Here is a 288,358-nt window from a genome sequence, read left to right as displayed (position 1 = left end):
ATTCACCGAGAGTGTATTCAATGCTAGAGTGGAGAACTGCTTTCACCGTGAGTTTCACCGTTTTGCATTCAACATCTTTTTTAGGTGAACTGTAATGTGTACTTTTAAAATAAATGTTTTCTTTCATTTTTTGGGGGTCACAAAATAATTTTTTTTATTTTATGAAGGGTCATACTATTTTTAGTTAAAAACATGCAGCACATAAACTAACATTTTTTTTTTTTACATGAGGTAAGCAGGGGGGCGGGGAACCGCTCATTAATATTCACTGTGCTTGGTCCTGCTCATTACATATGCATGGAGCAAGACAAGCCTTCCCCCCTGCTGCTGTGTGCGGTGCTGGCAGGGAGGCTGCCAGCCCCCTGCCTTCCGACATCCTTCATTTGCCGGGGAGGTTGATTTCCGCGGGCAGGGGCAGCGAGCCCCTGACCAGTTGAATAGTGTGGTGGCGAAACGGGGACCCCGGCGAATCCTGGCGAGCGCACGGCGAATCCAAAATGCCGTGTGCTCGCCGTAGCATTAAATACGGGTAAGAATGTGAGAGATTTGGTAAGAAATCTCCAGCTTTTTTAAAGCGGCAATCATTTACACTGCAAAACCAGTTTGATTTTGCTTTGTAAATGATTGGCGCTTTAAAAAAACCTGGAGATTTCTTACCAAATCTATCACTTTCTGAATCTATCTTATTAAATTTCACCCTCTGTGTTCAAATTAATGCACATACCATTGTGTGAAATAATCCCCTTCAACGCACCACAGATCCAGTGGTGTATGAGAGAGCATTTTTTGAATAATTACCTCTCCAGTGTCCTGTGACAGAAGAAGCGCTGCAGAAATCATCAAGAAAATGGCCACGGCACCATTTTCCTGGAGATCTGTGCATGCATATGGAGATCTATGCTCTGACTTGGCAGTGTTGCAGTGCTGCCCACAGAGAGAATGGGGCCTGGACAGAGGAGGCTGATCACAGGCCTCCTACTCTTTTTAAAAAGCTGACCACTATGTAGTTGCACCAAAATACTGTTCCTAAGTACTTGGAATACTATGGCCCTGATTCTGGTGTGATCGCTCCCCTTGGTATACTATGGCCCTGATTCTGGTGTGATTGCAAATGCATATGCAGCGGGTGTGGCAAATGATTATTCATTGACCCGTTTGTACTTAGCAGTGCGGGCGTGGGGGGGGGGGGGGGGGGGGGCGTGGGGTGGTGGCCACGGGTAGCACCAATGGGAGAACGTCCAGCATGTTAATTTGCTGGTGATATGGGTGTCGGGAGCGAGCAGCTGACGTCAACGGATGTTAGCTGCCCGCCCTCTTCCCGTACAGGGAGCCCGCAGATTTAAGACATCAGAGAGTGTCTTAGATCGGTGAGCACTAAGGAAATCATTCGATTTGCAAGCTGCAAATGGATTTATGCAGATGAAATCTGTGGGCGGACCTTCATGCGGACGACGGGTGGAGTTTAGATGACCAGCAAAGCTGCAAATTTTGCAGCTTTGCTGGTCAATTAGAATGAGGGCATATATGTGAACAAAGAAGTACAAAGAAGAAAAAAATTAGCACAATGGAGGAAAAAGTAGCAAGGTTAACTTTTGGAATCACCACCTCTGAAACACATGTCCAGGTTCTATCAGCTTGTGGCCAGTATAAAATAACAGGTACTTGTGTATTATCACGGCGCCCCCATTTCCATCGCAGGGCGTTGTACAACCACAAAATCGCATTGCATGCCATGCCATATGATCGGATGCGATGCGATGAGACGCGATTATACCCGATTTTAAATTGTGCAGGCACCCAGACCCGATTTTACATTGTACACCCACCCTGATGGGTACTGACAATGTTAAATGCCCCCCCCCCCCCCATTGTTAATGCCATCCCACTATCAACGCCAACCCAAACCGTGGCGAGCGCAGCGAGCCCGGGAGGGGCGGTGGTACGCGTCCTCCGACCTTTTCATACCCCCACTATCCAAGTCGGCATGGAGTTGATTTTATATAGTGTGGCAAGCGAAGCGAGCCACCGAGCCCGAAGCTTGACGAGCGCAGCAAGCCCCGCGACGGGACGCATAATACTTGTGAAGTAATGCGCGTCCCCTCGCGGGGCTCGCTGCGCTCGCCACGCTTCGGGCTCGGTGGTTCGCTGCGCTCGCCACACTATACAAAATCAACTCCACGCCGACTTGGATAGTGGGGGTATAAAAAGGTCGGAGGACGCGTACCGCCGCCCCTCGCGGGCTCGCTGCGCTCGCCACGGTTTGGGTTGGCGTTGATAGTGGGGTGGCGTTAACAATGGTGGGGGGGGGGGCATTTAACATTGTCATTACCCGTCAGGGTGGGGATACAATTAAAAATCGGGTCTGAGTGGGCATTTAACATTGAAACCGTGTTGCATCGCATGCCATTATAATGGCATGCGATGCAACGCGATATTAAAACTGTACACTGTTCCCGGGAAAAGACTGAAATCGGGTCCATCGCATGCCATCGCATATCTTAATTAGTGGTATGCGATGCGACGCGACGGGCGCTGTGATAATACACAAGTACCAAATAACATAATACCAATAATAATCATCAGCATCATAGTTGTGCGGCTCATTAAAAACAAGATTCTGGTAAAGAGTATTACATGTTATTGGAAACCACTTTCCTGTTAGGCATGAGCACTAACACAACATTGCAGTTTTCATAAATCTTTTCATAAGCTTGCAAACAGGGCCCTCTTAGGGAGCAGACATACGGGGCGGTTTAAGCCCATTTTGTAAGCGATCTTTCTAGATTGCTTAGAAATTAAGCACAGATCGCTCCATTTGTATGCCCCCGAGCAACGGCGATGAACTATCAGATGCGGAGCCATCGCCCAACTAGATAATGTAGTCAACATCTAGTCAGATCGTCATTGTTCTTACCATAAAATAGATTGCTCAGCACAGATTGCTCAGCACACATTGCTGGTGCATAGCATGTGTATCAGCGATGTGTGCTGAGCAATCTGTGCTACACTACATCACTCAGCATGAGGCTTAACTCACCCCGTGTGTACGGGGCTTTACCTCTTTGTCTGTCTGTTATTCATTTTCCAGTCTTGTTATATTACTGTTTGTTCTCAATTATAAAGAGCAACAGAATATTCTGCTCTATATAAAAAAACTGTTAATGATAAATAAGTCTGGTGATAGACAACTTTATGGCCAAATCCATTTCATGGGAAAGAATGATTAAATACACATTTCTGTCACACACATAAATGGCTTGGTGTGCAGATGTTTGCCTTGTGTACCCTTTTGAAATGTCATTAAATGCATCAGTCATACACTAAAAACAAAATAATAACAACAGGAAACTTTAGAATTAAAGGGAAACTCCATTCTTGAAACAAAAATACATATAATTAAGTTGTAGTTTAAGAACATTCATGTGACTTTGCTTTACCCACTTTAAGTAGGTTAGACTTTTTAGACTTTACAACTAATTGCTCTTACCATTCAGAGGTCTTCAAAGATTGGTGAGGGTCACGGCAATGTTGGTTGGGCCAGATTATTGGGCAAGTGAGTATGGGGCTAAAAATGATTAAGGGCCTACTGTGAGAAGAGGAGGAGCTATGATCAATGCTAGTGCAATAGGGGTGGGGCTAGTGCTGTGTGGGTGTATGTATAGGGAGAGCATTTTTTTGAATAATTACCTCTCCAGTGTCCTGTGACAGAAGAAGCACTGCAGAAATCATCAAGAAAATGGCCACGGCACCATTTTCCTGGAGATCTGTGCATGGAGATCTGTACACCCCATGCACTCCATAAACAAGTAGAAATACAAGTAGGAAATAGAAATACAATTTTTATAAATGATAATACATTTCTATGGCTCACCACATGGCCAGCTGGGATGCTTATCCTCATCATGCTGTCGTTATGATAGGCCCATTTTTATGTGGAGGGCCGGAGTTGTACTCTGACCCTGCATGTTGGGTGTATAGTCCATTAGTTGTATACAAAAAAAGTTTGTGCAGAAGTGGAATATCTCTGACTCTGAACCCACAGAAATAGGGAGCTAAACTCCCTATTGCAGGGTGGCTGGTCCATGTCACTGACAGTGGGAAGGTTGTGAGATACATTTTAAATATACAAATTATTTTTTCAAATAACACAATGCAGCGACTGTTTACAAGTAAAGTTCCATGCAATCAACTACTAAATCACTGAACAGCCAGTTACTGATTGGGATGGCTGGGCTGTATCTTCATCTAAGACACCAGGATCAGGTTTCTTTTTACATTTGAATTCATTACTGGCTGGTCGGTAATTCTCTGCCCTTGGGTAAAGTCCAGCTAAACAGACCAGTTTATGTGCTGCCAGAAAGGGGAAAGCTGTAGCTAGTAGTATAGAGTGAATATCTCTGGCAATAGCAATCTAATGCAGGATTTTGAGCTGGTAGTTTATTTTAACCTCATGCCCCCAGAATGGCTATGGCTATCATGCATTGGGGGTAGTCAGTGTCATAGCCAGCTTTTGACATAAGGTAGAGCGAGAATTGGCTGTGAGTCACGGGGGCATGTCTAGAGCTCATCTGTTCTTCCTATAGCAGAGCAGCAGGCAAGGTGGTACCCTTCATTCCTTTGGCCTGATGCTGGAGCCTCCAGATCGGATGGCAGGACAGTGCCCGTAAAGCAGATATCTAGAGCTCATCTGTTCTCCCTATAGCAGAGCAGCAGGCGAGGTGGTACCCTTCAGTCCTTTGGCCTGATGCTGGAGCCTCCGTATCGGATGGCAGGACAGTGCCCGTAAAGCAGATATCTAGAGCTCATCTGTTCTCCCTATAGCAGAGCAGCAGGCGAGGTGGTACCCTTCAGTCCTTTGGCCTGATGCTGGAGCCTCCGGATCAGATGGCAGGACAGTGCCCATAAAGCAGATATCTAGAGCTCATCTGTTCTCCCTATAGCAGAGCAGCAGGCGAGGTGGTACCCTTCAGTCCTTTGGCCTGATGCTGGAGCCTCCGGATCAGATGGCAGGACAGTGCCCGTAAAGCAGATATCTAGAGCTCATCTGTTCTCCCTATAGCAGAGCAGCAGGCGAGGTGGTACCCTTCAGTCCTTTGGCCTGATGCTGGAGCCTCCGGATCAGATGGCAGGACAGTGCCTTTAAAGCAGATATCTAGAGCTCATCTGTTCTCCCTATAGCAGAGCAGTTGGTGAGATCATACCCTTCCTGTCTTTTCCTCCTGACAGTGGAGCCTGTGGATGGGGTGATAGTTCACTTCTCAAAACGAGGACTGTCACACAAAAAGTGGGATCATTTGAAATATTCCAATCAAGAATTTTTTTCTTCAGCCATTAAAAAATCAATTCATTGTACAGCCTCATGGTTCCACTATTTAACCACCATCACATCACTATTCATTGCAGGGTGCAACTATATCAAACAGTGATTTGAAAGCCTGTGTCATGATGACTATACTAGCTTTCCCATTAAAATATGAATGTTGAAACAATTTTACTTTTACCCTCCACTCTAACATACTGCAGCCTCCTCCCCTCCTGTTCTAGTGTCTCACTCTGCTGTGCTATTTTAGGTTGGGGCTGCCAATTATGATGATGAGATGGATTAGCCAATCAAGTGTCCCTACTGTTTTCATTACATCACATATTTAAAGTAACAGTCATTTTGCACCATTAGTTCTGCAGGTATGGATTTTTTGACCATATACCCACACTACATCACTGAGCATAGGTCTCATTTTAGATGGTGCCGGCCTCTGTCCAAATCATTACCATGACCAGTTTAAAAAAAAGCATAAGGCCTGTGGTCATAAAACGTCTACTGTATGCTCATGGCCCAGTCCTGCATATGGGCAACAATCAATGGCGGCATAGTACTAAATTCAAATAGAGGAGAAGCAACAGAACCATTGCCAAATATTGCAAGTCTCAAATCACTGGCAGTTGGTGTGGCTCCCCTATTTGAGGTGGAAATGCTTTGCAGCCCCACTTCTGGTTCCACCACTGGCAACAATCGGGCAAATAGATGTATTAATGCAGGGTACACACCAGGACGACGAGGGTCCAATCCCATCAATCTAGATACAATTCCGAAAGATTGTATGTAGATTGTATGTTGATTGAGCCCTTTTCTGTCCTGTTCCGATCCGATCTCATGCGCGGCCCCACGGGTCAGTCGGTCGTTATTCAGATCTTACCTACAGCAGGTAGGATCTGAAAACAACCATACACCCGGGTGCGGGTCGTGATCAGATCGCTTAGTGTATGCGGGCCTTAAGACCTATCTGTACATTACTATCTGCTGCAAAAGGGTGAAACACCTCCAGTAATCTCCAGTTATCTCAGAATAACCTCCAGGCTGGAAGAGAAAATGTTCCAGAGAAGCTGTTCATTTGGGCTAATATTATCCCCAAAAGATATGGGCAGTTAATAGAATCCATGCCTAGAAGAATTCAAGCCTTATTAAGGCAACCACATGGCCTAATAGTGTTGACAGCAATTACCTAGACACCATAATTGCAACATATACACCCTGTCAAAAGTCAACATGTAACATGTTCAGAATGTTAACAACTGCAATATTGACGCTGATTAAATGTCAACATGTTCAAAATAATGACAGCCAATATGTTGACAATTAATAACACCCAAACCTTAAAAACTAATGGTGTGTACTCACGGCAGATATGCCGTGCTATGCAAGTCCCGATACGATCAGATGGTATCAGGACTCGCATCGCACGGCATGCTGCAGAGGGACAATTTAGACTATATAGTGCAGATCTGTACTATATAGTCTTGCCTGCCCTCACTATATCGCTGCCGATTTGCGCTCACTCGGGAGCGCGCATCGGCAGCATCGGGCTCGTTAGCCCTAAAAAGCCGACAATTAATATGCGATATGGCTTCCGATGTTCACTATATCGGGAAAATTGGAAGTCATATCGCCTCCATGTGTACACACCATAACATTTGTATCTATCTATCTATCTATCTATCTATCTATCTATCTATCTATCTATCATCAACATTTTGACTATGTTGACATTAAATCATCCATTATTATGTTAACATTGTGATTGTGTACATTGCTGAAACGTGAACACACACACACACACACTTAAAGTTCCTGAGACATTAGTAGAATTTCAATAAAAAATGTGTAAACATTGATGAAGTCACTTGTTTTCAGTAATCTGTTCCGTGAAGATGACTGCACTATTAGTTCTGCTCCTGAATGCTGTAAAATAATATACATACTCATAACCACAAGTAGTATTTAGTAGCATTACACAAATGAAGATGCTGTTTTGGTGTCTCCCTCCACCCCCCTCACCATTACTAGATGCACAAATTATACTGTCATTCCTATTATGTTATATAGCGTGTGCTATATAGATACACCAATAACTCAATTAGCCAATATATTTACTTACTCTATTTTCCTCAAAAAACGAAAAAATGAAAATAATATGCACCAACACTGCTTACTGCAAACTGTGTGCCGCTATCATTTCTCCCCCATACACTGATTGTGCTAGTAATGACTGACCTAATTCTTTCTGGAGTTTTTACACTGACCTCATTTATAACTTATATGATCATCTAATTGGAAGGATGAGAATGACCTTGTTGTTTCTGTGCTAAGGAAGAGGTATGTTTTATTCCACATATTAAGATAGGATTTATCATCGGGCACATTTTAACCTTGAAATTCCGCACTTAGCAGAGGCCTTTGTAGAAATAACATAGCACGTATTGTAATGCTGTATCCTACTGAATAAAAAGGTATTAGTTATAAGCTATGTATCGTTAAAGTGTGTCATACACTAAACTGATATGTCAGGCATTTTTTGCTGTGCCTGTTTAGTGGCGTGGTTAAGTCTCCTTGGCATCCTGCTCTCTGCATTTCTGCTGCTGTTGATGTTTCCTCCCTGCTGTTTTCTTCTCTTCTCTCCCCACTGGGTGACCAGATGGGCATTGCTCCAATATGGGCAAGTATTTTTATAAGGAGAGGGGGACTGGGAAATCATATAGTATCTATATGTAAACCCCAATCGAGACAATTGTCAGAATTGATTCATAATTCTCTTTGGGGGTGCAGCCAGGGACAATAAAAGGTACTTGTGTAGTTTCACGGTGCCACTGCCCCCGGATTGCATGTGATTTGCATGCAATGAGATTTAGCATATCCCCACTATCCACATCATCCCGAAGCATGGCGAGCGTAGTGGTACGCATCCTCCTGACCTGTTCATACCCCCACTATCCACGTCGGTGTCAGTGGCGTAACTATAAATTTTGCTCCCCCCAGCCAAAAAGTTTCTGGCGCGCCCCCCCCCCCCCCCCCCCCCCATGCCCCTTAAACATTACGTCATACATCATAATGCCCCTTGCACTATATGCCACATGCCGTCATTAACCTTACACTCCACACACCTAAATGCACCTTACACTATGACCGGAATTTAATGCCGCCCGAGTTCAGTGCAGTGCGAGATGTCCGCTGAATTCTGACATTTTTTTAAAGGGGAATTAAATTACAAGGCATGGTTTTGCCCTGTAAGTTAATTCCCCTTTAAAAAACGTCAGAATTCAGCGGACATCTCGCACTGCACTGAACTCGGGCGGCATTAAATTCCACCCTATACTGTCACACACCCTTATGCTCCTTACTCTATAGGCCACACATCATACTGCCCATTACAGTACACAAATCAAGACTTCTGTGCGAAAAAGGGTGTGACCTTACTGAGAGGGGGCAAGGCTTATTGGGAATAAGCCATGCCTCCTCCCGTTTTCATCACTATGGAGGCATGCTAAGCGCTCTGTGAGCTTCTGGCATGCCCCCAGCCCCTCTGTCTCCCAAGCAGAGTACCGATTGACAGGGCCTCTCCCAACTGCCCCTCTCCTCATCGCTGGACATTGCTGCCCTTGGGTGGAACAGAGGGACAGTCACAAAAAAAATCCCTGTCCCACGAAAATCTGTACAGGTGGGGAGTACCTGACAGATACTAACGCATGAACACACAGATGCCGACAAACAGACAGATGACAAATGGACAGATCCTAAAACATGGGCGCTGACAAGTTTATACATGGACGCTGACACAGACACATATGTTGACACATGGACACTGACAAACGGCTATACACAGGGATATGCTGACACACGGACTGCACATAGAGACACTGATGCTGACAGATGCTGACATCTAGAGACATAACACAGACACCCAGACACTGACACAAACATGACATGTGATGACTGACTGTTTTGCATCCCACTGTAGAAAACCAGGGTTTGAAAGGGTTAACCTTATTGTTGTGTTCAGCTCCTGTGCTGAAGCCTGTAGAAGGGGAGGGCTCTGTAACCGGAGTGCAGAGTGCAGGGAAAGAGAAGGCAGCCGCTGGAGCAGGACAGTGAAGATAGAACAGAAAGCAGGGAGAGGGACGATGCTGCAGCTGCCCAGCCTGCGCGGATGGAGGTTGTGCTGTGTACTGTGTACACAGACGAACTTCCTGCCTGTGTGCTGCTGCTGGTAGGAAGGGAGGTAGAGACAGGACGGACCTCATCTCAGCTGTGCAGGTTAGAGTGAGAGGCTTCCGGTGCCCACGCAGCCCCCGCTCCTCCAAGCAGTGGCGGGGGCTGCCTTACACAAGTTACGCCACTGGTCGGTGTGTAGTTGAGTTTATAAAGTGTGGCGAGCGCAGCGAGCCCCGCGGAATACATGTCAAATAATCCGTGTCCCCTCACGGGGCTCGTTGTGCTTGTCACGCTTTGGGCCTCGTTTTCCCACGTCCCCTCATGGGGCACGCTATGCTCGCCGCGCTTCAGGCTCGGTGACTTGCTGCGCTTGCCACACTCTATAAAATCAACTCCATTCCGACATGGATAGAGGGGGTATGAACAGGTCGGGAGGCTGCGTATCGTGTGCAATTTGCATACGATGCGATCCGGGGGCAGTGGCGCCATGAAACTACACAAGTACCCAATAAAAGTTACAATTGAAAGAGGTAAGTATGAATGGTTAATACTAATACAGTATGTCATGTTTATTACATGTCTTTAAAACCATCACAATGTGACATTTTTTTGTATTTTATATGAAATAAAATATGCTTATGAGTTCCACATGGCAGGAAGTGTGTGCTCCACCACACAGGTGACTGCTATTTAGCCAATTTTGGGCTAATTTGAACAGGTACAGTATATCTGGAGGATCAGGGCAGTTAGTCAGTACATTGCTGACCTTCAAGCTGTATGGATGTCTCTTTGGCCCTTATTCTGATCGGTGCGTACTTTTCCGAATTCTTTCGGATGGCGTTTTTTAGCCGTCTGCGCATGCGTGGAGAACGCGACGCGCATGTGCCACGCATGGTCTCCGTACTTGTTCTCACTAATACCGTACAGAAATGTGCACCGCAATCATTCGGCCAATATGGGTGTGTTCTGGGCGTCATGCGGAATGACACAGGGGCGTAGTTTCAAAGTGGGCTAAACTGGGCGGAAACATGGGCGGACACGGGGAGTACACATATTTTGGTAGGCGTGCATTCGGACAGCACGCCGAATGCACGCGAACAAAAAGGGAAGAAATGTGCGGTGTCCAAAAGGCTACTCTTGCTTTGCGGACACCACTCGGTCATGCGCTAGGCAATCGGAACGCCTAATCAGGACGGACGCACCTCAACCAATGTCACCTGAACCCAATACAATCACATACTTTACCCATTACTTGTTAATTACACGCTTCTCACTGCTACAATTGGAAGCATGCAGCTTAAAGGGAACATTACATGCTGCACTTGTCACACACTTTTACACTGCAAATAATGAGCACAGCTTAATATTATTAATACTAATACACATGGCACTTCTGCATGTATCAATTAATACAGACATTTGTGGGGCCAAAATAATATTTATTAAAGACACTTTGGTAAAAATGTAAAAAACAACACAAAACAAATGGGACCATAACAGGCCAAAAAAGAAATAATATAGAAGAAATAGCCACAGCAGAATCATTAGGAACACATCAGGTGGCTTCACAACAAAAGTACAGCACCAACACTTCAAGTACAGCACACAGTAATGGTAGCCGAAACAGGGCAACAGGGGAACCAAACATGAAATTTGAACCGCGGGGAAATGTGGTGACCCTGGGCACGGATGTTGACACAGGATGCTGACACACACAGCTCAATGGATGATTTGGGAAGACATAACGGTGGAGATTAATGGGGACACAAGTTCATTTGCGAGCACGTTTGCCCCTGGCAGGCTCCTTGCCACGTGCAGCAGGTCTTCGGCCTCGTCCACGGCCAGAGTCAGATGGTGCCTCATGTGGAGCACATGCTGGTGAGGGGGTGGATGTTCTTCCCCCTCTGGCAGCAGGGAGTGATGGTGTTGGTAATGCACCCGAAGCGGGTGACATTAGGGCCCTATTGCTGGTAACTAGCTCCACCATAAGTTCATTATGGCGGAGGAGGAGGTCATTTTGCCGCAGGGCTTGATCAGCCAGCACCTGCAGGCTAGCAGCAATAGCTTGATGGCTGGTACTCATCGCTTGCTGGCTGGCACTCATAGCCTGCAGGCTCTCAGCAATACTCTGCTGGCTGGTGGTCAAACCCTGCAGCACCTCCTCGGCCCTACGCACCCGCTCGAATGCAGACTCTCCCTGCTGCACAATACTATCCAGCACACGGCCCCACATGGACAATTCAGCCGCGGACAATCCCGGCGGCTGCTGCACGGGCCTGCTACTGGGGCCAGGTGGCACAGACTCCACGGCCTCCTCAAGAGAATCTGGACCAAGCGGTGGGGATGCTGTTGAACGAGAAATTACCAATTACCACACATTCCGTGCCAAATGTTAAACATCTACTTATGGGCTGGCAAATAATTACCTTCAAGCGTAGAAGCCATCACTTCCGCTGGGGACTCGCTGTCTATAGTACTCACCCCCCGGACCTCCTCCACTGCAATGCAGCACTGGGCCATCTCTTCCAGGGGGGTGAGCTCCAGCTTTGATGGCATGGGGCCAGCCCCAGAGGTGTGGCTGTGTTCCCACCGCTGGGTCAATTTCTTCTTGAGGTTGCCTTTGAAGTCGTGCCACCTGCAATCAAAGTGTACATATTAATACATGTAACTACTCATGTTTGCTGTAGCACCCATTGCAATCTGAAACATAATACAACATGTGACTACTGACACCAAACTTACATTATATTCATTTTTCAAACCAACCCTTAGAAGATACAAAAACAGTCACCCTCCAATAACTATCAATTCTATGTCATGGCCAACATGTCTGTGCCTCCAAGCAACGTGAACACCCATTGACCAACTCCATCTAATATTGAATGTTAACATTACTGGACTTGTCCTACTCAAATGTAACACACATGTACTTGCCTCTTCTTATTGTGCTCCGTCTGACGAACTTGTGGAGCCACTGCATTAATCTCCGCCGTTATCTCCTCCCAGATCTTCCATCTCCTTGTGTGTGTCAACTTCACCGCTGGGCACTCAATTAAATCACGTGCCCGGGTCACCAGGATGTCAAGCTCCCGCGGTTCATATGCCATGTTTCTTGTGGTTGGTTCCTCTGTTGCCCCACTGTGGCCACGGGCACAGCCACGGGCACGGGCACTGCCACTGCCACGGCCACTGGTTGCTGTACCTGAAGTGCTGGCCTGGCTACTCTGTTGGGAAGCCACCTGCTGTGTTCCCAATGATTCTGCTGATGCTGAGGATGGCCCTGCTGCTGATTGGCCTGATGTGGATGGGCCATCTGGGTGCTCTGGGTTGAGGGGCACATAGGTGGTGTTGGCCTCCATGCGTGCCAAGAGATTCTGCACCACCTGGTCTTCCTCTGACTCTGAGCCTGGCATGTTTGCAACAACTGTTTGCCTTTCTAGGATAACTTTAAATACTATTTCTGTAATTGGCGTTAATCAGCTGCAACCTGCGTTCCGTACGGCCGCGTCCCGTACGCCAGCGTCAACCGTGCGGCGCATACGTCCCGCCCCTTGGTGTTGAACAATTTTTCCCAAAAACCTGGCAAACTCAGTAAGTCTGATTTATTTGCTAAATGCAGATTCCAACACCAATGACCAAATACAACTGAGGTCAGACATGCAATGTATATTTGAATGTACTTCTGTACTATGCACTTGTTTGCTATGTAGTACAACTGACACTACCCATTCCATATGTCAATCCAGTCCACCACTTAGCCACAAGTAATCAGTGCTAGCATCCAAATCACATGTGAAACCACTCCAAATTCAGCCAGGATTCTAGCTACTTTTCATTCCACCTCTGTAGTATGGCCCAGTAGAAGGTAAGTGTACACATGGCACCATGGCGTAATTTTGGGAAAAGGTCTGCCACTATTTGCTATGTTTCTGTTGCATAGCTTTCATTATAAAATAGCTGTTTAGTACCTTGTTGAGTTAGGTGTAAGTGTATAGTGATGCAGACTATTTCACCTGGTGCTTATACCCATGTTTGGTGAATGTTATAGATTATATATAATGTGTTTACATCTTAGTTTAGACTGTGTGTTTAGGATGGGGGTGCGATGCAATGGGTTAGCCGTATGTTCGGGCGCATACACGCTGTTAGTGTAAAAATGAACAATAAAGTTAATACCAAATATCACTCTAACCAACCAATGACAGCACATGATTGTTTGATTAGTGCCACTCCTAAAATGGCTGCCTACCAGCGTGCAGATCCCTTCTCCACTGCGGAGCTACTGGCGCTGGTGGGAGTGATGGAGCGGAGACTGGGGCAGGCAGGCCCCTTCATCTCCACTAGGGATAAGCGCCGGGCATATGTTGCGGCCCGGCGCCGCATATTCGCCCGCACTCATGTGCGGAGGACCATCGCCCAACTGGAGAGGCGATGGTCCGACCTGCGGAGGCGGGAGCCGGAGCGTCTGCAGGCTCTGAGGCGGCGTCTGCAACGCTGTAAGTATTTTGGGCAAATACATATAAATGACAGTGGCCAGGATTCGGTCTGCTTCACAATTGTTAAAACGGAGAGTAACAAACAGGCAGCCAATCAGCTCCTACCTGGCATTTTACAACTACAGTCTGTGACATGACAGGAAGGATCTGATTTGCTGCGTGTTTATCACTCTACATTGTATCACTTTTGAAGGCTAGTGCATCTAGGCCAGTGAGTGTTTGCATTTTCACATTATTTAATATTAATATTACATGAGGTCAATTGGGTGTTTATGACATAGAAAAGCCATATACTATATGTGTGATATATAACACATATATAATGTGGTTATGAGATGTACTTGTTAGAGTAATTTCAATGTGAAATGACACTCACCCATTTTGTTTGTTTAACCCACAGCGCGGGAGAGAGCCAGACAGGCCCTTCAGGAGGCCCAGGAGGTGGGCAGTGAGGAGGCCAGACAGGAGGTGGGCAATGAGGAGGCCAGACAGGAGGTGGGCAATGAGGAGGACTCCCAGGAGGTGCCCATTGAGGAGGCCAGACAGGAGGTGGCCATTGAGGAGGCCACACAGGCCCACAGTTACGTCACAGAGGAGGACACGGAGGAGGCACAGGAGGTCGGCCAGGAGGTCGAAGTGGAGGAGGAGGAGGTGCCCCTACCCCTCGACGATGTGCCACCACCTCCCAATGTGGAGGATGAGGACCTGGTGGAGCTGCCTGGCAGGGGTAAGTAGACATAATGCTTCATTACTGAGTTAGGTACAGGTTGTTATGTCGCACAGCTGATTCAATTTTCCTATGATATAGTAAAGAGTAGGCCCAAAAAATGGAAAACAACTGACACACTTTGGTCTTATAGGCCCATGCTGCAAACGTGCAATCTGGATGCTCATGTAGGTGATGAGTGTTAATTTATGGATGCTCTTTGTATAGAAGCAACAATAAAGCATCAATGGAATATGGGCAGGCCTGATTTATACTGGAGTCCCATGTGGGCAGTTTGCATGGGCCCCCCTCTAGCCAGTGTGCCCGTGTTGTTGTCATGTATTTTGTAAGATATTATGTATTATGGATTGACCTTAGAAATTGTTTGGTGTATGGAAGCGGATTAGTGCTGCATTTTCACCTATGTGGCAAATGTGACAAGGAATCATGAAGTAATGTGAAGAGGGAGTAGCCTAGCATTTTCATGTGGTATCTATTCTATCTATTCTATCTATTCTATCTATCTATCATGCAGTTTACCTATTAAGCAGTAACATGCAGGTATATATGTATGGGTCAATGTGGCATGTTGTAGTGGGTGTATGTTTTGAGTTGAGTGAGGAGTCTTTGGCCAGGACAAGTGTGAGTGATCCTCAAGTGTGGTTCTGTTTTTGATATATAGATTGTGAAATGTATATGTCACACAAGTGTGTGTGTGTGGTGGCAGCATCATGATCATATATTTGATGACATAACATACAAGAGTGGATAAGGCTTTTTTTGTATGTATGATTTCTCATGGTGTAGGTACTTAGGATAGACTGTACAAGGTGTACGTGAGTAGCATAATTAATGTTGTACCCCCTTTCTCATGCACACAGATTACCAGGAGCCACCCCAGGGAGTAAGAGGGGCTCTCATGAGCTTAAGGGAGGACCTGAGGCGGATGACCGCTCATGTGGAGGACCTCTGTGTCCTGCTGCTGGACGACTGATGGTAGTCCATTTGTTTGATTTGTTTTAATAAAAGTTTGCCGTTGTTTAAGAAGTTGTCTGTGTGTTATTTTAGTATTTAACATTAAAAGTATAAAAACCATTTAAAACACAAACATGTGGATGTTTAGATATGTACACAGCAAAAGGGTAGATAACATTTTTATCCACATAGGGAATGTTAGGGTTAATGTATTGTAAGTGTTTAAGGATCAATTAGCTAAATAACAGATGACCAGGAGCAACAATCTGTGCTCAAAGTGGTTTGATAATTGCCTAAGTGTGTCATGTGATCTATTTGGGAACTCAGATAACAGTAGTCTGTTTTTTTGCGTAAGTACACCGCATCTGTGCGTAGTGGCCGGTTCGCGTCCGTTCTGACGCGGGAAGCCCGTGCATACGCGGTCAGACCGTGCAGAATCGGAGTGTTTCCCCCGCACACGCATGGTTTGTATGTCGTCCGTAAACACGCCCTGTTCTTAAAGAGTGAGTCCGTCCGAATGCGGAGGACACGTGGGCGTTTCTACGGACGATGGCGTCACGCTGCCGCACAGCGTGGCGTGCGGACCGCACCGTCAGAATTCGGGAATATCCGCACCGATCAGAATAAGGGCCTTTGTCTGATCTTGATAAAGGCCTGTTTTAGGCTGAAATGTATATGATACGGTTTGAACTTTTTGCCTATTAAAAATGACTCAATACTTTAAAGTGGTGAATGCCCTCTACAGCATTTATTTGCTGGACTGTAATAAATACATATTTTTTTATAGCAGATTTTTGATAGCAAGCGTAAACTTTTAAAATTTTAAATTTAATATTAATCACTCATATCAATTCCAAGTACCCAAGCAGTATCTAAATATATATGGGGAAAACTTGATAAGGGTTTCATCAGGGAGTCTAAGTTACCAATGATAGGAAGATTCTATTTCAGTATAAAAATGATAGAGGTCTACGGGCCTGTATTGACTACAAGGGTCTAACTGTCATCACCATTAAGGACCAAAAACTCTTACTCTTGATGTCCGAACCCTTCAACAGTTTTAGGTAGCAAACATCTTCACTAAATTGTATATTTGCAGGGTTACAATTTAATTAGAATCGGAACAGGAGACAAATCCTAGACAGCATTCAACATTCATGATGGACTTTACTAGTATTTGATCATTTATTTTGCATTAAGCAATGCCCCAGCCATTTTACAAAAGGGCATGTACAATATTTTTAGAGATCTTTTATATAAATGTGTTGTGGTCTAATTTTATGACATCCTGATATTTTCTACTTAGTGGTTCCTATCACCGCAATTATAACAAAAGGTCAAAATACCTGAGTTTTAACCCAAGAAGATGTAGAGGCATTTTCTAATTTAAAAGTGTTTATTTAGTCAACTCAGATGTCAGCTGCCTTTCATCTTGATTGTGGATGCCTTGATGGGTAATGTTGGGGCAATTATTAGACATCAAGTTGGCCTTGGATGAATGGTGATATCTTTTGGAGAGGGAAAAATTCCCAGTGATGGTCTCCATAATTCAACCTGGTTATCCTTTACCATCCATGAAGTGAAAACTGATGTGTTGTCTCATGCATTTAGTTCCAGAGGAAGAAGATCCTTGCTATTGAATCTCACATTCTTTGTCTCAGTAACTAGCAAAGTTAAGATTTCTCTGGGGAAGACATTTGTGACACCAGAACTATGTTTGAAGTTACTAAACTAGCCACATACATCTCACTACAATGGTCATGCAGGGTGAGGAAGACTCTGGATCTGATCCTCAGAGGTTACTGGTGGTCAACCGTTCATCCCGATGTTAGGTATGTTAAAGTCTTTGTGGCAGCCTGTCTTACCTGTGCTAAACACAAAATTCCACCTCAAGCTCCTTTGGACTGCTTACACACCCTACCATTTCCTGACCGTCCATGGGCCCCTATCTCCATGCACTTCAATACCGATTTTTGCCCTTTGGTTAAAGTTTTAAAACAATTATTATTACATTTTGTGCCGTACATATGGCACATATTGAACAATACAGGGTACACAGAACTTAACATTGCAGTAACTGAAAACCTAAAACATATTGTAACACAGCTAACAATTAGCAGCACAATTCTCAGTACACAATACAGATGAGATGTAAGAAAGCAAAGGAGTTGTCCACGTGCTGCTAGGGGTGGGATGCCACTGAAAGAGATGAACAATTACGAGCAAGAAGAGATGTTAGTAGAGACGGTCGCTAAATAGGAGAGAGCTGTAGTTGAAGTGTTAGAGAAGAGGGCTGTAAGAAGAGGAGGAAAGAGGGCCCTGCTCCAAGGAGCTTACAATCTAGATATTATATAATCTACCTACTAGATTGTAGTTAACAGGTTCTCCAAGGCTGCTCACTTAAAGGGTCTATATTCAGCCCTGAAACTACACAAAGCATTCATATACTATAGGAAATATTTAGGCTACTTGTGTTTCTACAACCATGTGGTGCAGTTTCCCTCCAAATTGTGGAGAGAGCTTTTGTAAGTGTTTTAACATCAACTTTAGTATTTCCTGGAACTACCCGGTTTGCCTATAATCTCAGGCAGGGCCGGACTGGCCATCTGGCACTTATGGCAAATCCAGAAGGGCCGATGGCCTCGTGGGCTGATTTTGTGCAGCCAGTTCAGCCAGGGTAGCAGTGGCTGCTCCTGGCTGCAGTCCTTTGCTGCCAGGTGTGCATGGCCTGGCCCGCCCCCTTCCCATCGAGGCGGAAGCTGCCTCTCCTCCCCATCCCGCCTGATCCAGCCTGCCAGACCCACCCCCCTCAGCTGAGAGCAAAAGGTGCTGATCCAGGCTCTCCCTGAGTCTCCTCCCCTCTCTGATGGTGCTGTTGCTGGGGCTTGACATCACAATCTAGTGACCAGCCCCGGCGTGAAAAACAAATCTAAACTGCTGCCAGCACTGTGACCACTGTGACCATGGGAGACCCGGCACAGTGACCCCTAAAGTCCCGGCAATGTGTTCCCGGAGACCTGGACCTGAGGCCGCCAATATCTGGTGCTGTATTGCGGGAGACCTGGCTGAATGCGTGAAAGTGCACCTGAGGAGACGCTGTGTGCGTCAAAGACCCGCCGCTGTGTGCAGCATTTTGTGTAATGGGCATTATGGTGTGCAGCATAATGTGTAATGGGCATCACACAGTTCAGCATTTTCTGTAATGGGCATTATGGTGTGCAGCATTTTTTGTAATGGGCATTACGGTGTGCAGCATAATGTGTAATGGGCATCACTATGTTCAACATTTTGTGAAATGGGCATTACGGTGTGCAGAATTTTGTGTAATGGGCATTATGGTGTGTTCCATAATGTGTAATGGGCAGTGTAATGCCTCCTTTTTGTGATGCCACGCCTCCTTTCCATAAGACCATATGCCTTTTTGCCGCGTGGCTTCGCCGCGCAAGGGTCCCGCTTGCTGCAGCTGGGCCTGTGTGCTCAAAATGCCAGGGCCGATTTCTGGTCCCAGTCCGGCCCTGATCTCAGGACATTCTCCATTTTTCATTCAGTATGATTTTCATCCTGTCTTAGCTGAATTGTTAGGCTGATAAAGAGTATCCATATCATCAATGTGTGGTACAGTTCAATGCTTTATTAAGATCTAAAGTGAAGTGAAGAGGATTGTGAGTTAAGCACCCACATGGTAAAAGTTCTCTTCTGCCAAGACAAAAACTCCCCTGTTTCAGCCTGGTGATAAGGTGTAGCCGTCAGCCTGGCATATTTGTCAGTTATTACTCAGCTTTATTTTATTACTGTTATGTCAGATACTAAAGTGTGACATGATTTGCTGCACTATAAAATAAACTGTTAATAAATAATACAGGTTCCCTCCATGCAGTTTTCTCCTAAGTATATTGATCTTTTCCAGAGCCTTCAGGCAATTAACCTGGTTGAATTCAGACAGAAACATCCAGACACACTCAGGATACCTAATGTTCCCTATGTTCCCTTCCCTAAACCTCTGGTTCTTACCTGATATTCAACACCTTGCTGTTATAGTCAACTATCAGAAGTAATATTGTGTGAAACAAATTTTGGACTCCAGGGTTTCTCGTGGATCCAATCAATTACTGGTTAACTGAAAGTGGTTTTGCCCTGAAGAATGCTTTTGTGTTAAAGATTCAGATGTTTATGGTGACCAATTTGTGGGTCTGTCAGTGCTGGTCTCTTAGGGCTCCTGTGGTCCAGCTACGGGCAGGTCCTATCCAGCCTCTGCTGCAATAATGTAGCTTTGGTCAGTGTTCCTCCCCTTCTGGCTTCTCTTCACTCTGGGTGCCTTTGTTTGGGAAGGACACCCAGAGGACACACGCAGCATTCTTTTTAAAAATTAAATGAGAATCTGATCCAAACATAGGCCCTTATTCAGATCTGATCGCAGTACAAATTTGTTCTCAAAACGGGCAAAACCATGTGCACTGCAGGTGGGGCAGATGTAACATGTATAGAGAGAGTTAGATTTGTGTGAGTTATTTTGTTTCTGTACAGGGTAAATACTGACTGCATTATCTTTACTCTGCAATTTAGATTTCAGTTTCAACACACCCCACTCAAATGTAACTCTGGGGTTTATTCTAGAACATTCTTTCTGACAAAATCCTTCTTAGATGGACAAAACCATGTGCACTGCAGGGGGGCAGATGTAACATGTGCAGAGAGAATTAGATTTGGGTGAGTTATTTTGTTTCTGTGCAGGGAAAATACTGACTGCATGATTTTACACATGATTTTTTGAAGAAAAACCCCACCCAAATCTAATTCTCTCTGCACAAGTTACATCTGCCCCACCCGCAGTGCACATGGTTTTGTCCATCTAAGAAGGATTTTGTCAGAAAGAATGGACTAGAATAATCCCCTCTGTCTGCACATGTTACATCTGCCCCACCTGCAGTGCACATGATTTTGCCCATTTTGCTTTGGTTAATCCTTAGCCCTTGGCTTTCTTACAAATACTTTTTTTTTAATATTGAATATTTTATTGGTTGCAAAAAAGTATGAATGTACATACAGTAGTGAAAGCGTATATATTTGAAACACTCATAAGCAAGACTCAAATACAAGAACTTATTAACTGATATCCGCTTGCATAACAATACAAGCATCAAAGCTTACACTATGACAGAACAAAAGAAAGGGAAAGAAAAGAAAACAACAGACACAGGAGGAGTAAGGACAATACAAGGGGATGTAGAGACCACACACCATAGACTGACATCTAAATCAATTAAGATGAATCGCCAAGCTCAGGCGAATATAAGACTGTTATATCAACTGGGTCACTATAATTAGTAGAATACCCCTGCCTCTCCCGATATTCAGTCCACCTAAACCATTTAATATGAATTGAGGAGGGGGAGGAAGAATATTTACAACCAGCCTACTCGAACATGAAGTGTTTGTGAGTGTTATTGATAATGGTTTTTATACAAGGTATAGAATGAGATTTCCAAAGTTGTCCTATAGCCGCCTTGGTGGATATCAGGATATGTCCCAGCAGGTATTTGTCACAGCTTAACATAGGGTGTGTGGTATGGTGAAACAGAGCAACCACAGGATCAATAGGGACAGATATCCCAAGAACGTCACTAATGAGGGAGAAAACTTCGATCCACAGCGGCCGTAAAACCGGGCAGTCCCAGAAAATATGTAGAATAGTTCCAATGCACCCACAGTTCCTCCAACAAAGATTGGGCGTCGAGGGCCAAATAAGATTAAGCCGCTGTGGAGTAAAGTATGCCCTATGACACAATTTATAAAACATTTCACAGTGGTGGAGGGATTTAGAGATCTTGAAGCAAGATGTAGAAATCGAGTCCCACTCAGTATCCAGGAACACTCTAGATAAATCCCTTTCCCATTTAAGTTGAGATGTCAATTTTCCTTTCTTACCTAACAAAACAATATGCTGATACCAATGAGATATGCCTCCTCTATGACTAGGTGAAGACAATCTGAAGGACATAACAGTAGGCAGACGTGGAATAGTAGACTGCTTATCCATATGAGTAGATAACCAGGGGCGTATTTGTAAATATTTAAAAAAAATCATGCTTAGGGATATTAAATTGCAACTGTAGCTGGGCAAAGGAAAGCAGGGAATCTGTACCGAAAATATCCTTTAAACAGGCAATGCCTCGCTCCATCCAGGTGTCTACCCGAAGATCTGGGATGAGTTTAGCCAGAGTCTTAATAGAAAGACTGGGGGCCGGTAAAGATATATCAGGGTCAGCTGATATCACAGTATGCCAGGCGCACAGAGTAGTCCTAATCGCGACTCCAGGGCCCATCCAGGCTGGGACAGCCTTCTCAGGGAGTGAAAATAAATCAGTAAGGTCGTACTTCTCCAAAAAGATCTTTCTATAAGGACCCATGGTTTGGGGGATATAACGGTAAACCAATCACGGGCCTGACTAAGGATACAGGCGGAATGGTAACTGTCAAGGTCAGGATAAGCGACACCTCCGGAGTGTTTCGGTAATACTAGAGTGCGCCTGGCAATACGGGGTTTAGCTCCCTTTCAGATGTATCAGGAAAACAGCTGATTGGCTCTAGAGCTAAGGGATTTGGGGATAGGTCCTGGAATGGCACGGAAAGGTACATAAGCTTAGGTAGCAACACCATCTTAGCAGCGGCTATACGCCCTAGCCATGAGATTTCGTGAAGAAGCCACTCCTTTGTTAACTTCTCAAGTGAGCAGAGTAGAGGAGTAAAGTTACAATCAACAAGGTCAGCGTCCCTGGCCAAATGTACCCCTAAATACCTGATGGACCGCAGCTGCCATGCATATTTCTATTTGTCTTTGAGTAGGGCTAATGTCACCTGGGATATGTTGAGCGGGACAGCTTCGGTTTTAGAGGTATTCAGTTTGTAATACGATACTTTTGCATAATTTTCGAGGATGGTATGCAGCCTAGGGAGAGAAGTTACAGGATTTAGCAGACATAGTAGGATATCTTCAGAAAACAGGCTAATTTTGTGCGATATACTCCCAATCTTGGGTCCCTCCACACCTGCATCCCTTCTAATAGTCTCAGCTAGGGGCTTGATAGCCAATGCAAATATAAGGGGCGACAGAGGGCACCCCTGTCTGGTACCATTAGCAATATCAAACCCCGAGGAGAGATTGCCATTGACAAAAACCCTTGCAGATGGAGAAGAGTTCTTACAAGTACTTTAATATATACAGTATCTCTTGAGACATTTGTGGAATAGGATTGGCAGAGTTCATTTTAAAGTTTATTAGATAGTCTTTTAACATATCTAGTACCTACCCATAAAGTAATTTTGATCCATTATATGTTCCTGAGGGTAATTTTAGATCATACTTAAATCTCTGGGGCAGTGGCGTAGTGAGGTGGAGCGTGAGCTCTGGGTGCCGGAAGATCACAGGGTGCCAGAGCCTTGCCTGCCCAGCCAGCTAGGCATACTTATCTCTGTCTGTGGGCACATCCTATTGTTCAGTATTTCTGGCATCTAATCTATAAAAACTAAACTAATAAATTATATCTTCTTTACACCCGAGTGGCCAAACCCAGAATATTTTTTACCCTAACCTGCAAATGACCTTGGAGAGTAAGAAGTTAGTGCTTACCTTAAATGCAGCAAGAACGGAAAACAATATTAGATTGCGCACCTCCCCAGATTTCTTTATTCTTGACCAAATTTTACTTGTTATTTGGGTAGAAATGGTTTTGACCAAAGTGAAACTATTAGAATTTTTATTTTTATTATGGAAAACATATTCATATATCCTTCCACTTTCAACCAAAAACAAATATAGTATAGCCTAATGGGGCATACACACAGGGCGACTGTACTGAGCCTTGCTGAATTGCTCATTAAACAGCTATGTCTCAGTGATGTGTGCTAAGGGATATTTTAAGGGTCAGAGTGTTCTACGGTAAGAACACTGGCCCTGACTGGCGATCTGACTAGATTTATCCTGCATGATATCACTACAGCCCCTACACACGGAGCAAAAGTAGGGGAATTTTCTAAACGATCTAGTCAAGTCGCTTAGAAAATGGGATGAAATCCCCCCTTGTGTAGGCCCCATTAAAAATAGCATTTTCTGTTTTACTAGGCTGGTGGTGCAGGATTCACCAGTCTCTTTTAAGTAATTTTATACAGGTCGAGTATCCCGTATCCGAATATCCGTTATCCGAATTATTCCGAAATACGGACATTCCAGAAAGTGAAAAAAAAAATTTTTTTTGCTAAAAACTCACTGGGGACATATGTAACAGCATCACTGGGGACATGATATGTAACTGGCACTATATATGTGCAAGACAATGATTGCTTGGCATTCAAATTCAGTGCTGAGATAGTACAAACATTTTGTTTCACGTTTTGAAACCTTGTTTTTTGAACAATTAAAATATGTTTGTGTGTATTTTATGTGGTAATAAAATATATTTGTGTGTATATTATGTGTTTATACAGCATAAATGCAAGATACTTCAAAATACATCATTGAAATATTAAAATATTCCGAAATACGGAATAATCCGTTATCCAAAATTCTCCTGGTCCCGAGCATTTTGGATACGGGATACTCAACCTGTATATATATATATATTTATATATATATATATATATATATATATATATATATATATATATATATATATATATATATTGTAGCCATTTTCAGCGATAGTTTTAGGACCTGCAGAAAAGTGGGGTCCCGTGAAGGGGGCTGCAGGCTTAAATGCATTGATCAATTCATGAACCAAATCTCCACTATTTATTATCAGTTAATTTAGTGTGTGCAGAGCCCCTACAATGTCTGTTTAAACAATGTGGTCACAAGCCATAGGGCACCCCAAAACTAGGAAAGGTGAGTGCCGATGTTAAGTGTGTATTTATATATACAGTATATATATATATATATATATATATATATATATATATATATATATATATATATATATATAGTGAGTTGGTACTTTCCTCCTGGGCTTGTGTACTGAAGAACATTGTGCTTCTTACCTTATTGTATTGCCAAATTTCACACATTTATACAGCAAATATATATATGCATGTTGATGGAATAAATGCTGACTAATGCTGGCCATAGACTAGACCAACTTTCATCCAACTATCCAACTAGTTGTTTGGCTGGTCTTTAAATCTGGTACTGGATGGGAGCAAATGATAATCAGCAGTTTACTTACAAACCTAGGACACAAACATTCAGTCAAACTGTTTTAACCAAACAGATCCACTACAGCACCTTGTTCAAGCGACAGTTTATATCTATTTCAAGATTTTGGAAGCAAATTACGATATAATGGTTAGAATTACTGCCTCACAGCAATGAGATCATGGGTTCGATCCCCACCGTGGCCCAAACTGTGCAGAGTTTGTATAGTATCACCATGCTTGCGTGAGTTTACTGGTAGATTAATTGGCTTCGAACAAAATTAACCCCAGAGTGAAGGCGTGTACATGTGGTAGGGAATATAGATTGTAAGCTCCACTGGGGCAGGGACTGATGTGAATGTTCATATATTCTCTGTAAAGTGCTGCAGAATATGTGTGCGCTATAAAAGTTCTCCCATCCAGTACCAGATTTTTATTCCATTCAACCAACTAATTGGATTAAAGTTGGTCTAGTGCAGGCATGGGCACACTATGGCTTTCCAACTGTTGTGTGAAATGACACATCCCAGCATGCATTGCCACAGTTTTAACGTTGCCTAAAAGCAAAACTGTGGCAAGGCATGTACAGAGTTTTAGGATCTAGAGTCTGAGACACAAGATATTTTGACTTATACTCTAAGATGAACCTTTTAGGAGGTGTATTTATGTGTCCCACAGACATGGTGCAAGTTTACAAATTGATTATGATGACAGCCTCATTGTTATGCTGGATGTATTGATATGCTAACTTTGAAGCCACAGTGTGTGTGTGTCACAATTTTCATTTATTGTCATCACTTGCTTTGTTTATACACACAGCAACTGCTAGTAATCTGTTAGTAAACTAGTTACTGTATAATAATTATACTGTACACAGTGGCGTCACTAGGGTTGGTGTCACCCGGTGTAGTAAATCATGGTGTCACCCCCCCCCCCCAATTAAAGTAAATACAGTTGGGGGTGTGGCCTATCAGCAGGGGGCGTGGTCTGTACCGTGATTGTACTGTGTACTTGCAGATTGAGTCAGCGCACCTATTCCAATCTTCCAGTATTATAGCAGTGCTGTATAAATTAATTGATAGATCAGTCCAGCTTAGTTCTTCCCTGCATTTTTACAGGCTACTTAAATCATTAAACACTGTTTATCCGTAATGCAAATTACACATTATGCCGCACACCGTGATGCCCATTACACGCACACCATGATGCCCATTACGCCGCACACCGTAATGTCAATTACACAATACGCCGCACACCGTGATGCCCATTACGCCACAGACCGTGATGCCAATTACACAATAATGTCACACACTGTGATGCCCATTACACCGCACACCATGATGCCCATTACAACACACTGTGATGCCAATTACGCAATACGCCGCACACCGTGATGCCCATTACACCACACACCGTGATGCCCATTACACCGCACACCGTGATGCCCATTACACAGCACACCGTGATGCCCATTACACCGCACACCGTGATGCCCATTACACTCACATATGCCCCCATAGTGCCAGACACTGATACTGTATGCCCCGGCCCCACAGTGCCAGATATGTCCCCACAGTGCCAGACATATACCCGACACCATGATGCCCATTACACTCACATATGCCCCAGCCCCCATAGTGGCAGACACTGATACTGTATGCCCCGGCCCCACAGTGCCAGATATGCTGCCCCCACAGTGCCAGACATATACCCGACACCATGATGCCCATTACACATTATGCCGCACACCGTGATGCCCATTACACGCACACCATGATGCCCATTACGCCGCACACCGTAATGTCAATTACACAATACGCTGCACACCGTGATGCCAATTACATTATATGTCACACACTGTGATGCCCATTACACCGCACACCATGATGCCCATTACAACACACTGTGATGCCAATTACGCAATACGCCGCACACCGTGATGCCCATTACGCCGCACACCGTGATGCCCATTACACCGCACACCGTGATGCCCATTACACCGCACACCGTGATGCCCATTACACTCACATATGCCCCCATAGTGCCAGACACTGATACTGTATGCCCCGGCCCCACAGTGCCAGATATGTCCCCACAGTGCCAGACATATACCCGACACCATGATGCCCATTACACTCACATATGCCCCAGCCCCCATAGTGGCAGACACTGATACTGTATGCCCCGGCCCCACAGTGCCAGATATGCTGCCCCCACAGTGCCAGACATATACCCGACACCATGATGCCCATTACACTCACATATGCCCCCATAGTGCCAGACACTGATACTGTATGCCCCCACAGTGCCAGAAGCCTCACCTGCTACACCCAAACGTTGCACCCAAACATTGTGATTTCAGCTGGTTAGGACAGGTAACGGTCGGTTGCCTTGCTTGAAGTTCACTCAGTCACTGCGCAACCCCCCCCCCCCATTGAGTGACAGGCTGGCTCACAGCCTGCGCGCCCAAACAAGGTCCCTCCTCCGTCCCCTGGGGTGGCCAATCCCCACACAGGAGGGGGAGGCACCCGCTCTATGCCGCCAGCCTCCCAGCGCATCATGCATCGCCGACCCGCCCCCTCCCCCTGCTGTGTGTGCGGTGCGGCCCGGGCGAGCACTGCACAACTACAGACATCATGCTGTGAGTGTGACTTGTAGTCCTTCCGCCCCTCCCCCCGGTCTGTGCGCCGCCGCAGCCGCTCACAGGCTGCTGCCCTGACTGTCAGTCAGACTGAGAGTGACTGACTAAGCCAGGCCCGGGACAGAGACCACCGGCCGTCTGGAGAGCTCTGGGTGTCACCCCAGAGACTGGTGACACCCGGTGCGGCCCGCACCCCCCGCACCTGGGTAGTGACGCCACTGACTGTACATATAATTACTGTAACCATGTAATGGTTATAACTCTTATGACGTTTATCCCATCGTTAAACTACAGTTCCCATCATGCCTCACTGGGCGTTAGGAGTTGCACAATCCTGGAATGCATATTAAGTGCGGCACTACAAAGCTGAAATCCTTCTGGAATCAAAGTGAACCAGCAGCATTGATGTGTACCGGGTATTACTGTGTGTGATTCAGAAAACTTAATTGTAATCTGCTGTAAATTCCTTTAGCCGATAAAACGTTGCAATATAATCATGGTATATTCGCCTATGTGTACTTTTGTTAATTTAATTGAGCTTTAAGTACACCAAATTTAAAATAATTGTTATTTTCAATTTAAATCCTACTTATTCTACATATCTCCTTAATTCCTCAGCTTTCATCTTTAATCCAGTTACTTCCCAGCATTAACAGGAAAGAAAGCAGATTGATTTACAATAGCTATTAAATTGTGGAAGGGTGAGATCCACTTGGAGTTAATAAATCACAGTGTGGAAGCAATAATTGTTCATGTTAAACATTTTAGGAACATTTGAATCCAAACTGGATTTTTAGAACATTTAATGTACATTTTTCAAAATGATAAAAACATCTTTAATAATTAAATTTCTGTTAATCTGTTTTGGGAAACTGAAACAATAAAGTAGGGAAACACAGCCCAGGTTTTATTGTGTTAAAGGGATGCGTCCAGAATTCTGGTGGTTGGGATGCCGGCATTGACAATACCGTACCTGTCACCCCAACCACTGCCAGGCAATCAGCACCGGAATCCCGACATCAATGAGGATGTGGCACCCCGATGTTAGAATACTGGGGCGGGGTAGGTTTAGGGGGGTGTTAGGGTTAGTTTGTGGGGAGGGGTGGTTACATTTTGGGCTCGGGGTATAGGGGTTAAGGTTAAGGCCCTCATACACCTGAAAGACATTGCACCCAATCATACAATCTCGAGGGCTTGTATGATGGATTGTATGCAGATTGTGCACACAATCGTGCAATGCGCGGTCCCATGTGTTGGAGGATTGGTCCTCTGATCAGGCGTGCTGCAGGTTTGATCAGTTGTGATTGGGATCAGGTTGCATGTGCTTTTTAGTACATGCAATCACTTGTTTGGCGGCTCATACAACTACCGTCATTTGTGTGACACTTTTCAGGCAGTGTAGGTGTATACAATCGATTGTGAGACGACTTTATCGTATGCAGCAGCTAGATTGCACGATTGTATGGCGTATTGTGAGTACATTGTGTGTCCAAAATCCACCAAGGACTGCTGGGGAGTTGAAGGGAAAGTTGGACACAATCATGATTGTAAGCAGGTCTTTCTGATGTATGGCCACCTTTAGATACTAGCGGAGAGGATTAGGCTGCAGAGGGAGGGTTAGGCTGTGGGGAGGGAGTGTTAGAGGAGGACAGAAAGTAACCTAGTATACCTACCTTGTGTCAGGATTATCTCCAGTCATCAGTATGTATCCCATGGTAACCGCTCAGATAATTGTACAAAGTAATGTGTCATATAATAGAGCAATGCTTTACAACAAATGAATAGTACTCTGATGTTTAGAGATCTGTATATGATTGACATGCTCCAGACATTTGTGGGTGTGGATGGGGACGACAACATGGACTGTGTTACAACACAGTAACATGTTGCTGCCGTTTTATATGTGTACAGTCTTCTGGCAGAGGAGCTCCGGCTGTCATTTTGGATCAACGATGGTGACCCAATGCTGAGTCTTTGGACGCAGGATTCTGATTTTCGATATATATATATATATATAAACAAAAACATATTCAAATTGAAGTACAACGCTGATTCCTCAGCAGCCAATCAGTGATCCCAATGCAGGGCCAGATTAAAGGGGGCCCCTGTTCCTGGCATGTATTTAACATTTTTTTTATTTTAGCTAAAGGTTTTGTGCATGGCAGTGGGGTAGGGCTGATGCTTCACCTATCTGCTGATGTGACAATAATTAATGGTGCAGAGTGTCGGAAGCTGAGGCACATTGAATGCACAAGTGTGCAGTGCATTACTGGGAGTTGCCCAAGTCCCATGAGACTTTGCACAAGAGGTCAGAGGCTGAGAGGCTTGTGCTGAGCTCTGATTGAAGGAGCTCATCACATGCTTCTCAGGCCAGTGGAGGACAGCAGCAGCAGCCTCGTTATGAGAGGGTTTTTAATCAGAGGCAGTGCTGAGACTGTGAGGTCTCCTACAGAGCAAGGTACAGAGGGACAGAAACAGGCTTTTCATGTGGCGTGTAGGTTGCACTGTTACCTTGAAAACGGGGAGCAAGTACCCCGAAACGTCGGAATTACAATTTTTGCACCATTTAAACCGTGGAGTGCCACTGTTTGTTTGTATCGGTCTGTGTATATGCTACCAGGAGGCACCCACGTGATATTTACCTACTACGGATAGTGCCGGTCTGAACCATACAAGTGTATATATATATATATATTGTCCCCCCCCCCCTCTTGCAGTTACCCTATTGACTATTGATCCTTAAACCTGAGCCCTTTTCGGGCACTTCCCAATTAGAGCTTTCAGATTATCAGCCTGTTGTAGATTCTAGATCCCACAAAACATCGAATACCAGCAAGTTTGTACGTACTCTCCCACATCATTTTCCCTATTCTTTCTGACCACCTCCTGTTGTAGACCACATATATTATGGGTAAAATTCTCTGATAATCCAGATGCCTTGACGAGCACACTTACCCATGGAATTTACATTTACTCTCCCAACAACTTTGGAGTTTACTTGTACTCTGTTATCGCAATGTTCCTACCTTTGCTTTATAACATGACCTTACATTTGAACTTGCCTCCTAGTTTATTTGAACTAGTCAGTGACATTGTACATATGTATGATCTACATGCAAGGCTTTGTTGCTAATATTGCCACTTGCTTTTATCTGCTATTTTAGCGACTCTACGGACTTTGAGATTATATTTCCTTTGCTCTGCGTTTTTACTGTGTGATATTCTCCCGTGCAGTTTGCAGCCAGTAATGACAAGAGGGAGAGGGTTTTCCTGTCTAGAGTGATCCCCCCCCCCCCCCCCCCCCCCGAAGGCTTAATCCAGCCCTCATTGCTCTTTTAAGCCTAAAACCAAGCTATCAACTGTACAATAGCAATTCTGTTACATGGGGTGGTGGCAAAACAAAAGGCGTGGTGCAGTCATTTTTAGGGCGTGTCTTAATACATGTCCAAGCTGCTACAGCATTAGCCTATCTACGCACATTTGCTGCATACATCACATGGCAAATGCACATGTCTTAGTGTACATTTCTGAAACAGACCCACAGTTAAATAGACAATTATATACTATAGTTAAAAATACATTTGTTTGAAATAATTATTCTTTACATGCCCCCAAAATGATCACCAATTCTGAGATTATTTATGTCTTTAAAGAAATCCTCCATCCCTTTGGCTTGTTAAAGGCCAATAGATTTGTATATTCCCAAATGTATATCATTTTTTTACTGATTACCAAAGAAAATGCAGTCAGCGCTTTTGTTTCACTAAGAAGCAAGGAAAGGAAATGATAGTCATGTATGAACACAATAACAAGTAAACGTCCTTTATAGTTGGTCCAAAAATGTAGCTGTGTAGAGAAATCGCCTCGCAGTCTATATCTGCTATGAATTAATTTTATTGCCCGTCCCCTTAAGCATTGTCTGTCTTTTTTCTGATGTAGTCAAGAAGCATGTACAGAACAATGCTTAGTAATTGGTCTCAGACGATGCACTGTCCATGCAGTCTTTTTCACATGAGAGAATCATTTTGTGTGTGGTCTAAACTCAGTCCAGTCATCTACTGAAGTAAACAGATAGATGACCAGTGTGCAGCATGTCAGACTTACTGTATGGGCAAAAACATCCGTTCCTCCATAAAAACACATTTCTCATTCTTCAATACTTTCTTGCTGTGCTGAAAGCAACAAGAGTATTCATACTGCACATAAATGTCTACTGTACATCTCAGTATCTCTTCCGCTAAGACATTCAGTGAATTTAATTGCTGGTGGAAAATGAGTAAAAACCAGCAGAGCAGTGTTTTTTCTCACAGCTACACGGATTTGCTATTCAATCAGGGGACACAAAATGAGACGCTGTGATTTCTAAAGATATCACCGTTTATTTTTCTCACACATCCAGAGCAAGTCTGATTCTCTTTCTAAAATTAACAACTGTGATGAGTGTGTATGAGTGTGTTATTGTGTGCGTGCATAAGTGTCTGTGTTACCCCATGGGCGAGATGTAATAGGGTGCGTTGTTTTTTTTAGGAATCGGGAGTGTGCAGATTTCTGTTAAAATTAAACAAAATTTGTTAAAATGAAACAAACAAAATAACCAGTCCTGGGCTCATTGAGTTGCTCCTGGCTCCTTAAATACATGGGGGGTGGGGGGGGGGGGGGGGGGGATAGTGGAGATATTTAACATTTAAGAAAACTATCATGGACCCTTGGACTTTGTAGGGCGAGAATGTGAAGTGAGGGTCTGTGTGTGTATATTACATTTTTACTGTTCTATGTGTGGGCATCTTTTTTCTACATTGTTTTCACAGTAGAAATACAAGAACCAGCTTGCCCATTAATGCCCAGCATAATGACCTGTTTTTAAACAGGTCAAAACTTGAAAATTTGACCACAATTCGCATGTTACTACTTGTGCAATTTTCGGTAAACATGCAATAAACGTTACACGGCCAGATGCATGCACTCTTCATTCATACCCACTTATCTATAAAATAAAGACTCCGACAACTGAATTTGGCCTGAAACGGGTTGGCTTTTTATTTATTTGAAGAGGAAGGCCTATTTATAGCTAACTCTTCAATAAAAAGGTCCCTTCCTCTAAGCTAAGGTGGCGGTGAGAAGAACGGTTTAAAATATTAACTAAAATTGATGCAAAAATAAAATTAATTGCACATACAAAAAAGGAGGGCTAACTGCCCGGATGGCCAAGGGTCGACCATCTGCCACTATCCTTGGCCACCTTAAAAATTTACGGGCCGACTGCCCTTCAATGGTGAGTTATCGACCATCTGCCACTATCCCTGACCACAACACAACTCGTAAGGCAGAGCTGATCACTCCAACCCTTACGGGGATAATAAAAATTTAAAATAAGAAAAGGAGGGTCAACTGCCCTTCAATGGTCAGGGATCGACCATCTGCCACTATCCCTGACATGACACAACTCGTAAGGGCAGAGCTGCACACTCTAAACCCTTACAGGGACAAAAATTGGGCCAACTGCACCATGATGATTCATATAGATACGACAGCCAATCATGGCATGCAAGCCCACCTGGACCAGTGATGCCCATATTCGTGAACTGATATACATGCCAAGCCACTTATATGACTAAACTGTCCTTCAACCAATACTTTCAAATATAATCAAAAAATATAACCGTTCTGAACCGGCCATCAATAAAGCCGACACAACAATTCAAACATAAGTACCGGGCGGGAGGGTGGCCAACGAATCTGACTGAAAGAGAGAGAACCTTCTAGAGCCAGGCATATATTGGATGCAGGATCACTCCCCTGATGTTCCATCAGCCAATCAAACCATTACTCCCCTCACACAGCATTCATACCCTTCAAAGCACAATCCCCAGCTGCCAGTGTCTATGATTCCATGTCACATGCTCATGCCGGTAAGTTTATGTTGCTTCGGATAAACTAGTTATCCTCTGCAATCTTGTGTACCTATAATTGTGCAAAAATTGCACCCTATTACATTTCACCGCATGTGTCCGTATAAACTCCCCCAGAGCCAGCCACTGTTAGAGCTAGAGCAACCCTTGCCCCTCCCAGTAGCACAGACCCTCCTAGCAGTCCCTGGTACCCTAGCAGGGAAAATAAATGACAGCCAGCAGAAATGTATCATTTTTTTGCATGCTGAAGGGTTTTCAGTGCTGAAACTCCATCAGCCATGCACATCCAAACTGTAACAGCAGCTATGCTGCACTGGAAGCCTGGCTGCCATGGCATTATTGGTGATGAGCTATAACCATACAATACATAAAAACAATGGGTGAAAATCAGATTTTTGGTGTAAAAATGCACGTGACATGAGTGATGGTTCTATCCTTAATATCTCTTTTATACCGACAAGCCAGGCCGCTACCCGACTTGTGAACCCTTTTACACATGGGGAGTTGGCGTCGCCAGGGGTGGGTCCTGGTCCAGTGCTGGGAGATGAGAGCATCTCCCAGTGCCGGCTTTTCCATTGCAGTGAACGGGTTCCAGGTCGCATTGACCCGGGTTACCCGTTTACACTGCACAGTGAACCGGGTTGATCTTGTGTTCAACCCTGCTCACTACCCAGGTATAAATGCAGAGTATCACGACCTGCAACATTTCAAATTGGAGTATTTAGGCTGGTGTAAAAGGCGTATAATATACACTCCATTGACTTAGTTGAAAAATTCACTCATTCAAAAAAATTTGCTTCAGGGCCCCTGTCATGCCTTCAGCATGTTTCCTTTGTGTTCAATTGTTTCTGTGTTTTGCATAATCCACTCCTTCCTGTGGTCAGCACAGATCTATACCAGGTTGTTTGTTCCCCTTAGCTTTCTGTAGCTAGCTAGCAATGCATTCTGGGACAAATATGATGCTAGTGGCCATATTAAGTCTTCACATGGATTCAGGCAGACACAGCTCACATGCATACCTCCCAACTTTTAACCTGAAGAAATAGGGACACTCGCGCGGCAAAGCCGCCCGAAAAGGGGGCGGGGCGTATGCAAATGAGGGTGCGACTTATGGTAATTAGCCGCAACCTCATTTTCATACGAGAATAGACGCTGTGCGCATGCGCAAAGCGTCTATTCTACTAGTTTGGGGGGTCTCCCAACTGCCACCCCCCGCAGCGGGACAATGCCTGCCGCGGGTGGGACAGCGGGACAGGACCCGAAAATCGGGACTGTCCCTCTAAAATCGTGACAGTTGGGAGGTATGTACATGGTCCAGCCTGATACAGCATTTGATGGTGAGTTTAACACTCAAAACTGTGTCACCATGAACCCATTTAGGCAGTTATGTATGCTAGCAATACCAGTTACACTCTAGCATATATCTTTTATATGTAATGCCATGTCTGTATGCACAATGTTATGTGTATTGCATATGTTTACCTTGCATTTTCCTATGTGCAAATTGTAATTGCATGTTTATGTTTGTTTACAGTTTTACCAATTCAATTCAACTATATGCAATAGACTTCAACTACATGCACTTCACTTGTATATGCCACTTCACATCAATTTCATGTCTATGCAACATTACGCTTATTACACCATCTAATCAATCATCGCATATATACGTGATCCCTTTACTGAATAATAAATACCGTTCTTCAGACAATCGTATCAATATCGATTATTGAAAAGTAAAGGAGGGTTATGCTGTACGTTTCGAATTTGCCAAGCGGCTTAGTGAGAGACTGAACAGCCCCTCTGGGATTTGTTTCATAGTAGATCCACCCTATATGTATTGTGATAAAACCACTGGTAAGGTTATGCATGGGAGATTATCTGTCCCTGGTTTCTGTCATTTATGTTTTAAACTCCAGGAAAATGCCTGTAACTGCAAAACAGATTTAGTTTAGTGAAATCCAGTTAAGAGGTCCTAAGGTTATGGATGGCCGGCTCCATCATATTTTGTCATATTTTGGGTTTTCAGGTTTTTAATTTGAGAATGGCTAATTGGCTATTTAGTAGTTGCACCTGTAAGAGGCTGACAAAGGTATGTCTGGCTTTTTTTTACTCAGTGTCTCACTACCCATGTAGACCAGAGAAGCCGTGGGTTTGTGCATATGCAATACCGTCACTGCATTAGTCAATGTTGTAAAGGTGCTGAAACCTTGGCGGAGGTGGGGGCAAAGCAGCGGGTGCTGGACAGTTTCCCGACAGTCGGGATCCCGACAGTCATTACCCCGATGTCGGGATCCCGACAGTCAAAACCCAGACGGCCACCGGCTATTCTCCCTCCCGGGGGTCCACAACCCCCATGAGGGTGAATAGAATAGGTTGCGAGTGTAGCGAGCGCAGCGAGCCCGCAAGGGGCTTTGTTGCGCTCGCCCTGCTGTCTGAGTCCGGCCAGTCGGGATCCCAACATCGGGCTAATGACTGTCGGGATCCCGACTGTTGGGACCATATACCACACCCAAAGCAGCAGGGACCAGGCAGTACCCCTCCTGGGTACTTTGGCAGACCATTAAGATAGAACAAAAAGGTGTGGATAGGTAGTAATAGCACTCAGTGTTAACTATGTAGCAGGGTGTTTGAGACCACTGCAAATAATACAAAACCAAATGAAGCTTTGTAGCCGGTATCACATGGATGACCCAAATCCAATCGGTCCACTGGTTGTGATAACTGCTCCCCTATTATACATACAGGGGAAACAGAATAATAGGCAGCATAGTGCAGGTCAATACAATAAAACAAGCTTTAATCTATAAAATGCACTTACAATAAAGTGACTTTGGTAAAAGCATGAATAAGATGAACCAGGCAAACAGCATACAGAAGATGGTATAGCGTCCTCCTTCAGTCTGGGTCCCTCGTCCCGGAAACAAGGGGGGGATCAGTCCAGGGTTCGGCAAACTGCTGCTGTTCAGGCCAGTCCAAAGCGTCAAGCTGGATGATGATTATGCTTGAACGCGTTTTCGGATAATATCCTTCGTCAGAAGCGTAAGGATGCAGTCCAATGTTGGGCATATATATACCCCTAACTATCAGACTAAATTACAAACAGTTGCCGCTAATCGGCGTCCAGTGTCCGGCCTCCTTGTCCCTCAGCCGGCGTTTGCGTTCCATACGCCGGAACTACGTTGCCGTCTGCGTGTCATCCACCGGAAGTGGTGCTACGCATCATGTTCACTTGAGACTGCATTCCACGTCGTTGCCGCTTGCGTGTCAGGCAGGAAAGAAAGAGGGTAACTATGGGGATGACAGGGAGCTCGGACGCTGTTTACATGAAGTTCATTCTACAAGATAAAAATGACCGTTAAAATCCAATAAAAATATGGCAATATGACCCAGCACCATAGATAATAAAAGAGACAAGATGAAACGATGAAAAATAGGAAGACTGAAAAAAGTGGCTTATCACGTCAAAAATGGTTTCAATTCAAATTCTATATGTAAGCCTTTAGGGACTAATGTACCTAGGCAGTGTATCCACCACATTTCTGTCATAGACAGTCTCCTAGCCTCATCATTGGTACGGCTTTTAGGCAGAATTTGTTCTATTGCACTAAAAAACACGATCTGACACTCATTTGCATTATGCACCACACGAAAATGCTCAGACACCGTGTGTGTCTGTACCTTTATTATATATGTGCTCTGCTATACGTGTCTTCATGGGTCTGCTAGTTTTTCCTATATAAGATAGGTTGCAGCTACATTGTAACAAATAGATTATGTTCCTCGAGTGACAGGTAAGAAATTGTTTTATCTTAAAATCACAACCATTCACCATGAAATGGTCCAATTTTCTTTCTTTAGATTTCACTGTTCTACAGGCAAGACATGACCCACAGCGATGGAATGCAATTGTTCGAATAGTTTGGCGTGGGCCACTGTCCGTAGAACTATGAACTAAATGGTCTTTTAAAGATGGTGCCTTCTTATAAATGAATTGTGGTTTTGGTGGCAATTGTGCTCCCAGAATTGGATCATTCTGGAGCAGATGCCAGTTATTCCTAAATACTCGCTCTACATCTTTGTGTATGGAGCTGTATTTACTCACAAAGGCCCATTTAAATCTCTCATTCACTTGATCCGACTTAGGTTTGGGTTCCAATAATGTTGGACGTTCAATTAGATCAAATTTTTCTCTGGCATTTTCAATAAGGCCCTTTGAATAGCCTTTAGCACTCAGCCTATTCGATACTTCCTCCAGTTGTTGCTCACAGGTACTCACATCCGTGCAGTTCCGCTTGATGCGGATGAACTGCCCGAATGGAATGGCATCCAGCCAATTTTTATGGTGTTGGCTGTTAGTAAAAATAAATCTATTTGAATCGGTTTCTTTTCTAAATGTTTTGGTTTTCAAAATATCATTTTCAATGTATAAATTCAAATCCAAAAAGGATACCAATTCTTGGCTGCAACTGAAGGTCAAGTTGATGTTCTTATCATTACTATTTAAGGAAAGACAAAAACTGTCCAGAGAATCCTTGTCACCGGACCAAATAAAACAAATATCATCAATGAAACGGCTCCAGGTCACCAGGCCCGCCCCCAGAACGCCTCCCTGCCACACTACTTGATCTTCCCAGTGGGCCATAAAGAGGTTGGCGTAGCTGGGGGCAAACCTGGTGCCCATAGCCGTCCCAGTGCACTGTAAATAAAAAGACCCTTCATGCAAAAAATAATTATTTGTGAGAATAAATGTGATACTTGCTATCAAAAAGGTTTTTTAGACCATTAAGATGCAGGATGGATACGGCGGCACTCACAGGACCACTCTGGAGTTCTGTTGCAGTTCAAGGTTTCAGTCTAAACGACTTTTTTCAAGAACTTTTGCATACATATATATATATATATATATATGACAAGTGGATAAAGTAGTAATTTGTAAGACGGCGGCACTTCCGCCACACATCCGGCATCTCGGGATGCCGGATGTGTGGCGGAAGTGCCGCTGTCTTACAAATTAAAGACTTTTGGACATTATTCACTAAATTATAAACTGTATATTTATAGCGCCCCAGTTAGGATGCTTATGACCTATTGAATGTGGTATGTTACACAACCCCACACTGAATAGTTATGGTTATACAGGTTAATGACCTATTACAGACAGGATGTGATGTCAGTAATGATGTCAGCAGTGATGGGACAGATATACAGGTATAAATAGTAGCCTGGTCTCAGTTGCTCTCTACCCCTTGATGAAGTCTGACAGGACGAAACGCGTTGGGTGATTTTAGCCTCCAACTACATCCTCAAGCTAAGCACTTTTCCTCTTTTTACCTATTTTATTGCCATTTTATGCTTTATTGTAAAAATAAGTTTTTTATCTCCATATAATAAATCTATATATTTAAGTTTTATATCTCCTATCCAGATTGCTATTTATAAACAATAAGTCGCCGCTACTTTATCCACTTGTCACATTTAACCTTGAGCATCTTACCAATACTTTTTTTCTTAAAGACTGGCTGACACCCTTGCCAAAGGGAATATTGTTTATTTAAATTAATCCAATTGGGAAACACAGGTGGCGCCCCTCATCCTCTCTTCATATATATATATATATATATATATATATATATATATATATATACACATATATATATATATAGTAATACGTTTATTTATAAGGAGCCACAAAGGGTCCGCAGCACCGTACATAGTCGGGGAGACTGAAGATGAAGTAGAGGAAGGGAAGAACCGGGCAGGAGCACTGCTGAGGTAAAGAGGTAGGGTGAGTACGTGAGGAAGGAGGGCCCTACTCATAAGAGTTAACAGACTAAAAGGAGGTGGGTGGACGAACAAAAAACAATAGGATAAGTAGGAACGGATGTAGGGGTAGGGTAGGCAGGACAGGAGGAGCAAAAGAGGTTAGGAGGAGGAGGAGGTATAGGCTAAACGGAAGTAGGTTTTGAGGGAGCGCTTGAAGGAGGTAAGGGAATCAGAAAGCCTGATGGGTGGGTTGTTCCAGTGCAGGGGGGCAGCGCGAGAGAAGTCTTGGACACGGGAGTGGGAGGAGGTGATTAGGTGAGAGGTCAGTCGGCGGCAGAGCGAAGAGGACGGGAGGGAGTGTGGATAGTAATCAGTGAAGAGAGGTAAGGAGCGGTGGAGGAGGAGAGAGCCTTGTAGGTGGTGGTGAGGAGTTTAAAGAGAACCCGAAAAGTAATGGGGAGCCAGTGAAGAGATAGACAGAGGGGGGAGGCGGAGGTAGAGTGGCAGGAGAGGAAGATGAGCCTAGCAGCAGCAGTGAGAGAGAGAGAGAGTAAAAATTTATATTATCGATTGTTACAGAGTAGTCTGGATTCACCTCTGCATTTACCTATGTTTTGTATTTGAGTGGACCCAAGATACTTACTAAACTCTCTACCCCCAGGTAGATGGTATAATTACGTCACTAGACCTGCAAGGTTGGGGAGATTAAAGAGGCATTAAAGAAGCATTGGGTCTTTATGTTGAAGTCTGCGTTAAATAATAATATATCTGTACATCACATGGAGACCGCAAGAATTCAAAACAACAGGGTTCACACCAGGATGCTGTATTTATTACAGCGATGGGAAATTGCTGGCTTCTTTGAAATGAAACAAAACAAAGAGAACACGTTCCTGTATCTCAGATGATTGTGTATTCATCACAGATGATAAGGCGCTCTTCTGCTCTTCTTCATTTTTGCTACCCAAGTACTTTAGTGTTTACGTTTAGTTTTCCCTTTTTTCCACTGCTATAAACAAGAGCCAGCAGGCCCCGTGCCGCTCCAGCTGTTCCAATCGCACACTACAGTGCAGAACTAAATGGCCGAGTGCACGCACAGCCTAATCCTCACCATAGAGACAGACAAATACAACTGCTTGAAAGGACGTGGGATGGTATTTTGGGAGTCCTGACATGTTTGTACCATTATTCTGCAAATTAATCTTTTGCTGCGGTTATCAGAAAAGTGTGAAGAGAGAACAGAAAAACATCTATTCAGTGTGGAAGAGCAAACACACAGCAAGGCACTTAAGATCTCCAAATACTGTATGTGGATGCTCAGCTTGTTGCAAGGACAGCCTCTGTCTTACACATGCTGTACAATAGGGGTTCCCGGGTCTGGAATCTGAGGAAAGAACTTTGTGGTCCAGGTGTAAATGTAAATTCATTCTCTGTCATCTGTCACTATTTTAGCATTTATTTTAATGTGATAATTGAATCGTTATTTGTTTCCTATAAATGCTTGTTCCTTTATAAAGTGTGTGATACAAAAAGTTTTCCATTGACAATCAGCTTGTTTTGGAAATAAGTAGGTTCTAGATAAACTACAGAAACCACACTAACGGGTATATTTACTAAAGCTTCTACAAATGAAAATAGGTGATTTTGCTGATAGCAACCAATCATTTTCTAGGATGCAATAGAGAAATGATAGACAGAATCTTATTGGTTGCTAATAAATCTGCTACCAAATCGGCCACACACATGATAGAATACACTGCCCACTCAGATGCAGTTCAGCATACCGTTTGCAGCACCAAGAATCAGTCTCTGGTGGTCTGTCTGCCAACCTTCTGGGTGTTGTCTCTTAACTGATCCTCAAGATCTACCAATGAGCCACGTTTTCCAGACCACCTGGGTGGTGCATAGCTGTAGTCATTACTAACTGTCACATTTTCAAACATGCTGCATCATTCCTACTATAGATCCACAGGTTGAGGACAGGTTTGGACACCTCTGCTCTACACAGTCTTAAGGCAGTGCTGACAGGACCAAAATGCAGCCTTGTGTGTCTTTTAAAATTCCTTTCTCCACTCATCTATAATCTCCCCTCTGAAATAAGATATTAGCCACTCTGCTCTCTTTTCTCTGACATCATACCCCAAATACAGGTCTCATACACACAGATTTGCAGCTGTTCTTTGGCTTCTCTTACCTGCTTTTATGCTGGTGTCCATCTCAAGACTTTATAGGAGTTGCAGTATTAACAAAGATGGGACCAAGTGAACCACATCCTTGGTCAGTGACACTTTGTGGCATGCAGTGTATCGCAATTGGATGCAGTATATTCTCAGGGCATCTAGAAGTATTTCGCTGACAAACTTCTTAATTCAAAATGTGGTAGGGATGGCCATCAGTGTAGTTAACATCGATGTTACCATCAAGGCGATAGCGACACAAACCATCAATGGCAGGTAACTGTCCTGTGTGACGAGATTGATGGTTTTGCCGTCGTTGTTTCTGCACATGCGCTCTGGCTCTTCTCCTGCATGAGAGCTGGATGCTGACATTTATCAGAGGAAGTAATGGGTTGGGTCAGTTAGACTCAATCTGTGCCGCTATTTTCCCCAATGGAAAGGGTGGCACTTGCTGCCATATTTTGACAATCTATGGCTGTTTTTGCCGACTCACAGACCTTCCGACACTTAACAGCCAGGACATTGAATTCCGACTGTTGAGTTATTATTGGATCAGACAAAACCAGCGTGGAATTCCGACTGTTGGGATGTTCCGACATTCCGACATTTGAAATTTTGGATTGAATACCCACCTTAAACTTAATAAATGCCCAGGTCCAGATGGCAATAGTGGTGGATATTATAAAGTAATATAAAGATTTAATCCCATTGTTAATCTCTTGTAATTTATATTTAAAGATCAGACACAAATTCCATGCTTTAATGAAGCCCACACCATGTTGAATGAATGGCCCATTGCATGAGGGACATTGCCCTTGCCTTAGAAAGACGGGGATGACCTTATGTCCCAGATTGATAATGGAGTCCCGCCACCTATATGCATTGATGATCACAGTCTCATGTTGCCTCTCATACCGCTTTTACACCAAAATCCCAGATCTGACCTAGTATTTGGAACACAGTATTTGCCCCATTTACACTGCGGCTCCGACCCGGAATATTCCTGGGCCGGCACTGTTTACACTGCACACAGGTGCAGGGGGCAGTGCTTGGAGATTACATCATCTCCAAGAGCCAAAACTGCCGAACAACATGCCGGGACCACCGATCACGATGCTGGGGGCCAGCCCAGCACCAAGGTAAGCTGCTGGACTGCCCCCATCCGTACCCTCTGTGCACCACTGGCACCTGTCCGCAAAGTGAATGGATGCCGCGCACAGGCAACCATTCACCTCCTCCCTGGCTCTGCTGCTGTCTGCACAGTACAGGAGACAGCAGCATAGGCTGTGTGCACCCCCTGCCCAACCTCCATATTGACCACAGGACACTGTGGTTGGGAGGTAGGGCTCCCGTATTGGTGTATGACCCAGGGATGGTGTATGACCTGGCCGGATGACCCAGGGATACCGGTTTACACTGCCCCACAACCCTGGTCAGGACCTGGGTAGGATTCCCAGGAAAATGGGCCTGTTTTTTTTTTTTTTTACACCACTGCTGATCTGGGTCCAAGAGGCAAAAGCCCGGGTTTTTGCAGTGGTGTAGAAGGGGTATAATTAACAGGCAGCTGTACAATTTTTCTGATTCACTTTTGACTTTGAATTAAAGGCAGCTCACCACCGGTGTAATTGGTATTTACAGAGTGTATCTGACTGATTGCCAAACATAAGGCCCCCATACATTAGGCCGATCTATCCCCCCCCCCCAGCCCACTGCAGGAGGTCGGACGTGATCGTACGTGCTGAATGTCCGACCTCCGGATCCGGTCCGATGCGCACGGGACCGCGCATCGGATCGGATCATATGTCAAACACATGCGATTTTGGGACGATTTCACGCGATTTATCGGCCCAAGTGCCGAAATCGCATGGAATCGGCCCAAAATCGCATAGTGTATGGGGGGCCTTAAGGAAAACCAAGGGCTGGGGAGCATGTCCACAACAGGGGCCACTGTGTTCCTGCCTCCACCAAGGTATAGGTTATCTGCACCGGACAGGACATTGTGCTTGTACCTGTCACACACTGTCTTCCCTTTCACTTTCTCCCTGTTACCCACTCTTTCTTCATGTCTCACTCTGCCTCCCCCTGCCTTATACTGTCAACCTCTCTCTCTACGTCATCCAATGCCGTGTTATATATTGTGAACTTGTGTTGCGGTGGAAAAGGGGGCCTAAATTATATTTTTCCACCTGGGATCACAACCCACAAGCTCCGCCTCTAACCTACTGTAAGCCCAATAAAGATGGAGAAATGGTTGAATCATACTGCCCCATCACACTTTAAGACACCTTTAAGACTCTTTCTTAACCCATCATCAATTGGGTTTTACCAACACTCCCCAATCAGTTTTAGGCATCAGATCAGCTATTGTGGCAACTAACAACTCTAGGGGCGAGATGTATCAAATGGAAAATGCGGTAAAACCCCGGTTTTACCGCATTTTCCAATGTATCAAAAATGATACCGCAGTGTAGGGTATCGCCACCTTTGGGTGGCGATACCCTATAGAAGCCTATGGGCTTCTTTTCGCCGCCCGCCGACACCGACGCAAACCCGCCGCCTCGCCGACCCCCCCTCTGGCTTACCTTCCTGAAGGGTCCTCCTGGACCCCGGAAGGTAAGCCCTGCCTCCCCCTAGTGAAGCAGCCGGACATCCTTCCGGCTGCAGGGTGGAGGAGGAAGCGCTGGGGACAGCATGCATAGCTGTCCCCGGCGTGAGGGGAGAGCGTGGCGGCAGGGAGGTGACGGAGACCCCCCGCACACCACAGTACAGATATCGTGGGGGGCCTCCGTCACCGCACCGCGATGCTAGCCGCATATGTTAGTACAGCGGCAGCATCGCGGCGGGGGTGCGGCGAAGGGCGGCGATGTATTTTAATACATCCTGCCCTAAGGGTGAAATTTACTAAGAATACGAATACTACAGAGTCGTATTCATATTCTTCATACAAATCAATACTACAGTTATCGGTGGCATATGTCATTTACAAATTCCTATTCCGGAGGCAAATTTACAAAGAAGTCATATTTATATACATAAAATACATAATTTTTTAAAAACGTAACCAGCCCCAGCTGAAAGAGCCGATACTGGTTTTAAAAAAAATCAGGGAACAATTGAAATATGGGTTCCCTGTATTTTTTAAAACCAGCACCAGACTCAAGGGCCGGTCCTGGTTCCCAAAATATGGGGGACAAAATGAGTAGAGGTCCCCAGTATTTCAAGAACCAGCATCAGGCCCAACCAGCCAGAAGGGTAATGCCACAGCCGGGGGGAGACTTTTTATACAAGTCCCCCCCCCCCCAATGAAGGGGTCCCCCCTCCAGAATTTACCTGCCCAGGCTGAAGCCTGGGGCTGTAACCGGTATCCACAGCCCAGGGGCTGAGAGAGAATAATCTATTGCATATTGCTGTTGAACTATGAGTCCCAGCATGCAGGGCATTAAAGGGCCGCTGGAACTTGAAGTTCCACAGAAATACAAATAGTAAAATAAACACACTGACACACAATTAAAGTAAAACTTTATTACACCCAGAGCCCACACATACAGATACTTACCTACCTTGACACATAGGTAGGTATTGGTGCGTCTGTCCAATGTTCTTGAAGAAATCCATATAGGTACCTGTGGAAGCAATCCATACTTACCAAGGTCCTCCGGTGTAGATCAAGTCCTCTTCGTTCCAAGTAGGCATCCCACGGTCTTGGCAAAACAAAAAAATTGGTCAGATTATGAGATTGGTCAGTGAATTATGTTAATAAAGGACAATTTATCTTTATCCTAGAACACAGTATAGATGTGATCAAGTGATTTTGTCAAAGGCCTGTCATTTGTTCAGGCTCAATATCATATTCTGAGAACATTTAGGGGGAAATTTACTAAGCTAAACACGCATAAAATATGCAGTCTTGGCAAAACAAAAAACAACTACCCAACACCAGTACAAACTGAGGAGAAGCCGCAGGATGTGTGTGTTTACATCATGCGGCTACTCCTCCCGAATACCGCTATTGGCCCGCCTAGCGGTGACCATAGGCCACTCAGGAGTTGCTAGGCCACTAGGCAGCCAATAACGTTATTCAAGAGAAGGAGTCTCAGGATAAATGTTCTCACAATATGCTATTGAGCCTGAACAAATGACAGGCCTTTGATAAAATCACTTGATCACATCTATACTGTGTTCTAGGATAAAGATAAGTTGTCCTTTATTAACATAATTCATTGACCAATCTCATAATCAAATAATTAATCTGTTATACTGTCCAGGGGCACAAAACAAGGCTGCCCATTATCTCCCTATTATCTCCCCTGTTATTTAACAGCTTCAGTAGTATGCCCAGTAATGTTTCGAGCTGAGCTGCGCTGCTGGTGCTGGCAAACCTGGACATTTTTTCCGTGAATGCCTGAGTGTGCGCCAGTACGGCTTTCAGTGGTGCATCATCTGGCAGCACCACCTCAACCTCACCTAGGCTTCTACAAGTACTCCATATCTGGGAATTCATTTCCCAAAAATTTACACTTATTATAATTAAAAGAATATCTAAAGTCCCCACATAAATTTTAATTTTCTATTTTGGGGTACGCTCAGATAATTAAAACTGCATTTTTTCCAAAATGTTTATACCCCTTACAGGTATTGCTCTTATTCTTGGTTAACAAAGACGAGAAAGCATTTAATGCATTCCAATTCATATGGAATCGCAATAAACCCAAACTTAGGGGGTTATTCTGGTTCACTCGCAAAGGCAAATTCACTCTCTAATGAACAAACCCATATGCACTGCAGGTGGGGCAGATGTAACATGTGCAGAGAGAGTTAAATTTGGGTGGGGGTGTACTTCAAACTGATATCTATATTGCAGTGTAAAAATAAAGCAGCCAGTATTTACCCTGCACAGAAACAAAATAACTCACCCAAATCTAACTCTCTCTGTGCATGTTACAACTGCCCCACCTGCACTGCACATGGGCCCTTATTCTGATCGGTGCGGATATTCCCGAATTCTTACGGTGCGGTCCGCACGCCACGGTGTGCTGCCGCGTGCGGCCATCGTCCGTAGAAACGCCCACGTGTTCTCCGCATTCGGACGGACTCACTCTTTAAGAACAGGGCGTGTTTACGGACGAAATACAAACCATACGTGTGCGGGTGAAACACTCCGATTCTGCACGGTATTACAGAGTATGCACGGGAATCCCGCATCCAAACGGATGGCAAGCGGTGCTTCCGCACGGAAGCGGTGTATTTACGCCAAACTACAAACTATTATGTCTATTCTGCAATACATCACATGACCCACTTATTCAATTACCTATCCTCATACAAAAATGCCTGTTTGGAATTGGAATCAATTAGATGCCAATATATCCTTACAAGCATGCCTAACACATGCATTGCACACATTAACCCTTACAGCAATTGAAGTGCAATGGTTTGTATTAGACCCTGTGTAAAATATTATAAACAATCTACACATATACTGTTTAATGTGCAAATAAAACCAACAACTTTGACCTTGCATAAAACATTTATTGATTAGAAAATTTAACATTTAAATATCAAAGGAAAAAAAAATAAATTATAACAGTAAATCTCGGAGGTCCTGTAGGTCGGCTATTAGGAGCCGCAAATGGTGGCCCATCCGCAGGAGGGCCCCACGAACCCCCTCATCTGCCGGTGTTGTGGCATCTGTGGGCATGTGAAAGGGGCAAAAATTAGTCATGATATTCATGCATACATTTCACATACTGCTACATAAATTGCAGAAATGCTAGGTGACATGTGTAATATATATATATATATATATATATATATATATATATATATGTAGAGAGATAGAGACACACATAGATAAATAGATATGACACATACATATATACATACATACATGCAAACTTATTTACTACATACTGTGTTTTTGTCCCTCTACCCTTTACTCTGCAGAAGACATAACAGTCATAGTGTTTCTTCTCATTCACAACCCACCCATGACTAACCAATGACAAGCATGTCATGGCCTCCGTCAATAAGAACTTGTCACAATCTCCTCAGTCTAAGTTCAGTGATGGTTCGTGGCATGGGAGTTATGCAAATGTCAGGAATGCACAGTACACATCCTCCAAATCATAATTCAGTCTAAACCAACCTACAATTCTGTGAGGGCAAAAAAACAATCTGAACTACAGGGGGTGTTTAGGTAGAGGAGGCTCCAGGGACACTGGCAATTTGTGACTCCATTCCAAGGTAGGCCGGCCCATACTCCATTTATAGCATACATCATATAGTTTATAAATAACATTCAACAAAAAGATACATTCCACTATATGATGGGTCAGAATCGACGCTTGCAGCAGGTGAATTTAATCCACAAATGATACACTCATCCCTTTACTCCAGGATCCTGTTTAACTACAACGGTTATGTGGCAGTCAAAATGGAGCTCCAAGCCATCCCACAAACCTGTGTAATTCAGAGGTGTCCTGGATGAAAGGGATGCCTTGGACACCCCATCTAACCCGTACCTGTATCTGTAGCTACCCACTTTGGGTTCTGTATTAATAGTATTCTAACAAAATTTACCATCACCAGTGCTACATAACAAATACCAGTACAACTACTTCATGAATGATGCATTATGTATACATACCGATTTCTTGGGCCTCCGGCGCCTCACACGCCTCCTCCCCCTCGGATTCGGCCAACTCCGGGGCAACCGTGGCCTCCTCAGCCCCCTCCTCCGCCACCTCCTCCGCCACCTCCTCCGCCACCATCAGCTCCTCCACCTCCTCCTCCGCCACCACCACCTCCTCCACCACCACCACCTCCTCCACCACCACCACCTCCTCCACCTCCTCCTCCGCCACCAACACCTCCTCCACCTCCTCCTCCGCCACCAACTCCTCTTCCACCTCCTCCACCACCACCTCCTCAGGCACCTCCTCCTCCTCCACCACCTCCTCCACCACATCCTCCTCCTCCACCATCTCCTCCACCTCCTCCACCATCTCCTCCACCTCCTCCACCATCTGCTCCTCCTCCTCCTCCACTTGCTCCTCCTCCACCATCGGCGGCACCTCCTCATCAGGCTCTTGCCCCTCCTCCTCGGCCTGGCCTGCCTCGGCCTGTTCACGTGCCTGTCGTGCTCTGGCTCGTGCTGTGTGGAAGAAACCAAAATCATGGTCAATGTAGGGTCATTGGGGCACATGTATTAATCCATAACAAGACATACATGGAAGGGTGATAATGTTGGCAAACGATGTTTGAAAGTAGCTCCTTACTGTTAATGGACTCCAAAGTGTGACATTTAAGTTATTATGTGATTGTTAGTAATTTGTCCAATCATTACAACCCTGGCATTTATCAATGTTTAACACATATTAGATCTGGCACATTGTATGCATCAGAATCATGAATGCTATGTAATTACATATAAAAGGCACATGACTGCATGTTAACCAGGAAGAAGCACACATAACAGTCTATGGACTTTTAAACCCATGGACACCCACTTATCATGAGACAATTGTTATAGTTTATATATGCTATGATGTCAGTGCGAAATTTCATAGCTAAAATACTCACAATCAGCTATCTCCCTCCTAATCTGGTGGAGAAGCTGGGGCTGGCGCCTGCGGAGGTCTGACCACCGCCTCTCTAGCTGGCCGATGGTCCTCCGCACCCGAGTGCGGGCGAAAATGCGGCGCCCTGCCGCAGCATAGGCCCGCCGCTTCTGGCCATTTGTTATGAACGGCCCTGCACGGCCCAGCCTTGTCTCCATGACGGAGACCAGAGCCCTCAGTTCCGCAGGCGAAAACGGCTCTGCCCTGCGTGTCTCCGCCATGTTAACAATGGCATCAATCAACCAATCATGTGGTGGCATTGGTTTATCACAGTTATTTCTGTTAATAACTTTATTGTTCATCTTGACATGAACAGCGTCTCTGCGCCAACACAAATGGTGACAAATTCGCATGCCTTCAAAAGGGTAGTGCTGATGTATGGCAATGAACAAATCTGATATATATAAAACACAGTGTGTATGCACTTTGCAAATCCAATAACCCCTCGCTCCGCCAAGCAACGCGTGCTATAGCTTAGCAACGCATAGCTGTACTTAGCATTACTTACTCTATGCATCTATGTGTATGCGTACATTTATGTTTAAAAGACACATACACATACTTGCAGGTATCCTGAGTCCAGCATTATACACCAGCGCTGGCTGCCTGCCTGCCTGCCTGCCTGCCTGCCTGGCTGCCTGCCTGCCTGGCTGCCTGGCTGCCTGGCTGCTCCTTGAAATTTTTAAACATGTTCATAAATTCCAATATCATATATATATATATATATATATATATATATATATCTGCAAACAAATCATACATCAACACAGAAAAAAGTCCCCACCACATTAGAGAATAAATCAATGTACTCACCAGACATCAGGGATAGTATCAACTACAATAATGAAGATATAACAAACACATAAGATCCCTTGCACAAGGTATAATAATGAGCACCTATATTGTACTTCCACCAAAACTAAGCACATATGATAAATATCTACAATTTCTTTGCCATTAGGAGGGCAGGCTGGCTAATTGTCGTTTTGTAACACTGACAACTAACACACTGTACTTATTTGAAGGGGTGATTTTTACAACAATTGGTGTGTTCTGGTCAACTATATAAAATGTACCTGAAGAATCTTTGCGCCACAGAGTCCCGCAGCTGGTATCCCCTCCGGCATTCAGGGGCGCGGGATGGGCGCATGGGCGGATCTTGCGGCTCAGATGGAACCTCCCACTCATCAAAGGGTATCTCACGCCGCACAGCAATGTTATGGAAAAATACACACAGGCCCACGATCCTCGACACCATTTCAGGCGCATACTGTAAGTCACCACCAGTGCGGTGGAGCACTCTAAATCGACCCTTTAAAAGGCCAATTGAGCGCTCCACCACTTGCCTGGTGGCAACATGCGCCTGATTGAATGCCTCCTGTGGGCCCGGTGGTGGGGAGCTGTACGGCGTAAGTAGCCAGGGCGTACATGGGTAACCGGAGTCACCCAGAACCCACGCATCACGGCCTTCCAGCTCTTGTAGTCTTTGCCAAATCCCGGTTTGTCGGATGACATGAGAGTCATGGGCACTTCCGGGAAACTTCGAGTTGAAGGCGAGAATTTCCATGGATGGGCCACATACCACCATCACGTTCAGTGAGTGGAACAATTTGCGGTTCCTATATATCTTCTCACTTCGAGATGGAGGCACAAATGGTACATGGGTGCCATCCACAGCCCCTATCACATTAGGGAAGCCAGCAATTTGATGGAAGGCCTGCTGGCTTCTGCGCAGGGTCTCGGTGGCAAATGTCATGGCCATGAAGTGCCCCTTGCGCCTGAACATGGCCGACGTCACACGCCTCAGGATTCGGCAGAAGGCCGGCTGAGATATTCCAGCAAGTACTGCCACTACTTGTTGGAATGATCCTGAGGCGCAGAAATGCAACACCGCCAGCAGCTGTGTGTGAGGCGGAATTGCTGTCGTGATCCCTTGTAGAGGTTCCAGATCACTCTCAATTAACGAGAGCAGATCCAGAATGACATGTGGCGGTAACCGGTACCTAGTAAGTACCTCATCATCGGGCATACCAAACAGAGTCACCCGTGTGCGATAGATTCTAGCACGTCCTGGCCTCCTTGGGCGACGAGTGGGGAGAGCCGCAAGTGCCCTTAGCCTCCTTTCCATGAATGCCATCATTGCTTCAGCAACCTAGAAAGAAATGACCCTAAATAATGATGCACCTATGCACATAATGGCCATATCCGACAACAAATAGATTTGTAGGCTTCAATACGTACAATAGATGGCCGCCCCGTCAAATAGCGAAGATCCATTTGACTCTATAATGATGTAACAATAATATGAACTCAATACACACCGTCCTAAACACACAGATGCTTACAACATCGAACTACTAAACACTACTTGAGTATCAAAGGTGTCTGCATTTGTTGCCGACATCATGTACTCTGACACATTTCACCTATTGCTGGGACATGTTGTCCTGCAATAGATGGACACACACAGGTTTAAGACCTGTGATTGAAATAGTGAACATGTGACATGTTGCTATAATGCTACAAACACTTTGCTGGCCCAACAATCTGTAGTCAGTGAGGCAATGGTGCATACATTCATACACTTACATTGTTAATGGATATCATATCTACAAGGACCATGGAAGAGCTTACCTTAGACCCTGACAAGTACAGATCTGGAGACAAATGATTCTAGCAGCAATTCACTATTTATAGGCCTCTCACATGTGTTGTCTATAACAGTAGTGATGAGTATTGCATGACTTGTGGCCTGGATTTTCTAAGGTATTGGGCTACTTTTAGATTGCTTACAAAATCAACAATACCACAGTAGTCATGAACCAAATGTCATGTCATGCTACCAAATAGCATGTACTGTATATTGTGCGATAGTCACAGGTGTATCCGAAGATTCTATGCAATGTTAGAATTGGTGACCAATCTTTCATGTAGAAGTTTCGCCAGGTTTTACACAATGGAATTTCCGCAACGTATGCGGCGCGAAAAAACCACGCCGTACGCAGGCGGCCGTTATGCTCGAGCACGGAACGCAGCTGCCGCTGATGTACGCCAAACAGGATACACAAACAGTATATAAAGGTGTATTAGAATGTGACAAAGTTGCTGCTAACATGTCTGGATCCCAATCAGAGGTGGACCAAGAGTTGCAGCTACTTTTTGACAAGATGGACTCCAGCACCTCCTATGTGCCACTGCACATGCAGGCAGTGGGAAATGCTGAGGCTGCTGGCCCTTCTCCAGCAGGGCAACCTGCACCTGGCCCTTCTCCAGCAGGGCAACCTGCACCTGGCCCTTCTACAGCAGGGCAACCTGCACCTGGCCCTTCTACAGCAGGGCAACCTGCAGCTGCCTCATATGCAGCCTCAGCAGAATCCTTTGGAACACAACCGGGGACTTCACAAGATACTACCATGGCCAGCACTTCAAGTACAGCGCCACGTGCCAGTGGGCGTGGGCATGGACGTGGCAAGGGGAAAAAGAGGCCAACAGAGGAACCAAGTTCCCGAAATAAGGCATATGAAGCACAGGAGCTTGCCATCCTGGTTCCGCGAGCACGTGATTGGATTGAGTGTCCACCGGAGAGGCTGACACACACACGCAGATGGAAGATTTGGGAAGACATAACGGCAGAGATTAATGAAGTGGCGCCACAAGTTCGTGAGGCGGAGCATGTCAAGAAGAGGCAAGTTGTTTTGTGATACATGTGCCCAGTAATAGACAAGTAATGTTTGAATTAATGCTCAGATGGATTTGGCAAATGGCCGGTGAGGTTGGTACGATACACAGACATGATTGCCATGTTATTTAGTTGAGAGTTAGAGTAGGGTGAGTGTGAATGTGTATTGTAACGGTTGATATCATAGTTGAATGTAATGTCATGTTTTTGACATGAAGCACATGTCGTAATATGTAGCACAGAGCAATGGCTGCAACATCAAACATCTGGAGTGACATGTATTAATATGTCAACTTACATTGCAGGTGGCACGACTTCAAAACCAACCTGAAGAGGAAGATGACCAAGCGGTGGGAACACAGCCAGAGATCTGGGGCCGGGCCCATGCCATCAGGGCTAGAGTTCACCCCCCTGGAGTTGATGGCCGAGAGCTGTGTAGCAGTTGAGGAGGTCAGGGGGGTGAGCACGATGGATAGCGAGGCCCCAGCTGAAGTGTTTGCGTCTTTTCTGGAAGGTAAATATTTGTCATGCCATAAGCTTGTGCAAGTAATTATCTTAGAATGTGTCCTAATTGTGTTTCTCATTTTCAACAGACACCCCACTGCTTGGTGAACAGTCTTCTCAGGAGGTGGAGGAGTCCGTGCCACCTGGCCCCAGTGGTAGCCGTGTGCAGCAGCAGCCATCGGCCCAAGCCGATTATGCCAGCTTGGCCCAGATGCTTGGGGACATTAACCAGCAGGGAGAGTTGGCATCAGAACAGATGCGTAGGACCGAGGAGATCATGGCGAGCTTGGTCAGCACCCAGCAGTCCATCGCTGGGAGCATGCAGTCCATGGCTGAGGCGCATCAGGCCATGGTTCAGGCGCATCAGGCCATGGCTGCAAGTGCTCAGGTGCTGGCCGAGCAAGCCACGCGTCAAAATGATCTCCTCCTCCACCATAATGAGCTTATGGTGGAGCTAGTTAACAGCAATAGGGTCCTAATGTCATCTGTTTCTGGTGCATTACCACCTGCAACACTCCCTGCTGGCAGGAGGGGTAGACCATCCACCCCCTCACCAGCATCTGCTCCACCTGCCCCAGCATCTGGCCGTGGCCGAAGAGCTGCTGCACAGGCCAAGGAGCCTACCAAGGGCAAACGTGCTCGCAAATGAACTTGTGGCTGCATTAATCTCCACCGTTATGTGGTCCCAACTCTTTCATTGTGCTGTGTGTGTCAGCTTCTTGTGTCCAATCACGTGCTGAGGGTAACCAGATGAGCCCTTGCTTCATATGTCATTTTTGGTTCCCCTGTTGCCCTCTTTTGCCTGCCATTACTGTCAGCTGTACTTGAAGTGATGTTGCTAAGTCCCCGGTTGTGTTCCAAATGATTCTGCTGTGGCTATGAATGTGTGCAATTATATTTATTTTGGATTATAAGTTATTTTTGTAAATTCCTGCCATGGTTTTTGGTATTATTTTTTTTTTTTGTTTTTAATTGCTTCACAGTTTCATTGTGTGTGAAATGTCTTTAAATAAATTTCTTTACTTTATCAAAATTGTGTGGTTTAATTAGTACATGTAGAATACACATGTGTATTGCTAGGATTAATATTCAGTGATGTCCATTCTTAGCAGTTTAAAAGTGTGGGACAAGTACAGCATATGTGTGTGTTTAGTAAAGGTTCCTTGAAGCAGCAATGGTTTCAATTAAAGCACTGACAAGCGTCCTATTAGTGAGTAATGAGTAAAGGAGTCGATTGTATTGGGTTCAGGTGTTAATGCTTGTAGTCATTAGGCGTTCCGTTCAGCTACCGCAAGACCGAGTGGTTTCCGCAAAGCAATACTTGACTTATGGACACCGCACATTTCTATCGGTTTTGGTCGCGTGCATTCGGAGTGCTATCCGAATGTACGCCCCCCCAACATAAGTGTACTCCCCCGTGTCCGCCCATGTTTCCTCCCAGTTTTTCCCACTTTGAAACTACGCCCATGTCTCATTCCGCATGACGCCCATAATACGCCCATATTTCAAGACTGATTGCGGGGCACAGTTTTGTACGGGATTTGCACGAACAGGTACGGAGTCAATGCGTGGCACATGCGCGTGGCGTTCTCCACGCATGCGCAGACGCCGTAAAGACGCTATCCGAAAGTATGCGGAAAAGTACGCATCAATCAGAATAAGGGCCTTGGTTTTGCCCATCTGAGAGTGAATTTGCCTTTGCGATTGAACCAGAATAACTCCCTTAGTCTTAAAATATAACAGACCAATAAAATAGTAGATTACAGAAACTATGTTCTGTCAAAAAATAACTTCTCCTATATCCCTTGTCAATCATGTTCACAACAGGACAGCAAGTAGCTTCTTGTCTTAATTAAATTCTGCACCACCTTTGACCCAAGCAGCCGTGTCTATTCAGTCACGCCTTATTACTGGCATCTGACCCACTCACCTTTTGAATAAACATATTAGACTGCTATGTTGAAGGTCATACCGTGAAACAAGCAATTTCATACATTTCTGTATTTCTACTGTCATAGCCTCTTCATTTCTTAGTTCAAGTCAATCATATCTCTGAGTATAATCACTTCCCACATAGCTTCTCTGATTTTCTTTGTTTTCAGTGTCTCAGATATAGGAATTGACGCATGAGTATTTAAGTTATTAATTACACCTCCTGAACTGTTACCAGGAAACCAGTCTGTGCGTGTCTGAAATAAGAAGCCCCAAGATCAGTTAAAATTAAAAATGTGAAAAGTATGACAACAGTTGCCAGTTGTTTTGGAAACCAATATGTTAGCAGGAATCCTACTAGATTTTGGTCAGATCTTATTACATTCTCGCCGCTTCAATGTTGCTTCTAGCTAACAACAGTGAAACAGAGATGGTTCTTAGCTGTCAGAATATATGACATTTTTATTTCTCTGTTGAATCAATGGGAACTCCTTATTGAATAACATGAATAATTTACAAAATATAAAATAGTATTAATAGTACTTTCTACCTGGTACATCTTTGTTTTTAAACTACTCTACCTTCCCTTTCTGCTTTTAACTGTGCCTTTAGATTAATATCATACCCCAGTGCTTCCCAGAAGGACTGATATCACAAAAAAAACAACTAAATATATTCATCTATTCAGGTAATTTTATCAAATTCACAAACCCTGTCTTAACCTCCGTAGGCTATTCTGCTTGGCTACCACCCCCACCACACAGTTTACTCAAAATGTATTATTTTAACAAACAATTCCCAAATCAATCTTCCTGTTTATAGTAAAGCTCCAGTAAGCACTTTTTCCAATTAACTCTTAAACTTTAAGTATAAAATGTATATTTTCATTTCAAGTGAATGTGGTAAATATCTATGAGATGATGCCACAATCCCCTTGGTGATATGGCGTCTGGAAAGTTCCTTTCTCCGTTTTCGACCCGTTCTGACTGTAATTCGACAGTTGGTATTCAATATTTCAACTGTCGAGTTTTGGAACATCCGCGTTTTTCAGACATGGATGATAAATTGTCAGAATCGGTTGCAAATTCGACAATTAGTGGCCGTTTCCGACAAGTCAGATTTGACTTTAAACAAAGCCGAATCTGAACGCCTTTAATGCTGTTGGAAATGGCAGAATTGAATAGGCAAGTGACGCTATTTCTGGCAGCGGAAATAGTGGCACAGATTGAATACCTCACTTTCTTAAAATTTGACGAAATTAAATGTCACATTTTAGTCAATATTTTTATTTTCCTCTTAGTCAAGATTTAGTAAGTGGATCTTAAATAACATTTTACTCTAATTTTAGTCAAAGATTTAGTCAAAGCTTTACAGTTTAATGATACTGTGATGGATTTTGCTGAAGATCATTTCTCCCTTGAATACTTGTGTTTAGTAATCTAAGTATCAAACAAGTGCAACACAAATGCTATCTCCTTCACAGCAGGTCATTTATTTTAGGCAAATATTGGTTCAAGAATACAATTGTTTTTTAACTAAAAATGTTAGTATAAATAATTAAAGAATACAATAAAATACTAGGAAAATACATCCTGCCTGATACAAGTAAGTAGTAGTAGTGGCAGTAATAGAAGTACACTACTAAACTACTGCAAAAAAATGAATCTGTAAGGATGTTTATTAGAATATATAGCTATTTAGTTAAGTTGACTAAATAGATACATAACTGACTGAGTTATGACAAATGTTTTGTTGCGCAGCCACACGCAAGTAAGCAAATCTAGGGCCACAGATAATAGGTAAAACTGTATAAAATGTAGTATTATTAATTAAAGAATCCAATATATTAATCACTCGAAAAATACAACCTGGAGCTGTACAGATGAAAATCATACAGCATTTTCGTCTAGTCAATTTTCATCATGACGACATGGTTTTGTTATTAAATAATTACTATTTTTATTATCGGTAAAATTTTAGTCATAGATAAAAAAAACTTTGTAGATTAATAGTTTTAGTCTAAATTTTCGCGGATTAAGTTAACACTGCCTGCCCCTACCTACCCGATTGTATCAGGCAGATGGCAGTTGTACTAGTGTACTTAAAATACCCAGAAACTTGATTTATTAGACACTTCTTTACATTTTCAGTTTATCTTTCAACAATTTCACACACTGCAATCATTTTAAATTAGTTACATAGTAGGTTTGTAATGAATACAACATGTAGTTATGCTTATTTCTGAGTTTCTCAGCTATGTTCTGTGAAATATAGTGTAAATATGTCTAGTGTTAATGGCAACAGAACAATGACCTAACAACTTCCAGTATTGTTGGTTATTCTCAGCTCTGTGAGGTCTCTAACCCTCCCTTGCCATGTAATTGTTATTTGATCTGTTTACTGTCATAACTAGTATACTGTATATACCGTGTATATACTCGAGTATAAGTCGACCCGAATATAAGCCGAGGCACCTAATTTCACAACAAAAAAATGGGAAAAAACTTGACTCAAGTGGGACCCTCACTCAAGTATAAGTCGGGGGGGCTTTTTCAGCTTAAAAAATGTTCTGAAAAAGTAGGCTTATACTCGAGTATATATGGTACATTTACTTTTGTGGTATTTATTACAGATTGGAGTATCTATGGAACCAAGGTTGACCTCAGTGGTATTATATCTATTCTACATGCCAAACAATGGCCACTTGCTTATTCATATTTACAGCTGATGATTTATGGTTAATATGTATTATTCTCTGTTATGGCAAAGCTGTGTATAGAAGGTGTAATTAATAAAACTGTGGCTAGTATTTTTATTTATGATTTATTTACAGTTTCTTATATAACGCTGCAGATTCAGTTGCACTTTACAATAGTAGACAGTGATAAAACAAACTAGGTAACAACAGACAGACTTGGAGGTAGGAGAGCCCTGCTGCAAGCTTACACTCTATAGCAGTGGTTCCCAACCCTTGTCCTCAAGTACCCCCAACAGTGCATGTTTTGCAGGTCTCCCCACAGAATCACAAGTGCTATAATTAGCTCCACCTGTGGATCTTTTCAAATGTGCCTGAATAATGAGTGCACCTGCCGGGTGACCTGGAAAACATGCACTGTTGGGGGTACTTGAGGACCAGGTTTGGGAAACACTGCTCTATAGGGACAAAGGAGGGAAACACAAGGACAGGCACCAGTAATAGCATAGCAGTCCCACCAAGTCACAAGTCCAGAAGGGAAGCTATATAATACATAAGTGCCTCAGAGGGTTATGCGTGTAGAACTTAAATATGATAGTATTAATGTATAATTATGTTTCCTGTAAGTTATCATCTAGGAGAGATATTAAGTGGGAGTGCTACAGCTCCTGTCTGTATACAATATACTGCTACATGTGGATTTCTTCACGCTTTAATGTACTTGGAACTGTATCACACAGATAATACTGTAACATTGTCTACAGCTTGAGAGGCTCACAAGTGTTGATCTCCCGTGTTGCTTGACCCAAGGTGGCCCTTTCAGACCTCACTTCGACCCGTGAATGCGGTATTATTGTGACTTAAATGCAGTAGAACTGGTTAACAGGAGCTAGTTGACAGCAGTAAATATTTGTGTGCATTTGCTACCTGCCTCCTGGGATTTGTCCAGACCTAGCCTCTTTTGCATAATGTAGTGGTATAGTACTTGTACATGTCAAGAAAGTTGTCATGTAAAAAAAGTCTATTGTTTCTTACTTGATTCTGTAGACAATATATTAAGCACTGTGTACTGTAAATCTATTCCATATGCAATCCCTATTTGTATGGAAGCCTGCTAGCAGAGCCATAATACTTGAATAGTGAAAAAGGTAAAACAAAGTTCTGGGCGCTTCCTTCTCGTGTTATGCTTCCTTCCCCTATCCGAGAAGGGCTAATCCTTTGAGCCCTGGTTGGATAATGTATAGAGAGGTTTTTGGGTAGTGGATATGGCGCTACAGTACATAAGATCAAACATAGATTTTGACGGTATAAATACTTAACTTCTTATGTTGAGAATGGTCCGTTTCTTCTATCACCTAATCTCTTACTTATATAGTATATATAAATACAACATCTGAACAATACATAGTCACTTTGGCATCCTAAAATCTGTAGTTCCTTAAACGTTAAAAGTCCGCAAATGGGTATAGATCGCGTGTTCTAAACTTCTTTACACTTTTCTAAGGTGTAGCAATATGGTGGTCAGTCCCCTTCCTGTTGGTGCCACGTGCGGCACTGAGAGTCCTCACTTCCGGTGTCTCTTGCGCCGCAGGTATCTCCGGAGTTCCTGCACGGAGATTTTCACTGCTCTACACCCTTCCAAGGTGTAGCAGTATGGTGGTCGGCTCCCTTCCTGCTGGTGCCACATGCGGCACTGAGATTCCTCACTTCTGGTGTACCCCAGACTGGTGTCTCTTGCGGCTGGAAGTTGCGTCGCGGGTGTCTCCGGAATTTCTGCACGTAGATTCTGCTGCAAGTCATATGTCCTTCCTATTCTTCGTGTATATTTTGATTGTCCCTGGTTTTATAAATAAAACCAGGAAAGAGACCGACCACCATATTGCTTCACCTTAGAAAAGTGTAAAGAAGTTCAGAACACGCAATCTATACCCATTTGTGGACTTTTAACATTTAAGGGACTACAGATTTTAGGATGCCAAAATGACTATGTATTGTTCAGATGTTGTAATTATATATACTATATAGGTAAGACATTAGGTGATACAGGAAGTGAGTCACACACAGGAAGTGGAAATGACTCCATCTTTGATATCACACACCATAAATAGCAAGCCCACAGGCAAGTCCTCCATGCCTTGATAAAGAGATGCACATCTCAAAACACGTCGGCAGGAGGACTTGCTATTCATTGGATGACACTCTCTGCTGAAGGCTTTTGGTAGTACACCACCCTCCAAGGAGTAAGGTAGGACAGGAGTGTTTTTCTCACCATACGGAGTCTATGCTACCAGTCAGCAGCTCTGTATGTGTACCCTGCCTTATCCAAAGAGGACGAGGCTGCCTCTCCACTAGCAGGCATTATTTTTACAGTTTTTATACTGTTTTGAAAATTTTAAAATAAACTTCATATATTCTTTGAAAAACACCATTGAGTGAGAAACCTTTATGATCGTGACCCTGCATATATAACTGTGAGTACGGTACGCATTTTGAAAAAGATACCTTGATGAGGGAGAACTAGAACACGTGTAAGGGAGGTACGCCTCCACCGAAAACGAAATATCCGTCAATTAAAGAAACCCAGATATGCTTACCCTCACTACATGTCTATGTAAGTGAGGTAGGAATATTGAAATACTACTGTAGGTCACATCTTCCTTTACAGGGACTTTCTGTGGAAATTGCCTCCATCTTCACATAAAATCTGTGAGAATAACATCAATATAGAGAGAAAAACAAGAAGAAATGGACCATTGTCAACATAAGAAGTTAAGTATTCATACCGTCAAAAGTTTGATCTTATGTGGCGCCATATCCCCTACCCAAAAACCTCTCTATACAGAGCCATAATACTGTAAGTAGAATAAGTGCCCCCAAGCGTGACTTCATGGGCAAGGTGTGACAACAGAATAGAAGCAATTCACATTAAAACGCACAGCAGTGTCCATTATTCACATCACACTGCACAGAAGTGCCGGTTATTCACTTCACACCACACAGTAGGCTGAAATAAGATGTGCAGCCATCGAGTTAAATCTTTGGTTAGAGTGTCTGATATAATTTTCTACCTCCCTTTATATTTATTTATTAATTTATTTATTTATTAGGTTGTGTAACTGATTTAATAGACAGATTATAATATTTGTTTTTTTCCCCTGGATGTTTTTAGCCAATAAATGTTTTTCCAACCTTATTTTAAATGTATTTATTGTGTCTGCTGACACTAGCTAGTTCCACAATGCCACAATTTAACTGCTCTGATAGTAAAAAAGTTTTTACTTCTAAGGGTACAAAATTAGTCACATTATACGGCAAAGTAATATCTGCTAGTCACATTACATTGCACAGTAGTGTCCATTAGTCACATTATGCCGCACAGTAGTGTCCATTAGTCATTAGTCATTGTCACATTACACAGCACAGTAGTGTCCATTAATCACATAACTCCATACAGTAGTGGCTGTTATTCATATTACACCACAGAGTAATGCCAGTCAATCACATTACACTGCTTAATTCACATTATATGGCACAGTAGTGTCCGTTTGTCACATTACACCAAATAGTGGTGCCCATTATTAACATTACACTGCCCAGTAGTGTCCATTATTTACATTACACCATACAGCAGTGTCAAGTATTTACATTACACCATAGAGCAGAGCCTGTCGTCATCACATCCCTCAGTAGTGTCCATTATTCACATTACACTGCACAGTAGCGTCCGTTATTCACATTTCACCACACAGTGGTGTTCGTTAGTCACATTACACTGCACAGTAGGGTCCGTTTGTCACATTACACAGCATAGTAGTGTCTGTTAATCACATTACACCATACACTAGTGCCTGTTAATTATATTACACCACAGAGTAATACCAGTTATCACATTACACCACTTATTAATGCTTGTTATTCCCATTATATGACACAGTAGTGTCCAGTTGTCACATTACACCAAACACTGGTGCCAAGTATTCACATTACACCATATAGCAGTGCCTGCCATTCTCATCACATCCCTCAGTAGTGTCCATTATTCACATTACACTGCACAATAGTATACTTTAGTCACATTAGACTTCACAGGATTACCCCTTGTTCACATTACACAGCACAGTAGTGTCCATTAATCACATTACACCATACAGTAGTGGCTGCTATTCATATTACACCACAGAGTAATGCCAGTCAATCACATTTTACTTCTTATTAATGCCTTTTATTCACATTATATGGCACAGCAGTGTCCGTTTGTCCCATTAAACCAAACAGTGGTGCCCATTATAAACATCACACTGCCCAGTAGTGTCCATTTTTCACATTACACCATACAGCAGTGTCCATTATTCACATTACACTGCACAGTACTGTACATCATTTAAGCTGCTTCAGGTACTGGTGAGAGGAGGAGGAAATGGGGGAATGGAGTTCTAAAATGTTCGCACTTCTTCCAGTGGCGTAACTATAAATTTTGCTCCCCCAAGCCAAAAAAGTTGTGGCGCCCCCGCCCCCCCCCCCCCCCCCCCCCACTAACTATATATATATATACATACACACACATACACACACGGATCCAGAAAAAATGACAGTGGGGGCACTACAATAAATAAATGGGGGGGGGGGGGGGGGAGGGGCAGTTTCGTGCAGGTTCCTAGAAAAGTGTGTATGGTCTAATACAACGGGTTGTGGACTCCAAGGAAATACTGTTCCCAGGAGCCACAAATTCATTTTCATCATTCCGTGTGCATGGGATACAGTTCTAGCTGGGGACAGATGGGTATATGCTGGGCAGAGAGAGGGAGACAGATGTGGGGAGAGGGGAGATAGATGCTGAGGAGTGCGCATGGGGCAGATGCTGGGTAGAGAGAGGGTGGTACAGATGTCGGGCAGGAAGAGGGGGACAGGTGATGGGCAGGGAGGTGGTACAGATGCTGGACAGAGAGGGGAGAGATGCTGGGGATGGACAGGGACAGACATTAGACAGAGAGAGGAAGACAGGTGCTGGGAAGAGGGAGGGGGGGATGAATGGTGGGCAGAGAGAGGGGGTGGTTTGCAGGGAGTGGGGGGAGGGATGGTTGACAGGGAGAGGGGGAACGGATGGTGGGCAGAGAGAGGAGATGGATGGTGGGCAGACAGAGGCCGGATGGTGGACAGGGAGAAGGGGTACGGATGGTTGGCAGGGAGAGGAGGGGGGCAGATGCTGGGAAGGCATAGGGGGGAGAGAGAGGATATCCAGTGAGTCGGTGGGCAGATACTGGGCAGGTAGAGTGGGGACAGATATTGGGCAGGGAGTGGGGTAGGCACTGGGATGGAACGCAGGACTGAGGGGCGGGCATAGACGGACTACCTCATACATACATACACTGCCTCCCTGATATATACAGATACATACAGTACATACATACACTGCATCCCTCATTCATACATACATACATACATACAACCATCCATACACTACCTACCTCATGCATGCATACATACATACATACATACATAGCCTCCCTCATACATACACTGACTTCCTAATGCATAAATGCATACACTGCCTACCTCATACATACATACATACATACATACATACATACATACATACATACACTGCCTCCCTGATACATACAGCACATCCATACACTGCCTACCTCATACATACATACATACATACATATATACATACACACACACACACACTGACTTCCTTATGCATACATAAATACATACACTGCCTCCCTCATACATACATACATACATACATACACACACTACCTACTTAATGCATGCAGGCATGCATACATACATACATACACTGCCTCCCTCATACATACATACATACATACATACATACATACACTACCTACTTAATGCATGCAGGCATGCATACATACATACACTGCCTCCCTCATACATACATACATACATACATACATACATACATACATACATACATACACTACCTACTTAATGCATGCAGGCATGCATACATACATACACTGCCTCCCTCATACATACATACATACATACATACATACATACACTACCTACCTCATGCATGCATACATACATACATACATACATACATAGACTTCCTTATGCATACATACATACATACATACATACACACAAACACACACACTGCCTCCTACATACATACATACACTGCACCCTCATGCATACATACATACATACATACATACATACATAAATACATACACTGCCTCCCTCATACATACATACATACATACATACATACATACACTACCTACTTAATGCATGCATACATACATACACTGCCTCCCTCATACATACATACATACATACATACATACATACATACACTACCTACTTAATGCATGCAGGCATGCATACATACATACACTGCCTCCCTCATACATACATACATACATACATACATACACTACCTACCTCATGCATGCATACATACATACATACATACACTGACTTCCTTATGCATACATACATACATACACACAAACACACACACACTGCCTCCTACATACATACACTGCACCCTCATGCATGCATACATACATACATACATACATAAATACATAAATACATACACTGCCTCCCTCATACATACATACATACATACATACATACATACACTACCTACTTAATGCATGCAGGCATGCATACATACACTGCCTCCCTCATACATACATACATACATACATACATACACTACCTACCTCATGCATGCATACATACATACACTGACTTCCTTATGCATACATACATACATACACACAAACACACACTGCCTCCTACATACATACATACATACATACACTGCACCCTCATGCATACATACATACATACATACATACATATGTCCCCAAAATGACATCCATACATGTATCCCAAGATATTAATAATATTGTACATACCACTGGCGCTGGGTGGAGGGCCTGCCAGCAGCAGCACTAGGGAGTCCAGCAGCAGGTGTTTGCAGGGGCCAGCTTAATTGTCCCCTGGCAGAGAAGAGGCAGCAGCTCCGGCCCCAGGAATCCATGCTTGTTCTCAGTCAGACTCAGCAGTGACTGGAGGGAGGAGGCGGGGCTCAGAACTGCAGCGTGGAAAGTGAAAGTAAAGTCACTTCCTCTGCTGCTGCTGTCCTTGTAAGCAGCATGCTCCTGAGTCCCGTCCAGCAGCAGCTGCTGCTTTCATTACAGCCGGCGCTGCTGCCTGTCATCCCTCCCTGCACACTAATTAGTACGCCGGGCGCCCACCGCAGTTGGCTCCCCCAAGCAGCTGCGGGGGCTGCCTTTATTGTAGCTACGCCCCTGACTTCTTCACAAGCTGTCATGCAACAGCAGCTTATGCAAACCGTCAAGGGCTTTATGCCATCTCAGGATGGCGTCCATTAGCACTCACAAGTACTAAAAAATTCTTTTTAGAAATTGATGAATGACATTGGGGGAAATTTACCAAAATGGATTCGTAGAAAAAAGGTGTATTCGTAGGGAGAAATACACCTTTTTTTTACGAATTTGTATTTTCGGGATTTACAATCCCAAAAATACAACAATTCGTAGTCCTAAAGATGGAACATTCGTATTTGTAGTTACAAATACGAATGCCCTACACCATCGATAGGATACGACAGAAATCACCATTCAAAAGAATGGTGGTTTCTGATTTACTAAGCAGCCGTACTGATAATACGGCTGCTTAGTGGTGTGAAACACCCACGCAAATATGACAGGAAAATAGAACACCATTTTCCTGTTCTATTTGCGTTTTAGCCTGCACGGATCAGTCAGATCCGTGCAGGCTACAGTGTAAAAAAATAGAAAAATAAATAAATAAATAAAAAAAACGGCGTGGGGTCCCCCCCACAGCCATAATCAGCACCAGGCTGAAGGAGCCCGACAAATAGGGGTTCCCCGATTTTTAACAACCAGCCCCAGGCTCCAGGTCCGGGGCTGGTTCCCAAAATACGGGGGACAAAATGAGTAGGGGTCCCCCGTATTTTAAGAACCAGCCCCAGGCACAACCAGCCGGCAGGGTAATGTCACAGCCGGGGGACACTTATAATATAAGGTCCCGCGGCCAAAACATTCTCCCTACCGACCAGTCAGCCTGGCCAGGGGCCCTGGGGGAGTGGGGACCCCCCCAATGAAGGGGTCCCCCCCCTCCAGGACTTACCTGACCAGGCTGAAGCCTGGTGCTGTCCTCGATGCCCCTGGGCGGTGGGCATCGAGCTGATAAATGTTGTAAAAAAAAGATGAACCTATTGTTTTTTACTGTGGCACTACAAGTGCCAGCAAGCCTCCCCAGCAAGCTGGGACTTGGAGAACCACAAGTCCCAGCCTGCTGGGCATTAAAGGGCCCGCTGGCACTTGTAGTTCTACAGTTAAAAAAATAGTGCACAAAACACACTGACACACTTTTAAAATAAAACTTTATTACACACAAAGCCCACACATACTAATACTTACCTATCTTCTTCCCATAGGTCGCCCTGGTCCTGTGTCGGCGTCTTCTGGTCCTGTGTCGTCTTCTTCCTCCATGTCGACCGTCGCTGTCGCCGTCCGGATCCGACGAAATCCATTTGGGAAGCTGTGGAAGGAAACCATACTCACCTGTCCCAGCGCGACGTAGTCCAGGTAAGGGTCTTTGCAAAAAAACAAAACGAACACCCGAATCCAGCCGGACAAGCAGGGAGCCGCACGGTGTTTACATCGTGCGGCTCCGCCTCCCGAATGCCGCTATTGGCCGCCTTGCGGCCTAGCGGCCAATCAGGAGCCGCTAGGCCGCAAGGCGGCCAATAGCGGCATTCGGGAGGCGGAGCCGCACGATGTAAACACCGTGCGGCTCCCTGCTTGTCCGGCTGGATTCGGGGTGTCGGTTTGTTTTTTTGCAAAGACCCTTACCTGGACTACGTCGCGCTGGGACAGGTGAGTATGGTTTCCTTCCACAGCTTCCCAAATGGATTTCGTCGGATCCGGACGGCGACAGCGACGGTCGACATGGAGGAAGAAGACGACACAGGACCAGAAGACGCCGACACAGGACCAGGGCGACCTATGGGAAGAAGATAGGTAAGTATTAGTATGTGTGGGCTTTGTGTGTAATAAAGTTTTATTTTAAAAGTGTGTCAGTGTGTTTTGTGCACTATTTTTTTAACTGTAGAACTACAAGTGCCAGCGGGCCCTTTAATGCCCAGCAGGCTGGGACTTGTGGTTCTCCAAGTCCCAGCTTGCTGGGGAGGCTTGCTGGCACTTGTAGTGCCACAGTAAAAAACAATAGGTTCATCTTTTTTTTACACCATTTATCAGCTCGATGCCCACCGCCCAGGGGCATCGAGGACAGCACCAGGCTTCAGCCTGGTCAGGTAAGTCCTGGAGGGGGGGGACCCCTTCATTGGGGGGGTCCCCACTCCCCCAGGGCCCCTGGCCAGGCTGACTGGTCGGTAGGGAGAATGTTTTGGCCGCGGGACCTTATATTATAAGTGTCCCCCGGCTGTGACATTACCCTGCCGGCTGGTTGTGCCTGGGGCTGGTTCTTAAAATACGGGGGACCCCTACTCATTTTGTCCCCCGTATTTTGGGAACCAGCCCCGGACCTGGAGCCTGGGGCTGGTTGTTAAAAATCGGGGAACCCCTATTTGTCGGGTTCCCTGATTTTTAATTACCGGCCCCGGCTCCTTCAGCCTGGTGCTGGTTTCGGCTGTGGGGGGGACCCCACGCCGTTTTTTTTTTTTATTTATTTATTTTTTCTATTTTTTTTTACACCTTGCAGCCTGCACGGATCTGACTGATCCGTGCAGACTGCTAGAAATAATTCGTATTAGCGGCCGTATATACGGCCGCTAATACGAATCATTACACCATCGGAGGGTTACAAAGCAGTCGTATAGGACTGCTTTGTAACTGATCCTCCGGAACACGACTTTGCATACGACTTAAACAGTCGTATGCAGTCGTAGGGAAACTACCAATACGAAAAACTAGGTTTTTCATATTGGTAAATTTCCCCCATAATATCCACCTACTAAAGTATAATGCATGATACACCCCACCCTTAATACCCCATTTAGCTTTATATGTTCCTGATCTCTCCTTTGGTGGGAACTCCTTACTGGTTGAGTTTTACTAAATGATACAGCATTTCTATGCAGGCAATTTAGAAGTATAAAGCTAGGAACACACAATATGATATTTCAGAAATTGGCCCTTATTCATATCCATTTGATGCACGGAGGACTGATGTTGTGCATCTGCGCATGTGCAGACGCAGGGTGCGTGCACTCACGGCAAACATTGGGTTCACCGGGTGCACGCACCCTACACGGCGTGCGGGGGGCGGAGAAGGCCCAGGAGTGCCGGGCAGCCCCATTGCCGTATAGGAATGCCCAGCATTACGTGGGTGTTCTCATGGTAATCACCGGATGTCAGCTTCCCACCCATATCTGTTCCAGCGTGAACGCATATGGAAGTGACTTGAAAGTCACTTTTATATGTGTGCACCTTCCACATCTTTTGATGATCGGCGACCATCGAAAGATGTGGGGGATCCCCGCAGCATGCGAATGGTTGTTTATGCTAAACATTCATTCACAGCCTGTGCGGACGAACATGCACTGCGATGGGGCGGGCAGCCGGGCATTCGCAAGATGGGGTTTAGGGGAATCTCAAGGCTGTGAATTCACAGGTGGGGTTTGGTGGAATCTCAAGGCTGTGAATTCGCAGCCTTGCGATCAACCAAAATAACCACCCTTGTTGCAAACCACTATGATTCATTGTTGGATGAATTGGTTTGCCATATAGTCCCAATGGATGTCAGGTCTTCCAATGGGATGATTCCACATTTGACATGGTACCGTTGTACAATCTATTCTGCAGTGTGTATGACATCTACGCACCGTTGTCCTAGTTGTCCTAGTTTAAACGGACAATAATTACATTGATCGGGCTGGGACAAAGAGACAGTATTGTCTAACACAGAGGTAAATTTTGTTAAATTTAAGCAACTCAATCAGCACAAAGAAAAATGTGTATTCAGCCTACAAGAGATAAAACATCTGGCCCATATCCTCTCCAAAAATGGATTAGAATCTAATCCGGGCAAAACTAAAACTCTATAAAACACAAACACATTTTTGTTGTAAACTAGATTTCGAAAGATTCAGAGGGCTGATCCATTTTTAATACAAAATGTTTTCCAGATTTACCAAATTTCTGAAATGTATAAAGTGACCGGTGGGGTGTGGTACATAATGCAGGCATTCAGATTGTCGACATTTGGACTATCAACACCAGAATGTCACCATGGTTTGAATTCCAACATTCCAAATGTTTTCATGAACGTTATGTTGCCATGTCAAAGGGCTACATTGCGAATGTCAACAGTGACATAACGTCTACATTGCCAGAATGCCATAGCGTTCTAAGGTAATTTTAGCCCTAACCCTAATTTCAGCCTAATCCTAACCCTAAAATGGACTGTAAACATTCTGGCTTTTGAGCAGAGCAGGAGCTACAGACTCTTGCCACCCTCTACCAGAAAGTGTGTTGGTGCTCCCCCCTAAATATTAAAAAAAGGACAGCCCCACAATAGTACCCCCAATTCAAATGACATTACACAGTAGTGACCCTTACTGACATTACACTGCACAGTAGTGTCCCTTATTCACATTACACTGACAGTAGTGCTCTTTTTAACATTAAAATACACAGTATTACACCTTACATACATTACGCCACACAGTACTGTCCATTATTCACATTGCAGGAACAATGTACTCCCTCTTATGCGTTACACCACATAACAGTACCCTTTATCCACATTATGCCACACAGGAATAGTGCCCCTTACACATTTTCCTACACCCATTCCAATGTCTCTCTCTCTGTCTCCCCCCATTATCACCTTAATAATTCAATCATAGATATGTGTGTGTGTGTGTGTCTGTTTCTCTCTCTCCCTGTTATCACCTTAATTCAATCATGAATGTCATAATGCAGGCATGTCCAAAGTCAGGCCCGGGGGCCAATTGTGGCCCGTGCTGTCATTTCAAGCGGCCCGCAGCCTCCAGCTGGAAGCGAGCTTAGCATCAGATGTGGGAAGAACAACACAGGACACTAAAGGTGGGGCCCCAGCGAGCACGCCTTTACCTTGCTGTCTGCTGCAGTGAGGAGGTGTGGGCCACCACAGTCACATGTGTTTGGCATCCTACCCCTGCTGCTGCAATCGTATATCACCATACTCCACAATAACAGTGACAGCAGTGTGTGGGGAGGGTGTGCAGCAAGAGGAAGCTTGCTCCCGTAACATGCAGAGCGGAGGAGGGCAGCAGCGGGAGCCCAAGCATCTCCTGTCCTTGTAATGCCTGCTTTGCCTCTCCGTCCTCTGGCTCACACAAGGGGCTGGGAAACATACAGAGAAGGGAGGGGGCAGAGTGGGGGACATACAGTGAAGGAGGGTCAGGCTGGGGGACATACAGTGAATGGAGGCAGTGATGGCCATTCAGAGAAGAGGGAGCAGGGGCAGGCTGGGGGACATACAGTGAATTGTGGTAGAGCGGGGTACATAGTGAATGGAGGTCACACAGTGAATGGGAGTCATACAGTGAAGGGGGTTCAGACTTAGGGACATACAATGAATGGAGGCACTGATGGACATTAAGAAAAGGGGGGCAGGCTGGGGACAGAGTGAATGGGTGCAGAGTGGGGGACATACAGTGAAGGAGGGGCAGGCTGGGGGACATACAGTGAATGGGGGCAGGCTGGGGGAAATACAGTGAAGGGGCAGGCTGGGGGACATATAGTGAATGGGGGCAGAGTGGGGGACCATTCTGATGTGATTAATGATTCAAAAAATGTCAGGCAGAATGGTTGGCCCCCACACATTTTCACCAAATCTGGCCCTAGTTGCAAAAAGTTTGGACACCCCTGTCATAATGAATCAGAACTTCAGTATGGCTGGCCAGTGCATTTCTATAAACATGACTTTATGGAAAAGGGGGTCTAGGACAGCAGCTATAGGGAGCTATGAGGAGTTTAATGGAACAATGACAGAGGACAAGTCTCTGCAATGTGATGGTCCCCAGGGAAGAGTGTCAGTTTCCCAGCAGCCATGCACCCCCTCTGTGACATATAACATTTGACCCAAGCAGCTCTGAGGTAGGCGTCTTTCTGGGCTCCGGAAAGCAGCGTGTCTCTCAGATTACACCATGGAGAAGCTTCTACAGCTCTACAGATGGAGGAATAGCCGTCTCTGATCACAAACTGTCAGATTGGGGTATTCTGGCAAGGTTAGTCCTCCTGTAATAGAACATCCAGTGGTTTTCACAAACAGCCAGTGCCAGCAGGACCACATCTCCCAATATGCAAAGCAATGTTGTAAATCAGCAGCCAATAGGAAGAGCCAAAGAGGCTGCTATGTAGTCAGTACAGCAGCATGACAGATGTAATGGGCCATGTACATAGACAGACGCAGCCAGGGGCGTAACTAGATATTCGTGGGCCCCATAGCAAAAGTTTATAAGGGCCCCCTATTTAGCAACTGATGGTGATAAATGTATGTAAAACATATTACTTAGGCCCTTATTCTGATCGGTGCGGATATTCCCGCATTCTTACGGAGCGGTCCGCACGCTACGGTGTTTTGCCGCATGCGGCCATCGTCCGTGGAAACGCCCACGTGTCCTTCGCATTCGGACGGACTCACTCTTTAAGAACAGGGCGTGTTTACGGACGACATACAAACCATGCGTGTGCGGGAGAAACACTCCGATTCGGCACGGTATTACAGAGTATTACAGAGTATGCTCGGAAATACCGCATCCGACCGGGAGCCAAGCGGTGCTACCGCCCGTAAGCGGAGTATTTACGCCAAACAACCCACTATTAAGTATCTTCTGCAAGACATCACATGACCCACTTATTCAATTACCTATCCTCATAAAAAACTGCTTATTTGGAATTGGAATCAATTAGATGCCAATATATCCTTACAAGCATGCCTAACACATGCATTGCACACATTAACCCTTACAGCAATTGAAGTGCAATGGTTTCAATTAAAGCACTGACAAGCGTCCTATTAGTGAGTAATGAGTAAAGGAGTCGATTCTATTGGGTTCAGGTGTTAATGGTTGTAGTCATTAGGCGTACGTTCGCCTACCGCATGAACGAGTGGTGTCCGCAAAGCAATAGTACACTTGTGGACACCGCACATTTCTTCCCCTTTTGATCGCGTGCATTCGGAGTGGTATCCGAATGTACGCCCCCCAACATAAGTGTACTCCCCCGTGTCCGCCCATGTTTCCGCCCCGTTTTGCCCACTTTTAAACTACGCCCATGTGACATTCCGCATGACGCCCATAATACGCCCCTATTTCCCGACTGATTGCGGGGAACAGTTTTGTACGGGATTTGGCCGAACTGGTACGGAGTCAAGGCGTGGCACATGCGCGTTGCGTTCTCCACGCATGCGCAGACGCCGAAAAGACGCGTTCCGTAAGAATGCGGTAAAGTCCGCGTCAATCAGAATAAGGGCCCTAGACAGGAAAGATGGGCCCCCTTCAGCTCTGGGCCCCATAGCAACTGCACTCCTTGCACCTATGGTAGTTACGCCTTTGGACGCAGCTGTATATGAGTGGTTCAGCCAGTTTCGCCCTCAGGCCATCTGCACAGTGTATGGTGTACTCTAAGCACTACCCTAGTTATGGCTGTGCTGTCGACCTTTATAAGGTCAACCTTTACAATGTGGAAATTATGACCGTGTCAAGATTATGTCTATTGTGAATGACAGCATTTTGATTCTGAGTGGCAGAATTCCGACCAAGTCGACAATCAGACCATGTTGACATTGTGGTGTTGATGGCTGCTTATTGATGGGAGATGATTTTGTAAAGAAATGGGAGGAGCAACATCAGCAATGACCAGATACTTAAAATGTTGCATACTCATACTGGAAAGTAATTTTGCCAGTGATTATTTCTGTGAATGCTTTAGAATTTGGTTTATATTGAGATAATAAGCCATAAACATATTCCTTAATACTAAGGCACTCTGAGGCTTTGGTATGTATTAATTAGAGAAAGAGACAGCAGGATGCCAGGCATATTGTAAATGAAGGTTAAGCCCACCTGACATCCTCTGTCACCATGTACTGCTGTAAATACATGGAAATATGCATGTATAAACTTTGGTATGTACATGATTTTAAAGTCTGGTGCTTTGCTATACTTAACGCTGCCTGTGACTTATTTAGATACAGTATCACTATTTTTGTGCATTCAGTCAGCCAGAAACACCAGGAGATTTGGGGCAGCTTCAATTAAAACCTTCCATGGGAATGCCTCATTTTATTTTCAGATTTGTGGACAAAGGCATGGCAAGGGCAAGGGATGTGACAAAATCCACAGTATGGTTACAAAATGTTAATTTCTCACCTGCTACTTGGAATATGCACCTTATATACCAGAAGAGCTCATCATGCTTCTTTATATACCAGATGAGCTCCTCATGCTTCTTTATATACCAGATGAGCTCCTCATGCTTCATTATATATCAGAAAAGCTCCTCAAGCTTCTTTATATACCAGAAGAGCTCCTTATGCTTCTTTATATACCACAAGAGCTCATCATGCTTCTTTATATGCCAGATGAACTCCTCATGCTTCTTTATATACCAGATGAGCTCCTCATGCTTCCTTATATATAAGAAAAGCTCCTCAAGCTTCTTTATATGCCAGATGAGCTCCTCATGCTTCTTTATATACCAAATGAGCTCCTCATGCTTCTTTTATATATCACAAGAGCTCATCATGCTTCTTTATATGCCAGATGAGCTCCTCATGCTTCTTTATATACCATATGAGCTCCTCATGCTTCCTTATATACCAGAAGAGCTCCCCATGCTTCTTTACATACCAGATGAGCTCCTCATGCTTCTTTATATGCCAGATGAGCTCCTCATGCTTCCTTATATACCAGAAGAGCTCCTTATGTTTCTTTATTAGCCAGAAGAGCTTCAGTCAGAAACACCAGGAGATTTGGGGCAGCTTCAACCTCATTTTAATTTTCAGATTTGTGGACAAAGGCATGGCAAGGGCAAGGGATGTGACAAAATCCACAGTATGGTTACAATATTTTAATTTATTACCTGCTACTTGGAATATGCACCTTATATACCATAAGAGCCCCTCATCCTTCTTTATATACCAGAAAAGTTCCCCATGCTTCTTTATATACCAGAAGAGTTCCCCATGCTTATTTATATGCCAGAAGAATGTCCTAATGGGCCAATAGGGATGATATGTTGATATTCTAACATGCTGACTCTCATCAGTGTCTATACAGTATGTTGAATGTTATCATAGTCACTGTCCACACTATGAATATTGACACTATGACTGTTGGCATACCATACTACACCTGTCTAATATCCTCCTATGTTTGGCAGGCCCATAGTGTAGCAAGATCCATGTAGTCAAATCCAATCCTTCACCACAATCCTAGATCATTTCAACAGCTATCTGAAAAAACATTACATAATTGATAACAAATTGAATGTTCTCTTGTGGATTCAATGGGGGACTGGTTCAGTCACAATGCTTCAGGTTCCTGAAAAGGGTGATTGTGGGTCCAAGTGCAACACCTTTTGGTCATCCAGGTACCCTATCCTCCAAAGTCATCACTTCCATCATCTAAATAAGGGACATTTGTAACGGAAGCATTGTGACCGCACCAGTCCCCCATTGAATCCACAACAGGACATTCAATTTGTGGGAGGAATGCCACCTCTCTAAAAGCCGGACACCATCTAGGTACCCTATCCTCCAAAGTGGAGTCATCACTTCCATCATCTAAATAATGGACATTTGGAACGGACACCTCATATGGTTTCTCTTTATGTCATTTATATGCTTATTTATCCATTTTAATGTCCAATATCATGTTTATTAATTAATTTTATTAAATTTCATAATTATGTTAATCACTGCACACTTTTCTTTTAGCGCAGTAATACCCCTCCTTTCCTTATTGTTTATACATGTGGGCTTGACCCCCCCACAATTTTTTGCTGCTGCTTGGCCTAACAGTCTCCAACTCAGATAACTTGTTATCTTCTTTTCCAGTAGTATGAAGCCACCATATTGTATCACACCGTCTGCTGTTTGTTGGCAGCAGGAAGTGACCATAGTGTTGGTTAATATGGAAGAGTTACAAGGCTACGATATCATGCTACATCTGCAGCAGCAATCACCTTAATAACAGTAATAATATACATTAAATATAGATGTGCATATTAATGGTAATTACAGAGCTTTGATGTAATGACTCATAATGCTGAGAGAATATAGCACAGCCTAAGGTTAATAGTAATCCTGCTGGTGAAACTGCAATTAAAGGGTAATTACACTTTGAAACAAGTGGCTTTTATTAACACTACACTAGGCTCAAACATACATATTTACTAATACAACATTATACCTATGAGCTTTAGTTTCAAAGATTCAGCAATAATTGTCATCCTCTGAAATAATACTGCTTATTTAGGATGCCCTGGGTAAGAAAATAGCTATACATAATTATGGTGGACCCGTCCCCCTTTCCCATCCTTGTCCTACTTTAAAATCCACTTGGTGTTATCTTCTCTGCAGGTGTTAGCTTTCAGAGTTCAAACGCAAGCTGCTGCAATCATGCTGAAGGCATTTTGTGGAGAGTCATAAGATGGAATCAGGTGGTGTCTAGTGCCACTATAATAGTAGTAGTTGTCATTCAGTTCTACTGTATTAAGAATGTCTATTTATTGTGAAGTTACTGCAGTCCTCCCTGCCCCATCTGAACTGTATATAAAAATACACAAGCCAAAATATGAGTTTGGGCATTAAAAATGTATTTTTAAGCATGTTCCATCTTCAGACTTATCCGTAGATCTAACAATGATTCCTGCAGTCAATTGGTCGACACCAAAAGTTACACATACATTAGTTAGACACTGACAAAGGTTAGACACACATAAGTTAGATGTACCAACTAGGGTGGCCAATCCCGGGATCGTCAGGATCCCAGGATTTGGCCCCAAAATGTGCGGGATTTCATTCCCGGGATTGGAGTATCCAACCCCAGGATTACGAGATTAGACTGTGCATGCCGAGCAGCGTCTAAACACCCGCTCAGATGTTGGCTGGCTGCTCCTGGACCTGGCATTCGGACTGCGCAGTGTGACAGGAGGTGGTCACGCTACACCAGCCTCACAGTCGCACTCGCATGTCGCCGCTCTCCTCCTGGCCACTCCGCCTGCACACTCTGCTGCTGCCTCACCCCCGGAGGCACGCACCTCCTCACCACTGATGTCCACCCCGCTCCTGGTAGCCTGACAGTGTAATTAAATGTGCGGGGCGGCCCTTGTGGGTGAACGGGCATGTTTTTTTTATTAGGGATGCCAATTCCAGGATCCCGGGAATCCTGGGATTGAGCATTTTTCAATCCTGGATCACAGGATTGAAAAAATGCCCCGAGATTGGCAACTCTAATACCAATGCACTCAATATCCCGACAACCAACTTTTTTGTAAACTGACTTTTTCATACTTTACCATCCCAGTGGGCCTAGAGGGAGAACAGGATAGTGTGCTGAACATTTTACTTGTGTTGTTACTTTTGTCAATGCCTAACTAATACATGTATAACTTTTGGTGTCGACCTATTGACTGCCTGAATATACATTGGAGGCGATTCAGACACTAAAGTGTATAGGCGCTAATGCGTATGTGTAGTCCCCCGCTTGCTGGTTTGGGACTGCGCATGTGCAGACTCCGTTTGTGAGTGGGTGCGGCTTATTGGTTATTCGCCAGCCCATTCACACAGAGCAGTGCTTGCGGGGGGCGGTGTGGACGTGTAGCACCCATGGGAACACCCAGCATTTCATGGCCGATCCCATGAAAAACTCTGGACGTTTCCAATGCGGCCGTGACGCAGGGGTGGGCAGCTACCATCAGCGGATGTCAGCTGCCCACCCTCTTCCCGTACAAAAGCGCCGCATGAATGATTTCTGCCCCGCACACAAGGCTGCGAATGGATGTTTATGCAAAACATCCATTCGCATGCGTGCGGGGATATTTGGCGTGCAAGCGGGGGCGCGTGGTCTTGCAGGCGGCGTTTAGTTGGGTCGCAGCTAGTCAACCAGAATCAGTTATCCATTACAGGGTCTTCACATTAAATATGCATTTTACTAAATCCTCTCTCTTTTCAATTACAACACTTTGGCAGGAATCCCCACGCAGTCATCCCTGTTGGTTGTACTGTATATAGCAGTTTCCCAGCACCAACATACAACCAGAAGTCCTGCCAATCACCTTCACTGTTGTTTGGCTCTCTCTGCAGCAGCAGCTTTGAATTAGAGCCACTGTGTAGATCTCTGCTGCTATGGAAAGAGCAAAGCAACACTGCAAGAGATCAGAAAAGGCTAAATGCAAGAGCCAGGACTCAGCTTATTACAGCTAATACATTTAGTACTATTGATGGGAAAGGGTGGGATTTACTAAAATTCCTATATAAAGTGGAAAAACCCTTTAAGCATTTGTAATTGAGATAAAACTCTACGGAAAGCTATCTATAGCATCCCTTTCATGGACTGTGTCATTGGCCTTTGTCTGGATATCCGTAATACACGTTGCGTCTTATTTTGGCTACTGCCAAAACAGTTTTGGGATTTGTGGTTGAATGAAAACGACTGATGTGGGTATATTGAAAATACGTGACTCCTACATAATGATTGACAAAACTAGAGAAATAAGCCAAAGTGTTCCCACTGAAGGAGACGGAACAGGCTGTGGTTGGACAAAGAAACGGTTGTATGTTAACTCACACTTTCCTATATACACAAAATACAAGATGCAGTTATCATTATTATATGACTTCATAGAAATATAAAGGCCCGTATGGCTGTATAAGGTGTAGAGGTTTTGTATAAGGTGTAAATGCTTACTAAAAAAATAATAATAAAAATAATAATAATAATAATAATAATAAAAAGAAGAAATATTACTGCACTGAATCACCTTAAATTAAAAATAGCATTTTATGGCACAAGTGTCCTTTGGAGTATAATTGGAGCATCTGACCTTTCTCTGTAATGTGCTATCCATTAATACAGAAACAATAATTGGTAATAAAATGACCACAAGTTCTGTGCTTGTTCGATTAGTTGTGGAATATGTTACATTTACAGCTTTTAACTGCATATTGCCTGATTAACTGATGATAGGCAATTATCTAGAGGATAATCATTCACATACTGTAATAATCGTGGTGCGTTTGGAATCTTGACAAAAATGTACTTTGACCAGATGGGTGCTCTACCATTCTTGGAAGCAGTGGCATACTGTATTTATAAAGGGATGCACACAGACCAATGAGTCCAAGGGGGCCCACACTGCACCTATTTATTTTTATATTAAGGCGTCTACTGCATTATTGGGATGAACCTTTTCTTTCAATTTAAACCTTGATTACCCTTAGAAGTAAATCACACGGACACATGACCTGAAATAACTCACACGGACACGTTACCTGAAATAACGACACGGACAACCACTGCATAAGTTTAAAAGGTAAAGGGTTTTTATTGTGGTATGACCCTATTGAAAGGGATGGCCTAGAGAGCGCTTGGAGACCAGCAAATCATAAAACGTTAACAATGGCGGCGACTACAACGCCCCAACTTGTAACCAGGGCGATGAACCGCCCCCATTGAATTCAAAGCCAGCCTGCGCTGTGACTGTCTTGCCGCCCCTCCTAGGGCATGATGAGGACAGTTCTAAAAGTGTCCTGCGTCCCCCCTCGGGGGCAGAACTCACCAGCCTTCCTGGCAGAGGGTGGCAATACCTCACAGTGACCTCCTGTACTTCAAACTGGACTGCTGATCGAGAGCGCCCTCCCGCCACAGCTGGGTTCAAAAATTGCCACTTAAAGACAATTACTGTAGAACCCAAGCCCGCCAAACCTATCAATAACTAAGTCAACCAGAGTAACACAATCCCTAATCCCCTATCTGCAACAACTGAACAAGTCCTGAAGTAGAACGGCCATGCCTGATTCTGACAAATGGACACCATCACTTCTGTAGAAGGATGGGGTCTCCAGTGCTAAAGAGGGGTGTCTAACCGCTGTGCCTCCCATGGACGTGACCGCTTTGGAGACCACAAAGTTAACCTTGCGTCTGATCTTTTCTAAGGACTTGGGGTTCCAGCAGCCTCTCCAGTTGAACCAAGGCGCTATGTCGGACCAAACTATCCGCAATCTAGGCCAAAGGCCCACCAGAGTCTTAAGATCAGCCTCGATCCTCAAAATAAGGCCGATGCTGGTTCCCCGGCCTAAGTCGTTACCTCCTAGGTGTACCACCAAGACATACGGGCGACCCCAACGACGCTCTTTGTCTGACAACAATGGCAAAAGACTATTCCACCGGAGACCCCTGACATCGAAACAATGTACTGCCTTCGCCCCTAGCTCTGCCCGGGCCCTGACAGCTAAATGATGATTGGATGCCCAGAAAATGAATGAATGCCCGACGAACCAGACAGTGGCATGAGTCGTTGAAAGGGGGGGGGGAAGGGCTGAAAAAGAAAACCCTAACCAGTTAGCATTCAAACTTAACTGTACAATGCACAACGTAGGGTTAGACATATAATGCACAACATAAATTAGTACACTAGAATCCAAGTGAAGGGGAAAACCTTAAAAAACCTCCGGTGGACTTGAGGGGGGGGAAACCAGATGTAATCAGCCCACTATCGGAGGAAAAAGTAAAAAATTCCCTTCACACCCTCGATTCCGTAACGCTGCCGTTACAGAACCGAGTGTAAACATCGTTTTTGGATCCAGCGCCAAAGGCGCGTTCTAAACCTTATCTAAACGAATATAAGATTTATAAGCGGAGGACTTCCAGCGGCCGAGTTCTTGTATGGCATTCACTGGAAGACCCTCCGCTGCTGCGTTGGTGGCCGCACCATTACAGAACGAATGCGTCCCGCAATTGGTGACCTCCAAACCCAACGCAGCCACACAACGCTTAAACACAGCAGTGCACGGTAAGCGCGTCACGGCTATGTATCAGCATGTGCAAGGAACTGGGCCGGAGCGGCAGGCCTCAAAGACAGATATGCCGTGGCCAGCCGCACGGTGCAGATCCCCTTTCCAGCTGGGACTTAAGGGATACCCAGTGACCTCTGCCCAACTGATCGGTCTCAGACCGGCGGAGCACACAAAGGACGACCTGTCCTGGAAGACCATGTCTTCGAACCGCACCTAAATCAGTGGCATTCTTGCTGGCCGCAACCAGCTCGCTGACCCTAAAGTCCCTAAAGAACGCAAAAGAGAACGCCACCCGAAAGAGTGACGTCTCTTCCATGCTCCCCGCTACACTCTGAACACCGGCTACAATTTCCACCGCGTCTACAGCTCGATGGACATGCGGGAATCCGATGTCATGGTCTGCACTCTCGCCCACCAATCAAAGCCCCCGCTAGCGCAAAGGCTTTGGCGGTGTCCCGTTCTCCGCGTAACTTAGCACGGAATATATCGCGGCTAATGCCGCAGCCATGGCAGATGGACAGGCCCGCGCCATAATGCCCACGCCCGAAAACAGCAACGGTCATCGACCCACTTCCGCTGTTCCCCGAGGACTCCTAAAAAGGCCGCCCAGTCCTGCAGCGTGGCTGCATATGCCCTACTGGTGGAGGGGGCCAGGGATGGCAAGGTAATCCACCCATGTCTGCTCTACGATCTGCCCTACAGGACCTGGATAAGTGAGCCCAAGGGCGCAGCGATCGGTATCAACTCGCGAAACTTCGCAAAGTAGAACCGCGACAGGGCATCGGCGATGCCATGGTCGACCCCTGTAACGTGCTGCGCCATGAAATGTATGTTGCCCTGCAAGCAGCGTGATACCAGATGTCTGAGCAGTGTCAGGGGTGAAAAGAGGTGCCCTGGTTGTTAGTGGGGTGTACCCCTCCTAGGCTATATCACCATAACCTCCCGTCTGGCTTGCCAACATATGAGCCCACCATCCCACCGCTACAGCGATGGGAAAAAACTCTAATAGCAGCAAATTGGCCGAGAAACCCCTCAAAATCCATGATTGAGGCCATGGGGGTGCGCGCCATTCGCCCTGAAAAAATGGCCAGAAACCCGGGGACCCCGAGGCCTGCGTAAATAACTGAAGCCTTGCCATAGGTGAAGGCTCTGCGGTCCAAAGAAGCTCCCCATTAAAGTCCACCAGAAATGGAGACCAGACGACCAGGTCGTAGCGCATCTCCCGGGACAGCATAACCATGTAAGGGGAGCCTTAGTCCCCGCTGTAGCCCCTACCCGCTTGTGGAAAAACAACGCCCCTGGGGCCGGCCCAGCACTCAAAGTTAAGGGACCCCCAGTAATGACTGGACCTGCCTTAGATAGGCCTTCTTCTTGGCCCGGCAGCCCTGGATAAGGACCTGAAACTTGCAGGCTCGGTCAGCCGGCAGGCTACAGCCGCAGTGCCAATCTCTAAGCATGGCCAGATATGACGCATGTTGGGCCCTCGGTCCTGGCGTGGCCCACCGATCCCCTAAGTCAGGGTGTCACGGAAGGAGGCAGAAAGCGGACTCCATGCCCAACTTGGCCCTGAGTGCACAGTGCCCAACTTATGGACTAGCCAGTGTATTTTATCAAACAGCTGATAACGCACTTGCACGCCTACTCAGTAATAGCATCTTTAATGGCTGCCTAGCGAGGGCAAAGGGGTGCTGGATTAACCGGTATTTACCCAGAGCCTTCTTGGGTACTACTCCCAAGGGCAAAAAACACATGTTGGGCAATGGTACGGCAGTGGTGACTGGCCCCCCAATTCCAGGAAACGCGGCAAAGATGGCATTGACGCCTCTATCGCCCTTTGAATCCTTGACGGCAAAGCACTGGCCTTTAGCGGCTGGCTTCGCACCCTACTTGCCAGGGGAAAAATGGCTTCTTGGGATGGTACTCAGAAGTAGCGTGGCCTTTACCCATGACCTGCAATCATATCCTGACGCGCTTAAGGCCCACGGGCGTAACCCCTGTGTCGGCGTGGGTCAGACGAAATTTCTCGTCCTAATCCCTCCGAGCCGTACCCTTGTAAGCGAGAAAAACCCGTGCCCAAGGAAAATGCATCGCCTAACGCTGTTGCGCTCCTTGAGTCTAGGGTTAAAATAGCCAGGTGGAATATAAGGAACTGCTTAAGCTAGGGTGAAAACTCCGATATGAGTTTTCACCGACACCGGCCGATTTCTTGGCCTTGTCGAAATCAGTTACATGTTGCTAGCAACGTGAAACATCCACGAACTCCCCCTTGGCTATTTTACCCTTTGTGCCCATATGAGACCCCTGGACCCTGCAGCGTCGCTGCGATGGACCATGTCAGAAGAAAGCTGGGACTCAGCGAAGGATTTAGTCTTGCTAGCCCGCTAACCCCTTCCCCTGCTTGCTGTGCAACTGTGCGCGCTAAGCTTGGCAAACCTGTGGGGGCGTCTAATGGTTCCTGACTCCTCGCAGCCGGCATAGGAATGGCCCGGAAAAGACTCAGAGGTATCATAACCATCATGCTCACCATCACCCGGAAAGTCGACAGCCTCCCGAGGCCTGGCCTCATGCGACGCCCCTGCTGCAGCTGCCTGGAGAAGTGATCGCCGTTGTTGCCTGTTCGCCTGTCGACCACACTTCAGCACCTGCGGCACCTGCCGTAATGTTCTCTCCAGAATGATGATCCACTTCAGCGGCTGCCCTCCTGGCAACCGATGAGCCCTTGGAAGAAGCATGCAAAGTGGTTAGCGACTCACTCGTAACTCACGCACAACCAACCCCACCCTGAAAGAAGTGGGGGCAAAGCCACCTGCCATGGGTATGACAGTCCGGGGCCATTCGGACGGGGTAGGGCCATGCCGGAGGCATGTGGTGCCGTAAGCTAGGGGGAACACTCGTGGGAACCGGGCCCGAAACCGTGTAATAACCCGGATGAGTGGGAACCGGGCCCTCCGCCTTCTGGCGGTGCCTCAGATGCCCCCCCCAGCCCTGATGGGGGCAATGTGGAATTTGATGGTGGGTACCCCTGCCATGGAAATATCGGCACTGCCTTGGCCGGGTACAAAAAACCCCAACAGGGGAATACAGCTGCCCCTACTGTACGTGCAATGATGCAAGGCACCAGCAGGGGGCGCAGCGCCCCTATGCTGTTATGAAACAGCCGCCGCCTGGGATCCAGGAAACCCTGGTAGCGGGGCGTCCCAGATCCCCCTGCTGTGCAGCCCAGGCCCCGATTGTGGTGCCCCACTGAGGGCTTATGAATACCGTGGGGGGGGGGGGGCGCCATGGGGATGCGTTTGCCGGGGCTGTATTAGAGCTGGGCAAAACGGATATTCAGTTGAGCCGGGACTGGACGGATTTCCCAGTGAAAAGATACAGATCTTTTAGACGGATCCTCAGCTCGCTTTAAAAACAAAGGGGGATATACATGACCGAGTAAAAACACTGATCGATGGCTGGGTGCAGCATCACCATCGATGGCAACCATCGATGGCGTCTGCACCGATGGCCATCCCTGGCAGCCGCAGCTGATCCCTCCATCACTTTAGTCACAGCACTGTACTCAGTTTTTAGAGCCAGTACGTCTCAGCTGCCACAGGTGGCAGCACTGAGACCAGGAGAATGTACTCTAAACTGAGCCGGATCATCATGCGTCTCCCGCGAGTCGCTGAATCGGATCCGTATATGGGAGCTAGAAGCATTAAATAACAAAAAGAGCTAAGCGGGGGCAGTAATGGCAAGTTATTAAACACAACCCGACCTGCACGACGAAATTCGTTATATATCTTTTGACCTGCCCCTGTGGTTATAGTTATGTGGGGAAGACAGATCGTACCCTGAAAGAAAGAATGGCTAACCACCGTCATGCCATTAAAATTGCTCTTGAAACCAGGTCGAGTGACCAACCGGTGGCCCGGCACTTCCTACAAGCCGAACACAGTGTGGCATCTCTTAGATATATTTTAATTGACCATGTACCGCCCTCCATTAGAAGAGGAGATAGATCTTTGAAACTCCTCCGGTGTGAAACAATGTGGATACACCGGTTGGGTACATTGGCCCCCCAGGGCCTTAATGAACAGCTAGGCCTTCGCTGTCTTCTGTAACTTGCCATTACTGCCCCCGCTTAGCTCTTTTTGTTATTTAATGCTTCTAGCTAATATGCTATGGTATGAGCCAATGTTTGGCGTATTTATCAGGATACAGTCTTATTATTATGCCTGTATTGTTGGTTTTTTTGTACATCCTGCTCCATGTTGGCCAGCTCTGGACCAGCGGTGATTGGAGTTCTGCGTTTTTAAAGTAATTTTTTAACTTCTTTTACTGTTATATACAGATTGTTCATTTTTGTATGTAATAAAGTTTTCTCTTGTTTTGTATACAGGGTGCTATGGCAACGGAGCCACCCGACTGCCGTGACGCAACCACGCTCTCTGCTGAGGGACGTGAGACGACGCAGATGATTGGCGGAAGCGGAAGTCACCGGGTGTCGCTCCCGCGCCGGAGACCCTTCATGCTGATGTTGCCGTGAGTAGAAATTCTGTATACTTACTGTTATTTGTTGTCTGATGAAGAGGTAATAAACCTCGAAACGTTACGCATTACACCTGTGTCAGTGTGTGATTACTGGAGTGCCTCCATACGCGGTGTATATGGTGAGATCCTGTGCTACTGGGATCCCTGGCAGGCACCCTTCTAACAGTATCTATTGTTTTGCCGGCTGTGCTGCTCCAAGGAGACTGTATGTAATTCTGCTGGTGCACTGCATAAAGCTACTGGTGGTGTGTAATATTAATAACTACCTTTTGTGGTGACCACTGGCAGTGCTACTGCCTGCCTGCCTACCTACCTAGTACCTATTAGTTTATTTTCTCTACCTACTAGGCTGCTATATTATTACTAATTAATTTAATTGGATTATATATAGTCCACTGGTGCTGCCTGCCTGCACTGAATACTGTGAATAGAGGTTGCCAGTATTATTTACTCAATCCACTGTTGCCACTGGCAGTGTTACTGCCTAAGTGTACCTACCTAGTAGTACAAGTAGATACTAGGCTGCCATATCTAATTTAATAAAAAAAATAATAATACTTGTGCTGTGTGGGACTGTAAAAAATAATTCCATGCTGCTTGTGCACTGATGTGTGCCACTGCCAAGCAGTACCTAATAATAAAATGAATTATTATAAATTCTGCTGGTGCACAATACTAGTATTGCTGACATATCTACCTGTCTTGTGCCTAGTACAACTGTCTTATCTACCTGTCTGGTGCCTAGTACTGCCATATCTACCGTCTGGTCTGGGGCTCACTGCCTAATACTGGCATACCTGTGTGGTCTGGGGCTCACTGCCTAATACTGCCGTATCTACCTGTCTGGTCTGGGGCTCACTGCCTAATACTGCCGTACCTGTGTGGTCTGGGGCTCACTGCCTAATACTGCCGTGTCTACCTGTCTGGTCTGGGGCTCACTGCCTAATACTGCCGTATCTACCTGTCTGGTCTGGGGCTCACTGCCTAATACTGCCGTACCTGTGTGGTCTGGGGCTCACTGCCTAATACTGCCGTACCTGTATGGTCTGGGGCTCACTGCCTAATACTGCCATATCTACCTGTCTGGTCTGGGGCTCACTGCCTAATACTGCCGTATCTACCGTCTGGTCTGGGGCTCACTGCCTAATACTGCCGTACCTGACATACCAGGTGCAACTGTCTTTAGCACTCTGAATGCCAAGTGTGGGTTTTGACAGATCCCTCTGGAAAGAGCCTCTTCCTTGCTTACTGCCTCCATGACCCCTATTGGGTGCTACGTCTTCCTCCGCATGCCCTATGGCATCCCCACGGGCAGCAAAGTTTTCCAGCGCTGCATGGAGCAACAGTTCACTGGCTCTCCCTGTGACATCATCGCTGTCAGCATCCTTATCTGCACAGCCGGGTCCATCAGTTACTGCCACTGCTGCAACCAATGCTAGTGATGGTTTACATTACATTATATCTTCCATCTGCCACTTTAAAATTGATTAGCCCCCTCCCCTACACCCATTAGGCAATGATTTAAGAGACGACTGGTAATAAATGAATAATAATCGCAAAATTAAACAATCAGATTACATTAATTAATCACACAATCAAGCCAGATAGGGGTCTTGTTGGATGTTAAAGTGATCAAAACAGTTACACACTTGCAGACAAACTCTGTGCTGCACAAAATGCCCACCGCTCCTTGGCTGCACATGGTAAACAGTGCACGATCAAGCCAGATAGGGGTCTTTTTTGGGCCTATTTTTTTAAACAGCCATCCTGTCTGCCGCTGCAGTGCCACTCTTACATGAGCCACGTGTTTGTGCCGCACACTTGTGTGGCTTAGCATAGTTATCCAGCTACCTCGGTGCAACCTTTTGCCCTAAAAACAATATTGTGAGGTGTTCAGAATAGACTGGAAATGAGTGGAAATGAATGTTATTGAGGTTAATATAGCGTACTAGCAAAAAAAAAAAAAAAACACCCAAATTCTGCAATTTTAGCAGTTTTTATGCTTTTTAACAAAAAAATCAGAACCCAAAACGGTACTTGTGTATTTTGGCAGCGCCCGTCGTGGGCATCGTGTGCCTTAACTTTAAGGCACAGGACGCGACGCGATGGACCCGATTTCTCCATAGGCTTCAATGTTAAAATATTTTTAACATTGAACCCGATGGAGAAATCGGGTCCATCGCGTCGCGTCCTGTACCTTAAAGTTAAGGCACACGACGCGACCGACACGATTTCTCCATAGGCTTCAATGTTAAAATATTTTTAACATTGAAATACTGTCGGTCGCGTCGGACTTGTGCCATTATAATGGCACAAGATCAAATGTAGTTGCTAAAATCCATCTAACATAGAAAACAATGGGAAATGGGCCAATATGGCCCATTTATCATTGTATATGGCCCCGTCATGTCCAAATATAAATGCCCCCCATTGTCAGCGGCACCCCAGTATTGACGCCAACCCGAAGCGTGGCGAGCGTAGCGAGCCCACGAGGGGCGGCGGTACGCGTCCTACGACCTTTTCATACCCCTACTATCCAAGTCGGCGTGGAGTTGAGAATAGAATAGTGTGGCGAGCGCAGCGAGCCACCGAGTCCGAAGCGTGGAGAGCGCAGCGAGCCCCGCGAGGGGACGCGGATACCTTCACAGGTATCCGCGTCCCCACGCGGGCTTCACAGGTGTCCGTGGCCACGCGGACACCTGTGAAGTCCGCGAAGGGACGCGTTTACCTGTAAAATAACCATGTCAACCTTACACATGTCAACACATGTCAACCTAATGACCCTGTCGACCTAACACATGTCGACCATAAGTCATGTCGACCATAAGTCATGTTGACCTAAATGTATGTCAACCTAATGGTGTCGACCTAATGCTTGTCTACGATCATGCTAGTGATACAATGGCCGTATCCCGTGCACGGCCCATTCTGTGAGTGCACAAGTAGGGATACTGTACAAGTGTCAGTCGCACAAGATAAATGAATGTATATATCACATCACATATAGATCAAAGACCCCCAGTTAATATTATATTAATGAATGTCTATTCAATTAATATCAGGGGTGCGCTACAGTACCACAAACAAAATACTTGGAATATTGAAGCAGGCGGGTCCTGCTTCGTAGGATGCAGAGTGGCAGAGGACTGTCAGCAGGATAGGTGGATGGGTGCAGCGACTGCCTCCATTTGTGAAACCATTCATTCCATGTACGGGATAGGAAGATTGCTGGCATAAGACGGAGATTTCCTGGCCTCGGAGACAGCTGGGTTTCGTGGAACCTTGGGTGCCGCAAGCTGTCTGATAATGGGTCCTCAGATCCAATGCTGCGTTCTAGGACACATCAGATGTCAATGGCCGCAGGTACCTCCTTGTAATAAACACCTCCTGCAGCATTACCACACAGCTAAATCACTGATAACAACTCCAACCACATCTGAAATAGACCCATGTGTGTAATTGAGATCTGAACTGTGGAATTCCCTCAGTTGCCTTTCATACGAATCAGTTGTAAAACTACAATATCCATTGTGTACCAAATGGAATTTCCACAAGCAATAAAATAAGACATATTGCATTATATTAAAATAACATTAATAAACAGTGAAAATCTAGAACAATGAAATTGGAACCGAGCACCGACACTCATTAAAACATTATACAATACATGATTAGAAAATAATTGATATACAACTTAATTTACAAACAACAAATATGATTTTGCGAAACCCTGAAGTTATTTCTGTAGCTGTTAAGCACCTGCTGCCTGTGTGTGTTCCGGCCTAAACTAAAATTCATGTTTATTAGTTGTAATTAGTTGTATAATTTGTGACGTGACTGAAGATTTCTTAGAAGCCATTTACTTGTCTGGAGTACTTTGATCCAGAATCCTTTCTCTGTTTCCTAGTAGATTTATACATGCATGAATATTGATTTGGCCCATTGAATGAGTATGCCTTCCCTGGTCAAACCTGGCTTTAAGTCCTTGTTTTCATTTCCCCTTATCATATTACTTCCACCAAGAACTCAAATGCCATGGCGCACTACAGTGATCAGTGACTATCATTTCATCTGATACCCTTCCAAGGAAGCACACATTACTGTTAGGAGGTTATTCTGATTGATACCAAAACCCACCCTGCGAATGTTGGCCTGGCCACCACCTATACACGCGTGTGTTCGCTCGCACTGGCTGCAGAGGGATTTTTGACACAAAGTGGAAGGCAAATGCACTTCTAAGGTTGCTCAGAGCATGTGTGTGCACATTCTGAAGGAAGTGGGCAGGCAGCTGACAGCTCCACGCCATGGCGCCCACTACACCTGGTGATTTCCATGGGAACACCCGGCGTTTTCATAAGAATGCCCATGAAACTCTGGGCGTTCCCATGGGCGAGTTCTCCGGTCCGCCGCCCCCGCCCCTATCCTGCCTGCCGGCCACAATGTTGGTTGCGTGCACCCAGTGAACAGTCTGTTCGCCATGGATGCATGCACCCAGCATGCGCAGAAATGCATATGCGCATTTCAAAAACATTGCGCTCGCATGTGAATTCGCATGTGAATTCGCACGCGAGCGTATGGACCTGAATAAGGTCCATAATCTCAACAGTAAGTAAAATGAATAGATTTAATCAATGAAAAATACGCATCTAGTAATATATTAACACTACCAGCTACAACAAACAAATATAACAACACAGAAGAAAGAAATTGGGTGTTGTAAATGAAGGCTCAGAGGGCTGCCCGCTGCCCGTCACTAATTTCTGAACTAAAATTCTGTATATTCCAAACACATAAATACAGTAAGAAATGGTGAAGCACATGTGGAGATATTGGGGGACATTTACCAAAATGGATTCGTAGAAAAAAGGTGTATTCGTAGGGAGAAATACACCTTTTTTTTTTACGAATTTGTATTTTCGGGATTTACAATCCCAAAAATACAACAATTCGTAGTCCTAAAGATGGAACATTCGTATTTGTATTTACAAATACGAATGCCCTACACCATCGATAGGATACGACAGAAATCACCATTCAAAAGAATGGTGGTTTCTGATTTACTAAGCAGCCGTACTGACAATACGGCTGCTTAGTGGTGTGAAACACCCACGCAAATACGACAGGAAAATAGAACACCATTTTCCTGTTCTATATGCGTTTTAGCCTGCACGGATCAGTCAGATCCGTGCAGGCTGCAGTGTAAAAAATAGAAAAAAAAATAAATATAAAAAAAAAAACCGGCGTGGGGTCCCCCCCCACAGCCGTAACCAGCACCAGGCTGACGGAGCCGGGGCCGGTAATTAAAAATCAGGGAACCCGACAAATAGGGGTTCCCCGATTTTTAACAACCAGCCCCAGGCTCCAGGTCCGGGGCTGGTTCCCAAAATACGGGGGACAAAATGACTAGGGGTCCCCCGTATTTCAAGAACCAGTCCCAGGCACAACCAGCCAGCAGGGTAATGTCACAGCCGGGGGACACTTATTATATAAGGTCCCGCGGCCAAAACATTAACCCTACCGACCAGTCAGCCTGGCCAGGGGCCCTGGGGGAGTGGGGACCCCCCCAATGAAGGGGTCCCCCCCCTCCAGGACTTACACAGGACCAGAAGACGACGACACAGGACCAGGGCGACCTATGGGAAGAAGATAGGTAAGTATTAGTATGTGTGGGCTTTGTATGTATTAAAGTTTTATTTTAAAAGTGTGTTTTGTGCACTATTTTTTTAACTGTGGAACTACAAGTGCCAGCGGGCCCTTTAATGCCCAGCAGGCTGGGACTTGTGGTTCTCCAAGTCCCAGCTTGCTGGGGAGGCTTGCTGGCACTTGTAGTGCCACAGTAAAAAACAATAGTTTAATCTATTTTTTACACCATAATCAGCCCGATGCCATCCGTCCAGGGGCATCGGGGACAGTACCAGGCTTCAGCCTGGTCAGGTAAGTCCTGGAGGGGGGGGACCCCTTCATTGGGGGGGTCCCCACTCCCCCAGGGCCCCTGGCCAGGCTGACTGGTCGGTAGGGTTAATGTTTTGGCCGCGGGACCTTATATAATAAGTGTCCCCCGGCTGTGACATTACCCTGCTGGCTGGTTGTGCTTGGGACTGGTTCTTGAAATACGGGGGACCCCTAGTCATTTTGTCCCCCGTATTTTGGGAACCAGCCCCGGACCTGGAGCCTGGGGCTGGTTGTTAAAAATCGGGGAACCCCTATTTGTCGGGTTCCCTGATTTTTAATTACCGGCTCCGGCTCCTTCAGCCTGGTGCTGGTTACAGCTGTGGTGGGGACCCCACGCCGTTTTTTTTTTTTTATTTATTTATTTTTCTATTTTTTTTTACACTCTGCAGCCTGCACGGATCTGACTGATCCGTGCAGACTGCTAGAAATAATTCGTATTAGCAGCCGTATATACGGCCGCTAATACGGATGGTTATACCATCGGAGGGTTACAAAGCAGTCGTATCTGACTGCTTTGTAATTTCCCCTCCGGAACACGACTTTGCATACGACTTAAACAGTCGTATGCAACCGTAGGGGAAATACCAATACGAAAAACTAGGTTTTTCATATTGGTAAATTTCCCCCATTATCACAGAACATTAGGTCAGATAGATAAATCCTCCCATCATTTGTGCAAAACCAAGACTATTGGGCTGATTGAATTATGGTTCAAAATATGCCAGATTGGCTTCCGGAAGCTTTGCATGTTATCTTGCAGCAGGATGATTCTGCTCTCAGAAGAATGAGAAGAATCAGCCTTTCATAACTAAATACTCATAAATATGATATCAGTCTTTCCTCTTTCGCTTTTTTGGTAAGTGAATGGAGGGAAGAATGAAGCACACATTGAGGTAACTTTTTAAATATACCGATTGCAATTGGTCCAGACACAGAATTTAGAAGTAGAATGTTATAGCTAAGTACACACTGGTTAGTTTGCACAAACATGTATACTGCAGGGCCGTCTTTTCGTATGGGCTTAATGGGCACTTGCCCAGGGGCCCCAGGTGTATAAGAGCCCTATCCTGATAGCTGAGGATCCCCTTTTTCCAGGGATACCAGATTTTTGAAAATCGGCCCTGGGGAACTGGAGATATCCAACTTCAAAGCAGTAGTCCACATCCGACCTGTTTTTCCCAGTCCTATTTCTCAGGTTATCTCTGACTTAATTTTCTGAGAGTATATTCAAAAAGCTGAGACTCTCCCCTTTCTGTCAACACTAGCAGCTTGTCTCTATCATGCCCAGAACCAGAGATATCAGTCTTCCAGCAGCCGGTCCCTGCTTCAGCTCCAAACGTCTGGTGCACAGTTTTATATTTTTGTCAATGGATTGCTCTGGCTCCTGATCTCTGATCCCCAAGTTCCCAGCTCCTCCTGAAAGTTGGGACTCTAGGTTTTTATACTATTGAAGGCTAAGAAATCTATTTCCAGATAATGGCGATATCTGCAGTCAAACAAGTTGCCCTTCCACCGGAAAATGACGTATATTAAGCCCACTCCATTATCCAACCCTCCCCTGCGTATAAAACACCCCCTACCTCCCTGGAAGTCATTTACAAGGGACCCTTCATTCAGCTCAGTGCCCCCTTCCACACGTTAGTGTTCTCCCTCCCACCACCTGTGCAGTAAAGGAGTAATTAGCAGAAGTTACTGCTCCAGGTCCTACATGTTGAATGGAAAATAGAGCACCCCCTGCCACCCGTGGGACATCAAAGCTGCTGCTGATAGCACCTCCCACCCCTAGGAGGGGAAAATGGGTAAGGGCCCCAGTGCATTGCTTTGCCCAGGGGCCCACACTGCTGTTAAGACGGCCCTGGTATACTGGCACCTGCTGGAGTAATGGGCTATACACACGGGGGCGATTACAGACCCATTTCTAAGTGACCTGTCTAGATTGCTTAGAAATGAAGAACGGATCGCTCCGTGTGTATGGCCCCCCGGCGATGGTGATGCACTGTCCCGCGCATCGCTGACTAGATTTATACTGCATGCAGTATACTGTAAATCTAGTCATCGCCAGTGTTCTCTCCATTCGCTCAGCGCACATCGCTGGTGCAGCACATTAGATCACTCAGTACACTGCTCCCATCGCCCCGTGTGTACTAGGCATAAGAGTAGCTTGCATTCAGTTATTGCCTACTCTAAGCAAGATGGCTTTCCTATTGTTCTCAAATGATTATATTAAAGAATCTTTCTCTCCTCAGACCTAGAATAGTAAACAGGATTATTTAGTATATGTTCACTGGTTGTAGGGCTGTATAGTTACATATATATGTTGTGTGTATTGCACGTGTTATTTTATAGCAGCCCGGATGAACAGGTTGCATAGCAGCTCTGGAAATAATAGTTTCGAGTTTGCTTCAGTAGTTTCATCAGTAGTTTTGCCTCAGGTTCTGTCATCTGGATGGGAGTAGGTGAAAGATGGTCACTATCAAAGACTTGGGGTAACTTGGGGGGAGCATGTTACTTAGTTCTTTGTATGCATATTGTATGCAATATGGGGCTCAACTTTCTTTTTTCTATCAGAGTTTTTACTTTAAAATGAATATGTGCATATTGTAAACCGTTTTGTAATTTTTGAATTTTTGAAGGTAAAAATAATAATACATTTTATATTTTTTATTCTGTTTCCTTCATTCCATCTAACAATATAAATGACATTACCATTATAACATTCAAGCAGAGACGGAACTACCATTGGTGCAGCAGGTGCAGTGCACAGTGGCCCCTGAGGACTAAGGGGCCCACTGCTGCCCCTGTCACCCTCTTCCTGTGACTATTTTCCCTGTCACACTCTGCCTTCCCATTCCTCACCATGTCACCCCCTGCATCTCTCACTGTTATCCACTGCCATGTGGCATATTGTGAACTTGGGTTGTGGTGAAGGAGGGGTCCTAAATTATATTTTTGCACCTGGGCCAACCACCCACAAGTTCCGGCACTGTATTCAAGTATCTAATACTAGCAACAGTCAAAGGATAACATCTGTAATAAGACCATAGTCTCCCATATTTAAATAATAAGCTTAATTCACTTGTACTGACCGACTTGATCTGTGGCTTTGTGGATCTCTCCCTGGTTCAAATGTTGTCATGACCAGATTGACTATGTATTGTGTCAGCTACACAAACTAACTAGGCTGGAAATAAGATATTCTTGGCCAGTCAGACTCTGAATCAACAGACAATAGTTTGGGGACCTTACAGTACAGATGTAGCCTCTTTCTTTTTGGCCTTTAATAGGTTTAACTGAGAAAGACCAGTCACACTAATCCCCCTGTTAATCCCCTTACTGTGTTGTTCTCTCTATTGTAGTGCAGCTTAGAACAATAGATGAAGGAAGCATTTTCTGCGCCTAGGTGCAGAAACTTAGTCAAGATGAGCCTGGCTCTATCTGTATGTTACACTGTTGAGAAAGTTTGGCCAAAAATAACCAGGGTAGTTTCACGGCGCCTGCATGGCGCCGTGCGTCTGAGTCCCCTTGCGGGGCTCGCTTCACTCGCCCACGCTGCGGGCTCGGTGACTCGCCACGCTCGCCACCCTATCTAAAATCAACTCCATGCCAACATGGATAGTGGGGGTATGAACTATACATGTTGGCATGGAGTTAAGTTACTTTATTTTAGATAGTTTGTGGCGAGCGTATAACCCGGACCATATAACCATGCTGGCGCCGTGAAACTACACAAGTACTGGCACTATTACTGCAGACTTATGCATGTCTGTTGATCAAAAACAAGTACTGTATGAATCTATTATTTTCTTGTGTTCATCTCTCTCTCTCTCTCTCTCTCTATATATATATATAGATATATATATATATATATATATATATATATATATATCTATATATATATATATCTATATATATATATATCTATATATATATATATTGATATATATATATATATATATATATATATATATATAAAACATATGTCTAATGCATTAATTCTAATGATTTTTTTTTGCTCTACAGAGAATAAACGGTAACTTCATTTGAATCAATCAAAAACTCACAAATAAAGACAATAGTTATAACTATGAAAAATGAAAATTTAGGGTCATATTTGGAGTGATGCATTCATACATCCTTTGCTTATCACTTTAAAAACCAAATATGATTGTTATTTCCATAAATGAAGTCCATAAAGGATTGCTATGCATCTGACACAGATTACTTCCAGCTCCACAAAACACATCCTGGTTACTGTAGGTACAGGCCACTGATCACATACACACATTACTAAAGAACCAACACATACATTTATCTCTAACAATGAGATGACATTGGATAACATCTTACAATTATCACTATGTATTTTGCACACAAAAATAATAAAACAATTTATTAGAATTTTTTTTTTCCAGAAATATGATCATTCAATTTGATCATTCTGATTGGTCAGTACCTGTAATCACTTTTATCAACATGTGTGGGTAAACTGGATAACCAGAATTGTGCAATCATCTTTAGTGCATACTAAACTTGTATGTCAAGTTTACTGTATTTAGAATGTTCTGTGCTTGCACAAATCATTCATTGAAAACGTTTTCATGTAATTCAATTGTAGTCAGTTAGAATGCAATTGTTGAGTGTTCAGGTAAGTGTACGCCAGAGCTCTGAGTAAATACCGTATATACTCGAGTAAAAGTCGACCCGAATATAAGCCGAGGCACCTCATTTTACAACAAAAAACTGGGAAAACGTATTGACTCAAGTGGGACCCTCACTCGAGTATAAGCCGAGGGGGTCTTTTTCAGCATAAAAAATGTTCTGAAAAAGTAGGCTTATACTCGAGTATATATGGTATATGAGTGCAATCTGATACACAACCAACCACAGAAGGCAAAGGCTTGTCTTCAGCTTTCATTTTATACTATTCAAAATTCTCCTATAAAAATAAATTATTTTTCTATGCAATACTAGCACCACCTTTCTGTGGGATAGTCAGATGTATCTACAAAATGTGAAATATCCAGACACAGCAGCTATCTAGTATCACTCCAGACACAATTTTTTTATTGCACACTGTGCAGACAAATGGTTTGTGGAATGGAGAGATGGGTATGGCTCATCTACAATGGGCAATGAAACTGATCCTTCTGTATATAATTCTTATATCTACTGTACATGTCGGGTGCGAGCTGGTAAGACATATTTATCTGGCAAGATTTAATCACACATATGTTTTGAATAGGGTTTGGTAGGGTTGATATGTACTAACCTTAAGGCATTTTTAAGAGTGATCGTGAGATGTACTAAGCCATGGAAAGTGATAAAATGGAGAGTGATAAACCACCAACCAATCAGTTCCTACCTGTCATTTTTCAAACACAGCCTCATTGGCTGGTGGTTTATCACTCTCCATTTTAGCACTTTTCAAGCTTAGTACATCTGGCCCTAAGGGGTTTGTTTACTAAAGTGCGGGTTTTTAGACGTTGAGATGTTGGCCATAACAACCAAGCAGATTCTGGCTATTGTCTTCTAGAAGGTGCAAGGTAAATGCTATGTAGAATCTGACTGGTTGCCAATGGCAACATCTCCATTTGAATAAACCCAGACTTTAGTAAATATAAGAGAATAACAGTCACATAACGAGGAGGGCAAGAGAGGAGAAAAATACAAGTTTTGGGGGTTCAAACAAGGAGTTAAGGAGTATGAGCATTCCATCCCAAAGGAGAAAGATCCACCATACATAATGGAGTGTATGAGAGAGAAAAAGAAACAAAGACATTCAGTAGTAGGAATTAACACTCAGAAGTAGTTTCCAGGGTTCAACATTTCTATGAAATATGGCCCGAGGCATTGTCTCTCCCATCATATCCTGAGAAGATTTCTTTACAGGCTCCTCCTATAGTTCATGAGTTTGGTAAGTCACCGGAGGAACACTAATCTCCTTCTTCCTGCGGATATAGAAATATTGCATATTAGTAATTATTATTGACATACTTACCGGTATATATCTGCAAAGCTACAATAATTTTATTTGATTATAATGTGTAAAAAGAGCATGACAAAATCACAGAAAGCTGCAACACTGGCTCATTGGTTACATAATGGGCTGTTTAATCTAGAAATCTAGAAATCATGTATCAAGGATGACATGAAGAATCACCAAGTCATGGCGATACATTTACTGTCTGTTTAGGTTCTATTTCAAAATTGACTAAAACTGACAACTTATTTTTGTCTACAAAAATAGTATTTATTATCCACCAACTGAACAGCTGTCAACTTCATAATTGGTTTTAACATTTACAGTTAAACCTAATGACAAAACCAAACTACTGTAACTATAGACCTCGGGAGGGGTGACCATCTTTTTGGGGACTCCCAACTTTCCAAGGGATTCTAGCCTTGGGTTGATAATTTTGAGGCTAGTTAATGGTATGGCAGCAGGTCCCCATGCTGTGTGTCTCCCTGGTATTGAGGAAGTCCATGACTGATTCATCCTGGTGCTGGACTTTGTAAAGCAGCGGAAACTCAATGCGGTTTTTCCCCCTTTATTTTTTAAAACAAGTCCATGCTAAGTGATCCAGGGCTGGTTAATAATTTGAGGGGACCAGATGCATTTATGTTTTTATTTTAAACATTTATTTGAATTGTAACATAAATAAAATAGGTCTATGATCTGTGCAGGGCTTCACCCAAAGTAACCTTCTGCAAGCAGATGTATAGTTTTCGGGCAGCTTTTTGCTTGATTTTAAAACCAACCATTAGTAAATCTGCGGCTCCTATTCTTGACTATGTTAAAAAAAAACAAATAAAAAAACGCCAATAGTTGGTTCAATGTTCTAAAATGTTCTAAAGACGGAGTTTCAGAGGCTTTGTTGTTGGTTATGGGGGAAATTTACCAATATGAAAAACCTAGTTTTTCGTATTGGTATTTTCCCTACGACTGCATACGACTGTTTAAGTCGTATGCAAAGTCGTGTTCCGGAGGATCAGTTACAAAGCAGTCAGATACGACTGCTTTGTAACCCTCCGATGGTGTAATGATTCGTATTAGCGGCCGTATATACGGCTGCTAATACGAATTATTTCTAGCAGTCTGCACGGATCAGTCAGATCCGTGCAGGCTGCAAGGTGTAAAAAAAATAGAAAAAATAAATAAATAATAAAAAAAAAACGGCGTGGGGTCCCCCCCACAGCTGTAACCAGCACCAGGCTGAAGGAGCCGGGGCCGGTAATTAAAAATCAGGGAACCCGACAAATAGGGGTTCCCCGATTTTTAACAACCAGCCCCAGGCTCCTGCTCTGGGGCTGGTTCCCAAAATACAGGGGACAAAATGAGTAGGGGTCCCCCGTATTTTAAGAACCAGCCCCAGGCACAACCAGCCAGCAGGGTAATGCCACAGCCGGGGGGAGACTTTTTATGCAAGTCCCCCCGGCCAAAGCATTAACCCTACCGACCAGTCAGCCTGGCCAGGGGCCCTGGGGGAGTGGGGACCCCCCCAATAAAGGGGTCCCCCCCTCCAGGACTTACCTGACCAGGCTGAAGCCTGGTGCTGTCCTCGATGCCCCTGGGCGGTGGGCATCGAGCTGATTATCGTGTAAAAAAAAAGATGAACCTATTGTTTTTTACTGTGGCACTACAAGTGCCAGCAAGCCTCCCCAGCAAGCTGGGACTTGGAGAACCACAAGTCCCAGCCTGCTGGGCATTAAAGGGCCCGCTGGCACTTTTAGTTCCACAGTTAAAAAAATAGTGCACAAAACACACTGACACACTTTCAAAATAAAATTTTATTACATACAAAGCCCACACATACTAATACTTACCTATCTTCTTTCCGTAGGTCGCCCTGGTCCTGTGTCGTCGTCTTCTGGTCCTGTGTCGTCTTCTTCCTCCATGTCGACCGTCGCTGTCGCCGTCCGGATCCGACGAAATCCATTTGGGAAGCTGTGGAAGGAAACCATACTCACCTGTCCCAGCGCGACGTAGTCCAGGTAAGTGTCTTGGCAAAAAAACAAACCGACAGCCCGAAACCAAGCGGACACGGAGACGCACGGTGTTTGTTTACATCGTGCGGCTCCGCCTCCCGAATGCCGCTATTGGCCGCCTTGCGGCCTAGCGGCTCCTGATTGGCCGCTAGGCCGCAAGGCGGCCAATAGCGGCATTCGGGAGGCGGAGCCGCACGATGTAAACAAACACCGTGCGTCTCCCTGTCCGGTCTGGTTTCGGGGTGTCGGTTTGTTTTTTTGCCAAGACACTTACCTGGACTACGTCGCGCTGGGACAGGTGAGTATGGTTTCCTTCCACAGCTTCCCAAATGGATTTCGTCGGATCCGGACGGTGACAGCGACGGTCGACATGGAGGAAGAAGACGACACAGGACCAGAAGACGACGACACAGGACCAGGGCGACCTACGGAAAGAAGATAGGTAAGTATCAGTATGTGTGGGCTTTGTATGTAATAAAATTTTATTTTAAAAGTGTGTCAGTGTGTTTTGTGTACTATTTTTTTAACTGTGGAACTAAAAGTGCCAGCGGGCCCTTTAATGCCCAGCAGGCTGGGACTTGTGGTTCTCCAAGTCCCAGCTTGCTGGGGAGGCTTGCTGGCACTTGTAGTGCCACAGTAAAAAACAATAGGTTCATCTTTTTTTTTACACGATAATCAGCTCGATGCCCACCGCCCAGGGGCATCGAGGACAGCATTATTGGGGGGGGTCCCCACTCCCCCAGGGCCCCTGGCCAGGCTGACTGGTCGGTAGGGTTAATGCTTTGGCCGGGGGGACTTGCATAAAAAGTCTCCCCCCGGCTGTGGCATTACCCTGCTGGCTGGCTTTGCCTGGGGCTGGTTCTTAAAATACGGGGGACCCCTACTCATTTTGTCCCCCGTATTTTGGGAACCAGCCCCAGAGCAGGAGCCTGGGGCTGGTTGTTAAAAATCGGGGAACCCCTATTTGTCGGGTTCCCTGATTTTTAATTACCGGCTCCAGGCTCCGTCAGCCTGGTGCTGGTTGCGGCTGTGGGGGGGACCCCACGCCATTTTTTTTTATATTTAATTTTTTTTCTATTTTTTTACACTGAAGCCTGCACGGATCTGACTGATCCGTGCAGGCTTAAAGCAAATACGACAGGAAAATGGTGTTCTATTTTCCTGTCGTATTTGCGTGGGTGTTTTACACCACTAAGCAGCCGTATTATCCATACGGCTGCTTAGTAAATCAGAAACCACCATTCTTTTGAATGGTGATTTCTGTCGTATCCTATCGATGGTGTAGACATTCGTATTTGTAAATACAAATACGAATGTTCCATCTTTAGGACTACGAATTGTTGTATTTTTGGGATTGTAAATCCCGAAAATACAAATTCGTAAAAAAAAGGTGTATTTCTGCCTACGAATACACCTTTTTTCTACGAATCCATTTTGGTAAATGTCCCCCTATGTCTTTTGTAAATGGTTGGTTTGCAAAATCAGTTGTAAAATAATAAAAAATCCCAACTTGTAAATGTACCCGATATATTTACCCTGCAAGAGACATGTGACCTGGAAAATTACCCGGCATTTTGAGTGCCGGGTCATTTTGCCGGGTGCAGTCTGACCCCCTTTCACACACAGCAGCAAATTACCGGGATAAAAACTGTCAATTTGGTAATTTGCATTAAACTCTGTTTATTTGTGTAGTGTGAAAGGATCTGCCCAGGTCACAATTCCCAGGTTGACGACCCTGGGTCGAGGACCCGGGATTTAAGACCCGGGTAGACCCTTTCACACTACACAACCGGGTAGAACTGCTTTGCGCAGTAATTTAATATTATGTCATAAAGGGGTATAACTGTTTTTTTTTATATATTTAGCTTTACCAAAAACATACCATATAAAGGAAGACTACATAGGTGATAGAGGCAGGAAACAGCTGTCATTCTCTTATCCAGCAGGATTAATCAGGTTATACCACATTACTTGTTCTAAATCCTAATTAAGTATATATTTACAAGATAAGGATTGCACCTGGTAGTTTATTGTGTCTTTTTAAAGTCTCTTTACTGTATACCACCCTATAATTAGTAGCAAGTGCTTCTAATTATTCTGTTACTATCTATTTGGTAGCTGGAGGTCACATTGTGTAAACCGCAGGAGTTGGGAATACAAGTGTTCAACACAGCAACAGAATATCAATTACCTCCTTTTAAATTTCTACGTACGAACAGCAGTCATTTTATACATGATTTAGATTCCTTCCCTATACGCTGGGGGACCATTCTGCATGTGCCCATTTATTCATAGGTATAAGATATTAACAGGCCAAAGCTTTTAACTTTATCAATGAATGGCGGCATTTACTGGGAACATTTGTTACAAAATTAAGTAATTCTACTCTTTGAATGTCTAAAAATAGCCCATCATTTAGACAGAGGTCGCATGGTCCTCACCTATCATATTTAAGCATTTAGCTTAAACTTGGCAGGAGAACCTAGCAAGGAAGACGACAGGATAAGTATAAGATTATCGTGTAACGATGTCCGTGTCATCCAGGGCTCAGGAAGGAGCACATTTATATTTTGATATTTTGCCAGGATGCAGCATGTTCTTAATCACCAGGTTTGATTTAATGATGTTGGAATTCTGTGCACATAGCGCACTGTGAGAGATTACAGTGCCCAGGACATGCATTAAACTCTTCAAGCACGGTTACTGATTTGGCTTATTATATTCCTATTCAAATCACACTGAGCTGAGTTTTTTGGATACATAAATGTTTACCAAAAGGGAAAAAAAAGAAATGTAGAAATATATGGATGATCTAGCTTTAGTGGCAATTACTTTAATGTGTCACACAGGAAATCTTGGGGATGACCTTACGGCTGGACTACTAAACTAATTTTTTTGCATTCACACACTTGCATAGAATTTAGATTTTGCATGGCTTTGAGGTATGTTCTAAATCTAGAGTGTCCTTTGGCCGGACACCCTGGGTGCTCTAATGCAACTAACTGCAAGTGCCCCAGATGATGACACCATTCACACAGCCCTTGTTACGGCCCAGCAATGGCCTCAGACTTCTAGGCTTTATACATAGAAACGGAGAAGCAAGTAGCTACAGGGTGTAACTACTGTATGTAACACCTTGTGTTCTGCTGTACCTTTTAACTATGGAAGAACATCTTTTGGAGACAGCAGTATTTACTCTGCCCTTTCTTAGACCATTGGGGAGACACGTCAAGCTTTGGAAAAGCTCTTTGAAATGGCAGAAGCTGGACAACTTCCCACTTTATCTCTCACCAGGCCTTGATACCTATACCCTTAAACCAGTGTTTCCCTAACTCAAGTCCTCAAGGTGTACTAAATGTTCAAGATTTAAGGCTATCCATGATTGACAACAGATGACGTCATTTGTATTTTGATTTAATAATCTGTGCTCAGGTTTGGATATTATTAAAATCTGAACTGTTTGGGTGTCTTGAGGGTAAAGTAGAGGAACCTGAACTAAACCATTACTGGCTGGAAAGCACTTGGCTGAAAGCATTGTATGTATTATCACTGTGTAGACCCCCAAAGTAGTTTCCATGTTGCAGAGTAACCATCACATACCTGCTGTGCTTCCTTTCATGGATGCCAATCAATATGAGTAGGAGTAGGAGTGTAAGGAACCCAAGCACACACCCGAGGACAATGCCCAGAACATTATCTGGTAGAAGAAATAGGAGTGTTAGCATAGGAAGCTGAAAAAACTGATCACAACATTTATTCCTATGTGTGACTGTAGATGTAGCCATCTTAGGTATAGTTTCAAACTAAGGGGGTTATTTTGGTTCACTCTTTCTGACAAATTCCTTCTTAGATGGAAAAAAACATGTGCACTGCAGGTGGGGCAGATGTTACTTGTGAAGAGAGAGTTAGATTTGGGTGGGGTTTTACTTCAAAGTGAGATCTAGATTGCAGTGTAAAAAAAAAAGCAGCCAGTATTTACCCTGCAAAGAAATAAAATAACTCACCCAAATCTAATTCTCTCTGCACCTGTTACATCTGCCCCCTGCAGTGCACATGGTTTTGTCCATCTACGAAGGATTTTGTCAGAAAGAGTGAACTAGAATAAGGCCCTAAGTGCTTAGTCACAACTATGGTACCACCATAATTATACCTTGTTCTCATCAAAATATTTGAGAAAACCTAAACGTTAAGAAACGCATCTTTATGAAATATTAAGTTAATGTCAGAATTGAGTTATTGTACATTGGTGTATTAATTTCGTTTTCATGTAGCAGTCACATATACTGTGCTACATTGCAATCCATTTTTCCTACAAAAAGACCAAGAAGCACACTAGGATTCATTTAGTGAGGTCACTTAACCTTCCATTGTGTTTTTTGGAGTGTGCGAGCACATTGGAGCACTTGTAGGAGACCCACAAAGACATAGGTTGAATATGCAAACTATGCAGATAGAGTCCTAGTGAAATGCAACCCAAGATCCCAATGTGGTAGGCAATAACCATTGGCATATCTACAGTGGGTGCAGGATGTGTGGTGCATGAGGCCCCCTTGGTGCAGGATGGCCCACATTGAACAGCCTACTCCCACATAATTATACTCCCATAGTCTTGCAGTGACCGGCATTGCAGACTGAAATCACCAGGAAAATGGTGCATCAGCCATTTCGCTTGTGCTTGTGATTGCCATGTTCACGGAGACTTCTGCATGTGCAGTAGACTCTGACACATAGCCATACACTACAGCTCTGTGGCCATTGCCAGTCAGTAGGAGACCCATCACAGTACCTGTCCATGGACCCTCTTCTCTTCTGTCTTAATCCACTAATGGCAACTCCCCAGTAGCTCCCGGGTAGCTGGACCACATATGATATATCATATGTGGTCCAGCCGCCAGTGACCTGCTGGGTGAGTTGTCAGGGTATTGCATGAGATAACTCACTCTAGTGGATTGTAGCCTTAACTGTGCCACACCAGCATCACTGCTCTAATGGAGGGGGAGCCAGAGCAAGTATTTTACATAAAGAATTCCACTGTAATAATGATATCATACCGCAGAGGGCATATTCTTTCTATAGATAATTTAGCAATATAAATGAAATCTGACACTTTGCTTACATTTCTGATTAAGAAGTCTATGAAGCAGCGATAATACCTTTCCTGTTTGCAGACAAACAACAGATTTATCTTGCAGTTCTTCAGATGTCACTTATTACAGTGTAATGTGCAGTGGCTCAACCTATAAAAAGCTGTATTTGTCCTTGCTTCAGATGATGTTCCTTATACCCATCTTCTGGGAAGCTTCGAAGCTGGGGAGGCTTTGCAAGATCCTCTTCAGGTCAAAGCTCAATGCTCACACTGTGTTAGGCTAACGATGAGGAGACCTCTGCCTAGCAGCAAGACCTCCAAGAGGAGACTTGGATTGATAAAGTTCCACTGTAATCTACCTTGGATTGATAAAGTTCCACTGTAATCTACCATGTATCGTTGTGAGATATAGCGATATGAAATGACAAACATACCTCTTGATTTCATTTATGTAATAGAGGAATAGTGTATGGCAGTAGTTCCCAAACTGTGTGCCTAGGCTCCCTGGGGTGCCTCGGGACACTTGCAGGGGTGCCTTGGATTAATGGTCTAGAGGCAATTGAAATTATTTATGGTCATTGTAAAAGGCAAAAACATTGCTGTGGGCTACCAATAATAAAATATGCGGACAAACAGAAGCTAATCCTGTCCCTCACCCATAAATAAACCCATGTATGACATACAAATCAATTTACAGAATAAGAAACTTTTGGACTAGGGGTGCCGTGAAAAAAATTCTGATGCTCTAGGGTGCCGTGATTTTAACAAGTTTGGGAGCCACTGGTGTATGGTGATACCAAGTAACAGGCCACATATCTCACTTGCATGGCACTAGTGTACAAAAACATTTATGTGAATCCTCTTCAGGGGCTTTGTGTCCACAGTGGTCAATGTACTGTATATTGCAATGTGTTATCATGCAAGATGGCAGTGACATACATGTGTTACCAGGATTTCTTATTGAGAAAGAATCCATCCAGGTATCCTGTATCTAGAGTATGTTTTATGTATCACAAGCGGACAGGATTTCTGTCCCCTATATGCTACAGATGTAGCCCCTGTCATCTTTGGCCGGGGCTCGGCAGAGCCTCCCCTCTGGCGAGCGCTGGGCGGACAGGGGGTACACTGAACTGGGACGCGCATGCGTCTCACGCGCAAGCGCGTCCCAATCCACCGTCAGCGGGGCATCGGCATCCGGCCCATCTCCGCTTCAGGGAGTCGGGCAGGTGTTAGGGGGGGGTCGGGCGTTGAGGGGGACCGAGGGAGACGGCGGGGACCCGGGGGAAGCTCAGTTACCACAGGGCGTGAGAGCATCTCGTGTGCGCGCGCCGGCGGCTGGCGGGGCTGGCAAAAGTATCGCAAGTCCCTGCAAAGTTTAGGCTGGCTCCATCTGTATATGCTGTACTCCATCTACAGAAAGCAATCCTGTATATTTATCCATTATGTAAGTTAGATTATGAGGGGGGGGGGGGGGGGCATTGTCACCATCCCCTAGAACCGAGATTAGAAATATGGTCATTTTACTGTATGGTGTCAGAAGACAGTAAAAGGAAACGTTAAAACATAGGAAAATATTCAAAGACCAATGACCAGGTCAAAGTCATGGCTACATGACAAGAAAACAAATCAGAAACGTGCTTTCACTATGACTGAGCATTTCTAAAACCGTCAATGACTCTATGACATTTCCGAGAGGAAGCCTTTCATTTGCCGATGTGTCATGTTATTCAGATTGTTTAACACTGCAGCATGACCATTTGCTGTGGGCAGCAACCAACAAACTGAACTTGTTTGGCAGGCCTTTGGCAAAAGTAGTGTTTGGCAAGCTTCACTTACAGACATTTCACATTCTGGTTCTACGCCACTGAAATATAAGCAAGCACAATCAGTGGTTATTTCATCAAGATACTGGCTCATCGTATATCTGTTCCCCTTTACTAATCCCCTTCATCTTCATTACTGTGTGTTTTCCAGGGAGGAGACATGAACAGAATGTTCCAATCCTCTTAGACAAGCACGACGCACAGTCTTACAATGTGTTCATTGATAATGTATAATCTCCAAAGCAAATGATCTTCAGCAAGCCACCCACCATTAAAGTTCTAGCCATTATAGCTTATTACTATTACTTATAGAATCTTCCAAAAAGGCATCATAAATAATTCAGCAGGAACAAAACAGCAAATGTGGATGGGGCAAAGGGTAGAAGTGCGCGTAGTTTCTCTACGCATAACCAAAACCTTTGCCCTTTATTCATTGTACAAACTGATTTTTATTATCATAATAACGTACTCTTTTTCATCCTATCCTATAGCACGAAACGGAATAGGAACAGGGCTAAATATCAGTATTAGGGATTCCATTTTTTTTAAATCCCGGGATTCAGTATTGAAAAATCATTAAAAAAATTGCGGTTAACCCTTTGAGTGCCATCGTTGCTGTGAGTGATCCTCAAAATATCCGCTAAAAATGTCAGCCTCGCTCCCAGCGACCGTTGTTTTAGTATAAATAAATACAAATACAGCCAAGTCAATGAATTAAAGTTTAGTTAAATAAATCACCCAAAAACAGAACAGTCGCTGTGATATTTTGAGAATCTCTCACAGTAACGTTGGCACTCACGGGGTTAAGAAGAAACATTTAAAAAAATACAATAGCGTATAGGCATCACACATACCTCCCATAGAGTAGTAGAGTAGTAAACGTTTAATTAAGGAAAACATAGGCCCACTAACTGATACTAGTGGAAAAAGTGTTACTGAGGACAAGGGAAAAGCAAAACTGTTAAATGAGTTCTTCTCATCAGTATTTACTAAGGGAGAGCAGACTGTGGAACGAACATTTACCACAAACGGGACAAATAAGCCAGATCTCATTGTGGATTTCACGCCGAAGGAAATAATACTGAGGCTAAGCAAACTCAAAACAAATAAATCACCAGGGCCAGATGGGATTCATCCGAGGGTATTGATGGAATTAAGGGATGAACTAGCTACCCCCCTACATTATATCTTTACCAAGTCACTATCGTCAGGTATAGTACCAAAAGATTGGAGAATAGCAGAGGTAGTGCCAATATTCAAAAAAGGAAAAAAGGAAGATCCCGCTAATTACAGACCCGTTAGTTTAACATCAATTGTGGGTAAACTATTTGAAGGATTTTTAAGGGATGGTATCCAGGAATATTTAGATCATCACCGTCTACTCAGTACTAACCAACATGGGTTCGTGAAAAATCATTCATGCCAAACTAATCTACTAGGGTTCTATGAAGAGGTTAGCAAAAACCTTGATAATGGAAATGCTGTAGATGCAGAGGCGTAGCAAGGGTGGTGCCACCGGAGCACACGCTCCAGGCGCCGGAAGACAGCAAGGCGCCGGAGCTGTGCCGGCACCGCCAGCTTGCACGCTTCCCCGCCCGCTCCTTCGCCCGCTCTCCCGCTCCGCTGTGTCCGGGAGAAGTGTTACTATGTAAATTCATATCTCCCGCTGGACCGCGCTAGCCAATAGGCGCTTGCGGTCCAGCAACCACTCAACTGGTGGCTGCTGAACCACGAGCGCCTATTGGCTAGCGCGGTCCAGCGGGACATATTAATTTTACATAGTAACACTTCTCCCGGACACAGCGGGCGGGGATCTGGGAGCAAGCAGGCCCGGCGACAGGGGAGGGGGCGCACGCATGCTGCATCTGTCAGCCCCCTGACGGCTCGGGCATTGGGGGGGCTGAGTAAGGTGTACTCCCTCCTACACACTACTGCTCCCACCCTCCCTCCCTCCTACACACTACTGCTCCCACCCTCCTACACACTACTGCTCCCTCCTGCACACTACTGCACCCACCCTCCCTCCCTCCTGCACACTACTGCTCCCACCCTCCCTCCCTCCTGAACACTACTGCTCCCACCCTCCCTCCCTCCTGCACACTACTGCTCCCACCCTTGCTCCCTCCTGCACACTACTGCTCCCTCCCTCCTGCACACTACTGCTCCCACCCTCCTACACACTACTGCTCCCTCCCTCCTGCATACTACTGCTCCCACCCTCCCTCCCTCCTGCACACTACTGCTCCCTCCTTCCCTGCTGCACACTACTACTGGCGGTGCATTGAAAATAGCAGCCGGTAGCGGGCTGCTGCACAGTTCTGTCCCCCTTGGCAACGAGCAAATTCAGTCCCCCTTGGCATCGAGCATGAAGCCCCTTGGCACCGAGCATGAAGCCCCTGGCATTGAACATGTAGGTAAGTGGCACTTATTTGTCAAATGTGTAATGGGCATTGCGGAGTGTTATATAGTATGTCATGGGCATTGAGGAGCGTTATATAGTATATCATGGGCATTGCGGAGTGTTACATAGTATGTCATGGGCATTGCGGAGTGTTATATAGTATGTCATGGGCATTGCTTGAGTGTTATATAGTATGTCATGGGCATTGCGGAATGTTATATAGTATGTCATGGGCATTGCGGAGTGTTATATAGTATGTCATGGGCATTGCTTGAGTGTTATATAGTATGTCATGGGCATTGCGGAGTGTTATATAGTATGTCATGGGCATTGCGGAGTGTTATATAGTATGTCATGGGCATCATGTGTGGGCGTATGTTTAATTGGAATTACAAAGTTCACTAAAATGTGCAATGGGCATTACGGTGTGTGTGGTATAATGTTGGCCGTGCCCGCTTTTCACTGCGCAGGAGCCTCACCTACTACAAATTGGGGGGGGGGGGCGCGAAACAAGCCCTTGCTCCGGGCGCCGTGGCACCTAGCTACACCACTGTGTAGATGTGATTTTCCTGATTTCGCTAAAGCATTTTATACTGTCCCACACAAGACATTGATTAATAAAATGGAGAGTTTAGGATTGGGTGAAAATATCTGCAGATGGGTAGGGAATTGGCTATGTAATAGAGAACAAAGAGTGGTTGTGAATGGTGCCGTATTAGATATGATACCGGTACTAAGTGGAGTGCCCCAGGGTTCGGTTTTGGGGCCCATTTTGTTTAACATTTTTATTAAGGATATTGGGATAGGGTTACTCAGCAATGTATCCATCTTTGCGGACGATACAAAACTTAGCAAAGTCATCAAATCATCAGAAGATGTCACCATGCTTTAAAATGATCTTGCAATTCTAGATGAGTGGGCAAAAAAATGAGATTCAATGTAGATAAATGTAAGGTTATGCACCTTGGGAGACACAACCAGTGTGCAAGTTACAACCTTAGCGGAGAGGATAATTCCATACTTGAAAAGGATCTAGGAGTCCAAATAGACAGCAAACTACCACTGTATAAAGCATTGGTGAGACCTCACCTCGAGTACGGAGTGCAGTTCTGGGCCCCACACTATAAAAAGGACATCATAGAATTAGAAAAAGTCCAAAGGCGAGCAACAAAGCTTATTAGGGGAATGGAGAATTTAAGCTACGGCGAGAGATTAAGCAATTTGGGACTATTTACATTAGAAAAGAGACGTTTAAGGGGGGACATGCTCAACATGTACAAGTATATCAAGGGCCAATATAAGGAACTGTCACACACCCTCTTTTCTACTAGAAAGGAATCTAGGACACAAGGGCATGAGTATAGATTAGAAGAAAAAAGATTTCATTCAGCTAGTAGAAAGAATTTCTTTACGGTCAGAACAGTCAAACTCTGGAACTCTCTTCCCAGAGAGGTGGTAATGGCTGGCTCATTAAATGCGTTCAAGGCAAAGTTGGACAAACATTTACTGGAGAAAAACATCCATGGGTACAAATAAGAAATATAATTTGTCTGTAAAATATCAGAACCTACCAAATCAGCAATGGATATCTATACCAGGTTGAACTAGATGGACGCAAGTCTTTTTTCAGCCTTACCTACTATGTATCTATGTAAGTATAGGCACACATCCCCCTCATAGAGTATAGACACACATCCCCCCATAGAGTATAGGCACACATCCCCCCTCATAGAGTATAGGCACACATCCTCCTCATAGAGTATAGGCACACATCCCCCCATAGAGTATAGGCACACATCCCCCCATAGAGTATAGGCACACATCCCCCCATAGAGTATAGACACATATCCCCCTCATAGAGTATAGGCACACATCCCCCCATAGAGTATAGGCACACATCCCCCATAGAGTATAGGCACACATCCCCCCATAGAGTATAGGCACACATCCCCCTCATAGAGTATAGACACACATCCCCCATAGAGTATAGACACACATCCCCTTATAGAGTATAGACACACATCCCCCTCATTGAGTATAGACACACATCCCCCTATAGAGTATAGGCACACATCTCTCCATAGAGTATAGGCACACATCCCCCCATAGAGTATAGGCACACATCCCCCCATAGAGTATAGGCACACATCCCCCCCATAGAGTATAGACACACATCCCCCTCATATAGTATAGGCACACATCCCCCTCATAGAGTATAGACACACATCCCCCCATAGAGTATAGACACATATCCCCCTCATAGAGTATAGGCACACATCCCCCTCATAGAGTATAGGCACACATCCCCCTCATAGAGTATAGACACACATCCCCCCATAGAGTATAGGCACACATCCCTCTTATAGAGTATAGGCACACATCCCCTCATAGAGTATAGGCACACATCCCCCATAGAGTATAGGCACACATCCCTCTCATAGAGTATAGGCACACATCCCCCTCATAGAGTATAGACACACATCCCCCATAGAGTATAGGCACACATCCCCCTCATAGAGTATAGACACACATCCCTCATAGAGTATAGACACACATCCCCCTCATAGAGTATAGACACACATCCCTCATAGAGTATAGACACACACACCCCCATAGAGTATAGACACACATCCCCCTCATTGAGTATAGACACACATCCCCCTATAGAGTATAGGCACACATCTCTCCATAGAGTATAGGCACACATCCCCCTCATAGAGTATAGGCACACATCCCCCCATAGAGTATAGGCACACATCCCCGCATAGAGTATAGGCACACATCCCCCTCATAAAGTATAGACACACATCCCCCCATAGAGTATAGGCACACATCCCCCCATAGAGTATAGACACACATCCCCCTCATATAGTATAGGCACACATCCCCCTCATATAGTATAGGCACACATCCCCCTCATAGAGTATAGACACATATCCCCCTCATAGAGTATAGACACACATCCCCCATAGAGTATAGGCACACATCCCCCTCATAGAGTATAGACACACATCCCTCATAGAGTATAGACACACATCCCCCTCATAGAGTATAGACACACATCCCTCATAGAGTATAGACACACACCCCCCCATAGAGTATAGACACACATCCCCCTCATTGAGTATAGACACACATCCCCCTATAGAGTATAGGCACACATCTCTCCATAGAGTATAGGCACACATCCCCCTCATAGAGTATAGGCACACATCCCCCCATAGAGTATAGGCACACATCCCCGCATAGAGTATAGGCACACATCCCCCTCATAAAGTATAGACACACATCCCCCCATAGAGTATAGGCACACATCCCCCCATAGAGTATAGACACACATCCCCCTCATATAGTATAGGCACACATCCCCCTCATATAGTATAGGCACACATCCCCCTCATAGAGTATAGACACATATCCCCCTCATAGAGTATAGACACATATCCCCCTCATAGAGTATAGGCACACATCCCCCTCATAAAGTATAGACACACATCCCCCTCATAGAGTATAGACACACATCCCCCCATAGAGTATAGGCACACATCCCCCTCATAGAGTATAGGCACACATCCCCCTCATAGAGTATAGGCACACACCCCCCTCATAGAGTATAGACACATATCCCCCTCATAGAGTATAGACACATATCCCCCTCATAGAGTATAGGCACACATCCCCCTCATAGAGTATAGGCACACATCCCCCTCATAGAGTATAGACACACATCCCTCATAGAGTATAGACACACACCCCCCCCATAGAGTATAGACACACACACCCCTCATTGAGTATAGACACACATCCCCCTCATAGAGTATAGGCACACATCCCCCCATAGAGTATAGGCACACATCCCCGCATAGAGTATAGGCACACATCCCCCTCATAAAGTATAGACACACATCCCCCCATAGAGTATAGGCACACATCCCCCCATAGAGTATAGACACACATCCCCCTCATATAGTATAGGCACACATCCCCCTCATATAGTATAGGCACACATCCCCCTCATAGAGTATAGGCACATATCCCCCTCATAGAGTATAGACACATATCCCCCTCATAGAGTATAGGCACACATCCCCCTCATAAAGTATAGACACACATCCCCCCATAGAGTATAGGCACACATCCCCCTCATAGAGTATAGGCACACATCCCCCTCATAGAGTATAGGCACACATCCCCCTCATAGAGTATAGGCACACATCCCCCTCATAGAGTATAGGCATACATCCCCCATATAGTATAGACACACATCCCCCCATAGAGTATAGGCACACATCCCCCTCATAGAGTATAGACACACATCCCCCTCATAGAGTATAGACACACATCCCCCCATAGAGTATAGGCACACATCCCCCCATAGAGTATAGACACACATCCCCCTCATATAGTATAGGCACACATCCCCCTCATAGAGTATAGGCATACATCCCCCATATAGTATAGACACACATCCCCCCATAGAGTATAGACACACATCCCCCTCATAGAGTATAGACACACATCCCCCCATAGAGTATAGACACACATCCCCCTCATAGAGTATAGACACACATCCCCCTCATAGAGTATAGACACACATCCCCCCATAGAGTATAGGCACACATCCCCCCATAGAGTATAGGCACACATCCCCCTCATAGAGTATAGGAACACATCCCCCCATAGAGTATAGGAACACATCCCCCCATATAGTATAGGCACACATCCCCCCATAGAGTATAGGCACACATCCCCCTCATAGATTATAGGCAAAAATATAATGGATAAAAATGGATATGGGTCATGTCGTCGACATAAGTAAGGTTGACATGCATTGGATTGACCATTGAAGGTCAACAAGACTTTGAAAACGTCGACATGGCTAAGGTTTACAGGGTCAAAAGGTCAACACACGCAATAGGTCAACAATGGGAAGGTCGACAGTCAAAAAGGTCAACATGGATTTTTCCAATTTCTTTTGTCCCGAATGTCGACACAGTCGACATTGACACCAAAAAAGTGTACTGTGTCCCCTAGCTGCTGCTCGGTGCCTTGATGCGCTTGGCACAATATTATATGCTCCATCCACGTTCTAGTGGATGGTAAGGCATGAAATACCGCCTGTCGGCACATGTTGGCTAAAAAAAATATATGAAAAACCCATGTCATACTGGCAAAACCTCCCCCCACTCCTCCCCCTCCCCAACTCCTTCACACACATATCTCACAACTGTATGTGTGACAGACAGATCACCCTGCTGGGTCAGCGGCGGCAGGCTACGGCTCCCTGCACAGCGCAGAGGCTCATCTTCTCTCCTGTAGGTTGGCGGTCTGCAGCGCATGTCCTCCGCTCTTCGTCTTCCATGGCGGCTCCCTGAATCAGGGTGTAGTTGGGCAAAGGCTGCGTGAATTAAATGGTTTAACAGGTGGTGGGTGCTTTTATAATGGAGACAAACTTGTATGGCCTGGCAGAGGACAGGGTAAACTTGGGGGATCTAATTAGGGGCAGCCTACGGACAGCAATGGGGAAAAGGCAGATACAAATTTAAAAAATGCTTACCTTACACTCAGAAAATCTCAGTTAGCTCTCTCTCTACTGGATAACGTGACACCACTAGACACATGTTTTGTCAACATTCAGTCACGCGTGGACTCACACAATGAGAGTGTGTTTATTAAACATTACTGTACTGTATTTGAAAATGGTGAATACTGACACTCACATTTATAGTTGACTCAAACATGAACATTAATGCTAGGTACACACCAGGACGACTAGGGCACGATTCTGTCAATTTAGATCCGATTCCGACCGGTTGTATGCAGATTGTGTGTACTATCGTGTGTTTTTGCCATTTATTTGATCCGATTCCGATCCAATGCGCGTTCACGCCGCTCGTTTGGTCGCATCTTTGGTCCTACGTGCTGCAGGTAGGATCCGTCAATCCCAGGCCGACCGACCGTCAATCGTATGCAGATCGTGAGTGTTTTTTGCCGCCTCCGTCGTCCGTCCGTCGGTGCGTCCGTCGTTTGATCCAGCCTATTTGAGTGGCATTTCCTAAACACTCCCCCGGCGCCATGTTTTTCCACATAGCAAACAGCGCTGGCGCAGCAGTTGGACTCTCCTTCTTGTCTCATCTCCCAGAACAACAACCTGGTATGTTTGCACTCCCAATGCTCTTCTATGCATGCCCACTGTTGCCACCAATGTATATAGTGTGTATAAAGCACTGGTTTGGCAACCGTGCACCCGACCATGTCACTTTTGTTTTTTTGGGTGGGCCCCATCTGTGTGTGTATACATATAACCAATGTCCACCATTGCAGTATTCCAAGCACTCCTCTCTGCTAGGCCCCATTCACCTGTGTGTGTGTGTGTGTTTGTGTATATATAGATATATATACATAAACCATTGTCCACCATTGCAGTATTCCATGCACTCCTCTCTGCTAGGCCCCATTCACCTGTGTGTGTGTGTGTGTGTTTGTGTATATATAGATATATATACATAAACCATTGTCCACCATTGCAGTATTCCATGCACTCCTCTCTGCTAGGCCCCATTCACCTGTGTGTGTGTGTTTGTGTATATATAGATATATATACATAAACCATTGTCCACCATTGCAGTATTCCATGCACTCCTCTCTGCTAGGCCCCATTCACCTGTGTGTGTGTGTTTGTGTATATATAGATATATATACATAAACCATTGTCCACCATTGCAGTATTCCATGCACTCCTCTCTGCTAGGCCCCATTCACCTGTGTGTGTGTGTTTGTGTATATATAGATATATATACATAAACCATTGTCCACCATTGCAGTATTCCATGCACTCCTCTCTGCTAGGCCCCATTCACCTGTGTGTGTGTGTGTGTTTGTGTATATATAGATATATATACATAAACCATTGTCCACCATTGCAGTATTCCATGCACTCCTCTCTGCTAGGCCCCATTCACCTGTGTGTGTGTGTTTGTGTATATATAGATATATATACATAAACCATTGTCCACCATTGCAGTATTCCATGCACTCCTCTCTGCTAGGCCCCATTCACCTGTGTGTGTGAATAGCAATCTGCACAATAAAATGTATAGTGGTTTTCATAAAAGTTTATTAACATTTTAAATACTTAAAACATAAGAACTAGGTAACTGGTGTAACTATAAAAATTTAAATATGAAACAAAACATGGGTATAACTATAACTATAAAAATTTAAATATGAAACAAAACAAACAACTAAAATGGTTTTATCTTTTTACAGTCCCAATGTCCAACGCAAAGGAACAAGAGTTTTTGGAAGGGTTTATTGAAAAATATCGTACACACGAATGCCTGTGGAGAACCAAATCCAAGGAGTATTCAAACAAAATGAAAAGAAACCAAGCCTTGGAGGAGTTGGCACGCTACAGTCTTCCATTTCATCCAGAGGCCAATGTTGAATGGGTGAGGAAACGCATCCAGAATATGCGCACGGTGTTCTTAAAGGAACACAAGAAGATGGAGGCTGCAAAGAAGTCTGGTGCTGGAGTCGACGAGATGTATCAAACATCGCTCTGGTACTATGACCGGTTGACATTCACCCTCAGCCAGGAGTCGATGAGGACAGGAGTAGTCCTTATGGTAGAACATGAAAACCAAGAAGTCACGGCGCAGGAGGAGGAGGAGAATTCGCAGTCTGCATCGGTGAGTCTATTTTTTTGGCTATCTAATTGATTCCTCCTGCCAATCCACAGCGCCCTCCCCATTAAAGTAGGCCATGTACTCTTCCCTCACCTGTTTGGCTCGTGCACTCCCTGTGTAGCGTTGTGTTGGGGTTTGCAAGGAGGATATCTGCACTACCTCCTCTGGCAGTTCTTGGTCTTCTTGGAGTGCTGTGCCTGTAGCCCTTTGCTGTGTGGCTTTTCTGCGGAGCAAATTGTGCAGGACACAGCACGCCGTGACAACCCAGTCAATTTTGTCCACCCTCAGGTTAATGGCAGTGTGGAAAATGCGAAACCGGCTTGCCAGGATGCCAAAAGCATTTTCCACAACACGCCGTGCCCTGGATAGCCTGTAGTTAAAGATCCTTTTGTCATGGTTCAACCCCCTTTGCGCATATGGCTTCATGACATGCTCGTGCAGGCCAAAAGCCTCGTCAGCCACAAAAACAAAGTTAAGCCCCTGTTTAGTTTCCTGGACAGACGGCAAGTGAAGGGTGTTCGCTATGAGCCTTTCGTAGAACTTTGTGTCCTTGAAAGTGCCACCATCCGATGCACGGCCATTCCTTCCTACATCCAGGAAGATAAACTCATAGTTCGCATTAACAACAGCCATTAGTACAATGCTAAAATAGCCCTTGTAATTAAAATAGTAGGAACCACTATTGATAGGCTGGGCTATGCGGACATGTTTGCCATCAATGGCTCCACCGCAATTTGGGAAGTTCCATCGCTGTTCAAACTCCTCTGCGATGACTTTCCATTCATTCACGCTGGTAGGGAACTGAAATTAGAAGTAAATAGAATTGATTAGTAAACATGTTCAATTTTTTTACAGCTTGGTGACTACCCACCTGCAACCCCAGACCTATCTGTCCTATCTGAGAATGCATGCACATCGAACGAAGTTCCTACTCCGGCACGCACTCCGCCACCCACCCTGGAACCCACTCCACCACTCCCCCGTGCCAAAAAAATGCGTGGCAAAGGAAAAAAAGGAGAAGCAGCGGCACATGAAGAATTTATGATGCGGGCACATCAAGTCCTGCAAAGAAACCCCGACAAACATGACAACTACTTCACTTATGTGGCAGAGTGTGTTCGCAACATGGCTCCTGACCAGCAACTTACTTTTGAAAAGTTATGCATGGAGTTGGTGTATAATGGCAGTTTAGGGTATCTCAACAGTGGCACTAAAATAGTTGGCATTGGTAGTGCACCAGACACACCACTGTCATTAGAATCACCAGTGCCTACTCCGCCTGCCACCGTAGCAGGCCAGTCGAGCACAATTCCAACACATACCCAGTCAACACCTACACAGCCTTCTCAACCCCCCCAGTACCGTCAATTCTACAGTTCTTTACTGATAGAAGATCCAGAGTGTCCTGTTTTTGAGGATCTGTCTTAAAAAATAGGCTACTTTATCATTTACCATCGACATGGTCTCAGCTGCAGGTATGTGATGGCCACTGCTCACATGGCGTATGGCGCACATCAATGGGGCCGGGACCATTGCATCTGCGCCATGCGCCATGTGGGCCGCAGCCTTTACATATCTGCAGCAGACATCCTCTGCCACACAAGGGCCACAGTGTGTATTTTTGTTTATTTATATGCTGCTACCTGTACCTGCATTACCAGAGGGAGAACAGGATTCTCCTCAATCTGGATAGCAAACTCCATTTATTGTCCTTTTGTCTTTGCCAATAGTATGGGGTACTGTGCGGCAGACATGGTCTCAGCTGCAGGTATGTGATGGCCACTGCTCACATGGCGTATGGCGCACATCAATGGGGCCGGGACCATTGCATCTGCGCCATGCGCCATGTGGGCCGCAGCCTTTACATATCTGCAGCAGACATCCTCTGCCGCACAGTACCTATCCCTACTGTTGTAAGGGCATGTTCCAGAAGTTACCAGAGTGTGTTTTTTTTGTTTATTTATATGCTGCTACCTGTACCTGCATTACCAGAGGGAGAACAGAATTCTCCTCAATCTGGATAGCAAACTCCATTTATTGCCCTTTTGTCTTTGCCAATAGTATGGGGTACTGTGCGGCAGACATGGTCTCAGCTGCAGGTATGTGATGGCCACTGCTCACATGGCGTATGGCGCACATCAATGGGGCCGGGACCATTGCATCTGCGCCATGCGCCATGTGGGCCGCAGCCTTTACATATCTGCAGCAGACATCCTCTGCCACACAGTACCTTATCCCTACTGTTGTAAGGGCCTGTTTCAGAAGTTACCAGAGTGTCTTTTTTTTCTTTTTATATGCTGCTACCTGTACCTGCATTACCAGAGGGAGAACAGGATTCTCCTCAATCTGGAGAGCAAACTCCATTTATTACCCTTTTGTCTTTGCCAATAGTATGGGGTACTGTGCGGCAGACATGGTCTCAGCTGCAGGTATGTGATGGCCACTGCTCACATGGCGTATGGCGCACATCAATGGGGCCGGGACCATTGCATCTGCGCCATGCGCTATGTGGGCCGCAGCCTTTACTTATCTGCGGCAGACATCCTCTGCCACACAGTAGCCCGTACTTAGTGGGAAAGTTTAAACTGGGTCATACATACTTAAATCTTTATATATAGTGTGTGTTTTTGTACAATATCTTTTATATATGGTATTATAATATATTTGTGTTGACACAATCTATTTACTATTTTACATGTTTTAACCATGAAAGGCCTAAAAAACCTGTTTCTGTCCTAGGCCTAAATTATAAATAAAAATATTTTGTTTGCACAATAAAGTGTACAGTGTATATTTCATCTTACCTTGCAATACTGGTACTGCAGCACCTTCACAATGGCTTTGCAGGTCTCCGGGATGATGAGGCCCAAAGCTTGCGGGGAGATGAGGGATCCAAACTTTAGGTCAGCAAGAGACCGTCCTGTCGCCAGAAACCTCAGGGTCACCACCAGCCGTTCCTCAGCAGGGATAGCCATGCGATACTTGGTATCCTGCTTCTCGATGTGGGGAGTCACCAGACGCAGCAATTCCTGGAATGTGGCATCATCCATCCTCAAGAAGTTACGAAAATCGTCTGGGTTATTCTCCCTGATGTCCCTGAGCAGTGGCATGTGCGAACGAGTCTGACGCTGAAGTAGCCACTGCTTTGTCCAGCATGATCTTTCTCTCCTGCGCTGGGCTCTCTGACGCCTGAGCTTCAAAACTGCATAATAGAGCAGGTACTGTTGCTGGTGACTACCCATCACTGCATTCTCCATAGTGCAGGGTTAAAAGACACTTTGTAATGGCAGGCAAAACAAAGTAATGTGTAAATAGCTATGTCCAGCGTTCAGCAGGTATAAACCAAGCCTCACTAGTAACAAAGCAGAAATACACTGGTTTAAAATGGCTGCTGCTATTCCTATCCCCCTCTGCTAGTCCTCCCCCCTCTGCTAGTCCAGCCCCGTCATTCAAATTTCAAAGGCCCATCTGACGACGGTCGCATGTGTTCTTGCAAAAAAACAAAAACCAGCGATCCGACCGTCTTAACGACCATCGCGGGCGCATCGGGATCGGATCTAGATCGTTCCGCAAAAAAACACAATTTTTGCTAATCGTTTGCTGGGGACTGCCTGGGAGCTCCCGGGAAGTCCAAGGGAAATCGTTCCATGGTCGTCTATCGGTCGTGAACGACGGTGGTCGTCCTGGTGTGTACCCTACATTATACTTTACATATTACGTCACGATATACGTTTTGACTCATAAATGACCTGAATGAAATGGTTGTGTAACATTTAATGATTTGTTATACTGTCTGTATCTGCTTTTTGGAATTGTAACTATTCTGCACTTGATTCCTTGAGCGGAGAATGCTCTGTTTAACCATATCCAGCATCCCAGTTGCGTTATAATTAGAAGCATATTAAAAGTAATCATTAACAGAATATCTCCATGGAAACTTTCATTAAATCAAACAACACGGATACAGGCTTCCAGCACTTTGTGGCTTTACATTTTTGAATCGAAAGACAAATGGGAAGAAAAGATTGTATTTTGTTTCTTGAATATGCAATTTTATGCCTCTTTCTTGATGTGGTTAAATAATTTAATCATATCTCCAGTGCTTACAACAAATTACACTGGAGTTGTGGTGTGCTGGGCACAGCAACATATTAATGGTCTAATTTAAGTTTGGGAGGAAATTGAGTTAAAAGATGCAATTTTGCACCTTGGCGCGGTGGATGTCGCTGAATATATAATGCCAGTAATTTCACTAAGAAAGGGGGGGGGGGGGGGGGCTGTTATTTTTAGTTTAACCCTAAATTGAAGTGTTAAAGGAGGCAGCATTTTCCTTGCATTACAAAAGGGTTTATCCAGATGCAAAATTGCATCATTCAGCTGGATTTGCTTCTAGATCTAAGCAAAGGCCCAAGGGCAGATGTTCCCTTTTCCTTGAATAATTTTGCACCGCCAAACAGTGTGTCCAACAGCGTACAGTAGCCAGAACTTGACAGCGATGTCTGACTTGTGTATGAGAGAGCAGCAAAATAAGCAAATAATGATAACAATGTTTATTTATTTATTTAGCTGAAAATAGAACTGAAACTGTTTTATATTTGGATGCAGTACTAATACAAAATATTGGTTAAGATGCGTTATTCCTCATCCAGCCTCCGTACACAAGTTGTCATGGCACATAGGGCTTACGAGAGCCATTAAAATAATAAAATGATTTGCAGCGTGCCAATATTACATAGAATTTGACTGCAGATAAGAAACATACCCCATCCAGTCTGCCGCTTTTTTTTATCCTTCAGGTAATCTCAACCATTTGTGATCCTTGGTTCTTTGCAAGGATAGTCATGTCTAATCCAACCATGTTTAAATTGCTCTACTGCAGTGGTTCTCAAACTTGGTCCTCAGGACACCACACAGTTCACATTTTATGGGTCACCTAACAGGTGCACTCATTACTGAATGACACATTATTTCACTTGATTCTGTGAAACCTGCAAAACATGCACTGTGTGGGGTTCTCAGGACTGACTTTGAGAAACTGTGCTCTATTGTCTTAGCCTCTACCACCTCTGATGAGAGACTATTCCAATTATCCACTACCCTTTCTCACTGTCAGGTGTGCTGCTGCTAGTTTTGCTAGTTAGCTGTTGCTAGGCAACCTGATCTGGGATTTCTGTGCAGCAGGCAAACCTGCACTGAATCCCTAATTAGCTGTGACCCTTTATCAGGGTTCATGACCAGCTGCTCCCTGCTGGTGATATTTCCTGTTCCTGTTTGGTCCACAGCAGAGCCGGCCTTAGGCATAGGCAAACTAGGCAAGTGCCTAGGGCATTTGGAATGCCTAGGGGCACCAGCAGCTTCTGCTGATTAAAATGATATGCAGCATGCCTATATTCTGTGTGTGAGTGAGGCTGTATCTGCATATGAAATAGTGTATTCATGGAAATCACTGTAACATAGCATTCCGTATGCAGGTACAGCCACAGTCGCACACAGAATATAGGCATGCCACATATAATTTTAATCATTGGAAGCTCCTTGTGTGTGCTGGTCATTACAATGCAAATAAGATGAATTTTCAGCAAAAAAGGCACCCAACATTAGCAGAACTGGCCAGGAGCTGCATGGCCTATTGAGTCAAGATGTATAAGGAAACATCTGTATCCAAGCAGAGGCAGATGTCACACTGTTAGCGGCTGTGCGAGTGCTGTCTGCGGGTGGGTTGGTTGTGCATCAGTGTTCGGTATATGTGTAAGGGGCATTATGTGTATCATGTATAAATGCATTAATAATGTGCGACATATGTGTAACAGGCATTATGTGTGTCATGTGTATAAGGGCATTAATAATGTGCAACATATGTGTAATGGTCATTATGTGTGTCATGTGTATAAGGGCATCAATAATGTGCAACATATGTGGCATTATATGTGTCATTATGTGTATGAAGGGCATTAAGGTTGGCATAATGTGTAAGGGGCCTTATGGTTATAAGAACATTAATAATGTGTGTCATGTGTAATGGGCATTACTGTGTGGTATTATCAGGGGTGCCGAGAGAAAGGGGTAGGGGGTACAAATTACCCAGGCCAAAGTCTGATGGAAGGGCCCAGTGGGGGCCCCGGCCCCCTCCCCTTAATTGACAGCAGCAGCTGCAGCTCTTCTCCTCTGCCCAGCACACACGGCTTTGTGCTGGGTTCCAGTGTGGCCATGGAGGTGCTTAAAATACAATATTTTTTTCAGGATTTTTTTCTAAGGGTATAATGTGAATAATGTGAGGAGTAATGTACGTAAGGTAAAGTGGTACTACTGTGTGATGTAACGTGAATAAGGGACACCATTGCATGATATAACGTGAATAAAGTTGCATTACTGTGTGGCATAATTTGAATTGGGGGTACTATTGGGTGGCCATGCCCCTTCCCAGCAAGAACATACCCCTGTTTGGGGGTTTCTATTTAAAATATTGCGGGTAGGAGCAAAATGATGACTGCTATGATGAGGGTTGATGGTGCTGAGAAAGGGGAGCAGGGTCAGAGGCGGAACTAGTGGCGGTGCTAGGGGGGCACCAGCCAAAATCTTGCCTAGGGCTTCATTTAGGCTAGGGCCGGCTCTGGTCCACAGTGAAGGGAGCATGTGCTTGTCACTGTGACATCCTCTGAGTTCAGTCTCCAGCCTGTTTCCAGCCGTGTGTCTGCAGTCAGGCTCCTATCCTAGTGCAGTGTGTCATCCAGCGGTACTCCTTGATCCTGTCTGGCCACATCTAAGTGCCTTCCCATTTGGTGTTTATGCCATCTCTTACATTCATGTTAGTGGAGTTATATGGGCTCCCTTGTATATGTATTTATTATCCTGACCTGCACCACATGGGTTGTTTACTTCTATCATTAGTGAAAGTGCTGCCTTGCAATATATAGGGATCTTGCTGTGATGTGTAATGTGTATTATTAACACCTTCATGCATTGTTGCATTTACGGTCGTTCAATGAGAAACGGTATCCCCATTTCCCATCTAACTACCTTCCTGAACTGACCTACTTAGGGGTCGCCCTTTGGTAAAAGTTTGTATGTTGGACTGCTGGAGGATCCCTTCCCGGACAGTTGTGCAACATTTTGGTTTTGTTTCCCATTTAGGTGGGCCCGGAGTTGGAGCGGACTCAATTCGCCCCTTCAAATGTGGCTATTATTGGTGAAGCCTTAGCTCTGCAGGTGCCGTCTCTCTCTGGAGGGATTAACAGGGTTGGGATTGTGGCCATCCTTACCTCTATGCTCCTGGTTATTGTCATTTTTTCTTGTCGGTCCTATGTCCCATATTCAGTCTAGTTTATGTCATTTATTTATCCTTATCATCCAGCAACTGCTCCAGGTACCCTGCCAGATTCTCTAAACTTCAAAAGTGATAAAATGGAGAGTGATAAACAGCCAGGCGATCAGCTCCTATCTGCCATGTCAGAGACTGTGTTTGAAAAATGTCAGACAGGAGCTGATTGGCTGGCTGTTTATCACTTTCCATTTAATCACTTTTGAAGCTTAGAGAATCTGGCCCCCTATCTGCTATAGTTCCCTGTTCTATCCCTATAGAACAGAGGTTAATCCCAACACTCAGGGCCATCTTAACAGCATTATGGGACCCCAGACAAAGCAATGCAATGGGGCCCGTACCTACACAAACTCACCTCTCTCAGCGCTCTTACTGATAACGTCGGGTGACATCACGCCTGACAGTCAGTACGAGCACAGAAGGAGGAGGTCAGGGGGAGGAGGGATGTTGGCCAACGCGAACAAGATTGCTGTAAGCAACATTTTATTTTTTATGTGCCCTGTATCTTTAGCGTTCATACACACTGAACGATATGCACCTAGTCATAAATTGCTAAATTTGACTGCATGTACAGACAATGGGGAGGTTACTAATGGGAGAGCACATCGTGGGTACACGCTAGACCAGCGGTTCTCAAACTGTGGGTCCTGACCCCAAAGTGGGTCCCGACCTTCTCAGCATGGGGTCGCGACTCCATGTTGCTGACCATCAGGCTGATGGCTTTTCTTATCCCAGTCAGTTATTCAAGGAGTCTGAAAAGTCTGTTAAATTGTCTGTAATATTAGACTCCTCCCATCATGTTGTGCCTCCACAATGCTGCCATGTATGTGCTGTCTGCTCACTACTCATGTGATGTGATGACCTTCTGCAGTAATTTGCTGGGGTCCTGTCATTAATTTTATTGCCTGATGGGGTCCCACAGCAAAATAGTTTGAGAACCCCTGCGCTAGACGATATGCACAATATTATTAATGATAGTGTTATAGTGCATATCGTTAGGAAATATCTTATAGTGTGTTACCAGTTTTGCAAAAGAGTTTTGAGAATGACCCAAATATACATTTTCACAAAGTCTGCTGCCTTTTTGCATTAACAGTAAATGTAAGTCCTAACAGCCTAAAGCTGCGTACTATACAATAAACTATGCAATAAACTCCAATGCTGATATTGATCAGTGACGTAACCTGGCCCCCTGCTGAACATGCAGTTACTAAGGCCCCCATACACTAAGTGGATCGGACCGAGAAAGTGTATGATGTCCGAACTGATATGAAGCGTGGTCTTGTGCACATCAGATCAGAGGTTGGAGGGGCTGCACATAAGATAAATCTTTATGCAGCTGTCAGCGGCATATCGTGGCAGATTTTGAAAAGACTTAGTCTTTTCAAAATCATCAGCGCTTCCCGCCACCAGGCAAATAGCGATAGGAGACGGAGTGACGAGTTAGTGAAAGCTGCCGCTACACCAGTCCCTGGACCCCCGCTGCCAACATACCTGTGTGCAGCCAGCGGGGGTAGGCAGCGTCCAGGGGTCCAGGGACTGGTGTAGCGGCAGCCTTCACTAACTCCGTCTCCTAGCGCTATCTGCCTGTCGGCGGGAAGCGCTGATGACTTTGAAAAGACTTGCCGGACACTGATTGGCTGAATTCAGCCAATCAGCGTCCGGCAAGTCTTTTCACAATCTGCTTCACGCCCACCGGCCGGCAGCACTAGGAGCCAGAGTTAACCCACCAGTCCCCGGACCCCCGCTGCTCATCCCCGGGACCCCGCTGCCCGTCCCCGGACCCGCTTCCAGGACCTCACACTAGTGCCCCCCCTCCAGCGCCCGGTGCGCGTGACCTCCCAGCCCCCCCCCCCCCAGTTACGGCCCTGCTTTAGTTGCACCTTTACATATTTCTCACACGCAAACATTGCATCTACGATTTAACCAGACATTTCTCACATGCTACTTAAATTACCTATCTTGGTCAGAGCTCTCTTCTACAATGCCATTGCATGGGGCTGGCTCAGAGTCGCACGCAAATTGTATTGTGCAAGGATCATGGATTACAGCATACTTCTCATGCACAGAAATTAATCAGCTACTGCACATTTACCAGATCAAGTACCAGCACACGGAAGGGATTTGTTGGGGAGTATGGGTTGATCATTTTGTTGCTGGACCACACTGGGAAATGTGTGAGTCTGGAAGGTAACCTTACATAACTGCTCTGTCTTCTGGGAATGTAATGGGCAAATACTAAAAGCCGGCTTCCTTGCTCTACTGTAGAAGGCGGATGATCACAAGACACAAGAAAAGACAGCAAGAACTGTTCTGAGCGCACGTCAGGGCTGGATCCTCAAAATGAGCTGCTGCTGTTGCTGGAGGGATTAATCAGATCCCAGAATATAAACGGGGGAAAAAAATATTTGGAAAAAGACAAATATTTGGGACCATTGACAGTTACTTGGATACTCACCTGCTTATTATTCTGGACTTAGTCGCACTTCCTAATTCAGAGAATTTTATCTGGATGCAAGCCACACCACCCGGGATGGACTTATCCATACCAAAGTAATTACCCATTGGATTACAAAACCTCGGCACCCAGTATTCCATTCGCTTGGACTCCACCTTGTGGGACTCTGACTTGCTGTTCCAGTGCTGTTTTTTTTTTTCATATCAATACTACCCTTTGGTCCCAATTTATTTAATCTGATAATGTTTTTACCATTTGTTTATGTATATGTTAATAAATTTAAAAAATTCAAATCTACTTGTCGCTTCAAAATTGTAAAGAGCGCTGTGCTATTCTGTATTTTTACCCCGGGTGAAGACAAGACGTCTGTGTTAAATTGATCCTTCGGCCTTTTACGGCCAACTGTATGGCCTTCGAGTCAGAGCCCATGGGCTGGATGTCATGAATTCCGAGAAGGGGGGCCATGTGGGACACCGGATGAACGCGGATGGTTTTCTAAAAGTGCAATCATTTACAAGGCAAATGATTGTCCCTTTAAATATCTATATATTAATTTGGACTTCATTACATCCAGCCCCTTGTGTGGGCCAGAAGATGAGAGTTTTATTGAAGATGGGATGTTGATTATAACAACAATCAGATTCTACTTCTTATTTATTTAGTAATTTCTACAAAATAATAGAATCTGATTGGTTGCTACGAGCAACATCCCATGTTCAGTAGAACTCCCATCTTACTAAATTTACCCCTGAGTCTCCATGGTTTTTCCTCTCTTTCCTCTTTTTCATGTGATTCTCCTAATCTACCAGATTCCTCTTATCATTTTGGTTATGCCACTAAATCAAACTACAGTAGCTTAATTTCTATAAGTACAGTAGCTAATTTTGAATCATATATTTACATGTAAAACGTAAAGTGTCTGGAACACATATGGTGGAGTAATCAAGGATAAAGGTGATTGGCACTATACCAATAATACAAATAAATAAGATTATCTGAAACTCATAAAAGTCTTGTGACTAGATGTCTGGTCCTGTTTAATCCCAGACAGCTGGATCACTTTATAGGGAGTAACTCTGTGCCAGCGCAGATGACTTTATATCATGCTTGCCAACTCTCCTGGAATGCCAGTGAGAGTCCTGACTATTAGTGGGGGAATCTCTGGGATTACCTAAAGAGTCTCACACACGTCACATACTTCCCAGGTGAAATGGATGGCCCGGGTTATGTTGATGCCCCTGCAAACAACTTGTTTGTGTACCTTATGGTGTTCGTATGGAGAAACTTGGTCGCCATGACATACCTCACTCAATAATTGACTGGTAACAACACACTTGTAAAGATATTTACAAGTCAGGAGTTACAATTTACTCGCAGTGTCATACCTTGAATGGGAGCAGGGTGCACTCATGTGTAATTCCCATCTCTCCAGAGTCCCACATTGGCAGTATTGCAAATATCAATAGAGAAATGATGCAGTATCCATTTTCCTGACAATTTGCACATTGGCAAGGCTGATGAATAGTACACTCTAGCACAGTGCCATAGCCTTTTCACCTGTGCCTCTTGCTAGAGTGAAGGGGGCTCAGACTGCACAATGACTGCTTCCTTCTTACTACACCCCATCTGTTCATAGATTATTTGCAATATATCTCAAATGAAAAATTGGATGCCTATAGAACTGCTAGTCTTCAGACAATGGGGGAAATTTACTAAAGGAAATTTGTAAAAAATAGGTGTATTTGTATCCAGAAATACACTTATTTTTGACATTTACTATCCCGAAAATACGGCAATTCGTATTCGTATTGATAGCACATCAATACGAATTTCCGTATTTTCGGAATAGTAAGGGGGAAATTTACTAAAGGAAATTTGTAAAAAATAGGTGTATTTGTATCCAGAAAGACACTTATTTTTGACATTTACTATCCCGAAAATACGGCAATTCGTATTCGTATTGATAGCACATCAATACGGATACGAATTGCCGTATTTTCGAGATAGTAAATGTCAAAAATAAGTGTAGTTCTGGATAGAAATACACCTATTTTTTAAAAATTTCCTTTAGTAAATTTCCCCCAATGTGTTTATATTACAAACGCATCATGATTTCTATATTATTAATATAAATCCTTATATTTCTTATATTTTCAGAAGATATGTATACATTCATATACATTTCTAGAACTTATTAGATGTTGGTACTTTATGACTATGTGATCTATCATTTATGACAATTTTCTTATTCAATGTTATTCATAATGACCTACCCTTCCCTGCATTGACTTACTAATCTCCCTGGTTCAGGTACAGTATGGTGGAATTGAGGCTTAACCATTCTCCTATACACAAGTGCTAATTGTCTACCATTTTGTTGCAGACCATCTAATGTGGTACGGAATTTACCTCTTAGAATTATTATTGCCATATCCTAATGGAATTATACTATTGTGTGCTCCCTTTTTTTCTCTTTCCAGATAAAACTGATTGTGGAAGAAACCACCATCTGTTTATAAGCGCATGTGGACTCTAGTATGATAAATTTAACTTTATATTTCAACTGTTCACCACCCACCTCACCCTTCTGCCTCTTCTATGCCTTGCATCTCTAGGGCTAGCTGGTGCTCCCTCTTCTCAGTTGCTATGCAGGTGGTTCCAGCACCTTCCTCTGGCAGCATGGGTGGATTCAGGGGGGTAGGGCACCCAGGCACGTGCCCTCTGTCATTTCTGACATAGCTATTTTTGTAGCTGAGGACCAGGGCTTTTCATCGAGCCTGGCCCCGCGTTGCTAGCCCCTTGAAAACCAGAGATACCGCCGGGCAAAACTGGAACGTTTTCCCCATAGGATAACATGGGACCTGCTAATTCCGACCCACACCCAGTTCTGACGGTTGTCAGTTCCCCACCTGGCATCACAGAAGCTTGTGGTTGATCTCATTCTAACCCAAATCGCTGGACCTTTAATCTGAAACAAGGCCGGGTTATATGAGTCAATGGGTTCTGGAGATATTGCTGGTAAACTATTTTTTTTTATTTTTTTTATTTCTGAAATGTAATTTCATGTTGAGGGCAGATTTCGCTGGAACCAAACGGCCCAGTTTCATGGGACCAAATTCATTTGTAGCCCACCATCCATGTGGCATTATTCCATTTGGCATCATGTGTAAGGGGCAAGTATAATGGGGTCTAGTATGTTGTTGCATAATGTGTAGAAGTTGTATATGGTGTGGTCAGGGGCGTAACTAGATATTCGTGGGCCCCATAGCAAAAGTTTGTAAGGGCTCCCTAATTAGCAACTGATGGTGTTAAATGTATGTAAAACATATTACTTAGACAGGAAAGATGGGCCCCCTTCAGCTCTGGGCCCCATAGCAGCTGCACCCCTTGCACCTATGGTAGTTACGCCTTTGGGTGTGGTACACTGCAATCAAGGATGTGTCCCCTTTTGAGTGGCCACACCCCCTTTTCCGGAATGCGCTTTTGGCGCGCAAACAACTACATCCTTCACTTTTGTCGCCAAGGTGGGCCTGTGTACTTTAAAAGCCAGGGCCTATTTTTAATCCCATTCCCATCCTCTCTCTGCTCGCCACTCTCTTAGCATGTACACTGGCACCGCTAACACCCCCCCTCCCCCTCCAAAACCCTCTCCTATCATGGTCCCCCCCCCCCCCCTGTCATTTTCTCCTGGATCCGCCCCTGCCTGGCAGCATACAAATTGTCACATTTTGTGACAATTTTGGCACTATATTCAAAGCACCTCCCTATTTAAGGAAGTCTCTGAGTCATAATATTAGATTCACATCCTAATCTTTGACGTCAGGTCTTCTAGAACTGCTGTGCTCTGAACTGGTCTAATGATTCTCCTCACCTGCTCCCTGTGTACTGCTTATTGTGTCTTCCTGGTTATGATTTTTAGCTTCTGACTTTCTATTCAACCGCCTTGTTCTGACCCATTTTTGATGACCACATTTCAGTATGCCTAACTGCTTTCAGTTTCTCCAGAATCCATCAGTCACGTACATTAGGAACCCAGTCAGAGGTCGGTGTCCTGCAGGACCAAAACTAGGATTTTCGTCAACCAGGGCAAGGCATGCAATTAGATGCCAAGCCAAGAAAGTAAATACCTCACATTAGCCTCTGTCGGGACTGACATCACAAATTGCCAGTCATGACTGTATGCACCTGCCACTAAGCTGTCAATCAGAGGCAGCTCCTGGCACAGCTGTAAAAGCAGTTGGCGGATCACCTGTTCACACGGCATGATGCGACGATATATATTTACATATATTGGGCATCGGCTGTGGTGCACAGCCGATGCGATATATCTGTGAACAACACTGTTCACAGATATATCGATGGTACACACTGGGCGATGGTGCATTGATATATCAATGGAAGAAAGATGGTGTTTGGGGGTGGCAGAAAGATGATGTTTGGGGGTGGCAGAAAGATGATGTTTGGGGGTGGTAGAAAGATGGTGTTGGGGGAGGGATAGAGATGGTGTTTGGGGGAGGGTTAGAGGTGGTGTTTGGGGAGGGTTAGAGATGGTGTTTGGGGAGGGATAGAGATGGTGTTTGGGAAGGGATAGATATGTATTTGGGATGTATAGAGATGGAGTTGGGGGTGGGATAGAGATGGTGTTGGGAGGGGAATAGAGATGGTGTTGGGGGAGGAATAGAGATGGTGTTGGGGGAGGAATAGAGATGGTGTTGGGGGAGGAATAGAGATGGTGTTGGGGGAGGAATAAAGATGGTGTTGGGGGAGGAGTAGAGATGGTGTTGGGGGAGGAGTAGAGATGGTGTTGGGGGAGGAATAGAGATGGTGTTTGGGGAGGGATAGAGATGCTGTTGGGGGAGGGATAGAGATGGTGTTAGGGTAGGTAGTGAGATGGTGTTGGGTAAGGGAGAGAAATGGTGTTGCTGGAGGTAGATTGATGGGGTTGAAGGAGGGTGCAAGATGGTGTTTGGGTGAGGCAAGATTGAGAGAAAGATTGTCTTGGTGGATGTAGATAAATAGTATTGTGGAAGATGGGTATAGTTTTGGTATTGGGAGATGGTTTTATGGAGGGAAGGAAATGGTGTTGGTGGAGGAAGGCTAATAGGTTAATGGAGGCAGAGAGTAGTTGGTGGATTAGAAGACTGATGATGTTGAGGGGCTGTGACGGCTGATTTTGCCAAAGAGCAAGCTGCAGCCTGCGCTAAGTCCGGCTAATGCACAGGCTGCAGAGGAGAAGGAGATGGGGACCAGCGCTAGCCGAGGAGAGAGGGCATGAAGAGGTCGCATAACTACAGCTGCCGCCGGGGCTACACGCTGCCTGCGCCTGTCACACTATGACAGGCAGCGGTGTGGCGGTACCATGAAGAGCAGCTCCCACACTCCCTAGCGGCAGGAGCCACCACCTCTTCCAGCTCCGGCCAGCTGTACAGACAAGCTGCAGGAAGAAGCTAGCAAATATGCGCAGCTTCATTGTCAGCACTTCCCTCCCCTGCATGCACAGACTGCAGGTAAGTCGCTATTTGCCTGCACTGTGCACTCATTGTTATCTTCCTTCATGGGTTAGTGAAAACAGGCAGCATCCATCCCCCATGTCTGTTCACTCCTGCTGCCCTCCCCCTCCAAGATCGTTGCATATCCCCCATACTCCCCTCCCTCCCATAGTGTGCCCTGTGGCTAGCTTCCCCCTCCAGTAGTGTCCCCCCCTATAGCCTCATACCCTCTTCCCATAGTGTGCTCCGCTGTATCCAGCTTCTCCCCATCCTTATTGTGCACCTGTATAGCAGTCCCCAAACCCCCACCCCATAGTGTGCTCCCCTATAGGCAGCCTCAAACCCCTCACACTATAGTGTGCTCCCCTATAGCCAGCCCCAAACCCCCCTCCTCATAGTGTACACCCCTATAGTCAGCCACAAACCCCTCTCTGTGTACTGTGCTCACCTGTGGCCCATCGTATGCAAACATTTAGCCAGCCCCATCCCCCCCCTCACCCCATAGTGTGCTCCCCTATAGCAGCCACAAACCCCAGCCCCATAGTGTGCTCCCCTGTAGGCAGCCTCAACCCCCCACCCCATAGTGTGCTCCCCTATAGCCAGCCCCAAACCCCCCTCCCCATAGTGTACACCCCTATAGTCAGCCACAAACCCCTCTCCGTGTACTGTGCTCACCTGTGGCCCATAGTGTGCACACATTTAGCCAGCCCCTTTCCCCCCCCCTCTCACCCCATAGTATGTTCTGCTATAGCAGCCACAAACCCCCGCCCCATAGTGTGCTCCCCTGTAGGCAGCCATCAGCCACCCTCTGCAGTATGCATCTCTGTAATCAACACAAACTTCCCCCCAACCACAGTGTGTGCAGTATGTATGTATGTATGTATTTATGTATGAGAGCGACAGAGCATTGTGTCCCTCCTGGAGAGGGTCATGTTGGGAGGTACACACTTTAGCCACTGCTATAAAATGATGTACTATCCATTTTGAATTAACCAAGGAAATGTAAATGTTGTGTGGCAGACAGAATAGCACAACCTATGGGTAACTTCCAAAGCCCTAACAGGTGGGCCTCCACAAGAGACTTACAATTTCATAGACAGATTGTTTGCATTCTTTGAGAAACTTCATCAAGCCTCATGAAATCCCTGACTAATGTGAGAAAATAATCGCCCTGGTATGTTCCCGACAGCAGCACACAATGGATCCTACAGTTGTCTTGTGTCAATTATGGAATGCATAGACCCCGTAATTGGCCCCCAATCTTCAACTCCACCAAGCTAGCGAGGCAATAATTCTCCTCAGACGTAGGTCTGTTATTACTCTAACCTTGGTCCATATTATACTTTGTTATTGAAAATACCATAGAGAGAACAATGTATTTGAGCACACACAGCCATTGCACAATGGATACTGCAGATGTTAATATTTTCCAGAACATTGATTAGACATCATCATCATTCGGGTGCATAGAACATCACTGACTGGATGCAATCGACTTAATAAATACCTTTTTGTGATAAAAATGAGCTAAATGATCATGTGCGATTTACAAGACAGGGTGGGGAAGTACAATAAGATTCTACAGACATGAAAGAAGAAATAGGAAATAGTATTAAGAATCTTCTGTACCTTTTATGATTACTGTGAAACAGTGCTTTTGTATTTTATACCATTGTACATTTATATTTCTGTGTATTCACCTGCTATCAAACACAGGTAAGTTCTGCCAAAGTTCCATACTTTTTACTGCCTTGATTTAAGATACGGGAGGACAAGCATGGCATATTTATATTGTACATTGTACATAATGTTGTGTACTTAGAAACATAGAATTTGACGGCAGATAAGAACCACTTGGCCCATCTAGTCTGCCCCCTTTTTAAACATGTTACCTCAAACCATATTTGATCCATATTTCTTTGTAAGGATATTAATATGCTTATCCCAAGCATGTTTAAATTGTACTACTGTATTTGCCTCTTCCACCTCTGATGGGAGGCTATTCCACTTCTACTACTCTTTCTGAAAAGTAATTCTTCCTCACATTTCCCCTGAATCTTCCTTCCTCTAGTTTCAGTGCATGTCCTCGTGTTCTGCTGCTCCTCTTCCTGTGAAGAATGTCTCCCACCTGTACCTTGTTAAAGCCCTTGATATATTTGAAAGTTTCTATAATGTCCCCCCTTTACTTGGTAACCTTTAAAACAAAACTCTTAAATTCTGCCTTCTATGTAACATATTTACCGTGCTGGCAATTTGGGTGCTCATAACAGTGAAACATCACAGACGCATCCTTCCTGTTACCTTGCACCTCCATAGGGATGCATGGTTATGAGCGATGTTGATCTCCCTTATTTATCCATTATATGACCATTTAAAGTAAGTGCCCCATAGTTGGGTAAGTTGTTCAAATGAATCTCATTTTATCCTCCTTGGTCATGAATAATGATGAATAATGTTTTTTAGGAGTGATGTTATTGTAGAAAGGCATATATTAGAGATCTACATGAAGAATAGCCTAGCATAATGGCTAGCTGTGGATCAAAGGTGAAGATCAGCAGGGTGGCGCTGACCTGTTCTCTAGGCTGCGAGTATACACAGCCTAGAGAACAGGTCTCAATGAAGCCTAGTATGCGTTATGGCTGATATATGTATATGCCTTTTACTAAGGGGGTTATTCTGGTTGAACCCCGCCTTGCTAATGGTGGTCTGGCTGCCACCCAGTCGCAGCGGATGTTCACATGCACTGGCTGCGAATGGATGTTTATCATAAACATCCATTTGCAGGCTACGGGGGAACACCCACATCTTTTGATGGTTGCCGACCATCAAAATATGTGGTGCAAGCACGCCTATATAAAGCGACTCTCAGGTCATTTCTATATGCTTGCACACTGAAATGGGTGGGCAACTGACGTCCAATGATGTCAGCTGCCCTCCCCCGATGCCATGTCACCCTGCGATTACCATGGGAATGCCCATCCTTTTCATGAAACGTTGGGCGTTCCCATGGGCAAGTACCCGGCTCTCCACCCACAGGGGGACATTTACCAAAATGGATTCGTAGAAAAAAGGTGTATTCGTAGGGAGAAATACACCTTTTTTTTACGAATTTGTATTTTCGGGATTTACAATCCCAAAAATACAACAATTTGTATTCCTAAAGATGGAACATTCGTATTTGTATTTACAAATACAAATGCCTACACCATCGATAGGATACGACAGAAATCAACATTCAAAAGAATGGTGGTTTCTGATTTACTAAGCAGCCGTACTGATAATACGGCTGCTTAGTGGTGTAAAACAGGCATGCAAATACGACAGGAAAATAGAACACCATTTTCCTGTTCTATTTGCTTTAAGCCTGCACAGATCAGTCAGATCCGTGCAGGCTTCAGTGTAAAAAAATAGAAAAATTAAATAAATAATAAAAAAAAACGGCGTGGGGTCCCCCCCACAGCCGAAACCAGCACCAGACTGACAGACCCTGGAGCCGGTAATTAAAAATCAGGGAACCCGACAAATAGGGGTTCCCTGATTTTTAACAACCAGCCCCAGGCTCCTGCTCTGGGGCTGGTTCCCAAAATACGGGGGACAAAATGACTAGGGGTCCCCCGTATTTTAAGAACCAGCCCCAGGCAAAACCAGCCAGCAGGGTAATGCCACAGCCGGGGGGAGACTTTTTATGCAAGTCCCCCCGGCCAAAGCATTAACCCTACCGACCAGTCAGCCTGGCCAGGGGCCCTGGGGGAGTGGGGACCCCCCCAATAAAGGGGTCCCCTCCCTCCAGGACTTACCTGACCAGGCTGAAGCCTGGTGCTGTCCTCGATGCCCCTGGGCGGTGGGCATCGAGCTGATAGTGGTGTAAAAAATAGAACAAACTATTGTTTTTTACTGTGGCACTACAAGTGCCAGCAAGCTGGGACTTGGAGAACCACAAGTCCCAGCCTGCTGGGCATTAAAGGGCCCGCTGGGTCTTGTAGTGCCACAGTAAAAAAAAATAGTTAAATAAAACACACTGACACCCATTTTAAATAAAAGTTTAATACACACATTACACACATACTGATACTTACCTATCTTGATCCCATTGGTAGGTCGCTGGCTCCGGTGTCGGCGGCTCCGGTGTCGGCGGCTCCGGTGTCGGCGGCTCCGTGTCGGCGGCTCCGGGGACGGCGTCCTGTCCGAGGATAATCCATGTTGGACCTGTGGAAGGAAATCCTACTTACCCAGGTCCTCCATGGATGGTCTTCTTTCTTCATCTGTCGGCATCCAGGTCTTCTGGCAGCTGCTGACGACTTCCAGCAGCTGCCGGCATCTCCCGCGACGCTCCCCGGCTTTCAGAGCCGGAGAGATCCTTCCTCTTCGGCGTCTGGGCTCAGAATGAATTCTGGCCAATCAGGAGCCGCCTAGCCGCCAATCAGGAAAGTCTTTCCTGATTGGCCGCTAGGCGGCTAGGCGGCTCCTGATTGGCCAGAATTCATTCTGAGCCCAGACGCCGAAGAGGAAGGATCTCTCCGGCTCTGAAAGCCGGGGAGCGTCGCGGGAGATGCCGGCAGCTGCTGGAAGTCGTCAGCAGCTGCCAGAAGACCTGGATGTCGACAGATGAAGAAAGAAGACCATCCATGGAGGACCTGGGTAAGTAGGATTTCCTTCCACAGGTCCAACATGGATTATCCTCGGACAGGACGCCGTCCCCGGAGCCGCCAACACCGGAGCCGCCGACACGGAGCCGCCGACACGGAGCCGCCGACACCGGAGCCAGCGACCTACCAACGGGATCAAGATAGGTAAGTATCAGTATGTGTGTAATGTGTGTATTAAACTTTTATTTAAAATGGGTGTCAGTGTGTTTTATTTAACTATTTTTTTTACTGTGGCACTACAAGACCCAGTGGGCCCTTTAATGCCCAGCAGGCTGGGACTTGTGGTTCTCCAAGTCCCAGCTTGCTGGGGAGGCTTGCTGGCACTTGTAGTGCCACAGTAAAAAACAATAGTTTGTTCTATTTTTTACACCACTATCAGCTCGATGCCCACCGCCCAGGGGCATCGAGGACAGCACCAGGCTTCAGCCTGGTCAGGTAAGTCCTGGAGGGGGGGGACCCCTTTATTGGGGGGGTCCCCACTCCCCCAGGGCCCCTGGCCAGGCTGACTGGTCGGTAGGGTTAATGCTTTGGCCGGGGGGACTTGCATAAAAAGTCTCCCCCCAGCTGTGGCATTACCCTGCTGGCTGGTTTTGCCTGGGGCTGGTTCTTAAAATACGGGGGACCCCTAGTCATTTTGTCCCCTGTATTTTGGGAACCAGCCCCAGAGCAGGAGCCTGGGGCTGGTTGTTAAAAATCAGGGAACCCCTATTTGTCGGGTTCCCTGATTTTTAATTACCGGCTCCAGGCTCTGTCAGCCTGGTGCTGGTTTCGGCTGTGGGGGGGACCCCACGCCGGTTTTTTTTTTTATTTATTTATTTATTTAATTTTTTTTTACACCTTGCAGCCTGCACGGATCTGACTGATCCGTGCAGACTGCTACAAATAATTCGTATTAGCAGCCGTATATACGGCCGCTAATACGAATTCCTACGACATCGGTGGGTTACAAAGCAGTCGTATATGACTGCTTTGTAAATGACCCTCCGGAACACGACTTTGCATACGACTGAAACAGTCGTATGCAGTCGTAGGGAAAATACTAATACGAAAAACTAGGTTTTTCATATTAGTAAATTTCCCCCACAATGTTGGGTGCATGCACCCGGCGAACAGTTTGTTCTCCACGGCCGCATGCACCCGGCATATGCACATGAGCAGAAATGCTGCTGCGCATACGCAAAACATTGAGCTACGGACCTGAGTAAGTAAAAGTAAATTGAATGCTTAAGGAACAATGTCAAATAGACACTTCTCAGCTATAGAAAAAATTGTCCCTGGTAATTGTCCCTCATGATGTTCCATTTTTTTTTGGTTTTCCATTTCCCAATATTACCATTTTTCATATAGGATAATTACTGTCTGTTTCACATGAAGCCTGCTGGACAGCTTTATTTTTATACTGAAATTTAGGTAATTGCTGTTTTTCCCTGTGCAGCGACCGAGAGGATCGGTGATGGTGACGATAATGAGGATCGGCCATGGGGGAATCAGTAACAGGGGGTGCGACAGTGGTTAGTCACTGGAGGCACCACTGGAGCACCCTTTCTTTACAGTGGCGTGCCCGGAAATTTCTCGGGAGAGCCTGCTCCTTCATACCACTGAAGGAGTTGGTCATGCAGAGGTGGGGGAATTTATTTTCTATACCACGTAATTACTCCCCCTCCCCTATCCCCATTAGGCAGAGACAGGGCCAGTGGTAGGGTTTTTGGTATCCCCCTGCAAACTAGAATGCTTTTCTGTGAGAATTACTGTGCAGGGCCCATGTGGAGGTTAAAATTTTCCACCTCACCATTAGAGGTGTTGGAACTCAGTTCCACCCCGTTCCCCCTCACTTTAACCCCTGCCTATAAGGGTCCATTAAATTATAATCATTTTCACTTCACAACATTTTTTAGAGAATTGCATAAGCATAAACGTTCCCTCATCCGTCAGAAGGGCCTTAAGACTAGCAATAAAAATATATACAAGATGGATCTGGAAAAATTGCATTGTCCAGGATGCATCTGCAGTTGTCCAATGAGAGATTTAGCACATATTGGTTCAAATTAAGAACATCTGATGAACAAAGACAGAATGCAAATCCCATGACAGATCCCATATGTGAAACACATGGGGTGCCTATTAACAATGAGTATTTGCTATTCCAATTTTTGAACATAACCCTACTCTAAGCACATAGTGCAACAAAATAAAATAAAAATATTGTGTTGCATAATGGGCGTGTATCTTCGTACACATGTTCATGGGTTAAAGCCAAAAGCAGTAGGATTTGCCATAGTCATGATTTTGAAAACCTTCTAGGATATGTGTATAGTTCTAGCAGTGAACCCTGGAGTAGTCCGGTACTGAGCACTGCAATTAAGTGGATATCTTGGAAATGACCTTATTTATTATATATGATATGTGTATTGCTGCAAAACTGATTCAATGGGGCAGATGTATTAAGCATTAACAAGAGATAAATGCAAGGGTGATAAAGAGAGATAAATGTCCAGCCAATCAGCTCCTTACTGACATTTTTCAAACACAGGCTGTAACATGGCAGTTAGCAGGTGATTGGCTGGACGTTTATCTCTCCTGATCACCCTTGGATTTATCTCTTGTTAAGGCTTAATACATCTGCCCCAATAAACCTAAATACAACCTACTGTATACAAGAGAAAAGGAGATTAAGCACTCTGACCTAAAAATATTATATATGCATTTATGACTTTACATAGTTTGGATGGCCTTATTTATTTATTTATATATTATTACATCTTTCATTCAGTTATTTTGTATTAGTATTTATTATTTACAATACAATTTCTGTTTACTCTTAAGCTGGGTTCACACTAGGCAATACACCAGCCGTACAAGTGAATGGCCAATATATTTCAAGCTCATGGGGTATGCGTACCCCTGATATGTCTGTAAACTACATAAGTAACAGATATATTGGGGGAAATTTACTGAGATTGCCGATTACAGCTAACCCGTGGTACAAACGGCTATGACCGTGATTGCCCATAATTGGCGGAAAATACAAATGGAGCATATGGCAATTTACTAAGCAGCTGTATTCTCTTTTGGCCCTTTAATGCCTTGCATGCTAAGACTTGTGGTTCTCCAAGTTCCTGCATGTGGGGGAGGCTTGCTGGGACTTGTAGTCTCATAACTTAACCCAATAGCTTTTCATTCAATTTTTTACACAGTATTGGTTATCAGCCCGGTGCCCACCACCCAGGGACAGCCCTAGGCTTCAGCCCAGCCAGGGGTTTCCCCCAAAAGGGGGAACCCCTTTATTGGGGGGGGGGGGGGGATCCCCACTCTGCCAGGGTCCTGGCTCAGGCTGGCCAGTCAGGGGTTAATGATGTGTCCTGAGAAACTTAGATAAAATGTTTCTCCTGGCTGTGGCATTATCCTGCTGACTGGGTGCAGTGCTGGCTTTCAAAATAGACAGGACCCCTACTCTGTTTGTCCCCTGTATTTTGGAAACCAGGACTGACTCAATGAGCCTGGGGCTGGTTACAACAGGACAGGGGGACCCCAGCCACATTTTTCAATTATTTCTTTATTCTTTTTTTTTTTTTTACACTTGGAAGCCTGCACGACCAAAAGAAAAATGGTCTATTTGACATTCGTATGTACTGGTGAATTTGCATCCGAATACACCAGTACGAATGATGGTAAATCTGACGATCATATAGAACACTATTTGTAATAGCAGAATACAGCTGACCCAGCCCTATATACATATGGCAGATCAGCCGCATTCAGCTCATTGTAAATCAGCCGGTCACACGGACCCGGATGTATTTGACATCGTATAGGTACTAATGAGTGCATTCGTACCCATCCAATCTTAGTAAATGTGCATGAAAAAGTCCTGGTGTCACAGGGCAGATGCATGCACCTGTTCCAAGACCACAGTGCCTGTTTCATGGTGTATCATTTCTCCTCCTTTTCATAGGAGTGCTATGTTGTGTTGTGAGTTGTACTTTTGCTTGTCTAGAAATAATTCTCCCTCTTCATCATCAACTGCTATTTCAACATGCTCCCCATTAATCAGAGTTGGTGGGATTTGTATTTTTAGAGCCATCTGTCTTCTCATGTTGCTCCTGTGGGAAATCTCTGCAGTTTTATCTTGCAGAGGAATGCATTGTTAAATCCTGTATCCCACAGCTGTTCCCTTCAGAAACAACAGAAAAACCTGAACTGTACCAAGTAAAACACAGATAGCAGACAGTGTCCTGTCAAGAGGAATACTTTCAAATGGTCCCGATCCCTGTGGGTGTCACACAGGCATATAAAAGTCGTTCTCTTGTTAGTTGGAACAACAACTTACTGTAGAGTAGGTGGTTTTTTAGAAAAGCTTTAAATCTTCCCATTATTCATGGAATATCTATTCATTTGTGACTAAAGTAAAATAACATTCTCTAAATATCCAATTGCTCATGAAGAATACTAGTGCTACTTGTTAGCGTCCTGTTAATATGTCTTTTCTCAGCAACGTCTAAATATGTAAAGACCTTGATGACAGGTACAGGGATAGCTACACATGAACCATTGTTCACGAATTACAAAATTGTATGTTATTAAACAATGGAAAGATTTAACAATTAAGTATTTGTGCTATTCAGTTTATATGACTAATATAAAGCACACAAAAGGTAGTAGAGGCAAGGAGGGCAATGAGCAAGTAGGCACGATTGTCGGTGGGCCGTACACTTAAACTGCAATTCCCTGTTTTGCCAAGTAATCTGTGGACATTCGTGGTCTTGGATCTGTTGGGTAATCTGGAAAAAAACTGCATGAAATCCATGACCGATCCTGATAAGGTTTTGGTCAGAGTCGGTGAATCGAAGATTTAAAACATGTTAGATTCCCTTGACCCAGGCATAGTATAACGGGGAATGTCAGGGAGGCGCTCAAAAATTGGGCCACCTCCCGCCCCCTGAAAAGTTGGGCAAGACCCACATAAAGCTGCCAGTCTCCCACAACAAACCCCCCCCCCCCCCCCCGGGGATTCAAGCTGAATCACATCATAGCACTGCCCTGCTGTGCAATGCCGTGATACCCGTGGAGCGTTCACGCTAATGTGATCGTACTGGCCATGTCCCCAATACAATCTTTCATCATAAGCCCCACCCCCATCCAGTCCTATTTTATGTCACCTCACCGGCCCAGCCCTCCACTTCTAAGAGCTGAATGCCCTCTCCCAGGATTGGAAATTTGATCAGGATTAATGGTGTCTTCAATGGTGAGAAATACAGACAGATACTTATCCATCATAAAATACCATCAGGGAGGAGTCTGATTGGCTCCAAATTTATTCTACAGCAGGACAAGACCCCAAAACATATTGCCAATGTCGTTAAGAACTACCTGATATGGTTGATGATATAGCCCTGATCTCAAACACATCAAGTCTGTATGGAATTACATTAGGAGACAAGGTGTTTGGAACAACATTGCCTGGACTACTTGTTCAGTGACAACACTTGGCCACACCCCAGTGCGTTTCATCATAGACTTCGTCAGAGGGCTGGCCTAGCGTCAGTCAGTTATCTGTATATAGACAGTGTCAGGGACAATTAGCATCCCCAGCTGGCATGCTGGGCCGAACAAACTTATTATCACTGTGGAGACTTTTATTTTAGTTCCTTCATTTTAAAATATTTTTTTGCACATTGTATTAACTTTGGTTTTATATAAATATATATATATATATATATATATATATATATATATATATATAGAAAAAGTGCGTTAACCTCCGTATAGCAGCTCCTCCGATAAGGTTCTCCTGTTAGTGAGAGCCTGGGGTGTACAGAGATACAATATCGGAGTGCGCTAGAGTGGGTACCACTTAGCCAATACACAATTAGTCCAAATAGTTGGAATTCTTATCAGACTTTTTACAGAGCAGTTTTTTCATCCGTTTTTGAAATGAGAAGGAAACTCCTTTTAAGATATACGATCCGTTATCCCATAAAAACCCAAAGCGTTTCATCGCACAGGACTTCGTCAGGGGTATAGCAATAAAGTGTATATAAAATCTCAACAAGGTAGATGTAGGGTCAGTAATTTTGCACTGCAAAATATCTATAAACTTTATTCCGTGTGTGTATGATTGGCCCTTCACGGGTATCCTCTTAGAAAAGATAGATATCTTTAGGATTTAGGAGTAGTGACAACCATGGCTAAAAAACGTCACCTACTCAGAAGATAAGCTGGTTTAGTCCACCAGTGTCTCCACATATATCTCGATCCCACAATAGATGTGTCCCAAACAGGGGTAAAAGTGAGGTGGAACTGGGGGGAACTGAGTTCCACCACCTCTAATGGTAGGGGGAACTGAGTTCCACCTCTACCGCAGTCCTAAACAGTAATTCCAACAGAAAGCCTGTCCCAGCGGTTTCTTATTCTGACTTGGCATATGTAATGTAAAGTAAAGGTAAACCATTGTGGACATTATGTGTATAAGAGGCATCACTGTGTGATTTAATATGAATCAAGGGCACTACATGCGGTGTAATGTGTATGCAATTGTGCTAATATGTATTGTGGGACCATTATCCCTTTATGGGTGGTAGGGCACAAACTCCCTGGCACTGGTCTAGGCTCTGCCTAATGGGGGGGGGGGGGGGTCGGTGTTAGGGGAAACCACCTATCCAGGAGCACTTTAAGCCCTGGTCCCAAACAAACTGCCGGCAGATGCTCTAATGCTGCTGGATATCCCTAGTGTCAGTCACTATTCTCCTCTGCAGGCAGGTACCATATATATACAGATGGAGCCGGGCTTGTCTTTGCAGGGGATGGCAATGGCGACGCCAGCCGCCATCCCCCGCCACCCGCCATCTGTATCTGCAAAAGGGGACACGTGCGCATGAGATGCGTGCACGTCCCCTTTCGCGCAGTTCCATCCGGGGTCCCCACCACCTCCCCACAACCCCCCCTAAACCTGTCCGTCTACCTGAAGCGGAGACTGACAGGGTCCTGTCGCCCCGCCGCACGAAAACTGAGACGCGCGTGAGCGTGAGACGCACACGCGTCTCAGTCAGATGGAGAGCCGGGCTGCTGGTGGATCGCCAGCGGTGACAGTCTGGCGATTTGCCAGCAAGAGGGAGCCCGGCTCCTTCTGTATATATATATATATATATATATATATATATATATATATATATATATATATATATATAGAGATATATAGAGATATACATATATATATATATATATATATATATATATATATATATAGAGATATACATATATCTATCTATATATATATATATATATATATATATATATATATATAGATATATATATACACACACGCACACACACACATTCAGCGCAGCACTCAGTAAATATGTAAGGAGTAGACTTGTTACTGTAACATTTTGATGTTTATTAACATTGTCATTAGGCAATAAAATAATATATATACAGTACAGTGGGGCAAAAAAGTAATGGACAGCCATTGATTGTGCAAGTTGATCCACTTAAAAACATGAGAGAGGTCTGTAATTTTCATCATAAGTACACTTCAACTGTGAGAGACAGAATGTGTGGGGGAAAAAAAAAACAGGAAATCACATGGTATGATTTGTAAACAATTTATTTGTATATTCTTGCGGAAAATAAATATTTGTACAATCAAAAAGTTAAACTCAATACAAACCTCGGTTGGTAATTACAGAGGTCAAACGTTTTCTGTAGTTCTTAGCCAGGTTTGCACACACTGTAGATCTGTCATGTTTTGGGGCTGTCGCTGGGCAACACGGACTTTCAACTCCCTCTACAGATTGGGTTGAGTTCTAGAGACTGGCTAGGTGACTCCAGGACCTTGAAATGCTGCTTACGGAGCCACTCCTTAGTTGCCCGGGTGGAGTGTTTGGGGTCATTGTCGTGCTGGAAGACCCAGCCCCATTCCATCTTCAATGCTCTTACTGAGGGAAGGAGGTTTTTGGCCAAAATCTCAGAATACATGGCCCCATTCATCCTCTCCTTAATACGGATCATTTGTGTCCCCTTTGCAGAAAAGCAGCACCAAAGCATGATGTTTCCACCCCCATGCTTTACAGTGGGTATGGTGTTTTTGGGATGCCACTCATCATTCTTCAACCTCCAAACATGGCGAGTGGAGTTTATACCAAAAAGTCATATTTTGCTTTAATCTGATTACATGACATTCTACCAATCCTCCTCTGGATCATCCAGATGGTCACTGGCAAACTTTAGACAAGGTGCTGGCCTGGACAGGTGCTGGCTTAAGCAGGGGGGCCTTTTGCTGCAGGATTTGAATCTATGATGACGTAGTATGTTACTAACGGTAACCTTTGTGACTGGTCCCAGCTCTCTTGAGTTCATTGACCAGGTAGCCCCATGTAGTTCTGGGCTGATTCCTCACCGTTCTCAAGATCATTGATACCTCATGAGGTGAGATCTTGCATGGAGCCCCAAGTAGAGGGAGATTGTCAGTGATCTTGTATTTCTTCCATTTTGCAATAATTGCGCCAACAGTTGATCTCTTCTCACCAAGCTGCTTGCATATTGTTGAGTTGCTCATCCCAGCCTTGTGCAGCTCTACAATTTTGTCCCTGGTGTCCTTAGACAGCTCTCTGGTCTTGGCCATGGTGGAGAGTTTGCAGTCTGTCTGTTTGAGGGTGTGGATAGGTGTGTTTTATATAGATAACCAGTTCAAACAGGTGCCATTAATACAGGTAACAAGTGAAGGATAGAAGAGTTTCTTAAAGTAACAAGTCCGTGAGAGAGCCAGAAATCTTGCTTTTTGGTAGGTCTCCAAATATTTATTTTCCACAAGAATATACAAATAAATTGTTTCAAAATCATTCAATGATTGGCAATGAGCCATCCTGTCCGCTATTGCAGGTGTTAGCGTGGCTCCTGGGATAGAGCCAATTAACTAAGCTGTTGCACCACAGAACTCCATTGGAAGAGCAGCAGTCACTTTTGGATCCCACTGTGAACCACACAGTTGCTTTTGTACATGAAGACGCCCCTTCAGGGCTTGCAAACCGGAGGTTGACACCCATGAGTCTTACTATGAGAATTATTATGAAGTGGTTATTATTTAGTGCAGTGATTCCCAAACTGTGTTGGTGTGGCACCTTGAGGTGCCTTGGAGCACTTACAGGGGTGCCCTTGGGTTGGTGATCCACGATTAATTTGCATTAATTATGGTCAATGTAATAGGTAAAACCAGTGCTTGTGGCTTACAATAATAAAATATGTGGACAAATAGAAGTGACAGAGGCGGAACTAGCGAGATGTGGGCCCAGGTGCAAAAATATGCTTTGGGCCCTCCCAGTTATATTTTCAGTTGTTTCTGAGCATAAGGGTTAGGGTTAAGTTACTACAATTAGAGTTAAAATTAGGTTGCATTAAGAGTTAGGGTTAGTTATTTCTGTGCTTGAGTCTCAGAGCAGCAGTGTCTTTTGGGCCCCCATTTAGTAGCAGGCAGCCTTGCGATTGGCTGCCTTTTGCTATACCAACCGATCAGTAGAGATTGTTTCTTGGGGCACTGATACCGCGTGCCACAGGCATGTGTCAAAGAAATTGGGCGTGGTCACACGTCATGAGGGGTGTTTGTAAATTTTGCACCCCCTCCATAGCATTTTATTGCCACTTACACACATATTGATGTGCTGCTTACACGCATAATGTCCACCGCAGTGCCAATTATACATTATGCCCACTGTAGTGCCACTTTATGATGCCCCCTGCAATGCCGATTTATACATAATACCCACTGTAGTCCCGGGTGCCGGACGGGTTCACGACAGTCGGGATTCCGACAGTGGTTTACCCGACGTCAGGATCCTGACTGTCAAAACGCAGACAGCCGGGTGCCCGACATCCACCCGCTCTTTTCCCTCGTGGGGGTCCACGACCCCCGTAGAGGGAGATAAGAATAGGTGGCTCGCGTAGCGAGCCACCGTGCCCGTAGCGTGGCGAGCACAGCTTGCCCGCAAGGGGCTTTTTTGCGCTCGCCATGCTGTCTGACTCCGGGCAGTCGGGATCCCAACGTCGGGATAATGATTGTCGGAGTCCCGTACCACACCCGTAGTCTCATTTCATAATGCCCCCTGTAGTTCCGCTACATTCTGCACCTTTAGTGCTGCTGCTTAATGCCCCCTGTAATGCTAATACATAATGCCGCCTGCAGTGCCATTTCATAATGCTGCTCCCTGTTGTGCTGCTAAATAATGCCCTAGTGGCACAAGAGGGGCATGTGGATGGGTCTGGTGGCACATAAGGGGTATGTGGAGGGGTCTGATGGCACAAAAGGGGCGCCATGGAGGGTTCTGGTGGCACATTGAAGGGACATTAAAGTGTACTAATAAACTTAAATAAAAATGAAAAGGTCACAGTAGTTCTGACGCGTGCACACACACACATACACACACATTGCATTTGTGTCTCCCCCCCCCAACTTCCCCAGAAAAACAAAAAACATATAATATATATGTTATCCCCCCCAAGACCATCTCCACCTTTGCCCTTATAGAGTATAATTCAAATGATGAATTAGCTTGGTGTCCCCTTCTTTATTTACGTACTATACATGTTCCAGCATAACTTCCTTTATTCAGTTTCTTCTGAATGATTGCTGTTGGGACTCAGGCTATCCACTGTCCAGTATTCTTGTGTGTGTTATGGGCATCATAACTTCACTCTGCTCAGCGTTGCAGCAGTGTTGCCTGGCCCACCATACTCAGCAGGAGGAGGGGACACAAGTAGGAGTCAACCGAGCGCATTGCTCTGCAATTATCCATCAAGGCTGGTGTCTGGCTAGAGGTGGAACTGTGATAACCACAGGTGTACATTGGTTGTGTTCTCTTACCGGTATGGCCACTTGGAGGGTGGAGTATTGGAGGCAGGAGACTCAGCGTGGTTCAAAAAGGGTTAACACTTTATTTGCGCAGTATAAGGCAACCTGCGCCTTCAAAAACAGTAAAGAATGCACAATAACAGTTACGCAATTCACCAATTGTCTGGCTAACTATGGCTGTCAGGAGTCGCTACGTTCTCTGGTTCTAGCCGGCAGCTTTAAACAACTAATCTAGGCTTCACTTCACTGGCCTGTAGCTTTTGGCATATTATCTGTATAAATCAAAACAATATGTATATTCACTAGTATATCACTAACGGCAGACTGGACTAATTAAGGCATGGACCACAGTAAACATATAAATATCCCTATTGCATAAATAATGGTAAACAATTAATTCTTACGGCATAGATAGTGACAACAGTAGATATTATTGCGCAATAATTAATGGTTTTATAGTGCACTTTTAGTACCTGAGATGATATCACTGTTAGTCCTTATAGAATCCTTGGAGAGGAAAGTTCAATCGCCCCTTAAAAGTCTAGAGTCTATCACAGAGATCCCAAAGGTTCAGTTCATGCTTTGGACTATATACTTGTACTGAATACTGTATTTGTAATCCACTGGGTTTTGGACATACTTAGTGAGATAATAAATGTCTTTCCTGCAGCAGTCCTTTGTTCAAGAGGATCCAACTTTAAGAGGTTAAAAACAAACCAATGCAATAGGATATTGGTTAACTTGCTGTAGCTGTCTCTTCTATAAGCTGTAATCACAGGGGCCAATGATACTTTCACCCCCTGCCACTGAGCAGTTCTGGAGTTATTCTATACAGTCTTTTAACATGACAGTCTTTCTTGGTGTGGCTGGTTAAATTTGGGAGAGAGTCACTTAAAGATGAATTCCGTTTGCCCAGCTTCTTAAAGTGTCCATTCACACAAACTTACATGAGTGTCCATTCACACAAACTTTTGTGTGCTCAGTCTGACCATCAGTGCTGTGCATCTTCACTCCCTCTCCTCACATGAGCCCAGCAACTTCCTGGTTTTTTTCTCTGACCTGCAACTTTATTTAACAAAGTGCAAAAAGCACAATTTGGCTGGGATAGTCCATTCCCTACATCCTGGAGGGGTATTTACCTTTTAACAGGGGCCAGTCTAATTCAAATAGGCAATTTAATGTATGCATACATATATCACATTCTTCCCTTCTGAAATTTTGCATGTCCTCATGCAACTTTGCATGTCTCTCTCTTATATCAATACAAAATGTACATAATCAAACATTAACGCAGTATTTCTGGAAGATATTATAACACATACTTTGACCATAAGTTTACATTGTACATCAAGCATTACAATTACTCTCTAAATCGGAGGGGTTTGACCCCTCTGATACTCTGGACAGCTCTGCCGGACGTCTGTTCTACCCCCTCTTCCTCGGCCTCTCCTCTTCTCTGCGGCAACTTCATACCGTGCTGTTGGAGTACTCCCACAAGGCATTGGAAGTATGCTGGGTCGTGCAGAAGATGGTAGGTGACTTGTGGTATTGCGTCTTCTTCTGTACGGTCTCGTACCCCATCCTCCAGACTCATTCTGACCCGGCAAAGCTCGAGTTGGTTTCTGTGTACCATCTTGAGAACTTGGTGGTCATCTCCATCTCTTCTTATCCCATACACCCCAGTGTCTGTAGCAAGCAGGTGGACAATCACGTAGGGTACAGATTCCCAGAAGGGATCTAACTCGTTACTCCGTTGGTTATCCATCTTCCAAACTCGGTCTCCCACTCGGAACGATGCGGCATTCGCATCCTGGCCATAACTTGTCCCTTGTCGGTGGTGGGCTGTCTCCATCCTTTCTTCCACTACTTTCTCGGCCAGTTCAAGTCGATGCTTATTCACCCCATCAGTCTGTATAACTTCTGTCCCCTCAGGGAGGGTGTTAAGCTCCTGATTCGCTGCTCTGTTCCCCCTACCACAATGTCGTCGGTGGAAAAATGGCGGTGGACTTCTGCACTGGACAGGTCTCTGCTGAGGGAACGCTTCCTCCACTCTCTCCCCTTCACTCGCTTGGTTCGCACTTATGCCTTCTCCACCAGATTCTGCAGCATCCTCTACTTCTGGATGGTAGGACAGTCTGCGGAACCGACGTCTGTTGGGAGCAAACCGGCTTCCTTTAACCGGTACACCGCCGGGGCCAGTCACATTGGCTGCTTCGGCACCCTTTTCTCCTTCCACCACATCAAATTCCACCATCTCGCCATTTCCAACACTGCACAGCAACTTCCGTGGGTTGTTTCTCTTTATGGCCGTCTGATGGACAAAGACGTCATATTTTGTGTCACTCCTGTTGATGAAGCCATACCTCTTCCGGACATTAAACCACTTGACGGTTCCTCGTACCTGCATAGCCAACACTCTCTTCCCCGCCTGGCTTTTCTGGTCATAGATGGTATATTGCATGATTCGTCTCACAGTCTGAGGTCGGTTGAACAGTTCTTGTGTCAGTGTTGAGATTAGTTCTTCAGGGCAATTTCTTAGGACGTTCATTCCGATTATTACGGGCGGTAGCCATTTATCTTCGAAGGTCATAATCAGACACCCTTGTTTGGGCAGTTGAGCATGTTTTAACAGGGGCCAGTCTAATTCAAATAGGCAATTTAATGTATGCATACATATATCACAGAACTAGCAAGTTGTCAGCCGCTGGAGGACTGTGGGAAGCTTGCGGCGCTGCTCTCAGCTCTCCTCTTCTCAGCGACGGACTCGCTCTGCACATTTACAATAAAGCTAAACTTTTGGGGGCTGATGACAGCGCCGGGCAGCGGGCCCCTTTAACCCATTGTCCTAAACGTACCAATGTTATGGGTTCTTTCAGGAACCAACCATAATTCTGGGAAGACGGTTTGAGGTTATTAGTCCAACTATGGTTGCTGCCCTGCTTTGTACCCAGTACATTTGATACAGTATGTCTGTTGGCTGTGTATCTGGTGGAGACCCAGATCCCATGTTTAAATAGGTTTTCATTTAACCACATTGGCAGGAATTGTTGTTTCCACCTAATTCTCCTTTGCCTTCAGGCATTTATTGCAATTGTTTATCATGAATGCATCTTAAAGAATGTATGCAGGAGCATAGAGAAACAGTTCCCAAATACCATGCAATTTGGTTCCCCCGCTACAGCTATAGATATGCACAATCAATCAAAAGGATGCTGGATGAGATTAGATTGTTTGCAGGCTCCTTATTACCCATTTCTGTTAATATACCCCACTCCTCATCCATTGCTATATGATTTAAGTTTTGTGCTAACTTTGGTACATTGCAGGCTATTGTATAACAAAATGCTAATGGGTGGTGACATTGTATTACCACATCTTGGAAAAAAGACCAAACCCGTAATCCTCTAGAATTGCTCCTCACTACTCATTTTATAATTTGAAGGTTACTCTGAATATGCTTCAATACTTTTTCTGGTAGGCCTGGGATAGAGTCCTTTTAAGTGATCTTTCCATCTCTACTATTAGCAGAAAACGTTGTAAATTGTTAATACGACAGAATTTCCCAAGGTCTTGACTTTCACCTGCATTTTACCTCTGCTTGGTCTGCGGGAGTGCGCTCAGCATGTGTGATAGATGTGAAGGATCCCTGGTGCACACTGTAAACACCGCAGCCCCAGGCAACACAAGATTGCAAGAACATCAATTATTCGGTTTTACATGTTAATAATATTTTTTTATATAAAGAGAAAGCATTTCAGCTTTTAGTAATCCTTGAAGTAACGTTAGCAGCTGGCCTAGGAGTTCTATATAAACTTCTAGTCTGTAATAGAATTGATCAGACTGGCAAAACTCTGTGGGCACTATGTGCGATAGTGGCATTACTGCTACTGTGGGCATTATGTACGTTAGCGGCATTACTGCTACTGTGGGCATAGTGGCCCTTATTCTGATTGAGTCAGATGGCTCCGAATGCGAACGGACGGCCGATGGTTGGTGTTTGCGCATGTGCAGAGGCATATCTGCGCATGTGCGAACACCACGCCAGTCCGAATATGGCGTGAATACTGTACAGAAAACGATCGGTTGGAACAGTCCGAACAGGGGGTGGAGAGAGGCGTGAAGGGCTGTTTGGGCTCATTAACATATGCGTATGCCCCGCATTTCATGGGCGTTCCCATGAAAATGCTGGGCGTATATGTATGGTAATCCGGCCGTGACGCACGTGTGGGGGGCGGACATATGACATAGCCGGATGCCAGCTGCCCGCCCATATCACTGCTTTTGCACAGAGAAATGCCTGAGTGGTCTGGAGCACTCGGTGCTGCCTGACCACTCGGTCCAGCATTCGATGGTCGGCCACCATCGAATGATGGGGGAGGTTCCCACAGATGGAGGAGGTGTTCACATGAAAAATCCACTTACAGTCCGTTCGGACGGCGTCTTACCGCATTCGGATGGTGCGAGCGATCTGTACGGAAGGCGGGGAGAAGAACACTCTGTTCCTTTCCGTAAATACGCATCCGACCGATTCAACTAGAATAAGGGCCTATGTGCACTAGAGGCATTACTGCTACTGTAGGCATTATGTACATTAGTGGCATTACTGCTACTATGGGCATTATGTACATTAGCGGCACTACTGCTTCTGTGGTCATTATGTGCACTAGGTAAGGGTAATCTTTAGGGTATTTTGGGCCCTAGGCAAAGCGATAAACTGGGGCCCCTAATTAAGTAAAACTACAACCTACTATCTGCCACCCAACAATTAGCATGCTTAAAGCCAGTAAATGTTGGCTGCAGACCAGTAGAGAATGTTTTCCAGCAGATCTGATTTTGTGTAAGTCACAACCAAAACAGCCAGGGTGCTACTCTACTAGCCTCACCAGAAACTCTGGAGGCACCAGCAAACAAATGCTCGAAGGCCCCTAGAATTGTGGGGCCCTAGGGCAGCTGCCCAGTAAGCCCATGTGTTAAGATGGCCCTGGCTACAGGCATTACTGTTACTGTTGGCATTATGTATGTTAGCTGCATTACTGCTACAGTGGGCATTATGTGCGCTAGCGGCACTACTGCTACTGTGGGCATTGGCTGCATTACTACTACTGTGGGCATTATGGACATTATTCTGGTTCACACCCAATGCTGTGAAATGTGCAGCATTGCGTGTGGACCAGAATAAGGTCTATAATGCACACAGTAGTAGTAATGCTGCCAATAAAGCGCCGCCTGCTGCTCGCACAGCCGAGCACCCCCCTTGCTCGGTGAGTTCCCCACACGGCTGCAAATGGATGTTTTGCATAAACATCCATTCGCAGCCTTAAGTGCCATAATTTGATGGTCGCCGACCATCGTATGATTTGGAAGGAACACGCAAAACTAATTATTACTATTACTATTATTACTAAGATTATGCTACAGTGCAGAATATTTTGAAATGGGGGATTATGTGGCCACACCCCTTCCTTATGAGACCACGCCTCTTTCCTCCAGCATGCACACTGTGACTATGGGAGGGCGCAAATTTATAGTTAGCACCGGCTCGCCCTGCACCCCTCCAAATTTGGCCGCTGCATTGATGGAGACAAATCTTGGAGGTCCTACTGGACCTCTAGCTAATCCGAAGTGCAGGATTCCATGAGAGCTATCGTGCTGTGTGCACCTACTGTACCCCCTGGTAATGAGCATGTAACCCCTTGGCAATGAGCATAGAAACACCTGGCAAGGAGCACTGAAACGACTAGAACGAGCATGCTAAAAATAATTGATGATATTATTAGATTGAGCTGCATGCACAACCAACCTGAAGATGTAACAAATTGCCCATGGGATTGTGCGATAGTGTGTACAGATCTTACAATGTCCCAGTAAGGGTGCTCTAAAGCAGGCCAATAGAGTAACAGACCCACAGAGTGAACACACTTCAGGAAAAGTTGCATTATGAAGAGGGTGCTTAGAGAAAGGTACAAATGCATACATTTTTTATGACAATTAATTACACATTGATGTGGATAGATGCATACTTTATTGCTTGGGAAATGTCTCCCATTTGTCCTAATTTTTACTAACATTCCTGAATAATAGACATCAATTTGGGTGAAGTGTCTTTCAAAGTGGGCATATTTATTTTCTTTGTATCAATTATATCCATCCTGTACCCAACTCTATATCAGATGCAACTTGGGATGTGCGAGCAGTGCCACCACCCAGTTTGCAGACACTGCTGAGAACTATGGGGGCGGTTAAGTAACAGGGAAGGGGAAGAAAGGGGAAAAAGCTGTACACTAGCTCTAGATGTAACAATAAATACCACAATATTATCATCCAAATTTAGGAATATTAGTGGACACTAACTCACATGGTGGTGCACCCCTGAGAGTCTATGGGGGTATTCAATCTGCTGTCGCTATTTCCGATGTGGGAAATAGCGGCAGTTCCCTATTCAATGCTATTCAACGGGCCAGACTTCAGAAGCTGTCGGGCCCATTCTGCCGATACCGGCCGTGGATTATCATTATTTTGGCCGCAGATCGACAATCCACAGCCGTTTTCGCAGCCACGCCCCCTTTGCGCCAAGCAGCAGGCGGGACATTGAATCCCGCATGTCATTCTGCGGTCGATCTGACCGCAAACGGGCCTGGATCATGGCTGTTGGCCGGGATCGACAGCCGTGATCCCACATTAAATACCCCCTATGTTTTTAAAAAGAGGAAAAATCTGAGGAAGATCTGTGAAGCATACGCCGGCCAACCAAGCCGCACGGACGCCTTCAGATCACTGTCTTTTATCTGTGTCTGTGTATACCAGTCCTTATCAGGACTCTAATGTATTTTTGTATTTACTAAAAACGCTGCCCTCACCCTACTGATAGCCGGCATCTAGCGTGCTAACTAGCACACATCAGGCTGCCTCGCGGCTGACACTCCTGACAGGAGAGACGCAGCCGACGGCAGCCACTTGACTAGAAACAACATTAAAAGCAGTGACCCCAACCGCAACATATGTATATTACCACCGTTGAATATCAATTGTGACTATTATAGCCAATACAGTGTATAGGAATCAATACATTTGTGTCAATCTGTAAATGTCGGGTGAATTGTTTCTCAGTTATATATTAACACCCATGCCTGCTTGTCTACAGCAATATCTCCTGAATTTATGTACGGGTTTAGTATCAGTACACTCATTGGTGCTGCTGCACCGTGAGGAACTGTAATAACCCAGATTACGTATATCGGAGGAATAGTGTGACATGCTGTTTGATAGAACCAATTTGGCAATACCAGAAACACATTCATATCAACAACAGACTACCGGTGTAATCTTTAGACAACCAGTATCTAACAGCAATTAATAAAATTAATACACAGACCTCAGAAATTATTTGGTGACACTTTCCTTAAACATTAAAATTAAATAATTGAACAAGGAATATCTCCAAGTGTCCCTCATACATGTTTTATGTTGTTTGTCATATTTCGCAGTCCTTTTTAAAATTTAAATAATAAAAGGTATATTTTATGATCTCTTTCTTGTTAATTGGTGCACCGCAAAAGACAAACCTTTCCCCTTCCCAATATTTAAACTGCCAATCCGTTTTTGTCTGTGGTAGCACACCCCTGTGATCTATTGACATGTCTCACTAATCACATGACAGGGGGCCATCAAAACAATTAAGTCAAACAATTGAGTCTCCCTATCTTGTGCAACGAAACCCCCCAATCCCCCAATTATAAAAAGAGGATAGGAAAGCACTCTCTTTTTCTGGGGGCACTCATTAATATATATAAAATTTAACTTTTATTTAGTATATAATAATAATAATAATAATAATAATAATAATAATAATAATAATAATAATAATAAAAAAACTGGAAAATTCTTCCAGACAGTAGGACACACATATAAATTCTTAATAAACAATAAACACAATGTGAGAAAAGGTCAATTAGTATATGTATATATGACACTTTCCCCTTAAATAAAGGCAATTAAATTGAATGCCAATCTCATTGGAAACCTGCAAAAATCTAAGTATACAGTGAACATGTCAATAAATTAATTAATTGGCTTGATTGTCTAAATTGTATCACCTAATATTTGACGTGCGATTTAATCACCTTATATTTAACCTAGAGTTAATTTCTGGGAAAAGTATGTTAATTACTATAAACTGCTTGGAATTTTTTTTATATTTGTTATATCAATTAGACAAACAGATGCCCGTATATATAATCAGCTGGTAGATTTATGCGTCTAGCTGATATGTACTGGTATGTGTGATGAACAGGTGCACCTTGGTTGGAGAATGAAAAGTTGTGGTAAGTCACCTACCAGTGTGTTGAGCTGCTACTTCTGCCCCAGCGCTTCACCTCAGATTTACGGTTGTCCTACTGGTGGGCGTTGGTGGGAGAGTGAGCGTGGCTCAACTAACCACTGTATGTATGGCGGACGTAGGGGATATCTGCTTTCCTAGTCACCCACACCTTGGATCCTGTTTGTAAGCCTACAATTGCAGGATTTTTGATGGTGTGGCTTACAATAGGATAAGAGTATCCAGAGGGTGAGTATAAATAGCTAGGTATATTAAATATTGGGTGACAGGTATATTAAGGGTATATGCTGCTGCTCCCCACGTATTGTTATAATGTTGGTGGAGAATTCAGTGGGGGGGCCGGGAGCAAGGTGGTGCAGCTGAGAGCAAGGTGGGTGGGCAGTGCAGCAGGGAGCGAGGCGGGTGGTGCAGCCCTGGACGGGCATTGTGGGTGTGCAGCCTGACCTCTGAACTCCTCATGCTGTGCAGAGACCCACAGCCAGAGAAGGGAGAAGCTGGGCAGCGTCTGAGTGTATGTGCATTCCAACTTACAACAATTTTGGGGCCAAAACCCAGGATCCCACCTGATGGAAACATTACTTTATGTACATTGTGCTACAGTGCCAGCTGGGCAGCCTAAAGCCAAAGTCTCCATCACATGCCACAAGCATTAGATCCCCTATGCCAGTTGTATAACCTTCGTTACATGTACATGGACAGTATATATGGCAGTCGCCCATACACGTGTGTTTAGCAGCATTACAAGGGGAGCTACCTAGTATAGGGCACCTGGAACCTTTAATCAGGCTCTGAGCCTAAGTGATGTCTTGATTTCTTATGTTCAGGGATGGGGACAGCCCACAGTGTAAAACTGCCATGTTTTTGCACTAGTGATTGTGAATTGAGAATAATTAGCTCTTTCCTTCAGTATTATAATATAGCTTTCTATGTATACATAGAGGTACACTGCAACAAAATAATGAAGAAAGTGTAGTATGAGTTAATTAATAATGTTAATTGTTGACACTTATTGCTGGCTGCAGTTGCACATACAGTACAGTATGTTCTATCAGAGGCACAGTGCTGCACTTGTATCCAGTGCTCGCACACGAAAACAGCTGCAGTTGTTCAATAAACAGTGGCAATATGTCTCCCATTGAAATGGAGGTGGATGCTTTTGATGCTGTACTAATGAGGTGTAATGTGTGCATCAATGTGAGTCCATGTTATGAGCCAATCAATCTGTATGTGTGAACTGACAGTACATTTTTGAGATTGTGTATGTATTTTGTTTACTTAGATGCACGATAAAACTGTATTATCCATGAAATGTGTATGTAAATATGCAGTTTTACATGTATGGTCATGTATGGTCTGTGCACATATTCACCTACCTCTAGATAGATTTATCAATGTCTTGTTAACCTCAGGCAGAAACACTGCACCTCCTTAATATAACCGATAATTTGTCATGATCAATTACTGCACATTTCTGTTTCCTCATACTTAATTAATATTGTGTTACCAGTACTTAGAACAGTCTCTGGCACACATAAGGACATCTGTGACTCTGTGCAGTTGGTTGGTGTTAGATAACAGGAACACTGGCAGTCACTGGAAATGTATGACACTTGGCTGCTATATGCTGCTGTATGACGGAACAAAATGAAAGAATGCATCCTTTACTATAGAAGTGGAATTTAGCAGATTGCCTATACAGGGCTATAATTAGGGGTCGGTGCAGAGGTGCATATAGACCTCATGGGGCTCTAGGCAAGATATTGGCTTAGGGCCCGCCTCGAACAAGCCATAGCACTGTATTTTTGCAGTTGGTATCGATAGAGTACCTTGGAATGTGCTCATCTGGGTGAACATCGGCATTGTGTACAAATCTGAACCAGGTTCTAGGTCTTTAGGAAGAAGCTTAATACCTGGTGGTGTTCAACTTCCTTCTTGGAAGAGATGCCCAAGGCATCCTGCTCCAGCAACTCAGATTCTTCCACATGTTCAGGGGGTGTGGCCAGCATTGGTTGCCTTATTGACTGTCTATGACTCTGGTACTGTATTCATCAATTTAGTAAGCAGTGGGAGCCTTCATGTGAACACTGGCTCCAAATGTATTCTGCAGCATGACAACGGCCTCAAATATACTCCCAATGTTATTAAGAATTATCTTCCGCGTAAAGGAGTCCTGGAAGTGATGATATCGCCATAGACACTGCCAAACAAACATATATCCAAATCAAGCCTCCCTTACCCAACCCACCAGCCACTATCAATGCACAAGACCTTGCTTCCTACATCAAAGACAAGATTGATAAGATCCAAGATGAAATTTTATGGTCTTGCTCAGTCAGTGACTTGCTCAATTCCCTACTGCAGGCATGTCCAAACTATGGCACTCCAGCTGTTGTGAAACTACAAGTCCCATCATGCCTTGCCACAGTTTTGCTATTAGGAAATCCTTAAACTATGGCAAAGCATGCTGGAATGTGTAGTTACACAACAGCTGGAGGGCCATAGTTTGGACATGCCTGCCCTACTGGAACCCTCTGGCACCTTCTCTTCATTTGATCCCACAAATGAAGATGAACGTTCAACACTTTTTTCTTCCTCCTACTTTACTTCTTCTCCTTTGGATCCTATACCCTCACAAATAATTAAATATCTGTCTCTTGTGATCATCCCAACTTTTACATTTGTAATATCTTTACAATTACAAACGGCACAATGCCTAGGGACTTCAATATATGGTGTTCCTTGATGCTATCTGTTATTTTATGGTGATGCTTTCTACATTACATGAAAAATGTGAATATTCTGTATTGTGTTAGCATGTCTGTGCTTTCGTGCAGACAGAAGTCATTAATGGTACCATAGGATCAGTTCACATTTCAAATAAAATGATGTACAACATTTTAGTGTGGCTCAGTTACACTACAGTGCAGAAGGCACTTCCTCAAAATTCAAAGCAGTGCCACGCGACAAGTATGGAACATGTTGGGTTGGCCAGCTCCTGAAAAATAAAGGCTTAGTCCCATGTCTGGAAGCCTGGATGAATGACACAGAGCAGCCTTTAAACTAAAGCCAAGTCAGGCTTATCTCTACACCCACGGCCTGAGCAGAGGGACAGCTGCAGGCTTCTTGTGGGGACAGACACCATTAAATATGGCATGTAAAACAGAACAGAGATGGAGATTCAACACTTACTTTGATTTATGTTGCTTTTATTAGGTTTACTAGACTGAATATTTCCCTTGGACAGTACTTTTTATTTCAGCCAAACCTGCTATTTTTTCTCTCTTCGAACAAAACCATTGAAATTACATAATCACATTGGAAAAGACCTATGTTTACTAAATACCTACATATAGGAGGTCATTGTAATTGGATCTCTCCTTTGCGCGTTTGCATGGGGAGCGATGTTTATCTTTTGCGTATAAGCATTTATGCGCATGTGCAGATGCTTGGTGCGTGTGAGCGCGGCGAGTTGGTTATTTGCCATCCTGTTCACACCTAGCAGTGTGGGCAGGTGGCGTCGGTCGTCAGCGAGGGGCTTCGCCCATGGGAATGCCCAGTGTTTCATAGGCATCCCCATGAAAACACTGGGCATTCCCATGGTAATTCAGCGATGACATTGGTGCCGGGGCGAGCAGCTGATGACACCGGATGTCAGCTGCCCGCCCTCTTCCCGTACAAGGTAGCCGCAAATCGAAGACAGTGAGAGTGTCTTAGATTAGCGTGCATCTTAGAAATCATTCGATGGTGGTGACCATCGAATGATTTCCTCCCCGCACACAAGCTGCAAATATATGTTTATGCTAAACACGCGTGCTGGGGAACTCGGTGTGCGAATGGGGGGGGGGAGGGGGGCTGCGTTCGTGTGGGCAGCATTTAAAAGCACATGCTAAGCTGCGAATTTAACAGCTTTGCGTGTGAACCAGAATGAGGGCCATAGATCCTTACCAGACCAGTGATGTAGAAGTGTTGTAAAACTTTCAATGCTTTGCATGAGCATATGTATATGTACTTATATGTATACGTAGAGATGTTTTTGAGTACATACATTTACAAAAACAGCATGTGATAAAATAAATGAAGGCTCACATGAACTATGCAAAACCATATTTACTGTGCAGTACATAAGCCTCCACCATTTCTTTACTGTGCCATGGATAATGGGTACATGGGTAACTATGAGGTGCGAATTGCTCTGTGCACAAAGGTAGCACCGCACTTCATATCGCACCCATGTCTTCTCATCTAAGCGCCACAAATCATGTAACATACATACACAAAGAATATCTAGGTATCCTATAACTTAGCAAAACCAACGACTCTTTTGTGCACTTATAGTAATAAGCCAATAGCAAGGACCTAGCATTTGAGCTGTAGATGTCTGCCTCCAATTTCCTCCATGTTCCATTGCATGGATTTGCCAGATTTCATGGCCGATTCAAATACAGAACTTTTTTACCAGATGGTCCCTTTATGTCACTAGTTTGTAACTTCGGAGCTGGAAAATAGAATCTTTGATGACAATTTTTTTTATACAATCTTATGTTCTCCCATCACCCCCAACACCAACAACCAAGCAGACCTGCTTTGGAATAGAACACCATTGCTATCCAGTGCAGCAGGGCCAATATTGCTTGAGCAAAGCCAAGAATATTGCAGGAAGTCCTATTCTAGAACACCAACAGTCGGTATTTATACAAAATAAACACTAATGATTCCCAGAATACAGTACAAGCTGGTGAGAATGTTAACATCCTTAGAATCCTGGTAGAAGGGAACGGGATGCTGGCATAGGAGGACAGAAGGTGCTTTAAAGTTTGCAAAGTTGGGAGTTGACCATCACACTTGCACTGTAGAGAATTATTAGCAGGAATGTCTAATTAGAAAAAGAGCAAGCATGAAACTGCACTTACCAGATACACAGTGGCTTGTTTGCCCGCTCCAAGTGCCATCAGCCTGGCAGGTGCGTGAATACGATCCCGTTAGCATGTATCCTTTATTGCAGGTAAATGTCACACTTGCGTTTTCCAGGTAGCTAGTTCCTATCTTTTTCCCATTCTTTGGGGGCTCCAGCCAACCACATGAGACCACTAACATAGAAGAAAGGACACAGTTAAATGACACTCAGCACAGACAAGGCATAGAGTATGCCAGTGATGAGTGGTTGCTTGCATTGCACCCTTCAATATAAAATGAAAAACAGATTTGAGGTGTTTATATCAAATGTGTAGTGCCAAATTCATGTGTTACATTACTTGCCAAGCACTACCGTCACATGACAAATGCTGCCAATTGTTAGGATGCCCTATGGCGCAGGACTAGCTGGGAAATGCATATCCATGTGCTGCAAATCACAGCCGTGCTTTAATTTCATACATCACTTACCAATACTGCGATCCCTGGTTCTGTCTTTGTGTTACTATCCTAAGGCGTAAATAGAAAACTAATAAGCTGTAACATCATCATGTCTTGTTTTTATTAAGTTACACTAAGAGGTGGTGGATTCATGTCCCGGCTTGTAAGTAAACGATAAATGCCAGGATGTGTTCTTGCTGTGGTTTAATAGAATATAATAATTTAATCTCCAGTGGCAGATGGTTAGTTGGATGTTAGATTGTCCTAGCACACAATGGATAATTGCCAATCGGTGTCACTTTCACACTGCCTTACAAATGGATGTAATGCCGGTCCGGTTTCCTTCTGATTTATCATTGTTTTATGGTACTCACCTGGCTTCAGACTCTCTACCAAATCCTTGTGGCTTTCATGGGATATCTTGGTCGCATTGCCAACTAATAGGGCTCCAGTAGTCAGTACATCAAATCTACAGAAAGAATCATTTCCACATAATTTTTTCATTGCTTCTGTTAATGGATCATTAGGATCTTCCTGAACGGTAAAGGTGGGCAAGAAATCTGGGTTGTGCTTTACTTGATAGTCGTCTATCAAAGACTGTGAATCATAGGTGAATAGAGTGCTCGCACTGGTCACGGCCCCTAGAATAAACACAGGACTACAGTAAAACAATGGTTACTATGACTTTATGAGAGCTCAGAAAAGTGGTTTGTAATTCTATAGGGGATCCTGGGCCTGATTCAGTTTCGGTCACATATGATAAGCTGCTTGCATTGTCCGCACTAATATAATCACACTAGTGGATGGACAGTGTACCAAGGACCTATGCCACCCTCCTTGCACTCAAAATGTGCCTCTGGCCATAGGAAATATATATATATATATTGTAGAAGAGACTATGGACCTTATTCTGGTCTGTTTGCAGCAGAGCTGCGTTCGTACGGGTTTCCGATGTTTTTGTTGTGCGCATTTCTGTGCATGTGCATATGCAGGGTGTGTGCACCCGCAGGGAATATTCAGATCTCTGGGTGCACGCACCCAGGACAGGGGGCAGGGGGGGCAGAGAGGGACGTGGGGTGGCCCCGTTAGCATATAGAAACATGGGCGTATCCCAGGAGAACAATGGGTGTTCTCATACTAATGAGGCCATGACGCGGGGGCGGGCAGCTGACATCACCGGATGTCAGCTGCCCGGCCATTTCCTTCCCAGCGTGCATGTATATGTAAATGACTTGAAAGTCACTTTTTGTATGTGTGCACCTTCCACATCTTTCGAAGGTTCCCCCTGCTCTGCAAATGGATGTTACTGTGGGAGGTTCCCCCTGTGAGCGAGTCACCCTTGCGAATGGGTATTGCCAGCCAACCATTCACAAGATGGGGTTTGGTGGACTCACAAGGCTGCAAATTTGCAGCCTTGCGAATCAACCAGAATAACCCTATGACACAGTACAGTTGAAGAGTTCGTTATTTTCTTGTTTTACCTATGTATTGTCAGGCGCTGCTGAACCCTTGTGGCACCATATAACTAAAGGAGAATAATCATAATAATCCATACCACATCAGTGCAACGTTTGTCTCTGCCACCCATGTCCCATACTGCAGTGCAAATCTCTCATCCATGATTGTGTGGGACTTTATGATCTATTCTGAATGACTTCTACACTGCAGTTACTGTAGTACGAGCAGCAAGCTGTCAGTTACTACACACAGCAAGTACCCCTGTGGAGATCACTCTCTCACCCGTGATCACTGCACTCATCTTCTGGTGCTGAGCACACTTTAATGGTCTGGTTGATAAATGGGGTATGTATAAAACAAAGAGGAGAAGACAGAACACAGAAAGGTGATCATAGGCTTGTTTATCATAACTTAAAACCAAAATGCAGTTGTATTATTTACTACTTATAGTAAGTGTTAAGATGCCATTCTGCTGAGACCATAGAGTAACCATGTTTGGCAGATTACTGGTAAGAAAATATTACCAAGAGTGAGTGAAGGCTCCATGCTTATATTCTAAAATGAAGAATAAGAGCACAGGGCCTACTTACTCCAGGTAGTAATGCCACAGATCAGTCTGATGACAGAGAAGAATGGTCAGTAAAGCTGGAGCATCATTCTAGGAGAATGTTTCCTGTCACAATATTGAATATGCTTATGTGTAAAACCTCAGGTTGTTTTGTGTGATAACCACTCACAGTCTGCACCCAACTGGAAAAGCTGCTCAGGGCTGGCATCAAGGGGTAACTTGGTTCCATTCCTGAAGCTAAAATCATCTGCAGGATCGTTGTTCAGGATTCCCATAAGCCCTTCTGTTTGGTTCATGAACTCCTCAGGAAGAAGGACACTCACACTCAGGAATCCTGCTCTTCCTCTCACTTCCACTCCAGCCCCAGATGGGAACATCGCTGTCACGCTATGGTTAGTGCCAGAAAACACAAATACCCCTATGATAAAGATCATTTTCTTACTTATATGGACAGAATAGTTTCCAAGCTTTTAAACAGAGCTAAAATAAAAATTAAAAAGCACAACACAAAAACAACTATTGCAGAGTTTGCAACACAACAATGAGTTAGAAAATGTCAACATATGTCCTAAGAAGACAAAGATTGGAGGTAATATAAGGCATATATATGGAAATATGAAAATAGATCAACATACATTATGGCACAGCCCAGCTGAGGTGACAATGGAGTCTAGATACTTGTATGTGGTGTGCTGGTATAATGATATGAGGGGCAGTTTATGAGCTATCATGAAAATAACTTTCTTCTGTTGTAAAAGATATCCTTAAGAGGCAGATTTATTGAGTGATATTATTGTTATTAGACGCTGGCATTTTTAGCGGATATTTTGCGCATCTCTCACATAGATGAATGATATATGGTGCTCCAGCCAATCAGCTCTTAACTGTTGTTTTTCAAACACCTGATAGCTAATAGCTGATTGGCTGGAGCATTATTTTACATTTTTTATGCATCATAATTACCTTAAATGTTTACTTTGTTTATAAATGAAATATAATCTTTTTTTAAACAACATTTTTTATTTGAATTTACTTAACAAATGTGGAAGCCGCTGGCATTTTTAGCGGATATTTTGCACATCGCTCACATAGATGTTGGCACTCAAAGGGTTAAGAAACATGTATGAAAATGTTATTGTTTTATCAACAATCTCAATTATACCATTTATTGCACAGAAATAAAAATGTCTTAATCTGATTTTGGTCAGTTTTGCTGAAAACGGAGCAAACCCCGGATTTTGGGAAAGAGTTGAAGAGTTTATCACTCTCCATTTTATCAATTTTGAAGCTTAGTGCATCTGGCCCATTGTTTGAAAAATTACAGGAGCTGATTGGTTGGTATTTGGCTTCAGTTTATCACTCTGCAAGGCTTGGTACGTCTGTTCTTTAGCTGTTTTTATACATTTTTAAAGAAATCCAGACCCAAAACCACTTGAGGGTGGTTTTGCTATAACTATAAAACTTGCTTTTTGTTTTGCCAAAATCACAACCAAAATGTGATGACTATTTTATACCAAAACATAGAGGTCTGTACTATATACATCAAATTAGGAGGATAATGTTTCCCATGGCTGCTTTTACAGGCTTTGGAGAGACTAATGTGTATTTATTTAATAAAATACACAAATAAAAAGACTTGGAACCAGAAGAAAACTACATCAGATACATCCCTACATGCTGTATAATGCACAGAAAACATTGGTAAAATTGGCAAATTAAAATCTGCAAATTTACATAACAACATTAGGTGATATGGGGTTAGGCTAAAAGCTGATCTGTGGAACTCCAGCTATTAAATTATAATGTTTAACATTCAGGTAGAGCAATCTAATATATTGCAATTATGGTAAAAACCTTCATAATACTGAAAGTAAATAGCAGCTTGTGACCTCACCCTTTAGGTCTAGCCACCTCCGTTCAAGTTTAAGAACTTCCTGGTTTAGAAGAACCTCCACACTGTCAACAAGTTCCGCTAGACGTACCTCAATCACATCAGAACTCTTCTCCTGCATGGCTACAGAGGAGATGCCGGTGATGAAAGAGGAACCTTCAGTGCAAGAGAAATTTGTGTTAGCGATCCAAAAATATCACCAACAATGTGAACATTCCACAAATGTACAGTACGTATGCATTCATGTCTGCTCAACCATGAGTGGCTACAGATACAGTTACTGTTCCTCATGTGCCAGCAGAATGTATTTTCCTTGAAAAATGTAATTCCATCTTCTTCAACACCTTTTGACCATTTGACCTACAGCACTTATGGCTATCAGAATGATTGTTTTTAGTTTGGTTAATGAATAATATAATACATACATGAATGTAATGTGCTCTTTTTGCTTACATATGATAGGTACAGGGGCGGATTGGCCATAGACCCTATAGGGAAGATTCCCCAGTAGCCTGACTCACCAGTGGGGCCACCTGTCAGCCAGTGACTATTTTTATCAAGATGTAGCCCTGTCCCCCTCCTATCTCCCACACAAACAACCTATGCCGGAACATAGAGCACCTAATGCTGCAAACCCTCATATAAGGTGGGCTCCCTTCTCTATTGTGACATTTGTTAAAGGGACAGGAGTGGGTGCTATCTTGGGGTGTAACAGTTTCTGGGGTGATTCTGTGCTCCACTGAGGGGAGGTGTGGAGTGATTTTTGATATTCTGGAATATTATGGTAATGATTTTTTTTTCTAATTGATGTAGGATTTGGGGTTTGTGGTTAGTCACAGTGAGGGAAGTTGGGGTATTATTTAAAATATGGAGGTTTATGGTTTGTCACAGCAGCTTAAAGGTCTGAAGGTCAATAGACTGTCAAGCATATTGAAGTCAATGACTTCCACATAGGTGTAGTGATGTATTAATCCCACCTATTTTGGTGTTGGTTCTACCTACACTTGATTTTGTGTCACCCGTGACGCTACTTCTAAAAAAATTTCCAGGGCCACTTTTAGTTCCCAATCTGCCCCTGGACAGATGCATACCATTTGCAGATGCAGGAGGCTTTGTCCGGCCCTGAATCACGAGTGAATAATGATTAGAGTTGACCAGGGTGTATTCTCCATAACCTTTGAAGGTGAATTGTCTCCCATCAAAGGTGATAAAATGAGGATCTCCAAAGGCAGAAGCTGCAATAATAAAGAGCGCACTTAGGTGAACAGTATATTTTGTAAGTAGTTCAAATTATTAAAGAAACACCATGATAATTTCATTTTAAAAAATGACATTAAATAAATATAATTATTGTTCCTCTAATGGAATTGTCTATGCAACATAACCACTTACCTAATTTATAAGTCATATCAGTACAGGTAAATAACTTGGGGCCTTATTCTGGTTCACTCTTAGAGGCAAATTCCTTCTCAAATGGGCAAAACCATGTGCACTGCAGGTGGGGCAGATGTAAAACGTGACTGGGACATGAAGTCGTTTCAGATCACTGTCTTTCTGCATAACCCAACTGCACTCGAAGCTTCAGAGCACAGACTGGCCATTCTATTCATGATTGTGCCTATTATGGCAAGTAGCCCAGGATCTGAAGAAGACTATAATCCCTATACAATAACAATACCACTGCAATGTTTGACTGTTGATATGATGTTGTTATTTCGAAAAGTAATAGGATCCATGTCCCTCCAAGATTATTGGAAGTTATCAATAGAATTTTAGCAAATGTGAGATAAACCTTTATTTTCCGTTTTGTACACAGTAGTGTTCACCTATCCACTCTCCCATCCCCTCCACTGTCATTCTTATGGTAGAATCATGAATGCTGACATTAAATGAGGCAAGCAAGGCCTGCAGTTGCTTAGATGTTTGTCTGGGTTGTGTTGTGACTTCACGCATGAGTTGTCAATGTACTCTTGGAGGAATATTGTAAGGCTGGGTGTTAATGGGAAGATTCATCACTGTTCCAAGTTTTCTCCATTGGGAGATAATAGGTCTCACTGTGGTTCACTTGAGCCACAGAGCCTCAGAAAAGGCTGATGTATTACAACAACTTTCTCATCTCTTCTGCAATTTCCTTTGAGTGCAGCATTCAGGGCCTTATTCTGGTTCACTCTCAGAGGCAAATTCCTTCTCTAATGGACTGCAAATGTGCACTGCAGGGGGGGGGCAGATGTAACATGTGCAGAGTGAATTAGATTTGGGTGATTTATTGTGTTTCTGTACAGGGAAAATACTGACAGCTTTATTTCTACACTGCAATATAGATTTCACTTTCATAAGGCCCACAGTGCTGCTTGTTGAGACCTGTAGGCCAACGCCACATTGCTGCAAAAGCTCCATTTAAGTGATGTTTGGATTCAACAGGGGCTGGAAGTAATCAAGCCTGATTATGTCAAGTTGGTGCTAAAATATTTAATTTTCTTCAATAATAAAGGGCCATTTATAAACTGTATTTTGTGTTTATTAAGGTTGTCTTTGTCTTATATTCAGTTTTGTTTGAACATCTAATACAATAAATGTGACATGTGGTCAAAAATAGATGAAATTAGAAAGAGCCCAAAACTTTTTCATACCACTGTAGGGCCAGGGATGTTTATAGGTGATTCTTAAGGGGTGATTTAATAATAATAATAATAATAATAATAATAATAATAATAATAATAATAGTATTTATATAGCACTCTTTCTCCAATAGGACTCAATGCGCTTAACATATTGAATCAATGAAATACAGTACAGGAACAATGAAGTACAGAAAAGCTTTTCATAAATTATACTGAAAAGCTTGAGTAAACAGGAAGGTCTTGAGTCTGTTTTTGAATGTTTCTCTCGAACAGTGCAGAGAAGTGAGTTCCATAGAATCAGAGCCGCGTGGTATTAGGTACTGCTAAAAGCCCTTCATCTACAGATCGCAGTACGCGGCTGGGACAGTATGAAGCTGCTTCAGGTAACATGGGCCTTGGTCATGTAGGGCTTTGAAACTCAGTAACTTAATCTTGAAAATGATTCACCATTTAATGGGCAGCCAGTTATGCTAGAAATTAAAGCACAGATCGCTCCGTGTGTATGCCCTTGAGCAATGTTGATGCGTGGTCCCTCGCCTGACTAGATGTTTAATAAATGTAGTAAAAATCTAGTCAGATCTGTTCTCACCAGAGACTCAGCACATATCGCTCAGCACGCAGAGCTGGTGCGGGATGCAGTTAAAATCCCGGCGGTCGGGATCCCGGCGTTCAGAATCCCGACACCGGAATCCCGACCGCCGAAAAGCCAACACATTCTCCCTCCTGGGGTGTCCACGACACCCCTGGAGGGAGAATAAATTAGTGTGCCGAGCGTAGCGAGGCACCGGGCCCGCTGCGTGGCGAGCGCAGCGAGCCCGCAAGGGGGGGCGATCCACGTCCCCCCCTTGTCGGCATTTCGGCTGTCGGGATTCCGGCGTCGGGATTCTGAACGCCGGGATCCCGACCGCCGGGATTCAATACTGAATCCAGCTGGTGCATCGCATTGGTGTCAGCGATGTGTGCTAAAGTAGATCGATCAGCACGGTGCTTAAGACACCCCGCCCCGTGTGTATGCCCTCTTAGACTGTATTTACATTCGTGCATTAAGTGGTCTAAACAGATCTTTAGACTGCATTTACTGTTTCTATGCATTGTGAAAATGTTTATATGTACTGTAAACTCAACTGTAATATCAGAAATCTTACATCACTAGTAAAGCTAATGAGAAATATGATGTACTGTTAAGATTAACAGAACCACAACTTTCATCAATCAACAGAATGGATTTTAAAAGGGATTGTTTATGGAAAATAATGATATGAGGAATTTTACTATAGAGTATTTAAGTAATTGTGTAAAATGAAAGTGATATACGAATTTCAATGAAAGTGGTAAAACCATGTATGACATACTGTATGAGGTATACCCTGAAAAGGGTTCTTTATTACTTTGTCTCCACATAAAATCAGCACCTGAATATTCTGATATGCATGCTTAATTTATTAGAACATAAATGTATGCTATATATAAATTATATTAATACAAACATCAACAAAAAAAAAATAACAGTAGAATCTGCATAAAGAAATAATCTCTATTAATTTACTTTACAAGAGGCTGAGGAACCCTTGTCTGTCCATATAAACAAAGTATAATGATAAAATGAATAAGGGACTACTGTACAGTGAATGTTTTAACTGGAACTTGCAATATATTTTTTATCCACTAGATGGAGATATGGCTTTAAAAAAAAAACCTTTGCATACACTTGATGACAAAATAACTAGGATTTTTTAAAAATGATTTCACATTCATTTCAAATAATCAGTGGGCTCCATTTATGAACTGGAACAAATGCACTTCCACAATGCACTTCAATTTATGCAAGTGCACCTATTTAACCGCTTTCTGAAAACAAAAGTGCATGCCTGCATTTATTTTCCTAGCCCCAGAAAATGACTCTACATCTACTTTTTCTGTATTGCATGGATGGAAATACCAACTTCCATCTAGTGACTAGTAGCACTTTTATTCTCTTAATAATTTTACTTTTATTTAAATTAAGCGGTACTTGTTTCCTAGCACGGCCACCACGTTTTCTATCGTGGTGGTCGTGTCGGAAAAAAAATTGCGTCGGTCGCGTCGGGTGCATACCAAAACGCACAAAACGACGCGACCGACGCGATGTACCCTCGTGGGCTTGACAGGTATTCGTGTCCCCTCGCGGGGCACGCTGCGCTCGCCACGCTTCAGGCTAGGTAAATACAAATACACTATATATTCTCAACTCCACGCCGACGTGGATAGTAGGGGAATGAAAAGGTCGGAGGACGCGCACCGCCGCCCCTCGCCGGCTCGCTGCGCTCGCCACGCTTCGGGTTTGCGTCAATCGTGGGTGTGGCGGCCACAATGGGGGGCCATTATTTTTTACACACATGCCGGGGCCATACCCAATGAGAAATGGCCCATATTGGGCCATTTTCCATTTTTTCCTATGTTAAATGCACTAATTTTCAAAGTTAAAATATTTTAACATTGAAGCCTATGGAGAAATCGGGGGCATCGCGTCGGACGCGCATAGGCTTCAATGTTAAAATATTTTAACATTGAAGCCTATGGGGAAATCGCGGGCATCGTGTGCCTTAAAGTTAAGGCACACGATGCCCGCGATTGTGGCCGTGCTAGGAAACAAGTACCAATTAAGCTAATTGGCAGTCTTCTCTGACATTCAATTAAATATCTCAACTTTTGCATGTTTCTTCTAATCGAGGGCCATAGATGCCATAATGAAATCTGCATCCGTACTACATCCGAACATTTAGTACAATTATTTACAGTAATGTCGCTGTAATATTATTTAGCTTTTATATCCAATATATATTTACTAACCGACTTTTGGTGGAGTATATGTGCGACAGTCACTGGACGGTCTCAAATCCATGTAGTATTGGCAGTTATCTGACCACAGGCAACAGTAATAGAAACTGATCACATCATAGATCCAGTGAGAGAAGCCTGGTACCCTGGGGGGCTTCCTGTATGGGGGGGAGCCCCAGTCATGACCTCTGTCAGGGGTGCTGCCCCCTAGTGAATCATTAGTGAGAACCTGGAAACCTTTGTCATCATAGCAGCACTGCTGCCCCGCAGCGTATTCAGGACTGGGGAGAGAGAAATCAGGTCATAATATTTAAATAATATTTCTTCTCTTCTATGGTCATATTTTAAGTTTTACTAATTGAGTATTCATTTATTACATTTGCATAGACTTGTGCTAATCTGATCCAGCTTGCGGGAAGGGCAGTGTTTAAAAATGCCATAAGTGAGCGATCACTTATACACTTATCACTTATGCGTCTATATTCTGAGACACTAGACAGTGTATATGTATATGTATATGTCTCAGGATAGAACATGTAAATATACAAAGATTATCAGTGGTCACTCTACACTAAGGGGGTTATTCTAGTCCATTCTTTCTGACAAAATCCTTCTTAGATGGACAAAACCATGTGCACTGCGGGTGGGGCAGATGTAACTTGTGCAGAGAGAATTAGATTTGGGTGGGGTTTTTCTTCAAAGTGAGATCTATATTGCAGTGTAAAATCATGCAGTCAGTATTTTCCCTGCACAGAAACAAAAAAACTCACCCAAATCTTATTCTCTCTGCACATGTTACATCTGCCCCCCTGCAGTGCACATGGTTTTGTCCATCTAAGAAGGATTTTGTCAGAAAGAATGAACTAGAATAAACCCCTATATCAGGGTGTTCCACTGCGTTTATTTGCAGATAGGAATCGCCGCCCTGTGAGAGGATCTGATAATAATGCTCCCTCGGTGTGTAGTATATTCTTGCACATAGAGTTGAGTACAGAGCACTGTTGCAGCAGTGGCGTAACTATAGTCCCGCAGCCCCCGTGGTGGCGGGGCGGCGCTAGGCAGGTGTGGGCGCCTGGGGGGTCTGCGGGACTATAGTTACCACCTGGTCCCGGCTCCTGACTCCTGCCCTCCCCCTCCTTACCCCATTGCCGCTGCCTCTAACCCGACACGCAGATCTGTGTCGGGTGACGGGCGGTCCCCGGCTCCGGCTGCAGTGCTAATATAATAAGAGACACTCAGAAAATGGCTGCCCCCATAATGCTGTATGGGGGCAGCCATTTTCCGAGTGTCTGTTATTATATTAGCACTGCAGCCGGAGCCGGGGACCGCCCGTCACCCGACACAGATCTGCGTGTCGGGTTAGAGGCAGAAGCGCCGGCGGCAATGGGGACGGGTAAGGAGGGGATTAATATTTCGGGGGGGGGGGCGCGAAATGTCCGGCGGGGGCGCCCGAAATGTCCGGCGGGGGGGCGCAAAAAAAGTAGTTACGCCTCTGTGTTGCAGGCAAGTCTTAGCCCTTAAAAGGACTGGTGAGACATCGCAACTGTTTAGAACACACAATCAAAATGCATATAAGAAAAAAAAAATTTCTTTATTTTTCTTATATATGCATTTTGATTGTGGGTTCTAAACAGTTTCGATGTCTCACCAGTCCTTTTAAGGGCTAAGACTTGCCTGCAACAGTGCTCTGTACTAAACTCTATGTGCAAGAATATACTACACACCGAGGGAGCATTATTATCAGATCCTCTCACAGGGCGGCGATTCCTATCTGCAAATAACGCAGTGGAACACCCTGATTTAGTGTAGAGTGACCACTGATAATCTTTATATATTTACATGTTCTATCCTGAGACATATACAAGGCATTTCTGTCTAGTGTCTCAGAATATAGACGCATGATTATTTCATAATTATAATAGAGTTGGAGCAAAAGAGACACGCGGAGTTATAAGAGGTTATTTAACCCACTCCTTCCTAGCACCCCTTTATCTAGCAGCAACGTGTGGGATCTGCAGACCCACATTTCTGCACAGAATTGGTGTAGCCATAAACTGTTAACAAGTGACACACCTAAACACGTTCAATATACAGTATAATCATCGTTAGCAACATCTGCCTGCCACCTTTGTTTTAATTGTGTGTACCCTACCTGTGTATGTCTACATTGTGTTTTTTAATATTTTCTCGCAGCATTTTATGATGACCTAATAAAAGTTACATTTTACTTTTTCTTTGGTGCACCATCTAAAGGACATATCTTTCTTCTTTCTTCTGAATTGACTCAACCCATGTCCGAAGGTAGCACACCCCTGTTTTGAGACTATTCATACTCGAGTATTAAGATTAGGGGTCCTATACTAATTTATAGTAGTCTTGTGCGATTGACCAAACCCACCCCCCCTTTTTGTCCAGGGCCCCCACATACCATAATCCGGCCCTGTATATAGTAATGGTGGGACAAGTTCTATATTTTACAGAGATTTCAAGGTAAAGTTAGTGTTAAATACCGTACTTCATGAACTATTTGCTCTTCTTTTACTAAAAGTTCCCCTTAATGTAATATAACAATGAATGTAAAACATAGGGTGATTCAAAAGTTGCAGCACACCATTTTGTTTCAAAAACAGTGCAGGAAGTGTGAAAACGGAATACTCTAGTATATGTTAGGTACATACATTAAAAGATAAAAGATAGCCCACCTCACCCATACCTTACTCTAGTATTCAGTTTTTCCCATTTCCTGCAGTTTTTGAAACAAACAGGTGCACTGCAACTTTTGAATCACTCTGTAGTAATATATGTAAGATATCCCTTAACTGGTTTAAATCACTACAAATCTCTACAAGAAAAGATTCCTAAAGCTGTAGTCGTAATAGTGAGTTATATGACCGGGACAACTTACCTGCCATAGATTCCCCTAACGCAGTGCACAGCTCCTGGGTGGTAAGTGCACACGCTTCCCGTGTCTATGTCACATCCATAATCTGGCTATAATATAAAAGGATGGAATTAACATGATTTACTATACTGTACTGTGTGTGGTCTATTATTTATTATCATTTCTATTTCTATGTGTTGTTATTAACTGAGCTTTGTGGTGTCATTGGCAAAAGTGATATTATAGGCCGCTATAGCTTATACAGTATAGCCTTCAATTTATTGCTTGAATTGACATGACCTGCAGTTGAACAGGGTTTGGCATTTACTGCAAGCTAGAAAATATTTATTGGGCAATATTTAATGTAAGGTGGAACCTGTTTACACCCTTCTTCTATAGCTTTATTTACTAATGAATATTAGGTCAACTCATGTTTATGCTAGTCTGGTTCTCATGTCATCAGTACTTACTATGAAGCATTAAAGTGTCTGCTGCCCAATCCTATGAGATAAGCTCTGCTGTGTAATCAGGTGCTTCTTTCATTATTAAAGTTGGTAAATGTCACGCTAGCTGAATGCGCACTCATTTGCATGACACCATTACAATTGGTTCCTGACATTAGTGTTTCTAGGCAGAAATAAGCATTATAGAACCACCTGCTATATAACGGTACAGTAAGTAGACAGTACCACCATACAGGGTGGTAATACTATGTAGCGGCATTGCTGGGGATATCCCGGTGGGCACAGGCTGGTGTAGTGTAAAATGTAATGTAATGGACCCATGTATGGAATATATGGATAGCTATATCATTTTAAATAACATAAAAAATACAGAAAGCTTCCTTTGAATCTCACTTTAACAATAGATAAGTACTAGAACTAATGTACAGACATTTCTCCAACACCATTGGACAGAGATTACTAACGGCCAAGTGTATCAAGCTTTAAAAAGTGATAAAGTGGAGAGTGATAAACAACCAGCCAATCAGCGCCTACCTGCATGTTACAGGTTGCGTTTGAAAAATGACAGGTAAGAACTGACTGGCTGGGTGTTTATCACTCTCCACTTTATCACTTTTTGAAGTTTGATGCAGCTGTCCATAAATGTGCACTATTCGGAAACTACCATAACGTGCAGTTATGGAGACATTGTATAAACAACGTACATGAAATCTGCCAGTGTCTGCTCTGGACTGTGCCAATGTGCATGGGCAATCGATGATCTCGGAGAGAAAGTTAGGTAGTTTTTTGTCACTTTGATTCCAATTTATACATTTATTGTATGCCCAGCTGGCAGAGTCCCTGCGAAAGTCTTCACTTAGGTGCCAGGCCATGGCATGGTCCACGCTCCATAATGAATGGACATTCCTGCAGAGAATACAATACAGTAATTACAAACACACCAGCCGTTAATTGTACTGTGTTAATAGCTTATATAATCATACATGCCTACTTACAGTAATTGTGTATTATGTTCTTCTATATGACACAACACTTACTGCCTGTAAGTATAGATATTTCCAATAACAGTGAAAGGGAGTGGAGACAGGTAATATGTCATTTACACTTTCTACTATACAAAGACCAATACTGTGGAGAAAGTGGTCTTTCTATACTGTAAATTGAGATCAGCTATTATTCAAGTGAAGGCTTAAGGCCCATATACACTGGGCGATATTGAGCGGAAAGCCGCACAAAACAGCAAGTTTGCATCATCGCCGGGAAAGCCACTCAGCTGCTGGTATTACCAGCAGATGAACGGCTTTGTGGATGGCTTTGCATAGCGCTGCTCTATGCAAATCCGTCCTTCCTCCCTGCTGATGGCGCCGGGCAATGGGAAAGCCACTCAGTGTGTATGAACTGAGCGGCTTTCCCCCCCAACTATGACAGAGGTCATCGGGCATAATGACAGAGGTCATCGCTGTCCATACACGCTGGGCATAATGACAGAGGTCATCGCTGTCCATACATGCTGGGCATAATCGCCCAGTGTGTATGGACCTTTAGAATATAAGGACATCTACGCTAATATTAGTTTCTGATCCACCGTATATACATTAGAGAACTGTATGTTTTTACATGTGGTATATAAATGTTTACATATGTTGTTAATTGGATATCATGATATTGTTTTATGTGAATATTAATATTTGTGTGAAGAACAACTGGTTGTGAGATTTAAAAAAAAATCGATATTTCTTATATCAAATGAAGATTAATCCCACGGAAACATTAATCCATCCATGGGATTAATGAGATGCCAAGTGAAAGTGTAGCTGCACAGAGCTTCTGGGAGCAGTACGCATGACGCTTTCCCATCACATGGTGCCCCTCCTGTCATTTTGTTCTGGATCCAACCCTGTGTATGTACAGTACATATGTATTGTGTGTGTATGAATGCAGTGTATGTACTTATATATGTAGTGTGTGTGTGTGTGTGTGTACGTGTGTGTGTATGTGTATGTGTAATAGATTATTCAAGAGGGTGTAGTAATGCACTGGGGGGCAGATTGGTGTAGTCTGGTTTTTATCACCAGCCAATCAGCTCCTAACTGTGAAGTTACAGGCTTGGTTTGAAAACTGACAGGTAGGAGCTGATTGGCTGGTGATAAAAAACTGAAACTTTATCACTTTAGCGAGCTTAATAAATCTACCCCTCAGTGCCACTTGTGTTGGTTCATGGTGGGTAACCTAAGTTGGGTACTCTTGGTTACTGGGTGGTGCATCCTATACATATATAGCAAAGTGGGAAGTTATGCTGGTGGGAGCTACATTCAAGGTTGTGGGGGGAGCACCAGTAAGATGGGAGCTGCAACCATAAGTGTGTGTTGGAGGGCTATACACAGAAGTCTGAGGATTTAAAAAATCAGTCTTTTTAGTGTATGTGCATCTGGCTTTATGTGGGTGGGCCACTTTATACCCCACCCACATTGTAGTTCCACCCACAATATCATCAGTCAGTGTGCCAAAATCTATGTTCTAGGCTTGTGCCGGCCCTGTTCTTAGCTGTAGCTGGATTGCAGACTGTTGGAGGCAGTTCTAAATAATGAGGCTTTGGCATCTTTTTCAAAGTGTGCCAAAGCCAGTGACTGCATTTCTGAAGCAGATATACTGGCATGTGCAGCTAACTGTGGTGCAAATTCTAAGTAAATAGGGTTGCTCAGATGTCCAATCATCAGCACAATGGTCACACTGCTTTTCTTTGGTCGCAGGGAGCAGATCTGAGAAGCAGCTAGTACGCATCTTATTGCAAAAGATGACACCTGTATCTGTATCTTTTAAAGTCACTCCTGCATCCACTGGTTAATTAGGCATAATGTTCCCTTCGGTTGCTCTATTTCATGTGTAGCTTCTTATGTGTAGTAAACTATCCTCTACACTACAGTCTAAAGTCTACAACTTTATAGACATGTAAATATCATTGTATTACAGACATAGATCTTACATGTCCCCATCGGCATACTGCTGAGGTATAATCCTTAGGCTTCCAAATTCAAAGATATTATGTCGATCTTCTGCAGGTTTAGGTGAGAAAGTATAAGTCCCACTATTAACTTGCTCATGTACCAGTGTATATAGATACAACCAGGAAGCTGTCCAAGAGCTAGTATAAGGAGCACCTGGGGAGTTATAGATGAATAGAAAAAAAATTATTATGTGATGCAGTTGGACTCATATTTGAAAGACGCCTCTCAGGTGCTGAAGATTATGATCTCATATGGTCTGAGGGATATAGCTGTTGTAGTTTTGACATCTTTCTATAGCATCATTCCCTGTAACGGGATTAGAAGCTGTTTATACATATTTAAGGAAGGATTCCAGTGTTTATAAAAAAATGTTCCAGCTGGAGTGCATGAACTATAGATGGTGGGTGTGGCACTGCTATGGGCACACTATTTGCACCATGTTTTTGCATGTCTATACCCTAATGTATGGGAGAATTAATATGTTCTAGACAGGACATTGAATCCCTTCTTTGATCATCTGATACTTTTTAAACAATATATAGCAGAGTTGTTAATTGTGTAGGAAGGGAGTAAGAACAGTTTCTCAGCTTCATGGCGTTTTTGAATAATGAGTTTCATGCACAATTTTCCAAAAACGAAAACTGAGTTTTTGCATCTGGTATTCGATAAATGGGCATTGCAAAAGTAAGAACACATTTACCCCTATAAAATCTGTAGATAGTAATAGTTATGTAAAATTTGAAAGCTGCTATTTCATTAAGTAGAAGGCCAACATTCAATGCTGAAATTTTATGAACAAGCTAATATCTACAGTACAGTTTTTATAAAAAAAATTACCCACAGAAACTAGATGAAGATAGTATGAGCAGGGCATGAACATTCAGGGACAAATTATTATCCTACAGAGAAAGGACAAGTTTGGGGATAGCGCATTGTTTGTGCTGACGTCCATGGAGACGCATAAGCCAAAGACAATATCAGCCTCTGTAGCGCTGGAACAGCGCTACAGTAGGTGTTAGCTGCGCAGAAGAAAGCCTGCTCACCCCGTGAGTGAAAAGTGTGTGTGTGTGAGGGGGGGCACATGTAAGTGATCACTTGTTTGGGGGCGTGGACAGAGCAATCGTGATGTTTTGGCCACTCCCCCTGACATGCAATGCCGTTTTTAAGGCATTGCACGGCAGTGGGCAGGGCTAAAATGGCGCAATTCACATAATTTGACCTGTGGACCCTGTTGGGGGGGGGGGGGGTGTCAGGCAGCTTTCTGGGACGGTTGCTTCTCTTTGGGGGGGGCCTGGAGGAGGATCCGATTTCTGTAGACAACCCTGAAGTACAATACTTTGGGAAGAAACATGTTTACTCATGTTTAAGATGGAGATGCGGTGACATCATCGGTCCAGGAAGCGCTGGTGGATTGGATAGGACTACATGGGTGCCAGCTTATGTGGGATGACTGGAAGTTCTATTCACTATGCTCTGTATGTGATATTTTATATAGCACAACTTCATATGTGGTTTGGTTCATAAATTGTTTTCAGTAAAGAATTTGGTTTTAAAATGTACTTCACCATTTAGTGCTTCCTACTTATACATGTACAGAAATACTGACCTCTTAGGAGAAGCTTCATAATATAAAAAGGTCCTCTGTTGGGTGAGCACTATTAAATAAATAAATACCTGTAGATAACGAATAGTAAATAACAGCTAATTTGTTATGTTGACCTCTGGCATTTTACCTGTTTCATGGTAGCCCCAGACTTCAATTTTGACTGAGTTTTCTTTGAATGTAGTTGGATCCCATGTAACAGTCAGTGTGCCCGCAGTATTTGGTGTGCCATAATATTGCCATTTGGTCTCATTAACTAAAGTACATTTTTCAGACTCTAACACCTTCCCAGGATGCACTGATTAAAAAAAAAAAAACACAAATAATAAAATATAATTTTGAGTATCTGTTTAAATATGTGCCCTCATACATCTTTGCTGCAGTCATGACAAACAGCCCCTCTTGTCATACCAAGTCATGTTAGATTCTTCTAGCATTGGGCACCTTTGTTTTACTTTTTATTGCAGTCAATACAATGTGACTACAACACATGAGGAGGTATAAAGGTATAAATGCTATGTCCATGCTGGGGCATGTATATAAACATACCTCCCAACATGAGCCTCTCCAGGAGTGACACATCGCTCTGCTCCTGCACTTCCCTCTTAATTTAGAATTGCCATCACCTGTGTTGAAGCACCTTTCTTAGCAATTTATCTGTTCAACACCGGTGATGGAAATCATACATTAAGAGGAAAGTCCAGGATCAGAGCATTGTGTCCCTTCTGGAGAGGGTCATGTTGGGAGGTATGCATAAATCATAATGCTATAAACACACAATACACTTAGACAGACACACACACACACACAAAGTCCTTCTTGAAGGGTGAGTTCATTAGTTCCAAAAAGACAGATACAAAATCTATTATTTTTTTTTCGTACTGGAAGATCTGGACCTAGAACATCTAGAAGTTGACCATTATTTATCCACTGGGAAAAATCTATCTTGTGCTGATGTAGAGTCCATAACTCTTATTTCCAAACAAATAGTTTTCTCAATCAAATAACTGGATTTTCTACTTGCGTATATGTGTTTTAACTTAAGGCTGTGACGTGTAAAAAGTGATTTGTATAATACATTATTTCATTACCTCGATAAGTGCCTCCATGGAGCAGTATATTTAATGATAATCTTATGCACCCTGGGCCTAATTTTGATTTGGTGGTAAAGCAATAAATGCATGTCAATTTATCTGGAACAACTCGTGTTGCAATGCAAGGGGAGCAAATACTGTGCCGGCTAAATGTATGCTGCTTTGCATGTACGGCATGCTAATGATAGCTGTAGTTTTACACTGCAATTTACATTTTCGTTTGGACACACCTCACCCATATCTAGATTTCTCTACACATGTTACAACTGCCCCACCCAAGGGTTTGCCCATGTGTACAATTACTTGCTTCTTTTCAGAATAATGCCAGATCACGAGAAGGGTTCTGGAGAGATACAAGTAGTAGCATAGATCTTGAAAATAAGGAAGCACTTCTGCATTACTTTTAAAAGTGTACAAGACATTTTCTTTTACTTTATAAAAGAATACATCTTGTAGAACTCCTCTTGGGACAACAGCTCCCAATTACATTGGCTTCGGTAGACTACGACGCAGGTGCTGGATATTCCATTAGGCAACTCCCGACTCCTACTTAGGTTATCTGCAACTGGACAGCAATGGCTGGTCTAGGCTGCTTTGCTAGGAATCTGCAAATCTAAGGCCTGTAATGCACTGCTTTAAGGGCTAGTCCCAGGTCAGGAACAAACCACTTTGAAGCATAATTCATGCAGGACTATCTGCCTTTCGGGATGTGGTCATTTGGTCTACTGCATTATGGTCGACAGTCATTAGGTCGAATCCATTAGGTCGACATGCTAAAAGGTCGACATGACTCTAGGTCGACATGGGAAAAGGTCGACATGATTCTAGTTCGAAAGGTCATTAGTTCGACAGGTCATTAGTTCGACATTGTCTATGTCGACATTCACAAGGTCGACATGGAGTTTTTCACTGTTTTTTGAGCCAACATGTGCCGACAGGCGGTATTTCATGCCCTACCATCCACTAGGGCGTGGCGGGAGAATAAAATAGTGTGCCGAGCGTAGCGAGGCACCGTGCCCGACGCATAGCGAGCGCAGCGAGCGATGCGAGGGGATGCAGTGCACTTTAAACTGTGTCCATGTCGACTGTGTTGACATTCAGGTAAAAAAACAGTGAAAAACCCCATGTCGACCTTGTGAATGTCGACATAGACAATGTCGAACTAATGACCTTGTCGAACTAATGACCTGTCGAACTAATGACCTTTCGCCCTAGAATCATGTCGACCTTTTCCCATGTCGACCTAGAGTCATGTCGACCTTTTAGCATGTCGACCTAATGGATTCGACCTAATGACTTTCGACCATAATGCAATAGACCAAATGATCCCAACCCCTGCCTTTCATAGTTAGGGCCAAACTTACACTATGCTATGGATCAAAAATCTATTTCCGTTCCATTGACTGCCACTTCCTTCTTCTCTCCATTCCTTCCTTTTATTTTCTACCCCTCTCATGCTTTATTTCCTTCAAGGGGATAAAAGGTGAGAGGAAAGGTGAGAGGAAAGGTGAGAGGAAAGATGTTTTAATTCAAGTGATAGCAATCATAAATTAAGAGGGAAGTCCCGGAAGAAAACATTGTGTGCCTCCTGAATGGGTCTTGTTGGGAGAAATGGTAAAGGTATAAATGCTATGTCCGTGGTGGGGCATGTTTTAATATCATCTGGGTAGTGTATAAATACTATGCTAGGTTGGGGGTGGACATGTAAGTCCATACACCGCAGACACGCAATACGTAACATACAAAACATATTATGATGCTTGTTAATTGTATCAGTCAATTGAAAATATAATGGCAGGACGGAGCTGCACTGAATTACTAATGCACAATTTTGAATTTAGACAGTGCACTCTGTATAAAACAACCCCTTTATGATCATTAATTTGCATTGGCCAGTCAAATCTTTGTGGATCTGATGACTCAGAACCAGCTGTCCAGGACAAATACATTGCCAATAGTCACCATGGATTTTAACCCTTTGCAGTCCCAATTTTTTTGCAATTCTGGTTTAAAAATGTTTAAATTAATTGTAATTGCCATTTTTTTTCCATCAAAAAATGATCTACATTGAATGTTTAACGATGTTAATGTTCTTATTTTAAAGTGGCTCACCATTGGATCTGCTACTAGCGCTAGGGCTGTTGAGTCTGACTAGATATTGGAACTGAAAGAGTTAACATGGTTCTAGTGATCTCTGTCTCTACTCAGTCTTGGTAGCAGTGGGTATAAATATACTGTATGTAGCCATTATTGCAGATATTTTGCCGGTTTTAATCTTGGCATACTGTATGCTGTCAGCTATAGATGCATGGGTTGTTGTGAGAGCAATCGTTTAAATCTGTTATTTGCAGGCGCATTTGTTGGAACTCTCAGCTTCATTGACTTACTGTAAGTCAACGACTCCTTGATTTGTTTAAGCATCGTGCTCTGCCCCCAAGGTGTTTTACAGATCTGAACAGCACTTTTTCAAGATATCGAAACAATCATACTTGCCATACTAATTAGGTATTTTCTGTAGACTGTGTCGATTCTGCTGTAGAGTTCTTAAAAGTTTTGTGTTTGAAATGGAAAAAGTTAAGGTTCATATATTTACCTGATATCCAAGTGCCTGAGTAAGGATAGGTGTTTCCTCCATCTACAGATATCTGAAAGGGAATACGGCCAGTCTCGTAGAGTAGTGGTGACACACAGTGTGCCTTCATAGCTTCATCGATATAACCATTTACAATGATTTCATTATTAAACCTGAGAAGAACAACATGGGACATGTACTGTGATTCATCTGTAAAGGTAGGTCACTTTCCTTGGGTGGTTTACAAGCAGAATAGTTTATTGCGCGATACTGAGTTCTGTGCAGTCATTGTCAAGTCAATTGTGGGAGTATTTTTCTGTATGTGGAGAGGGGGGTACACTGTTTGAAAATTTTACTGCTTACTGATCGCTGAAACGCCACCCTGCCCCAGAATCCCCTGTTTGCTAACACATCGACTAGCAGGAGAAATCAGCAGGACTATCGCCGACCACTGAATGATTTCTCCTGAAATCAAAGTCAGTCTGAACTTTCACTTCAGTGTCCACCAAAGAGGGGGGGGCAGACGCTGACGTCCTGTGACATCAGTCGCCTGCCCCAGCATTCAAAAGGTCGATAACCGCTCCAACATTAAATGTGTCGGCGACACCAACATACACGCTGTTTCCGTGTGGTTGTTGAACCGCTAACTGTGGTATGTTACCCTGCACCTGCTTTTGCTTGGGAAATTGTTTTAAATAAAACATATTATACCTGTTTCATATTGCACTATGGAGCGCTCTTTTTTATTCCTATAGAAACTTTACACCAGGTGATTTGGAGCTGCCAGGTGAAAGAAACAAACCCTAAGTGCATTGAATTTGCTGGATGGGACTATTAGCCCTTTTACCTGTGGATGACCGCATTTTATATTGGTTGTAAGGTTATTTTGTGCACTTAATTACCCTTTTTAATATATATATATATATATATATATATATATATACATACATACAAGTAGAGGATCTGCGCACGGTTAGCACATAATATGTAGGTTCCGTCTCTCAAGAATGTGGTGCTGCTCACTCCAAATAGGCTTGTCACGGCCACGGTAAATGTATAAAACAGAAGAAAGGAGGAGCGCACAGGTGAGTATAATCATACAGCGTTTACTTGAAAAAAGTGTAGGCTCACATACAATTAAAATAGCAGTATTCAGCTTGTGTGAGAATCACCGTCAATACGTCAGCTTCATAACACGGGCACCAGGAGGACATCCAGGAAAACCGGCAGATGGAAGTAGCTGCGGCGAGGACGGAGTTCAAGACACGAGGACTGCACATCAGACGGGAACCACAGTACAACGATCCGATACGTCAGGTGACCACGCCCCAACGCGTTTCGTCACTGATGACTTCGTCAGGAGGCGTGTCAGAGGTAAGTATGACAGGGTATTTTATAAGCCAGCTAATTGAGCTCAATGAGTAAACAGCATATACTAATTAAGTGAAATGTGCAGATTGCACGCAGAGAGAAAGAACAAACATTCAATTTAATTAATTTAACAGTATCCAAACTGGCAGCAAAAGCATATAAACGCCCCAGCTGGAATTACAACACTTCATAACATTTATTAATAAATATTAAAAAATATATATACAATAATCAAATATAAAAGTACAAAAATACAAAAATATGAAGGTACAAAAGATACTCTAAACCGAGTTAATAAAAACAGCATATAAATGTATAAGGATATATCATTAAAAATACATAGCTAATGCTCAGATACGGAGATGAACAATTATAGGGAAGGAGAAATACCGTACAAAAATACAAACATACAAAAATACAAAAAGTTAATAGAGAAGTGGGACGAGAGAGGAGAATAGTGTTAGTAACCTCAATAATGGGATAATGAGTATAAACAGATAAAAATATATATATGTATATAATAGGTGGATTTATAACCACCCATAAACCGTCATAACATAAAAGAGACATCAATTTAAATATATATATAGATTCTTATCAGATATAAAGAAACCGTACAATAAAGTGCAATATAACAGAGAGAGGGGGTAGTACATTGTTCTGCACAGGAGCGATGCCGGGACACTCGCACTAAAGGATCCGTGAAGGGGCAAAAACCCAACAACAACACGGAGCCAGTGTAAGCGCCCCACATCAAACCTATTAGTGCAGAAAGGGTACAATGTCGACCCCCTCATTTAAACCCATAGGAGACATAGTGTTTAAAGTGTAAATCCAAAATGTCTCTCTTTTACTCAACTTTGTGAGGATATCACCACCTCTCTCATCGAGGGTGATGTGCTCTAATGCTTTGAAAGAAAAATTCTGTAGATCAGAAGCACAACAGGAAGCAAAGTGTCGAGGGACACTGTGTGTTGACACTTTATTTGTAATACTCCTAGTGTGTTCTAACACTCGTAATTTTAAAACCCTTTTAGTCTTTCCGACATATTTTTTGCCGCATTTACACATAAGCATATATATAACGTGTGTAGTAAGACATGACATCCTACTCTTAATATGCCAAGATTTTGTGTGTTCGGAGTTCCAGAAAATGGATCTTTCTTTATCAGCAAACTTGCAAACTTTGCATTTATTGCATGGAAAAAATCCATTGCAAGTTTTTAACCAACCTTCTTTATGGTCATCAACTCCTTTTAACATACTGGGCGCCAATCTATTCTTGAGGGAAGCAGCTTTTCTGAAAATAACTTGTGGTTTTTCAGGCAATAAGGGTTTTAAAATCGGATCAAGCAATAGTACATCCCAATGTTGGGTAAGAATCTGTCTAATTTTATTACTATCGCTATTAAACTTAGTAACAAACGGGACCATAGTGTTGGAATTATGAGGTCTCTCCTTATATTGAAGTAATTCTTTCCTATCACGTTTACGAGCCTTTTCCTTACAACTAAGAATCAATTCATTAGGGTATTTCTTTTCGAGGAATCTGCCGCTATATATATCAGCTTGTTCTTCAAATTTATCGATATTAGCACAGTTCCTACGCACTCGCACAAACTGTGAATAGGGAATATTATTTACCCATTTTTTTAGGTGGCAGCTGTTATAGTGTACGTAGCTGTTACTATCAACTTGTTTGATAAAGGTACTGGTTTCAATGAATTTATGATCCTCTGACCAATTGCTGGTGTCCAAGAATAAATCAAGAAATTCAATCTTGTTTTTATCGGTTTTTGATGTAAAACGAAGATTATGACAATTGATATTAATGTCTCTAACAAAATCATTAAAAAGACTCTCCTCACCATCCCAAATAATAATAATATCGTCGATATAACGATTATAACTAACAATATTTTTCTTGTAGATAGAGTTAATTTCAATATTAGACTCCTCCCACTGTCCTAAATATAAATTGGCGAGGCTGGGAGCATAGGGCGTTCCCATAGCAACCCCGCATAATTGTACAAAGTATTCACTCTGGAACACAAAAATATTATTACTCATGACCACCCGAATACTATCTAAAATGAATTTGCGAAAAGTGTCATTAAGCGTATGATCACCATCAAGATAATATTTAATAGCTTGGAGGCCGCCCTCATGGGGAATAGAAGTATAAAGTGCCTCTACATCAATAGTGCACCATCTGTATGTGTGTTTCCATTCGAACTCCTCAAGCATCATGAGAATCTGTGTAGAGTCTTTAGTAAAAGAATCCAATTTCACCACATATTTCTGTATATGTATGTCAATAAATTCAGAAAGACTTGCAGTAGCTGAATTTATTCCAGCGACGATAGGTCGCCCAGGGGGTTTTATCAAACGTTTATGTATTTTCGGCATATAATAAAACAGCGCTAAAGGTGGATTTTCATTAATGATGTATTTAGATTCGCCAATAGTAATACAGCCATTCTCGATACCATATTTCATAAGTTCTTTAATTTTATCAATGACAAGGGGAGTGGGATCAGTCGCCAACTTGCGATAGGTGTTCTCATCATTAAGGAGCCGATATGCTTCCTCAAGATAATCATCGCGATTCAAGACAACTATCCCACCCCCCTTGTCAGCCGATTTAATCACTATATTATGGTTATCCTCCAATTTTTTAATGGCTGCTCTTTCATGTTTTTTGAGGTTATCTCTAATAGTGTGGCTATTATTAGCATCACATAATCTATCAAAATCTTTCTTTATTAGATTAAAAAAGGTATCCACATTGCTGCCACGCGACTCAATAGGATAGAAACTAGATTTAGGTTTAAGTTTAGTCTCACTGGTAATCTGGGTGCTCTCTGTCTCCATAACGTCATTGTTTTTATTCATCTTAGCAAAGTGACGTTTTAAAGTGAGAGTGCGCACGAATTTATTGGCATCTATAAATAATTCAAAGGGGTCAGGGCCTTTTTGAGGAGCAAAAGATAATCCTTTGCTCAAAACATCTTTTTCATCTTTAGTAAGAGGATGGTCAGATAAATTAAACACACCTATGTTACACTCTACAGATTGTATTTTCTTTGTTTTTGACCTCTTTCCCCCTCTTTTCCCACGTCTACAGACTCCTGTTTTCTTTTTTGCGAGATATTTGGACTGTTCTCTGTATCCAAAACGCCTCTCTTGTAGTTCCTCCATTGAGGGCGTTCTTGAAAAACCTCCTGTCTGTTCCTATTAGGAGTATTGAGCACCTGAAAACGATTATGCGTATATGTTTCAGACTGAGGTCTATCCGAATGATTAGGGGAATCAGAATGTCTTATCCAATTTTTATTTTTATTTCTATATGGCACTCTCTGCCAATTATTATCCGATTGTCTGTATTGGGAAGTTCTTTTATTACTATTATATCTTGATTGATTATCAGGTCTAAAAGTTTGGTTTTGTGGCCATTTGTGGATATTACCCTCTTTATAATCATTAAGATCACGTTTAAATTTTTTAACCTTAATATCAACAATATCATCCTCAATTTTTTTTAAACCTGAGATCACTCATGGCAATAATGTCTTTATATTCCTTTAGATCTTTTACCGGAGTGAGTTTAGACTCAAGGGCATCAATTTCATTACCTATAACAGCAATTTCGTTTTTTCTTTCCCTAATAATCAGTCTCATAAGTTGCATAGAACACTCGTCTAAAATATTAAACCAGTTATCAATAAAATCTTTTTTATCATTGCCGAAAGTGGGATGTTTAGTGAGTCGCAATCCCCTGGGAATCCTATTAGCCTGAATGTAATTCTCCAGGGTAGTAATTTCCCAATTAATTTTCATCTCCTTTATATTTAATTTCTCAATCTGAGAACATAAATCATCCAAATCATTAGCATTCTGAGTACCAGGCACAGTAACAACCTTATGACTGGTCTCAAAAACATTATTAAAACGTCTATGACAATCTTCTAAACGTTTAGAATTTCTCTCCATTATAAAAACTGTCAGACTACCTCAATAGTGACAGTATCAGATCAATTTTATAATAGCTTTAAATAGCAACCTGTACAAACTTTATCAGGTAATAATGAAACCTGCAGCAAATCCAGAAAAAGACAACAAAGATACATACAAGTAGAGGATCTGCGCACGGTTAGCACATAATATGTAGGTTCCGTCTCTCAAGAAAATACATAAACGTTTGATAAAACCCCCTGGGCGACCTATCGTCGCTGGAATAAATTCAGCTACTGCAAGTCTTTCTGAATTTATTGACATACATATACAGAAATATGTGGTGAAATTGGATTCTTTTACTAAAGACTCTACACAGATTCTCATGATGCTTGAGGAGTTCGAATGGAAACACACATACAGATGGTGCACTATTGATGTAGAGGCACTTTATACTTCTATTCCCCATGAGGGCGGCCTCCAAGCTATTAAATATTATCTTGATGGTGATCATACGCTTAATGACACTTTTCGCAAATTCATTTTAGATAGTATTCGGGTGGTCATGAGTAATAATATTTTTGTGTTCCAGAGTGAATACTTTGTACAATTATGCGGGGTTGCTATGGGAACGCCCTATGCTCCCAGCCTCGCCAATTTATATTTAGGACAGTGGGAGGAGTCTAATATTGAAATTAACTCTATCTACAAGAAAAATATTGTTAGTTATAATCGTTATATCGACGATATTATTATTATTTGGGATGGTGAGGAGAGTCTTTTTAATGATTTTGTTAGAGACATTAATATCAATTGTCATAATCTTCGTTTTACATCAAAAACCGATAAAAACAAGATTGAATTTCTTGATTTATTCTTGGACACCAGCAATTGGTCAGAGGATCATAAATTCATTGAAACCAGTACCTTTATCAAACAAGTTGATAGTAACAGCTACGTACACTATAACAGCTGCCACCTAAAAAAATGGGTAAATAATATTCCCTATTCACAGTTTGTGCGAGTGCGTAGGAACTGTGCTAATATCGATAAATTTGAAGAACAAGCTGATATATATAGCGGCAGATTCCTCGAAAAGAAATACCCTAATGAATTGATTCTTAGTTGTAAGGAAAAGGCTCGTAAACGTGATAGGAAAGAATTACTTCAATATAAGGAGAGACCTCATAATTCCAACACTATGGTCCCGTTTGTTACTAAGTTTAATAGCGATAGTAATAAAATTAGACAGATTCTTACCCAACATTGGGATGTACTATTGCTTGATCCGATTTTAAAACCCTTATTGCCTGAAAAACCACAAGTTATTTTCAGAAAAGCTGCTTCCCTCAAGAATAGATTGGCGCCCAGTATGTTAAAAGGAGTTGATGACCATAAAGAAGGTTGGTTAAAAACTTGCAATGGATTTTTTCCATGCAATAAATGCAAAGTTTGCAAGTTTGCTGATAAAGAAAGATCCATTTTCTGGAACTCCGAACACACAAAATCTTGGCATATTAAGAGTAGGATGTCATGTCTTACTACACACGTTATATATATGCTTATGTGTAAATGCGGCAAAAAATATGTCGGAAAGACTAAAAGGGTTTTAAAATTACGAGTGTTAGAACACACTAGGAGTATTACAAATAAAGTGTCAACACACAGTGTCCCTCGACACTTTGCTTCCTGTTGTGCTTCTGATCTACAGAATTTTTCTTTCAAAGCATTAGAGCACATCACCCTCGATGAGAGAGGTGGTGATATCCTCACAAAGTTGAGTAAAAGAGAGACATTTTGGATTTACACTTTAAACACTATGTCTCCTATGGGTTTAAATGAGGGGGTCGACATTGTACCCTTTCTGCACTAATAGGTTTGATGTGGGGCGCTTACACTGGCTCCGTGTTGTTGTTGGGTTTTTGCCCCTTCACGGATCCTTTAGTGCGAGTGTCCCGGCATCGCTCCTGTGCAGAACAATGTACTACCCCCTCTCTCTGTTATATTGCACTTTATTGTACGGTTTCTTTATATCTGATAAGAATCTATATATATATTTAAATTGATGTCTCTTTTATGTTATGACGGTTTATGGGTGGTTATAAATCCACCTATTATATACATATATATATTTTTATCTGTTTATACTCATTATCCCATTATTGAGGTTACTAACACTATTCTCCTCTCTCGTCCCACTTCTCTATTAACTTTTTGTATTTTTGTATGTTTGTATTTTTGTACGGTATTTCTCCTTCCCTATAATTGTTCATCTCCGTATCTGAGCATTAGCTATGTATTTTTAATGATATATCCTTATACATTTATATGCTGTTTTTATTAACTCGGTTTAGAGTATCTTTTGTACCTTCATATTTTTGTATTTTTGTACTTTTATATTTGATTATTGTATATATATTTTTTAATATTTATTAATAAATGTTATGAAGTGTTGTAATTCCAGCTGGGGCGTTTATATGCTTTTGCTGCCAGTTTGGATACTGTTAAATTAATTAAATTGAATGTTTGTTCTTTCTCTCTGCGTGCAATCTGCACATTTCACTTAATTAGTATATGCTGTTTACTCATTGAGCTCAATTAGCTGGCTTATAAAATACCCTGTCATACTTACCTCTGACACGCCTCCTGACGAAGTCATCAGTGACGAAACGCGTTGGGGCGTGGTCACCTGACGTATCGGATCGTTGTACTGTGGTTCCCGTCTGATGTGCAGTCCTCGTGTCTTGAACTCCGTCCTCGCCGCAGCTACTTCCATCTGCCGGTTTTCCTGGATGTCCTCCTGGTGCCCGTGTTATGAAGCTGACGTATTGACGGTGATTCTCACACAAGCTGAATACTGCTATTTTAATTGTATGTGAGCCTACACTTTTTTCAAGTAAACGCTGTATGATTATACTCACCTGTGCGCTCCTCCTTTCTTCTGTTATATATATATATATATATATACAAATTTTGGGGTCCGGCACTCCAAATTAAAGCTGATGATATACGCTGGTGCCCTCACTGAAGCGGGCAACCCGCTGCAATACAATGTGGCAGAGGTGCTGCACTCAGCTATTCCAATGTCCACTCGGGGAGAGTTAACCACTGCCTCCCCGAGTGGAAATTAGAATAGCTGAGTGCCGCACCTCTGCCAAATTATATATATATATATATAGCATAGAAAGAGGCGGCACTCAGCAGACTTGAAGTAAATGGGTCCTTTAATCCAACAGTTTCGGGGTCACCCCCCGTCGTCAGGGACAGACAGCATACAGTTCACAAGATAGTACAGAAACTGACACATTTTTATACAAGAGCAATGCCCGCCCCTCACACAATTACTCACCAATTGCGCACACCTGCCGGGCTCCTAGGATCAGCTGCACACGGCGTCTGGGCCGGAAAGCCCTTCAGCTGCACATGTCCCCCATGCCCGACAGCCAGGGAAACAGGGTTCCGTCAACGCTAACCCGGCGGTCAGCCCCAGCCGGAAGTGTCAGAATGAACGGAGGACAGCATGTACAAGCTGTATCACTTCCGCCATCCACACAATCCGCGGCCTGCCAACCACACCCGGAAGTGCGACCTAGTTCCTGCTTCCCCGGACGGAGCACAATCAGTAACCCTAGCACTGCTGGACAGAAAAAATATACATAAACAAACAGTAATGGTCTCAACACAGTACAGAAATAATGCGCCCGATTGTACACTGTAAGTGTAAAGAAAAAGTGATTGTATAAACGTGTGGTCCCGGAGCGGGTATTCCCCTTACTACCGCGGACCACACGCATAGCAACCACCATGACAACGCACGCACCATAAGAGGTGCCTGCAACATCTCGGACTGAATGTGAGAGAAATACATATGTGAAAGAATATAATACTTACATATGAAAAAAATAAAAAAATACAATAACATGAATCAACCCAAAAAGACAAATACATTTACAAGGAGGGAACACTAAATGGCAATCTGAGGGATTATATTTTAATCGAACAGAGTGAGGTGGTGATCTTATTTAGAAAGCCCCCATTAATTTTTGAATGTATGGAATCCGCAGAAATGTTTAAAACCCTAACATAATAAGAGTAACCATTAAAATGGGATGTATAGGAGGAAAACATAATATATAGATGTATAATAATACAAATGCAGGCAGATGGTGGAGTACACAAATACAGACATGAATACATAGAGGATCCACAGCTCATAGGTAACACTGCAATCCCAAAGTCTCATTGAGACCATTTGGGGCCAGGGTTCCCAGCTGATAGATCCATCTACTCTCTCTCTGTAGCAGTGCTTTATTGCGGTTGCCCCCCCTAAGAGATTTGGGTACTTGATCTATGATGATGGAGCGTATACGATTCACAGAGTGTTGGAAAGTCAGGCAATGCCTGGCAAATGGTTGGTCCGAGTGACCTGACTGTATGGCTTGGTTTATTGCTGTCCTATGTAGGGCCATGCGTTCTTTAAACTGACGCTGAGTTTTCCCCACATAGGACAGCCCACACGGGCATGTTAGAAGATAAACCACATACATGGAGCTGCAGGTCAAGGGATGCTTAATGGGGACCAACTTTTTAGTCTGAGGATGTATAAAATTTTCACCCACCAACATGGTTTTACAGGTTACACACCCCAAACAGCGTAAACACCCATTTTTCCTAGTTAGGAAATGAGAGGGTGCCGTCTTGTCCCAACCCGTGATATCCAGCTTCACCAGGTGGTCCTTTAGGTTGGCCTGCCTGGAGTAGCTGGGCATCAGCTGAGTGTTAAGTAGAAGAGGAAGGTCCCTATCCGTGGAGACAATGGGCCACCACTTTTTGCCTGTCTAGTGGTGGTTTTGCTATCCTTGGAGAATTTATTTACCCAAGGAAATTAATTTTTGGATTCAGGTGTGTCCAGTGTGGATTTGGGGACTAGGGTTTGATCCCTATTTAGGCCCAACACCTTATCTTTAATGGGCAATAGAGTGGGGCACGGATAACCATTCTGGACAAATTTGTCCACCATGGATTCAAGTGCTGCTGGGACAGCTGCTTCCTCCGAGGTTATACGTCGTACCCGCAACAATTGCGAGTACGGTAAACCTCTGCGGACAGGTGATGGGTGGGAACTATTGTGTAGTAGAAGGGTGTTCCTGTCAGTACTTTTAGTAAACAGGGCGGCGACTAATTTACCCGACTGGAGAGAGATGTCGACATCTAAAAATTGCACTCGTTGTACATCTATATTGGAGGTTAGTTGGATTACACTTCCTGAGTCATTATGTCCCTTTAACAGATCAACCAAAGTAGCAGGATTTTTGGACCAGAAAATTAGCAGATCGTCAATATAACGGTAGTACATGACTACTCCATCCAATAATGTATCACCTTGGAAAAAACAAAGATTGCTCCACCTTATACATAAAAGTATTTGCATAGGCCGGGCCACGGCGGACCCCATGGCCACGCCCGACCGCTGTATATAGAATTTCCCATCATGTAGGAAATAGTTCCTGGTTAAAACAAGAACCAGTAATTTCAAAAACAGCTCTATAGGTGGACCAAGGTATAATGGATTGTTGCTCAACAGGGATCTCACCGCCTCTACACCTGCATCATGTGGGATACAGGTGTAGAGGCTAGCGACATCCGCAGTGCAAAGACAGGTAATAGTAGACACATCACAGGTGCAGGTCCCTCAGGACCCCCTGGCCGAGATGATGGGACGGCCAGGAGGGTCCCTCAGGCCCTTATGTATCTTGGGTATTGAATAAAACAATGGAACCCGAGGATATTCAACTGTAAGGGCGTGTTTCAGGTCTGTAGAAATGTGTCCATCACGGACGGCCTGCGTGAGAATAGCATCCAGTTCCACCCTATTTCTGTGTTTCTGGACTCTCTATTAAACCCGTGTGTCCAGGCTCTGCCTGCGTACCTGAAGGACACTACTTCGTTGCTGGTGATACTGAGGGACCTGCCCCTCACCTGTGATGTGTCTACTATTACCTGTCTTTGCAGTGCGGATGTCGCTAGCCTCTACACCTGTATCCCACATGATGCAGGTGTGGAGGCGGTGAGATCCCTGTTGAGCAACAATCCATTATACCTTGGTCCACCTATAGAGCTGTTTTTGAAATTACTGGTTCTTGTTTTAACCAGGAACTATTTCCTACATGATGGGAAATTCTATATACAGCGGTCGGGCGTGGCCATGGGGTCCGCCGTGGCCCCGGCCTATGCAAATACTTTTATGTATAAGGTGGAGCAATCTGTTTTTCCAAGGTGATAAATTATTGGATGGAGTAGTCATGTACTACTGTTATATTGACGATCTGCTAATTTTCTGGTCCAAAAATCCTGCTACTTTGGTTGATCTGTTGAAGGGACATAATGACTCAGGAAGTGTGATCCAACTAACCTCCAATATAGATGTACAACGAGTGCAATTTTTAGATGTCGACATCTCTCTCCAGTCGGGTAAATTAGTCGCCGCCCTGTTTACTAAAAGTACTGACAGGAACACCCTTCTACTACACAATAGTTCCCACCCATCACCTGTCCGCAGAGGTTTACCGTACTCGCAATTGTTGCGGGTACGACGTATAACCTCGGAGGAAGCAGCTGTGCCAGCAGCACTTGAATCCATGGTGGACAAATTTGTCCAGAGGGGTTATCCGCGCCCCACTCTATTGCCCATTAAAGATAAGGTGTTAGGCCTAAATAGGGATCAAACCCTAGTCCCCAAATCCACACTGGACACACCTGAATCCAAAAATAAATTTCCTTGGGTAAATAAATTCTCCATGGATAGCAAAACCACCACTAGACAGGCCAAAAAGTGGTGTCCCATTGTCTCCACGGATAGGGACCTTCCTCTTCTACTTAACACTCAGCTGATGCCCAGCTACTCCAGGCAGGCCAACCTAAAGGACCACCTGGTGAAGCTGGATATCACGGGTTGGGACAAGACGGCACCCTCTCATTTCCTAACTAGGAAAAATGGGTGTTTACGCTGTTTGGGGTGTGTAACCTGTAAAACCATGTTGGTGGGTGAAAATTTTACACATCCTCAGACTAAAAAGTTGGTCCCCATTAAGCATCCCTTGACCTGCAGCTCCATGTATGTGGTTTATCTTCTAACATGCCCGTGTGGGCTGTCCTATGTGGGGAAAACTCAGCGTCAGTTTAAAGAACGCATGGCCCTACGTAGGACAGCAATAAACCAAGTCATACAGTCAGGTCACTCGGACCAACCATTTGCCAGGCATTGCCTGACTTTCCAACACTCTGTGTATCGTATACGCTCCATCATCATAGATCAAGTACCCAAATCCCTTAGGGGAGGGGGGGGGGCAACCGCAATAAAGCACTGCTACAGAGAGAGAGTAGATGGATCTATCAGCTGGGAACCCTGGCCCCAAATGGTCTCAATGAGACTTTGGGATTGCAGTGTTACCTATGAGCTGTGGATCCTCTATGTATTCATGTCTGTATTTGTGTACTCCACCATCTGCCTGCATTTGTATTATTATACATCTATATATTGTGTTTTCCGCCTATACATCCCATTTTAATGGTTACTCTTATTATGTTAGGGTTTTAAACATTTCTGCGGATTCCATATATTCAAAAATTAATGGGGGCTTTCTAAATAAGATCACCACCTCACTCTGTTCGATTAAAATATAATCCCTCAGATTGCCATTTAGTGTTCCCTCCTTGTAAATGTATTTGTCTTTTTGGGTTGATTCATGTTACTGTATTTTTTTCTTTTTTTCATATGTAAGTATTATATTCTTTCACATATGCATTTCTCTCACATTCAGTCCGAGATGCTGCAGGCACCTCTTATGATGCGTGCGTTGTCATGGTGGTTGCTATGCGTGTGGTCCGCGGTAGTGAGGGGAATACCCGCTCCTTGACCACACGTTTATACAATCACTTTTTCTTTACACTTACAGTGTACAATCGGGCGCATTATTTCTGTACTGTGTTGAGACCATTACTGTTTGTTTATGTATATTTTTTCTGTCCAGCAGTGCTAGGGTTACTGATTGTGCTCCGTCCGGGGAAGCAGGAACTAGGTCGCACTTCTGGGTGTGGTTGGCAGGCCGCGGATTGTGTGGATGGCGGAAGTGATACAGCTTGTACATGCTGTCCTCCGTTCATTCTGACACTTCCGGCTGGCGGCTGACCGCCGGGTTAGCGTTGACGGAACCCTGTTTCCCTGGCTGTCGGGGATGGGGGACATGTGCAGCTGAAGGGCTTTCCGGCCCAGACGCCGTGTGCAGCTGATCCCAGGAGCCCGGCAGGTGTGCGCAATTGGTGAGTAATTGTGTGAGGGGCGGGCATTGCTCTTGTATAAAAATGTGTCAGTTTCTGTACTATCTTGTGAACTGTATGCTGTCTGTCCCTGACGACGGGGGGTGACCCCGAAACTGTTGGATTAAAGGACCCATTTACTTCAAGTCTGCTGAGTGCCGCCTCTTTCTATGCTGTATTGTTTGGTGGATCTATTTGGACCTCCCTAGGATGGCACCACAGCCATTGTTCCTTAAATCGCCATTTCCAGTGGAATATATCTGAGTGCCGGGCTCCCTGCAAGCTATATATATATTTATAGTGTTTAAGTGCCAGTTTTTTCTATGCATCATTTGTGTTAATACTGCTGCTGTCAACTCCTGATGTTCCCCAAACATCAGGAGTTGACCACACCATACAAATGGAATTATGAGCTCTATCTATACATGTGATACACATTTGTATATTATAAGGCTACAGTACCTTATTGCCTATACATCTGACCTAATGTAAGTAATGACATTAAAGAACAACTGTGACATAAGTTTAAGCAAAGGATCAAAGATGCTCATATCTTGCTACAGCGCACATTCATTTCAATTCACATACCTGCATTTCACGTCTGAGCCAATATTGAAGATGCCATCCAGAATGACAAAATCCCGTCCTCCCATTACCAGACCAGATTCTGGCGAAATGCGGACACAGAATGTGCGGTAATCTGAGCAGCAGGTTTTGAGGTTCTCACAGGTAACATGACAGGAGCATTCCTCTAGAATCTGCCCACATTTCCCTGAACATTTTCTAACTTCTATAGGACAGAGTGAATGGATATTAAAACATGGTATAAACTGGTGTACTTAATTATTATACTATTTTATTCTTTTACACACAATATCCTACATCAGTGGTCGCCAACCTTTTTTGGGGCGAGAGCTACTCGAGACAAAATAAACCGCCTGAAGAGCTACTAAAATAAAAAAAAACCTGCATAATAACCAAAAAATGCCCTTTATACTTATGCCACACACTGTAATGCCCCTGACACATTATGCAACAGACTGTAATGCCCCTGACACATTATGCCACACACCGCAATGTCTGATATGGCGCATACATACCTCCCAACATAGGAGGCAGAGGCGAAGGGACATCTGCGCGTGATGGGATGGATGGCCTACTACTGTGGTACTCCGGCAAGGCCACGACCCCCATTTTTTCCACTATGGGGGCAAGGCCAGCGCGCTGAAAGCTGCTGGCCATTCCCCCAGCCTCTATGAATAGATGCTGTGGCTATGTGCACACCATCTATTCATGGTAGGACACTGCCGGCCCCAGGTGGGACACAGGACAGCCCCCAAAATGCATTATGCTACATGCCGCAATGCCCCTGACACAAGATTCTGCTCACAGTAAGGCTTCTAATAAAGTAAAATATGAATTACCTGCTTGCTGCCAGGGGTTAATTTTTGTTGCCAGGGGTTAATCCTCATTGCCAAGGGGGTCACTGCTTGCCCCCTCCACTATGCCCATCTTCACATGGGCATAGTGGACAGTTGCACGATAATAAATTCCTCCATAATAAACTCTTTGCTGCTGGCTGCTGCAGCGTTCGGAGCTCAGCTCCATCATCCTCCTGCTGGCTGCTGCAGCGTTAGGAGCTCAGCTCCATCGTCCTCCTGCTGGCTGCTGCAGTGTTCGGAGCTCAGCTCCATCACCCTCCTACTGGCTGCTGCAGTGTTCGGAGCTCAGCTCCATCCTCCCCCTGGCTTAAGGAGTCTTTTTTCCCTTACACCATGCAAGAAGTTATATTTGACTTAGCATCTGACAGGGAAGCGCTGCAGTGTTACCCGGAAATGCCGGGAGTGCTTAGCGTGGTATTTCCTGTCAGACACTAGAGGTCAAATATGACTCCTAGCGCCTGTCTCCTCTGGTACCCGGAACAAGGACTACGGCTGGAGATGGCAGCGGCAGCTGTAGCGGCGCATGTCGGCGGCTGGTATAGCGGCACAAGCCGGCGGCAACAGCCGGCTGACGGACCGGGCAGGGAGCAGTGGTTGAGCCACCCGTTTCGCTCAGGCGAGCTACCGGTAGCTTGCGAGCGACGGGTTGGCGACCACTGTCCTACATGATCTATTTATGAAGCGATGATAACCCCAGTAGTTCAGTCCGGGTTCCACCCCCCCAGTACCATTATGCCCTCCCCGAGTACCATTACTTACCTAGCTGTGGCGGCGCATCTCCTCAGCGGCGCATCTCCTCGGGAGCGCATAGTGCAGCCTGCAGAGCGCCGAGCCCCTCTGTGTCCTAGGCTCTGCCTTCTGCATGCCTGGTTGGGGGGCCGCCGGGTGGGGGAGGCGGTGTACGGCCACGGGTGTAGGGGGTGGCACCGTGCCACTGTCGCTGTGGGCAGCTGCCCAGGTCCCTCCAGAGGCCAGGGCCTGGGACAGCTGTACCCACAGCACCCCTCTGTTGGCGGCCCTGCATAGCACAGCGCTATGCAAAGCCGTCCTCAAAGCAGCACATCTGCTGGTAATACCAGCAGATGAGTGGCTTTCCCGGCAATGATGCGGGAGCACACATCACCATTCATCGCCGGGACATACACACTGGGCGGCTTTGAGCTGAAAGCCGCTCAAATTAGCTGTTTTGAGCCCAGTGTGTATGGGCCTTTACTGTTATGCTGCCAATGTACCATATGTAAGTTGTTCTAAACTGAAGCAGGAAAGGAATAGTGCTAGTATTGGATTAGACCACAGGTTCCCAAACTCGGTCCTCAGGACCCCATACAGTGCATGTTTTCCAGGTCTCAACACAGAATCAAGTAAAATAGTTAGTTCCACCTGTAGATATTTTAAAATGAGTCAGTGAGTATTGACTGCACCTGTTCACCTGCCAGATGTGCTGGAAAACATGAACTATGTGGGGTCCTGAGGACTGAGTTTGAGAACCACTGGATTAGACAATGTAGAGACATGCAAAGACACAGAAGCAAGAGATAAGTTATGCATGAAATAAAGAAATATGCAGTTACTTACACATAAAAATCATAAGATGCTCAGACATTGATACTATAAGATGCCTTTGAATAGTAGCATACAGAGAAGAAGGAATACAAATAAGCAATTAAACAAAAAACTAAATATATAAATATCCCACAAAACAAAAAGTAATAACAGGAAAACCAAGGAGGACATTTTTATTTTTTTACTTACTACAACTGATATTTCCGCTATAATTTTTAAACAGCAATGGTCCTACCTTGAACACATTGAGTTGCATTTCCAGACCAAGTTCCATCAGACAGGCACATCCGCTGCATAGAACCAATTAACACAAAACCGCTGTTACAGCTAAATGTGATGACTGAACCATTGACATAAGTAGTTCCATTCTTTGAACCATTCGATGGCGGAGCAAGCCAACCACATGAGACCACTGACAGAGAATATAGGATTATTAATTTAAACATTCAATACAGTACATAATAGATCCAGCATACAAAATGGATTCTATCAGGTTTATTTATTACTGACATATCCCATAATAATTTTTACCCTTTGTTGTGTGAAATACATAAATGCAAAGGTCCAAGTTCTAGGTTATAAAGCACCATTATGTTCCATTATCACTATGGCCCTTATTCTAATCTGGGCGGTACGGCCCGCGTGCGGCCGTACCGCCGATGTTTTCACTCTGCACATGCGCAGAGGTCACTCTGCGCATGTGCAGGCGAATTCGCCGCACACAAAAATTATACGCCGCAAAGGGGGCGTATAGGGGCGTGAGGGGCTTGATAGCCTCATTTACCTATGTATACGCCCCGCGTTTCATGGGCGTTCCCATGCAAACGCGGGGCGTATGCATGGTAATGAGGCTATGACGCCAGTGATGGGGGCGGAAAGCTGACATCGCCGGATGTCAGCTCTCCGCCCAAATACAAGCTTTCACACGGACGATTGTCCGTGTGGTCTAAGCTTGCGTGAGCGGGGGGAGCGTGCGGCCCTGCCTTCGATGGTCGTCGACCATCGAATGCAGGGGGCAGCTCCCACCATGGTGGAGGCGTACGCCCCACCATTTTCATGCGGATCGCCAGCCGTCCGCGTACGGACGGCCGTGGCGATCCGTCTTGTAGGCGGGGTTTGGTTTGTGCGGCCGGAGCAACGTATGCGGCTCCGGCCGCACAGACCAGAATAAGGGCCTATGTGTGTCTATATGGAAACATGAAGGTGCTGTATGGACATCACTTTGCTTGTTTTAGTACCCATTTATGTAACTTCATTATAGACATATAGTATTGCTGGGGTATTCCATTTTTCACCAGGTTGTTAAATGCTAGACATATTTTTTTCACAAAACAAACTATAAACATTACAACAGTGAATAAAATTTCATATAATCAAGATAAGCCAAGCTTGTCTCTAATTCAGTTAATTTTTATTGAAAAAGATTACAATACAGGTCATGTGTGACTTTAATCACAAATACATTATGATTTATACAATTTATTTTATGTACTAGCTTGGCTTTTTATAATACTTTTAATTAATGTAATTTAAATGTGTCTATCTATCTTCATTGTCATCTAAGTTAATAGGCAGCATTATTTTCAGTGTTAGTAACATTTTATTGTGATTTTTTATTACAAAAAATGATATGAATATGTCTGTATTATGTTTAATTCACAATTCTGTTTTAAGGAATTTAAATTGCTTAGGAATTTTGGTAGGAGTAAGTTTCTATTACTGGTGTACTTTTTGGCACGTAAAAAGTAATTTAAAGATTATAAGGACCGAGAAAACGTTTTTTCAAAAGTAAAAGTAGCTGATTAGTTTGTATTTGATCGGTACTTATGTAGTATCTGGGCGTCCGATTTTTTGATTGTATGCCTTAAGTTAAGGCATACAATCAGATGCGATGCGATGCCCCGATTTTTCCATAAGAATCAATGTTAAAATGGACTGAGTCCATTTTAACATGGAATTCAATGGGAAAAAGGGGTCCTTTTCATACCCCTACTATCCAAGTGGGCATGGAGTTGGATATAAACCTGTGGCGAGCGTAGCGAGCCACCGAGCCCGAAGCGTGGCGAGCGAAGCGAGCCCCGCGAGGGGACGGTATTCTGTGTCCCCTCGCAGGGCTCGCTACGCTCGCCACGCTTCGGGCTCGGTGGCTCGCTATGCTCGCCACAGGTTTATATCCAACTCCATGCCCACTTGGATAATAGGGGTATGAAAAGGACCCCTTTTTCCCATTGAATTCCATGTTAAAATGGACTCAGTCCATTTTAACATTGATTCCTATGGAAAAATCGGGTCATCGCATCGCATCCGATGGTCGCATGCGATGCGATGCGATGTGCCCAATCCGACCCGATTTCTAAATCGGACGCCCAGATACTACATAAGTACCATTTGATCTCCTTTAACTTTTCCGCTCGCTCTCTTTTATAAAAAAAAAAATATCCCCCACCATAAGGCTCTAGGTTCTGTGGGAGGTGCTCTGTGTCTCAGAAGACCCAAAACCTCAAACCCCTATGGGTTATGTTTACCAAAGTGTGGGTTTTTAGAAGTAGAAATGTTGTCCATAGCAACCAATGAGATTCTACGTATTTACATAGCACCTACTCGGGGCTTTATGCACCATGCTTTAAAATGCGGCCATGTCGGCATATGCACCTATCCTCAGAATGAGATAGATTCTGGGGCTTTGATGTGGGGGTCAATGCCATCTTTAGATAGCATTACCCAATGGAAACCAATGGGCATCTCTTCGGAATTCATCGTTGAGATCGGATCCCTCCTAGCACTCTCTATGACACGCGCATCATTAGACACATGGAAAGGAAGTCCTATCATAGCAAAGGACAGCTGTCACAAGTTGTGATTTTCTTCAAGCATTATGGCATTAAAAAATCTCAGTTTTCCTTTTAAAGAGTGGCGGGATGCATTGCCATATGCCATAAAATACAATGCTTGATGCATCCCATCCAAGAAGATAATACCTACAATCTGATTGTTGCTATGGGCAGCATTCTAAAAGCCTGCACTTTAGTAAACATACCCGTGTAACTTTACCTGGATTTGAAGATTGTCTTTGTAAGCTCCCCATGACTAGGAAGGTACTAGTATAATGCACAACAGCTATGTATTAGACAGGGGTGGTCAAAGTTCAGGCAGAGAACACATTTAAGGTCACAAGAGTATCCATTGATTCATTTAACATTGATTGGAACCTTTCATTTGCTATAACATAGGATGACTTTTTAAGCCTGTATTAGATCATGTTACAACATGCTCTAACATTATGCGTGCGGGGGTCTTTAGTATACCCAGGATTGCCTACTTTTACAGTCTCCTCTTTAAAGTGCTGCTGACAGAGGAGGCTGTCAGCAGCACTTTGGGGGGCAGGGCCTGATGTAGAATAAAAATTAGCATCTTTAGCCACCTCCCCCGAAAAGCTGCAAATCGCGATAAATGAACGTTGCTGTGGGTGAGATGCAGGGAAGGGGGGGGGGGGGTGCTGGTATCCGGGAGGGTTGCCCACTTTCCGGGGGTCTGGTAAGGGGACTAGATTTTTGGGAGGCTCCCGGCCATTCCGTGAGGGTAGGCAACCCTGAGTATACCCTTCAACTGGCTTCTGATTCGGACTTGGGAGCAAAGCAAAAAAAAAAAAAAGTGTCACTGCAGTTGGACAAACCATTTTCAATACAAAGGGTGCAAATAATTTTCTTTTTGCATGCAAGGTAAACACTGGCTGATTTTGCATATGTTCCACAAATACTGGACAGCTTTGTTTTTACACTGCAATTTAGATTTGAGCTAGAACACACCCCTGCTAAATCTCTCTGCACATTTTACATCTGCCCCACCTATAGCACAACATTTGACAAAGTTCAAAGTTACTTGTTTTTATTTAATTTGCTACCAACTCAAATCAACCCCCCCCCCCTTCCCCAGCTGGCCAGATTCCCTTGCTATGCTGCGAGCGGCTGTGTATGTTTGCGATGATTACTTACCATTGAATGATTTCTCCTCTGTTGGCAGAAGAAAAGTAGCCCAGGACTTAATTTCTGCTGCACGTTCTTCTGCAAATTGGTGGCGGGTGTTGACGTCATGTGATGTGGAGGGGCAACCACCGTTTCTATGGGCATGCCCACAGTTTTTGTGGGCATGCCCATGAAACGCCGGGTGTCATTCAGGCAGTGAGAGCCCCCCGGTGAATGACATTTTTGACAAAGGTACTCACTGTGGGGGTCTGTACGTGCTCATTAGCGCCCATGGGCATGCGCAGACCCCCACCATATTCGAACTTGTGTGAACAGGTGCAAATAGGCCCTACAGACTCCACTTATGCAGAGTGCTGCTGACATGGAGTCCATGCGTCTGGTGCTGAGGGGGTTAAAATCTATGTTGGTTTTTCTTTTATCATTTTGTATAGTTGGCTGCATAAAACAATTCTTTGCAGTTGCAGTACGAGTAGTAATTTGCTGTTTTCATTTCCCCAGACTGTACCATTAAAAAGGTAATTTGAAGAAACATTTAGAGATCTAATTTTGTAATGGAGTTTATTTATCTGTGACTATCTGCAAAATGCTAATCTGAGCAGAGGATGTGATACAATTAATTAAACCTAACTTGTTCTTGAATGCAGTATTACAGTAGTGTTAGTTTTAAAGATAGTAAGGGACTTAGTTACCTGGTTGGAGATGGTCTACCAGCATTATGTGACTACTATGCGAGATCTTGGTGGAATTGGCGATCGCTAGACTTCTGGTGGTAAAGGCATCAAATCGGCACAATTTATCTTCGCCACACAAGGCTACCGTCTGCTCAAACAATGCATCACTTGGATCCTCCTTCACATCAAATATGGGGATGAAATCTGGGTCATGCTTCAATCTATACTTGTCAATGAGTTCCGTAGAGTCATACAGAAAAAGTGAAGTGTCATTGGTCACTGCCCCTGGAGGAAAGAATTGGAAAATATTTGAGACAAACATGTAAATCGAAGAGTAAAAAATCGTCTGTATAGTAAAATGTGATTGGGGTAATGTACTCAGAGCAAGACTTATACAGTATCTTTGTACATTACCAGTCTGTACAAGAACACACGCTTGAACTGTGCAGAGCAATGCTCATTCTATGCACCCAAAGTGCAGTTTAATTGCCATTTTGAAAGTTAAATTTAAAACTGAATATCATGGACAGATCGAGCCATCCCACTGAGTACAGCAAATAAACAGACTTAGGGCCTTATTCAGCATGGATTGCTAATCAGAGAATTGCAAATTGAGTGATTATCGAACGACTGTACTCAATTACCATAGGCATCGTGCATGTGCAGGGAGAAATAGCAACTGAAAATGCACACGGATCATAAAAGCAATGTCGCCGGAGCTTGACTGACAGAAAGTCAGCTTTTTTGGGGCGAAAACCTGCCATTTTCCGGGTGTGGTCTAAAAAAACGCAGGCATTTTGGAGGAGGGTCTGTGATGTCAGCGATGACCACTTCCAGCCTGTCTCAGTCACAGATTATTGGAAGCCTCAGACCTACTCACATTTGATCATCATATTTAAGACATTTGTCTCTTGGCAAGGAGTTAATGGGCATTGTTACTCCTTGAAAACTGCACAGCGTCAACTTGTCCGTTTGTTAGAGCACCACAGAGAAAGACTGCTATCTACTACTTAACTCTGGGAGAAATCATACCATTTACCACTACAAAGCTGCTATATGTACCACTTGCATTTGCATAGCTCTGAGATACAGTCACCATATGGCCAGCTGTTTATCACTAAGCTCTAGGCAAATCCTGCCAGTTGATGGTTACAGAGCTGCCGCTTATCGCTACATGCCCCCCTCCCAAGATTCATCAATGTATCTACATATGATCATCCCTATCGGCTACCAGTGTTTATTTTTCATGTCCCATTTTCCTCTCAGTCGTAGGTGTGTATGTTTCCATGCCCGACCCCCCCATCACTTTGTCTATGCCCCATTGTCTTCCCAGGCCTCAAAGTGTCTCTATATCATCCTTGTGTATGTGCGTCTGCCCTTTATTTTCCTCCTTCCTTTTTGTCTTCCATTAATCCTTTTGCATCTGCTTCCGCCACATCCATCTTTATTCTTTGACCCTACCACCTACCTTTCTATTGCTAGAGGTACATTGTCATCACAATGCTATGCACTGCATCCCCATATTTTTGGTTCTAAAAATGACCCCAGATATGCTACATATATTTAGCTTCAAGTGAATAAATGGTTGACCACTGGAGAGATTTATCAAAGCTTGCAGAGAGTTAAAGTGCCAACCAATCCGCTTCTAACGTCTCATTTTAAAGGCTGTGTTAGAAAAATGGCAGGCTCTCTTGGTTAATATTATCTCCCTCTCCACTTTATCGTTCTCCAAGGTTTGAGAATTGTGCTCCTATACTGTATATCATGAGTTATATATCTATGAATAAAATGTCCTTATCCATATTGATTTACTCACAATCTGCCCCAAACTGGAAAACCTGCTGTGGACTGGCAGTAGGTGGCAACACTGTGCCATTCCTCAGCGTGAGATCATCCGCAGGATCATTGTTCATAACTCCCAGAAGCCCTTGGGTGTTGTTCAGGAATATATCAGGAAGAAGGATGGAGACTCTCAGACATCCGCCACTTGCTCTCACTTCCACCCCAGCTCCAGATGGGAACATCACAGTGACATTTGATTCAATTGCAGAAAATACGAAAACCCCTGAGAAAATTGTACAAAAAAGTGAATTATGGTTATAAGAATGAAGTGGGTAAAAGCTCTAGGCTGGGCGGATGGCTTGTATTATTTTCACATGTTGTGATCGCCTATAGGGTCTTGTATGCGTGTTTAAGTGAGCTTTTAAGGCTTTTGTTAGTGTCTTACTTTACTTTCTACTATTTTTTTGCTAATGGTTGTGGTGATGGATACTGCCATTGGTCTGGGTGCAGTACTTTGGTTTACTCAACTTCGTTGCCCGGTTTGTTGGCTCTACCAATAAATCGGGGGCAATATCATCACCCTACCAGGCGGGTAGGGTACCAGGTTGGTAGGGTGATGACACTGTGGGCCAAATGTAATAGGGTGAGAGTTTCAGAAAGTGAGAGATTTTGGGAGAGTTTTCTCATGTTTTCTAAAGCAGCAATCATTTACATGGCAAAATCAACCTGGTTTTGCCATGTAATTGATTGCTGCTTAAAAAAAGGGGGAAAACTCTCCCAAAATCTCTCACTTTCTGAAACTCTCACCCTATTACATTTGGCCCTGTGTGTTTGATTTGAAATTGTGCATGTAGGGCAGTAGCCACCTACAATGCAAGTTGCTTTGGGTTGTTGTCCTTTGTGGGATTGTTCTGATTCTACCTATGCCATCATACTCATTTAGTTATGAGCAACTCAATGATTTTATATAGCAAAAAATAAATAAAAACAGTTTTCTGGAAAATTCGGGGTATCCAGTATTTTTGAAACCAGTACCAGGCTCCACTAGTCAGTAAGGTACTGGCACAGCCATGGACATGCTTTTCAGTCCCTAAGCGGCCATAGCATTAACCCCCACCTCTCCCCCACTAATCAGCCCCCTGGGGTAACTAGGAGAATGGGGACCCCCCCAAAAAAGGTACCATCATGAGGGGGAGACTTGCTGGGAACTGTAGTTCCACAGGTAAAGCACAATATTAATTCTTCCTTTTTACACAATTTGTTATGAACTGGGGTGCCACAGGGATAAGGATGCTAATCACCTAAGAACTTTCTCCCTTATACGTCATATGCAGCGCATTTATTATAAGTCATTGTCAAGTTCAGAAACTTTGGCTAAGAGCACAAGCAGTCCAGTGACATCTAAATCCTTTTTTTTCTGTTGCATCCAAGCGCCTGCAATCCCCGCCTCCATCTCTCGCCTCGTCAATATCTTCCTTAATAAGTATCAGGAGTAGTCCTGCAGGCCATGTCATAGGCATGACTGACTCCTCTCCCATTCTGGATTCCTTCAGAGGATCCTTGAATACTATGCCTACTGTTGGTGCTCCTCCTGTTGTTGTTACTGCTGCTGGGAGTCGATCGTCATCCCAGATTTGGAGTCGGAAGGCCAGGGGTGACCTGGAAGGGGTGTGCGGGGGGCTTTACTGTGGGTGTCCCCATTCCTCCAGAGTCCCCAGCTGGGGCTGACTAGTGGAGGGGGGGGGGGGGGGGGGGGGGTTGTTAATGCTACAGTTGCCGGGACCAATATAAACATGTACTCTGGCTGTGGCAATATTTGGTGGCCACTATGTCTTTTCTTCCGATTTGTAACCAGGACCATGTCTTTTCCCCTATATTTTTAGAACCAGCACCAGTGCAGAGGGGGGGGACCTCATGCAGTTTTTACATGTTTATGACATTTTATTATACTTTTACACATATATATATATATCTATATATATATATATATATATATATATATATATATATAGATATAGATATATATATATATATATAGATATATAGATATATATATCTATATCTATATATATATTCTATATTGGTAATAACGCAATGATATATGCATTTTATTACACATGGCTTGAATGTTACATTTTGGAAAGGGGAAGGGAGGTATGGGGAGGTTAGATCAGCACTAATGTATGTTTATATTATTCCCTCTTTGGCACCTGTTATTTGTGTTCACGTTAGGGGAAAACAACTACAGAATAGAACCTATTATTTCAAGGGGTGGTGCTACCTATCTCACAGGTACATAATGTAAAATAGAAAGAAAAAGGATGAGATATGGTTGGTGCACTCTATTGATACCTTCTTTGGATTCCACTGAAAGGGGAAATCGGGGTTATAAAACGTAGCTTTCATTGAAATTCCCTAAGAATCTCCCTTATTTTCGGGGGGGGGGGGGGACATTTTTTATTTTTTCGTTTTTTATAAAAATCTAGATAGATAAGATATAGATATTAGTGAATAAAATTTAGAAGAGATGAATGTGTTTAAAAAACAGACCTAGCTGTTAGGTCGTAGGTGTCTGCTTTTCTTAAGATGCTGTGCCTGGGCTATTATTGCCCCTCTTGACAGTTTCCTTTGATGTGGTTATGTTACTTAGTATGTATTCTCTTACATGGGGGCTTACAATTGCAACATATCTACTGTGTGTTGCAAAATTGTTATTTTGAATGTATCACTTTATTATTAGACTTATCTTCTTCCAGCCACTATTTGCTGGATTCCATCCAGGAAAGTGTTCACTGTGTGTTCTGTTCTTCTCTAACGTGATCAATGTTATAGGTTTGAACGGGATCTCTGCTCATTTGCTGCAAGCAGGCTGTTTTCACGCCTGGGGCGAAATGTAATAGGGTGCGATTTTTAGACTTTTGCGGTTTTTGGTCAAAATCGGCCAAAATCGCATTTTTTCTAAAAATCGCACATGTAATAGGGTGCGAGTAGCGGGAAAAATCACATTTTTTACCGCGAATTCGCACATTTTAAAGATGCGATTTTCAGTCACACTGAAAATCGCATCCAGATGTTTTCCCATTGTAAACTATAGAACTCGCATATGTAATAGGATGCAAGTTCTAAAGTCGCATATGGGACCTTACCAAAAAACGCAAAAAAAATAGACCAGCTTCTTGCTGGCGATTTTTACAGAACCATGCACAAATCTTTGGGATCTGTGCATGGTTCTGTCCAAAAAAAGGCTAAAAGTTAAAGTAAAAAAAAAACGGCGTGGGGTCCCCCCTCCTGAGCATAACCAGCCCCGGGCTGAAAGAGCCGGTCCTGGTTTCATAAAATCAAAGGAACAATCAAGTTGGGGTTCCCTGGATTTTATTAAACCAGCACCAGGCTCAAGGGCCGGTCCTGGTTCCCAAAATACGGGGGACAAAATGACTGGGGGTCCCCAGTATTTCAAGAACCAGCACCGGGCCCAACCAGCCAGCAGGGTAATGCCACAGCCGGGGGAAGACTTTTTATACAAGTCCCCCCGGCCAAAGCATTCAGCCCTCTGACCGGTCAGCATGGGCAGGGGCCCTGGGGGAGTGGGGACCCCCCCAAAGAAGGGGTCCCCCCCTTCCAGAACTTACCTGCCCATGCTGAAGCCCAGGGCTGTCCTCGATGCCCCTGGGCTGTGGGCATCGAGCTGATTAATGGTGTAAAAAAATAGATAAAATCCTATTGTGTATTGCTGTTAAACTATGAGTCCCAGCAAGCCTGCACCACATGCAGGGACTTGGAGAACCACAAGTCCCAGCATGTGGGGCAATAAAGGGCCCGCTGGGACTAGTAGTCCCACAGTACTACAAATAGTTAAATAAAAACACACACACACACAGACAGTACAACTTTAATACACACCAAGCCCATTCATCCATACTCACCTATGTTGACACGAAGCTTCGGTCCCCTTGTCCAGTAGAATCCAGAGGGGAGGGTGTGGAGAGAAATCATTCTCACCACAGACGTCTTCAGCGCTTCCCCGGGAGCCCTGCAGCATTTTTCCCACGATCACCGTCCTCCGGTGTTCTGTTGACATCTGGGGCTCCGCCCCCGACCGGGACTTAGGCCCGCCCATCAGCCAATCATGGTCCTTGAAAACCGGCATGCCGGTTTTCAAGGACCATGATTGGCTGATGGGCGGGCCTAAGTCCCGGTCGGGGGGCGGAGCCCCAGATGTCAACAGAACACCGGACCGTGGGAAGAATGCTGCTGGGCACCCGGAGAAGCGCTGAAGACGTCCGGTGAGTATGAATTCTCTCCACAGGCACCCCAGTGGATTCTACTGGACAAGGGGACCGATCCTTCGTGGCAACATAGGTGAGTATTGGATGTATGGGCTCCGAATGTAATAAAGTTTTACTGTCAGTGTGTTTGTGTACTTTTTTAACTATTTGTACTACTGTGGGACTACAAGTCCCAGCGGGCCCTTTATTGCCCCACATGCTGGGACTTGTGGTTCTCCAAGTCCCTGCATGTGGTGCAGGCTTGCTGGGACTCATAGTTCCACAGCAATATACATCTCATTACATATGCGAATTCGCGGCAAAAAACGCGATTTTTAAAGGTGTGATTTCGGGCGAGTTTGGAACTCGTCCAAAAATCGCAACCTATTACATTTCGCCCCGGGTGTCCTTATTTATAGGTACTGTCGTTATTCTCACTTGTATTGTGTAATATTGTCTTTTTGGGGTGTCCTTGTGTATTTAATTTTTGAGGGTGTCCCTATTCCCGTGACTCCAAATTTCAGTTATGTTGGGATACGGCTGTTATTTAAACAATTGCTAGTGTTATGTTATTTAACAACACTGCAATAGTATGTGTCCTACGGATTTTTATTTTTATATTAATATATTGTGGGATAATGCCTGTTCCCTTGTAGTGTTATGCTGTTTTATAACACTGCAAATATATGTATCCCTCTGTTCCAATTTATTACTGTAATTGGACCCGGCTACTACTAGGGGCACCCGTTTTTAATTGCTGTCTATTTGTATTCATGTTATATACCTCCCACTATCGTAGCTGTGGGGAAATGCCGTATGTATTTATTGTTGTGACTCCTGTGGTCTTCTCTACAACTGGACCCGGTTCATGTTCTATTCCTATTACATTGCCTCTATTGATACGGTCAGTTTACAGCGTCCTAAGTCGACACATACCAGGGGCAAACGCAGGATTTTCAGAAGGGGGTTTCCAGAGGGGCGGAGCAAAGCACGGAGATGGACACTTAGGTGACCCAGTATATGTGGGGTCAGTTAAAATATTATAGATAGACCAAATGTATAATAAAAATAATATATATATATATATATATATATATATATATATATATACATACAGGGGTGTCAACAGCAGTGTAGACCCGACCCCTGGGCATAGCAATGTATTGGGGACCCGACTGATCCTCCAGCGGTAGTGGTGGGGGAAGCTTTGATGTCCCGGGGTGGGGATTTGAGGTATTATATCAACCGCTCAGCATGTAGGGCCTGGAACAGTAATTTCCACTAATTACCCCTTTACTGCACAGATGGTGGGAGATGAGGTGGGAGAAGGGGGCATTGGTCTGAATGAAGGGGCCCTTATACATAACTTCCAGGGTGGTAGAGGATGTATAATATGCAGAGGAGGGGTGTATAGTGGAGTGGGTTTATTATTTACAATTTTCTGGTGGGAGGACAGCTTGCTTGACTGCAGGTATCTCCAGTTCCCGGAAATAGATTTCTTAGATTTTAATGGAATTGAAAACTAGACAATCCCTCCTACCAAATGGTATTGGGGACTAGGGGATCAGAGTTCAGGAGGCAGAGCAATCTGCCAGCGAGTATATAAAACTACATACCAGGTGTGTGGAGCTGGAGCAGTAACCAGCTGCTGGAAGGCTGATATCTCTGGTTCTGGGTACAGTAGAGACAAGCTACTAGTCATCAAAGGGGGAGAGTTCCAGCTTTTGGAATATACCCTCAGAAAAACTCTACGTCAGGCAGAACCTGAAATATCTGACTGGGAAGAGCAATTACCAGGCTTGGATGGGGACCACTGCTTTGAAGTCAGATATCTCCGGTTCCCAAGGGCCGATTTTTAAAATTCTTGTACCTATGGAAAGAGGGAACTCTCAGCTTTCAGACTAGTGCACTTAGACTCCTGGGGGGGTTTCTGGGTACTCAGAACCCCCCCCTGCGTGCACTACTGCATACTCTGATAGTCAGCCTTATGCCTGTGTCACCGCGGCTACCGTTTATTGATGTCATTGGACCCGGCTCTCATTTGGGACATTCATCTGCTGCACATTATCTATAGTATTTTAATTATATGTCTCCCGCAGTCTTAGTTATGGGATATGCCGCTGTGTTAAATGCCGTGATTCCTGTGTCTCACTACAGCAGGACCCGGCTTACACTCCGTTCTTCCTACAGTATATTATAGGCTTAGCACTGTTATTGCGGTTAACTACTTTAGGTTCATTTGTTTTCACCGCATTTATTTTAATTTTCTAGTAGACACCTTGGCGTATGACCTCTCTCTGTCAATCTCTCTGTGTTCCTGCTGTCACTCTCTCTCTGCTGTCACTCTCCCTGTCCCTTTGTCCTTGCTGTCTATAAGGGGTCTATAAGGGGTCTATAAGGGGTTTTACTAGTGTGGTCTATAAGGGGTATGTGGTTTGGTACGCTACACTTAAAGACACGCCCCCCTTTTCAGTGGCTACACCCCTTTCCCGGAGCATAACTAAATCCTTTTTTTTTCCATACCCCCACTTTAAACGTTCCACTTCGAGCACTGCATATATATAAATATATATATATATATATATATATATATATATATATATATATATATATATATAAATAATAATATTCTATATTGGTAATAATGCAATGATATATGCATTTTATTACACTTGGCTTGAATGTTACATCTGCCAAGCCAATACCTCTGGGTTTTTCTGAGCATAATGCCATATTTTGATATATGTTGCATTTTGAAAGTTTTAGTGAGCATCTACAGGCTCACATTAGTCTGCTGTAGTTGTTGTTATTTAGTATATACAACTTTTTTTTCATGACCCATATTACCTCCTGAAATAAGTATTTTTTACAAAATAAATCATTTACCTTTCATGTCCATCCAAATCTGTTCATCAAAGCTGAGAACTTCTCCATTCAGTAGGGTTTCCAGTTCTTGCTGGGTTCCCCTCTTCAAACGCACTTCAACCACATCAGATCCAGCTTCTTGCATAGCCACGGAAGAAATGCTGGCCACCTTTATGCCATCAGAGACTGAGCGGCGAGCTCTGGCCTCATCATGAAATTTAGCAGTGTACTCCTGGGTCACTAGTTAAAATGAGACAAAATAGTTCAGTCATAGACACAAGATCAGATGCCTTTAATATTTAAAAACAGAGTACAAAAACTTGTCGCACAGGACTACATATATAGATTTTCACAATATCACAAAGGCCCCTGTTAATTACTGTGTGAGTATTATACAATATTGTCTCAGGGGTGTGCTACCACAGACACAGTTATAGTAGAGTATTTGCAAGGACAGGAAAAGTGTGTCACTGTGTGGTGCACCACAAAAAAAAATTCACAATAAGATGTAACTTTTATTAATATGTTTAAAACTGCGAAATATAAAAGACATGTGAACACATAACAAACCGGTGTATATAGTGCGTGTTTAAAAAGCACGTACGGAGATACCGTGTGTGTAACTTGGATGTCTTTTTATTTAATCAAATACAGTGTTTTCATATATAATGGTTGTTGTTGTCTGTCTGTTTTCAAATAGCAACAGTATAAACAAGTGTCAGTTTGTAACTATATTATATATCAATTTGTACAGAGACTGACTGAGGTTGAACAATAGTTGCCAGCTATCACATCATCGCTTGCTTATACCTCCAATTCAGAATGATCTGATTACCCCTTTCTTTGAGTTCACTTGGATAATGATACTAGTAATTACTGAGAAACAATATTGTGTTCTCAGTTAGCTGTAAAATTCAACATTGTAGGTCAGATCAAAGTCCTCTCCTGTCTGTTTATGCTTTCAGTACAAATACATAACTGTGTAAGCTAAAATTAGCATGAATTAAGTAATGCAGAGAGGTCATGAGATGAAGAAAGTTTAATACAAGACGGAGGGAGAGGAGGGTAACAAGAATTAGTGTATAATATATCTTGCAATTGTGGGCGGTGCTGGCTGAAGATATGGTCCCCACACTCCTTAATTTGTTGAGCTAGGGGAAACGCCATTGCTCTGTGAAATACAGTAAGCAGTAACACACAATTCATATAAGTATAATGCACTCAGATAAGAGCTGCACATATATTGTGTCCGATAGACATTGTGTCCGCTAATTACTGTAATATTGGGGGAAATTTACTAAAGGAAACTGATGCGTGACAATTGATTATGACACCTCCTGAGCTTTCATAAAGAGTAATACAGCATAATGTTCACTTTGTGGAGAGAAGGAGGCTAATTGACCTAAATATCTCCTCACCTTGTTTATCATTTCAATATCTCATCTGACAATTACAAAATCTTGTTATTGTATATGGGTGAATTTATTACCACTACTTCCTTCTCTAGCACACACCTATAACCTGGACGCTCTCCTCCACTTCATGCTGAAATCTTTTAAGCCTCTGCAAACCCGCAGAAATGTTAACGCCAATCTGTCGTCACTGATTTCTACATTCACTTCTCATGAGACTGTATCACACCTGGAACTCTAGAAATAGCCCTTGATGAAGTGGCTCTATCTACCCATTACACTCCATGTAAACTTAGATGTCAATTATGGCATGGTACATTAAAAAGACACCTGCTAAACCTTTCAAATAGAATTTCAGTGGTACAGGTATACATATTTTACTCCATGTGACTTTATCACATACTGAGCAATATTCAGTGCTGCCAGCGAGGGGGTGTCTGCGGCGAGAGTGGCTTGTTTTCAGCAAGGATTGACGAAAACAAGCCACCCTTGCCATTTCACCTGCGCACTGGCTGCTCACACTATTCAGCGTTCCAGGGGACTCCTTGCTGTCCTCTGACCGAATGGTGCAGCGAGCGTGATACATTTAGCCGCAAGTCTCGCTGTTTAAGTGGCCACATTCGCCGTTCCCATCTCGTTGAAAAAACCCAGCGAGGTGGAAATGGCGAGTGCAAGGGGTCAGTTGAATACTGACCGGTGAGCTGTGACAGCGAGCTATCGGCACTGCTCGCCATAAACCATTGAATACTGCCGCCAAGTGTATAAGATTGTCTACCGCTCCCATTGTAAGGTTCTGGACACTGCTAGAAAAACTGATTTCCACTGACATACTGTATCTCTGTCCAAGTTTCTAAACACAAATTACTTTTTCACACACTTAAATAATTTGCTACCCCTCACACTCTCAAACCGGTATCCAGGCTTTAGATCTACAGTGTCTAGGTAGACAATCAAAAGCTTGACAACTATTGGATGTCAAAAGGTCAACATGGTCAAAAGGTCGATAGTCAAAAGGTCATCATGGTCAAAAGGTCAACAGTCAAAAGGTCGACATGAAAAATGTTGACATGAGTTTAAAGTCGACAAAGGTTGAAATGAGTTTTGTAAAAATAGACTTGTACATACTTTATCATCCATGAGAGTTAGACTATAATAGTGTGCCGAGTGCAGTGAGGCACCGTGCATGAAGCTGGCGAGTGCAGAGAAGACATGCGAGGGGCCATGGTACACTAATACAGTGTCCATGCCAACCTATGTGGACATAGACTCCAACATTTTTAAAAATGTATGTTGACTTTTGTTGCTCAAGGGCCAGTCCTGGATCCCAAAATACGGGGGACAAAAGGAGTAGGGTAGAGGTCCCCCGTATTTTAAGAACCAGCACCGGTAATGCCACTGCCAGAGGGAACTATTTATATTAGTTCCTCCGGTGGGAGCATTCACCCCCTAACTGGTCAGCCCAGGCAGGGACCCTGGGGAGAGGAGACCACCCAGTGAAGGGGTCCCGCCTCCAGGATTAACCCTGCCCAGGCTGAAGCCCAGGACTGTCCCCGGTGTCCCAGGGCGGTGGGAACCGGGCTGATAACAGAATTATTGAACAGCATGTCCATGCTGGAATTCTTAGTTCCAAAGCAGAACCAATAGCCAAATAGAAACACACATACACACTAGAGAAGTAAAACTGTATTACACCCCCCCCCCCCCCCCACCCACCCATATATATCAATACTTGACCCGAAGCATCGGTCCTCTTCTCCAGTAGTGTCCTAAATAGGGTACCTGTAGAAGGATATTATACTTACGAGGTCCTACGGCATAGATCGGTCCGCTTGGTTCCTGTAGGCATCCACGTACTTAGCAAAATAAAAAAGTGCTAGAAACGCGTACCCAGGATTAAGTGTGAGAAGAGTAATGTTTACATTCGGAGCTTCTCAACCCGAAGTGTGCTATTGGTCGTTTCAGAAACTCGGCTCCTGATTGGCCGCTAGGCAGCCAATAGCGCAGGCTGAAGACTCGTATTTGTATTTAGCACCCATATATACGGCCGCTATAAGGTATTTGAAAACTTTCGAATGCCTAATTAGTCTGAACAGCGGTGTCCCAGTAGTTCTTAACCAAGTCCTGACAGTTTGATCTAAAAATATTTTTTTTTTCCTAAACTGGAACCTGTTCTGAAATTGTGATAAAAAAGCCATGTTTATTTCTAAAGATTATCACTGTTGATAAATTCTCACATCAAAATGCAAACTAAAAACCACGCAGCTGCCTGAAATTTTGTTTGTCAGAGGGGAAAAAATGAACATTTCCAATTGAATAAGTGCTGGGAACAAGCCTTATTTGGGTAATTAATTATTCCTGTTCAGAAGAGTCACACATATTTGGGCACTATGGAACTAATGCACAGAAGTGTTTTTCTTTTTTTCATTTGTATATTTACAGCAAAACTGTAAATAGCAAGTAGATCATGGGAAACAGTAAATAGTTAAAATAATATTTCAGTAGCCTATAAAATTCCATATTTCATCAAATGTGATAACATACCTGGAAAAGGAGCGGTCCTACACTGGATGCTCAGGGAAGGATGAGTAGAGTTCACCATAACATACTCTCCTAAACCTTTAAAGGAGTAACCTAATCCATCAAAACTTATAATATGAGGCTCTCCGAAAGCTGAGGCTATATTAGAAGATAATGAATATTTATTAATTCACAGCATATTCATTTTTAGCATAATGCAATTTCTTAACGTAACTTTTTTCTTACCAACTTTGGGTGGGTTATACGTGCGACAGTCACTGGATCGCCTGAGTTCCATATAGATTTGGCAGTTATCTGACCACAGACAACAGTAATAAAAAGTGACCACATCATAGAGCCAATGAGAGAAGCCTGGTACTCTGGGGGGCTTCCTGTATGGGGGGGAGCCCCAGTCATGACCTCTGTCAGGGGTGCTGCCCCCTGTTGAATCAGCAGTTAGAACCTGAGCTCCATGGGCGTCATAACAGCACTGTTGTCCTGCTGCATACACGGGGCTATAGAATAAGAACAAAGCTAAAATACTTGACATTATTCATGCACCAATAGTTACATAGTAGGTGAGGCTGAATAAAGACTTGCGTCCATCTAGTTCAACCTATGTTTATAATAGTTTATCCCTTGTATATTATAATAGCAAATAGATATAACATTCCAAAATATATACAGCTGTTTTATTTTATTGCTATAAAGCCACAAGGGAAACAGCAGTGCAAAAAGTGTGAGCATCATAACATTACCTTGCCTGAATGCTCCTCACACAGTGCACGGCCCCAGGGTGGTACGTACACACGCTTCCCTGTTCAATGTCACATCCATAATCTGTCTGAAAGAACCACGAGAAAATGTTTTTCTTCCAGGAGCTCTGTTTTCTACTAGTGTATTCCAATAGAGTAGCACTGCTAATTACAAGCTGTTATAGATGTACTCTTAACCCTTTGGGCTGTATCCAATGTGGCTGGAGAGGGGGTTAAAGGCGGGGATCGCCAAAAACAAGCGATCCTCGCCGTTTAACCCCTGTGCCAGCCGCTCATCCTATTCTACGTTCCGGGGGAACCTTTGCTGTCATAGGACGGCGAAGGATTCCCCCAAACAGCAAGGCTTGCTGCATTTAGCCATGAGTCTCGCTGTTTTAGCGGCTACACACGCCGCTTCCCTATCGCTACAAAAACCTAGCGAGGGGAAAACCGCATGTGCAGGGAGTCAGTTGAATACTGACCCTGCGAGCTGTGACAGCGGCAGTCAGCACTGTTCGCTGTCACAGCTCGCAAATTGAATGCACCCCATTGAGTGCCAACATCTGTGAGAGAAGCGCAAAAGATCCACTAAAAATACCAGTGTTGCACAGATTTGTTATATAAATTCAAATAAAAAATGTTGTGTAAAAAAGATTAGATTTCCTAAATAAGGTAAGCATTACAGGTCATTATGATGAATAAAAAAAAAATTCTTGCCAATTTTTAACACCCATTTTGACAAATTCACTTGGCACTCAAAGGGTTAAATATATAATAAATTGATAATATGGCAATCCTAATTATATAAGAAACTAGAGGAGGTTTACTGCCAATGATATAATAATAGTTGTACTAACATTGCATATTCATCCATTAGCCCCTAGCATTTCAAATATATATGATACAGTATCTGCAAAAAGGTTCTTGATCTACCGAGTGACTCTGAGGGAAATTGTTCACCCCAGCATACTTCCTCCTCTTCAAAATGTAAGCTCTTCTCCTTCAGTGCTGCTTTTTACTATACCAATGTTATTTAAAAATGCTTATCTACAATCGGTCCTCAAACCCTTTTAATTTCTTTAATTCCCTTCTCTATCTCTCACCCCCCTCATCTCCCACTAACTTTGACTTGCTTCTTCCCAGTTTCTGGAGATCATCATGCCCTTTCAGTCCTTTCCCTTTCACCTCACGATATCCCTGCTCCCTCTTTCATCATGCACCATCCCACCTGCTTTTAACCCTGATCTTTTCTTTACAAGTCTTAAAAGAATACCATGGCCCCATGGGCCATAACACTCTCTTCAACTACCAGTCTATCTCTTGTTCCCTTTACCACCACAATTCTCTACATATACTTTAGCTCCTTTCTTTCCTTACATTTACTTTAGTCTGACTTTTATCACCTCCTCTCTACATACACTGACCTCAATAATTCAGCAATGACCTCCTTTGGCCAAATTCAAAGGCAAGTATTCCACGCTTATTCTACTTTTCACTACTTTTGACACTGTTGACTATATCCTTTGCCTGCATGGCATGGACCTTTCCTGGCTGGCCTCCTACCTCTCTGGCCACACATGACTCAACTTCTCCCCTTCCTCCACTTCCAGTTATGGTTACCAAAGGATCTGTTCTTGGTCTACCTTTTTTTTCCTATACACTTCCTCCTAACCTAAAATGATTTTGTCAGCTCTTTTGGACTCCAATATAATCTCTATGTTAAATTTATTTAAAAATAACAGGAGGGAAGCAGCAAGCTGAAATATGCTATTATTGGTCACTTACCGCATATGCACAAACCCCAGAATGTAATAGATTCTGAGACTTGTATGCCATTGAGCTATAGAAACCTATAGTTGCAGAACACCCCACTGTGTGCATCAACTAACAAATGCACATATAGAAAAAGTGGTGATTATAATTCAGAAATAGGCGCTTTCCTCACGGATTCTCTATATAAATATAGAAATTATAGAAAGGATGATATTATACTCTCCTTAAAGATGGCATTCAGATCTTTTCCCCTCCTGATGTAGGCTCCCTCGGATCCTCCAATGTGAATATGAAAGGAAGGATACAAGGGAAACCAATGTGTGAATCTGTATCAATAATTAAACAACAATTTTCCATTCACTTTCTGGTCTCTGAATGCTCATAGACCATCTGCGTACCCAGACTCACTCGAGAGGATATGTAATACACTTATAAAGGTTTCTTTTTAAGGGTAAGAGGGCGTACCCGTACTCACGGTGTGCTGGAGGGTTCAAAATATATCAAAGTATCTTTTCCAATGTTATATGTGAAAAAACTCTTTATTCGCAAATACAATAAAATCACTGAAATAAAAAATCCAGGATACAGGCAGTGTCAATTCTAGAGTCAACACTCAGGTTTCCAAGGGTCCGGACCTGGAGCCTGTGTGGACTTCTAGTCTTACACTTACCTGATTCTCTGGAGGTTGAAACACTAGTTCAGGAACAACATGTTTCGAGACTTTGGGTCTCTTCCTCAGGCTCCTGACTAGTGTCCTATTCCTCTGCCATTTTTATACCTATCTAGAGGTGAACTTCCGGTTCACCTCTAAAGTGCTGGAAAATGAAAAACGCTAGCCTCCACGTGTAATCCAGCGTCCAATCGAAACCGGAAGTGACAGAAAAGCAAAGACGGAGCTCCGGTTTGCGGTACAACTAAACCACCACCGCTTCTCACAGATAAAGGATTGGGGTACTTATGTATTATCTGGACTCCCATGTTAAATGCACCCCATTTTTTCATACCCCTACTATCCAACTACGCATGGAGTTGATTTTATATAGTGTGGCGAGCGCAGCGAGCCACTGTGCCCGAAGCGTGGCGAGCGCAGCGAGCCCCGCGAAGGGACACGGTTTCATAAGAAAACCGGGAGCCCAGATATTACATAAGTACCAAGATTGGACTCTATCCTATCGATACAGCAGAAGGGGGACTGTTTCTAAGCATTAGGATGGGATGTTTATAGATTTACACGGCACGAAGCGTGACTTCCGGTCACGGAAGTCCGAAACCGGAAGTTCACCTCTAGATAGGTATAAAAATGGCAGAGGAATAGGACACTAGTCAGGAGCCTGAGGAAGAGACCCAAAGTCTCGAAACATGTTGTTCCTGAACTAGTGTTTCAACCTCCAGAGAAATCAGGTAAGTGTAAGACTAGAAGTCCACACAGTCTCCAGGTCCGGACCCTTGGAAATCTGAGTGTTGACTCTAGAATTGACACTGCCTGTATCCTGGATTTTTTATTTCAGTGATTTTATTGTATTTGCGAATAAAGAGTTTTTTTCCATATAACATTGGAAAAGATACCTTGATATATTTTGAACCATCCAGCACACCGTGAGTACGGGTACGCCCTCTTACCCTTAAAAAGAAACCTTTATAAGTGTATTACATATCCTCTCGAGTGAGTCTGGGTACACAGATGGTCTATGAGCATTCAGAGACCAGAAAGTGAATGGAAAATTGATGTTTAATTATTGATACAGATTCACACATTGGTTTCCCTTGTATCCTTCTTTTCATATTCACGTTGGAGGATCCGAGGGAGCCTACATCAGGAGGGGAAAAGATCTGAAGGCCATCTTTAAGGAGAGTATAATATCATCCTTTCTATAATTTCTATATTTATATAGAGAATCCGTGAGGAAAGCGCCTACTTCTGAATTATAATCACCACTTTTTCTGTCAAATTCAATAGGGATAAGGGATATATCCCATTAATTCAGAACAGGCGAATTTCTATCATATTAGCGCTGATAGATTCTCCAAACACCATTTTTTGCCCAAATGCACATATAGGATTCAAGGTCCTAAAACCTGTAAGTCATAACAACGCAAAGGACAGCTCTTACCGTGAGAGAGGTCCTTTGTGATTTTAGTCATCGATACAGCATTTGTAATCTCATCTACCTCTATACCAGCCCACTTCCATTATCTTTTTCCACTCCCACCTACTGTACATTATTTTGCCCTCCTGCCACTACTGTAATTTTCGTCTTCTTTCATGCAGACTATCAGCCAAGATTCAAATGGAGCCTCAAGATTCAAATGGAGATTCAAAAAGCCTACAGTACATCTTTATATACGCTTTCCAGCTGTCATTTTAAATCGTTATTAACCCTCCCTACTTACTTACCACTGTCTCTACCTTATGAGTCTGTTTTCCCCTCCCTATTATATTGTAAGCTCTTACGAGCAGGGATGTATATCTCCATATAGTTTTCCTTAAACACCTATACCATTATTTCTCCATCTAACGCACAATCATAGCATCATTTGCAAAGTACTGTATGTCTTTTGTATTGTTCTTCTTCTTGCTTTGTTTGCACTGTTTCTGATTACATACTTTGTAGAAAACTGTTGTGGCGCCATATAAATAAAATATATTAATTCTATAGCAAGCTAGTTAAGCGCTGATTCTGCTGGTACTGATGATTATATTATAAGCTCGAACAGTGGTACTGATAATTCTATTATAAGATGGAATAGTGGTACTGTTAATTATATTATAAGATGGAATAGTGGTACTGTTAATTATATTATAAGATGGAATAGCGGTACTTCAAATTCTATTATAAGCTGGAATAGTGGTACTGCAAATTCTATTCTAAGCTGTAATAGTGGTATTGCTAATTCTATTCTAAGCTGTAATAGTGGTACTGCTAATTCTATTATAAGATGGAATAGTGGTACTGCTAATTCTATTATAAGATGGAATAGTGGTACTGCTAATTCTATTATAAGATGGAATAGTGGTACTGCTAATTCTATTATAAGATGGAATAGTGGTACTGCTAATTCTATTATAAGATGGAATAGCGCTACTTCAAATTCTATTATAAGCTGGAATAGTGGTACTGCTAATTCTATTATAAGATGGAATAGTGGTACTGCTAATTCTATTATAAGATGGAATAGCGCTACTTCAAATTCTATTATAAGCTGGAATAGTGGTACTGCAAATTCTATTCTAAGCTGTAATAGTGGTACTGCTAATTCTATTATAAGATGGAACAGTGGTACTGCTAATTCTATTATAAGAAGGAATAGTGGTACTGCTAATTCTATTATAAGCTGGAACAGTGGTACTGCTTATTCTATTATAAGATGGTAGGATGGTCCTGCACATTATATACTAAGCTGTCAGGGTATCCATATGGCTCACAGACAATGCATATGTAGACAATCAATAAGTAGACCCCCAAAGTTCGACATGCACTAGGTCGACATTGGCTAAAGGTCAAAATCAAAAGGTCAACATGTTTTTTTCACAATTTTTTAAATTTTGGGGGACATGACTTTTTCATGCTTTACCTTCCAAGTGGACTGCGACTGGGTACAAGAAAGTGTGCTGAGCTCAGCAGTATCAGAACAAGGCACCTGGCCCAGAGCATGGTGAGCGAAGACCTATTAAACCTCCAATAATGTTGTTAAGGAGAGATGTATCAATCAAGCCTTGTAGAGAGATAAAGTTGAGAAGTTGCCAATAGCAACTAATCAGTTTCTAGCTGCCATTTATCTAGCACAGTCATATGGAAGTGAGAAGCTGATTAGTAGTTTTGGCCAATTTCTCTAAGGTTTAATACAGATCCTACATTTCCTATATGTCTGGTGCTCTTGTATAACATACACATTTCTGTACTGTGAATTAGCAGGCTGACTACAGTGAGAAGCGTATCACCAGCACTATCTAACTACTTATGATTTGCTGATTTCTTATTGATCCCTCATCTAATAGCACATAAAGAGATTCTGTCAATCACTTTCTAGAATGCAGTCGAAAAATCTGATTGGTTATATATATCAAGCTTCACTAAAAGTGAAGTGAAGTATATTAGCTTCACTAAAAGTGAATTGGACTTAGTCTGGAACACAAATTTATCAAGGGTGATTCCTATATAAATTAAATTAAAATACCACCCGTATAAAATTTAAATAAAATTTAAAACTCAAAATATTTTTTTTTCTATAGGCACTGGCACTTGATAATGGTGAGATAGGTTTCTTTCTACATTTGGTATGTAACACTTATCTTCTGTATTTCATAAATACCCGTTTTTACTCCAAGGGTGATAATTATGCACTATCTTCCTCCTGATAGGCTTTCCGCCATCTTTGTGTCTTTTTGTGAAAAAACTATTTAAAGACCTATTTCCTGGGCTGTTGCCACTGGACCTGTTTTTACCACTGTAGGTACCATTATTGTACATGCTCTTGTCCTCATTACCTTCAGAAATCACTTCCACCAGTGATTGAATCTATACTGGCACTGTTCGTTTCGGTATGTATCTACATCACTATCGGATTTATCTCCTATGTTAAGCATAATGATGAACAGTGCAATTTATGTTTGGCATTTTTTTAATACTTGCAGTGTACACCTTTAAAAACCCCTGATGAAGCCTCTGTAAAAGGCGAAACGCGTTGGGTTGTTTTGGCGTCTCAAAAGAAATGAACGAATGCTTCTATGAAATTTTAAAAGGATAAACTTTTTAATAAATGATTGTTGTATAATCTGAAGTTGTACACTTGATTATATGCGGTGTAAAAGCACTTCTCAACCAGGTGGTGGAATATAACTCAGCGCTCTCTATATTTCTATATATATATATATATATATATATATATTATAATGACAGGCGTGTTGGTGAATGCTCACCTTTAAAAGCATAGTCTGCTGTGAGCTTTAGACCAGATAGCATGCCTGGAATCAAACATTAATGTGATAGTTACGTGTATTGTAGCCATTTTGAGCAATAGTGTTAGGACCTGCAGAAAAGTGGGGTCCCGTGAATGGGGCTGCAGGCTTAAATGCATTGATCAATTCATGAACTAAATCTCCACTATTTATTAATATCAGTTAATTTAGTCAGTGCAGAGCCCCTACAATTTCTGTTTAAACAATGTGGTCAGAAGCCATAGGGCACCCCAAAACTAGGAAAGGTGAGTGCCGATGTTTAGTGTATATTGGTTATAAGATTAATTTTTTAATTAGTCTTATTGTGTTCACATTCTCTCATGCACCCTGTTTAAAAAAAAAGTGTATATGTCGGTCCCCGGACTCAGCCCCCCCTGACAGGCCCGAGCCCTGGTAAAATGTACCCACTCCCCCCCCCCCCCCCTCTTGGTGGCCCTGGGTGCAACCCATAAACTTTATTTAGCCCAAAGCTACAACAAGCAAATTATTAAACGTTTGAACTTGATGTCTTTTTTCAACATTAACTACTATGTTACTATGTATTTCCCTGGAGCTGTACTTAATGACAGTTGACCAACTGGGAAAGCGCTTCAAAGCTTTGTATCCTGTTCATGAAAAAAGTTGCAATAATCGCTTTGTGATACCCCATTAGACACTTACATGGTATCTTCCAGTGTCGGCTCTGGCCTGTTCCAGGGTACAGGGACAGTCTACTATCTCACTCAAGAAATTAGGAAGGTGGTTGTCCTCATCACTTTTCCATTCCATACATTTATTAGTGGCCCAGGCAGCATGGTCATTCCTGAAGCTCTCTGGTAAGTGCCAGGCTAAGGCATGAACAGGGCTCCATATCGCATGCACATTCCTGTGACAGAGAATAATAATAATAATACTAGTCATAACATCAAGAAGAGCATTCAATTGTTACATTAAATGGCTTATAATCAGCGGCGGCTCCTACCTACAGCCCCTGCCACTACTGCTCACCTGCTGCTCCCAATTTTCACCATGGTCCCGGCGCCTGTGCAATGCAGATGACACGGTACTGCACATGCGCATAACCCAGGTTCCAATGGCTGCTTCGGCTGCAGCCAATAGAAGCCAAAAGAGGCAGTCCAAAGGGAGGGAACACTTCCCAATGGGAATGCCGTGCTGAATGTGACTGGCATGTCAGACTTCCAATAGGAAGTAACTGCCAGTCACAGTGAAGTCAGTGCTGTCTCATGGACTGCATCTGGCTTCACTAACACTGAGCAGCAGAAAAGAAAAGACCCCCCCCCCCGGGAGCTACCAGGGGGGTCCGTGTGGCGCGGGGGTACCTGTGGTCATGGAGAGCCTGGAGGTCCCTGCGGCGCTGATTATGACGATGCCCGGGTCCCTGCAATGAAGTGGAAATAACGCGCTATCTCCGCCGCCCGGTGGCGCGGGAAGCGCTTCTAACTTTGAAAACACTGGCCGCACACTGGTTGGCTGAGATTCAGCCAATCAGCATGCGCCCAGTGTTTTCAAAGTCAGAAGCGCTTCCCGCGCCGCCGCACGGCGGTAGCGCGTTGTTTCCACTTCACTGCAGGGACCCGGGCATCATCAGACTCAGCGCCTCAGGGACCTCCAGGCTCTCCCTGACCACGGGTACCCCCGCGCCGCACGGAGCCCCCTTCCAGCTCCCCGCTGCACCCACAAGCAGTGGGGAGCTGGCGGAGAAACAAAGACCCCGGTGCCTCCCCGCCACCGCGGGGGCTGCGGCCCCATAGTTACGCCACTGCACTGCTTATAATGTATAATAATGTATTTACAATATTCGTTTTAACAATAAAAGAATTGATGAACTAAGTGTACAGTTTGGCACTCAATTCCTGATCTACAGATCGTTTAAAGCACCATTTACTTAGTTACTCAGGGGTACATTTACTAAGAATCATGATTGGTCATGCTGAACATTACAGGAACACAGGAAAATTTGTTGGAAACATCTCCAAAATTTACTAAAAATCAAGATTTCTTAAATCGTGTTTTTCAATGGTGAACTTGACTGTCTCAAAAAGCCCAGGGCTGGTTATGCGTAGGATGTGGGATCCCATGGGGTTAGTTTTCCTATTTTTTTAACACTTTCTACACATTTAGGGCCTAATTGTAGTTCACTCTTTCTGACAAAATCCTTCTTAGATGGACAAAACCATGTGCACTGCAGGGGAGCAGATGTAACTTGTGCAGAGAGAATTAGATTTGGGTGAGTTATTTTGTTTCTGTGCAGGGTAAATACTGACTGCTTTATTTTTACACTGCAATATAGATCTCACTTTGAAGTAAAACCCCACCCAAATCTAATTCTCTCTGCACAAGTAACATCTGCCCCCCCTGCAGTGCACATGGTTTTATCCATCGAAGAAGGATTTTGTCAGAAAGAGTGAACTAGAATAAGGCCCATTTACACACAGAAGTACTGCATGGATCTTACTGACCTGTGCAGTGCTACAGCAAACCCGCTGCCCAATAGGAAGTGGATAGAAATGTAGAGGCTGACCTGTTCTTCCAGAAGCCCACAGGGCAAAACTTTATATTAATTAATATTAAAATATTTAGTTATGGCATATGTTTAATATAAAATCAAATCTGTTCTGTTCTGCAGCAGTTATATGTACATGTTTGAACACTACATTACCTCTCTCCTTCCATCTGGTTACTTCGAATGATCCTTAACATTCCTACATCCCATTGATCAAATGGTGATTGAGCAGGGACTGGCGTGAAGGTGTAGCTGCCATTGTTGGGAAGAGACGTGTTTAAAGTGTAAAGGTAGGTCCAATGCGCCTCCCAGGACTCACTGTATGGCACCCCTGAAAAAAATACATATAAGTATTGCTCAGTAAATTAAAATTAGATTTATCTTTCACAAAACAGGTACACTTTTTTTTTTTTTTTTGGTGGAGTGAGGTGGCAATGTGTGTTTAACCTTTTGAGTGCCAACATCTCTGTGAGATGCTCAAAATATCCACTAAAAAATATCAGTGTCGCTCACATTTGTTATATAAATTCAAATAAAAAATATTGTGTAAAAGAAAAAAATGATTATATTTTTTTATATAGGGTAACATTACAGGTCATTATGATGAATACAAAGGTTTGTATTTTTCAGTTATTTTGACAAATTTACTCAAAGGGTTAAATGTGGTTTTTTTTGTTTGTTTTTTTACTTCTATTTCAAATAATACAGTACATTTCTAGAGAGCAAAATGTAATGTTAATGTTCTCGGGGCCAGTGCAAGGTTTTTCCCAGACAAACTAGGCAAACCTTCAGTTTACTGCTCCCACCACCACCCACACCCCAATAACAACTTTCTAGAACCTCAAGTGAAAGTGTGGATGTTACGTCTTAGAAGATTAACATCTGCCCTTTGCATTAAGTTCAACAAGGATGCCTCACTTACAGTCATCAGCGTATTTATAATGGGTGCAGTATGTGCGGTGCACATGGGCTCCAGAGGCCCAGGTGGCTGTCAACACGCACGCTGCACTCATTTAAATACTTACCCGCATAAGCAGCACTGCGGAAAAATGTAGGCCATGCTATTTTTACGGAGATCTGCACATGTGCAGTAGAGTCTGAGTGCTAGATTGCTACACTAAAGCAGGCAGAGAGGAGGGGGCCCAGACCGAGGATGGTGCTCACTGGTCACCTCCTCTCTTAAAACTTAACTGCTTACGGTCATCCTGAATTTTGTTGTTGTTGTTAACATGTTCTATCCCACTCCCAACCATTTACTTCCAGCTCCAGAGAGGGACAGAAATAACTTTTTACTGTAAGAAAAACTGACTAGGCGTATGGAGGAGTGGTTATTTTAGTTGTTCCTATCTAATCTTCCAGAATGATACAGTAGGTCAACAGCAATGAATTCAAGGGGCAAATCACAGCAGAATACTCAACAGACTTCTTTTGATAATAAGATTTTGGGTTCATTATATATGAACCCCAGTGTTGCCAAATTTCCCCTTCCTGGGTTGAAAATCTTTCATTGCTTCGACTATAACATCTCTGGGAACTTGAGGAGTAATAGCACAAAGCTGTAACCACTGAGAGGGCTCAGTCTATCTCCTTTCTCTCTACTTAACTAGAGTCACTAGCCTTGCAACAGATGGACCAAATCTCTGTGAGGGATCAAGTTAGCATACCAGCAATCATGATGCCAGCAGCTGGAATGCCAATGCTAAAATCCCGACACTGGTCATCAGACCACGGCCAAGGTCCCAACATTGCTCACGATATCAGTTTCGGAATCATGATTGGGGAGATTTATACTGCGGGGTGGTTGGGGGGGCATGGGGGAAATAAGAGAGAAAGGCTAGGTTTACGCATTAGAGGGAGGGTTAGGCTGTATGGGGGTACAGTAGATTTGGGTTAGACTGCAGGTGGATAGGTTAAGGTTATGCACTAAGAAGGGAGGATTGGGGTTAGGCACTAAAGGAGGATAGTTATGGTTGGCACTAAGGGAGGAGTATTAGGATACATGTGGGGTAGGAGGGAGGCTTAGATAATTGCCGGCATCCTAAGCATCTGGATTTGGATACCATTCCTCTGGTGATAACACAGTTAATACTGAATTGGGTATTGGCACTGGTTTTATTTGCAGGACAGTTTTCGGTACTTGTTGATAGCACGGCGCCCCCGAATTTGATCGTACTGCATCTTATGCGATCGCATCGCATGCAATATAGCGGCATGCGATGCGAGCTGATGCGATTTTTAATTGTACAAGCACCCTAATGGGTGCTTACAATGTTAAATGCACCCCCATTGCCAATGCCACCCCCACTATCAACGCCAACCCAAAGCATGGCAAGCGCAGCGAGCCCACGAGTGGCGGCGGTACGCATCCTCCGACCTTTTCATACCCCCACTATCCACATCGGCGTGGAGTTGATTTTAGATAGTGTGGCGAGCGTAGCAAGCCCCACTTGGGGACACGGATTACTTTACATGTATTCTGCGTGCGTTCGCCACGCTTCGGGTTTGTATTCCGCGTGCGCTCGCCACGCTTCCGGCTCGGTGGCTCGCTGCGCTTGCCACACTGTCTAAAATCAACTCCACGCAGACGTGGATAGTGGGGGTATGAAAAGGTCGGAGGACGCGTTCCGCTACCCCTCGCTGCGCTCGCCACGCTTCGGGTTGGAGTTGATAGTGGGGGTGTCGTTGACAATGGGGGTGCATTTAACATTGTAAGCACCCATCAGGGTGCTTATACAATTAAAAATCGCATCGCATGCCGTTTGCTGGCATGTGATGCTATGCGATATTTCATTGTACAAGCACTCCTGTTAATGTAATGGGAATACCGTGTCGCATCGCATGCATCGCATACCACTAAGTATGGTATGCGATGGGCGCCATGCTAGGAAACAAGTACCCAGTTTTCTTTATTTATTTCTTTAAATTATAAGTATTTGTGTTAATTACTTCAAGCAATCAAGTTGATAGTTCAAGAGGAAAAACATGTAACATTCTTCTTGAATGATTTTTTATAAGAATTAGATAACAAAATATTTAATTAAAACCTCAAAGCTTTTTACCATACTGATATTTTGAAGTTATCTGAAATCTGAATTAGACTTTTTTAATGGACTTCTCTGCTGTAACATGCTCAAACAGAAAGTGCCTGCAAAAGGAATAACATGAGTGCACGGGAAAGCACAGTAACTATGCATCATTGCTGAAATCTGTTTACTCAGTGAAAACCAAGAAACAATAAAAGAGTCACAATGTGCTGATCCTACAGACCTGCCAAAATAAATATCAGAGTTAATATATATTTTGTTCTCACCTGTTTCATTATAGCCCCAGACCTCTATACGAACATCATCAGCGGAGAGAATTCTTGGGTCCCAGGTCATGGTGAGCGTTCCATTGTACCCTTGGGTTGCATAGTACTGCCATTTTCTGGAGTCAATCAAAACACTTTTTTCATTCGCTGATGCTTTGCTGTGATGAACTGGAACCAAACATAATAACCAGAAACTATGATGTGTGTAACAAGGTGTCCGACAAGATAGCACTGTTGTTTGCCAATATATAGTAATTCAGGCATTTGCAATGTACACCATCTTATCATTTGAACTATTGCCATTATTTATTTTAGGTAATCCTTAGTAGACTGCGCACAGATCCTGTTACTTGTTTGTTAACCAGAACTCACTGCTTATTGCCTCTTTCATTAGATACTTAGGGACATTTTCATCACAAGATACTCACTTGCCCCATTCTGACAGAGCTCTCTGCCACCTCCCAGTTGCCCCCTTTCACTGTCCGCCAGTCCCTGCCACCTCCCTCGCCCCTAAGCAGGGTTTCCTCTCCCAGCCGTGTGTGAGACGCACGCACGTCCCAGTCGGATAGAGCGCATCTCCGCCAGCGGAGGGGATCTGGCAAGTGCTGGCGCTGAATGAGAGGCGCTCCATCTGTAAGTGTTTCTTAGGCCTTAAATCCTGACACGCTTGTGCTGTGTTGTGACTAGGGATATTGTGCCCCCCTTTTTGCTTGTTGCCTGAGGGTTTCTTGCTCATTGCCAGGTGTTCACATGCTCCTTGTCAGGGGTTTATTGCACATTACCGGGGGGTTACATGCATACCTTCCAACATTACCCATTCCAGGAGAGACAAAATGCTCTGCTCCTAGTCTTCCTTGCCAGTGCCAGTTGCAGAGATTAGGCCGCAGCACAATCCAAAATTCAAAAAGGGGAGCTACACTAACTTCCAGTGGGTCCCAATCGGTGTTGTTTAGCAATGTTTGGTGTGGCAGTTGGTGGGGCTCCCTTATTTGACTGGAGTGCGCTGCAGCCTAATCTCTGTAAATGCCACTGGCAAGGAAGACCAGAAACAGAGCATTTTGTCCCTCTTGGAATAGGTCATGGAGCGCAGTATATAACATGCTCGTTGCCAGGGAGTTACATGTTCATAGTGCAATAGCGTTCCCGGAATGTGCCACCAGATAGCGCTGTGCTCTCCTGACAGACAGACATTTAAGCAGATTCCATGCAGATGGCTAGACTGTATGGTATCTACAGAGATCCTGCTCCCCCGAGGGGTCGGATCCCCACCGCCAGTTCTTGGGCTGCTGTGGCATTTTTACACCACTGCGGCCCCACTTGTGCATTGACTGGTCACAAACATGGAAGCAGTTTGATATTGTTATGCTATTACACCGCTTCCAGCTCTTTGCTTGCGCAGGCTATATCGGTAACTATCCCCTGGCAAGAGCATTTCAGTATGCTCAGCAGAAAATATCAATTTTCACATTACGTGGGTGGCCAAAAAATATTTATCACATCCACATAAAAAAATTGCAGATTGTACTAAATATGTGAAATATGTATATGATTAGCAACTGCATACAGTAACCTATACTGAATATAATGCATGTATCATACATTACCATAACACTTACCCTGTGGTATTTTGGATACAAATAAAGAACATTTCGGGGACAATATATAATGCAGCATGGCATAAATTGGTGTTTGTCCTATATAAGGAGAGCAGGCATCTGCATGGAAGTTTCAAGAGTGCAATTCATTTTTCTGGATTGCATTTCTGGATTACATAATTTGGTGCACCATGCCTTAATTATTCTACTATCAGTATTTATTACACTATTTATCAATGGTCCTCAAAGGAACAATAGAAGAAACTCTCTTGTGTACATGTATACGCCATTACAGAAACACAGCAATTATTAACTTTTTCATTCTCAGAAAGTCGGGAATATGGAGGGGCCAGATAAGAGGTCACATAGCGTAGCTGTGGAAGAGCTGACTATACAGTATGCCTGCTTGCTTAGTGTACCTTGTATGAATATATGACGTTCATATACATCAAACCTTCAAATCGTACCTCGCATAGGAAGATATATAGGGACTCACCTGCTAGCCATGTTCCAGATGAGGAAAAGTTCAGCCCATTATCAAATGACAAAGCAAACTTGATGTGTCCATTCTGAAAGAGGAGTGGGGAAATGCAGTGAGCATGCCCAGATGCATCAACATAACCCCGAGTATTGATTTCATCATTGAATCTGTAGGTAGACATAAGAGTGGTAGCTCACTGTGACCTGTCATTGCAATATACCTGTAGAACTTACTTTCCTACTAATTACCGCGAGCTCATTAGATGACAAAGTAGACAATGTTGAAAATTTCAGTTGATAATCTTAGGTAATCCCAAAACCAAGTTGCTCATATTACTATCTACAGCAGGCATGGGGAATCTTCGGCCCTCCAGCTGTTGCTGAACTGCACATCCCAGCATGCCCTGCTACAGCTTGGCTATTTTGGCCATACTAAAACTGTTGCATGGGATGCTGGGATGTGTAGTTCAACAACAGCTGGAGGGCCGAAGGTTTCCCAGCCGTGATCTACAGCTTCCATAGCAACTCACAATGGACACTATACTGTAGATAAGTCCTTCATCACGGAGAGAGCACAGGAAAAATGGAGATTCAGTTGGCAAGATAAGTTATCACATATTGAAAGGGGAAGGGATTAGCTAGATAACCACGGACTCCAAACTTTATTCAATGATTTGGAACATTTGATAATTATGCTTGTCATATATTCCATGCAATAAATATGCCAAATACGCAATAAATTAGACTGCACTCCTGTCCACTGCTAACTGACAAGTAGTAGCAGGGATCACGTGATGCATCACTTTATTTTGTTGTCTGGTAATGTGGAAATGCTTAGTGGTAGGAGAATATGTTTAGGATTCTATTGTATGGGGGTATTAAGGAGTCCCACAATAAAATTGATGACCTCCTTCCAGAGGCCAACTATCTTAGGACAAGACCACCAACTATGAAGGAATGATCCTTCAGCGTCACAACCTCTCCGCCATCTATGTTGTTGAGTCTTCAACAAGTAGCATATAAAAGGGAGATTAAACCTCTAGCAGAGGTATTTCTAAGACATAATGCTTGAAAAGTAGAGAGAGGCCTATTGATGAGAAGATGCCTTACTTTGGAGTTAAAATGCCGACTTGTAAAAAAATTGATAGAACTTTCTAAAAGGAATTCTTGTCCACTTGAATCTGATTAAACTGGGGGAAGGTCTTTAGTATAGAATATTTTTGTCTCTCCACATATGGCAGGAGATACTTACATTTTAAGGGTATCCCAATTTTTCAAGTGATTTCCTACAAAATGTGTATAATATGCCCCAAAATTATAACTGTAACAGGTGAGTGACTTTACGCAGAAGACGAAAATACAGGATTCACTTATAGCTCACATCCTGGGTAAGGCTGTGCATGGAAGGTAAAACGCTGGGGGTTCCCATGGGATTGTGGGCTGGAGAAGGTGTTCCGGGGGCGGGTGGCTGACACATGACCTCAGCCGCATGCCCTGTCTTCGGCTGGAAACCCACAAATAAAGGTCAGTCTCCACTGAGTTATGTTTGTGTGCCCTGGAGAAATCATTTGATGGTCAGTGACCATCGAATGATTTCTCCTGCTGCGGGCACATGCGAGGGGATGTGTCTTCGTGACACCCCCCCATGGTGGCGAGGGGATAGGGTGGGGGCTGCGATTCGTCGGGCGGCAGGGCAGGCCCTCTGAGACTCGGTAAACTGCTAACTTCGCAGCTTACTGAGTCAACCAGAAAAGGGCCTGTATCACAATGTTTTATATATCCCTGGAGTTATTTATGGAACCATATAAAAACATATTTTTGAAAAAAATTATTTTACTGGAGAATATTTAACAATTATACCCTTTTACACCAACGAAAAATCCGGGTCAGCGACGGGTCAGACCCGGATCTGCGGCGGTGTAAATGGGGTCAAGCCGTGTCCATTTACAAGGGTAGAACGTGGTCAGGACCCGTGTAGAGGCCGGTGTAAATGGTCCCGCTGCGGGTTGAAGCACCCGCAGCCGGTCCGTGCACGGCGTGCAGAGTGGAAAGCTGTCCCCTCTGCTGTGGGAGGAGGGGGGCATCTGCGGCTGCTGAGGGGTGGGGAGGAAGCTGTCAGGCTGCTGAGGGGGGATATGGAGGGGATGCTGGCCACGGCTGCTGCTGTAACTTGTAACCCCCCCCCTGCAGCTGCAGGGTCCCTGCAGCAAATGGGCTATCAGTGGTGGCGGATGGGAACTAGTAGTTCCCATCCACCTGGCTGGTTCCCCCCAGTGCTGCCATGGAGGTGGCGGGGTTCCCCCCCAGTGCTGCTGGGGTCTCTCCACAGTGGTTCTTTTTTCCATAACAAATGCCCAAGGTCCGTGCCACACACCCACCAGCCACCACTGCGCCTGCGCCGCACAGCACCAGTGACCAGGGGGAGACTGGGGCTACAGTCCAGTTCAGCATCACCCCCCCCCCCCCCCCCCAGCATCACGTGTAACTGGCAGTAGTGTCACTGTTGCTGCAGAACCTCTGCCTATGCTGAGCTGTCACTCACTCTCTGACAGTCCCTGAGGCGCCTGTGACATCCAGGGTGAGCAGTGCTAGCTGGGGATATGCGCTCATGTGTGCAGTGTGAGTACCGGCTGGGGGGAGTGGGGCTGGGGGTACTGCACGTGGGAGTGGGGCTGAGGACATTGCACACAGCGAGTAGGGCTGAGGGCATATATGTATATGGGCCCCACTGCACTGCTTTGCCTGGGGGCCCCTTATGCTCTTAGCATGGCCCTGACCCTTGGCAACAAGCAATTTCACCCCCCTTGGCAACGAGCAATTTCACCCCCCTTGGCAACAAGCAATTTCACCCCTCTTGGCAAGGAGCAAGCATTTTTGATGACATCCACAAGAAAAAGCAGGGCTGACCCAGGTTTGGTGTAAATGGTGCAGACCCAGGTCCGACCCAGGTGAAAGTGCTGTGTAAATGGGGTATAAAGCTGGGTCAGATCCTGGAAACTCCAGTGTTCAAAGACCAGGGTCCGACCAGGGTTTTTGGTGTAAAGGGTATTATACTGTATAAACAGTGAACAAACTTCTTTATGTCTCATTATAGGGAAAATTAAAGAACACTTATGTGCAAAGTATGTTCAATTAGCATTTATATAACTGAGCAATATGCACATTGTGACATCATTAAGCCACAGCCCCATTGCAGCAAAATGCTGCCATTCGTGGGTCCATGGTGCAGGGGCTGGGATAAATGATGCAAATTTGCATCTCACAGAAAACAAATAAAAAATAGTTACTGTGAACACCAAACATTATCAACACTCAATATTGTACTTAGTATTGTACTCACCTGCATATCACATTAGAACTGCTAGAAATAGTAATATTTACAATAGAAAAATCTTTCCCTCCCATTAGTGTTCCTGAGTGAGGGGAAATCTGGAGACATAATTTGTTGTAATCTGTACAACAGGTCCCAAGGTTCGTACAACTTGAATGGCAGGAACAGGACTGGAGTTTTCTACCACATTCTGAGTTGCAGGAGTCTGTTGCACCTGCAAGTAATATATCAAATACTTTAGTGCTATTGGGCTGTGTACTTAAACCTGTTTCATGTTATAAACCCATGGTACTGTAATGTAAAGAAAAACAACTTTGATTAAGTAGAGTTCAGGAAACAACAATCAGTGGCCTAGCATAAAGTCATGGCACCTACAATAGATCAAGCTCATGCCAGAGTGACCCTCCCCCCCCCCCCCCATTTGTACACAAACACATTATACCTGACTGTGGGGAAAAAAAACAGATTAGCCCCCACATGGTTAAAAAAACACGCTATGAATGTCCTCCACATGAAGAAAAAGAGAGTCAAGACCAAGCCAGCGGGTTTAAACTTGGTCTCATGCCCTATCACCCAAGGCACTCAGCACCATTTTCAGCTCTTGTCGCCTCAGGATCTTATCACCTTCCTCAGCCCCACATCTCTGTTCTCAGCCCTTCATCAACTTCCTCAGCCATAGCCACATCACCATCCTCAGCCACAGACCCCATCATCATCTTCTGCCACAGACCCCATCACCATCCCCAGACCTCATCCGTAGACCCCATCACCATCCTCAGCTTCAGCCCCCATCACCATCCCCAGCCCCCATCACCATCCTCAGCAACAGCCCCCATCACTATCCTCAGCCACAGCCCCCATTATCCTTATCTTCAGCAACCACAGCCCCCTTGACTATCCTCAGCCACAGCCCCCATTATCCTTATCTTCAGCAACCACAGCCCCCATCACTATCCTCAGCCACAGCCCCCATTATCCTTATCTTCAGCAACCACAGCCCCCATTACTATCCTCAGCCACAGCCCCCATTATCCTTATCTTCAGCAACCACAGCCTCCATCACCATCCTCAGCCAGAGCCCCCATCACCATCCTCAGCCAGAGCCTCCATTACCATCCCAGCCACAGACCCCATGACCATCCTCTGCCACAGACCCCATCACCATCCTCAGCACCTATCACCATCCTCAGCCACCGCCCCCAACACTATCCTCAGCCACAGCCCCCAACACTATCCTCAGCCAAATCCCCCATCGTCATCCTCAGCCACAGCCCCCATTGCCATCCTCAACCACAGCCCCCATCTCCATCCTCAGCCACAGACCCCATCATCATCCTCAGCCACAGACCCCATCATCATCCTCAGCCACAGACCCCATCACCATCGCCATCATCATCCTCAGCCACAGCCCCCATCACTATCCTCAGCCACAGCCCCCATCACCATCCTCAGCCACAGCCCCCATCACCATCCTCAGCCAGAGCCGCCATCACCATCCTCAGCCAGAGCTCCCATCACCATCCTCAGCCAGAGCCCCATCACAATCCCAGCCATGGACCCCATGACCATCCTTTGCCACAGACCCCAATACCATCCTCAGCACCCATCACCATCCTCAGCAACAGCCCCCAACACTATCCTCACCCACAGCCCCCAACGTCATCCTCAGCCACAGCCCCACCACCATCCTCAGCCACAGCCCCCATCACCATCCTCAGCCACAGCCCCCATCACCATCCTCAGCCACAGCCCCCATCACCATCCTCAGCCACAGCCCCCACCACCATCCTCAGCCACTGCCCCAATCACTATCCTCAGCCACAGCCCCCATGACCATCCTCAGCCACAACCCCAATCACCATCCTCAGCCACAGCCCCAATCACCATCCTCAGCCACAGCCCCCATCACCATCCTCAGCCACAGCTACTTTGATGCTTATGAATGTGGGTAAAGCTGGGTATACGTTTACAAACCGATCAAACCCATAATCACATAGTGTATTTTCACAACTGATCAGAGATGATTGGACAGTCAGGTATGAAAAATGTACCAATCTGACTGACTTATCCGATTATTGGTTAGCTGCATCTGAAAGTGTATGCACTGCTGTTGCGGCCCAACAAATGCAGTACTGTCCAAACTCTCTGCATTTTTTTAAATGTAAATGCAGGGTGTTATGTTTTGTATATACTGTATAGATTAAAGGGAACATCTTTAAACAAGTGATGGCATATTAAGGGCATGTGGGAGAGTATGCAAGGGGCATTTGAAGGGGTCTGGAACACTGACTTTAACTGGTAGCAACAAAAACAAGTTTACAGCATTACTGATTTAGTGCATTGTATTACTGAATGAGGCAGAAAATAAGGTATTATTTTAGCAATAGAAGAAATACAGGATAGACATGGCTCCCAGAACCAGATATGACTGGTGTCTAAAGGTAAATATTATCTTATGTGTATCACTAATTCCAAATACTATATATACTGTAACAGATGGAGCAGCTCTCAATGAAGCTGCTCCTGGCAATCGAATCGCCAATCGCGGCCCCTCGCCAGCTGACGGAAGGGGGTGCACGCTCACCCTGTTCCGTCTGTGCCCTCTGCCGCAGGTCCCCTGCATCGCTTCGCAGCCCCCACTAGCTGTCCCCACTCCCTGCTCGTCTCCCTGCCTTGCTGAAGGGGACACTCGAGCGTGTGAGACCAAGTTGGGCTATTTGGCACAACTTCAGCACCAATATACCAGCACTAGTAAGCCTGCTTGAAGCATAAGCTTTGACAGCTAGTCTGCTACCATCTGTGTTTGTGCATGTGTGAGAGAGAAAGAGATGTAGTTTCACTTGCTGCCAACAGATGGTAGTGTTTCTGACAACGTCAGCTCAGAACATCTGGTGATCCTTCAGGCTGGCTGAGACAGAAGGTAGCAGACTAGCTTTCAAAGCTTATGCTTCGAGCAGGCATACTAGTGCTTGTATATTGGTTCTGAAGTCCTGCCAAATAGCCCAACTTGGTGTACCAGGTTCTGGGGGACTCGGCCACACCAAGCATAGTTCTTGCTCATGCACCCAACCTTGCGGTTGGTGGGCAGGGGGGGCGTGTGACGGTGGGCTGGCCCATTTGCATATGGACACCCAGTATTTTATGGGCGTTCTCATGCTAATGGACTGATGATGCGGTTGGGGGGCAGGCATCTGACATCACCGGATGTCAGCTACCCGCCCACTTCCCCCCCGAGCGTCCAAGCATATATAACTGACTTCAGAGTCACTTTTATATCCATGCGCCTTCGCCATCATTTGATGAATGATGTGGGCAGATCCCACTATGCACACATGTGTTCAGATACTGTACATATAATAATTACTGAAATAGTACAGTATTTAATACTTAGCAGAACAGAAGTGTTGTGATGATGTAGCCTGGTCCTGTACACTGGACCCTGGATATCCAAGAACTGTATGCACGTTTTGCCGAAGCTTGTTCTTTTTTCCCAACTCTGACCACCAACATTGCCCAGTGCTTTTATGGAGACACGCCCATAAAACACTGGGCATTTGCCTGATCCCGCCCCCTCCCTCCCCTACCCATATGAACACCTCGGCCAGTGTGATATTCACCAAAAGCGTTCGCACAGGGGGTCTGAACATACCTCCCTCTCTCACATCATTGGTGTTAGTCCCGGAGTCCCAGTTCAAGGGCACATTGCTTAAGAAGCTGTCCATAGACTGAATAGGACATGAATTAGATTTAGAGAAGATGAGTCACGGGGAGCAAGGGGCAGTGCTGCTTGGATGTGCTGCTTTTATACTGTCCCCATTAGCTCCTTAAAAGAATGTAATGGCAACTAGGCAGTTACTCAAATGAGGGCATTTTTAACTGTACCCCCCCTGAGGCACAACATACTGAAAATAATTAGCATTGGCAAAAGGTATCTTCTGTGTTCTACAACAGATGAGCCCCACAGAGATTGTACTGTGTTCATCTGTACGGTCGATGTATTTTCCTTTTATGTCCTAGGGTGGACATTGTGATTGTTTTTTTTTTGTTGTTTTTTTATGTGGGGACCAATGTGTTCTTCCCTGTGAAGGTCTAATGATGTGCCTTGGCAATTTTCAAAACTTATTTGGGGTTACACAATTTGAGAAAGGTTAAAAATCACTGTTTTAGAGACTCTGACAGGGTTAGGGAGTTTAAACATCCAGTGAGAAGAAAGTCCATATCATGTACAATTTAGAGAGTATGACAACGTTATGGAGTTTAGACATCCAATCAGGTAAAAGTCCATGTTATGTGCATTTACATTTTTAGAGAGAGCGACAGGGTGAGGGAGTTCAGTCATCCAATCAGGTAAAAGTCCATGTCATGTGCTTTTATATTTTAGAAAGTATGACATTGTGAGCAAGTTTAGGCATCCAGTCAGGTAAAAGTCCACATCATATGCATTTTATAGAGTCTTCCCCTGGGTGTCTAAACTCTCTCACCTGGTCAGAGTTATTAAATCTTGACTGAAGATAAAGCAAAGATAGAAAAAGTACCATCCCATCAATCAGCTTCTAACGGTAATTTGTTTGCTACAGTATGAGCAACTTCAACTCCACTTTATCTCAATGATTTCATAAACCTCCCCGAAGTTAGGTGAAAGGTCCATGTGATTTTCAGGTCTCATAATAATGAGAGATTACAAAACACTTTGCTTTATAAATTGAGAAGAGCTGTAAATGTTGGTATAGATGCTGTTAAAATATATAGATTATATATAGAAAATATCTATGAAGGTTGTCATAATCAGCCTGTTCCCAAATACGTCAATTTGAAACAGCTGTCAGCAGGGCTTAAAGTGGTCCATGAGAGGTGGTGGAACTCATTTCACTTCCCACCAAACCCCCTAGGCAGAGCCCGGGCTAGTGCCAGGGTTTTGGCACCCCCTGCAAACTACAAAATTTGTATTCTATCAACCACATTTTATAATGGGGGAGCGGTCTCTCTATGAAGGGACCTGATCACACAATAGTACCTCCAATTCTACTTAATCCACAGTTGCACAATCATATTCACAGAATGTAGTGCCCCTGATTCTTTTTACACCACATGGCAGTGCCCCTTATTCAAGTTACACATAATGCCCACACTAGTATTGCCACTTATACACATAGGGTTTTTTTCTGGTTTATTCGCTTGGATGCAAATTCACACCCTTGCGAGTCAACCTAACCCCTCCTTGTGAATGGTGGCTGCGAATGGATGTTTTACATAAGTTGGTGGTCAGAGTGTGCAGGGGAACGCCCACATCACTCAATGGTCAGCAACCATCAAATGATGCGGAACGCGCACGCATATGTAAGGGTGCCCTTACATATGCATGCACATTCAGAAGGAAGTGGGTGGGCAGCTGACATCTGGTAGACGCCCATAAAACACTAGAGTGTTCACATATGCTAACGAGGCTGCCCGCCGCCCTGCCCCCCCCCCCCCCCCCCGCCAGCTGTCGTCCAGCGATCCGACTATTTGCAGTGGGAGCATGCACCCTGCAGAAATGCGCATGGACACAACATCAGTCTCCGTGCGAATGAATGGCTGCAGCGAACGGATGCCTACAGTAAGTGAGCCTTATACATATACATAATGCCTATAGTAAGTGAGCTTTAAACATATACATTTGCAAGAAAAATATGTGAACCCTTTGGAATTACTTTCTGCATGGTGTGTTCAATAAAAACATGAGAACATATAACTGTTTGTGTGGTATTAGTTTAAGCAGACTAAGTTCGTCTATTGTTGTGACTTACTGTAGATGAAGATCAGAGCGACAATTTATTACCAATTTATGCTGAAATCTAGGTATTTCCAAAGTGTTCACATAATTTTTCTTGCATCTGTATATGTCCCTGTCCCTCAAGCAGATCACCACCCATTCCATCCAGTAGCTTCTACTCCTTTCTGTGTCCCACCAGCTTTCTCTCACCTTGTCTTCAGCATGTGCAAAGCCCGCTTCTCTTAGTAGCTCTTCTTCTCTTCAGCAGTGGTGACAGCTTGATAACATATATGCTGTGCTAGAAAAGGATGCCACTGGGAAAGGCTTTTCTTTTGGAACTACTGTTCAGGGCTATGGTAGAGGTGGAACCGAATTCCCCCCATTCCCACCTATTTTAACTTCTGGCTTTCAGTGACTCTGGAGTCTGTGTGGGGTGGTTTCATAGGAAGTTTTTGATCTCCCTGCAAGTCATTCACCCCAATTATTATTATTCAAACATATGTGTAGCATAAGAAAATACCAGTTCCAGTTACCCAGAAGCCCCCACCTCTTGGCCATTAGCTCAAATTATGGCAACAATAGCAATGGTATATAATACAATTACTAGAGCTGAGTGCAGAGCTACAGAACGTGATGGGTGGTAACAGCTTCTTCCAAGTTGGCTGTGTGTGTGTGAGTGTGTGTGTGGAACAGAGTTCTCAGTCAGTTCACTGGACCAAAGAGTAGCTACCAGGAAGAGGCGATAGGAACTTTACTATGAGGTGGGAGAATTTGAGATTACAAAGTACAATACTGGTTGTATTTTGTTTGTGTATTTCTTTATTTATTATGACAGGTATAATATTTCCCTTACTACTTATTTATATTATTTAAGTGTTTGACTGCCTATCCTACAGACCATCTACATACAGTTTGTGTACATTAGACCAAGCTAATTTAAATTTGTTTGATATTTTTGTTAAAAAATTAAATGCTTAAAAAGTATTAAATACTGTATAAGTAAACAAAATGGACACACAATATTATACATAACAATTCAAATAAAGAGGACCAGGTTCACTTACATTAGCAATGTCATAAAAGAGTTGTGAAGAGGTCACATAGATACAGTATCTCTGAACCTTCTGTATACCTGCTACTTTCCCCCCATTTACACCAGCAGCTGCTACCCATAGGTTTCTTTCAGAGATTTTATTCGGCCATATTTATCAACTTCCAGAGGTTGGCCCCACATTTATCTGCATTTTACTTCCATCTGAAAATGTCAGCCTATGAGCTACACATTGCAGATTTAGCTGGAGGAGGTTTCCCCTAAATCCTCTCCAGCAATGGCAGCTACGCATGCGTAGTTAGCTGGAACGCGCAGAAGCCCCGACACCACATTCAGCATATCGTAGGGATGGGCTCCCCTCTTGGTATAAAAGATATATGGCACCTGTTAAATTGCACCCTGCAATGCGATCTTGGGAGCTAACATTTGATAGATATTATCATTATCATTAGCCATTATATTTTATTATAATATCAATAATGCTTGTAAATGCAGAAGTAGACACCTGCACTTTGGTTTTAAAGAAGAGGCATAAGTCAGCTATCTGCACCAGGGCCGTCTTAACAATATAGTGGGCCCCTGGGCAACATAATTTTTGTAGCCCCCCCTTCACAACCCTTTCACAAACCCCCCACCTCCACTACCACCCCCTCCTCACAACCCCCCTCCACCCACCTATGTGCAGCGGGGGGGGGGGGCTTGGAAGCTTGATGTAGCGATTCAGGCAGCGGGTGGCGGGTATCCGGGCAGCAGCTGTCAGCGGCGTCCGTCCAGGCAGAGGCGACTCAGCGGCAGTGGCGGTGATCCGGGCAGTGGGGGGCTGTATCTATCCGGGCAGCGTGTGGCGGGGATCCGGGGAGCAGCTGTCAGCGGCGTCAGTCCAGGCAGCGGTGACTAAGACCTTGATGTAGGGCTATTTGCTCCCGGACGGGAAGCGCTGCAGATTTTGAAAAGACTGGCCTGACACTGATTGGCTGGGCCAATCAGCGTTCGACCAGACATTTCAAAATCAGCAGCGCTTCCCGCTCGGCAAATATCGATACATCAAGGTCTGAGTTGCCGCTGCCTGACAGATGCTGCTGCCCGGATCCCCACAAGATGCCGCCCAGATTGCTACATCAAGCTCCCAGCCCCATGCTGCCCGACTCACCGCCGCCACCACTGAGTCGCCGCTGCCTGGACGGGCGTCGCTGACAGTGGCTGCCCGGATTTCTGCCACATGCTGCCCGGATCGCTACATCAAGCTCCCAGCCCCCTGCTGCCCGGATTACTGCCGCCACCGCTAAATCGCCGCTGCCATTACGGATGCCGCTGACAGTTGCTGCCCAGATCCAGTCCGCCCGTCGTCATTGCCCAGGGCAGTGCCGTCTTCCCCATTGGAGTGGGCCCCTATAATCCTTCGGCCCCTGGGCAACAGCCCATTAAGCCCAATGGGAAAGACGGCCCTGATCTGCGCACACCACAAAGACAGAGCAGACAGTTTGTGACCACAAAAATAGCTGTGCAAGGAAGTTGTAGCTCAACATACAAGCAGGTGTGAAACTAAAGTTGTATGAACTATTGGAGACACTGAGCATATTACCTTTGTAGCTTCCGAAGTTACCTTATCACATTTGCTATACAACTTTTAGCTCCCGACCATCATGATATGAATGAATCATCCAGACTCAGTACTGAATCCCGGCGGTCGGGATCCCGGCGTTCAGAATCCCGACGCCGGAATCCCGACAAGGGGGACACGTGGATCGCCCCCCCCTTGCGGGCTCGCTGCGCTCGCCACGCAGCGGGCCCGGTGCCTCGCTACGCTCGGCACACTAATTTATTCTCCCTCCAGGGGTGTCGTGGACACCCACGAAGGGAGAATGTGTCGGGATTTCGGCGGTCGGGATTCCGGCGTCGGGATTCTGAATGCCGGGATCCCGACCGCCGGGATTTTAACTGCATCCCCATCCAGACATCCTTCTGAGGGCATGCTTATCCTGACTTATAGGAAACTGGAAGTTACAGTATGTCAGTAGTGACAGGTGTGGCATTCAGGTATGGCGTAAGTGTAAACCAGTGTAAAAGTACCGGCAATGGACATCCTTTATCACAAATCATGTGCTGTGGGCACTCAACAAGCTGATACCTGTATTGTTATATCACATGCCATGGCTGATGCTGAAAGTGCTCTGTGATTTATACCTCCCAATATTTCAATAAGGCTGGGAGAATTACTCAATCTAAAAAGATACAAAGGTCATACTACATCACTATCAGTGTAAACACACCCAAAGCTACACAACACAAGCTCACTTGATAAATTACATGATAGACTACAATTATTCATGGCAAGCTAACACTTTGGGGAACTAATGATAATGAAGGAGTTTATCCACTGTCAACTGTATCAGATACAAAAGCCCAAATATAATAGCGGGCAGTGATAAGATTTCGTCAATGTTTATTAGTTGCTAGACTTAAAGGGCGAGCTGTACTAAGCCTTGAAAAGTAACGGATAGTGATAAACCAACAACTAATCAGCTACTACCTGTCATTTTTTTAAACACAGCCTGTGACATGGCAGTTAGGAGCTGATTGGCTGATGGTTTATCACTCTCCATTTTATCACTTTTCAAGCTTAGTACATCTGGCCCTATGTAACAATTTGCATATTTACCTTAAATAAATATGCATGTACAGTATACTTTATGACAATGATACATGCATATTGTTAACATTAGTTTAATTTTTAAAAGTCTTATGATTGTTTTAACCGAGGAACCCAGCGGCTTTTTTATATTTGAAGTGCAGTGAAGCACATTCTCTCTTGTTTTAATGTTTAGTGAATGAGCTGTTAGTTGTGGAGATCACTGGCAAGTATGTTATAGTGCGTTGGTTGAGTCATTGTCCCAGTTTAATTAAAGAAGCTTGGTATAATCCCATGCCAACAGAATGAAACTATCAACACAGTATATTACAGCTACATTAAATTAAATTACAGAAGGGTGGAACAATTACTCTAATTCCTACTTGATATAATAAATATTTTCTGAGATATCCTGAAGTGCTGTCCAATGTTCACTATTATCTTATTACAATTAACTATTTTGTGCATAGTGCAAACTAGGGTGGCCAATCCAGGGATCGGGATCGGTGGGATCCCGGGATTTGGCCCCAAAATGTCCGGGATTTCAATCCCGGGATTGGAGTATCTAATCCCTGGATTTCGGTATTAGACTTCGCATGCGCAGTCTAATGCCGGGCAGCTTCTGAGCACCCACTCAGAAGCTGCCCGGCTGTTCCCGACCCCGGCGTGCAGCCCGCGCAGCGTGACCTCTGACCGTCACGCTGCGCAGGCCGCAGCGTCTTGCAACAGATGACCGCTCCTAGCCTCCCCTCCTGCCCAGCTAGTGCTGCCACTACCTGCCCGGAGGCACCAGGCAAGCACCACGGCAGCAATGCTGTCTGCCCAGCTCCCGCCCGCCTATGTAAGTAATTCTGCGGGGCGGCACCAGGCACCCCCGCAGTGGTGCTCTGCCACGCACCCGCCCACCCATGTAGGGGTGGACAGGGCGTGTTTTTCTTTTTGGGATGCCAATCCCGGGATTCCGAGAATCATGGGATTGAGCATTTTTCAATCCAGAATCTGGAATTGAAAAAATGCCCCGGGATTGGCATCCCTAGTGCCAACCTATTACAAAAGGTTCCTGTGCCGTGAAAATGTTTTATTTGGAAGAACATAAAACCAGGATTGGCTAACCTGGCCGGGAAGGTCCCGGAAATCGGGTCAACCCCCCTTCCCCGGTAAGGTAGGCAAGCCTCCGGCTGCAGTGGGGACCGTGGGAGCAAGTGACGCAATTCGCATCTTTGTAGTCCCGCCCCCCCGTGCAATGCCTTCAATGCATGTCGAGGGTGTGACCAGGAGGACACAATTGCATTGGTCATGCCCCCACACTGATCATCCGCCATCCGCCCCACCCCCATTCTGTCCTGTCAGTGGCCCGACCCACGTGCCTCACTGAACTGGCTGCCCTCTCCCGGACAGGGCAGCTAGGAAGTAAGCAACCGTGCATAAAACTGGTCTAGCTGGCACAATGAATCTGATTCAGATCTGCCCCCAGTCCTCCCATCCTGCAGCGAACGGCCCGGCCGAATGTGTAACACGTCGAAGCATGCATGAGCAAACCCCGACCATCGGTGCTGGGGCTACTGTAAATTCGGATCTAACAAGTGATCCTAATTTGGCCCCAAGGTACCGATGGCTGGTAGTTTACACGTGTGCAGTACTTTTCCTGTGTCGTTGGAGCACTACTACTATGACCCTGGCTGAAGAAAGCAGTTTAATAAAATATAGAAAAAAACTGTTTGCGTTTTATTTTAATATTTCCTTTACAGGGGGTTATAAGTACCAGTAGGCCTTTAATCCACACATGCTGGTACCTGCGGTTCTCCTAAGTACCAGTATGTGGGACAGGCTTGCTGGGATCTATAGTCAAACTGTAAAGGACAATATTACTTTTTAAACCAGCTATCAACCCCACACCCACAGCCCAGGGGTGCAGGGGATAGCCCCGAGCTTTAGCCCAGGCCTGGTGTACCCTGGAGAGGAGGGCACTCTTTATTTGGGGGTTCCCCACCTCTTCAAGAACTCTGTGTCTGGGCTGACTAGTTAGGGTGGGGGATGCCGTCAAGCGTGTCCCCTGGCTACACTCCCTGCTAGTGGATCCCAATGCTGGTCCCTAAAATATGGGAGAACCCCACTTATTTTGTCCCCAAGATTTTGGGGACCAGGGCTGTCTCAAGAGCACAGTGCTGGTCCCTAAAATTTGGGGGACCCACATTTTGGGAACCAGTCCCGGCTCCAAAAACCCGGTGCTGGTTCTAAAAATATGGGGGACCCCTACAAATTTTATTCCTACCAAAAATGTAATCCTGTTAAAATGCAATGTGTGGACATAAGAAGCTGCATCCTGCTAAACAGGATCCTGCTCTACTGCATCCTGCTAAAACACAATGTGTGGCCATAGCCTTAGGTGCCCCTTTATTAATGAGTGATACAAATTTTGTATGATAAATGGTGCTCCAGCCAATCAGCTCCCAAATGTCATGAACACATGACAGGAGATACATCACAGTAGTATATGGCCACCTTTGCCAGGCATACTGTATATAGATTTGCACAGTAGGTTGAGTGTGGTCCAGTCTCATTTAATGTACTGTAGCTGCTACTTATTTCTGTTACATTTGTGGTAATGATTGACTGGGAGAATATCTGCATGCCTGGATTAACAGTGAGGGGACCAGAGAAGGCATTCTATGGACCACACCCACAAGGGGTCCCCACAGAGGGTCAGCCTGAACCCATGCCTCCCAACATGACCCTCTCCAGGAGGGACACAATGCTCTGCTTCTGCACTTCTCTCTTAATGTATGATTACCATCACCTGTGGTGAAACACATTTCTCATTAGTTTACCAGTTCAAAACAGGTGACGGACATCAAAAATTAAGAGGGAAGTCCAAGAGCAGAGTAGTTTGTCCCTCCTGGAATGGGTCAGGTTGGGAGGTATGTGAACCACCAATAACCCAGAACAGGTGCCCATTGCGGCGCCTGTTCTTTATGGGGCTTCTTTAGTTCTGCTGCTAAATGCTTAGTATAGCATTCACAGTAGCTCCTCAGTCTTGCGACTTAAAGAGATTTAAGAGCTGGATTCGGATTAAAGGATTTGAGAGCTGCCCCAACCCCCCACCCCAGCCCCATGTAGTCCTATGGTTTGTGGTTTCCACTACCAGTTTAGGCTGACATATAGTAACTTGTCCTGGTTTACATATGGGGAGGGGAGATACACTTTTGGTACTCTTTTTTTTTTTTTTGTAAAACGGTTTTTATTTTACATATTATAATACAAGTATAACATTTGCACAGTGTAAATGAGTACATTTATCAGTTAACATGTTTACATTTACATTAGCTACTCATTCTTCAGATCGATTTTTAATCTAACTTCTATTTCAAACTATATCTCTAGTATGTAATCGGAAATTTACAAGACAACATGAGGGAAAGAGGAGGGGTTATAGTAATATCAATATCTGGTTTCGCGTCTCAGTCTTCAATAGTGATTTTCAACCCTCAGGGGATCAGTTTCGGCTGCATTACTCAACTAGCTAATTGTCTTAGTTGATACCAGGAGGTAGATTCAAAAAGCTTTTGGATGCGCTCCTGAGTTGCCTGGTCTAGGGTCTTTATATACATTTCCCATTTTGTATAGAATCGTGGGGCTCCCTTTTCTAGGTCAGCTATCGTAGCCTGTCTTTCGTAAAATAATATATTAAGTAATGCCTTTTTAATTTCTAAAATAGAGGGGGCTCTCCTATGTATCCAATGTAGAAGTATTAGTTTCTTGGCAAGGGTTAGGATGATCGTGAGAATCGGTATTATCTTTACTTTATTGGGTCCTAAGTCCCATATATGGAAAAGCAAGAATAGGCAAGCCGATGGGTTCTTCTGCAATCTCAGGGAGTAAGTGTGATTGATAAACCCCATTAGCTTATCCCAGAAATTCCTGATCTTCCCGCACTCCCAGAAATTATGAAAATATGATGCTTTTGACTTTTTACATTTATAACAGGCCCCCGTGTCTTCAGGGACAAAGTGGGCTCTCTGGACTGGGGCTATATATGCCCTATTAATAAACTTTATATGAGTTTCCTGTAAGGATACAGAGTGCAGGTGTTTCATTGTAAATGATAGTTTGTTAAATAATCTGGGAGGGGCAGGGAGACCAGGGACATCCACCGTCCATTTTTCATGTAGTTGACTATGATGATACAGTATTCCGGTAGCCATCAGCAAGGAATATAGATATCTTATTCTGTATCCCAGTACGCATTCTGGTCTCAGTAGATTCTCTATGGGGTCTGTGGTCTCCTTTTTATCCATGGGGTGCTCTTGTGACTGTATAAAATGTCTAGCCTGCAAAAACATGTAAAATTGTCTATTTGGCAGGTGAAATTTCTCAGCCAATTTTGAAAACGGCATTATGGTGCCCCCTGGGTCAAACGTCTTACGGATGCTGGTAATTCCTTTATCTCTCCATCTCCTAAATTCCGCATTCTCCATGCCAGGGATAAGTAAGGGGTTGCCCCATAGGGTGGTAAAAGGAGAGTAAGCAGGGTTTCTGTGTAATAATTTGTTTATTTTTTTCCACGATCTATATGTGTCTCCAAACAGCACTGAGTCCCTGATCTGCTTAGGTACCATCTTCACCGGGGCATGAATCAGCGCTGCCGGAGAGTGAGGTTGAAATATCTGTCCTTCCAGAGTGGGGGTCGTATATTCTGAACCACCAAGAAACCAATCTGTAATGTATCTAAAATGGGAGGCTAGTGAAAAGGCCTGTATGTCTGGCATGGCAAGCCCTCCATCTTGTTTAGTGAGCCTGAGACGGTCAAAGGGGATACGCGGCTTTTTGCCCGCCCAGGCAAATTTTATGAATAGAGACCTAAATTTTTGTAGATCAGCTTTCTTTAGCTGAAGAGGTAGCATCTGCAATAAGTAAGATGTGGTAAACCGAAATGGCCAGGCCAGGAACCCCTTTACCTTGCACTCTGTAATTCCCGTCTTCGTCTCTTCGTAACGGACACTGGACAAGAACCAGACCAAGCAAACGGTGCAACAGAATTTATTTAAGATTAAATAGGATACTTGAGGTCGGGTAGCAGGCAAGTCTACCTAAGGCGTAGATAACACTGAAAGGGGTGCACCGTAACATGACACAGCAGATTTACAATAATTAAATAAGGCACATCTGGATGTCGGAGTACCGACTTACTCTACAGCAGAATATGATCACTTTTGGGTCTAAACAAACCTAATATCAATTCAATCAAGCACAGTTATCACTGCAACAATATAGGATAATTAGCAATCACATTAACGTATACTTTACTGTTAATTATACTACGCTACTGGGTACCCAGTTCCTATTTTAAACACTGTCTCAAAGACAGACCTATGCATAGGTATTTAGAGTTTGCTGGAGGCCTCCTGTAATCACTGCGTTAGAATAAAAGTCCTCCTCGACGAAAAAGGATAAACGTTTGGTGGGGCAATGTCCCGAATAAGAGAAGGGGGACTGTAGTGTTTTTTATAGCACAGATAGGGCAAGAGCACTTTCCAATGTTCACCACCAGATGGCGCTGTCCGCCTGCTGGTCTCTAATATCTGTAGCTGTATTTTATTTTAAAATACTTGTGTCCCACAACTCAGATGGGGAGTGATGTAGTCTCTCACCTGCCACTATATCAGGAGCCCAAGTGTGGCTCTAGGTAGAGGAGCTCCTTCAACTAGCGGGCTTCTGTTTGCAGCCTATATCATGGAACTATGGGGTAGGCTGTACATCCCCGCTCTTTGCGGGTCCCCTATTCCAGGGTGTACGTGGGGTATTGCGCGGCTCACACTGGGAGTCTGGTGGGGCAGGTGATGGTGCAACACTTACTTTCTGGGAGTGCTGCTTAGTTCTCCTGGCCGACAGCTTTTGCCTCCATTCAGTCCCACCGGCATCACTTTCTCTTGTTAAGCTCTGGAGGGTATGCGGCAGTCACTTCCTCCCTGCGTAGTCCTCCGTGCAGGGAACAGCGGCACTTCAGCTTGGTGCACGGTCTCCCCGCCAGTTGCTGGGCTCCATCCTCCGGGCTGCCGCACCAGACCTCTATGTCCGGCGGCACGTGGCGGCTTGTTGGTGCGGGCTGGGTCTTCACGCTACTCACACTGTCCCCTTACTGCCGGAAGCCACACTCTCTCTCCGTCGCAGGTCTGGCTGGGCTGTCAGTCACCGCCTCCGGGTCCTCTGGTCCTTGCGGCCGTCGGCTCTCCTCACCCGCCTGTCAGGTCGCGGCTGTGGCTCTGCTCTCTGCTGCTGCTGGGGAACGCCACTTGATGACGCGGCAGGTCTCTGCTCTCGGCGCCTCTGGTCTGGCGGGACACACGGCTGGCATCTGTTCTCTCTTGCCACCGTCAATCACCGCCCAACTGCCTTCCCTCTGCCTCGTGCTCCGTCCTGCTCTGGCGCCACACGCTGCTGGAGACTTCCCTCTCTCACATGCTGCGGCTGTTAGATCGCGGCTGTGGACGCTCTCCCCGCGGCTGCTGAAGGTAGGCACCGGGTGCTTCCTAAGGCGCCACTAACACACACGGAGGCTGGCGCTACTTCAGCTCTCCTCCTCCTCACTTTCGCGCCCCTCAGCCTCCAATCAGGGGAAGGGGCACCCCTTTGTCCAACGTTGGTTACTGCTGCAGGGCGGTTGCATAGCAACCCCCTGTGGTTAAGTGCAATTAGGGCTACACTGGCCACAAAAGTGAATTCGGGGTATAGAAAAGGGAGACCCCCAAATCTGGGGTGTCACATGTCCCCTTACTCGAAGGATGCCTGTCCCCGGGCATCAATGGGGTTAAAAGTTCTGAATAAAGTCCCGAACATAAACGTAAGGTCCTGAATGTCCTTTCAGAAATGGATCATATGCAGCATCACATATTTACTCATCTTAATACTGTCCTCAAATTTACATACATACAAGTTGAGAAGAATTTACATTCTATCGAGGAATGGTAACACCCCTTTCGTGTATCGCTCAGATCTAACTTTCGGAGCGGTCTTTTCGGCTGCACCTTAGATCACAGCATGCGGTCGGCAAAGGGCACGTGGTGCCCCTTTTCCACTCTTTCTGGATCTGTTGATGGCCTGTTGTATCATGCACACAAATTCTTCTCCTGTAATTGTCGTGTACTCCTGGTCTGTACCAGTTTTCTCTTCCATGGGACGGGTTTCGGCCTTTTCAGGTGTGTTTGGGATTTCTGTGATGGCCTTTGCTTTGGGCGGTGGCACAGTTGCCTTTGGGCTTTCAGGTTCCAATGGCTCCATTTTCTTTGCCATGGTCATGTGGGCCACAACTTTAAGGCATCTCTTGCGTTCGGCAGCACTGGTATCGGTCGGCTGTAGAGTTGCTGTCCGGCCACCTGTATCTACCATTCTTTGAGTGTAATTGTGTTCCGTTCCTGGCCTCACTTCTTTTGCGGTTTCCACAGGGAAATTAGGTGGAGGCGGTGGCCTTATGGGTTCTGGTGATCGTGGCATCTGGTCAGGCCGGGGATGATTACTGATGGGCCGGTCACTCTCGCTACCAACATCCTGCGATCTTCTTATCTTCAGGGGGTGCATGAAGCGTCGATGTTGGCTGTGGATAGTTGCATATCTGCTGCCTCTTACTGCAGCACCACCGGGGCCTGTTACGTTGGTGGCCTTGACACCTCTCTTTCCATTGGTCACTTCGAATTCGACCCATTCTCCTTTTTCCAGGCTTCGGAAGTATTTGTTCCTAGGGGTCTTCTGGATACCGGTGTAGTGCACGTATACGGTCTTCCTGTTATCTGCCCTTATGAAGCCATAGCCACTTGCCACATTGAACCACGATACCTGGCCAGTCACTCTTCTTGTTTTGACTCGTCGATCCTCTGTGTCACGTGGTCTTCTCGCCGTGGTCTGACTTTGCACGAGCTCTGGCGGACTGATCGATGGATCTTGTATGGAGCGGGGCCACCAGTTTTGTTTCCGCGGACCTAGTAGTGGGTCTCTTCCCGAGGATCGGTCCTCAACCTCGGGGACTCCTCGTTTAAAGTATTCTGATGACAATTTCTTTCGATGTGTCCGCTCTGCTGATATCATCGGCATATCGGCCTACCCTCTTCATCGAACCAATCGATTGGGCCTCTTTCCGATTCTCTGGGCGTGCTTCACCGCGGTCGGCTTCCTCTCTCTCTTTGCGGGCGCCACTCATTTTGTCTAGCTTCGCTCTGCTCCAGCCTTTGCCCCATTCTGGCCATGTTTAGAGTCAATTCTGTGAGCTTGCTATTTATAGCGGACAATGGATCTGGGCCTGCCGGCGATTGCGCTTCCTGAAGTACTGTTCTCTTCTTCGCACTACCAGGTCCCTGGTGTCTGGCTTCCCAGTGGTCCTCCGCCTCTTCTTCTCCCGCCGTAGCTCCTTCTTCCGGCTCTTCATTCTGGATTTTTTCCAACACCTGTAGTGCTGATTCTTTGAGTTCCTCGAAGGTGCAGCCTTGTTCTTGTCGCTTTATCATTCGGAGCTGGGCGCGGGTGGTCTCTTCTCTCGCCCCTTCTACGAAGAGGTCTATCAGCATTTCGTCCGCCAGTTGCACTTCTCTTGGGTCTGCGGCTTGGACTGCTTTCATGGCCTCGTGTAATGCCAGTGCGAAATCACGCAGTGATTCTCCTTGTTTCTGCTTCCTGGCGTATAACCTGCTCTTCAGCATTGGCACGGTTTTGGCATCGAAGATCTTCGCCAGTTTTTTCAGTATCTTGTCCGCTGTCTCCTTGTCGCCTTCTGACCATGATTTGACTTCTCTCAGGGCGGACCCTCTCAGTTGCGCCAGCAATATTTCTTTGCTTTGTTCTTCGTTCAGTTGGTATAGGGTGAACGTCGAATTCATGCGGTCCTTGAATGCCCTAAAAGTGCTTGTGCCTTTCGTCCGCGTATCTCCTGAGAATGTGAGTAGCCACGTGGCTCCGAAGTAGTAGGGCATCGTGATATGTGCCGCCGCTGTCTTCGGCGGTTCTCTGTCCTCTGGTAGAAGCGGAAGACGTCTGCGGGGGGACGGTGGTGGAGTGCCCGTTTCCGACATGTTTCCGATCCTGTTCGCGGACGCCAAAGTTGGATGTGGTAAACCGAAATGGCCAGGCCAGGAACCCCTTTACCTTGCACTCTGTAATTCCCGTCTTCGTCTCTTCGTAACGGACACTGGACAAGAACCAGACCAAGCAAACGGTGCAACAGAATTTATTTAAGATTAAATAGGATACTTGAGGTCGGGTAGCAGGCAAGTCTACCTAAGGCGTAGATAACACTGAAAGGGGTGCACCGTAACATGACACAGCAGATTTACAATAATTAAATAAGGCACATCTGGATGTCGGAGTACCGACTTACTCTACAGCAGAATATGATCACTTTTGGGTCTAAACAAACCTAATATCAATTCAATCAAGCACAGTTATCACTGCAACAATATAGGATAATTAGCAATCACATTAACGTATACTTTACTGTTAACTATACTACGCTACTGGGTACCCAGTTCCTATTTTAAACACTGTCTCAAAGACAGACCTATGCATAGGTATTTAGAGTTTGCTGGAGGCCTCCTGTAATCACTGCGTTAGAATAAAAGTCCTCCTCGACGAAAAAGGATAAACGTTTGGTGGGGCAATGTCCCGAATAAGAGAAGGGGGACTGTAGTGTTTTTTATAGCACAGATAGGGCAAGAGCACTTTCCAATGTTCACCACCAGATGGCGCTGTCCGCCTGCTGGTCTCTAATATCTGTAGCTGTATTTTATTTTAAAATACTTGTGTCCCACAACTCAGATGGGGAGTGATGTAGTCTCTCACCTGCCACTATATCAGGAGCCCAAGTGTGGCTCTAGGTAGAGGAGCTCCTTCAACTAGCGGGCTTCTGTTTGCAGCCTATATCATGGAACTATGGGGTAGGCTGTACATCCCCGCTCTTTGCGGGTCCCCTATTCCAGGGTGTACGTGGGGTATTGCGCGGCTCACACTGGGAGTCTGGTGGGGCAGGTGATGGTGCAACACTTACTTTCTGGGAGTGCTGCTTAGTTCTCCTGGCCGACAGCTTTTGCCTCCATTCAGTCCCACCGGCATCACTTTCTCTTGTTAAGCTCTGGAGGGTATGCGGCAGTCACTTCCTCCCTGCGTAGTCCTCCGTGCAGGGAACAGCGGCACTTCAGCTTGGTGCACGGTCTCCCCGCCAGTTGCTGGGCTCCATCCTCCGGGCTGCCGCACCAGACCTCTATGTCCGGCGGCACGTGGCGGCTTGTTGGTGCGGGCTGGGTCTTCACGCTACTCACACTGTCCCCTTACTGCCGGAAGCCACACTCTCTCTCCGTCGCAGGTCTGGCTGGGCTGTCAGTCACCGCCTCCGGGTCCTCTGGTCCTTGCGGCCGTCGGCTCTCCTCACCCGCCTGTCAGGTCGCGGCTGTGGCTCTGCTCTCTGCTGCTGCTGGGGAACGCCACTTGATGACGCGGCAGGTCTCTGCTCTCGGCGCCTCTGGTCTGGCGGGACACACGGCTGGCATCTGTTCTCTCTTGCCACCGTCAATCACCGCCCAACTGCCTTCCCTCTGCCTCGTGCTCCGTCCTGCTCTGGCGCCACACGCTGCTGGAGACTTCCCTCTCTCACATGCTGCGGCTGTTAGATCGCGGCTGTGGACGCTCTCCCCGCGGCTGCTGAAGGTAGGCACCGGGTGCTTCCTAAGGCGCCACTAACACACACGGAGGCTGGCGCTACTTCAGCTCTCCTCCTCCTCACTTTCGCGCCCCTCAGCCTCCAATCAGGGGAAGGGGCACCCCTTTGTCCAACGTTGGTTACTGCTGCAGGGCGGTTGCCTAGCAACCCCCTGTGGTTAAGTGCAATTAGGGCTACACTGGCCACAAAAGTGAATTCGGGGTATAGAAAAGGGAGACCCCCAAATCTGGGGTGTCACAAAGAGAGTTTGGGGAACGCAATCGATTTTATGACCGATATTCTACCTGCCAAAGAGAGCGGGAGTTTCATCCAGCCTGTTAGCTGCTTTTCTACTACTGTATATACGGGGGGGAAGTTAGCCATGTAGAGGTCTTCTAGTTTGTTGGGGATTAGTACTCCTAAGTATTTTAGAGTAGGGTGGCTTATCGTGAATTGAGAGGTGGCCGAGGGGGAGGAGAAGTAGGCTCGGGAGGAATAAAAGGGAAGTAGGCGGGACTTATCATAGTTAACTCTGAACCCCGAGAACTGAGAGAAGTGAGATATAACTCTCTGAATTGCAGGGATTGAAGAGCTGGGGTCAGCGATAAATAATAGAATGTCATCCGCAAATAAACTTATTTTAACTGTCGACGTATGCACCTTTATTCCCTGAAAGTCTTGGGTAGCTCTCAGGGCTATTGCAAGGGGCTCAATTGCTAATGCAAAAAGTAATGGTGACAGGGGGCAGCCCTGTCTAGTCCCCCTGGATATCGGCAGGGAGGCTGACAGGTAACTATTTGTCAGTATTTGGGAGGTGGAGTTATTATATAGTAATTGAATCGTGCGGGTGAAGTCAGCCGGGATCCCGAACCGCTCCATTGTATGGAACAGGTGGTCCCAGGTGACTAGATCAAACGCCTTTTCCGCGTCCAGCGAGAGCAAGGCATATGGGTCCGTCGTCCCGGCCGACTCCACCCATTGCATAACTGTGAGTGCCCTCCGTACATCACTTTTGGTACTCTTTACCTAGCACGGCGCCCATCGCGGGCATCGAGGGTACATTTATGTCTGGCCGCGACGCGACCGACGCGATGCCCGCGATTTCCCATTGAAACCCATGTTAAACATGGAAATCGCGTCGGTCGCGTCGCGGCCGGCCATAAATGTACCCGCGATGCCCGCGACGCGATGCTCCCGATTTGCCATAGGAATCAATGTTAAAAGGCCCGATGGACACGATTTTACTGTTAAATGCCTCAATGGACCCGATTTTACCATAGGAAACAATGTTAAATGGGCCTTAGAGGCCAAATAGTTACCCTGAACTCTGAAATGGCCCCCCCAATTGTTTACGCCACCCCACGATCAACGTCAACCCGAAGCGTGGCGAGCGCAGCGAGCCCGCGAGGGGCGGCGGTACGCGTCCTCCGACCTTTTCATACCCCCACTATCCACGTCGGCGTGGAGTTGAGAATAGAATAGTGTGGCGAGTGCAGCGAGCCACCGAGCCCGAAGCGTGGCGAGCGCAGCGAGCCCCGCGAGGGGACGCGGATACCTTCACAGCTATACGCGTCCCCTCGCGGGCTTCACAGGTGTCCATGGCGACGCGGACACCTGTGAAGCCCGCGAAGGGACGCGTTTACCTGTGAAGGTATCCGCGCCCCCTCGCGGGGCTCGCTGCGCTCGCCACGCTTCGGGCTCGGTGGCTCGCTGCGCTCGCCACACTATTCTATTCTCAACTCCACGCCGACGTGGATAGTGGGGGTATGAAAAGGTCGGAGGACGCGTACCGCCGCCCCTCGCGGGCTCGCTGCGCTCGCCACGCTTCGGGTTGACGTTGATCGTGGGGTGGCGTAAACAATTGGGGGGGCCATTTCAGAGTTCAGGGTAACTATTTGGGCTCTAAGGCCCATTTAACATTGTTTCCTATGGTAAAATCGGGTCCATTCAGCCATTTAACATGAAAATCGTGTCCATCGGGCCTTTTAACATTGATTCCTATGGCAAATCGTGGGCATCGCGTCGCGGCCATCGTGTGCACATTTATGGCCAGCCGCGACGCGACCGACGCGATGTCCATGTTTAACATGGTTTTCAATGGGGAAATCGTGGACATCGCGTCGGTCGCGTCGCGTCCGGGCATCTTTAGCCCGCATACGACGCGACCGACGCGATTTTTTACCTCACGATGCCCACGATCAAGATCGTGGGCGCCGTGCTAGGTAAAGAGTACCACACTTTTTAATATTATTATAAACATTATTTATTGTTGCCAGAGGATATACAGTAGCTGCAATCTTGCTGAACAGATGCACTTCTATTCTTTGATGACTTTCTGACACATTCCTAATAAAAAAAAGGGTCTACCTGGACTGTTTCCACCCTAACAAATTAAATATAAAGTCCGGAAGTAACTCATTCCCGTGGAAATACTAAATACCTGGCTATTGGAGCATATGATTAATAGGGTCCACTGAAGAATACAATTAGCTGGCAAAAATTGGCAAAGTGTTATCGTCTTTTTTATATATACAGTATGTATTAACTGGATTATTTAGGGATCTATACATTAATGTATATTATATGCACTTTTTTATTAATGTTTTTTTTGTGTGCAATATATTATAAATAAATAAGTATTTATAACATTTAAGTTCCTTGCGCTCTCTAGATAATTGTTTTTCTTGCTTTTAATTTTACTACAATCACATCTGGCAATTAGAACCTCAGCAGTGCCTGATTAACCAATAGGCTGATTAGGCTGCAGCCTAGGGCTCCAGGACTGGCTGTGCCAATGTAACTTACTAATGGAACAATTTATTTATGTACAATATGCTACAGTGCCAGCTGGTCAGCCTAAAGCCAAAGGGCCAGATGTACGAAGCCTTGGAAAGTGATACAATTTAGAGTACTAAACAACCAGCCAATCAGCTCCTACCTGTCATTTTTCAAACCCAGCCTGTGACATGGCAGATAGGTGCTGATTGGCTGGTGGTTTATCACCCTTCATTTTATCACTTTTCAAACTTAGTACATCTGGCCCAAAGTTCTTTTCACATGTCACAAGCATTATATTCTACATGCCATTTGTACAGTATATACCAGTTTTATAACCTTCATTACATACGCATGGGCTGTATGAATAGCGAGTCCCTGAGTACATGAGTGTTTAGCAGCTTTGTGTATTAGCCTAATGATCCTGGAATCTTTACTCAGGCCCTGAAAATCAGGACATCAACATATGACAAGGTGTGCTTTATTATGGTTGATTTTGCAGAGTGTCACACATTATTGCATCTGTCAATTTGCAACTTCACTAACGCATTTCCCCTGTTGTCTATTAACAGATAATTAGCAGATTTCAGACATATGCGGCCACACATCAGACCAACTTTCATCCAACCATCCACCTAGTTCAGTGGTTCCCAACCCTGGTCCTCAAGTACCCCCAACAGTGCACGCTTTCCAGGTCACCTTGGAGGTGCCCTCATTATTTAGACACATTTTAAAAGATCCACAGGTGGAGCTAATTACTTTGCCTGTGATTCTGTGTGGAGACCTGGAAAATGTGCACTGTGGGGGTACTTGAGGACCAGGGTTGGGAACTAGTTGGTTGGATGGAATAAAAATCTGGTACTAGATAGGAGCAAATGACAAAGAACAATTTGCTCACAAACCCAGGAAAATGGACAAAAACATTCAGTGAAATTATTTAAATCAAACTTCTTCAACTACATTACTTTGAGCGACAGGTTTTGTCCCTTTTCAGATTTTCGGAGCAAATTACTGAATTACAAATTACATGTGCTCCCATCCAGTACCAGATTTTGATTCCATCCAACCAACTAGTTGGATGAAATTTATTCTGCTGTGTGGCCAGCATTAGGCAGATGTAGGGAAGGCTCCACCTGCAGTGCACATGGTTTAGTCCATTAGAGGGTTAATTTGCTTTTACATTACCAGGGAACTTCAGGAACAGAGCATTTTCTCCCTCATGGGGTCATGTAGGCAAGTATGTACTAATGTACTGTGTATATATACTAAATCAGGGTTGCCTACCTGACCCTCTCCATGCGGGAGAAGATGCTCTGTTCCTGGACTTCCCTGGTAATGTATGATTGCCATCACCTGTGGTAAACTAGGTAATTGATAAGAAAGGTGTTTCACCACAGATGATGGCAATCATACATTACCAGGGAAGTCCAGGAACAGAGCATTTTCTACCTGAAGGAGAGGGTCAGTTAGGCAACCCTGTACTAAATCCACTAAAAGATTTTCTCAAGAATAGCTTAGTAGGACATCAATTACTTGGTTTCCATGTATGCTGGGACCAGTCACCACAGCATCCAGGCAAGGGGCTTATACGGCTGCCTTCAGCTAAATGAGTGTTTATTACACTGGGTATCCAAGGTGCATAAGCCTGAAATTGCTAGTTTTACTTGTCTGACAGTGAATTTATGGCATGTGTTATGGTTAATGACGTGAAGTTAACACTCCTATCGTTCATTTTATAAATAGAAAACACGTTATTAGTGTGCATTGACCTTTTTTAGTTACAGAAAAAAGTTACACAATATTATCATTCTGTTAGAGCAGTAAATTTCAGTTATGCTTCAGTATCTTAATTCTTACAAACAGGGATGGCAATCCCAGGGTTCTGGGATCGAAATGCGCATGTGCATTTGATCCCTTTCTGCCGTACAGCGCTGAGCACCAGTAGCGTTCGGATCAGGCACTGCCTGGCAACTTGGGTCTGTGGCTGCGTTGCGTGATGTTAGAGGTCACGATGGGCAGCCAAGCACTGGCCAGCCGCATCTACCCACTCCATTACGTCCGCCGGCTGTTACGTGTCTCCTCCCCCAAAACAATGGCTGAGAGTAGATGGGATTCGCACAGGAGGGCTATAGTTAGCAACTGCGCATGCGCATAAACTTTTATGCGCATGTTCAATCGCTTTGACAGAGCAGGCGCTGCAAATTTCTTATCGGCCGACCTGTTCGCACCTAGCAGTGCGAGCGTAGGGCTTTCTGCCCAGGGATAACATCCATGAAAATGCTGGGCATTCCCATGCTAATGCAGCTGTGATGTGGTTACGGAGGGTGGATGTCAGCTGCCTGTACTCTTCCCATACAGGGACACTGCAGATCTAAGACACCAGAGAGGTGTCTTAGGTTTGCGAGCACTTGCAAAATCATTCAGTGGTCGGTGACCATTGAATGATTTTGCTCCCGCACACAAGGATGCAAATGGATCTTTATACTAAAGATCCATTTATGTGTGTGCAGGGAGATTGGCATGTGAGGGGGGCGTTCATGCGGGTGGCGTTTAGATGACCTGCAAAGCTGAAAATTTTGCAGCTTTGTGGGTCAACCAGAATGACGTGCGATGCAGTGAATAACTTCATTGTGGCTCTTCAACCTGCTGCACAATGTTACAAATCTGGGAAGCTGGGCTAAGAAGGAGGCAATTGATAGTGCCAAACTGCACCTTCTACCAGACAACCCCTCCCACACACTAAACTAAACACATGCAAGCAATTGTAATAGCCTCTGAGTTCTGCAGCTGTAAGGGCCGCTGAAATGAGGCCCACTCCCTAATAACGAATACTCAAACAATTTTTTCATCTATGACAGACAATTCTATATGTAAATCTAGGGTTGTGCCATGGGTTCTAGTACCGCCCCAGCATATGCTAACATAGTAATGTTTGTCGTAGAGGAGGAATTGTTTTTCAGGTCCACAGCTATTTCAAACGATATCCTAATGTTTGGAAGATACATAGATGATCTGTGTATAATCTGGAAGGGGGTAGACAGTGCGATGATTCAGATTTTGGAAGAACATAATAGATCTTTAAGTCTTATCAAATTTACATAAACCTTTAGCCAGACCAATTTTAATTTCTTAGATGTTAATGTGACTGTTGATAATGGTATAATTGGTACATCAGTCTATTCTAAACCGACAGACAGAAACATGCTTCTGTCAGCAGCTAGCTGTCATCCTAAAAGTCTTATAAGGTTTCACCCTATTCCCAGATGATATGGAAACGTAAACGTATCAATAGTGACCCAGAAATGGCAAATTTGCAAATTGATCATCTAATAGAATTTTTTTTCCAGAGGGGCTATTCACGTCCCCAATTATTAGATACCAAAGCCACAGTGATGGCATTAGATAGATCAAAGCTACTGGTGTAAAAACAGAGGGTTAAAACTTGTAAAAAAATTGCAGTGGGTACAATATAATGTAAAATCCTCTGCTGTTAATTCTATAACAAAGAAACATTAGCCAATTGTACAATATGACCCCCAATTGCCTTTAAAAGACAAAGAGTTAAAAACGTCCAGGACTGGCTGGTAAAAACAGATATTTTACAATTTCCTGCATTGTCGGAGCCCGAGCCTGGTCATTTTTTACCTAGCATGAAATTAGGGTGTTTGAAATGTAGTTGTGTCACCTGCCAATTCATGTTGGCAGGTAGTAATTTTTCCCATCCTCTTCTGGGCAAAAAGATACAGATCCGCCACCAGCTGACATGTAATTCCACACATGTGGTGTACCAACTTCTTTACCCCTGTGGAAAATCTTATATCGGCAAAATACTGATTGCAAGTTTAAAGAGCGGATGACTGCTCACCACTCGGCAATTAGGGCAGCTATTCAGCATGGTAAAAGTGGTCAGCCGGTTGCCCGGCATTTCGTAAAAATGGGGCATCCGCTTTCCACAATACGATATAGAATGAAAGATCATATCCCTCTTTCAATTAGAGGAGGCGATAGATCAAAAAAATTGTTGAGATGTGAAACCCAATGGATATTTCGTTTGGCTACTTTATCGCCACAGGGTTTAAATGAAAGTGTTTATTTTGCTTGTTTTTCTTGAACTGGTGTTTTATTTAGATTTTTCTGGCTCTAAGGAAAGTGTTAATATGATATTAATGTATGCACAATGATACTATTGTAACAAATTGCATGATGTATATAACAGTTATCAAGGTGGTACGTAATACTTCTGTAAGCTAGTCCTGTATCAGGGTGTACCACATAGACTGTGGTTATTAACCTAGTAACAGAATGCAACATTTAGATAAATATCGTTTTGTTTATCTTTATGCTGCTACAATTTTTTAATACATATTGTACTTTGTATTACCAGTATAGGCAATGCAAAGGTATCTGTGCACACTATAAGTTGTCTATGTAACTGGTTTCCTTGGTAACTCTGCGGCAGTTGCTGCGTTCCGCAGATGAATGATGTCATAGGTAGTGGACACCGCACGCTGGGTGGGCGGACCCGCTGCGGCCACGGGCGTCTCACAGTAAGGTTCTGGTAAAAAGGTATGTCACTTGGTTTTATGTTTGTACTTGAAAACAGTTAAAATATAACTGAAACGTTGTAATAGCACTATTGCTTGAAGTGTGTTTTACTTTGGTGAATCCCCCCCCCCCCCCCCCGCCGAAGTCATATATATATATTTTTTTTTTTTGGGGGGGGGTGTCTGTCTATTTTGTCAGTCCCGGGCCCTATGATTCCTAGTGGCAGCCATGGCAGCTGTGCACAATGCCGGCCGCCTGAACTCGGAGGCTATTATATTTGGCTGATTCTGATCTTTATCTCTGAACTTTCCTTTGTTCCCCACATTCAATCTGTCTCCAAATCATGCCACATGCAGCTAAAAAACATATTCAAAATTCACCCTTACCTTACACAAAACACTGCAAAAACTATAATCCATGCACTCATCATCTCACAGTCTTCTTATTGGCCTTCCCCAATACAGACTCTCACTACTACAGTCCATCATGAATGCAGCTGCTAGGCTGATCTTCCTAGCCAGACGTTCATCGTCTGCAAAGCTACTGTGTCAGTCACTTCATTGGTTACCTGTATTCTTCCGTATTTAATACAAAATCATTTTACTTGCACACAAAGCCATAAACCAAACTACACCAACATACATATCTTCTCTTATCTCAAAATATCTTCCAACCCGACCTCTACACTCCTCACAAGATCTGCGTCTATCATCCACACTCATTACTCGCTCCCATTCCCAATTGCAGGACTTTCTTCGAGCTGCACCCACTCTGTGGAATGCCCTTCCAAGCACAATAAGACTCTCCTCCAGTCTCCAAACCTATAAGCGTTCCCTGATTACGCACCTCTTCAGGCAAGCTTATCAAATTCCAGAACCAGCCACTTAACCTTCATACTGTATACTGTTCCTGTCTAATCACATCCCCACTGTACAGTCCACACATATCTACTCTCTTCTTTTTTACATTTTCCATCCTCCTGACTCCTGGCCAAACTTCTGGGTCACCGTATCTTACAGCACACCAGGAATCTCTGCATTCTGGTGGAACTAATGCCTATTTCCCTATAGATTGTAAGCTTGCGAGCAGGGAACTCAAACCTTTGAATGTTTCTAAATACCCAGTTTGTTGTATCACTGTCTCCTATTGTAAATCGCAATGGAATTTACTGCGCTATATAAGAAACTGTTAAATTAATAAATAATAAATCTGCCACCACCAAATTAAAAGAAAAAAAAATGTTTGGATTTGGCCTAGAATAAATTATAATGTGTATATAAATATTTAAATGGATTTTCCTGGATGTATAAAAAAGAATAAACTGAATACAAATTGTAGCAATAACTACAGTAGGTTACATTTCCGTAGTACTCTTGTATGATGGCAGTTGTGAAATGTTGAGAAGAAGCATGACAAGTATCCTTGCATAGAAAGTAATTAAAGTAAACATACAGCTAAAGCTGCACTCACCAGGTACGACATGCTAAATAATGGAATTAATGCAGCTAATTTTTAAAGCATCTTACTAGTTTTTAAAAAACAAATTATATTAGCTGTATGTGCCACACTTTCCTGTACGTGCACTCTATTTTGTGTCATTTGTTAGCTATCTCCAATATATTAAATTGATATATTGAAGAGAGCAAAGCAGGTATAGGGATGCAGGGCGCACCCGACTAGTGACACCACTGCATTTACTCATTGGTCTAGCTATGGTGGGTGCAAGGGGTGCCATTGCTATGGCTCCCCTGAAACTTGTACCAGAGCTAGATCATTGTTTACCAATTTCCCGGAATAGACAATACACTTCATTGGTTCTGGATCTTTACACACTCTGCACAAGATCTGCGTCTCTCATCCACACTCATTACTTGCTCCCACTTACTCGAGCAGGGCCCACCTTCCTCTATGTCGGTTTGTTTCTACCCAGTTTGTGTAATCACTATTATTTCCAATTGTAAAGCGCAACGGAATATGCTGCGCTATATAAGAAACTGTAAATAAATAAAATAAATAAAATACAATAAATACACAGCCTAAAAAGAGGACTCATCAGTGTTTTTACAGTATAGGTGGTGGTCTCTCCCTCTGAAAGGCTCCAAATTGAGGTGATAGTAAAGCTAAGGAGAGGGCACCCGACTCTTCTTACTTGGTCAGGAAGCGGGTCCCTTTTCCCCATCGATGCCATCTTCCCAGTGATATTTGGGAATATGATGCTGGCCACTAGAGAGCATACACTCTTACACAGTGAGGACAGAGCTTCTGTCACTTATTTAAACGGTGTATTCACCTATCACATCTCCTGCAGATCTAGGGGTGCAGAGTACAGTGGTTCAATGCCTGGTGGACACCTAGAGGTAATCTTTTTTTAAATAATATTTCAGTTTAAATTTAAAGTACTAATTTTTTCCTTTATTTAATGGTCCCTTGTCATATAGATAGATTTCATTCTCTAATCCTAGGTGGATGCACCAGGGTAAAGATTCACATGTTGTAACTGTACTTAGAAGATATGCATTCTCCCTGCTATCTTTCACTGGACTGTTTTCTCCAGTTGTTACTTATTAATCTGAGAAGTAAGGTGAATGGTACTTTTGAACCCATTTGACTCCTGAAGTTTGGCTGATTCATGCTACAGATTTCAGCACTCCAAAAATTGTACATATCTTTTATCTCAAGATAAGTTACTGTATCTATTGCTTTATTTATAGGTATTCCCGGATAGCGTATATGCTGTAGCATTGTGGAATGAGGTGTATTATGAAACGAATGATTAAGAAGAATATCTGTATATTACAAACCTTTGACCTATTCTGAATATCAAGGATTGCACATCGTAGATCACCCCTTAGTCTACTAATGTTTATCAGACTCTGTGACGTGTCATACAGTGCACTGATTATACACATTCCAAACACACAGGGACATATTCAAAGATGTGCATAAACCCATCTCCGATGGTGGGGCTATTGCGCATGCACATGACCCATCCTGGGCATATGCAGAACAGGTCCTGTCCTGTGCGATCGCATGCAGTGCCCCCTAAGCCACAGCCTGATTAATAGGCTGCTGGCATTTGGAGATGGGCGGAGCTGGCCAACATGCCCAAAAACAGGGTACATCGCTCATTTTTTAATAGCACCGAGGCCAGGGTCTTCTGACGTTGCTTCATTCCACTGCTGATAGGTTTCAGTCAAATTTGGTTTAAAAAGCTAGCAGCTAAAGTTGAAAGTTGTATACTACAAAATATAGATATGTAGCAGAACGTGCATATGTGCCGTGATGAGGAGGATCATTCCAAATCTTGACTAGAGCAACAAATTGGCTACAGCTGGCTCTGGCGCAGACTATTGACAGTCGCCTCGCCTGCTAATTCACAGCCGTGCATTCAGGTCTGAATTAGGCCCAATGTGCAGACACTAATGAGTTCTGTGTTGTAGTCCTTATCCCTATAACTACCAAATGACTTTGCGATCGCAGTTTCAGATCTTCCGTATGCATGGAAGTGCTGAATCTGACATATTCAGCATCGGACTCTGAATCGGGCCCCATATACTGTAAATAACATTTTTGTTGTACAGAATTAAAGAGGCCTACTGTATTTTTAACTGGTGGATAGAGATCTTTGGAAAGGGTGATACTGACGTTTGGATACATTTCTGCAGTATTGATCCTTTGTTAAGTAACACAATCTGGTGAAAGTACCTTATTCTGGCAAACATATTTTCAATAGACTTCAGGATCTCTTCACTTAACAAATAGAACCCTTTAGAGGGGAATTCAATTGCTGGCAAACGGTGTAAACTGCATTTGCCACAGCGTTTAAATGTTGGCAACGGCATTCTGTCTTGCAACTTACCCCGCTGATTCACACTCTTATTTAGTCCAAGTGCTTGCGTATATTAGCTAAAGAACTCCCTTGTGTGAGTTTCCGTAGCCATAAATTGTGGTGGGTGGCACGTGGAATCGGTCAGGCAAGATCATCGCCAGCAATTGAATTCTCTCCTTCGACTAAAGCCCCATCTGAGTCAGGACTAATGATGTTTATGATAATCATCATTTATGTTGGCCCAGCAATTTATGCAGACTTGTACAAAGAATACGGTCAGGCTATGGGTGGGTTGTTCTAACATCCGCTGCCCTGTATCGCCGGGCATCGCTTTATTAATAACCACATGTGCTCTAACATATGTGGTTATTAATGCAAGGGACAGCTTGTCCCTTGCGAAGTGGTGCCGGTGCTGGACTTCCGGGTCTGTGACCCGGGAGTCCATCTGCACATGCGCAGAGCGCCAGAGCCTGCCGCAGGGCATGCTGGGAGGGATCCGTGATGGATCCCTCACACAGCACTGCGGTAAGAAGCCCATAAGCTTCTGCAGGGAATCGCCAGCTTTTGCTGGCGATTCCCTCCGCATCGGTGACACTGCGGAGGGGAGTTAGAGCATACAGAAATGTGGTAAAAACCCTGATAACGGGGTTTTTACCGCATTTCTGTGTTAGAGAATCGCCCCCAGTGTTTGAAAAATAACAGGTGCACATAAGTTTGTACTTTTTTCTCTCTCCACTGGATACGAGGTGCCATTCGGGTGACTTTCCAACATGTTTAAAAGCTGGCAATGGCACCAAAATTAAGCGAATCTCGCACACTTCACTGGACCGAATTCGCTTAAAATTGCTCACAACCCTATGGAGGTGCAAATGCTTATAGGAGAATTCTGTCCGCCGTAAAGTGCGCCTGGTGCCACAATGATTTGCCCTCGCCAATCATTTGCACCTAATAGGATCAACCCCATGGTCTGGGCTAACAATGCCAGCAAGTGACTGGCCCAGCAGATCTACACAACGTGGAGCTCAGCCAGCTGCTGGGTAAGGAGGGGCATTGGGGGAACATCTGGCTAGGATAAAAGTGATAACTGATGGGATAAGAGAATAAGTGAAACACTTGGGTGGAAAAGATGGAAACTTGGCTGCACTTGGCTTTGGATAAGGTTGGCACTTGAGCGACCAGGGGCTAGAAGGCAAAAAGCGGAATAGAGAGAAGATTGACAAGGATGTTGGCAAGGGGGCTGAGGAAGGTAATGAGAGTTGAGGACCATGTAGAGGATGGTGAAAAGTGAGTAAGGTGATAAGGTAATGTGTAGGGTTAATGAGCTGTAAACACGGTGACAAGAAGCTGTGGACAGTGATGAGGGGCTGGGGGTCCACTTGTCTAGTCTGGACTTTCTCGAGGTCTGGACTTTCTGGGGTGACTATAGGTTGGTCTCTTGCAATTAATTCCACTGCTATCTGTGACAGCACAGCACATCACAGTCTTGTGTGTTTTCATTTTTCTCTTTCTGTGGGTCAATTAACTTAATGTGTTTTATTGTTTCTTGTGTGGGCCAAAGTTTGTGTGTGTGTATTTTCCCCATTGTAGGCCATTGCATGTTTTTCCCTGTAAGGCCAACGTTTTTTTCATCACTTTGAGACATTTTATTTACCTCTGTAGGGGACACCATTTTTTCCCTGTGAGGGACAATGTTTTTTTCCCGTGGGGGCAGGGCTCCTTGGTATTCCTCTTTTCTCTTCTGTGTAATAATGTGCTTACATATTTTTTGCAGGTTAAGAAAATATTAATTATGGATAGAGTTGGATTGGGGGTACCAAAAGTTTTCTATGTGTGACCCTCTCCCTGTGTATACCTGCGTGTCTCTACATGTGAACCCTTCATGTGTTTATGTGTGTGTCTCTATGAGATCCTGCCTTTTGTATGTGTGCATGCCTCGGTATGTAACCTCTCCCTGTATATATAGTTATGTGATTTTGTATGTATATGTAATCCCCATGTATATATGTGTGTGTCTATGAGATTCCCCCATATGTGTGTGTGGCTGTGCGACTCCATGTGTAACCTCTCCACGTGTTTGTGAAGGTGTGTTTCTGTATAGGTAACCCTCTCCCTGTGTGTATATATGTGTGTGTTTGTATCTATATGTGAACTAACCTGCATATGAATCTCTGTGGGTAACCCACAGGATATGATAGATCAGAGCAGGGGGGTCCCAAACAGGTAGCTTGCCTAGGGCCCCATGGAATCTTTTAATCCTGCTCTGGGGAGAACACAACAACTCTACAAAGTTAGGGCCCTGGTTGTAAATTAAACCCATATCCTCAGTGCCTTGAGGCAGTATTGATAACCGGTATGCCACCATGCTGCCCAAGCTAAATGGAAAGAAGAGATTGCAACCTCTGCAGATTACAAACTGTATTACACTTCAATGTACAAACACTATTTAGTTGCTGAATTTAACCCCCCCCCCCCCCCCCCCCAAAAAAAAGGAAAAGCGATGGTTGTACTACTTCCAAATTATATATGTATGTTTATGTTATTAGATCAGCCGGATAGATCTGTTGTCTAGCGAAGCTACTGTAAATAAATGTCATGTTCTGGGAACCATTCCAGTGCTTCCTGGTCTTAAGACATGAAAAAGGATAACTGTGACTCTCAGGTATCCTGCTGCATTTACATAAATCACTACTTATTCAATTATACAAATGACAAAAAACCAGGCCATACAATATCACTGGAAACACATGCCCACAATGCTAACTGGACCCATGGATTTATGCAGAATTAGGGCATATACTATACAGGTGTGGATTATAAGATAGTCAACAGGTCAACTCCCAAAAGGCTCAACATCCAATCGGTCAGCATGTTCACAATTTGGCCATTACTGGAGGCATCTCCGGGTAAAAGATACTCACTGCTGGCATTGAAGATGCAAGTGCTGTGTCCGAAAACAAGCATCGACACACCAAGGGGAAACCATCGGCCCTCTGAGTAAGTACTAGTTGCTCTAAATGGCCCTCAGCAACCCAGGCCAGGGCAGTAAATCTGCATTGGAAGATGCAGTCACTTTTCCAGGAATGCCCAGAAAACATTGCTGACATGAAGCATCTTCAGTCCAACACAGCAGGCGCCTGTCACTCAGATGCATTGTAGCACATGTGCACTACGGCTCAGGCACCTGCGCACTCCACCCGCCATTGGAGTTGTACACAAATCATCAGGTTTGAGTACCTCTATGAACTGGCCCTAAGGAAATAATTCAGATGTGTACACAAACCAATAGAGTGCATTCACAATATCTAGCTCACAGGAAAGAGCTGTTGTGTAACCTGTTTTTTTAAAATTGTATTAGAAACTGAGCTCTAAAGGTAGGTGGTTTATTAGTTACAGCATTTATTTACTTTGCAGTGCAGTGTGACACGGGTCTCATACATTATGTTTGCCACAGCCATAAGGACATAGTTGCCTACCCTCCTGCATTCTGCAAGAGACTCCCTGAAATAGCAGCAATCTCCCTCTCTCCCTCATTAGTCTAGCAATCTCCCTCATTTCACCTAGCCCACAGTACACTGTTACATTTTTTGGGGGGGAAAAAAGGAATGAGAGATAGATACATTTACATTGACTCATCAGCACCATTTCCCAGCACTTTAGCAAGTATAGTAGCTCTTACTAACTGCTTTGGGGCTCGTCTATATTTGAATATAAGTCATTTTAAAAGATTCCTCACAGATGTAGCTGTACACACCCACGCTTCTAGGTGCCACTTTCGCAAACTCTTTTCACAATATCTCCATATATGGAACTAGACACACCCTTTGGGTGGAGCATGACACACCCCCTCAATGGGGAGCTGTGCAAAATTGTACTACCAACTATAATCTCCCTGAAACTAGTGTTCCAAAGTAGGCAAGTATGCATAAGGATCCCTAGTCACTGCAATGGTCCTGCTAGTTCTTCTCTCCTCTTCCTGCCACAATCCAAGCAGATGCTGATGTCTATTCTCCTTGAACATTGGAACCATCTGCCACTTAAATCACACAGCTTTAGTGGGGAGAGGGGTGTGACATGAGATCATCAGAGTAAGCAAGGACTTTGGTGCAAATGGTGAAAGAACAATGGGAGATAAGGACGTGTGTGTGTTGTAGATTATCATTAATCTCTGCACAATAGAATTTCTTGGAAGATCACAAATTTGATAAAACTCAGCATATTACTGGATAATTGCACAGAGAAAACAAATACTGTATCTGTCATTTATAGAGAATTAAATACTGTTGGATGCCTTTTTGAATACAATAGATTGTAGGTTACTTCCAACAGAGTAACTGGTGCAGTTATGCATGTTAATATTGCTGTGTTATGCTAAAATTATATTAATAAATGGCCAAAACATAACTAAAGCTGGCCATACATCATGATGACCTGAAAACGACCTGATCATAAGCAGGTCATGGAGAAGAGGAACGAGTGATCATATGTGCTTGAAAAGCACATACCATCTGCTTATGACCACAATGAAAGCGGACAGGCCAACCCTTCAGCCCGCGGATCATAACAATATTACCCATGATGTGCACAGGATTCGTTGCATGACCCGATGAGATTGTGCATTCGGGCCCAATATAATTCAGGTGTATGGGGGCCTTAACATCCAGGGCACTAGTTATCAATTATTAGTTACCGGATATCCAATCCCCTGGTTTAGCCCCACAGAAATAAGGATTGTGTTCTACTGCCGAATTTACCAAACTCCAGAATGTGGGTGAGACATACTTAGCTTTGTAGAGTGGTAAAGTTGAGAGAGATAAAGTACCAGTAAAACAGCTGTGAAGTGCCATATTATAGGCTGAGGGCAGGATGTATTCCATAACTTGGATACAATGGCTAACACCAGATTTGTTGGCATTTTCCTATAGAAGTCTATGGGTTTCCTCATTCTCCCAGCACTCCCTGCAGCCGCAGTGTCCCCCCCCCCCCATGTATTCACGGGCTGACTCTTGAGGCCAAAACCTGCAAGTCCTGACTTTGTAAAGGACAGCTCTTATATGACGGTTCTGCTATAGTGCAGTGCATATGTAAAGTTCAAAAATAATGGAGTCTTATTCCATCTACTGCATGCTTACAGGTCATGAAGTACAAGAAAACTCATACAGTATCTAGGGGGGGGGGGGGGGGGACGACGACCTACTATGAAACAAACTAAGCTTAAGCTCCAGTGACCCTAATCCGGAGGGACCCTGAAACAATATTTTGTAAAGAGGGTAATTTTCAACAAAATCGAATAATTTTTGTTAGTGTTTGTTAGTAAAATAAGGTTATTTTACTGATAGATTCTGGGCCAGATGCACTAAGGTTCAAAAGTGATAAAATGGAGAGTGATAAACAGCCAGCCAATAAGCTCCTACCTGCCATGTCACAGACTAGTGTTTGAAAAATGTCAGGCAGGAGCTGATTGGTTGGTTTTTTACCACTCTCCATGTTATCACTTCTGAAGCTTAGTGCATCTGGCCCTTAATCTTGTGCATTATATTACCAAAAATGAGGTTTTCACCTCTTGCTTTTATGTACTGTATGGTTATAGCTGGTCATAGCTGCTATTACAGCTTGGATGCCCATCACTTAGTACTGCAGGGGCTGCTGGGAGTTGTACTCTAGCTCTGTAAATAGTGTGAAACATGTATCCATTTAAAATTACAAAGCCCGACAGCCTGACAAACGTCTCTTTGTGACAATCCCAGGAATGAGAGCGCTATGCCTAGGAAGGAGGCTGGGAGCAATGAATGCCCCATCAAAATGTGAGAATGATACCAGGACAAGGGGGCATCTAATATGTTCATTTTGCTGTGCTGAGGGTGTTTATTGAAGAAGGGGGGGATGGGTTGAGGTTATTAAAGAAGTTGATATTCTCTGACATAATTATTCAAAGGAGGGTGCAATTGAGGTGAAAATAAGGGGGCTGCTATTAGATGATTATTAAAGGGGGGGGGGGGGTGTTGTGAGAGGTCAATGACATTTGGACCTTGTTGGTTATTGCCATTTTGTTTATGTTTGTGGAGGAGCCCTCAAAACTGTTCAATGTTCAGGGTCCCAAATACTGTATGTGTATGTAGGCCCCCAAACATAGTGGCTCTACCCTATTGGAACACAACACTCAGTGCCCAGCTCAGAGTCCCTGCACTTCTTGATCGTGGATGTCAGGCTATTGCATTTGTTGTGACTGTGCAGTGTAGCTGGGAAAACCTGCTGGGAGGGATAAATGAGTGGATGCATGGTAGAGTGGATGGACAATGAGCACTGGGAGGTCATAACTGCCCCACACAACCTTAATTCAGCCCTGCAAATTAGGGGGTAGGTCAGTGTTAGCTATACATCACTGTATTTTAATTAATGGGTAATTGTGTGTCAGGATACATCAATTCCAACAGCAAACCCTGATTATTCTACAGGGATTTTCTCTTTAAACGCTTACAAAAATACCAGTATTACAATGTATAAATGTAACATACCCTTCAATATGACCCACTGCATTCGGTACACAATGCTCTGTTCCTGGATTTCCCTGGTAATGTAGGATTGCCATCACCTGTGGTGAAACACCCTTCTCGTCAATTACCTAGCTCACCACAGGTGATGGCAACAATACATTACCAGGGAAGTCCAGGAACAGAGCATTGTGTACCGAATGCAATGGGTCATATTGTAGGGTATGATGTAATATATTTACATATGTTAACAAATAAAAGGAACCAGCCATAGAGTAAGCTGAACATGTAAAAACCTACATGAGTAAGCTCTTCAGTTTATTCCTCACAGGTGACTCTGTCGCGCCAGCTCTATGTAGGTAAATGGATTTAGCATGGTTTATGCATGAGAGCTGATGTACTATAGCAAACATAAACTGACATTTACTGCATCACATGCCATTCATGTTCAAGGCGGTTGGTGTAAGCCAATGGATCCCAAAGTTTCTTGAATAGCGGCAGCTGCTATGTGGCCTAAACTGTCTCTAGGGCCCGAAGCTCCCCCTGCACCCAGTTACACTGCACTGTATACAGAAAAGGGCACCCACTGCAGCTTCAGTGGGCAGCACAACTCCCCTCTCCTTCAGGATGCTAGGGAGCTGAGCCACCCTCTCCTCTACCCAGAAGAACCGGCACTTCCCTCCTTCGAGAGCTGCACCATGACAGGAAGCAGTGCTAGGCTTTCCTCCGGCTCCCACACAGGGATGACTCCTCTGTCATCATGAAGTGTAGCCTGGGCCCAAGGGCCTCCCTCACTGACACCGTGCAGGCTGCAACTCACCCAACAGATTGGTCAATGCCCGAAGAGCCATGTACCCAACTACCCCTAGCCTGGAAAATTCTAGTTATGCCCCTGCCTACCTGTCATCCTTATGTGATGGAGTACAGTTGTGCTTCAGATTGTCCACATGTTTTATGAATGGCAGCTACTAGCACTGGCTTGGCCTATCACTTTGACCATAAGTGATTTGATTTGGTTCTGGGCCACCATACCACAGGGTGCTTAGGCACACAATTTGGTAACCACTTGTGGAAGGTAATAATATACTGTACATTAATTGTCTTTCTACAGCACTGTCACTTACTGCTCATTCATGTATAAATTCATAGTTACATTGCCGTATCCAGAGGCAGGACTCCTGCGCACCTGTCAAGCACGTTCCCAAAAAGGGGGCATGGCTTAATTTAAATAACTGAATACAGTTGTCCGGAAGCACAGGCAAAGTGCCAGAAACATGCACATTTGTGGATATACAGTACTGTTCATGCACAAATAAAATTGGGATTGGGTAAAAACTAAATCATCTGGACCCCAGAATGGATCTGCTCCACACAGCAATCTCTGCTACTCATCTCTGGAGCTTGTAGTGCGCCTCCCATCCATCGCTGTCCAGAGGGTGCCTGTGACAGCAGTCACCTGGGAGATGGGGAGGCTGTTAACTAACCCTCCAATTCTCCCTGGTCACAGCTGTCACAGGCACCCCTTGGATGGGATACTGATAGGGAAGTGCACTACAAGTTCCAAAATAGCAGTTTGCTGAATGGAGCCTGCCTCGTCTCCCGTTCCAGGGTGAGTTCCGTGTCTGGTTGTTACCTAATCCCAATAAATATGAACAGACCAACAGAACTTTATAATAGCAATGTAAAAGTTCCCACTGTATAATGCAAAATGAGTTATCCCAAACACTTCTAGATTTCTATTTTGTGAGAAAAGTTACTTTAATATCCAATAGGCTGTGCAGTGTGTACAGTAGCAATGGATTGGGAAAAAGCAATGTTTTTTTATCTAAACTGATATATTGATCAGTAATTGACTGTCAGACATGTTATGTTATAGGGACAGACCATGCAGCTCTTTAAAACTGAACTTACAAAGTTAAACTGTTGTTTAGCCACAAATCTGCACACAGGTGCCACAGCTGGTGCGCTACATAAAGTAGCTATATATCAGAGGCAGTGGACTTACCTGAGACTTCATAGACACAGGATAGGAGAGTGAGGACACATACAGTGAGGTGCAGGAGTAACCGCATGTTGTGCTGCATTAGATGCCAGCCTGGGACAGGATGCAGATTGTGCAGGCTCGGATGCAGGCCTGGCAAAAGAGTGAAGGACGTTTGTCCTCAAACAGCTGCTCTTGGCTCACACATTGTAGCTGCCATGGATGGTGCACAGAACTGTAAGGAGGAGCATGCACTGACTTTCAGACACAGAAGAGATTGTCTGGCCGCCCTGGAGAGTACTAGTAGCAAACTTGGTTCATGTACTGCAGTTCAGCCCCACTCAGTGCAGCAGCATAGAGCAGACTTCACCCACAGCCTGGCAGCTCTCCGGCAACAACTGAGACAGCGTGAGAGAATTTCCAGGTTTTATACTCTGCTGACAGGAAGCAAATCTATAGTACAGAGAGCATTCTCCCAGCCATGCAGACAAAGCAGAGCTTGGTAAACAGCTGTAATGAGCAGTCATTCTGGTGCCATCATTTAGTGCTTTCTTTTACTTAGCTGAAATCATGGTCTGTTCACTTGTAAGGTATTTTAAAGAATAAAATGTCTTCAGAACAAATCTCAGGCTAAACGACTTTACATACTGGGCGGAATGCATCAAGCATCGCATTTGCATGCAATGCATCTCACCACCCACTGCATATATATCGGTGTTTATCATAAATTAGGCCTAGACATAGCTGCTGCAAATCTATCTGACCAGCACATGGTCAGACAGTCATGTGCGACTGCATATCTCCCAACTTTATGAACTCCTCCAGCTGGACGTCTGCATGCCCCATTTTGTCTGTAGGGGCGTGGGTGTGGCCCCATAAAGTGTGCGTGGTCTATTCAAAAAGAGGGTGTGGTGTCTAATACAGACATGTATTCAAATGCCTATTGTTACATTTATTATATTACATACATATACATCATAGTTGCCGACTTTTTTGCTGCCCTCTCCAGGGCCCTTATTCTAATCTGTGCGGTACGGCCCGCGTGCGGCCGTACCGCCGATGTTTTCACTCTGCACATGCGCAGAGGTCACTCTGCGCATGTGCAGGCGAAATCGCCGCACACAAAAATTATACGCCGCAAAGGGGGCGTATAGGGGCGTGAGTAGGGATGCCAATCCCGGGGCATTTTTTCAATCCCGGGATTCGGGATTGAAAAATGCTCAATCCCGGGATTCCCGGGATCCCGGGATTGGCCTCCCTAATAAAAAAAAACGGGCAATCCCAGATGTCAATATAAATTGCTGCACCCCGCACATCATCACTTACGGCGGCAGTGGCGGTGACAGGGCACAGGCAGCATCTTTCTCTGGCGGAAGGCAGGGGGCATAACAGCGGGCGTCTGTCCGGGTCAGCACGACAGGCAGAGCAGCGGCCGGGCTGCGCAGCGTGACGTGATGTCAGGGGTCACGCTGCACAGCCTGGGCGCCGTCGGCACAGCACACTGTCCCTCACAACTCCCGACAGCAGCACCGGGGGTAATGAACAGTCAGCCGGGCAGCGTCTGAGCCATACTCTGGCGCTACGCGCTGCCCGGATTTAAGCAAAAACTAATGGGGTTGCTAATCCCGGAATCCCGGGATTGAAGTCTTCAATCCCGGGATTCAAATCCCAGCGATTTTAGGCCAAAATCCCGGGATCCCGCCGATCCCGATCCCGGGATTGGCCTCCCTAGGCGTGAGGGGCTTGATAGCCTCATTTACCTATGTATACGCCCAGCGTTTCATGGGCGTTCCCATGCAAACGCGGGGCGTATGCATGGTAATGAGGCTATGACGCCAGTGATGGGGGCGGAAAGCTGACATCGCCGGATGTCAGCTCTCCGCCCCCAAACAAGCTTTCACACGGACAAGTGTCCGTGTGGTCTCAGCTTGCGTGAGCTGGTGGAGCGTGCGGCCCTGCCTTCGATGGTCGCCGACCATCGAATGCAGGGGGCAGCTCCCACCATGGTGGAGGCGTACGCCCCACCATTTTTCATGCGGATCGCCAGCCGTCCGCGTACGGACGGCCGTGGCGATCCGTATTGTAGGCGGGGATTGATTTGTGCGGCCGGAGCAACGTATGCGGCTCCGGCCGCACAGATCTGAATAAGGGCCCTGGAGAGGGCAGCCAGCACACTGTAGCAGGGGGGCGGGGCCTTCGCCGGGAGGGGATAGGGGGTGGTTCGGGGTGGAGCCACCAACAGGCTGCACTATTGGGGGCGTGTCTAGCGTGATCGCAGCATTTTAGCCCCGCCCCCTGCAGTGCAATGCCTGTATACCAGGCATTGCACTGCGGGGGGCGGGGCTAAAATGCAGCGATCGCGTCATTTGACCCACGGAGCCCCCCGCCGGGGGGAAGGTTTGTGAGAGATTAAGAGAAATGCGGGAGGGTTGCCCACCTTTCCGGGGGGCCGGGAGGGGGACCCGATTTCCGGGACCCTCCCGGCCATTCCGGGAGGGTAGGCAACCCTGATATACAGTACATACATCAGTTTATCAAATATATTGATTGGGTAACTATCGATCCCTTGCTATACTGGCCTGTCTGCTCCTGCAGTTTATCAGTTTATCAAATATATTGATTGGGTAATCCAAGACAGTGCTAATATTATTTCTAGATTTTAGTGCTCTTGGCTAAGTTTAAACGTAATTTTTCCATCAAGTGCTGGCAATCTGCTATTTAAATGAATGTTTATATTGGAGTTTTATTTCCTGCCTTGCAATTGGGGAGGGGGAGGGGGGACAGCCTCAGCCTTTGATTAGTGGTATTGAGTTCACATGGACAGGATCCATCATTCATAAGGGAACTTCTCTAGGCTGTTGGGTTATATTAGAAGGGTGTTATTTAAAAGGGTGATATAATGAAACAACATATTCAGGACTTAAACAGGATGAAAACAGATGAAACCATCACCAAAACATCTTCAAGCCTAAGAAAGTTTTAAAAACTACATGCCATCCACCCTTTTGCAATACCTTCTAAAATTGAACGTATGTACCTATATACCAATATACTCACACTGTCACTATGCTGCCTGTTCTTGTATGTGATACAGCAATTATAATAACTGCTAATAATCTGCTTCTATATTGTACTACCTGTGTTTGAAAATTTAGACATTGATGCCTTGCTAATTGGAACCATATTAGGCTGCTGTCTGCTTCACCAAATACAGGGTAACTCGACAACTTAAAACAGGGGGGGGGGGGGACCTTTTTTCTACCGAGGGCCATTTGGATATTTATAAAATCCTTCGGGGGCCATATAAAAATGATCAATATATTCATGCGGGTATTATACACACGGGCAGCGGTACATACATGCGGGTATTATACACATGGGCATGGCATATATATGTGAGCATTATACACACGGGCAGCGGTATATACATGTGGGCATTATACATGCGGACAGCGGCATATACATGTGGGCATTATACACAGGAGCAGCAGTATATACATGCGGGGAATATACACATAGGCAGCGGCATATACATGTGGGCATTATACACTCAGACAGCGGCATATACATGTGGGCATTATACACAGTGCTATTTTTCAGCAGGAACCAGCAGGAACTCAGTTCCTGAACCTCTAAATAAATATGACATCTTCATGAACTGAAAATGTACTTTTCATAAGATAAGTTTTATTTTAAAGTCACCTGTGAGTGCCTTTGTTTCTAAATACAATATATACATCTATCTCTCCCTCCTTCTCTCTATTATTTATGTTTTTTTTTATTTAATTGATCCACCCCCAGACCTGGAGTTCCTGAACCTATTTTTCCAGAAAAATAGTACTGATTATACACATGGGCAGCGGCATATACATGTGGGCATTATACACACGGACAGCGGCATATACATGTGGGCATTATGCACAGGGGCAGCAGTATATACATGTGGGCATTATACACACGGGCAGCGGCATATACATGTGTGCTTTATACACAGGGCAGCGGCATATACATGTGGGCATTATACACAGGGCAGCGGCATATACATGTGTGCTTTATACACAGGGCAGCGGCATATACATGTGGGCATTATACATGCGGACAGCGGCATATACATGTGGGAATTATACACAGGGCAGCAGCATATACATGTGGGCATTATACACAGGGCAGCGGCATATACATGTGGGCATTATACACAGGGCAGCAGCATATACATGTGGGCATTATACACAGGGCAGCGGCATATACATGTGGGCATTATACACTCAGACAGCAGCATATACATGTGGGCATTATACACATGAGCAGCAGTATATACATGCTGGGAATATACACATGGGCAGCGGCATAAACATGTGGGCATTATACACTCAGACAGCGGCATATACATGTGGGCATTATACACATGGGCAGCGGCATATACATGTGGGCATTATACACACGGACAGCGGCATATACATGTGGGCATTATGCACAGGGGCAGCAGTATATACATGTGGGCATTATACACAGGGGCAGCAGTATATACATGTGGGCATTATACACAGGGGCAGCAGTATATACATGTGGGCATTATACACAGGGGCAGCAGTATATACATGCAGGGAATATACACATGGGCAGCGGCATAAACATGTGGGCATTATACACTCAGACAGCGGCATATACATGTGGGCATTATACACATGGGCAGCGGCATATACATGTGGGCATTATACACACGGACAGCGGCATATACATGTGGGCATTATGCACAGGGGCAGCAGTATATACATGTGGGCATTATACACAGGGGCAGCAGTATATACATGTGGGCATTATACACAGGGGCAGCAGTATATACATGTGGGCATTATACACACGGGCAGCAGTATATACATGCAGGGAATATACACAGGGGCAGTGGCATATACATGTGGGCATTATACACACAGACAGCGGCATATACATGTGGGCATTATACACACGGGCAGCGGCATATACATGTGGGCATTATACACAGGGGCAGCGGCATATACATGTGGGCATTATATACATGCGGACATACACATAACAGTTCTGCCCACCACTGCAGAGACACCACAGGGCTGGCTAATTAATGCACAGTGGTGTGAGGGTGATATAGATGACTGACAGATCCAGGGGTTGTCATTTGTTCATAAAAAGTGACAGTGTGGAGAATGTGACAGTGTCACCCCCAAACAGATTTATGTGATTATGTCTGGTTATCATAATCCAGACATAATTACATAAACATGTTTGGGGGTGAATCCAGGGGTAAATGACAACCCCTGAATCTGTTAGTCACTGGGGAAGGGAGTGGTTGGGTGAGAGGAGCGGCATTTACCTTTATTTTTTACACTGTTTTAGCTCCGGCTGCACAGCGTGATGGAGGCTGTTGCTGGGGCTGATGGACTCCATCCTCTCGCAATGCTCCCGCCCATGCAGTGCATAGCGGGCGCATCACAACACTCGCGAGAGTCCCTACCGCCCGCAGTGATTGGCAAGCGCATCACCTCCACAGCCCGCAGTGATTGGGGGGCGCGTCTTCTGTATCGATCTCCCCGTTATCTGGGCAGTTGGCCGGCCAGTGCATCACCTTCAACGTATTGCTGGAGGGTAAGCAGGCATGCATGTAGGCGGGCGGTCAGGCGGGCAGGGCAAACTGGGTGCAGGGGCCGTATCCGGCCCATGGGCCGGAGGTTCCCCACCCGTGGGCCGGAGGTTCCCCACCCCTGACTTAAAACATTTACTTCACTGCAAGCCATAGCATTGTATGCAATCTTTGGTCAGCTGTGCTAGTCAGAGTGCACTCACATATATGTATCGTGTGGGCCACTGCCTTGATCTTTTATTCACTAAGCTGTGCTCAGTGTCTGAATTCACCAATATTACTTTCCCTCTCTCAGATCACAACCTTATCACCTGCATCATGTCCTCTAGTACTTCAAACTCAAAAACATTGAAATCCCTAAATCCACCTCAAGCCCGCAGAAATATTAATGATATTCATTTTCAAGTACTCTCCTCCTCACTGCAACAACAGCTTGCTCCTATTTCTGCATTCACTTCTCCTGAGATCGCGGTATCACACCTAAACCTAACCCTCAAAACAGCCCTGGATGAAGTGGCTCCAGTTACCCACCACACTCCACGTAGGCCTAGACGCCAACCGTGGCACTCTAAATTAACGAGACACCTACAAAATATCTCTCGCAAAGCTGAGCGTAAATGGCGTAAATCTCACAGTCAAAGGGATTTCTTTACATATAAGACTATCTACCAGTCCTATAGTTATGCCCTCTAAACTGCCAAACACACATATTTCCAAACTCTCATTTATGCTCAAGCTTCTAATCCAAAATGTATTTTTAATACATTTAAATCCCTTCTCAACCCTCCCTTAAATCAAGCCACCAGCCACTATCCATGCACAAGATCTTGCTTCTTTCTTCAGGAATAAGATTGACAAGATCAGAGATGAATTGGTATGCTCCAACTCAGTTGGTGATCTGCTCAATTCCATACCTAAGCCCTCTGACGCATTAACTTAATTTGATCCCACAAATGAAAATGAAGTATCTGCACTTTTCTCTTCCTCCCACTCTACTACCTCTCCTCTTGACCCTATACCCTCACAAATAAGTAAATCTCTGTCTCCAGTGCTCATCCCAATCTTAACTAAATTCTGTAACCTCTCTTTCCCTGCTGGTGTCTTTACTGCATTGTTCAAACATGCAGTTATTACTCCGATTCTCAAAACACCGATTTCTGACCCAAGCTCTCGCTCAAACTACCGTCCCATCTCTCAACTTCCATGCACCTCCAAACTACTTGAAAGACTAGCCTACACTCGCCTCACACACTTTCTTAACTCGCACAACTTACTGGACCCGCATCAGTCAGGCTTTCGTGCCCAACACTCTACAGATACAGCCCTGACTAAAGTTGTGAATGATCTGGTCACTGCTAAGTCTAAAGGCCACTATTCACTACTAATTATTCTAGATCTCTCTGCTGCTTTTAACACTGTTGACCACACACTTCTCATACAAACACTACAATCCCTAGGTTTTAAAGACACAGCCCTCTCTTGGTTCTCATTCTACCTATCTAACCACTCCTTTAGTGTTTGTTTCTCTGATTCTACCTCCTCTTCGCTATCTCTTTCAGTTGGAGTACCTCAGGGTTCAGTTTTAGGTCCTCTGCTTTTTTCAATCTATACCTCTTCTCTTGGCAAAGTAATCAGCTATTTTGGATTCCAGTATCATCTGTAGGCGGATGATACTCAGCTCTGCCTATCCTCCCCGGACCTGTCCCCATCTGTATTGAGCCGTGTCTGAATGCCTTTCTGCTGTTTCATCCTGGATGTCATCTCGCCACCTCAAACGTAATATTTCAAAAACAGAATTAATTATATTTCCGCCAATAAATAGTAGTTACCAACCTGATATCTCTATTGCTGTTGAGAAGATGACAATCACTCCTACCTCTCAAGCTCGCTGCCTAGGTGTTATCCTTGACTCTGATCTTTCCTTTGTACCCCACATTCAATCTGTCTCAAAATCATGCCACATGCACCTAAAAAACATATTCAAAATTTGCCCTTACCTTACACTAGACACTGCAAAAACTCTAATCCATGCTCTCATCATCTCAAAAGTTTTATTGTTCCTCAGTGAGAAAAACAAAATAGCAATCTAGCAAATATGATACCTTTTAATGGCTAACAAAAATAAATGTTGTTAAAATGCAAGCTTTCGAGACTACTTAGGTCTCTTCCTCAGGCATGGTATGACAAGGTGTGTGAAGAAACACATATATATATACACAGCAGAGTAGGAACAAGATGTGTTAGATGGACATTTTTAAGATCAAAACAAAACAAACTAACAGAATGAGCTTGTAAATTGAGTCCTTAATTAGTTTGTAGATAAGTAGTGTGAAAGTTTTATTGTCTCTAAGTTGATGACAGACCAGAGTTAGAGCTCCGATGCCCTCACTCTCTCTGGGCCAGATTCCTCAGATGTTGTAGTGGGCCATAAATCCCTCGGATAGATTCAGTCCTGTGTTAAGGGTGTCAAACGTTGTCATCAATTTGTATTCCCAGACCCTCCTGTCCCTTTGTGATTTGAAATTTCCTTTTAGTATAATCACTTTCATATGATCCTGATTGTTTCCTGGGCTACAGAAATGTTTGGCCGCAGGAAAGTGTGTCTTTTTTTCCTTTATTGTGTGGCGATGGGACCTCATCCTTGCCTTAAGTTTTTGTCCTGTTTCTCCAACATACAGACCCCCAATAGGACATTTGGTGCACAGAATCAGGTACACTACATTGGTAGTAGAACATGTGAATGTCCCTGGGATCTTATAGTCCTGTTGTGTGTTGGGGATCCGTACACTGTCTGTAGTGAGGATATGGGCACAGGTTTTGCAGCTCCTTACATTGCAGGGATAGGTTCCTCTTTGTGTAATGGATGGCAGTGAACTTCGGATTATAATATTTTTAAGGTTTGCAGGTTGTCGGTAACATAGTAGTGGAGGGTCTGGGAATATTGTTTTCAGGCGGTCATCTTTGTGTATGATGTGATGTAGTTTTTTTGCAGTTTTTCTTAGCACCTCAAGCTGTGGGTTGTAGGTGACTACCAGAGGTACACGGTTATTTCTTTCTCTTTCTTTATATTGGAGAAGTTGATTTCTGGGTATCCTGATGGCTCTGATAATCTGATCGTTGATTGATGTGGGATGATATCCCTGATTTAAAAAAGTCCCTTTAAGTTGTTTTAAGTGGACATCTCTATCTGCTGGGCTGGAGCAGATGCGATGATATCTGATGGCCTGGCTGTAGACAATGGATTTTTTTATGTGTTTCGGGTGGAAGCTGTCCCATCTGAGGTATGAAGGCCGATCCACGGGTTTTCGGTATAGGGTTGTTTGTATTGCATTGTTTTGAATTGTTATAGTGGTGTCAAGGAAGTTTGTCTCGGTATATGAGTAATTCATTGTCAGGTTTATTGTTGGATGAAATCTGTTAAATTTTTCATGGAAATGTATGAGTTCTTGTTCAGAATCAGTCCAGATGATCAGGATATCATCGATGTAACGGAAGTAAGCCAAGGGTTTGATTGAGCAGGATGCCAAGAAGTCACTCTCGAGTTTTGCCATGAACAGATTGGCGTATTGCGGTGCCATTTTACTGCCCATGGCGGTCCCGGTGCGCTGTAGAAATATTTCTTTGCCAAAGGAAAAATAATTGTGTGTAAGGATGAATTTTGTAAGCTGTATTGCAGGACCAGGAGCAATCCCATTGGACTCAAGATATATCTGGCATGCTGTCAGTCCATCTTCATGGGGGATATTGGAATATAGGGATTCCACATCCATGGTGGCCAGGATGGCTCCATTAGGGAGGGGACCTAGGGTTGATAATTTATTCAGTAGGTCCGTGGTATCTTGGAGAAAGCTGGTTGTATGTCTCACCAGTGGTTTCAGGACACCCTCTACCCATCCTGAGATTTTTTCAGTGAGGGTTCCCACGCATGAGATGATTGGCCTCCCTGGGTTGCCGGGCTTATGTATTTTGGGAAGCATGTAGAATATTCCAATTCTGGGACTGTCGGGTATCAGCGCACCGGGACCGCCATGGTCAGTAAAATGGCACCGCAATACGCCAATCTGTTCATGGCAAAACTCGAGAGTGACTTCTTGGCATCCTGCTCAATCAAACCCTTGGCTTACTTCCGTTACATCGATGATATCCTGATCATCTGGAATGATTCTGAACAAGAACTCATACATTTCCATGAAAAATTTAACAGATTTCATCCAACAATAAACCTGACAATGAATTACTCATATACCGAGACAAACTTCCTTGACACCACTATAACAATTCAAAACAATGCAATACAAACAACCCTATACCGAAAACCCGTGGATCGGCCTTCATACCTCAGATGGGACAGCTTCCACCCGAAACACATAAAAAAATCCATTGTCTACAGCCAGGCCATCAGATATCATCGCATCTGCTCCAGCCCAGCAGATAGAGATGTCCACTTAAAACAACTTAAAGGGACTTTTTTAAATCAGGGATATCATCCCACATCAATCAACGATCAGATTATCAGAGCCATCAGGATACCCAGAAATCAACTTCTCCAATATAAAGAAAGAGAAAGAAATAACCGTGTACCTCTGGTAGTCACCTACAACCCACAGCTTGAGGTGCTAAGAAAAACTGCAAAAAAACGACATCACATCATACACAAAGATGACCGCCTGAAAACAATATTCCCAGACCCTCCACTACTATGTTACCGACAACCTGCAAACCTTAAAAATATTATAATCCGAAGTTCACTGCCATCCATTACACAAAGAGGAACCTATCCCTGCAATGTAAGGAGCTGCAAAACCTGTGCCCATATCCTCACTACAGACAGTGTACGGATCCCCAACACACAACAGGACTATAAGATCCCAGGGACATTCACATGTTCTACTACCAATGTAGTGTACCTGATTCTGTGCACCAAATGTCCTATTGGGGGTCTGTATGTTGGAGAAACAGGACAAAAACTTAAGGCAAGGATGAGGTCCCATCGCCACACAATAAAGGAAAAAAAGACACACTTTCCTGTGGCCAAACATTTCTGTAGCCCAGGACACAATCAGGATCATATGAAAGTGATTATACTAAAAGGAAATTTCAAATCACAAAGGGACAGGAGGGTCTGGGAATACAAATTGATGACAACGTTTGACACCCTTAACACAGGACTGAATCTATCCGAGGGATTTATGGCCCACTACAACATCTGAGGAATCTGGCCCAGAGAGAGTGAGGGCATCGGAGCTCTAACTCTGGTCTGTCATCAACTTAGAGACAATAAAACTTTCACACTACTTATCTACAAACTAATTAAGGACTCAATTTACAAGCTCATTCTGTGAGTTTGTTTTGTTTTGATCTTAAAAATGTCCATCTAACACATCTTGTTCCTACTCTGCTGTGTATATATATATGTGTTTCTTCACACACCTTGTCATACCATGCCTGAGGAAGAGACCTAAGTAGTCTCGAAAGCTTGCATTTTAACAACATTTATTTTTGTTAGCCATTAAAAGGTATCATATTTGCTAGATTGCTATTTTGTTTTTCTCACTGAGGAACAATAAAACTTTTCTTATCAACTGGCTAACACGGTACCAAACCTTTTTCTCATCATCTCACACATTGATTATTGCAATAGTCTCCTTATTAGCCTTCCCCAATACAAATTCTCACCACTACAGTCCATCATGAATGCAGCTGCGAGGCTAATCTTCCTAGCCAGACGTTCATCGTCTGCAAGGCTACTCTGTCAGTCTCTTCATTGGTTACCTTTATTCTACCTTATTCAATACAAAATTATTTTACTTACACACAAAGCCGTAAACCAAACTACACCAACATACATATCTTCGCTTATCTCAAAATATCTTCCAACAAGACCTCTACACTCCTCACAAGATCTGCGTCTCTCATCCACACTCATTACTCGCTTCAATTCCCGATTGCAGGACTTTCTTCAGGCTGCTCCCACTCTGTGGAATGCCCTCCCAAGCACAATAAGACTCTCCTCCAGTCTCCAAACCTATAAGCGTTCCCTGAAAACTAATCTCTTCAGACAAGCTTATCAAATTCCAGAAACAGTAACAGAACCTTGCATTCTGGTGGAATTGATGCAATAAAGAATACAGTATCTATCCTTATGTATCAATGCCTATTTCCCTATAGATTGTAAGCTTGCGAGCAGGGCCCTCATACATTTTGACTGTGTGTAAATACTGGACCTGGTTACAAAAATCAAAAATATGAGGGACAAAAAGAGTAGTGGTCCCCCCGTATTAATTAAACCAGCAACAGGCTCCAACAGTCATCAGTGTAATGCCACAGCTAGGGGAAACTTTTTATGTAAGGTCCCCTTAATAAAGGGGTCCCACCTGGAGACCACCCAAGGCCAGGGCTGAAGAGCAAGGCTATACTCGGCACCCCTGGGTGGTGGGTGCCGGGATGATAGTGTTGTGTAAAAATTAGAAATAAAATATTATTGGGTTTGGCTGTGGATCAATAAGTCCCAGCAAGCCTTCCCACATGCAGATACTTGGAGAACCACAATTACCTGCATGAAGGGAATTAAAGGGCGCACTGGGAACCAATACTCAAATAAATACACATGTAGAAAGTAAAATGTTATTTCCATACATGCACACTCACAAACATTCACATTTTCCCCTATGTGTTCCCCCATAGATCTGTCCTCTTCTCCAATAGATATCCATTAGGGCACTCTGAACATAAAAATTATACTCTCCTAGATCCAGTGTGGAAGTGGTTGGTTTTTGTACATCTCCCATAGAAGTATTATTTGATCAAGAGCATAAAATTAGAAAGACTCTGCTGCAGCTATCCAATCAGGGCCGGAGCTAGGGTGTTAGGCGCCTCCCTGCAAACTATAAATTTGCGCCCTCCCATATTTTACATAGATAGAGGTGCATGCTGAAGGCACACAATAAAAAAAGGGTGTATAATGCCCGTAGTAGCAGCACCTCTTATACACATAATTTGCCCAGTAGCAGCATTGCGGTAACTAGACATTTTCGTGAACCGTGCCAAAAAAAGAATTAGTGCCCCAAACACAAACAAATACAGGGACCGTACGCACCGAAGGCACTTACAATTAAGGGTGTGACTTCCTGGGAAAGGGCCGTGTCCACATAATAGTACCAATGCACATTACACCACATGTTACTCAACACACGTTACTCACATTGCACCACTTATACACATTGCACCAGCTAGGCACACTGCACCAGGTAAAGCCCCTTAGACACACGGTGGGACATTTACTAAGATGGGAGTTCTATTTCAAATGGGAGGTTGCTATGGACAGCCAATCAAATATAATGTATTATCTTCTAGGTGTCGTAAAATAAATAAAACGTAGATTTTGATTGGTTGCCCATAGCAACATCAGATGTGAAACAGAACTCCCATCTTATTAAATTTCATCCACTGTGCCAGGTTACGCACACCGTAATGCCTATTACACTTTATATGCTCATTCCCAGGTGGTTACATGCTCGGTATCATAGGAGGTTACAAGTTTGTTGGCATAGGGGATTACTGTACATGCTGATTGCCACAGTGCATTTACATGTTTGTTGCCCAGGGGGAATTACATGCTTGTTGGCCAAGGGGGATTACAAACTCATGCCAAGGGTGATTACATGCTCGTTGCCTCAGTGGATTACATGCTTGTGGCCCAGGGGGGATAACATGCAAATTCACAAGAGCTTTAGAGGCACAGCGCTAACGCTTCTGGTGCCAGCACTCTGGGTAGCAATGGGCACCCTGACAGACGCTAGACATACAGGGGGACTATAAGTGTCTGTCTCCTGTAAGACTGCGTACATTTTTGGAGGGTTGCAGCATCTCTGTATGTGGACAGAGACACTGAGGCATCGTCCTCCCCACTCATTTATCCCAGCTTATTTTTATGTAAACTGCATGCATCAGGGGATAGCTGAAAGAGGGGAGCACCTCCATGTCACCCCAAGTGGCTCTGCCCACTGTAATAGTTCCACCTATAATTTGCCCTTCCCTCACCCAAAACACTACATACACACACATACTTTATTATCCTATATTTCTGGCTGGCAGCTCGTCCTCTGCTTACTCAACCTTGCTCCTTCAGTGTAGCTCCGCCCCCGGAGCTCCGTGTAGTCACGCCCCCTTTCAGGTCCTGTTCGGCTGTATCTTTTAACTGAGGTGAGGGGACTTTCATCCTGCCGCTGCTGCTGCCTGTCAGATAGTGTGACCGGCGCAGCAGCCAACAGCAACAGCAGCCATCAGCTGGGATGCACAGCAGATAGAGCGCCTCTCTTGCCCGGCGCCTCCCTGCTGTGCATCCTTTGCTGAGCGGGTAGCGCCAGCTCTGTATCCAATATTTCTGGCATTGACCTTTGAAATATGGTGCTAATTCCATTTCTTTTTTTCAGAAATATGGTAGCGCAATTCCAAAATATATGCAGAAGCTTTGCGCAGGCAATTAGAAGGATGGGCAGGTAAGTAACTGCAAGAGGTGCAATAGTTGCAGTTGCGGCTCCTACCTTTTTGGAGGAGGGGGGTGCCTCTGGCCGCAGGCACCCCCCTACCCTTGTTGCCACTGCCGCTCTCCTCCCGTCCCCGGCGCCTGTCCCATGATGACAGGTGCCGTGACTGGCGCATGCGCAGTACAGACATATGTACTGTGCATGCGGCCAGCTTCTATGGGCTGCTTCGGCAACAGCCCATAGAAGGAATCTTGGTCCCGGTACCTGTACAATATAAATGACAGGCACCGGGACCAGCACGTGCACAATTGCTGATTCTGCACGGCAGCCCACAGAAAGGTGTCCCGGAGGGAGGGAACACCTCCCAATGGGACTGCCTTGGTGACTTGCAGGTTGGACTTCCAATAGGAAGTCACTGCCAGTCACAGTGAAGCCTGCGCAGTCTCACAGACTGCATCTGGCTTCACTACAGTGGCGGATTTTGCCTGGGGAGCTGCAGCCCTGCAGCCCATAGGTAAAAACTGCCACTGAATAGTTGTATCCATTAAATAAATAAAGACTGTTGTGAAGTTTGGAAAGTGAGGGCCAATATTTGTTATATTTCATAGATGTATCCAGACATTTGACCTGACACCTAAAAATGAGGCTGGCTGTAGGAACTGATCACTGATCAATTAGAACAGAACTGGTGGTATCCTTCCAGAATTTGACATTTGAGGAGTGATGGTGTCTTCTGAGGCAGATGAACTTTGTACATTATTGCTTCTGCTGTTCTAGTACTGTACAGGGGCCACTGAGGTACCTTAAATGTACATAGTAGGTAAGCAGTGTATTCCTGTTTGCTTACAACATGCTGTATGTCTAGTCCTCTGTAAAACATTACACGCTATGTTATTATTTACATGACCTATTATACTGTAGATTATGATAGGTAATATAACTAGCACTCCAAAAAAATCAAAAAATAAAG

The 288,358-nt window shown here is 44.3% G+C and overlaps 3 protein-coding genes across 4 annotated transcripts; 2 read left to right on the top strand and 1 right to left on the bottom strand.

The window, feature by feature from the left end:
* The first annotated feature begins 9,971 nt into the window (after positions 1-9,971).
* On the top strand, positions 9,972-15,680 carry LOC146009092 (uncharacterized). The gene is made up of 3 exons (XM_083149150.1): positions 9,972-10,014; positions 14,381-14,707; positions 15,568-15,680. The coding sequence occupies exons 1-3, from the start codon at positions 9,972-9,974 to the stop codon at positions 15,678-15,680; spliced, it is 483 nt and encodes a 160-aa protein (XP_083005276.1).
* Positions 15,681-94,408: 78,728 nt separating this feature from the next.
* On the bottom strand, positions 94,409-273,673 carry SUSD2 (sushi domain containing 2). 2 transcript variants are annotated; one of them, XM_083151485.1, is made up of 27 exons: positions 273,313-273,673; positions 233,576-233,780; positions 230,252-230,403; positions 228,161-228,328; positions 225,007-225,181; positions 223,008-223,212; positions 215,621-215,706; positions 215,109-215,377; positions 214,887-215,021; positions 210,955-211,173; positions 203,838-204,086; positions 202,040-202,306; positions 197,603-197,779; positions 194,951-195,152; positions 180,743-180,894; positions 177,186-177,353; positions 175,431-175,605; positions 173,152-173,353; positions 172,008-172,093; positions 169,115-169,383; positions 164,756-164,899; positions 163,668-163,820; positions 161,943-162,191; positions 160,122-160,388; positions 159,306-159,482; positions 101,912-102,008; positions 94,409-96,273 (listed from the first exon to the last, which is right to left on the bottom strand). In XM_083151485.1, exons 1-27 carry the CDS (start codon positions 273,389-273,391, stop codon positions 96,222-96,224), a joined length of 4,779 nt encoding a protein of 1,592 aa, XP_083007611.1. In that variant the 5' UTR covers positions 273,392-273,673; the 3' UTR covers positions 94,409-96,221. The 2 variants fall into 2 exon arrangements, with proteins under 2 accessions (XP_083007611.1, XP_083007612.1); XM_083151486.1 differs by lacking the exons at positions 94,409-96,273; positions 101,912-102,008 and adding an exon at positions 158,657-158,890.
* Positions 114,440-127,604, top strand: LOC146031927 (uncharacterized). Its single transcript, XM_083158465.1, has 3 exons — positions 114,440-115,312; positions 116,165-116,359; positions 127,566-127,604. The coding sequence occupies exons 1-3, from the start codon at positions 114,848-114,850 to the stop codon at positions 127,602-127,604; spliced, it is 699 nt and encodes a 232-aa protein (XP_083014591.1). The 5' UTR covers positions 114,440-114,847.
* Positions 273,674-288,358: the final 14,685 nt, after the last annotated feature.

The sequence above is a fragment of the Crinia signifera genome, chromosome 1, assembly GCF_055691185.1.
Source record: "Crinia signifera chromosome 1, ASM5569118v1, whole genome shotgun sequence".
Classification (NCBI taxonomy): Eukaryota; Metazoa; Chordata; class Amphibia; order Anura; family Myobatrachidae; genus Crinia; species Crinia signifera.
Note: the sequence above shows the minus strand (reverse complement) of the source record. Positions and strands in the feature narration are given on the sequence as shown.

Coding starts and splice junctions, on each gene's coding strand:
- LOC146009092 (XM_083149150.1), top strand. CDS start 9,972: ATGAAACTACACAAGTACCCAATAAAAGTTACAATTGAAAGAG. Junction 10,015..14,380: donor AAAAGTTACAATTGAAAGAG/GTAAGTATGAAT, acceptor TTTAACCCACAG/CGCGGGAGAGAGCCAGACAG. Junction 14,708..15,567: donor GGTGGAGCTGCCTGGCAGGG/GTAAGTAGACAT, acceptor TCATGCACACAG/ATTACCAGGAGCCACCCCAG.
- LOC146031927 (XM_083158465.1), top strand. CDS start 114,848: ATGAAACAAAACAAACAACTAAAATGGTTTTATCTTTTTACAGTCCCA. Junction 115,313..116,164: donor AGAATTCGCAGTCTGCATCG/GTGAGTCTATTT, acceptor ATTTTTTTACAG/CTTGGTGACTACCCACCTGC. Junction 116,360..127,565: donor ATGAAGAATTTATGATGCGG/GCACATCAAGTC, acceptor TTCTCTTTCCAG/ATAAAACTGATTGTGGAAGA.
- SUSD2 (XM_083151485.1), bottom strand. CDS start 273,391: ATGCAGCACAACATGCGGTTACTCCTGCACCTCACTGTATGTGTCCTC. Junction 172,094..173,151: donor CAGACACTGGCAGATTTCAT/GTACGTTGTTTA, acceptor TTTATATTATAG/CCAGATTATGGATGTGACAT. Junction 159,483..160,121: donor GGTAGAGAGTCTGAAGCCAG/GTGAGTACCATA, acceptor CTTCTATGTTAG/TGGTCTCATGTGGTTGGCTG.